Below are 261,995 nucleotides of genomic sequence, written 5' to 3' on the forward strand. Positions count from 1 at the left end.
TTGAGAAGGGTAGACATAGGAAAACCTGGCTCCCTGTAGAGGAAAGGCTGTGCAACCACTTCACAACAGCAGAACCTGAGACAGAGCTGCATTTCCTGACAAAATGTAAAAAAATATAAAACAATGAGAGACTGTCATTTCCTCAAATTTGAAACCCTTATTCAAGGTTTCAAAGACCTCTCTGATGAGAGTAGGCTACTCATCCTGTTGGGGGAGGACGCAGAGAGCTGTGGGTTGGCAGCGCACTACATTGCTGTGTCTGACAGACCAATCAACCTGCACATGTCCTCTACTGTATGCTTATTGTTATTGTTCAATATATGGTTATTTTGACCCATGGTTATTGTTGTTACTGTTGTCCAGTTGACAATTTTGATTCTTCTTATTTTCATATTGTAAATGTAAAAAAAAAGCTTCGGCAATATGTACATTGTTACGTCATGCCAATAAAGCAAATTGAATTGAATTTGAGAGAGAGAGAGAGAGGAAGTATGAGGCCATGTGCCCATCTGAGGTGGGGAGAGAGATAAGAGTGAGAGAGCGAGAGAGGAAGAGAGAATTAGAGAGGATGTATGAAGCAATGTGCACGTCTGCCGTGACTGAGAGAGAGCCTAGAGAGAGTAAGAGAGAGAGGTAGAGAGAGATGTGTGCAACAGCACGGTGACCCAGCCCCTGACAGCTCAGCCTCACCTGTCTGTGAGCCCAAACCAGCGAGATCCTGATTGTACTGGCCGGCACACACTGCCTCACACTAGTAATGCTTTAATAATGAATCATCATCCTCCATGTAGGCAAAGGGACACCGTGTGTGATAGCTTGGCTCGCTTTCGCTTTACTGCCACTGTGTAAATGTAAACTGGTAGCTACAGGGTTGTCACCAACTTCCTCATCGGATAACCACACAGAGCCATAGATATCATATGAAACATTTATCACATGGTGGGGGGGAAAGATGTCTTGATATGAAATAGACTACTGTAAAATTATTGGAACATTTAGTTTTAATTAAGAATTAGTCAAATGGAAAGCTAATAAACTAGATTAACTGACTATAGTGTTCTGATTAGTGGTAGAGGCTGTGCAATAGGTATGTGGAAGGTCAGCCAACAGGCAGTACAGTACAGTACAGTAAAGTACAGTACAGTACAGTAGCTGACTAGGCCTTGTGAAGAGGAGCCTGGCCTAACTCTGGTCACAGCAGCCAGACCATAGCCTGTGTTGGCTGGGTCACCAAGGCTCATCGATGCTCCAGTGCCTTTTAAAACAGAGGGCCCGCCTCTAATCCTGGGTGACAGTCTGTTTTTCTATTTTTCACTGTTCCAAGTGGAACTGCCGAGTGAAGTTTTTCTAATTGGACATAATGAATGCGGGAGAGGGAGGCTTGTGTCCAAATGGCTGATGTGTGTCTGAGCTTATAATGTGCTGACCTTTCTCTTTTTGGAGGACAAGGGTTTACATGTTAACCCCATCATAACACACTTACTGTGTTCATAAAGAGTTCACAATCAGTTTTTAAAACATCTAAATTCTAGGTTTCTCAGACTCCACTTCAAGTTAGGATTACAGGCATTAGTTTGAATAAGGAAAGAATGTGTCCAACCAAATCTATATAAATGAGAGTGTGGACATTTGAGTGAATGTAAAACGTGTCCCAGGAAGTTCTGACTGGCCTGGCAAGTTCAGCTCCTACGGTCTTTATTCTAAACTGTTGCCATGCATGATTGTGGGCCGGTGTGTGTAAATGTTTGCCCATTCCTCTTTATGTCTAATCAGACTCCACTTCAAGTCAGGATTACAGGCATTCGTTTGGGTAAGGAAAGAATGTGTCCAACCAAATCTATATATATGAGAGTGTGGACATTTGAGTGAATGTAAAACGTGTCCCAGGAAGTTCTGACTGGCCTGGAAAGTTCAGCTCCTATAGTCTTTATTCTAAACTGTTGCCATGCATGATTGTGGGCCAGTGTGTGTAAATGTTTGCCCATTCCTCTTCATGCCTAATCAGAAATGACATTCAATATATGTGTTAAAAGTTATTGATCATTGTAGGAATCTACTACAGATAACTGTTTGTATACTTTGTTCGGTATCTCATACTGTTCTGGCAATTCTCACATAGAATCTTTATTGGGAGGAATGACTTATGACATTCTTTTTACGTTTGTATTACAAACCCTTTTTAAGAAAATCATGATGAAAGTGGCCACTTTAGGCCCTTTTTAGACCTATACATGAATCCTGTAAGACCCTATGATCTATGAACCATACGTGATACAGACAACATCTTGGTGTCATAATACCCCGTGATATGCAACTTTTCAGGGAAGTTAGGAACAAATATACACAGGCAGTTAGGAAAGCTAAGGCTAGCTTTTTCGAACAGAAATTTGCATCCTGTAGCACAAACTCAAAAAAGTTCTGGGACACTGTAAAGTCCATGGAGAATAAGAGCACCTCCTCCCAGCTGCCCACTGCTCTGAGTCTAGGAAACACTGTTACCACTGATAAATCCACTATAATTGAGAATTTCAATAAGCATTTCTCTACGGCTGGCCATGCTTTCCACCTGGCTACCCCTACCCCGGTCAACTGCCCGGCACCCTCCACAGCAACCCGCCCAAGCCACCACCATTTCTCCTTCACCCAAATCCAGATAGCTGATATTCTGAAAGGGCTGCAAAATCTGGCCCCCTACAAATCAGCCGGGCTAGACAATCTGGACCCTCTCTTTCTAAAATTATCTGCCGAAATTGTTGCAACCCCTATTACTAGCCTGTTCAACCTCTCTTTCGTATCGTCTGAGATTCCCAAAGATTGGAAAGCTGCCGCGATCTTTCACACATTAACAAGTCCAATACAGCAAATGAAAGATAAACATCTTGTTAATCTACCCATCGTGTCCGATTTTTTAAATGTTTTACAGCGAAAACACAACATATATTTATGTTAGATCACCACCAAATCCAAAAAACAAGCAGACATTTTTCCCAGCCAAAGATAGTCACACAAAAGCAGAAATAGAGATAAAACTAATCACTAACCTTTGATAATCTTCATCAGATGACACTCATAGGACATCATGTTACACAATACATTTATGTTTTGTTCGATAATGTGCATATTTATATCCACAAATCTCGGTTTACATTGGCGCCATGTTCAGAAATGCCTCCAAAATATCCGGAGTAATTACAGAGAGACACGTCAAATAACAGAAATACTCATCATAAACTTTGATGAAAGATACATGTTTTACATATAATTAAAGATACACTGTGTAAGGCTTCGAAGAGTGATGGGTGTGAAGTCAGGCACAGAGAGCAGAGGATTCGGAAAAAACATTTATTCCGGAACAATCACAGCGAACAAAAGAAGGTAACGTCGAACACAGGCGTAAAACAACCCAAAATGTACAACACCGGTACACACGCTGTACAGCGGAAATAAACGACAGGAATATTCCTGAACCAAAAACAGCAAACAAGCCCGCACAAACACAGGTGGGCCAACTGAACTTAAATAACCCCAACCCAAAACCCCAAACAAGGAACAGGTGAAACCAATTAGACCAAACAAAACGAAAAGGGGAAAAGGGATCGGTGGCAGCTAGTAGACCGGTGACGACGACCGCCGAGCGCCACCCAAACGGGAAGGGGAGCCACCTTCGGTGATAGTCGTGACACACTGGTTCTTAATGCAACCGCTGTGTCAGATTTTTTTTAAACTTTTGTAAAAAGCACACCATGCAATAATCTGAGACGGCGCTCAGATTTAACAAAATGTCTCCGCCATGTTGGAGTCAACAGAAATAAGAAATTACATCAGAAATATTCCCTTACCTTTGATTATCTTCATCAGAATGCAATGCCAGGAATCCTATTTCCACAATAAATCATTTTTTTTGTTCGATAATGTCCATTACTTATGTCAAATTAGCAACTTTAGCAAGCATGTGTAGTACAAGTCGAATAAACTGGTCAAATGTTGTTATCATATATATCCAATAACGTTCCAACCGGAGCATTTCTTCATGTCTGTATAAGTAATGGCACACATTGCCATTCCATGACTAGCGCGCATGACCAGTGACCAGGCAATCTGCCATGACCAGGCAATCTGCCAGACCAGTGACTGAAACACCTCCCATCCGGCCCCACATCACACTACAGGCTTCATTCCACGTTCTACTGACTGTTGACATCTAGTGGAAGGCGTAGGAAGTGCAAACAGATCCATATATTACAGGGAATTGAATAGGCGATGACTTTCACATCGACCCTTCTCAAAATTCTCACTTCCTGTTTGGAAGTTTGCCTGCCATATGAGTTCTGTTATACTCACAGACATAATTCAAACAGTTTTAGAAACTTCAGAGTGTTTTCTATCCAATAGTAATAATAATATGCATATATTATCATCCGGGACAGAGTAAGAGGGAGTTCACTATGGGCACCAATTCATCCAAAAGTGAAAATGCTGCCCCCTACCCAAAGAAGTTTTAAAACTTGTTTTTCAACCACTCCACTAATTTCTTGTTAACAAACTATAGTTTTGGCAAGTCGGTTAGGACATCTACTTTGTGCATGACACAAGTCATTTTTCCAACAATTGTTTACAGACAGATTATTTCACTTATAATTCACTGTATCACAATTCCAGTGGGTCAGAAGTTTACATACACTAAGTAAACAGCTTGGAAAATTCCAGAAAATGATGTCATGGCTTTAGAAGCTTCTGATAGGCTAATTGACATCATTTGAGTCAATTGGAGCGGTACCTGTGGATGTATTTCAAGGCCTACCTTCCAACTCAGTGCCTCTTTGATTGACATCATGGGAAAATCTAAAGAAATCAGCCAAGACCTCAGAAAAAAAGTTGGAGTCCTTGGTAGCAATTTCCAAACGCCTGAAGGTACCACATTCATTTGTACAAACAATAGTACGCAAGTATAAACACCATGGGACCACGCAGCCGTCATACCGCTCAGGAAGGAGATGTGTTCTGTCTCCTAGAGATGAACGTACTTTGGCGCGAAAAGTGCAAATCAATCCCAGAACAACAGCAAAGGACCTTGTGAAGATGCTGGAGGAAACAGGTACAAAAGTATCTATATCCACAGTAAAACAAATCCTATATCGACATAACCTGAAAGGCCGCTCAGCAAGGAAGAAGCCACTGCTCCAAAACCGCCATAAAAAAGCCAGACTACGGTTTGCAACTGCACATGGGGACAAAGATCGTACTTTTAGGAGAAATGTTCTCTGGTCTGATGAAACAAAAATAACTGTTTGGCCATAATGACCATCGTTATGTTTGGAGGAAAAAGGGGGAGGCTTGCAAGCCGAAGAACACCATCCCAACCATGAAGCACGGGGGTGGCAGCATCATGTTGTGGGGATGCTTTGCTGCAGGAGGGACTGGTACACTTCACAAAATAGATGGCATCATGAGGCAGGAAAATGATGTGGATATATTGAAGCAGCATCTCAAGACATCAGTCAGGAAGTTAAAGCAATGACCCCAAGCATATTTCCAAAGTTGTGGCAAAATGGCTTAAGGACAACAAAGTCAAGGTTTTGGAGTGGCAATCACAAACTGATCTCAATCCCATAGAAAATTGGTGGGCAGAACTGAAAAAGTGTGTGCTAGCAAGGAGGCCTACAAACCTGACTCAGTTACACCAGCTCTGTCAGGAGGAATGGGCAAAAATTCAACCCAACTTATTGTGGGAAGCTTGTGGAAGGCTACCCGAAACGTTTGACCCAAGTTAAACAATTTAAAGGCAATGCTATCAAATACTAATTGAGTGTATGTAAACTTCTGACCTACTAGGAATGTGATGAAAGAAATAAAAGCTGAAATAAATAATTCTCTCTGCTATATTGTGTGTAGATGGGTGAGAAAAAAATATATTTAATTCATTTTGAATTAAGGATGTAACACAACAAAATGTGGAATACGTCAAGGGGCATGAATACTTCCTGAAGACACTGTATATGAGAATTGCCAGAACAATCTGAGAAAAGAAAAAATATTTTTGCTGCTTTCTGTAATGCGTCTGTGTGTAGCTGGTGTAGATGAGTCAGTAATGTATGCAATTTTACTCAACAATAATACAATACACGTCAAATAAATCCAAGGCCACACATAACGGACCGCAATACAAAAAACAATCACTCACAAACAAACATGGGGGAATAGAGGGTTAAATAATGAACAAGTAATTGGTGTGTAAGACAGGTGTGTAAGACAAAGACAAAACAAATGGAAAATGAAAAGTGGATCGGCGATGGCTAGAAGGCCGGTGACCTCGACCGCTGAACGCCGCCCGAACAAGGAGAGGGACCGACTTCGGCGGAAGTCTTGACACTTTCAGTATTCAGGGTATTTCTTTTTTTAAATGGGCTTGTATACAGCGAGTCCCACAAAACTCCATGGAAACCTGCATGCGTAAGTGCACACTATAGTGCTGACCCCATACATTAAACTGACACCATTCCTTTTGATATAAAAATAAATTCATTTAAAGGGGCTCCGCAATGTGCCTTTGTTTCCAGGCACTGATAAAGTATTCTATACTAACTGCACCGATACCAAGCCTAGAAACAGTGACCAACACGTACAGAATGGAGGGAAAGAATGTCATCGACCACAGACTACTATAGCAAGATAAGTAGGAGGCTATTTCTAACAATGGCAGGAGGTGGGCCTGGGAAAGTTATACTGGTGAACATTTACAATAAACCCCCATATTTTTCGACTGACCCTCCTCTGTTTCTTACTGTTTAATTACTGTGCGATTAAACACATTTAGTGCTCCCCAAATCCCTTCCCCCTCCACACGGGTCGGGCACCTTAATCCACCAGTGGTTTTAGGGGCACTGTGGCACTAGGGCACAGAGACCAGAGGCCCTGCGGAGAAAGGAAAGCAGAATGTCAGCACTTTGGGAGGGAGAGCTATGGCTCTCTCATGGCCTCCAGTCTGCCGCCCACATAAATGGTCATAGTGGCAGTGGCAGCTAAATGGGCAGAAAGGAACTGAGATAGAGATAGGGGAGGGAGAAGGGAGGGAAGGAAGATAGTGGAGTGAGAGGGTGACAGTGGGTAAGTCCTGAGGGGATTGGTCCTTATACCATGCTCACACTAGTCAGTTACTGGTCCTCTCTGGTCCGCACCAGCTCAAACTCGAAGTGCCAGGAACAAGAGTGGACCAACAAATCCTTATTCATATAACCTGACTGGCACCAAGTTTAGTAAGCCCTTAAGGTCTATAAGAGAACACAGAAAAACAATATAAGATTATGTAAAGTGAAACTGTGCACCATTCTTTATAACCTACATATCAGTCACAGGATAATAGCATTTGTCCCTCTACACATTTTTAGACAAGTCCTAAGGTTGCTAAGCTGCTTATCAAACCCTCAGAAAGAATGGCCATTTGTAAGGGTCACTGAAGGCTACAGTTGGCTGTTTCCCCTTCTATAACTGCTGTGATGGAGCTGGCTTGAGCTCAGATTACTGTAGCACAACTACATCGACCCAGACACAACTGCTTTATTCATTCACAACACACCCATGACATTAATAGACACATCTATCAGAGAGAAACCTTTATCTTACTCCATTGACTAAAATCCATTGTGTAGTTGGGTAGCATGATTCAAACCCTTGGATGCAGCCAAGACTTTGGCCTTTAAAACGAGCACAAACATGTTGCAACGGCTGTCGTCGGAAGAAGGTGAAGACCAAAACGCAGTGTGGTAAGTGTTCGTCATGTTTAATAGAAACTGAACACTAAAAAGCAAAAACAACAAAGTGACAACCGAAACAGCTCCGTCAGGTGCAACACACACTAAACAGAAATTAATCACCCACAACACAAAATGGAAAACAGGCTACCTAAGTATGGCTCCCAATCAGAGACAACGATAGACAGCTGCCTCTGATTGGGAACCACACCAGGCCAAACACATAGAAAACCAACAACATAGAAAAAAGAACATAGACTGCCCACCCTAGTCACACCCTGGCCTAACCAAAAAAGAGAATAAAAAACCTCTCTATAGCCAGGGCGTGACACATGTTCCCTAATAAATAATAATAAATAATACTATTTTTAGGTAGATCGATTTCCATTGATATTCCATTGATACTTTGACCCCCAGACCAGAGAAAAAAAACACAGTGAAGTACACAGTGTCAAACAGTTCAAATCATGTTTACTGTCAATCATCGCGCACCAGCAGAACTTTTTCAGAGTGAAGGAAAATGGCACAATTCATCGGCAGATTATCTTTATGCAATGTTCTTTTACCTGAGCCAATTACTCTGCGTTGGTTGTTAAAGGGCACATTAGATGCATCTATGGATGCAAGGACTCACTGAAAGCCCATTTGGGTGTGGGTCTGCTGTTTGTCATCTCCTAAGTGGATGTTGGTAAGAATATTAGACACACAGTTGCACAGTTGATGCATGCATATGTAAATTCTGCCACATGCTGCTGCACAGGAATACTGCCTTTAGTAATGATTATAAGGATCATAAGGTGTGAAAGGTTTTGAGTGTTAGACTAGGAGCAATTTAAAAGTGTATTGGACGAGTGAAGGGTTAGTGGAATGGTCAGTGCACTGGTGCGGGGGCTACAAAAACAAATAGGCCCCCCCACTCCCCAGATAGCATCATATGCAGTTGTATGGACATTTTTTTCTCCAAATTATGTGAAATTAGCTTCTCTCACCTCATGGCAAAATGTGTAGAATAGCAGGAAATTATCTTAAAAATGCAACATTTTCTCTCAGTCTCATGGCAAAATGTGTAGAATAGAATGAGATTAGCTATACAATTACATATTTCTCTCTACCCCATGGCAAAATGTGTAACAGCGACATTTTCTCTCCGTCTCATAGCAAAATGTGTAGAACAGCATGAGATTAGCAATAAAACGTCACATGTTTGTCTTTGGCCCATGGCAGAATGTGTAAAATTGAGCTACGCCACTGGGTTAGTGTTGTGTATAATGTTCTTACTAGCCTTCAGTATTTTAGTTAGTGTTAGTGTCCATCTTTCTTTTGTTCTGTAGTAACTGCGTCATTAGATTGGTGTGAATGGAAGGTCATCTGTATATTGTCATAGTTGAGTAAATATTTTAGCATGATAGTCCTGCATTCTTGGACCTCTTTCACTGCTTTATAAGGTAATAATATATGAATTGATGCAAACAGACATTAGCCTAGGTTGTGCCCATGGCACTGGTTATTAACTGTACAGTATTTACACAATAAGATTAACTTCCAGTGAACGCCCAGATAGGTCGTTTCTCCAAGTCTGCAACTTTTTAGAAGTGTAAATTGTTTTGTTTTTTTAAGTAACATTCTGTCATAAAGAGCACATATTAAAAAATAAGTTTTCCAATCTGAAGAGGTTAAATTAAAATGACTGTTCAGTTTTCCACCACAAAACACCAGAAAAATGCCAAAAAGAAAATGTATACTTCAAATATCAAAAGGACACAAAAGGCACTCATACATTTTTTTTATTGCAGTTGTCTGCATAATTTCCTTCATCTGTGAAAATATCACTTAACATCACGTTGTTCAGCAAACAATCAAGTGCACACCTTCGATCCTGACAGAGTACCATTAGGAAGACATGGCATTTCCCGTCTCAAATGAGAGAGTGTTGACAAGGAACAGGATCAGGTCTATTACGTCATAACCCATTGCCTTGGCACTAATGATCAAAGTGAAAAAAAATGTCATGGTGTTTTATAATGCACAAGCTTTCTCCCTGATCTCTTCTAATAGACTGCACTGCATTACTTCAATTACAAATACAGTCATACTTTTTTGTAGGTCAGATTCACTATCTTGGGAAGTTGCCAACACAGGGCTAACATAGGACTTAGATGTAAGTAGTCACGAAAACCAATTAGCCTAAACGAGTTTGCGATGTCCATTACCTACCAATGAAGAGTGGAGATTCCTTCAGTACAGTTCCCCTTAAAGCTAGCTGTGTGTTACCATCTTAACAAAGGGATGTCCTTACAGACCAGTTTCATCATACAGAGGGGGATAACAATTGAATAATTCCTCATCATTCTAAAATAACTCAAACATGCAACCATTGAGCTAATAAGCCTAGTGGTAAGAGCATTGGGCCAGTAACAGAAAGGTTGCTGGATCGAATCCCCAAGCAGACAAAGTAAAAATCTGTTGTTCTGCCCCCGAGGAAGGCAGTTAACCCACTGTTCCCGGGCGCCGAAGACGTGGATGTCGATTAAGGCAGCCCCCCGCACCTCTCTGATTCAGAGGGGCTGGGTTAAATGCGGAAGACACATTTCAGTTGAAGGCATTCAGTTGTACAACTGGCTAGGTATCCCCCTTTCCCCTAATTGGGACGTTTCAATGCGATCCAGCATTAGCTCAAGATAGCTGGGAAAGAATTATTGGAAGTGTGCCACAGTTCTAAGCATTGGAGGGCCAACAATCTCCATGGCACTAGATTAACATGCCACGGCTTTAGCCTTAATAACAGAGGTCCAATTGTATGGTGCTGCTGAGAAGACCAGGTACTTAAGGCCAGTAAAGCCATTGGAGGTGTGTTTTAAGTTATACAGTGTATGCTAAAAGCTGTGAAAACATGAAAACATTGTCAGCTGAGGCAGGGTCAAGGGGTCACTGGGCAAATGGTGAATAATTATTGATTAAATTGTTACATACTGTACTAACCTATTTGATCCATCTTAGATACTCTCTTCTAGAACAACAGGCCGTAAATTGTTTGGCCACTTCCTTGGTCAATTGAACCTTCTCTATTTTCTCTCTACATGACAAATGTTGCTATACAGATTTTGTGAACCAAACTCTCTCAGTGAAGTACAACTTCTGAGTTACGTAATCTTTCTTTATAGGACGCTTGAATATTGATGCCAGATTGTAGGATAGGTTTCTAAACAGGAGAAGGTCCTGTCTGGTTTTCAGAAACACCTTTGACACATTCCTTGCTAAGAAAGGTTAGTGGCCCAATAAAGCAGTCTGCATAATGAGATGCTCAAGCTCTTCTGTCTAGAGGACATCATCGTTATCTTTGTCACTGCTGTCGTGCATAGGAGGTTGTGAAATTTAGTAAGGATAATAGTGGGGGCCCAGATTCAGCAGACAGAATGGGAGTTATTATGAGCCTTCATCAGTTTCTTGCAAATGAGGAGTTTACAAAGAAAAAGTGAGTCAATGGAAGAGATAACCCACTGGGCAAAAACTGGTTGAATTAATGTTGTTTCCACTTCATTTCAACCAAAAGATAAAATGTAAAGACTTTGAATCAACGTGGAAAACTGATTGGATTTGAAAAAAGTCATCACTGTAAGATACATTGTTTTTTTTTTATCACCCAACTTTTAACCTAAATCCAATTATATGGTGACATGTTTTGTATATTTCACGTTGAATTCACATTCGTTGACAAATCAACCAAATGTCAATAAAAACTAGATGTTGAACTGACGTCTGTGCCCAGTGGGATGTTTCAGCGTAACATGCGGGCAATGCTTAGCAAAGGACACCAGCTGACCAGTACTGTCCCATTGACTGGGGGAAAGAAATGGTGGGGACAGGGAGCCTAAAGAGATGACAAATCAGTTCTGGGCAGTGAGGGTGGCCCACATATGATACTGGCTTGAGTGATACACGTTTCCAACAAGACTGTGACCAGACAGTAACGTGCAATGAAGTGGATGATCATTGGCGGGCTTTGGCGAGGTTGCCAGCTGGCCAAGTACCATCTAAGTGACTAAAAAGATGGATGGCAGTTCAGTGAGTGGCCTTGGCACACCAAACATTGTGTTACTGAGCCAAATGAGCCCATTCAACTACAGACCAGGTATGTTACTATCCAACTTGTGACATAAACCAAAGTCTAATAGAAGGTCAGTAATCTTCTAAAAGGGTCTGTGTCTTCTACTACAGTCTCACGCTCAAGTCTTGGGTCTCTCTTTTCTCACTCCTGCCAACCGATTTGTTAGCTTGCAGCAGACTTCCAAGCATTCTTTTACTGACTTTATTGTCCTCTTGGGGGAAATGCTTTGCAGTATCATGTACACATTTTATAATGGCGTTTAAATGAAAATATAAAAGAACGCCACGCCAAACGTTGCATACACTTCGAGAAGCCACAGAGTCGCGCCCCTTTTGAGAAAAGGACATCCGTGGTTGCATTCAGAATTTGCAGTCACACAGGAAAAATGTGTGAAGGCTCCTGGACAGAAAGAAAGAGGGCCAACGGGTGCAGATCTTGAGGGCGGCTCAGGGTCTGACAGTATGTGCAGACAGACACCCAGGCAGTGAACGGAAATGAAGGTGCCGCTGACGTAGAGCATTGTGGCTCCATAAAGAAAGAGGCCGTTTGAAGTGTTTGTGTTCCCCAGGCCCAAGCCCAAGCTCATGCATGTCTCCAGACAGCGTCTGCCTGCTCAGTTGGAGGAAAAGACCCAGCAAAGATGCAAGGTGCGCTTCTTTGTCTGTCATGGATTGAAGGTGTAAGATGCTTTCTATTGTCGTATTTCCGCTGATACAAATCCTCGAATCAAAACTAGCTCTCAGTAGCCCTCCTTCTCCCTGAGTGAATCATCTGAATGAGCTCCATTTGAATTGTAACATAAAAATATTCCATTCCAGTCAATGAATAATGGTGAGATGTTACAACAACTGTAGATGTGCCTTTTAATAGGACATGGACTAGACATTGAAAGAAAAGGCTAACAAACACTCAAAGGTTCTAGACATTGTGTAACCTTTATTTTTGACAGCCTGCTTCAGATAACTTAATTCTTATCCAGTGCTCATGTGCATGGGGATGGATGACCATGATTCACCTTCCAGGCCTTTCCTTGAATTAGGTCCAAAATGTGCTGGGAGTTTATACAAAATGTATCCACAATTCTAGGCGTCCTAGTTTTAAAAGAAAATAGTGATAGAATAGGATTGAGCTTAAGAGCATTGCGCAATGACGAGAGGGCCATTTAAAGAACACTCAATGAAATAATCTCTGATGAGAGCAACTATTGAGCAAAGCATTAGGGTTAGTGCAATCCAGGTTCTTGGGACTTTCCTACCCCAAACCCTAACCCTTACTTTTACCCTTACCATAACCTTCACCATAACCCTTACCTTACCTAACCGTAACCTTAACCCTTACCTTAACCATTTTAAATGTCAACTTCAATGGGGTGACGTCTGTGTTGGACATCCCAAGAATTCCAGATAGCAAAGACCAAAGCATTAGTGAGACAAAGAAGCTGGTGAATGAGGCTCAGGAGTACATGCATGAGCCCACAGGCCCGGCAAAGGTATTTTATGGCCTAGTAGTAAATGGAGTAATTGGATTTGGCTCATCTGTAAATTATCCCTCCAGGTTTGTGTTCTGGGGAAACGCAAAGCTATAAGCTGTGAAAACCTATGGATGAGGTAGGTGCAAGCTAAGCTATTCGTGCTGGGAATTGCCAGTGACCTCACAATATTATCATGATACTTAGGTGCCGATACGATATGCATTGCGAGTCTCACGATTCTATATGTATTGCGATTTGATGTTCCAAACATTGCTCACGTTATGTCTGCCACAGAGGGACAAGAAAGAGACATGAGAAAATTAGTTTTGATCAATCATGGATATAAAAGTGCTGAAAACAAATTGGCTCCCTATGTTAAAAAGATGGGGAACAAGCTATGAAGGAAAAATACTGTTTTGGTGCAAGTACAGCCAACTATATATTGAAATATTGTCAAAACTATACAATATGATATATCATCAAAAATAATATCCCGATATGTAACTGTATTGATTTATTTCACCCCATAAGCTATGCGTCAGGTCAGGAGTTTCACAGATTCTTACCGCAGGTACCATGTTTATTATTTAAATAGCAACAATTCAATAAAGGATACCTGGGAAAGTAATATTGGAATGTGTTAGCATACTCTTACCATGTTATTATAATGTATCCCATGCCGTAATGTTCTACTTTTGATTTAGTGCACAATACAGGCCCGCTCAGAGTATACACCCCCTCTTTGTTTGTTATTGTTTTCATTAGATTTCAAAGGAATTTCATAAAAGACAGAAAAGAACACAGTTCCTAAAATGTGTCAGTCCTTCCCAGTCTCCCTTCCTTTTCCCGTCCGCTCTATTTTATTTCTAATTGAAATGTGCCTTGACCGGAGACCTCCCCGCCATCTCTGACAAAAGATATAGGTGCATCGTGTATGTTGTAATGAAGTGACTCTACACCTTTTCTCTCCTCCCCTCATCCTGTATCTGGGTGCTGTGGACCATGAGGCTCAGAGAATAACAGAGGGAAGACACTTTGATGTCTCAATGCTTGTTTACAAGGTCAACTATAGTCTAACATGACCTGAACACTAGCATACTAAAGGCAGGACTTTTCACATCAGACATTATTGCAAGCCTCATAAATTAGACATTACATAGTCTCCTCCCACAACCGCTGTGGAGAGCCATGAATCTGGCAAGAGTAACTAGACATTGCATTGTCTGTTGGATTCAAGAATATACATTTTTCTTTAATGTATTTATTTTACATAGTAAGTTGACTGAGAACACATGGTCTGCCAGGTCAATTAACCATAGGTAAGACTATGCAAAGACATTCAACAGCAACAAGCAACAGTCAGGTGTTCTAGAACTGCATTATAACTCCTGAAAGTCTATCACACCTTTTGACAAGCTTTGATGATTTGTTCATTCATCAGTCATTCCTACAACATTCCTTGGTAACTACTGATGTTTACATCACAAAGTTTTCGTCAGCAAAGAACTAGGCAATTTTTTGTGTAACCAGTTGAACTAGTTTTGAGTGACAATTTTCAATCTTACAAATAAACCTTACATTGCCTCATGATTATTCAGACATGACAAACCCACAGACAATGTGAAATACCATGTTGGTCTTCCTCTAAGTTCCTCAGCCTGTTGCTTTAGGCCAGGTCAGTCCATATGGCACACTCACCGGCCTTTGTCTCAGTATTTGCCTGTTATTGTTTTCCCATGGTTTCAAAGGGAATAGATTATATAAAAAGGGAACAAATTTCTTCCATTTTTATATATTTTTTCTCCTGTTCCCGACTCTTTCATTTGCACTGTATAAACACACACATTTTCCTTTCTGTACTAATGATTATTTTCCTAATTTTTTGCATGCACTCTGACCGGACCCTTCCCCGCCATCTCAAACAAAAGGTATTACGCAGTTTCATTTATCCTCATGAAAATATTTGTTTTTACACACCTTTAATAACAAACATCTCCATCACAATTTATGGTTTTGAATGGAGGGTACCAATGTCACATTACCAGCTTTGGTCAAAGATCACAGATGTTGGATGTTTGAAACATTGTTTATGAAGGACTGAACACGCATGGATACAGTGAGGTGCTGAGAAACAAAGGATGACTGACTGGATTAGAGGTCGACCGATTATGATTTTTCAAAAAGCGGATACCGATTAATTGGCCGATTTTTACATATATTTGTAATAATGACAATTACAACAATACTGAATGAACAATGAACACATTTATTTTAACTTCATATAATACATAAATAAAATCGATTTAGTCTGAAATAAAAAAGGCCGATTACTGATTGTTATGAAAACTTGAAATCAGCCCTAATTAATCGTCCATGCCGATTAATCGGTCGACCTCTAGACTAGATGTTTTTTTGTGTGCCTAAAAATGAGTGTTGTCATGGATCATTCAAATGTATTACTAGGCTACTACTACCTCTTCTCTTTTAGTATTGTTGGGATAAGTACTAGGAGCAAGAAGACCTATGAAGTATAGAAATTCTACCCTTGGTAGGCAAGGTCACATTATTGCTTACTTATAGCCTACTTGGGGGTTGCAAGTGGGATGAAAAGGTGGTGCATGTCAGTTCTGTCAGTGTCATTTCCTGCCATGACCTCAAACTATCAGCAATGGTGAGTAAATGTGCGCCCCCTGCTGCAAGCGTCTGATCAGTAGGTTATATAACTATGTTATTACAATATAATACTTTGCTCACGCCTCCACCAAATTGTAATCAAAATGTATCATTTCAATTAAATACATCGAGGACGATGTGCTTCACACATAACTATCCGACCTAGTACTTCAACAAAACGAAGTGACACTTTTCAGAGTTATATGTCTTAACGTCGTCATAGGGGTGCAAGTTTAAACCAATAGAAGCTCAGGGATAGAAACGGGCCTCCTCCTTACAAATTGAGGCTGAACTAAACTCACATTGAGGCCGAACTAAACTCTTGCGTCAGCCAATCACTCTAGACGGGCTGTTGGAAATATATTCACCGGTTTATTTCCCCAAAGAGTAGACAGTCTGTACTCGAAGAACGAACTACTTCAACAACCCAAGAAAACTTTGGGGCATGATGAATCTGAAGTTTTGAGCTCATGACAGAAATTACACTAGGGGAATAAACACGATGAACTGAGGACAATTTGGAAACAAATAATTACGCTGAAAATAAAGAAGAACAAAGAAGATACTATTGTTTATGACATATTGTATCATTATCATCTTAAAAATGAGACACCTCGTCTGAGTAAAAAAAAATACCCGCGGAAGTTACCCAAACTATAGTCTTGACATTTCAAGATTGCCAGCAATAATATCGACAAGCCATACTGCGGCAATGGATTCAGGCAGCAAGGTAGGCTAATTGTATGAGTGAGGCTAACGACTAGTTGGCAGTTTTCGTAGAAACCAATATACAAAACTGTGTATGTGTCTGTGTCTCTCAGAGAGAGAGAGAGAGAGAGAGAGAGAGAGAGGGGGTAGCTAGTTAGCTTCCCAGTAATATTGAAAACTGGTTAGGTTAGCTTGAGACTCTCAAGCTGCCTAGCTGTGTTAATGTCAATGGGTTCCGAATACTAAGTATTTTTTTCAAGAAGTTACACTAGCTAGCCCATCATGTAATTGTTTTATTCAATTGAAACGTAAAACGTGTGTGCTGTGCTGCTCACCATCATCTTTGGACGCAGTCGGATATGCGGCTGCTGGGGCAATGCAGTACGCGCGATAGCATTAAATCAGGTCGTGGGGTAGGCCTACCTCGTCCATGGCCTCTAATTGGCTATTCATAATCCCCCTTCATACATTACAAACTACCTGCGTCCTGGCCAATTGTAAACCCTGTCCCCTCTGTTGGCCTCATGACTGTATCTGGTGTAGAAATCAATTTATAAAGTAGTGAATTAAAATTAGCTCAACGAAGAGCATGATGGCATTACTCACAGGAAGGCAGCACATTAAAGTCTAGATTGAGATTATCTGTTTTATCACAGCATATGAGGTCTTCACTTCATTTTTGTTCATTTTCACTTTGCATTTGATGTAACATTTGCTTATTGTTGTTTTACAATAGTAAAAGGAAGAGAGTGAGACGTGACTCATCTGGTCTCTGTTATGGCTGATTTACCACTGACTGCTGATGCTGTGTGGTTAGCTACCCCCCTGACAACTTTAAAGTCACTTCTCCCAGCCCTCGCTTAGAGTTTACTTCTGGTTGAAATGGTAAACATGTTTATTGTTATTTGTCTGTAACCCCTTTTATGGTTAGGCATAGACGTTTGAACACAATTAAAACGACCCCTTTCCAGCCATTCCCATTAGGCCAGTGTTTTGCTTTTGTCAGACAGCTTGAGCTTTGAGCGTGCGTCCAGGCTAACACCACTCTGAGCATGTCTACTGTTTTATAATCAGCATCTCGTGGTTGGGTATCGCACTCTGGCTTGTGCTTATGATCCCTGAGTGTGTGCAGCACAGCTGGACAGGGAGGGGGCAGTCAGCGTGTGGGTAGAACCAGGGGTTGCTGACACAGGGTGTGGTGGAAATCGGGCTATATGTCAAAAGCCAAAATGCCAATGAGCTGTCCCCAGCCATGGTTCAGTCCTGTGTGCATAACATTGTAATAAGCATTTGTCAATGATATTCTGGTTCATACTGTATGTCTGCAAGGTAAAGCAGGCTACGTTTTGGCTCTAGAATAAATGTCCTCATTGCCAGTCGAGAGCTTTCCAAGGAAATCATTGTATTGCATTTTACATATGGCTGTGACATTCATGGAATTTTGGATGACTGTAATTGGCCAACCAAATGACCTTGGTCTCCGTAATAACCATTCGAATAGCACATGTTCTCCTTTCCTCCACTCCTGACTGCATGTGCTGCCATAAAAAAAAATTTGAATAGAAGAACAGGCATCCTCATTCAAATCAATGATGGCATAATGAGTGGACTGGTGGCCATTGTGAGTGTAACCATGGTAGCAAAGCAGGAAGTAAAAGCAAAAAGTAAAAGCTAGGTCGAAAATATACCGGTTAAGACAATGTTGTCACAAATCTGGGACCAGCACCGTTGCTAACTAGCATAGCTGGTCCCATTGTTGCAAAGAGTTATTGGATATTAGAATCCCATTGTTTTCACCTTTGTCATCTTCAACCTAGAGCAAAAGCAGGAAGTGTACACATCAATATGTGCTGTGATTTGTTGATTCAACTCACCTGACATTACAAAAAATGCATTCCATTGCATCAGTTAACATCATTTGAATTTACATACTACATACCATGGAAATTATTGCAACACAATACCAGGCATCCATTGTGAGTGTACCAGTCAAATTGCCAGGGTAAGAGGTTCCAAGCCCATTCTTTTCACTGATTGCTACAACACCTTGCTTGTTTCAGTAAGGGGCAACAAAGTTGAATCACATCGGTAAGAGTCCATGTTATCGCAGAAACGGACTCAACCGCACGAATGCCCGGCTGTCCTGTCTTCAGTCAGTTTTTTTAAAACAGTTATTTTATTTTCATGACAGTCTTCATCCATAACCGTCAGCTACACAGTAATTATGCCAGCTCTAATTTGACTTTTTAGTCTCACCCAGAGTGACTTACAGTAGTGAGTGCGTCCATTTTCATAATGGTCCCCTGTGGGAATTGAACCCACAACACTGCCGTTGCAAGCACCATGGGCTACCAACTGAACCACACGGGACCATTGCTGAGACATTGCCCTCTTAGCCTCACTTTGATACACCTGTTCAGATAGACACCTCCCCTGCCTGACTGCTCACCCCGGGGGTGTTTAACTTCTCCCAACCTCTCTCCAAAACAAAATACTGTCTAACCTCTTTGTTCCTATTATAGACTGGATAACAAGCATTTCCCTTCGACACGAAGCCTTCCGATTTATGGGCAGTTTGGGCACAAGTTGTGAGTCCCTTTAAAGCTCTACTGAACAATATGCTTTGTTTTAGTTCAGCGGAAGCCTCTTTTTTTCTTGGGTAAGAAACAAGGTAATTGGGGCAAGCGTACAGTTGACCTGGTCTGTGGTGAGTGGAATAACTCTAAGAAGCAATTCGATTTTTAACTGAGTGAACAGTTCTGGCTTTTGATTAAACCCAAAGCCGGCATTCAGTTCCTTCCTTCTAAAGACTTAATTCCACTCAATCCACTGGCTTCCTCCACTCACTTTATTTCCCTCTGCATGACTGCCCCTTCAGTATGCCCTTTCAATATAAGTGTCAGTGTGTTCTAATGAGGCCTAAATACTTTTTTATATAAAAGATGGGATTAAGAGATCTGTGAATGCTGTAATTGAAACAGGCACAAACGTAGGGCCTAATTCATTTCCTCAAAAAAGTGGAAGGCATTGTGCACACTGTACTGACCTCTGCTAATCGCTATTCATGTGAAGGAGAGTTTGGTTAAATCTGTAAAGCTGTAGTGTACTGTACAGGCTCATTCGCTTGTTCTCCATAGAGCTATACTGTATCTGAGATTGTGTCAGGTTTGAACAAACACTTGCACCAGATATCAGTGGGAAATTAGATGGATCAGAAATACACATGTATGGAAACGTTTGTTTGTATCTGACAGTCTTTACTTTATTACGTTTCATTTTACAGGTACAGTGCATATTAATTCATCCACATTACTGTAAATGTGCCAGTTTTTGCCATCCCCCTAATTTTCAACTGCATGCCTACCACCCAGTCGATCCATTGACCTCTTTGTTTTAGACCATGTTATGGACCATAGACTTGTTCCTGTGAACTCTTCACTCAGTGAATGACTAAGGGAGGCAGTCAGGATACACAGGAGGGGCTCTGTGCTGTCCTGTGCTGTGAGTCAGGTTAGGGAGGAGGGTGAGGGAGTGATATTAGGTTCCCCTGTGAAACCCGAGGCTGTCAAGGAGGTGACGTTTGCAGGGACGTGAGGCTGGCGGCATAGCCATCACTGAGAGCCAGAGGCGAGGTTAGGATGTGGGGAAATGGAAGCTGTGGCACAGCCAGCCATGACTTCTGCTTTCTGGACAGAACTAGGCCTATTGTAAACCTCAGATGTTTAGATTAGAGAAGGCCCTTAACCTTACAGCACCTGAGGGTGATTCACATTATATCTGTATGTACTGTTGTCACTTACAGACTGTCACTGTAGCATGGCCTTGCTAATCAATATGATACAGTGTTTCCCAGCAGTAGTTTTAGCAGAGGCTGAGGTGTTTGAAGAGGGGGACCAGAGAAAGGTTATACAATACACTGGAACTGGATGACTAATGCATTATACGATAGGTGTCACTTACAGGGAAGATGTGGCTGTAAACATTTCACAGCAGGAAGTAATTATGCTTCACCAGACATCCTCCCAAAACCAGTGAGGTCAGTTTTAAGGCTTTGGACACCTGACAAAGTGCTGATAAGATGTGAAAAAGGGTTCTGTGTTACGTTGTACCTACTTGGAATTGACTCTCACAATTCCACATACCTCTGTTATACAACTCTGGCCCATCCCTGTTCACCATCGTCATTCGTCAGGGCAGTATACCATGTTTCCTTGTTGGACTGCTTATTGATCGCATAAAGTAGATTTAAATTGACCTAACGACCTCCAATATAACCCATGGACTGTGTTGAGTAAACTGTTGCTCAAGGGACAGGCCTTATGATCACTTCAGATGTTTGCTCAAGCCCAGACTATCTCATACATCAATATAAAGATATTTTACTGTTGATGCATTTAGCTAGATGAGGCAGGTCTGAAACGTAAAAATTCACTATAATCATGTATTTGGACTAGGCCTAAAGGCTAACTAGGCCTAAAGCAACCGTCACCAATACTACAGCCCACTCACTGTGACTGGGCTAAAATTCACAGACTCACTCCTGAGAAGGAGGAGATTGATTTGCATGGAAGTTTATCTTTGGGAGGAATGTAAACATTGCTGGTGGCAGCAGCTGTTTTATAACAATGGCGTTTGTTTAAAGGGCCAGTGTAGTCTTTAAGGCTGTGATAACCATCTCAGAGCTGGAGGGCGTGACTTCATCGTTTCCAAGGTGAATGATACGTGACCATCTCCTTTCAGAAAGAATACACTGGAATGTTTTCTGATAGCAAACCATACAACACAAGATCTACCCTGATGGTGTGTGTTTACATCCTGTGCTAGGGCTGGTTATAACAACCCAGCCATGGAGTTGTTGAACCCCTGCGACTCATTGCTTGTGTGGAACATTATTGGTTAAGCTGCTACTTTTTCAGACTTACACTTACCCCACCTCACTTTCAGACCTGGCCTTGTTTAGGTCTCTATTACTGAGCTATACTAAGCTTGCTGTGTAGTTAGTGTTTCCAAACACAGCCCACTTTGTAGCTCCCACCCTCTTGAAGAATCTCAGAATTAACAAAATTGGAATGCCTTCCCTTTTGTTTAGAATAGCCTTGAGCACTTGTTCTTGAGCACTGCCCTTTAAAGCAGCCTTTTTTTTTAAGAGAATCCTTAAATAAATAACATTTCCCCGTCAGATAATCCCATGTCAGATAGTCCTGTGTAACTCAGTTGCTACAGTAGAGCATGGCTCTTGCAGTGTTGTGGGTTTGATTCCCACGAGGGACCAGTATGAAAAAAGTATGAACATGTATGCTCACTATTTTATTTAACCTGGCAAGTCAGGTTTAACCTGGTGATTCTCTGATACACCTCTACGCAGACGACACCATTCTGTATACTTCTGGCCCCTCTTTGGACACTGTGTTAACTAACCTCCAGATGAGTTTCAATGCCATACAACTCTCCTTCCGTGGCCTCCAACTGCTCTTAAACGCAAGTAAAACTAAATGCATGCTATTCAACCGATCACTGCCCGCACCTGCTCGCCCGTCCAGCATCACTACTCTGGACGGCTCTGACTTAGAATACGTGGACAACATCAAATACCTAGGTGTCTGGTTAGACTGTAAACTCTCCTTCCAGACTCACATTAAGCATCTCCAATCCAAAATTAAATCTAGAATCGGCTTCCTATATCGCAACATAGCATCCTTCACTCATGCTGCCAAACATAACCTTGTAAAACTGACCATCCTACCGATCCTCGACTTCGGTGATGTCATCTATAAAATAGCCTCCAACACTCTACTCAACAAACTGGATACAGTCTATCACAGTGCCATCCGTTTTGTCACCAAAGCCCCATACACTACCCACCATTGCAACCTGTACGCTCTCGTTGGTTGGCCCTCGCTTCATATTCGTCGCCAAACCCACTGGCTCCAGGTCATCTATAAGTCTCTGCTAGGTTAAGCCCCGCCTTATCTCAGCTCACTGGTCACCATAGCAGCACCCACTCGTAGCACGTGCTCCAGCAGGTATATCTCACTGGTCACCCCCAAAGCCAATTCCTCCTTTGGTCGTCTTTCCTTCCTTCTTTCTGCTGCCAATGACTGGTACGAACTGCAAAAATCTCTGAAGCTGGAAACACTTATCTCCCTCACTAGCTTTAAGCACCAGCTGTCAGAGCAGCTCACAGATTACTGCACCTGTACATAGCCTATCTATAATTTAGCCCAAACAACTACCTCTTCCCCTACTGTATTTATTTATTTATTTAGCTCCTTTGCACCCCATTATTTATATTTCTACTTTGCACATTCTTCCACTGCAAATCTACCATTCCAGTGTTTTACTTGCTATATTGTATTTACTTCGCCACCATGGCCTTTTTTGGCCTTTACCTCCCGTATGTCACCTCATTTGCTCACATTGTATATAGACTTATTTTCTACTGTATTATTGACTGTATGTTTTGTTTATTCCATGTGTAACTCTGTGTTGTTGTATGTGTCGAATTGCTATGCTTTATCTTGGCCAGGTCTCAGTTGCAAATGAGAACTTGTTCTCAACTAGCCTACCTGGTTAAATAAAGGTGAAATAAAAATAAAATAAAACAACAGGATAGCTTAGCCTACAGATTTGTATTCATAAGACAATAAGTATATCAACTCCAAGTACCTCCAAGCTGCTCTTTTCATGCTCTGATACAGTACAGAGATTTGGAGAGAGGGGATTTTTAACAGACTTTCTCTCCTGTCTCTATGCAGCAAGTGACCTTCCAGTTGATGCTGACGGTGGGAACAGCAGTGATTGGCTCGCTGCAGTTTGGTTACAACACGGGTGTCATCAACGCCCCTCAGAAGGTGAGTCCACGGGAACGAGATTGGGTGGGGAGGTGGGGCTGATGTGTCTGATCGGAATTGGATGGGGAAGGCTTGTCTATATTTATCCAAGTGACACCGTGTTCGAATCTTACCCAACACCTTTTCCCAGACGAGACTGCCCCTGTGTCTGCCTTGGCCAGTCAAGATGTTCCCTGCAACACGTGAAAAGAAGGGGACTAATAATATCTCAAGTATCTCGTCCAAGGCACTCTCCATTAAAGGGCCTCTGTGATGTGTAAAGGACTGTTTTCATGCCCCGAAGGGGCTCAGATTGTAAGTGAGGAGACAGCCAGGAGAGTGCTACTCACTCCGCTAAAGGTAACATCATTTAGGAGCTCTCAGTGAGACGTGTCTCCAAAAATGTAATTAAGTTATTTTCCATTTACTTAAACGAAATGTGTTTATTTGACCCTACTCCTTCACATTTCTCGTGAAAATGGATCCCTTGAACAGTTTTGTACTGTAGCTGCTAAATCTACAAAATGGTTTTGTTTACTGACAGCTCACAATATCCAGTGGATATTAGGTCTTGTGGGTCATAACAATCTTTCAGTTTCAAATAAAATAAAATTTGATTAGTCACATGCGCCGAATACAACCTTACAGTGAAATGCTTACTTACGAGACCCTAACCAACAGTGCAGTTTCAAAAAATACAGATAAGAATAACAAGTAATTAAAGATCAGCAGTAAAAAATAGCAATATCTACAGGTGGGTGCCGGTACAGAGTCAATGTGCGGGGGCACCGGTTAGTTGAGGGGTAGTATGTACATGTAGGTAGAGTTAATTAAAGTGACTATGCGTAGATGACAACAGATAGTGGCAGTGGTGTGGAGAGGGGAGGGGGGAGGTCAATGCGAGTAGTCTGGGTAGCCATTTGACTAGATGTTCAGGAGTCTTACGGCTTGGGGAAGAAGCTGTTTAGAAGCCTCTTGGACCTAGACTTGGCGCTCCGGTACCGCTTGCCATGTGGTAGCAAAGAGAACAGTCTATGACTAGGGTAGCTGGAGTCTTGGCCAATTTTTAGGGCCTTCCTCTGACACCGCCTGGTATAGAGGTCCTGGATGATAGGAAGCTTGGCCTTAGTCATGTACTGGGTCGTTTTCACTACCCTCTGTAGTGCCTTGCGGTCGGAGGCCGAGCAGTTGCCATACCAGGCAGTGATGCAACCAGTCAGGATGCTCTCGATGGTGCAGCTGTAGAACCTTTTGAGGATCTGAGGACCCATGCCAAATCTTTTTAGTCTCCTGAGGGAGATTAGATTTTGTTGTGCCCGCTTCACGACTGTCATGGTGTGCTTGGACCATGTTAGTTTGTTGGTGATGTGGACACCAAGGAACTTGAAGCTCTCAACCTGCTCCACTGCAGCCCCGTCGATGAGATGGGGGCGTGCTCGGTCCTCTTTTCCCTGTAGTCCACAATCATCTCCTTTGTCTTGATCACGCTGAGGGAGAGGTTGTTGTCCTGGCACCACACGGCCAGGTCTCTGACCTCCTCCCTATAGGCTGTCTCGTTGTTGTCGGTGATCAGGCCTACCACTGTTGTGTCATCTGCAAATTAAAGATGATGTTGGAGTCGTGCTTGGCCGTGCAGTCATGAGTGAACAGGAGGTACAGGAGGGGGCTGAACCTGCACCCCTGAGGGGCCCCTGTGTTGGAAAAGGGCAGTGTGGAGTGCAGAAGAAATTCCATCATCTGTGGATCTGTATGGGCGGTATGCAAATTGGAGTGGGTCTAGGGTTTCTGGGATAATGGTGTTGATGTGAGCCATGACCAGCCTTTCAAAGCACTTCCTGGCTACAGACGTGAATGCTACGGGTCGGTAGTCCTTTAGGCAGGTTACCCTAGTGTTCTTGGGCACAGGCACTATGGTGGTCTGCTTAAAACATGTTGGTATTACAGACCCGGACAGGGAGAGGTTGAAAATGTCAGTGAAGACACTTGCTAGTTGGTCAGCGCATGCTCGCAGTACACGTCCTGGTAATCCATCTGCGGCCTTGTGAATGTTGACCTGTCTAAAGATCTTACATCGGCTGCGGAGAGCGTGATCACACAGTCTTCCGGTACAGCTGGTGCTCTCATGCATGCTTCAGTGTTATTTGTTATTTAGGTGAAAGGGCTAATCCACACAGTATTGGTCTTTGTCTGAACAAGCCTTGTGGCAGCTCGGCTCATAGTTCCAGGTGCTTTGTTGCCTGAATATATGGGATCCTGCCTTCTCCATTACTTTTGATATATGAGGGGCTCTGTGTGATCTACAGTCCCAGCTGTCTCCTGTCCTGATCTTCCTTTCTCAGGAGACTACTTATTGCTCCATCACACAATTTGTCTGTCAGTACCTACCTGTCATACCTACCAAGCGCTTCAATTGATGTTTGGGAGCCAACATCAATTGATGTTTGTGAATAGAATAGTAGGCTACAGATGTAGGATCTTCATTTGAGCCAGTTTGCTACAGCAGAAAAATAATCTTACAGTAACAGGAAATGTGAATTATTATGTGGATTATAATGGACATTTTTGTAGGAATTTATATATTTTTTGGTAGGGCAAATCAAGTCTGAAATTTCAAGGTGACAAAGACAAACTTTAGAAGCCTTTTTAAAACTCAAATACACTACAAGTGTGCAATTCCTGATGTTCAGGAAAATTCTCAGCAACAAAACAGTGATCAAATTAGGATCCTACATCTGTACACAATAGGGAAGAAAATAATACTTTGATACCTGTTTATTACAGACCGGTAGACATTCTGATTGGTTAAACCCCCCAGCGGTGAATAATTAAAATGTGATTGTAGCACCAGATGATCTAGTTCTAAGTATAAGCCTAGCTGAGGTGTAGAGGTGGGGTGCCCTCCTGTAAGAGTTGTCAAGGGGGGCAGTGGTGAGAAGGGGGTGGATATGTAGAGGTTTGCTGTCATTCAGACACTGGGCCAGTGTAAACCTGCCCTCCCTTCCCCTCCCCAGTCTCAGCTGAGGTCCCAGTTACGTATATACACACACATAAGCACACTGACACATGCTCAGTAATACCACACAATGCCACAGCTGTTTAGAAGCAACATACAGAGTGCAGGGAAGTGTTCACAGAAACGGTAGTATTGCTGAACATAGAGACACATCCAGAACATTTCACTGTACCGTTTACACCCTGTATCCTGTGCACATGACCAATAAACTTTTATTTTACTTGATATCCATGATAAATGTGATAACATCGTGATTAATTACTGAGTGTATAAAACATTAGGAACACCGTGAAATAATTACAATTTAGCATTAACACTGGAATGATAGATGTGCAGAAGATGATGTGCAAGTAGAGATACTGGGGTGCAAAGGAGCAAAAAAACAAAACAATATGGGGATGAGGTAGTTGGGTGGGCTATTTATAGATGGGCTGTGTACAGGTGCAATGATTGGTAAGCTGCTCTGACAGCTGATGTCACTATTCTACACTATTACAAAACGCGCTTCTCCGTACTTCCGCTCGGGCTGCAGCTGCAATGAATGAGTAGCCAAGTATCGATAGCCCTGCGTTTTATTATTATTAGCAGCTCGTCGTGTCGATTTTAATTTTAATAAATATTTAACTTTCTCTGGTCATAGGAACAACATGAATTTGTGCATGAGGCAGATGCGGTGCAAGTCGAGTTTCGCGATCAGATGGAAGACGGTGTCCCCTCTCTCTGGTCAGTCTCAACAGAGGAAAGGAATGAGAGAGCAGGGACCATGAGAGGCGGTTGGGAAAAATAGTTTTGAGTCGTCATCCAACTCGGAATTCCAAGTCAGTCGGAAACTCGAACATCTTTCTAGAGCTCTGACTTTTTGACCTGAAGATCCCTGACGTCGTGATTTGACCTCGTTAACCATCAGATGCAGGTACCATCAGTCCAGTAAAATATAAAAGCAAATTATTTCAATTCATGCTCCACAGTGCCTCACAAGTGCTAAACCAACTGATCTATTTTGTTATCAAAGCTCGAGTTTTGAAATATGATATGGTCTGATTAACAATATTGGCAGGACAATGATATAGCCAATATGCTGTGATAATATGTTAGGCCTACTTCCCAAACCTCATTCCTACAAAACTGTTTGTGTGGGTTAATGTAAAAAACAAAATCTGAGCGGTAGATCTCAGCTTGCTTTTTGACTGCGAAAGTGATCTTGACTCAGAAAAGGTTGTTGACCATTGATCTAGACTGACTGAATAAGGGATCATAGCTTTCACTTGGATTCACCTGTTCAGTCTATGTCATGGAAAGAGCAGGTGTTCCTAATGTTTTGTACACTCCGTGATGCAGCCCTTCCGCTCTAAAGAGTGTAGCACTGATTAGATTAGATGTCTCTCAAGTGCCCTGGTCTGCTTCTCCACCCTGCCTGCCGGCTCCAAATTGGGCCCCTTGTAGCACAGACAGACGGACCTGAATGCCTCCGCATTGCCAGGCCAGGAGTCCACAGAGACAGTAATGCTTTAATCAGTACAGCGTCACCGGTCATGAATGGACAGTTTTTTTCATTGTGGCCAGGTGCGTGCTAGGTCTTGAGTCAGACACAAGCCTATTCAGAGAAATCAAGAATATGAAATGAAAGGTAGACTTGCCATTCTCTATCTGTAAGAATGTTTATTTTATGGAACTATATTGACAGTGTTGGGCTATACCATATCTTGAACAGCATACCCAGCTTACCTCTCCTGACCTATAAAATACATTAATAGTTCTATATCAATCACTCAGCATTATATAAGTATTGGTAAAGGGTATATTGTATAATCTATCAGTAAAGCACATGACAGGAGCCAGCAGTGATATTTGGGAGAGGAGCACAGGAGGGGGCAGGGCTCAGTGCCGAGTACTAGAAGTGCTAGATAGAGGTAGAGGGAGTCCTCGACATATGACAGTTGTCAGTGTGCCACTGGCAGAGACATGGGGGGAGGGGACGTTCCTCCCAGCCTGTACCACTTAACTTCCATCACAAGCTGATCATACATATATGTATGTTTATCAACACTGAGTCACTGTGGGGGAAGGGGCTGAAACCTGAGACCTCGCTCACCCACAAACGTCCTTGTTGCTGGAAAACCTGAAATACAATCCTCTACCTCCATCTACTGGCCATACATCAAAACAGCAGCCACCTGGCCAATGGCAATGAGGACAAGGAAACACCTTTTTTTACTGTCTCTTACATTACTGTATGTCTATGGTACATTGACTGTGATTTCTGTCTATGGCAGTGTTGTGAGCTGGTGTTGTTTTCTCTCCCGCTCTGCTAGGTTATTGAGAGGTTCCTCAACGAAACATGGTTCGACCGGTACCAGGAGCCCATCACCAAGACCTCCCTCACCACCCTGTGGTCCGTCTCCGTCGCCATCTTCTCTGTCGGCGGCATCTTCGGCTCTTTCTCCGTGGGCTTGTTCGTTAACCGCTTTGGCAGGTAAATACGACACTTCACAATGTTTATTTACAACTGTGTTATGTGAGATGATATTACATGTGTGATATGTAAATGTCTGTAAGTGGACTGTAATTGACATGACTATTTCTGTGGTGTCTACAGGAGGAACTCCATGCTCATGGCCAACGTGCTGGCCTTTGTCTCCGCTGCTCTCATGGGCTTCTCTAAGATGGGTGGCTCGTGGGAGATGCTGATCATCGGGCGCTTCGTGGTGGGCCTCTACTCCGGCCTTTCCACTGGCTTTGTGCCGATGTACGTGGGTGAGGTGGCCCCCACTGCCCTCCGAGGAGCCCTGGGCACCCTCCACCAGCTAGGCATCGTCACAGGCATCCTGATGGCACAGGTCAGTTCCAATGGGCACAGGGATATCGTATGGAGAATAATGAATGATTTGTATGCTTTTCCAAAGGAATCTCTTTGAGAGCTGTGCTACATGATAATCTGATGGTGGTCTAACTATGTGTTGTGGTTCAGGTGTTTGGCATGGAGGCCTTAATGGGGAACGCATCTCTGTGGCCCTTCCTGCTGGGCTTCACTTTCATCCCAGCCCTAGTGCAGTGTGCACTGCTGCCCTTCTGCCCCGAGAGCCCCCGCTTCCTCCTCATCAACCGTAATGAGGAGAACAAGGCCAAGACTGGTGAGTTGAGTACATTTATACACAAACACACATTCATACACTTAATGTCATCAGTTCAGCCAATGTCAGTTCTGTTAGTTTGAATGAGTTGAAAATTATCTAAAATAAGGGCCATGTTTCAATAAATGTGTTTAATTTAAATTCATCCCTCGAATTGCCTGAATTGATCTGGTATGGAGTGACACAGCCCTAGCAGACTGTAATGTAACCTCCATTCTTGCTCTGTCTCTGTCAGTCCTGAAGAAGCTGCGTGGGACCACAGACGTGAGTGCAGACATGCAGGAGATGAAGGAGGAGGCCAGGCAGATGATGAGGGAGAAGAAGGTGACCATCCTTGAGCTGTTCCGTTCGCCACTCTACCGCCAGCCCATCTTCATAGCTATCATGCTTCAGCTCTCCCAGCAGCTGTCTGGCATCAACGCAGTGAGTCACCTCTCATACACACTTCTCACCCCAAACACATAAAGCAGGGTTCCCCTGATTTGGTGGTTTTATTTAGCTCCCAAGTCTTTTTATTTGTTATTGTTCAACATAGAAGACTATAATAACACCAGGAAATCAGCTCCAAGTTTGTTCCCAAGTATTCCCACGCATAATAGAGAGACACGTGATCGTATACAACTGGTTTGAAGTGATTATGTTTTTGTCAAATATTATATCGGTTTGGGCTTCTTGCAGTAAATTTGTAGTCTACAAATAATTTGTCATTTTGTTCCAGCCCACCAACCATCTGCTCAAGAAAAAATGGCCCTCGGCTGAATCTAGTTGATGATCCCTGACATACAGTATACTACTTATTTTGCAACTCTAAACTGTGCTGTTGGTGTCCTGCAGGTTTTCTACTACTCTACCCGTATCTTTGAGAAGGCCGGAGTTGCTCAGCCTGTTTATGCTACAATTGGTGCCGGTGTGGTCAACACAGCCTTCACTGTGGTGTCGGTGAGTAACTGTGGCAGATGTGCATGTGTCATTTATGGTGCGCATGATGTACCACATTAGGGGTTGGACAGTGTAACTCAACCCTCTCTCCTCTCAGTTGTTTGTGGTGGAGCGCGCCGGACGTAGATCTCTCCACTTGCTGGGGCTGATAGGAATGGCAGGCGCTGCCGTTCTGATGACCGTCGCTCTGGCTCTGCTGGTACGTAGACTAACTACAGCACACTTCACATAAGGCTAGCAGCTCTCATACGGAATGAATGAGGAAAAACACTTGGTTTATTGATACACGTCCTTGTAAATATAATATGTTGAATGAATACCAGTAGTTTAACCCCCTGCTGTCTGTTTGTCCTCCATCAGGAACAGCTGCCGTGGATGTCCTACGTGAGCATCGTGGCCATCTTTGCCTTTGTGGCATTCTTTGAGATTGGCCCGGGTCCCATCCCCTGGTTCATCGTGGCTGAGCTGTTCTCCCAAGGACCCCGGCCCTCGGCCTTTGCTGTGGCTGGCTTCTCTAACTGGACCGCCAACTTCATAGTGGGCATGGCCTTCCAGTATGTAGAGGTAAGCACTAAGCACAGCCTTGTTAGTCACTGATGCTCATCATGGTAGATGTTGTCAACATACTCATCTCAATTAGGGTTGCAAAGCTACCGGTATTTTACGAAAGTTACTGGAATCTTCATTAATATTGGTAATTAACAGAAAATGGATTGCAATCTATCGTAAATTTTGTAATTTATACTTTAATAACTTTAAAAAAAAAAATCATATATAGTATGAATTTGTTATATCTGTGTCCATATTGTCCATGAGTTTCTAGTACATAAACCATATGGTTCAAGAGAACATAACCTAATTAAGGAAAAAGCATCTAATCAACATTGCCATTATTTTCCATTAACTCTGCAACTCTTCCAAACATTGACTCTGTTCACAGCTGCCACCAGTATGATGCCAAAACACTGACAACGAATAAATGTTGACTTAGTAAAATAAATAGAAGTGAATTAATAAAGGATATTTGCTGAAACCCTCATATTAAACATCAATGGTATTCACGAAGTTGAAGATAATTTAGGATCATGTTTTACAGCTTTGTCATTCTAATGTTTATTTTAAAATCATCTTATTTAATTATTTCATATATATTTTACATATGATAAGGTCGCACCAAGGGCCAGGGATAATTACAGATACCTGTAAAAATCTAAAGTGCCCAAAAGGGCCGCTAGATGTCTTGTGATAGATTACATAAAATCCTTGCAAGATACCAACATTCTAGTAGTTTACTGGTAAACTTAGAAAGTTTCCAGTAATATCCCCACCCTTTGCAACCCTAATCTTGATATACTGTATGTGAACTGTTAGTTTGAAGACGTGTTTGTTTGGAGCCCATTGCTTAATGAACATGATCTTCAATGTTCTCTCTCCTTCTTTTCTCTGTCTCGCCCTACAGGAGTTGTGTGGCCCTTATGTCTTTGTCATCTTCACTATACTGCTGCTCAGCTTCTTCATCTTCACCTACTTCAAGGTGCCTGAGACCAAGGGCCGGACATTTGACGAGATCTCGGCCGGGTTCCGCCAGTCGGCTGGCACTGGGGGAGAGAAGCACTCGCCGGAGGAGCTCAACAGCCTGGGGGCTGACTCTCAGCTCTGAGCACCTGTCCCTCCCCTCTCCTCTCGTCCCACACACCCTGCTGAGGCCTGGCTATGAACCCTCCTTCATCACCCCAACCTGAGGGGACCAGAGTAGCCCACTCACTGACTGTTTGCAAACTGACTACTAAACTGACACACTGGCTGCCATCACATTTCAGGTATGTTCACCAAACAGAGAACAGATGGCGCTCACCTCCTGCCCGATCCTCTGTCTCAAAGTCTCAAGCGCTCCTTCTCTTCTCATCACAACAAAAACGTGGTGGGGGCAGGAACCTGGGTGTAAGGGGGTGGGTTGGCATGGTAGATAGAAGGAAAAGGTTGTATTTTCAATTAACTTCAAATTTTATATCAGAAAAAAAGTAAAATCCTGTGTTACTTTTACTTTATTTTTCTTCCTTTGTCTGTTATCTTTCTCATTTTGTCGGTTTAGATATCCATGCTTCTGCCTCTTATGCAGGTCTCAATTATTTTCATTGAAGACCCTCAAGAAATTGCATGCCATGTAAATATGTTTTTACCAACTCACTTTTAATCTCTGTCTGGATAGGGTTTTAATTATTTTTTACAAATGTATTTCTTAAGGAAAAATAAATAAAATCCTAAAGATAATTTTGTATGTTTATGTCTTAGTGAAAAGACACGGTTACAAATAAGCCAGCTGTTATAAGTTACTGTATGCATACATTTTATATTTTTAATTCCCAAGCAATACCCATGAGCATGAATTTTACACTATGAAATCATGGGACTATTTGAGACATTTCTACTCTGACACTCAGTTGAAAAGCAACATCAGCCCGTTTCACTGCAGACTAAGATAGATGTAAAATATACCCAAATTTGACTTACAACCCCCCCACCTCTAAAACGGAACTGAAGTCCCTCACAACTTTGAGTTAAAACGCCTGGTCCAAAATCATACAAGGAATACACTCCCAGTAGAGCCTTCTAGCAGTTCACAAGACTGTAAGTTGTTCTCTGATCTTGTGCCTTTGACAGAAAAGGGGGCTTCCTTTCAAACAGTAACCAAATGTAATGTGGCTTCCAGCCTTATCAAGGTCTGCTTCATCATGAAAGTGCTTTTAGACCCTTCGGGGTCAAACTCCAAACTAATGCTTCATGTTCCTTGAAAAGTGGTGATTTTCTTTTTGGGTGCTTTTCATTATTGTAACTCCACAATGCCTTTGGCATAGTTCAGCACTGTAGGGGCTGCTTCCTTGTTCAACTTAGTTTTGTGACGCATAGCTGACAATCCTGTATAGTCAGCTGATATAGCCAACAGCATCTCTTGATGTAAGCGGTTCCTGTCTTTGACTGCTGTGCCACTATAAGAAGTTTTCCATTCTCTAATTAAACGTTTTTGAGGAAAGTGTTCTTTTTAGCAGCACTTTATCATCCACAATATTGGTTGTTTTGTTACTGAAAATCTTCCGTAATAGTAGTTGGAGCTTTGCTCAAAATGTTTTACAAAATATGGAACCTTATGTTACTGATAAGAGACTGAAGAGCTACTGTTGGATTACTTGATATCATTGTTGTTGTTTAACTAGTACATCTCTACATTCACAGATCTATGTTATTTGAGGTCATAAGGTTGGCAGAATATGTTTTACAATCAAATATAAGCTAATCTGGCCAGTTCAAAGTGAATACGTTTTTAAAGTGGTCTAAATAGTTTTAGTAATGGACCTTGACCCGAACAGAACTCCACAAGCAATATCCATTGTAGTCATTCCATGCTGAGTTTGTGTGTTCAAATCCATGCAAATGTATAGTTTGTGTCTTTGAAATTATATGGGACTCTTTGTCTTCTCCACCAACAATGTGTCAGTTAGACACCGCAAACTCATTGACTGTAAGTCGCCCTAAGTCATCAAATGGCAGGATCAATGTAGGCACCAAGACTTGACTGTCCTTTAGATATGCCTGATTGAACTCCAACCTTGTGATGGAGGGCAAAAGATGCACTTACGGACTGAAATCAAATGCAGTGTACTTTGTGTGTATAGTTTGACAATTATATCTGGGCATTATATAAACACATTTATTAACACAGGATATATGCATAAAACAGTTGTAGAAATCCTTCACTGCACAGAATAATTTTCTAAAAATGCCACAATACTTATAATGTAAATACAATAAATAGTAAAGGACCCAAATGTATAAAATATGTTATGTTAGTTACTACTTATATAGGAATATGACTAGTTTCGGTAGTTATGCATCTACACATCTGCCTTTATTTTGTCTGATTTCCTGTCTGAAGAAATATTGTATGAGATAACTATTAACACAATCTTACTTCAGCTTTGTACATGGACCATTGAATGATATATACTATTTATTAGATGCCTAATTTATTAGTATTGTTTTTATCTTCTACACATTTTAGTAAACAGTATGCATTTAATTTTTGTAAAAGCGCATGTTTATATGTTGGGTGAAAATGAACCTCTAACAGAATGATCTTCTGTAAAACAGTGTGCCATGGTGTCAATGTCCTGACGGTTTTCTTTTCTTTTGTAAGATGTGTGGTTGGATGTTTGACTCAATAAAACAAGCATACAGGAAAACGTCAACTAGCTGGGTTCTTTATTTTCACAACAATTGATTTCAGATTGTAATCAATGACTGCAGATGCTCTAAACGCCTTCTACTTTTCTAATAATTTATTTGCCTGGCTGGGCTGATGAGACAGTGGATTGCGCAGTCAGATGGAACAGAGTAAATAGGCATTTCATCTAACCATCATATATTTAGCCGGTGGTAACTTGTGTAATAGACTCCGGCTGGAATGCAGTTTTAACCAATCAGAATCCAAAATTAGACCCACCCCTTGTATAATATTTTTATAAGCTTTGTAGGAGAGGATTGTGTAGTTTAGTGTGATTGTCAAGGTTACCTAGCCAGTTACCGAGGCTACCTAGCCAGCTACACTTTCAAACTAAGTCAACAACGCAGCCACTGCTAGCTAGCCTACTCCACCAGCCAGCAGCACTGTATCATTTTAGTCAATAAGATTTTTTGCAACGTAAGCTTAACTTTCTGAACATTCGAGACGTGTAGTCCACTTGTCATTCCAATCTCCTTTGCATTAGCGTAGCCTCTTCTGTAGCCTGTCAACTATGTGTCTGTCTATCCCTCTTCTCTCCTCTCTGCACAGACCATACAAACGCTTCACACCGCGTGGCCGCCGCCACTCTAACCTGGTGGTCCCAGCGCGCACGACCCACGTGGAGTTCCAGGTCTCCGGCAGCCTCTGGAACTGCCGATCTGCGGCCAACAACGCAGAGTTCATCTCAGCCTATGCTTCCCTCCAGTCCCTCGACTTCTTGGCACTGACGGAAACATGGATTACCACAGATAACACTGCTACTCCTACTGCTCTCTCCTCGTCTGCCCACGTGTTCTCGCACACCCCGAGAGGTTCTGGTCAGCGGGGTGGTGGCACTGGGATCCTCATCTCTCCCAAGTGGACATTCTCTCTTTCTCCGCTGACCCATCTGTCTATCGCCTCCTTTGAATTCCATGCTGTCACAGTTACCAGCCCTTTCAAGCTTAACATCCTTATCATTTATCGCCCCCCAGGTTCCCTTGGAGAGTTCATCAATGAGCTTGACGCCTTGATAAGTTCCTTTCCTGAGGATGGCTCACCTCTCACAGTTCTGGGTGACTTTAACCTCCCCACGTCTACCTTTGACTCATTCCTCTCTGCCTCCTTCTTTCCACTCCTCTCCTCTTTTGACCTCACCCTCTCACCTTCCCCCCCTACTCACAAGGGAGGCAATACGCTTGACCTCATCTTTACTAGATGCTGTTCTTCCACTAATCTCATTGCAACTCCCCTCCAAGTCTCCGACCACTACCTTGTATCCTTTTCCCTCTCGCTCTCATCCAACACTTCCCACACTGCCCCTACTCGGATGGTATCGCGCCGTCCCAACCTTCGCTCTCTCTCCCCCGCTACTCTCTCCTCTTCCATCCTATCATCTCTTCCCTCTGCTCAAACCTTCTCCAACCTATCTCCTGATTCTGCCTCCTCAACCCTCCTCTCCTCCCTTTCTGCATCCTTTAACTCTCTATGTCCCCTATCCTCCAGGCCGGCTCGGTCCTCCCCTCCTGCTCCGTGGCTCGACGACTCATTGCGAGCTCACAGAACAGGGCTCCGGGCAGCCGAGCGGAAATGAAGGAAAACTCGCCTCCCTGCGGACCTGGCATCCTTTCACTCCCTCCTCTCTACATTCTCCTCTTCTGTCTCTGCTGCTAAAGCCACTTTCTACCACTCTAAATTCCAGGACAATCCTGGACAACACGCTGTCGTTCTCAACTAACATCAAGGCGGTGACCCGTTCCTGTAGGTTCATGCTCTACAACATTCGCAGAGTACGACCCTGCCTCACACAGGAAGCGGCGCAGGTCCTAATCCAGGCACTTGTCATCTCCCGTCTGGACTACTGCAACTCGCTGTTGGCTGGGCTCCCTGCCTGTGCCATTAAACCCCTACAACTCATCCAGAACGCCGCAGCCCGTCTGGTGTTCAACCTTCCCAAGTTCTCTCACGTCACCCCGCTCCTCCGCTCTCTCCACTGGCTTCCAGTTGAAGCTCGCATCCGCTACAAGACCATGGTGCTTGCCTACGGAGCTGTGAGGGGAACGGCACCTCCGTACCTTCAGGCTCTGATCAGGCCCTACACCCAAACAAGGGCACTGCGTTCATCCACCTCTGGCCTGCTCGCCTCCCTACCTCTGAGGAAGTACAGCTCCCGCTCAGCCCAGTCAAAACTGTTCGCTGCTCTGGCACCCCAATGGTGGAACAAACTCCCCCACGACGCCAGGTCAGCGGAGTCAATCACCACCTTCCGGAAACACCTGAAACACCACCTCTTTAAGGAATACCTAGGATAGGATAAAGTAATCCTTCTAACCCCCCCCCCCCCCTTAAAAGAGTTAGATGCACTATTGTAAAGTGGTTGTTCCACTGGATATCATAAGGTGAATGCACCAATTTGTAAGTCGCTCTGTATAAGAGCGTCTGCTAAATGACTTAAATGTAAATGTAGGATACCTTACTGATTTATGAATGCCACCATGCTGTTGCCAGGGAAACAAAAATGTATCTTTCTATTAAATTGTAGACGTGTGTGTGTGTGTGTCTGTTTGTGTGTAGGTGTGTACTTATGTGTGTGCGTACGCATGTGTGTGTGTGAGCGTGAATGTGCATCAGTGAGTGTGTATGTGTTACGGATACAGGTATCCTGTGTGTATCCTGTGTGTGTATTTCTTTGCTCTCTTTCTCCCCTCACAGGTGACAATCATCATTCCCCAATCAGTCAATCAGAAGACACACCTCCTCCTCCTCCTCCTCCTGTTTCAATTACCCAATCACATCCCCTTTCCCTTGGTTTAAAAACCCTGTCAGTTGTTTTCCCTGTTGAAGCAGGTAGACTAGCTTAAGGGTGTTTTGAATGCTTATTATTTCTTTCCTTGGGGCCAGCGCAGCCCCTTTTCCTGCCCCCCATTACCGTGCGTTTACAAATAAACCATGAGTGTTTGACGGTAGATTTATGTTGTCTGTGGTTATTTGTTATCACTGTTACTTTTTCACTGTTATAATTTGCATGATGTCACGAATCCCGCTTCCTGAGTCTGTTTTTGCCTGTGTTCTGTCCTGGAGTGTTTTTTCCGGTGTCCTGGAACGCACCCTGTCTGGTTGCCGGGCGACGTAGCTAGTTGGAGGATCTCTGAGTACCCGCACCTGTATCCCATCAGCTATCTGCACACCTGGTCCTGATCATCACCCCTCCACTTCATAAGCGCTGACCTGACATCCATTCCCTGCCGGATCGTTAGCCATGAACAGTATGTTGTGCCAGCGTATCAGCCTCCAGTTTGATAGAGTTTGTTTTGTTGTTTTGTACGTCTTGCTTGCCTTGAACTTACCTCCGTTTTTTCTGTCTACAGTCATTCACTCGGAACACTCATCCCATCCCTACCTGGTCGTCGGTGACTTCAGTTACTTCCTTGGATCTGCTTACTCAATTCCATCAACTCACCTCCGCTGCCCGCTCCGCTACTTGGATTTTTCTATCACTACATTTAAACTTGTAAATAAATACTCACCTTCGTCTTACTCTCCTTGTCCTGGTCTGCTTCTGGGTTCTACTTTAGAGAACCGTGACACATGAGTTATGTTACGGGTCTCGTTGCCATCCCCCCCTAGACTGTAGAGCAAAAGGGATTCGTAACAGTATGTCTGGGTAAGTGGCCAGATGATGTGGTTCTCCCTGCGTCAAAGGAAATTTTGAAGATCACAAGGTCAGAGACAGATCCCGGGACAACTGAACCCAAACTATCTCCCCCCAAGACCAGCCCTCACCCCAGGCTGCTCCCCCCTTCCTCTCTCTCTCTCTCGGACCACACAAGCCAGTATACTCTGAATGACCCCTATCTAACCGATGAATACACTGACCATACGATTGGGACTTTATGGCCATGGAGTCTCATACTCTTTCATGGTTTATTCATAATGCTTGATTTGAAATGTTCAGTGCTTTGCAAAAGTATTCATCCCCCTTGGTGTTTTTCCTATTTTGTTGCATTACAACATGTTATTTAAATAGATTTTTATTTGGTATTCATGTAAAGGACATACACAAAATAGTCCATATTTGTGAAGTGAAATGAAAACAATTACTTGTTTCAAAAAAATATAAAACAGAAAAGTGATGCGTGCATATGTATTCACCCCCTTTGCTATGAAGCCCCCAAATAAGATCTGGTGCAACCAATTACCTTCAGAAGTCACATAATTAGTTAAATACAATCCACCTGTGTGCAATCTAAGTGTCACATGATCTGCCACATGATCTCAGTATATATATACAGTTGAAGTCGGAAGTTTACATACACTTAGGTTGGAGTCATTAAAACTCGTTTTTCACCCACTCTACAAATTTCTTGTTAACAAACTATAGTTTTGGCAAGTCGGTTAGGACATCTGCTGTAATGCATGGCACAAGTAATTTTTCCAACAATTGTTTATAATTCACTGTATCACAATTCCAGTGGGTCAGAAGTTTACATACACAAAGTTGACTGCCTTTAAACAGCTTGGAAAATTCCAGAAAATGATGTCATGGCTGTAGAAGCTTCATCATTTGAGTCAATTGGAGGTGTACCTGTGGATGTATTTCAAGGCCTACCTTCAAACTCAGTGCCTCTTTGCTTGACATCATGGGAAAATCAAAAGAAATCAGCCAAGACCTCAAAAAAAAATTGTAGACCTCCACAAGTCTGGTTCATCCTTGGGAGCAATTTCCAAACGCCTGAAGGTACCACGTTCATCTGTACAAACAATAGTACGCAAGAATAAACACCATGGGACCACGCAGCCGTCATACCGCTCAGGAAGGAGACGCGTTCTGTCTCCTAGAAATGAACGCACTTTGTTGCGAAAAGTGCAAATCAATCCCAGAACAACAGCAAAGGACATTGTGAAGATGCTGGAGGAAACAGGCAGAAAAGTATCTATATCCACAGTAAAACGAGTCCTATATCGACATAACCTGAAAGGCCGCTCAGCAAGGAAGAAGCCACTGCTCCAAAACCGCCATAAAAAAGCCAGACTACGGTTCGCAAACTGCACATGGGGACAAAGATCGTACTTTTTCTAGAAATGTCCTCTGGTCTGATGAAACAAAAATAGAACTGTTTGGCCATAACGACCATCGTTATATTTGGAGGAAAAAGGGGGAGGCTTGCAAGCCGAAGAACACCATCCCAGCCGTGAAGCATGGGGGTGGCAGCATCATGTTGTGGGGGTGGTTTGCTGCAGGAGGGACTGGTGCACTTCACAAAATAGATGGCGTCATGAGGCAGGAAAATTATGTGGATATATTGAAGCAACATCTCAAGACATCAGTCAGGAAGTTAAAGCTTGGTCGCAAATGGATCTTCCAAATGGACAATGACCCCAAGCATACTTCCAAAGTTGTGGCAAATGGCTTAAGGACAACAAAGTCAAGGTATTGGAGTGTCCATCACAAAGCCCTGACCTCAATCCCATAGAAAATGTGTTGGCAGAACTGAAAAAGCGTGTGCGAGCAAGGTGACAACAAATCTGAATCAGTTACACCAGCTCTGTCAGGAGGAATGGGCCAAAATTCAACCCAACATTGTGGGAAGCTTGTGGAAGGCTACCCGAAACATTTGAACCAAGTGAATCAGTTTAAAGGCAATGCTACCAAATACTAATTGAGTGTATGTAAACTTCTGACCCACTGGGAATGTGATGAAAGAAATAAAAGCTGAAATAAATCATTCCCTTTACTATTATTCTGACATTTCACATTCTTAAAATAAAGTGGTAATCCTAATTGAGCTAAAACAGGGAATTTTTACTGGGATTAAATGTCAGGAATTGTGAAAAACTGAGTTTAAATGTATTTGGCTAAGGTGTATGTAAACTTCCGACTTCAACTGTGTCACGACTTCCACCGAAGGTGGTTCCTCTCCCTGTTCGGGCGGTGCTCGGCGGTCGGTGTCGCCGGCCTACTAGCCATCACCGATCCATTTTTCCTTTTCCGTTTGTGTTGTCTTTGGTTCTTTCACACCTGGTTTCATTTGCTTTAATTTCTGTGTCTATAATTACCCCTGTTGCCTGCTTAGGTTTGTGCGGAATTATTCGTGTCATGTTGCTCGTTGAGGTTGTGCCTTAGTTATGTTCACGTATTATACCGAGTGTGTATAAGTTTAAGGAGCGTTGTTTTTCCTCCTTCCGTGAGTAACTGTGTTCTCTTTTGTCGAGGGCGTTAAGTTGGTATTGTACCTGACCTTTTTGTTGTGGACTTGCCTATTAAAAGACGCTACTTGGACATCTCTGCTCTCCTGCGCTTGACTCCTTCACCTACCTCTAAACACAATAACGTAACAAACTGTGTATATATATATATATATACACCTGTTCTGAAAGGCTCCTGAGGCTGCAACATCACTTAGCAAGGGGCACCACCAAGCAAGCGGCATACCCCATTCAAAAGCACTTAAATATTTTGTCTTGCCCATTCACCCTCTGAATGGCACATATACACAATCCATGTCTCAAATCATCTATGCTGATTGAAGTGAATTTAACAGGTGCCATCAATAAGGGATCATAGCTTTCACCTGGATTCACCCGGTCAGTCTATGTCATGGAAAGAGCAGGTGTTTGGTACACTCAGGTATATGGTCTCATCTCACACTGAGATAGACCCATCCTCCAGGGTCACCCATCTCAAACACTGAGGCTGCCCACCCCTCACTTACATAAAGCACATTAAAGGGTTTCCTAACATGTATAAGATTAACTAGCTCAAAGGCACATTTGGCGTTAAATGCAAATGGGATGCCGATATCCCTATGCTGTTATTGATTGGTGTGTGGAGAGAAGAGGGGTATACAGCTCACAGAGAGAGAGGGAAAGATCAATTGACCTCTCTTAACAGGCATGGGCTGCATCTGCCATAGATTGACTCCTTTTTCAGGCAGGCCTAATTGTTGTTGGCACGGCCTCCTCTTCTCAGTGCTCCAGCTAGGATTATTTATTCATACCTTGTACGACATGAAATTCATCCCAACCCCAATCACACATTGGGTCATTCCTATTTACTTTAAAAAAAAATGTGTGTTGTACTGTAAAGGTCCATTTATAGATACAATTAATGCATATCCCCTTTGATATTTGGGTATTCATAGGTCTCAATCATCTTTTGTCCACTACATAACTGCACGGACTACGTCAATATCATCCTCCACATAACCTCACATAGGTAATGGAGATGATGATAGATTTGTATGAGCTGGAGTTAGCTGTTAATCAATAGATGAGATCTTACTAGGTAACACAGCTGAAGGCTAAAGTAGAGGGCTCAAATTTGCTTCATAGGCCACTGAAACACCTACAGAAAGTATGATATTTCCACCTTACTGACAAATCGTAATGTCAGCCAGAGAGAGAGAGAATCTTCCTTGTATCTCCCGTCTTGAGAAATTCCACATTATTTGGGATGGTGAAAATTATCCTTGGGCTTACATTTTTCACGGGATGTTTTGATATCTGTAGCACTGCACATCATGTCCCCCAACATACTGTGTAGATTGGAGGCAGGCCTATTCCAGCTGCCATGTTTCTCTGTTGTAGCTACACACTCATGCTTTTTCCAGCATGATGTTTGAAGCTGGGACCTATTTACGTAAACACACGGCCGACCAATGATACACCTTTGTATCTGTGTAGCCTACAGTACTATGGTTGCTATAGACCACACTCTGCCCCCAGCTGTGCCCTGGACACCATTGGTGAATTGATTGCCCCGCATCTATCTTCAGAGCTTGTGCTGCTAGGTGACCTAAACTGGGACATGCTTAACTTCTCTGATACCGAATACGGGTTCACTTTCCTAAACAACCGCTGAATTGCAGGGCGCCAAATTCAAAAATATTCCTAAAAATATTTATAATCATGCAATCACAAGTGAAATATACCAAAACACAGCTTAGCTTGTTGTTAATCCACCTATGGTGTCAGATTCTGAGAATATATTTTACAGCGAAAGAAATCCAAGCTTTTGTGAGTGTAGCTTTCAATGGTACATCAGCTAGCCCCAAATTAGCATGGTCACGAAAGTGTGAAAAGCAATAAAATTAATCGCTTACCTTAGATAATCTTCGGACGTTTCCACTCACGAGACTCCCAGTTACACAACAAATTTTATTTTTGTTCGATAAATATTACTTTTATCACAAAAAAAACGCGCGTTATGATGAAAAAAGCCGTGTTCCGTTCGACAAATCCCCAAAAGTATCCGAAATGGTGGTAGAAACATTTAAAATGTTTTTATAATCAAACCTCAGGTTGTCTTTAACAAACATAATCGATAATATTTCAACCGGAGCATAACCTATTCATTAAGAGACAAAATGAAAATGGGGTGCCCCTCTCTCGCGCGCAGGAAATATTCGGAGGACACCTGACCTCTTTTGAAACATCTTGCTCATTTTTCAAAATAAAAGCCTGAAACTATGTCTATTGCCTGGTCACAGTGTCACGTTCTGACCTTAGTTGTTTTGTATTTTCTTTATTTTAGTATGGTCAGGGTGTGAGTTGGGTGGGTTATCTATGTTTTGTGTTCCTGTTGGTGTGTATTAGTGTTCACTATTTCCTGACTGTTGCGTCTTCGTCTATTTCGTCTGTTTATTGTTTTGTTCTTTATTTAAAGTATTCGAATAAATATGAATACTCACCACGTTGCGTATTGGTCCGACATTTCCTACTCCTCAGATGAGGAGGACGAAGACTATCGTTACAGAATCACCCACCACAACAGGACCAAGCAGCGTGGTAACGGGCAGCAGCAGCAGCAGCAGCGATCGCAGGACTCCTGGACCTGGGAGGAAATTCTGGACGGCAAGGGACCCTGGGCACAGGCTGGTGAATATCGCCGCCCAAAAGCTGAGCTGGAGGCAGCGAAAGAGGAGAGGCGGCGGTATGAGGAGGCTGCACGAAAGCACGGCTGGAAGCCAGAGAGGCAGCCCCAAAAGTTTCTTGGGGGGGGGGGGGGGGCACACGGGGAGTGTGGTTAAGCCAGGTAGGAGACCTGAGCCAACTCCCCGTGCTTACCGTGGAGAGCGAGCGTACGGGCAGACACCGTGTTATGCGGAAGAGCGCACGGTGTCTCCAGTACGTGTGCATAGCCTGGTGCGGTACATAGCAGCGCCTCGTATCGGCCGGGCTAGAGTGGGCATCGAGCCAGGTGCCATGAAGCAGGCTCTACGCATCTGGTCTCCAGTGCGTCTCCTCGGGCCGGGGTACATGGCACCAGCCCTACGCATGGTGTCTCCTGTACGTGTGCATAGCCCAGTGCGGCCTATTCCACCTCGCCGTACTGGCATGGCTACGGTGAGCATTCAGCCAGGTAGGGTTGGGCAGGCTCGGTGCTCGAGACCTGTAGTGCGCCTCCACGGTCCGGTCTATCCGGTGCCTTCTCCACGCACCAGCTCTCCTGTGGCAGCCCCACGCACCAGCCCTCCGGTGCCGGCACCACGTACCAGGCCTCCAGTTCCTGTTCCCCGCACTCGCCTAGAGGTGCGTGTCCCCAGCCCGGTACTACCAGTTCCGGCACCACGCACCAGGCCTACAGTGCGCCTCCAGGGTCCAGTATGCCCTGTTCCTGCTCCCCGCACTCGCCCTGAGGTTCGTGTTCCCAGCCCGGTACCACCAGTTACGGCACCATGCACCAGGCCTACTGTGCGCCTCCTGAGTCCAGTATGCCCTGTTCCTACTCCCCGCACTCGCCCTGAGGTGCGTGTTCCCAGCCCGGTACCACCAGTTCCGGCACCACGCACCAGGCCTACTGTGCGCCTCGGCAGGCCTGAGTCTCCCTCCTGTCCAGCGCCGCCTGAGCCGTCCGTCTGTCCAGCGCCGCCTGAGCCGCCCGTCTGTCCAGCGCCGTCTGAGCCGCCCGTCTGTCCAGCGCCGTCTGAGCCGCCCGTCTGTCCAGCGCCGTCTGTCCAGCGCTGTCTGATCCGCCCGTCTGTCCAGCACCGTCCACCTGTCCTGAGCTACCCCTCAGTCCTGAGCTACCCCTCAGTCCTGAGCTACACCTCAGTCCTGAGCTACCCCTCAGTCCTGAGCTGCCCCTCAGTCCGGAGCTGCCCTTCAGTCCGGAGCTGCCCTTCAGTCCGGAGCTGCACCTCAGTCCGGAGCTGCACCTCAGTCCTGAGCTGCCCCTCAGTCCCGAGCTGTCCCTCAGTCCTGAGCTGTCCCTCAGTCCTGAGCTACCTCTCAGTCTGGACCTGCCCCTCAGTCCGGAGCTGCCTTTCAGTCCGGAGCTGCCTTTCAGTCCGGAGCTGCCCCTCAGTCCGGAGCTGCCCCTCAGTCCGGAGGTGCCCCTCAGTCCGGAGGTGCCCCTCAGTCCGGAGCTGCCCCTCAGTCCGGAGCTGCCCCTCAATCCGGAGCTACCCCTCAGTCCGGAGCTGCCCCTCAGTCCAGTGGGGCCCTTTAGTAGGGTTGCCAGTCCTAGGTTGGCGGCGAGGGTTGCCGCTCAAAGGAATCTACTAAAGCGGAATAAGACTATGGTGGAGTGGGGTCCACGTCCAGCGCCAGAGCCGCCACCGCGGACAGATGCCCACCCAGACCCTCCCCTATAGGTTCAGGTTTTGCGGCCGGAGTCCCCCTTGGGGGGGGGGGGGGGGTAGTGTCACGTTCTGACCTTAGTTCTTTTGTATTTTCTTTGTTTTAGTATGGTCAGGGCGTGAGTTGGGTGGGTTATCTATGTTTTGTGTTCCTGTTGGTGTGTATTAGTGTTCACTATTTCGGGACTGCTGCGTCTTCGTCTATTTCGTCTGTTTATTGTTTTGTTCTTTATTTAAAGTATTCGAATAAATATGAATACTCACCACGCTGCGTATTGGTCCGACATTTCTTACTCCTCAGATGAGGAGGACGAAGACTATCGTTACACACAGCCTGAGGAAGCCATTGGAAAAAGAATCTGGTTGATACCCCTTTAAATGGAGGTTAGACAGGCCAGGAAACAAAGTTTAAAAAGAAAATATATCACTTCCGGGTTAGATTTTCTCAGGATTTCGCTTGCAGAATAAGATTTCTTATTCTCACAGACAATATTTTGACAGTTTGGAAACTTTGGAGTGTTTTCTATCCTAATCTGTAAATTATATGCATATTCTACGATCTGGGCCAGAGAAAATTTCCGTTGACGTTGGGTACGTTATTTGAAAGAAGAAAAAAAAATCTGACCCCTAGCGCTAAATTAACACCCCGGCCATCCTACAATCTAAGCTTGATGCCCTCAATCTCACACAAATGATCAATGAACCTACCAGGTACAACCCCAAATCCGTAAACACGGGCACCCTCATAGATATCATCCTAACCAACTTGCCCTCCAAATACACCTCTGCTGTCTTCACTGCCTCATTGCCTGCATCCGTAATGGGTCTGCGGTCAAACGACCACCCCTCATCACTGTCAAATGCCTTTCTAATCGACCTGGCTCGGGTATCCTGGAAGGATATTGACCTCATCCCGTCAGTAGAGGATGCCTGGTTATTCTTTAAAAGTGCCTTCCTCACCATCTTAAATAAGCACGCCCCATTCAAAAAATGTAGAACCAGGAACAGATATAGCCCTTGGTTCACTCCAGACCTGACTGCCCTTGACCAGCACAAAAACATCCTGTGGCGTACTGCATTAGCATCAAATAGCCCCCGTGATATGCAACTTTTCAGGGAAGTTAAGAACCAATATACACAAGCAGTTAGGAAAGCTAAGGCTAGCTTTTTCAAACAGAAATTTGCATCCTGTAGTGTTCTGGGACACTGTAAAGTCCATGGAGAATGAGAGCACCTCCCCCCAGCTGCCCACTGCACTGAGGCTAGGAAACACTGTCAAGCCTCCCCCGATACATCCACGATAATTGAAAATTTCAATAAGCATTTTTCTACTGCTGGCCATGCTTTCCCCTGGCTACCCCTACCCCGATCAACTGCCCTGCACCCCCCACAGCAACTCGCCCAAGCCTCCCCCATTTCTCCTTCACCCAAATCCAGATAGCTGATGTACCTGAAAGAGCTGCAAAATCTGGACACCTACAAATCAGCCAGGCTAGACAATCTGGACCCTCTCTTTCTAAAATTATCTGCCGAAATTGTTGCAACCCCTATTACTAGCCTGTTCAACCTCTCTTTCGTATCATCTGAGATCCCCAAAGATTGGAAAGCTGCCGTGGTCATCCCCCTCTTCAAAGGGGGTGACACTCTAGACCGAAACTGCTACAGACCTATATCTATCCTACCCTGCCTTTTTAAGGTCTTCAAAAGCCAAGTTAACAAACAGATTACCGACCATTTCGAATCCCACCGTACATTCTCCTCTATGCAATCTGGCTTCCGAGCTGGCCATGGGTGCACCTCAGCCACGCTCAAGGTCCTAAACAATATCATAACTGCCATCGATAAGACACAATAATGTGCAGCCGTATTCATCGACCTGGCCAAGGCTTTCGACTCTGTCAATCACCACATTCTTATCAGCAGACTCAAAAGCCTTGGTTTATGGCTTTATGCACGAAAGAATGAAAACGGTAGTTTGATTAATTCGTAAATTGCCACACAGTGTACATATAATTATAATAGGGAGAATAGTGTACAATAATAGGCTATATCCTCATCTATTGTCTGCACTAACCATGGAACTGTAATGACAGGGCTAAGTATTGCAGCAAGTCAGGTTCAAATTGTTACAGCTTGGTCTGCTCTCTGCTCCATAACGATTTAATTAGCGTACATATATTTTTTCATATTATCAACTGTTACTAATGATGCTCAGCAACAACCACTAATGATCCTCAGCAACAACCACTAATGATCCTCAGCAACAACCACTAATGATCCTCAGCAACAACCACTAATGATCCTCAGCAACAACCACTAATGATCCTCAGCAACAACCACTAATGATGCTCAGCAACAACCACTAATGATCCTCAGCAACAACCACTAATGATCCTCAGCAACAACCACTAATGATCCTCAGCAACAACCACTAATGATGCTCAGCAACAACCACTAATGATGCTCAGCAACAACCACACGGATGTAACGCCGTTTACAGAGGAAGCAAATGAAGGTGAACAAAACAATGAGTGATAATGTCAGCTATACCAACTGAAGGGATCTAACAGTAAATTGGCAGTTGAATATTTTTGTTTATTAGGCCTACTGCTAATATTTAATATGATACAAATAGGAAACAGAGGAACTTGGGGTAGCCTATATTGAAGACTTTTGAGAGTGCCCATCCCTGCAAGTTAAAAAGCCATACAATTTAAAATCTGCATAAAGGCACAGTATTTCATAAACTTTACTGTTGGAAAGTATATATGTTGATATGCTCCTGTTTGCTGCCATATGACTGGTTTCACATTTGTCTCCAGCGATTATAAAGTAAAATAGATCTAAAACAAGTGTCATTTATATTTACAATTCCCTTAGCCAAACAGATTACTCATTTACCTAGATCTTATCAATAGCTCTTAACAAGTTGTAAATTACATTGCATGGAAAATAGTATTATTTCTATCGGAAAAAATTAAGTAGATGCTTTTTCCACTTGGAATTGGTAGGTTCACTAGAGCTTATTCATGGTTTCCTCGTGTGTAAAGGTGGTGGAATTGTTAGGGAATTAAGTCAAGGTCAGAATACGGCCCTTGCAGTGAGGCACAAACACATACACACACGTGTGCACACAAACGTATGCACACACACACAGACACTCTCACACACGCACGTACACGCCCACACACACACACAAATATACATAATCCTATTTTCCCCTGTTTAGAGTCCTGTAGTTGTGCCCTCCCATTGTTTTTGTTATTGTTATTGCTCCTGTGGTGTGTTCATTAGCTCGTGCCCCTGGTGATCATGCCATTCCTGTGCACCCCCTGTCATGCGCTGAGAGATGCTCCCCACTGGCCTGCTGCCTACAGCCACATTAATGACTGCTGTATATTTTTTACCTGATTCATGGAAAAATGATGTACCACAATATAATGCTGAACACGGAAGTTGGATCATATTTCAATGAAACCTTCACAGATGATGCTGATGTAAATCTGTTTGAGTTGTATAGTGACCTATATTGTATGAAGGTGTGACAGCAACCAGAGAGTCATCTCAAAATAGGGTGCATTGTGTGTGTGTGTGTACCCGACATCTCGTTGCTTGTTTAGCGAGTACCACTTCCCTCTGATTCGACTCATACCTGGCTGGAACTCGGGACCTCTGCTTTGCTAAAACACATTACTGCCCTCCTTGACAACGTTCCAACGATTTGAGCCACCCAAAAAAGGTTCCATCCGCGACATTTCAAGCTAGCTGTGGAGTGAGCTTACGGTACGTTCTGAACTCTGTTACATGTGCGTGTGTGTCAGTGTGCGTATACGTGCATGCATGCTTCTCTCTGCAGTCTACAGTGTTCTATAATTTCCTTATCTGCAGAAAATGTTGACTCATATTATTGTTTCTCTGAACAAGATTGGATTTGTTCAAATACATTATACTTTCTAATGTGCACTTGAAATCACATGCAGTTACATGAGGTTGAAATTCAAATGAAACCCACAGTTTGACTCTCAGCCCAGACAGCTCTGACCAACCATGTCAGCTAAATTTGACATTCTCCTTTTGATATCCAATGATTCAGAGGAATCAGAGGAATTCATATAATTTGCCAGGAAAAAAATAAACTGTAAAGAGTCTCTTTGATAACAGACAGTACTATGCCTACCTCTCCTCTCTAAGATATATGTGTTAAATCCTTGACAGATGCTTAGGGTTTGTTATCGAAGAGAGTCAGTCACAGGAATCACAGAGGTATGACACCTGGAAGGGGAGGAGAATACCTCTAGACATCTCTAGCCTCGTTTACTGTATATCATTCACATTAAATGGGTTGCATTAATTAACAACATGTTTCCCTCCTGATAGCAATTACAGCAATGGCATGTCATCAAGGCCACCGTTATGCAAATCCTGTAATTACCAGAGGCCCGGAAGCCATCACCATGCTTGGGTGAATCTAGTAAAGAACCATCCATTCCTTGTTTTCTCTCTCTCTCTCTCTCTCTCTCTCTCTCTCTCTCTCTCTCTCTCTCTCTCTCTCTCTCTCTCTCTCTCTCTCTCTCTCTCTCTCTCTCTCTCTCTCTCTCTCTCTCTCTCTCTATCTCTCTCTCTCTCTCTCTCTCTCTCTCTCTCTCTCTCTGCCCTCCAAATGGCTTACTGATGTCAGAACACATGTTATTTGGTTTTAGAATGTAAGACAGGCAACAGTGCTTTGCAGGGAGTGCATTAAAATGAGTACTTATTCAACCAAATCCATATGCCTTTATCATTCTAACTAGCGTTTTCCTTATTTTTTATTTTTTGTTGTTTCTTCCATTGGGTCTGTAGACATCATACATCAGCTTTTACAATCTAAAGTTTGAAATTATGAAAGATGTCAGGGAGTGACAGACAGCCCCACGGAGCACAGAACAACAAGGCTACTGGAGCAGGGCAGCGGCAGCAAGCAGGACAGCGGCAGCAAGCAGGGCAGCGGCAGCAAGCAGGGCAGCGGCAGCAAGCAGGGCAGCGGCAGCAAACAGGGCAGCGGCAGCAAGCAGGGCAGCAGCAGCAAGCAGAGCAGCAGCAGCAAGCAGGACAGCAGCAGCAAGCAGGGCAGTAGCAGCAAGCAGGGCAGCAGCAGCAAGCAGGACAGCAGCAGCAAGCAGGACAGCAGCAGCAAGCAGGACAGCAGCAGCAGCAAGCAGGACAGCAGCAGCAAGCAGGGCAGTAGCAGCAAGCAGGACAGCAGTAGCAAGCAGGACAGCAGCAGCAGCAAGCAGGACAGCAGCAGCAAGCAGGGCAGTAGCAGCAAGCAGGACAGCAGCAGCAGCAAGCAGGACAGCCGCAGCAAGCAGGACAGCAGCAGTAGCAAGCAGGACAGCAGCAGCAAGCAGGACAGCAGCAGCAAGCAGGACAGCAGCAGCAAACAGGGCAGCAGCAGCAAGCAGTGCAGCAGCAGCAAACAGGACAGCAGCAGCAAACAGGACAGCAGCAGCAAACAGGGCAGTAGCAGCAAACAGGACAGCAGCAGCAAACAGGGCAGCAGCAGCAAACAGGACAGCAGCAGCAAACAGGGCAGCAGCAGCAAGCAGAACAGCAGCAGCAGCAAGCAGGACAGCAGCAGCAAGCAGGGCAGTAGCAGCAAGCAGGGCAGCAGCAGTAAACAGGACAGCAGCAGCAAACAGGGCAGCAGTAGGACAGCAGCAGCAAGCAGGGCAGCAGCAGCAAGCAGGACAGCAGCAGCAAGCAGGACAGCAGCAGCAAGCAGGGCAGTAGCAGCAAGCAGGGCAGCAGCAGTAAACAGGACAGCAGCAGCAAACAGGGCAGCAGTAGGACAGCAGCAGCAAGCAGGGCAGCAGCAGCAAGCAGGACAGCAGCAGCAAGCAGGACAGCAGCAGCAAGCAGGGCAGCAGCAGCAAGCAGGGCAGCAGTAGGACAGCAGCAGCAAGCAGGGCAGCAGTAGGACAGCAGAAGCAAGCAGGGCAGCAGCAGCAGCAAGCAGGACAGCAGCAGCAAGCAGGGCAGCAGCAGCAGCAAGCAGGACAGCAGCAGCAAGCAGGACAGCAGCAGGACATCAGTGGGTGGATGCTGAGGAGCTGAGTGAGGAGTGAGGAGGACATGGGGGAGGAGAGAGCTCTATGGGGAACATAATAGAGGACCTTATTATGTGTTGAAAGCACAGCAGGGGATATTCTCGAATCATGTCCCCAGTGCTGGGATTTGAGTACTGGGTTCGAAAGGGTAACCACAGACAAAAGGTGGGAAGGTGGCACTGAATTAATTGAAGGTGAAAACTGTCGAAAACATAGATAGATGTAAGGCCAGACACCATGGTATTAGAAACCAGGGTTAATCCCCTGAGAAAGGTGGCATTCTCTCCCAAGATTATTTCTAACCCAGATATCTCCTGTGCAGCACTGTGATGCAAGATGGGAAAAGTATCAAGTATTTTTGATAGCATGGTTGCTGAGACATAAAGAATTCCATTTGCCTGTTGTTTATGAAGCATCCATTTCCCCTTGACAGTTGTGTCTCATACAAGTCACTGAATAAAACTCTACTTGAGTTACCCTGAAGGCTGTGTGAATGTCTTAATTAGATGGCGCTCTGGCCTAGGCCCGTCATGAATGTCAATGAGCAGTATACCACATCCCCATTATCATTCCAAACATTGAGATGGTATATATGGTGGTATTGTTTTGCAGACCAGCAAGTGAGAAGCACATTTGACATTTAAGAGGAGGGTAAGAGAGAGAAAAAAGCTACACAGAGAACAAGTGGTCCCTGAAGCATATTATTTTCCCTTCAATATTTTAAGGTCAGAACAATTTAGAGCCCTCTTTTCACACGGAGGCCAGGAAAGATAGAAATGTAAGATTGGTCACTCGTGATTTATGTGTGTGTGTGTGTGTGTGTGGTTGTGTGTGTGTGTGTGTGTGCGCTACTGAATGCTTAGAGTGTACATGTGTGTATGAGTGTTTGTGGGTGCATGCATGCTTGCTAATTTTGTGTGTGCTAATTATTTCATAGTACTGTATTAGCATCATATTGTAATGAATTGTACTAATTAGCATGAGAGTGTAACCGATGTGAAATGGCTAGCTAGTTAGCGGTGGTGCGCGCTAATAGCGTTTCAATCGGTGACGTCACTCGCTTTGAGACCTTGAAGTAGTGGTTCCCCTTGCTCTGCAAGGGCCGTGGCTTTTGTGGAGCGATGGGTAACGATGCTTCGTGGGTGACTGTTGTTGATGTGTGCAGAGGGTCCCTGGTTCGCGCCCGGGTCGGTGCGAGGGGACGGACGTAAAGTTAAACTGTTACAAGAGCACAAAAGTGATCTAAACGTGCTCTAAATAGTATCTGTAATTAGGGTAATGGTACGTTAAAGTAATATCCCTATTAGGAAGGCAAATTACTAACATCTGCTGGCCCCCTTTCATGGTGCTAACAGCCTTCACTTCATTTCAATGAATGGGTCTGGATGTTTGGAGATATTATGATATCCCTATCATGTAGCAGCAGTCCATATACAAATATCTGCACAGAATACAGAAATGCTTGGCTGAAGGTTTAGTAAGGTGTTTTTTTATTTATAAATTTTTTTTGACCCCCTTTTCTCCCCAATTTTGTGGTGTCCAATTGTTAGTAATTACTATCTTGTCTCATCGCTACAACTCCCGTACGGGCTCGGGAGAGACGAAGGTCGAAAGCAATGCGTCCTCCGAAACACAACCCAACCAAGCTGCACTGCTTCTTAACACAGCGCGCCTCCAACCTGGAAGCCAGCCGCACCAATGTGTCAGAGGAAACACCGTGCACCTGGCTCCATTGGTTAGCGCGCACTGTGCCCGGCCCGCCACAGGTGCACGATGAGACAAGGATATCCCTACCGGCCAAACCCTCCCTAACCCGGACGATGCTAGGCCAATTGTGCGTCGCCCCACGGACCTCCTGGTCAGCTGCGACAGAGCCTGGGTGCGAACCCAGAGTCTCTGGTGGTGCAGCTAGCGCTGCGATGCAGTGCCCTAGACCACTGTGCCACCTGGGAGGCCTTTTTATTTATTTTTTAAACCTTTATTTAACTAGACAAGTCAGTTAATAAGAACAAATTCTTATTTACAATGACGGCCTACCCCTGCCAACGCTGGGCCAATTGGTCATCGCCCTATGGGACTCCCAATCACAGCCGGTTGTGATACAGCCTGGAATCGAACCAGGGTCTCTAGTGATGTCTTTAGCACTGAGATGCAGTCTCTTAAACAGCTGCGCCACTCAGGAGGTGGAGAGAGAGATCAAGCTGGTCACAGTCATAACACCATGCTGTGTGGGTCTGCTGCAGGGAGGAAGGCATCCATAATTCACCAGGCCTGCCACAGAGAGGAGGTTTTCTGTCCCACAGGAGCCATATTGAGCTTGTAGTACAGGACAGCTCACCCAGCTTGCATATGCATTGCTGCTCCTCTCTCTCTCTCTCTCTCTCTCTCTCTCTCTCTCTCTCTCTCTCTCTCTCTCTCTCTCTCTCTCTCTCTCTCTCTCTCTCTCTCTCTCTCTCTCTCTCTCTCGGCCTATGGCAGACCCAAGGTGAACTGTCTGGGGGATATTATCCCTGAACCCAGCACCCCACAACCACCAGGACAGGACCTAACTCAGTCACCATGACAACCACGATTCACTCTGAGCCTCAGCTCAGTCATAATGTAGAAGGACATTCAGCATAGGGCACAGCACACCTATGGGCCAGAGGTTTTCAGGATGTTGCATTGCAACGCACACAAATTAGAAAGGAAAACACACAGGGGTGGTATCAGCGACAATTTGACTCCAAAGACAATCTCATCTCTGGCGTAATTACATAGGACAAGTTTTTATGTGGAATTTTCTGATGTAGTTATACAATTATCACTGCTCACATTTTCAGAGGGCTCAACGCACACAGTGCCAACTAATCAAAATATGCCAGCTAGCTGAAGAAAAAGAGCAGAAGCCCAGCTAAATGTGTGGTGCATGGTGCATCTCACACTGGCCCATTAATAAGAAAGCTTACATAGATAAATAATCAGAGTTCTCCCAGTAATTGCCAAATTTCCTGTCAATGAGCTATGTAAACATTTGAGTGACTAACCACTGCAGATTGGTTTTGTACTTCTTTGGTTTGGAGCTCCTGCTGGGCTGCTCCCACCTGGTTGTGGATACAGGTTAGAAAGGCCTCAGGAGGTAGGAGCTGCATGGTGATGGTGAAGTGATGGTGTAGGATGCTGGAAAAGGCTGATATGACCACAGTTGGTGGGAGAGGTAGGGATGTTGCATTTCAATGAGTGCATCTATGCAGCTATGCTCTTGCTAGGTAGTTTCTCTATTGTCTGTCCTGCTGTCCAGGGGGTCAATAGAATGCCTTCTGTCATGTGATGAATGATTAGAAAGAAAATATCAGCTTTGTTTGATGAATCCTTACAGACATGTCAAATGTGTATTTCATGCAAAGTGTAGCAGTTCAAGTGCACTGATGATGAACACACCCATGTCACTACTGGCTACCAGGTCGTCCGTGCATTTTGATCTGAACCAGGATAATGTTTAATATTGTGAGATATTGGTGGCAGGTAGCCTAGCGGTTAAGAGCGTTGGGCCAGTAACGAAAGGTTGGTGGTTCAATTCCAAAAAATCTGACAATCTGCCCTTGAGCAAGGCACTTAACCCTAATTTCTCTTGTAAGTTGCACTGGATAAGAGCGTATTCTAAATTACTAAAATGTAAAATGTTGTACAGGACTAGGTAGAGGACTATGTCCACAATGAATTCTCTCCCACAAATACAAACATACTGTATATACAGCACAGCACATTCACCTACCAACCAAACCATTTACCAAATTTAACCTGTTCTTGACTGAGGTCAAATACCCCTTGTACCTCAACTCTTATAAAGTACAATTACACACCCCCACTCTCTCTTCATGGGCCTGCCTGCAGTCATGGGGTGCACCAGTCAGTGAGGCTCTTTGCCCAGGGGCGCCCACCACTAATATGCTAGCTGATTACACAAGATCCACAATTAAACTAGGAACGTATTTATCCCCCGCTCAATGGAACATGCAGCCAGCCTCTCCTCTTCCAGTTCTTTCCTGCCCAGAGGATTTGAAATGCACTCCTCCAGCCCTAGAGACGACAGAGGACATCTTAGAAAAAAACAATAATAATAACGTAATCTACAGCCATCGACAGTCACACACAGCAAACTCTCCTTGATTGCAGCACTGTAATGTGTGACTTAATCGGGGGGTGGGGGTGGGGGGTGAGGGGAGGAGAGTTGATGTAAATTATAAAGTAAATGATAAAGATTTTTGTTAGAATTAGCTCATTCCTACAGTATAAACCATCCTTCTTTCCTAAGGTCTTCCCAGGCAACAATTTTTTTTTTTGTAGACATGCTGGCTGGAGCTTTCTCACTCCTATGTGATTTCTCAGCCTGTTCATAGAAGTGAACATTGTCAATAATAACAAGAGTCTGTTGTAAACATAAATTATATTGATGTTGATGATGATTATAGAAGAATGCTTTGGCGCAGGCATCGTGCTGTTTAATATTAGTCCTTCACTGATAACATACTGCACAGTTGCATCACCACAGTTATACCTAAGGGAAAAGTAACTACAAAGAAAGCACTGTGTGTCATGCCATGATCTATTTCACCTGTCTTTGTGTTTGTCTCCACCCTTCTCCAGGTGTCGCCCATCTTCCCCATTATCCCCTGTGTATTTATACCTGTGTTCTCTGTTTGTCTGTTGCCAGTTCGTTTTGTTCGTAAAACCTACCAGTGTTTGTTTCCCTGCTCCTGCCTGTTTTCCTGCTCCTGTTTTCTAGTCCTACCTGGTTGACTGTACTGCATGCCCTGACCCTGAGACTACCTGCCGTTTTGTACCTTACCCCACCGTTCTGAATTATTGACCCCTGCCTGCCCTGACCCTGAGACTGCCTGCCGTTCTGGACCCATTACACCCTTTCTGGATTACTGACCCCTGCCTGCCTTGACCTGTCATTTGCCTGCCCTTGTGGTTGTAATATACTCTTGTTACTTCTACAGTGTCTGCATCTGGGTCTTACCTCAAATCTGATACTGTGGAAGTTATCATCATCAAGTCAGCAAACATGTTTTTCCCAGAACCTACCACAAAAGCAGGCATGATTGAACGCCTCCTCACAACCCTCTCTGATATGTAAGCACAGCCTGACTCATAGACAACATCGGTTGGAAGGGAACCTATTAATACTGTACCATGTTCCTGATGGGACATAATGTTCTGCGATAGTTCAGCGGGAGAGTACTAGCTACTGCTGTTTGGGACTTGGAAAGAGAGCGTGACTCATGCTCAGATCATTGTGTTGGAGGTAAAGGCTATTATTCCACATAATCAGATAGGTCTCATGAACATCAGAGTGGTGAATTAGGTCAGTGTGAGTGTTAACTTAATTACCCCAGTATGGAGTTGGAGGTATGGAGTGGAAAGACATTATTATTATCAGCCCCTTCGAATGTGGGGATGAAATACTGAATACTTTACATCAAGTAGCCATCCTTTGCCTTGACAGCTTTGCACACTGGCATTCTCTCAAGAGTGTGTGTAATAAAGTAGGCGAGATGCCCTCTCCTAATCAAGACTTAAATAACTTGTTTTAGAGTGTCTCACCTTACACTATATATACAAATTATTTGGACACGCTTTCAAATCAGTGTATTTGGCTATTTCAGCCACACCCATTGCTGACAGTTGTATAAAATTGAGCACACCGCCACGCAATCTCCATAGACAAACACTGTTAGTAGAATAGCCTTACTGAAGAGCTCAGTGACCTTCAATGGTGGCACCATCACAGGATGCCACCTTTCCCACAAGTGAGTTTGTCAAATTTCTGCCCTGTTAGAGCTGCCCCGGTCAACTTTAAGTGCTTTTATTGTGAAGTGGCAACGTCTAGGAGCAACAACGGCTCAGCCGCAAAGTGGTAGGCTATACAAGCTCATAGAACAGGGCCGCTGAGTACAGAAGCGCGTAGCGCCAAAAAATCGTCTGTCCTCGGTTTCAACATTCAGTACAGTTCCAAACTGCCTCCGGAAGCAACGTCAGCACAATAACTGTTCATCGGGAATTTGGGTTTGGCGGATGCGAGGAGTATGCTACTTGCCCTAATGCATAGTGCCAACTGTAAAGTTTGGTGGAGGAGGAATAATGGTCTGGGGCAGTTTTCCTGGTTCGGGCTAGACCCCTTAGTTCCAGTGAAGGGAAATCTTAATGCTACAGCATACAATGACATTCTAGATGATTCTGTTCTTCCAACTTTGTGGCAACAGTTTGGGGAAGGCCCTTTCCTGTTTCAGTATGACAATGCCCCTGTGCACAAAGCGAGGTCCATACAGAAATGGTTTGTCGAGATCGATGTGGAAGAACTTGACTGGCCTGCACAGAGCCCTGACCCCAACCCTATTGAACACCTTTGGGATGAATTGGAATGCCGACTGCAATCCAGACCTAATCGCCCAACATCAGTGCCCGACCTCACTAATGCTTATGTGGCTGAATAGAAGCAAGTCCTCGCAGCAAACATCTAGTGGAAAGCCTTCCCAGAAGAGTGGAGGATGTTATAGCAGCAAAGGGGGGACCAACTCCATATTAATGCCCATGATTTTGGAATGAGAAGTTTGACGAGCAAGTGTCCACATACTTTTAGTAATGTAGTGTACCTCCTGTTTCAGAAGCCATGGTTCTAAATGGGATGACAATGCAGCTAATTCCTTGGCAGATGATGATGACATTTCTATGCGTATTTCTCCACTGTAGCCAGGCAGGACATGAATAATGAGTCTACATCAATCAGGCAGCCTTGATCCACTTCTCCTGACAGACTGGCAGACTGTGTGTTCTGTCTTTACCCCTGAAATGCACATCAATAGCATCAATACATTGGGGTACTGTACATCACAATGCCAGTCAGACTCTCCAATAGTGGCTGAATGCAGTAGCAGAAAAAGAGTGCAGTAAATGTGTTCATTTCTACATTAAGATGTTACCAAACCATCTGAAATCCCAATCAGGCTTACAGCCACTCACATTCTTATAGTGCTTCCAGCCATATCAGATCACTATATGAGCCTTTAAAGCAACTTATGGAACACTATTGAGTGCTCTTTTTCCTTTAGAGCCTCAATAACATTGGTACCAATACTTATTGGTACCAGTATTAATAATATTTACATATCTGGCATTACTCATCTCATGTGTATATACTGTATTCTATACTATTCTACGGTATCTTAGTCACTTAATAATGTTTACATAGCTTACATTACTCATCTCATATGTATGTACTGTATTCTATACTATTCTACGGTATCTTAGTCACTTAATGTTTACATATCTGCATTATTCATCTCATATGTATATACTGTTTTCAATACTATTCTACTGTATCTTAGTCCGTTCCGCTCTGACATCGCTCGTCCATATGTATATAGTCTTAATTCATTTCTACTTGGATTTGTGTGTACTGGGTATATGTTGTGTAATTTGTTAGATATTACTTGTTAGATATTACAGCACTGTTGGAGCTAGAAGTATAAGCATTTCGCTACACCTGTAATAACATCTGCTAATCACGTGTACGGGACCAATAAAATGGGATTTGATTTGATTTGGTGGATGGAACACGCTTCCTTGGTATGAGGGAAATGTTTAGCAGCGCTGCTTCCCAAGTATGGAATGTACGCTGGGTGTGAAATGTACCTTCAGTGACACTTAAGCGTTTCAAATGTAATGACTTCTTTCATGTTGTAAGCAATCAAAGTTTATCGATAGAAACATTTTTATATGGAAATGTAATGAGTTTTCCCTTGGAAACAACTTTCAATATGACATTAATTTATAATCACCATTTGTGTTCTGAATGTCAAGCTTTGATTTCTGAAATTGAATTTCCCATGACAAAAAACAATCCAATAACAAAAAGGGCAATAACAAAGGGAATAACAATCATATGAGGAAAATGTATTTGTTTTGAACAAGAAATGGGCCTTTCCATTTAGGTTTGGAGAATAGCACTGGCTTCAGTCCTATGGGTTTCAATATCCCATCCATTAGACAGCTGTTGGGCATAATTTGGTTGAAACCCCCATATAGGAGGTTAACCCAGATATTAGTTCTACGAGATACCCTCCATCTTTACCCAGACAAAATATATAGAATTAAATGGTCTGCATGTGGATCTAAGTTGTCTTAGTGTATCTGCAGCCAGGTCTCTCAAGTGCTGATGAGCCTGACGCGGCACGTCCGCCTCCCAGACTCTCCCTGCTGATGCAGAGAGCAGTGTTGCTATTATTGCACAGCAGCCACTTATTATGGCACAGCAGTCATCACAGTCCAGTGGCCTTGTTGTGCAGCAGATGGTAGAGTTTTTTGAAGGGTCAAAGGTTATATTTGTGGGTGGAGGTAGACCTTTCTTTACCGTATTCTTTCATGCGCTTCTCAGTCTTTGGTCTGGACAGAAGACTAAATACTCTGTGGTCTCTTTAGTTATTGTGGACAAATAACATCATCCAAACAAATCAATTGTGTATTTATTTTAGAAAGCTGGATCAATTCTATTTTTTAAGTTGGTTGCCAGCTATACATGGCAAGGATTTGTTATTGTAGTTTTCAAAAGCAAAGAAAAAGGTTAGTTCCTGAGAAGAGCTGCAAATGTTTAATCTGTGTATATATTGATTTGACATGATTGTTGATGATCAGTGCCATATCTCAAGCCAAAATCCATTGCTGTGTGGGGGGACTGATTGGGCCAATAGCCTGAGTCCTAGAGGGAGAGAGAGAGAGAGCAAAAGAGAAACAAAGAGAGAGAGAGTGGGGAGGTGGGCCGGAGAAAGAAATAGAATTTGCACAGCAGGCTCTGCTCTGGATGGATTGTAAGGCCACATCTTGCCTCACCATGCTGGACCTCCATCAAATATACACTTTTACAGAGTTTTTAAAGTCAGGAGGATCAGCCGAGAGGGTAGTGCTTCACCACTTCACTTTTAGATAAAAAAGGGACCATATGTTTCTGAAGTCACACAGTTAATTCTGAACAGAGTAAGTAGCTTTGTATGGCCTTCTAGACTCAGCACCGGAATGAAAGGGCTTTCAGAAAGCCCAGTGTGTGCTTTGCAGTGGTCTAAAGTACTTAAGTAAAATATACTTTAAAGTCGTTTTTGGGCTGTCTGTACTTTACGTTACTATTTATATATATATTTTCCTATTTTTACTTTTAGTCTACTACATTCTTAAAGAAAATATGTACTTTTTACTCTCATACATTTTCCCTGACACCAAAAAGTACTAGTTACATTTCAAATGCAGGACAGAATTATGCTCAGATTCACACACATATCAACATAACATGTTGTACTCCCTACTGCCTCTGATCTGGCGGATCACTCAACATAATTACTGGGTTTGTAAATTATGAGTGTTGGAGTGTGCCCCTGTCTGTCCGTAAATAAATAAAAACAAAAAATTATGCGGTCTTGTTTGCTTAATATAAAGAATTTGATGTATAGCATTTACTTTTACTTTGTACTTTTACTCAAGTATGAAAATTGACTACTTTTTCTACCACTTTACTTAAGTACATTTAAAACCAGATGCTTTAATACTTTTTTTCCAGAAGTACTTTACTGGATGACTTTTGATTTTACTTCAGTAAAATAAGTAAGTATGACAACTGAGTACTTTTCCCACCATTGGTGTTTTGCACATTGAACTGTGCAGTCATTTCCGAGCAAGTGGTGCGGGTGTAAGCACCCTTCCAGGCCTTTTCAGTGACAAAAGAGGAACCACACAGGGCAAGCAGCTGGCTGCTCTAAATAATTTGCTTTCCATTAAGTTGCCAGTAAACCTTATACTAATTGATGCCATGGCATGAAGAAACCCACTGGGCACACACTGGTTGCATCAACGTTGTTTCCACATCATTTAATTGTAGCAACGTGGAATAGACGTTGAATTGACGTCATGTGCCCAGTGGGAAGGTTCCGTTGCTGGAGGATTTTTTGTATGCATTACAGTTGAGAAGACAGTCAACAGGGGATTTGCCTCTCTGCTTTTTAATAACCTTTAAAAATGTATGGGAGCTAATAACTTGAGTCATGGAATGGGCGGCCTTGGTCGTACCGGAGAGAGACCACAGCAAATGATTTAATGCTAGGCTCAACATTTTTCTATTTTGCCAAATCAATGTGCTTTAATGGCCTTTAACCTTGCTTATATTTTGAAAGAAAGATTACAAAGGAACTCAATGGTGAGTCACTCAAAGACCCTCATATTAGATACAGGAATCTGTTCTACTTTTAGCAGTACAGCTGTCCCAAAAGGCCTTTTCACACTGCATTGTTCTTAGCCCCAGGCTAGGCTGGCCCTGGGTGGGCTAAGGTGCAGTGTGATTACGCCTAAAGACTTCCATTCATATAATGATATAAATGTTCTTATTCAAGACACACGAAAATGAATTAAAGTTATTGAGTAATTTATAGAGCGTTAATGTGGCTGTGGATATGGGAATTTTATATCTGCTTGTTTTTTTTAATGTTCACCAGTAGCACACTACATCTCTCTATGAAAAGCAAAAATGACATATACATTTTATGAACATTTTCTAGAGCAGTTTTTTAGTGTGACTGTCATATGAAACAATTCCAAGATTCACATCAAGATTCCCGTTTCTGTAACAACTGATCAGAACCCTTTTGGTACACTTTTTTCTAAGATTTTACAGGGAGTAATATTTGGGGTGTATTTTATGGATGGATACTGTTATTCCCTTGTTGCAGGGCTTCATATACTGACATGGTCCAAGGCTAAAACAATTACCCTGCTTGGGTTAAGTCATAACACAGCCAGGGAAGTACATCAGCACTGTTCTTATCTGTGATTGACAGGGAGAGTGGGAGAGAGGAAGATGGATGAGCCTTTGAAGGAGAGGGATGTAAAAGAACAGAAATGTATAAAACCAAGCATAGGATTGGAGGAGGGAATACAAGTCTGCATCTGTAGATTACCCTGCACATGTCCTGTCCAGCAGTCTACACTAGTGGTTCTCAACTCCGGTCCTCGAGTACCCCAAAAAACACACATTTTTGCTGTAGCCCCGGATAAAAATAGCCGATTCAGCTCATTGAGGGCCTGATGATTACTTGAAGTTTAATCAGGTGTGCTTGTCCGAGGCTACAATAAAAATGTGTACTGTTGAAGGTACTCTAGGAGGGGAGTTGGGAAATACAGTTGGGAGTATACACATGATGAGACATATTCCTCACCTACTGAATAGGGAATAGAAGTCAGATCAAAACAATGCCAGTATCCCCATGGGCCAATGGGTGAGTCAGACTGCTGGCCGAGGCTGTTCAGGAAAGTATGGAAACAGTGCAGCCTTCTAAATGGAAAATAAGAATGTTATCTGTCCCTTCCTACTGCTATTCTGTCAAGGAGAATAATAACGATTATCCTGTGTCCTCATAAACATAATAACTAATAAATCTATCAACATAGATGTTTTATTTTCAAAAGTGAGAAAACATTAAAAGGCTTAAATTTACAGACACATTAAATCTTCCACAGCAGTGAATGTTGGTCAATGAGATTGGACAAAAAAAACATATTTTTTTAAATAATAGAATATGATGGTCTTCATTATTCCATTGTTGTGATGTAATTGTTTAGCTGCCTGGGGTTACTATTTGGCGTGTATCGAACACTAGGTATTGAGGGGTCTGTGGGGATTGGTCCTGTGACATTTTAGGAAAAAGAGTGCTCAGTGTAGCAGATCTGCGCTGATACGTCGAGAGCGGATTGGTCGAACATCACACTGCTCTGTTCTCAGGCTTTCTGAATGGGGAGAACGGGCACAATTAAACATTGCAAGCTACCCTACCCAAACGATTGAGACGTGAAGAAACATCGATGAACTGCTCGTATTTTAAAGGAATGCAAGCATCCTTCCTTCAACGAGTTCAAGTGTATTGTGGTTAGTCGCGCGCCAGCATCCAGGACCCGATTCAGCAATAGAGGCACGGGCTCCACTAAAAGGTAAGATACCGTAATTCTTTAGAGAAGAAGAGTCGGCACGTTGTATTTTCACCATATTATGGTTGTAGTATTTTTTCTTTCTCTGATTATCGAGTCCCGTAAAGCGCAAGGTTCGACCATCTTATTTGCCTTCTATAGTATGCTTAAATTAGGTTAGATCTGCCTAAACAACGGCAATAGTCAAGTCACTGATCATAACGTGCTCTGTTGATGTACATAGTAGCACGCTATATCTTGCTCACTTCTCGGGTTGTAGTAACTAGAGAGCAGTCCAGTCTTTTTTTATTGAGCGCCTCTTCACCTGCAACAGGAGTGGCAACTCCTTTATTTTTGATGTAGCAGTCTACACAGTTTCATACCTGGTTTCAAGTTGTATAAATTATTTCCCTCTATGAGTCCTAATGAAACTGAAAAGTTTATATATTTGTATGTAGGAATTTGGCCTCTAGTTACCTCTAGTTATATACCTATTACCTTACTATGATGACAACTACAGTAGAGAAATACATTTTATTTTATTTCCAAATATCCCTACAAGGCCCTATCCAGAACAAGGATAAAGGCTTCCTTCCCAGTTACATTCAACCCATTTCAAAACCCTTTGGGTTTAGGTCAGCGGTATCAAAGTGATTTTTTCTTGGGGTCCCTCTATGTTCATGTCAGGATGAATGCACATTGGCAAAACATGACCACAGGAAATAAAGCTTTATTCGAACATACCCATAGTAGCTCACTTGGTGGTGTAGAATCAGATTTACATTTACATTTAAGTCATTTAGCAGACGCTCTTATCCAGAGCGGCTTACAAATTGGTGCATTCACCTTATGATATCCAGTGGAGATGGTAGGCTACTGTATGCACATTAAGCCTTGGATGAGTTAAGACAATGGATTCACATAAAAGTGAACAACAACACGGGGATGCTCAGTAACAATTGAATATCACCTCATAGTTACTGTGTACATTACATGCAATCCAATGCATTTTGTCCATGGTCACTACTGGCTCATTGCCTAAACAAATAAACACTTTAACGGTAGACTTTGATTAGAGTTGATGAAAATCCTAGAGGGTTAACACTAATAAAATGAGATATGCCATGAACCAGATACATCCCACTACGTTTGTGACTACATTTCCCATTTGAGTCTTATGTACCATTTCCAAGATTGTCTTTTTGTACATTTCATAAAAGTACAGACTCAGAGCTTCAAAATGGTATATCATACACTGCAGTTGGGGGAAAACATGGGAATGTTATGCTTATTTGAAATGTGATAAACCTGTTATTCCACTTTGTAGACAAGTACCAGAAAATCCCCTTGAAAGTTTTTCACAATCGAGAGCTCTTTTTTGAGTACGCCCATTCAGCATCATTCACACCCTCTTAAGCCTTAACCCCACCCGTCTCTTTAAGTATTCACTGTGAGTGAAGGTAGTGTAGTAAACAAGCAGTGAAAGTAGTAGCCGACAATAAATAACATCTCCAGGTAAAAATACACTATCTAGTCCATGGCCTATATCCTAACATGTTGTTCTTCACATTGTCTCTGGTAAACACATTATATATAAAATCAAATCAAACTACATCCCAGACACATCTAGCTAAGCGGATGTGTCTATTGTCTAGACCTGTTCACATGTTCATAAAGCATGTGATGGCCATAATCACCCCCAGACACACCTGGCTAAATTTATGGTTCGTGGAGCCTAATCATCTGGCTAATGTAGCAAGCCAGCAACCCATACAGTTTGTCATACACTTAGCTAGCTAGGCAACATGCATGAAATGATGCATTATTAATCTGCAGGTAAAGCTAACCAACAGTAGGCTTGAACTAGCAATGCAAATGGATTTCTGACAAAATGATATACAATTTATAACGTTAGCTGGCGTTAGATACCAAGCAACTCACGCTAGCTAGCTAAGTTTCATGTTGGCTAGCTAACGTTAGCTAGCTAGCTAACAGAAGGCTTTAACTAGCAATGCAAATGACTTTATAACAACATGAGATACAAATATTATCTGTACATGAAGCTAACTTTAGACTCTTACTTGTCCAAATACATGGATGCATGCTTCACAGCAGACTGGAATTCCTTTGATTAAGTAAAAGGTCCTATGTCATTTGCGTTTCGTCTGCTCAGCTCTCTTGGGACGTTATATCATATCAATCCAGTTCACAATGACAATGTTCAATATTCCAAGAATCATACATTTTTTGTTTGTCTCCATCATGGATGTCGTGTTTGCCCTTTGCTTGTAAATGTAATCCAGTGAGAGTTGTTTTATACAAGAGCCCACTGGGCACACACTGGTTGAATCAACATTGTTTCTACATCATTTCAATAAAATGAAGTTCCCTTACGAAAAATGATTGCAGTCACAGTGCAGTATAACTGCAGAATGCAGCAAATACTGTGTCCAAAATAACAGTTTAATAAAAATGGACAACTGCAAACGTGTTGCTACAGCTATGAACAACATTGCTGCCGTAACTGCTGCTATCGAGAAAAAATAAGAACATGTGATATTGCATTGTCGTTATGGGGTATTGTGTGTAGATTAAATATAAATAATTGTATCAATTTTAGAATAAGGCTGTAACGTAACAAAATGTGAAAAAAGTCAAGGGGTCTGAATACTTTCCGAATGCACTGTATCACTTGTTGGCCTATCCCTCTGTACTGGTACATATCTACTACTCACACCACTCTACTTCTCCCTCCCCCTTGAGCCTTCTTCTACTTTCTTCACTGCCTCAGCATACTACAACTTCTGCACTACTCAAACCATGGAAACCTCAACCTGCCTCTCTCACACCAGACATTTCTGATCCCCAGACCCATGGGCACTCCTGCAATTAACACATACCACTACTTTCCTCAATGCTACACATTCCTTTGTCTCATGCCCTTCTGCACACTTCTTACACCTAGGAATCTCCCTCCTACACACTGCTGCCACATGCCCATAAGCTTGACACCTGTAACAATGTAATATATTCGGCACAAAAGCTTGCTCAACATCAAAAGCTTGCTCAACATCAAAACTCAAAAGAACAGACAACGACTCTTCTGTTTCACCACTCATGCCACCCTGTCTGCGTTGCACCAAATGACGAGCATCACAAACACTGTGAATCTTCCTCTTCAGTTGGTCAACTTTCACATTTACCACTACCCCAGTAATCACTCCTTTCAATGGCACCCTTTTCTTGAGAGCAAAACAATTCACATGTCTTGTTCCCATTTGTTTAACATGGAGCACCTGCTCCCTCTTACCAGGAGAAGCACAAACAATTATCACCAGACCACTTCTGGTTACCTTCACCGATTCCACAGCATCCAAATCAGTTTTCACCCACCCTGAAACCACAAATGGCTTTTTTCCTAAAAAGTCACTCCTACCATAAGAGACTCATCTTTATCCTGACCCTTGGTGCAAGCCTCGGACTCCGAGACCTTCACCACACCTACCCCCTCCGATACATTGCCCTCACTCACAAATGTAATGGCAAAATGTAGATTTCCCCCTAAATAGACATACCCAAAAGTAACTGCTATTCATGTGTAATTACATGATTCTGACATGCAAAAACTTGGTATATTTGGAAAGAAGACATCTGCGAGATTATGAGGAAATTATCAGAAGATAGTTATGAGTTACATAGTTCAGAATACACAAGATCAAGGACACACAAATTATAGTTTTTTTGTTTTGAATGTCATCTTTCATTGACAAGCTATAAGTGAATGATTGATGACTAGAGCTGGAAACACATCAGATGGCTTCCACAACATGTGAACAATATCAGATACAAAATGTGATTGATAGACCTAACAACTAGAAATGGGCAGATGTTTTTGTAAGTGGTGTCAGGTGTGGTCACAGGACGTTTCCAAGTGTCCCTAAGCCTCTCCAAAGTGGCATATGTCTGTAAATAAAATAATAAAACATGTGTATTAGTCACATGCGCCGAATACAACAGGTAGACCTTACAGTGAAATGCTTACTTACGAGCCCCTAACCGGCAGTGCAGTTTCAAAAAATACGGATAAGAATAAGAGATAAAAGTAACAAGTAATTAAAGAGCAGTAGTAAAAAATAACTATATATACAGGTGGGTGCCGGTACAGAGTCAATGTGCGGGGGCACCGGTTAGTTGAGGTAGTATGTACATGTAGGTAGAGTTAATTAAAGTGACTATGCATAGATGACAACAGAGAGTGGCAGTGGTGTGGAGATGGGGGGGGGCAAGGCGAATAGTCTGGGTAGCAATTTGACTAGATGTTCAGGAGTCTTATGGCTTGGGGGTAGAAGCTGTTTAGAAGCCTCTTGGACCTAGACTTGGCGCTCCGGTACCGCTTGCCGCGTGGGAGCAGGGAGAACAACCTATGACTAATGTGGCTGGAGTCTTTGACAATATTTCCTGGATGGCAGGATGTACTGGGCTTTCTCACTACCCACTGTAGTGCCTTGCGGTCGGAGGCCGAGCAGTTGCCATACCAGGCAGTGATGCAGCCAGTCAGGATGCTCTCGATGGTGCAGGTGTAGAACCTTTTGAGGATCTGAGGACCCATGCCAAATCTTTTCAGTCTTCTGAGGGGGAATAGGTTTTGTCGTGCCCGCTTCACGACTGTCATGGTGTGCTTAGACCATGTTAGTTTGTTGATGATGTGGACACCAAGGAACTTGAAGCTCTCATCCTGCTCCACTGCAGCCCTGTCGATGAGAATGGGGGCATGCCCGGTCCTCTTTTTCCTGTAGTCCACAAGCATCTCCTTTGTCTTGATCACGTTGAGGGAGAGGTTGTTGTCCTGGCACCACACGGCCAGGTCTCTGACCTCCTCCTTATAGGCTGGTTCGTTGTTGTCGGTGATCAGGCCTACCACTGTTGTGTCATCAGCAAATTTAATGATGGTGTTGGAGTCGTGCCTGGCCGTGCAGTCATGAGTGAACAGGGAGTACAGGAGGGGGCTGAGCACGCACCCCTGAGGGGCCCCTGTGTTGAGGATCAGTGTGACGGAGGTGTTGTTACCTACCCTTACCACCTGCGGGCGGCCCGTCAGGAAGTCCAGGATCCAGTTGCAGAGGGAGGTGTTTAGTCCCAGGGCCCTTAACTTATTGATGAGCTTTGAGGGCACTTTGGTGTTGAACGCTGAGCTGTAGTCAATGAATAGCATTCTCACATAGGTGTTCCTTTTGTCCAGGTGGGAAAGGGCAGTGTGCAGGGCAATAGAGATTGCATCATCTGTGGATCTGTTAGGGCGGTATGCAAATTGGAGTGAGTCTAGGGTTTCTGGGATGATGGTGTTGATGTGAGCCATGACCAGCCTTTCAAAGCACTTCATGGCTACAGACGTGAGTGCTACGGGTCGGTAGTCATTCAGGCAGGTTACCTTCGCTTTCTTGGGCACAGGCACTATGGTGGTCTGCTTGAAACATGTTGGTATTACAGACTCGGACAGGGAGAGGTTGAAAATGTCAGTGAAGACACTTGCCGTTTGGTCAGCGCATGCTCGCAGTACACGTCCTGGTAATCCGTCTGTCCCTGCGGCCGTGTGAATATTGAATGTCATATCAGCTGCAGAGAGTGTGATCACACAGTCTTCTGCTACAGCTGGTACTCTCATGCCTGTTTCAGTGTTATTTGCCTCGAAGCGAGCATAGAACTATTTTAGCTCGTCTGGTAGGCTCATATCACTGGGCAGCTCTCGGCTGTGCTTCCCTTTGTAGACTGTAATGGTTTGCAGGCCCTGCCACATCCAACGAGCGTCAGAGCCAGTGTAGTACGACTCAATCTTAGTCCTGTATTGACGCTTTGCCTGTTTGATGGTTCGTCGGAGGGCATAGCGGGATTTCTTATAAGGTTCCGGGTTAGAGTCCCGCTCCTTGAAAGCGGCAGCTTTAGCATTTAGCTCTGTGCGGATGCTGCCTGTAATCCATGGCTTCTGGTTGGGGTATGTACGTAGGGTCACTGTGGGGATGACGTCATCAATGCACTTATTGATGAAGCCAGTGACAGATGTGGTGTACTCCTCAATGCCATTGGAGGAATCCCGGAACATATTCCAGTCTGTGCTAGCAAAACAGTCCTGTAGCTTAGCATCTGCTTCATCTGACCCCTTCTTTATTGATCTAGTCACTGGTGCTTCCTGCTTTAATTTTTGCTTGTAAGCAGGAATCGGGAGGATGGAATTATGGTCAGATTTGCCAAATGGAGGGCGAGGGAGAGCTTTGTATACATCTCTGTGTGTGGAGTATAGGTGGTCCAGAGTTCTTTTCCCTCTGGTTGCACATTTAACATGCTGATAGAAATTTGGTAAAACTGATTTAAGTTTCCCTGCATTAGAACATTCCAGTGCTATTACATATTTGCAATCCCTTAATGCTATTTGTTCAGTATAAAAACACAATTTCTATCATATCAACCTCACTCAAACATTGTGGTGGTGTTATGTGGTATCCAGGGTACATTCAAGTGTCCTTTCAACCTCTCCAAAGTGTCCAAATCAAATTAAATCAAATCCAATTTTATTGGTCACATACACATATTTAGCAGATGTTATTGCGGGTGTAGCGAAATGCTTGTATTCCTAGCTCCAATAGTGCAGTAATATCTAACAATTCACAACAATGCACACAAATCTAAAAGTAAAATAATGGAATTAAGAAATATATAAATATTAGGACGAGCAATGGCGGAGTGGCATTGACTAAAATACAGTAGAATAGAATACAGTATCTATGAATGAATTAAATTTGAATGAACTTAATGAATGAATGAATTACATTTTATTTTCCTGTCAAATCGCCAATTGGCAACCCATCCCTTAAGGGATTAATTGTAACGGCTGTCGTCTTCCTCCTCCCCGGACGAGGAGAGGCGAGAAGGATCAGACCAATATGCGGAGTGATTTGCGTTCATGATGATTTATTATAACGAAACAATCCAGAACACTTACAAATACAAAAACAACAAACGTGACAAAACCGAAAACAGTCCCGTGTGGCACGAACACTAACACGAGATACAACCACCCACAAACACACACGTGAACCCCGGCTGCCTAAATATGATTCTCAATCAGGGACAACGATTTACAGCTGCCTCTGATTGAGAATCATACCCGGCCGAACACAAACAACCCGACATAGAAAAATAACACAGACAACCCACCCCAACTCACGCCCTGACCAACTAAATACATACAAGAAAAAGGAAAAACAGGTCAGGAACGTGACATTAATTTACACACAAAGAAACATTAAAATAATTCACTATGGTAATTAAATGATAATTATTCTTATATACATATGAAATGAGTAAAGCAGTATGTAAACATTATTAATGTGACTAGTGTTCCATTATTAAACTTCTTGTCAATAGGGGGGCGCTATTTTCACTTTGGAAAAAATCGTGCCCAATTTAAACGGCCTCGTACTCTATTCTAGATCATACAATATGCATATTATTATTACTATTGGATAGAAAACACTCTCAAGTTTCTATAAACTCTTTGAATTATATCTGTGAGTAAAACAGAACTCATTTGGCAGCATGATGAGTTCTGTCTTAACTTCCAGACAGGAAGTGAAAATTCTGAAAATGGGTCTCTGTTTCAGGGCCTGCCTATTCAACTGGCTTATATTTATCGATATACATGCACTTCATACACCTTCCACTAGATGTCAACAGGCAGTGGAAGGTGGAATGGGGTGTCTAGCTTGATCTGAGGTCGAACAAGAGCTTTTGGAGTGGCAGGTCAGTAATTTCCTTTCTCTACCAAGGCGCGCGAAGCACCTCGATATTGTCTTCTGATAAGCGTTTGGTTTACACGGCGAATATCTCCGGCTCTGATTTTATTTGATACATGTGATAATAACATCGTAAAGTATGTTTTTTCAACCGAGTTTTATCAGATTATTCAACGTTTATTGGGACTTTTGGAGTTTTCCGTTCTTTGCGTCGAGAGAAAATGGGAACGTCATCAACATTGGCTAGCATTGTGGCGCGAATTCGACAGAAGAAAAGGACATTCTAAAACCAAACAACGATTTATTCTGGACCAAGGACTCCTTGTACAAGATTCTGATGGAAGCTCAGCAAAAGTAAGAGCAATTTATGATGTTATTTCGTATTTCTGTGGAAAATGTTGATTCCTATTCTCTGCCGTTTTGGCGAGCGCTGTCTCGCAATAACGCAAGCTGTTTGTTATGGTAAAGTAATTTTTAAAAATCTAACATGGCGGTTGCATTAAGAACCAGTGTATCTTTCATTTGCCATACAACAAGTATTTTTATGTAAAGTTTATGATGAGTTCTTTGGTCAGATTTGGTGAGTGTCCAAAATATCTCTGGAGATTCTGGTGAACCGATGCTCCGTATTCACATAGTATAATCAGGATTTGTAGCTCTAAATATGCACATTTTCGAACAAAACATAAGTGTATTGTATAACCTGATTATATAAGACTGTCATCTGATGAATTTGTTCAAGGTTAGTGATTAATTTTATCTCTATTTTGTCGGTTTTGTGCAAGCTATTTTTGCGGGGAGTAAATTGCGTTGTGTGTTTGGCTACTGTAGTGAGCTAATAGAAATATATATTGTGTTTTCGCTGTAAAACACTTAAAAAATCGGAAATATTGGCTGGATTCACAAGATGTTTATCTTTCATTTGCTGTACACCATGTATTTTTCATAAATGTTTTATGATGAGTATTTAGGTATTTCACGTTGCTCTCTGTAATTATTCTGGCTGCTTCGGTGCTATTTGTGATGGTAGCTGCAATGTAAAACTATGATTTATACCTCAAATATGCACATTTTTCGAACAAAACATAAATGTATTGCATAACATGTTATAAGACTGTCATCTGATGAAGTTGTTTCTTGGTTAGTGACTAATTATATCTCTATTTGGTCGGTTTTGTGATAGCTACCTATGCGGTAGAAACATGGTGAAAATATGCGGTTGAGTCTTTGGCTATTGTGGTTAGCTAATAGAAATACATATTGTGTTTTCGCAGTAAAACATTTAAAAAATTGGAAATGATGGCTGGATTCAGAAGATGTTTATCTTTCATTTGCTGTATTGGACTTGTGATTTCGTGAAAATTATATTATATGATATCCCTGTCCCGTTAGGCTAGGCTATGCTAGTCAGCTTTTTTGATGAGGAGGATCCCGGATCCGGGATGGGTATTAAGTAAAGGTTAAAATGACCAATGATTCTGTCTATATATATAGGGCAGCAGCCTCTAAGGTGCAGGGTTGAGTAACCAGGTGGTAGCCGGTTAGGGATATAAAAGTCTGATGGCCTTGAGATAGAAGCTGTTGTCAGTCTCCCGGTCGCAGCTTTGATGCACCTATACTGACCTCACCTTCTGGAGGATTGCAGGGTGAACAGGCCGTGGCTTGGGTGGTTGGTGTCCTTGATGATCTTTTTGGCCTTCCTGTGACATTGGGTGCTGTAGGTGTCCTGGAGGGCAGGCAGTGTGCCCCCGGTGATGCGTTGGGCAGACCCTCTGGAGAGCCCTGTGGTTGAGGGCAGTGCAGTTGCCGTACCAATCGGTGATACAGCCCGACAGGATGCTCTCAATTGTGCATCTGTAAAAGTTTGTGAGGGTCTTAGGGGCCAAGCCAAATTTCTTCAGCCTCCTGAGGTTGAAGAGGCACTGTTGAGCCTTGTTCACCACACTGTCTGTGTGGGTGGACCATTTCAGATCTTCAGTGATGTGTACGCCGAGGAACTTGAAGCTTTCCACCTTCTCCACTGCGGTCCCATCAATGTGGATAGGGGCGTTCTCCCTCTGCTTTTTCCTGAAGTCCACGATCAGCTTCTTCATTTTGCTGACGTTGAGTTGACGTTGAGTTATTTTCCTGGCACCACTCCGCCAGGGCCCTCACCTCCTCCCTGTAGGCTGTCTCGTCATTGTTGGTAATCAGGCCTACTATGTTGTGTCATCTGCAAACTTGATGATTGAGTTGGAGGCGTGTGGGGCCGTGCAGTCATGGGTGAACAGGGAGTACAGGAGGGGGCTGAGTACGTACCCTTGTGGGGCCCCTGTGTTGAGGATCAGTGAAGTGGAGGTGTTGTTTCCTACCTTCACTACCTGGGGGCGACCCATCAGGAAGTCCAGAACCCAGTTGCAAAAGGCAGGGTTCAGACCCAGGGCCCCGAGGTTGATGAAGAGCTTGGAGGGTAATATGGTGTTGAAGGCTGAGCTGTAGTCAATGAACAGCATTCTTACATAGGTATTCCTCTTGTCCAGGTGGGATAGGGCAGTATGCAGTGCAATGGCAATTGCATCATCTGTGGATCTATTGGGGTGGTAAGCAAATTTAAGTGGGTCTAGGGTGTCAGGTAAAGTAGAGGTGGAATGGTCCTTAACTAGCCACTCAATGCACTTCATGATGACAGAATTGAGTGCTAAGGGGCAATAGTTATTTAGTTCAGTTACCTTTGCTTTCTTGGGTACAGGAACAATGGTGGACATCTTGAAGCAATAGAGAGAGATTGAATATGTCCATAAACACTCCAGCCAGCTGGTCTGCATATGCTCTGAGGACGTGGCTCGGGATGATGTCTGGGTGTCTGCGACATGGCTGTTTTTCCCTTTGTTAACCGTGATTGTCTGTAGACACTGCCACATACGTCTCATGTCTGAGCCATTGAATTGCGACTACACTTTGTCTCTGTACTGACATTTTCCATTTTTGATTGCCTTTAAGAGGGAATACAGGGAATATCTACACTGTTTGTATTCAACCATATTCCCAGTCACCTTGCCATGGTTAAATGCGGTTGTTCGCGCTTTCAGTTTAGCACGAATGTTGCCATCTATTCACAGTTTCTAGTTTGGGTAGGTTTTAATAGTCACAGTGGGAACAACATGCCCTATACACTTCCTGAAGAACTCAATGTTATTATCCAAGGCTACCCGGAACATATCCCAGTCTGTGTGATAAAAACAATCTTGAAGCATGGAATCCGATTGGTCAGACCAGCGTTGAATAGACCTTAGCACGGGTACTTCCTGTTTGAGTTTCTGCCTATAGGAAGGGAGGAGCAAAATGGAGTCGTGATCTGATTTGCCGAAAGGAGGGCGGGAGAGGCCCTTGTAGGCATCCCAGAAGAGAGAATAGCAGTGGTCAAGTGTTTTCCCAGTGTGAGTACTACAGTCAATGTGTTGGTAGAACTCCGGTAGCATTTTCCTCAAATCTGCTTTGCTAAAATCCCCAGCTACAATAAATGCGACCTCAGGATATGTGGTTTCCAGTTTGCATAAAGTACAGTGTAGTTCCTTGAGAGCCGTCGTGGTATCGGCTTGAGGGTTAATATACACGGCTGTGCCTATAACCGAAGAGAATTCTCTTGGGAGGTAATAAGGTCTGCATTTGATTGTGAGGTATTCTAGGTCAGTGAACAAAAGGACTTGAGTTTCTGTACGTTTCTGTACAATCACACCATGAGTGGTTAATCATGAAACATACACCGCCGCCCTTCTTCTTCCGGAGAGTTCTTTATTCCTGTCTGCGCGATGTACTGAGAACCCAGCTGGCTTTATGGACAGGGACAGTATATCCGGAGGAGCCATGATTCCGTGAAACAGAGTATGTTACAGTCCTTGATGTCTTTCTGGAAGGAGATCCGCGCCCTGAGCTCGTCTACTTTATTGTCCAGAGACTGAACATTAGCGAGTAATACATTTACATTTAAGTCATTTAGCAGACGCTCTTATCCAGAGCGACTTACAAATTGGTGCATTCACCTTATGATATCCAGTGGAACAACCACTTTACAATAGTGCATCTAACTCTTTTAAGGGGGGGGGTTAGAAGGATTACTTTATCCTATCCTAGGTATTCCTTAAAGAGGTGGGGTTTCAGGTGTCTCCGGAAGGTGGTGATTGACTCCGCTGACCTGGCGTCGTGAGGGAGTTTGTTCCACCATTGGGGTGCCAGAGCAGCGAACAGTTTTGACTGGGCTGAGCGGGAACTGTACTTCCTCAGAGGTAGGGAGGCGAGCAGGCCAGAGGTGGATGAACGCAGTGCCCTTGTTTGGGTGTAGGGCCTGATCAGAGCCTGAAGGTACGGAGGTGCCGTTCCCCTCACAGCTCCGTAGGCAAGCACCATGGTCTTGTAGCGGATGCGAGCTTCAACTGGAAGCCAGTGGAGAGAGCGGAGGAGCGGGGTGACGTGAGAGAACTTGGGAAGGTTGAACACCAGACGGGCTGCGGCGTTCTGGATGAGTTGTAGGGGTTTAATGGCACAGGCAGGGAGCCCAGCCAACAGCGAGTTGCAGTAATCCAGACGGGAGATGACAAGTGCCTGGATTAGGACCTGCGCCGCTTCCTGTGTAAGGCAGGGTCGTACTCTGCGAATGTTGTAGAGCATGAACCTACAGGAACGGGTCACCGCCTTGATGTTAGTTGAGAACGACAGGGTGTTGTCCAGGATCACGCCAAGGTTCTTAGCACTCTGGGAGGAGGACACAATGGAGTTGTCAACCGTGATGGCGAGATCATGGAACGGGCAGTCCTTCCCCGGGAGGAAGAGCAGCTCTGTCTTGCCGAGGTTCAGCTTGAGGTGGTGATCCGTCATCCACACTGATATGTCTGCCAGACATGCAGAGATGCGATTCGCCACCTGGTTATCAGAAGGGGGAAAGGAGAAGATTAATTGTGTGTCGTCTGCATAGCAATGATAGGAGAGACCATGTGAGGATATGACAGAGCCAAGTGACTTGGTGTATAGCGAGAATAGGAGAGGGCCTAGAACAGAGCCCTGGGGGACACCAGTGGTGAGTGCACGTGGTGCGGAGACAGATTCTCGCCACGCCACCTGGTAGGAGCGACCTGTCAGGTAGGACGCAATCCAAGCGTGGGCCGCGCCGGAGATGCCCAACTCGGAGAGGGTGGAGAGGAGGATCTGATGGTTCACAGTATCAAAGGCAGCCGATAGGTCTAGAAGGATGAGAGCAGGGGAGAGAGAGTTAGCTTTAGCAGTGCAGAGCGCCTCCGTGACACAGAGAAGAGCAGTCTCAGTTGAATGACTAGTCTTGAAACCTGACTGATTTGGATCAAGAAGGTCATTCTGAGAGAGATAGCAGGAGAGCTGGCCAAGGACGGCACGTTCAAGAGTTTTGGAGAGAAAAGAAAGAAGGGATACTGGTCTGTAGTTGTTGACATCGGAGGGATCGAGTGTAGGTTTTTTCAGAAGGGGTGCAACTCTCGCTCTCTTGAAGACGGAAGGGACGTAGCCAGCGGTCAAGGATGAGTTGATGAGCGAGGTGAGGTAAGGGAGAAGGTCTCCGGAAATGGTCTGGAGAAGAGAGGAGGGGATAGGGTCAAGCGGGCAGGTTGTTGGGCGGCCGGCCGTCACAAGACGCGAGATTTCATCTGGAGAGAGAGGGGAGAAAGAGGTCAAAGCACAGGGTAGGGCAGTGTGAGCAAAACCAGCGGTGTCGTTTGACTTAGCAAACGAGGATCGGATGTCGTCGACCTTCTTTTCAAAATGGTTGACGAAGTTATCCGCAGAGAGGGAGGAGGGGGGGGGGGAGGAGGATTCAGGAGGGAGGAGAAGGTGGCAAAGAGCTTCCTAGGGTTAGAGGCAGATGCTTGGAATTTAGAGTGGTAGAAAGTGGCTTTAGCAGCAGAGACAGAAGAGGAGAATGTAGAGAGGAGGGAGTGAAAGGATGCCAGGTCCGCAGGGAGGCGAGTTTTCCTCCTTTTCCGCTCGGCTGCCCGGAGCCCGGTTCTGTGAGCTCGCAATGAGTCGTCGAGCCACGGAGCAGGAGGGGAGGACCGAGCCGGCCTGGAGGATAGGGGACATAGAGAGTCAAAGGATGCAGAAAGGGAGGAGAGGAGGGTTGAGGAGGCAGAATCAGGAGATAGGTTGGAGAAGGTTTGAGCAGAGGGAAGAGATAATAGGATGGAAGAGGAGAGAGTAGCGGGGGAGAGAGAGCGAAGGTTGGGACGGCGCGATACCATCCGAGTGGGGGCAGTGTGGGAAGTGTTGGATGAGAGCGAGAGGGAGAAGGATACAAGGTAGTGGTCGGAGACTTGGAGGGGAGTTGCAATGAGATTAGTGGAAGAACAGCATCTAGTAAAGATGAGGTCAAGCGTATTGCCTGCCTTGTGAGTAGGGGGGAAGGTGAGAGGGTGAGGTCAAAAGAGGAGAGGAGTGGAAAGAAGGAGGCAGAGAGGAATGAGTCAAAGGTAGACGTGGGGAGGTTAAAGTCACCCAGAACTGTGAGAGGTGAGCCATCCTCAGGAAAGGAACTTATCAAGGCGTCAAGCTCATTGATGAACTCTCCAAGGGAACCTGGAGGGCGATAAATGATAAGGATGTTAAGCTTGAAAGGGCTGGTAACTGTGACAGCATGGAATTCAAAGGACGCGATAGACAGATGGGTCAGGGGAGAAAGAGAGAATGTCCACTTGGGAGAGATGAGGATCCCAGTGCCACCACCCCGCTGACCAGAAGCTCTCGGGGTGTGCGAGAACACGTGGGCAGACGAGGAGAGAGCAGTAGGAGTAGCAGTGTTATCTGTGGTAATCCATGTTTCTGTCAGTGCCAAGAAGTCGAGGGACTGGAGGGAAGCATAGGCTGAGATGAACTCTGCCTTGTTGGCCGCAGATCGGCAGTTCCAGAGGCTGCCGGAGACCTGGAACTCCACGTGGGTCGTGCGCGCTGGGACCACCAGGTTAGAGTGGCAGCGGCCACGCGGTGTGAAGCATTTGTATGGTCTGTGCAGAGAGGAGAGAAGAGGGATAGACAGACACATAGTTGACAGGCTACAGAAGAGGCTACGCTAATGCAAAGGAGATTGGAATGACAAGTGGACTACACGTCTCGAATGTTCAGAAAGTTAAGCTTACGTTGCAAAAAATCTTATTGACTAAAATGATAGTTGGCTAGCTGGCTAGCTAGCAGTGTTGCTAGCAGTGTTGACTAGGTAGGAGAACGGCGGCGCTAGCTAACGGCGGCGCTAGCTAACCTCGATAATTACTCGATAATTACTCTAAACTACACAATTATCTTAGATACAAAGACAGCAAAGACAACTATGTAGCTAGCTAACACTACACTAATCAAGTCGTTCCGTTGTAATGTAATAGTTCCTACAGTGCTGCTATTCGGTAGAAGTTAGCAAAAAATCTTATTGACTAAAATGATAGTTGGCTAGCTGGCTAGCTAGCAGTGTTGCTAGCAGTGTTGACTAGGTAGGAGAACGGCGTCGCTAGCTAACGGCGGCGCTAGCTAACCTCGATAATTACTCGATAATTACTCTAAACTACACAATTATCTTAGATACAAAGACAGCAAAGACAACTATGTAGCTAGCTAACACTACACTAATCAAGTCGTTCCGTTGTAATGTAATAGTTCCTACAGTGCTGCTATTCGGTAGAAGTTAACTAGCTGGCTAGCTAGCAGCTAGCAGTGTTGACTACGTTAGAAGGACGAAAATAGCTGGCTAGCTAACCTCGATAATTACTCTAAACTACACAATTATCTTTGATACAAAGACGGCTATGTAGCTAGCTAAGAAAAAATTGCTAAGATCAAACAAATCAAACCGTTGTACTGTAATGTACTGTACTGTAATGAAATGAAATGTAATACTACCTGTGGAGCGAAGCGAAATGCGACCACTCGCTCCAACCCGGAAGTTGGAGGGGATATACTTTGAAGCGGTGGATGGTGTTTCCGTCTCCTGAGTCGGATTAGAAGTCCATTACAAATACCTCTTCTCCACCGACGGCGTCTTGGAGCAGCCTCATTTCCCTGGGGGGTGAGAAAAAAAGATAAAATGCGGGAAAGTCATATTCCTGGTCGTAATGCTGGTTACCGCCGCTCTGACATCCAGAAGTTATTTCCGGCTGTATGTAATAACACAAAAAACATTCTGGACTAATTGTGTGATGACACACAAAAAATAAAATACTGCAAAGTTGCTTAGGAGCTAGAAGCAGAGCTGCTATGTCTGTCGGCGCCATCTTTAGAACCACTGTTTCTGCACACTGGATGTGCCTAAAAGTTATTGTTCACTATAAAACAAAATTTCTGCAACCCCAACCTCTCTCAAGCAATGTGGTGGTGTCGTGGGACATACAGGGGATACCAACCTAGGGATTAATTTGATACCCTCCATGTAGCTATAGCTCAAACACAGACCAAATCGAAGCTTACCTTGTAAGATGTTTGCTGTTTGGTGAAAACGTTGTGTAAAGTAAACATTTTGACTCTCGCGGCTGGTGATCAATAACGGTAGGTCACAGGAAGACAAATAAGATATCCTCATGATCTGTGGAGTCCCAGCTTTCGGTTTGTATCAACGCATTCCGTGTTTATTTCGTTTATGCTTCACAACGCTAACCAGAATGTAGTTAGCAGCCATCTTGAAATGAGGTCATTGGCTCGACCTACCCTTATAAATTCATATGCCCATATATGGTAGTAAGTCATACCAAAGATTTGCAGGCACCAATCAATAGCCAAGATACTCTGCTTTTGCAGATAGGTGCTACCATTCTCATACCAAACTGAACTGAATTTAAAATATATAATAGGGTCCCCAAATATGGGGACTTTACATTTGACATTTTATTATTATTATTAAGAAACCATCTCCCTTTTTCCCGCCATTTTTAACCGATTCAAGCTCACAATCTTCCTCCCTCTCTCTATTCGACCTCCTCTGCCTCTCTTTTCCCCCCCATTCCTCCTCCGTAGTATACGTCTCTTTATGATAATACTGCACTTCTGCTGACATAGACTGTATCTTGTTCTTGCCCTCTCAAGGGACTAATTTTTGTTACGGTTGTGTCACCCCCAAGGCGTCGTCCAACTCGGAACTGCGGCACCTCTTCACCCGCTTTTCAAACGTATCTCCTGTGAATTAGGAATGTCTGTCTTACGAGATCCATCACATTTGACCACTCATATAGTGCATAATGCATAATGGACAATTTTGAAAGTTAAAGACCTCCACAAGTTTGTAATATTCCCCAGAAAAGCACTAATCTGGAAGCATTTTACATTTTAATCATTTAGCAGACACTCTTATCCAGAGCGACTTACATGAGCAATTAGGGTTAAATTCCTTGCTCAAGGGCACATCGATAGATTTTTCACCTAGTCGGCTTTGGATTCGGACCAGCGACATTTCAGAAACTGGCCGAACGCTCTTAACCACTAGACTACCTGCCCCCCCTCCAAACTTAGGCGCATTAGTAATACCTGTCCTATCCAGTGGTTTTATCCACAGATTGCTTATAACCTGGTGAGCAAGACTCTGACTCTTATCTGTTTGGTATATAATTGCCAGTTGGACTCAGTGCTGCCCGCTCTGGAGGAGCCGGGGCAAGCAGGCAGACTATTTTCTGTCTCTCTCCACAGTTAGTTTGCCTTGTCAGCCTTATGTCTCAGCAGAAATCATAAACAAATGAACAGTTGATACAGTATGGGCTTGATTGCTTGTTAACTATTAACGTTTAAAAAATAATGCATTCTCTAGAAAATCATGGATTGAGATATTTTATATTGAGAGATTTTTTTTTACTATAACCCAGCCTTTACATCACCATAGCATTCCCCTGTTGCTTATGACTGAGCTTGCATTGCCCCCTCCTCTCTGTGAGGAGAAAATGACAGCTGCTTGGATGCTATGGAGTGCAGAGTCCTAAAGCTATTTTCTGATTGTTTCCTTCTAGACTGACCTTATAAATGTAATGGGTCTCTACACTTCACAGGAATAAAACAGAAAAATACTATTATTTTGAGCTGCCAGTGTGGGAATCTACTGATGAGTGAATTTTGCAGCTGGCCAATGCTTGTAGTCCACTTTTGGCCTAGTTAAGTTTTTGGTTTGTTTTTGCAAATTCCACTTGATGATGTAAGCATGAGGCCTTGCCCTGGTGTAGTTCAGGGCCAGAGACTGTTGTCATTGGTGATGATGTCATCGTTGCTCTTGTTACCATAATAAGATGTTGTCATAACGTTCTTTGGCAAACTACAACGCTCCCTCCCTCCAGCAGTTTTCTATGCAATTAAGTAAATTAAAGTCATCCAGATCTGCTGGCAAATATAAGGACACTTGGAGCCATCTGAGCATCCCTCATTAGTATCAGCCAGAACTGTTCCTGAAATAAGTCTGCCAATGAAGCAAATATATAAATTAAGATTTCATCTCCTTGAAGTATCCGGTTCATCTTTTGAAACACTCGAGCTGGCACCCATGCAGCCCTCTTTCTATATTCTGGAACATGTACTTCATCTTAGCCTGCACTCTTAAAAAAAAGGGGTTCTAACTGGAACCAAAAAGGGTTCTTCAAAGGGTTCTCCTATGGGGACAGCCGTTCTAGATAGACCCTTTTTTTCTAAGAGTGTGTGTTTATTCTTCTATGTAAAATGAAATTACAGTGAACTTATGATTAACCATAAAACATTGTGACCTACTCAACACTCTATACAGATGCAGAATCTAGGTTCCTTACTGAGGGTGCACATACAGTATATAACCACTCAAGACAAAAATACAAAACACCTCCAAGAAATACCCATAGGTAGGCTCCTGCTTAAGTGGGTCAATTAATGGAGTTTGTTTTAAATGTGCTACCTCCAGGAAAGTCTAATAGTTTGGGACAAGGACACATTTATTTGACTGGGCCTTGTGGCTATGAGGATATTTTAAGCAGAGGTGTCTGAGAACAGCGGCGTTACACAGTGCTTGCTGAAGGACCAAATTCAGTAAGCAAATGGCATCTCTCCTTGCAGGTGTCAGAGTTTTCCTCCAGCCGTGCGGCATCTGTGCCTCAGACTCAGATTCCTAACAGTCACGATATACTGATTGATAATAAAAAAAAACTGGGAAACACTCCAAGTCCCAATGTCCTTCAAAAGCTGTTTGTTTCACATTAATCTATTTTCTCAAATTTTCTGGATATGACCGAATTAGAATTTTTTCGATTTTCTTTTGTGACTCTGAAGGCAAGCCTGCAAATGTCATTACATAGTGACCTACTGTAATAGAGTTACACGAAAGTGAATGACTGGGATGTTACTAAAAGATTGTTTCTTATCCCTGGGGTGTCGATCAAATTAATGCTGTAATCAGTGAAGGACTAAAAACAATGTTTTTGAGTAAGAACGGAATGACTCATTTCTGGAGCTACAGTACCCAAAGAGCTGTCACCATAACAAAATATGTTGATTGCCTTATCTTTTGACAATTCCAAAAAGGGTTGCTTGTAAGATAGAGGGGCATAGCTATATAAAGATGTATTTGATGGATGGAGTGCCAGAAGGCACGTAGGGCTAGCATCATGAGCATCCTTTCCTCATGACGCAGTATTTGCCCCCTCGATTATGGCATGTATGCACCAATGAGTCTCTGTCTGTCTGAGTTGGTTCCTGATGGATTTTTAAATTTACATACACTGCATGCATAAGTAAGAAAAGTCCATTTGCGATTCCCTGTTAATCTGTGGATATTGTTTCTCTTAGGTTAAATAAATCATGTACGTTTTGCTTTTTGTTTTCTATGCAGACATTGAAATTGAGCATGTACTGTATGAAAGCAATCATGATACTACAAAAAAAAGTGTGATGAAAACTCAGGACCTGACTGACTGTTTAACAGTATATTAACATGAATACTTTTTTAATAATCTGTCAGTTGTTAGTAATGTTGTTGGCAGTTTAAATAGTTTTATATCCCTTCTGAATTTTACTCACTATTCACCCATTATGTTCAACACCCCAGTTGAACACTCCAACACTAATATCTCCAGTTGGTCAGTGTAGCTATATGGACTATATTTGTTCTAGATTGGGTATCCAACAGCAGCATCTAGGGTGGTAAAGGGTCGGAAACCTTCCGGGAAATTTACGGATATTTTCTGGACATTTTCCATGGGAGGTTAAGTCCTGGAATTTGGGGAATTTTGCTTAAATTCATCAAAAACGTTAGCTTATAAATGTGAACCTTTTTGTGGGATACACATAAGGCAATTTTAGGTCTTGTGGCATATTTTGGTTAAACTATCCCCAATTCAATGGAATTGCAACCCTCTGCATGCACAGTGCATTCTTCCATCACATGTACAGCTGATTCTCAAGATCTTGCACAGTAATGAGATGCTATTGAGCTCACACTACTACACTGTCTGAGCCAAGGACTACATGCTTTCTGGTAAGTTTTGATTACGATACTGGGTGGGGTGAATATATTTTATATGACATACATACTTTTTGGTTAACTAGTAAATAGTAGCCTACAGCAAAGTATGTTTAAATCATTTCTAACTTTTCTGCTAGTTAGTTTTTGCTACCATGTGGGTTTTAGCTTGCTTGAGCCTGCAAACTGAGGAGTGTAAATTCTCCTGTTCCATACATGTTATTTGAAACATTTAACTTACAAAGGAGTTGTTTAATCTAACAGCTTAACTATTTATCTGTATATGGAATTGTATTTGTTATTTTTTTAACATTTAAAAAAAAAATATTTACAGGAAAATGCCACAGGCACTATCTGATGTGTGGAGACATTTCACTGCAGCTAATGTAGAAGGAAAAGATGTGTACATTTGCAAATAATGTGCCAAATCATATGTGAAGAATGCAACAAACATGCAGAATCATCTGGCCAAGTGCATAAAGTTCTGTCAGCGCTCACAACAAGCAACCTCTGACAAAAGTCTCTCTACTCCTATTCGAGGTGAAAATGATGAATTAGACACCTTATCGATAGCAACAGCTCATGGTCCTCCTGGAATCAGACGTTTTTTGGACTCAATTGAGGAACGTAGTCAGAGAAATGCTGATGAATATCTTGTTCGAGCTGTGTATGCAACTGGTTCACCTCTGATGCTAACAGGCAACGTGTATTGGAAGAGATTTCTGAATGTTCTTCGCCCAGCATACACCCCTCCAACCAGACATGCTTTATCTACTCATTTGCTGGATGCAGAGTTCAACAGAGTTCAAGTGAAGGTCAAGCAAATCATAGAGAAAGCAGACTGTATTGCAATCACCTCTGATGGGTGGTCGAATGTTCGTGGATAAGGAATAATTAACTACATCATCTCCACCCCTCAACCAGTATTCTACAAGAGCACCGACACAAGGGACCACATTGCAGATGAACTGAAGGCAGTCATCAATGACCTTGGACCACAGAAGGTATTTGCAGTGGTGACAGACAATGCTGCGAACATAAAGGCTGCTTGGTCTTAAGTGGAGGAGTCCTACCCTCACATCACACCCATTGGCTGTGCCGTCATGCTTTGAATCTGCTCCTCAAGGACATCATGGCATTGAAAACAATGGATACACTCTACAAGAGAGCCAAGGAAATGGTTAGGCATGTGAAAGGTCATCAAGTTATAGCAGCAAACTACCTCACCAAGCAAAGTGAGAAGAATAAGAGCACCACATTGAAGCTGCCCAGCAACACCTGTTGTGGTGGTGTTGTCAGCATGTTTGACAGTCTCCTGGAGGGGACGGAGTCTCTCCAAGAAATGGCCATATCACAGTCTGCCGATATGGACAGCCCCATCAAGCGGATCCTCCTGGATGATGTATTTTGGGAGAGAGTGGTAAGCAGCCTGAAACTCCTGAAACCTATAGCAGTAGCCATTGCACGGATTGAGGGAGACAATGCCATCCTGTCTCACGTTCAGACTCTGCTTGCAGATGTAAGAGAAGAAATCTGTACTGTCCTGCCCACTTCACCGTTGCTCCAAGCAGAAGAAAACGAAACGAAAATTAACAAAAAAAGCTAAATAAAGGAAACCAGTGGCTTTTAACCAGCGGTTAATGATCTTTCTATTGATTCCTTTAGCGTGTCTCCTGCTGGTGCTGAGGGGAGATCGATGGCTTTTTTACACAGTGGGAAATCCATTGTATCCCTGCACTCCATTGAAACAGAAATGTAGCACATAGGTTTAATTCCATGGCAAATTGGCTTGTCCACCGTGATGGACTCATCCATCTGTTCTCAGCAACAGCGCTGCAGGGACCAGTGTCATTGGCCACAGGAAAATGACTGACTGCTCACACTCTTGATGGTGCCTTTTTTAAGAGGAAGGTGGCTTCATGTGTGGTGCAACTAATGCCTTTGATATATAATGGTAAGTTATAGTACTGTTTTATGTGTTTATGTATATATTTTGAATGGTTTTGGGGTTATCGTCAGATGTTAAGGTCCTGTTATGAAAATCAATAAAACAGAATTTTCTCAGCCTTGCACGGGTGCAAAGTTGACCTGAGAGAATTTGTCAGTTTGGCCCTAGATTGAAGATCTCAGCGGTTGCACTTTTGCATGCTTCAAATATAGCATTTTATTATTTTGCAGTGTATTATTACTACAGCGTTACTGCCTTCTCTGCAAAAAGGCCTACAATAACACTAGCATACAACTGATTCAGATGCTTAATGTACTCCATGTAGAAGGTAGTCCGTAATTTTAATTATGTTCTCAGTGTAACCCACACAGTGGCAGTGATATTTATTGTGATATTTAACACAGTGATATTTAAGTTGTATCTGTAATTTTTTGTTGTTGACATCAATAAAGGTCCATTAAAAATGGAGTCAATAATACAATTAAATGTTGTGCAATATGCAGATGATGCGGAAAACATTTATGAGAACATAAATATTCAACAGTAACAAGCTGATTTATTCTCATTTTGTATGTAAAATGAGTCCCTATTGTCACTGTAATGGTATTTGGAAAAGCAAGCTTAATTCATTCAAATACATCTGAGGATTCCATAATTGGTTCTCAAATTATTGTTGCTCTCTAGAGATTTCATATTCAGAGATCATATATTGTAGCAAATATGGAGACGCATTTATGAAGGCCACTGTATTTTCTTTCTTTTTTTAGAATAATGATTTGGTGCGGAAAATATGTCAAAATTAAATTAAATTGTATTTGTCACATGCTTTGTAAACAACAGGTGTAGACTAACAGTGAAATGCTTACTCACGGGCACTTCCCAACAATGCAGAGAGAAAGAAAATAGAGAAATAATAGAAAAGAAAAACACGTAATAATAAGTAATAATAAATACACAATGAGTAACGATAACTTGGCAATATACACAGGGTACCAGTACCGAGTCGATGTGCAGGTGTACGAGGTAATTGAAGTAGATATGTACATATAACTAGGAATAAATGTACACATAATAACCAGTAGCAGCAGCTTATGTGATCAGTCAAAAAAGTTAGTGCAAAAAGGGTCAATGCAGATAGTCCGGGTAGCTATTTGGTTAACTATTTAACTAACTATTTAGCAGTGTAATAGCTTGGGGTAAGAAAGGTGTTCAGGATCCTGTTGGTTCCAGACTTGGTGCATCGGTACCGCTTGCCATGCAGTAGCAGAGAGAACAGTCTATGACTTGGTTGGCTGGAGTCGTTGAACATTTTTATGGCCTTCCTCTGACATTGCCTGCTATAGAGGTCCTGGATGGCAGGGAGCTCGGTCCCAGTGATGTACTGGGCTGTACACACTACCTTCTGTAGTGCCGTGCAGTCGGATGCCAAGCAGCTGCCATACCAAGCGGTGATGCAGCCAGTCAATATGCTCTCAATGGTGCTGCTGTAGAACTTTTTCAGGATCTGAGTGCCCATGCCAAATCTTTTCAGCCTCTTGAGGGGGGGATATGTGCTGTCATGCCCTCTTCACGACTGTGTTGGTGTGAATGGACCATGATAGATCCTTAGTGATCTGGACACCGAGGAACATAAAGTTCTTGACCTGCTCCCGTACACTCCCCATTGATGTGGATGGGGGTGTGCTCGGGCCTCTTGTTTCCTGTAGTCCACGTGGCGGATGTGTTGTTGCTTACCCTCACCACCTGGGGGCATCCCATCTCAGTTGCTGAGGTAGGTGTAGGTGTAGGTGTTCAGTCCCAGGCTCCTTAGCTTAGTGATTAGCTTGAAGGGCACTATGGTGTTAAATGCTGAGCTGTAGTCAATGAACAGCATTCTCACATAAGTGTTGTGTGGGGATACCTAGTCAGTTGCATGGGTCTTTAACCCAACGCCTCTGAATCAGAGAGGTGTGGGTGGCTGCCTTAATCGACGTCCACGGGAGCAGTTGTTGTTGGGAGTTAACAGTCTTGCTCAAGTGCAGAAAGGCAGATTCTGCACTTGCTGACTCGGGGGTTCGGACCAACGACCTTTCGGTTACTGGTCCAATGCTCTTAACCGCTAGGCCTCTTGCCGAGGTGGGAAAGGGCAGTGTGGAGTGCAATAGCGATTGCGTCATCTGTGGATCTGTTGCGGTATACGAATTGGAGTGGGCCCAGGGTGTCTGGGATGGTGATGTTGGTGTGAGCCATGACCAGCCTTTCAAAGCAATTAATTGCTACATATGTGAGTACTACAGGCCGATAATCATTTAGAAATGTTACCATGGCATTCTTGGGAACGGGGCTATGGTGATCTGCTTGAAACATATAGGTATTGCAGACTGGAGAGCGTGATCACACAGTCGTTCAGAACAGCTGGTGCTCTCATGAATGGTTCAGCATTGCTTGCCTCAAAGCAGAGCATAGAAAGCATTTAGCTTGTCTGGTAGGCACATGTCACTGGGCAGCTCGCAGCCCGAGTTTCCCTTTGTAATCCGTGATAGTTTGCAAGCCCTGCCACATCCACATTGTCCATATTTTCTGTCTGTCTGTTATTGTCTAACTCTGTAGCAGCATAATTCCACGCTTACATGTCGCTTTGTAGAGCAAAACTTTTTGTTGAAGCTACTAAGCTGCGTATAATTTATGAAAATTAACAGTTAATGCCAAAATATTCAGATCTGGTAAAAGGCTGACTTTTGGTGGATTCATTTTAAGAAGACTCTTTGCCACATGACAATAGAAATGGAAACAATATGATTTTATAGACACAAAATAAGAATAGCCTCTATGATGAAAGGGATCGGAATCCATCTGTAACTGTGCTCTCACCATCATCATTATCATTATTTACATCATTCAAATTCACAGTCATTTTGTTTATAAGCCCGCTAGGCTAATCATTTGTTGTCATTAAATCTCTTGAATAATAGAAAGGAAATACCTTGGGTGTTCGCGAAATTGCCTAGGCTATCCTACGCAATAGCACACAGTAGCCTAGACTCAGTGTCCAATCCGACACACAGAAACATATAAAAACATGAACTCATTACCTTGATGCTTTATTTGTTAAATCTTCTAGACCAGGGGTGTCAAACTCAAATACCCAGTGGGCCAAAATGTAAAACCTGAACAAAGTCGCGGGCCAACATTGAACAAATTAACCTTTTAATATGGACCCAAACAAGTTTTGCTTTAACATTGAATATGGAACAAGCATCGCTTATTACCATACAATATATAATTTAATAGTGGAGACATGCAAAATCGAATTTCAAATGAAAAAACACATCAATGGCATTAATTTATTAAATAAATAAAATTTAAATAAAAATCGTATGCCTCTTTTCTATTTGCAGCCTTCTGATTTAAATACCAAAATAAACTTTTTTTTAACTTTTTCCACTGGCTAATAATTTTACAAATAAAATGATAATAAATCAATCAACCATTCAAGCCCATGCCTTGTAGCAAGAAAAAGTGCACAAAGAAAACGTTAATTATTGCACACTGATCTAATCTTTTTCACGAACTCTCCCTCATTAAAGGGCCGGGCTGATTTTGCGATCTCTGCTGCCACTATATAACTAGCCTTTACAGCAGCCTCACTTTGTGATGTGGCTTTTTTGAACATATTCTGTTGTGAAACCAAACTTCTTTTCATCTCCTCTACTTTCTGGCTCCTTTGAGTCATGTCCAGGTCCTTGTATTTGTCATGGTGTTTCGTTTCATAGTGTCGTTGTACTCCTTACTTACAGCCACGTTGACTCCACAAACAAGACAAACAGGTTTGTCTTTTACATATGTAAACAGACATTCTGCCTCCCACTTGTCCAGAAAGCTCCTGTTTTCTGCCTTTCTTTTCGCCATTTTTGGGAAGGGATAGCGCGCTGACAGTTGTAGCATCTATGTTGCTATGACTAGAGAGGGCGTTTCTGGGTCCTGTCCTGATTGGCGCGCGAAAACAACAGCAGAGCATTATGGGATTCGTAGTATTAGCGGTGAATGCGCTAGTAGTAATTTGGTATTGTCTCGCGGGCCAAATATAATTACCCCGCGGGCCAAATTTGGCCCGCGGGCCAGAGTTTGACACCCATGCTCTAAATCAACCAGTCAATAGCTAATAATCAACATAAATAAAGGGCTATTGTATTGGACCCAACGTGGATCACAACTGTCTTCACTGGCGCAACAAACAAGACATCCAAACATTCTTCTGAACACGGTTTTCCCGCACTGTCTGTATTTTAATCATGTGCTATAGGCCTATCACGGCAGCTGTTTGTCACTTGACTGTCATTCAGAAAACTATTTCCTGGATCAGCGGATGTTGTTCGACAATATCACTTGGCCTAGCTAAACAGCTGGATACCAAATGCACACCCAACAAATAGGTATATGAGCCTACACATAGCCTTTTGAAGAACCACGCAAGTTAGGTGACTTTGGTTAGGAGCATTCGATTTTGCAATCGTAATTATTGGATTTGTGTGCCCATAAAAAACTGTTCACGGCGTAATCTAAAATATTAATATGAACATTTGATAAAGCGGTGGTGCTGTTAATAGTGGACCATCTCATAGACTCATAAGGTGTTGGTTGGTTGATGGGTTAAGCTTGGGAGAAAAAAAATCACACCTAGCCTACTGGTCAATCAGCTCACAGTCATCTGGACACTTTCCTATGTGCAGTTATTTCTCCCTCTCCATTTTTTATTTTACTAGGCAAGTCAGTTAAGAACAAATTCTTATTTTCAATGACGGCCTAGGAACAGTGGGTTAACCTAGCCTTGTTCAGCCTTGTTCAGTGGTAGAACGACAGATTTGTACCTTGTCAGCTCGGGGATTCATACTTGCAACCTTTCGGTTACTAGTCCAACGCTCTAACCACTAGGCTACCCTGCCGACCCTGCCGTCCCTCATATCTGTCACGGATCCCTCCAGAACTTTCATCACGGACACCTGTCCCCTATTCCCACTGATTTGTACTTGTATAAGTGTGGCCTTTGGTTACCGTTATCTGTCGATTATTGTTACTATGTCTGTTGGTGCGTGTGAGTATCTGTGCTGTGTGTTTTGGCTTTCGTACCCTTGTGGATTGCGTAGATGATTACGGGGCTCGTCCCGTGTGTTAATCATTGTTCGCGTGTGTATTTATTCGAGGTACCCCTCGCTCTTTTGTTTGGGTTTCAACCCTGTGTTTTTGTGTACGTGTTTGTTTGGTCTTCGTCCCCATGCCTTTACACTGCACGCCGTAATTTGTGCTGAATAAATAACCCTATTACGCATTCCTGCGCCTGTCTCATGAATCTCTTCATGCCAACGTGACAATATCGAAAAAATGCAGCTGTTAGCCTATTTATACAGACTACATAGGCTATTGGTGATTCTTTATATGTACATGTTTTTTATTTATGATTTAATGTGTAGGCTTATGGATAAACATTTTCAAGTTATTCGCATAACCCTGTTTTATTTATTTTGTCTAAAAGGAAGGCAACGAATGTAGTACATTTTTATTTATTTATTTAGTACAATATTCTCCCCATATGAAAAAATGTATATACAATATTCTGCCCTTATGAACGAATTGATATACAATATTCTGCCCATATGGACGCATTGATATACAATATTCTGCTCATATGAATACATTCATATACAATGTTCAAAATTCAATATTCCAATATATACTGTATATATTTTTAACGGCATTAGTGAACCAATAGGCTATATAAGAGCCTATTGGAGTTCCCCATGGCGAGTTCCCCATGGCGCCACCACCGCAGACGCATTGTTCCCCAGCCAATGGCGAGCATGCGGGCGCGCAATGGACGAAAGAATCACTGACAAAGGAGTTCGCTTTTGCTGCAGCCTTTGCTGTAAAAAATAAACTCGTTGGGTCGGTGATTCTGATTCTGCATCTGTTATGATGGCGAGAGGAAAAGTAAGACATACTGACTGTCGCACTCTGCCTTCAAGAAGAGCGGAAACTACGCTCAGCATTCCAGGGAGCAGCTTGTTATATGCCTTATCACACAATGGCTCTGATTATTGCCAGAATGAGACAGCAGCTCCAGACCAAATTCTTCATTCCTCCTCTCTGTGTGTCTGATTTGTTTGCATGTGTACTGCATGCATGCCAGCTGTTATATAGACTCTCTGAGACAAGCCTGCTGCCACAGATTTGTTCTTTGATTGCTTTACCATTACATTGAATAGAAACATGAAATACATTGTCCTTCAGGTAACAGCACACACTGTGGCAGATACAGAGTAGGTTATCAAAATAATCCTGAAAATGTTATTACATTTCTGTTTTGTGCTCTCCACCATTATAAAACACTTTGTCAACGTGTCCCCCTGATGTTAGTGTGAGTTTAATTAATTTGCTGTGTTTACTGTTTACTGTGTGTCCAGAATATGAAATTGGCTACTGTAGATGTTGTTGGAACATAAGACCAACTTGTTTGCCAACGGACAGTAACCCCAGAACACTCTCAGTGGGGAAGGCGTTGACAAGAGGAGACTCAGCAGATATGAATTTATGAGAATAATTGTTTGGAGGAGTTGGGGGGTCAGTGAGGTCATCGGTGGAACATGGAGAGCAATGATTCATCAGTTTAATAGCTTAAGCCTCGAGCCACTGGGAAGCAAAGCTAACCTGCTGTGAGTGGATTCGACACAAGGCTCAGTCTGGACCTTGACGATGACACACCCAAGGCCACTGCTTTTTTCCTTCCCCTATCTCTCTTCGTTCTAGTTGTGTTCTATGAGGCAGTGGCATCTGAATGGAGTAATATTTCAGCCCTCTCTGCAGTAGATATTAGATAAAAATAGATATTTTCTGATCGGGTGTCCTCAAGCTTTTTTCCATTTGGTTCTGAATAGATGTACAGTATAGAATGGTTCAGACAGTAGCAACAATATAGAATTATGAGGGCCAAGGCACTCTTCATATAATTAAAATTGGCCCACCTTGTTTTTTTATGACCAATTAACACCTTTACCAAAGAGCACTTTCAATCTACAAAGATCTACTATTTTATGTCCTAGCAGGGATTCCCTTTAGTATAGTATGGTTGTGTGTGCTCAATAGATGGCAAGGACGGTGAAGACTTGACCAAAACTTTAGTATTTTAAATCACATCCAACTATCCATATTTAATGCATACTGATTGCATGCTAGGATGGGTAAGATGGGGAAGGACAGATGTGTTTGATGATAATTACCTCCCATTTATGTTCTATACAGTGTCCCTGAGTGATACATTTTTCTCTCCATTAAAATGTGCATAGAAATGGGGATAATCTGAAAGGGAGGTACAGTATGTGGTGCTGAGGGTGAATTTAAATTATAACATGACAAACAGTAGGAGCATGGTGCTTTTTGCTGGGGAGGAGGAAGCCACCACCCACAACTGTACATGGTTCAACATGTTCACTCTACAAGGTAGGGCTCAATACAGTAGTCTAGTGGTCTGTCCTGTTAGGTGTGTATGTTTGGGAGTCCTGTACTATGGCTTTGCTTCACTAATCTGAAGATGGATCAACCAACGCCATAACATTTGAGGGTGAAATTGGACCGCTTTGCTCTATTGACCCACCCCTTTTGCACAATAACTAGAACCACTCAGTGGCAGGTTGTCCTGGTGTACAGTACTTCCTTTTGATGTCATGATCTTCAACATGTACCAGTGACTAGGGTTTAACAAGTTAAGTCCTCTGTGATGGATCAGGAGATTTAGTCATCTGGATAGACTAGCCTTGTGTTTACCTCTAGGAGAAAGGGTATTGGAAGACAGACACTACCCCTGAAAGGGTATTGGAAGACAGATGGTTACTCTGAAAGGTCAGGAAGGAAGGATGAGCCCAGTATAAGAGTCATTATCTGCCCCAGGGCCCAGTGGGCATCTTGGCAGTGCCACCTCCACCATTACTCAGACAGTATACATGGGTACCTTGGCTGGCACTGCCACCTCTTTCATTATCTAGACCACAGATGGATTTATCACCAACACCCTATCACTAATCACTTAAAGGCCAGGAAGACTTAGAGAGCTAATGGTTGGTTTCTTGGGTTGCTTCCCTGCTACATGATCTTTCCCAAGTCAACATCACTGTTTTGTATAAGTGTGAGCACTTATAGCAAATTGAGGGCCCAGCAAGGCACCACTCTGTGCTTTCTGTAGTCTAATAGTCTAATGGACAGAAGAGTGATTATTGGACAGCCAAATCAGTCAATCAGAAAAGTAAGTTGAAGATCTCAGTGATGTAAATGTAATTTCCTCTAAATGTCACGGTTGTGTAACCGTGGCCTACTGGTTGGAGTGGAATAAGGAAGTGGATACTGCAGAGTGCAGCCAAGGTCAAGACCATAGACAACACATCATTGTATCTGTCCCATTATGGCGTCTGTGAGAGCACGGGCAGTGCCATTGAGGACTTCTCCATTTTGAAGTAGTATATTTAGTCTACTAATACTTCTATGAGTTGGCAAACAAACTGAAAAGGTGCATACTGCCACCTGGAGTGTGTTCTTTGAACAGGCATAGAGACAGGTTGGCAATTTACTGCCATCTGCAGTTATGGAACGTTTGTATAAGTATAATTTATTGGTTGATTCTTCCTGGTGACCTGGGTGGAATTATGTGATCCTTCCTTAACCCACAGGAAGTCCCACCCAGTTGAATATTTCAAAATGGTGAAAGTCCTAATGCTAAAACAGGCTTTTGGGAACTAGAGTTCTCTACCTATCTCTATGGTCCAGACACTCCTGTGAAGCTTGCCTTCAGCATGATGACGTCGGGAGGAAGAGGAAAGGTTAGGTGGAGCTCTCTGCAATGAGTCACTCTTGTGACGAACAGATGATGACCTGTTTGTCTGCATTCCACGCCATCAAATGTCAATCACATCTCTGCTCCCCCTGTTTCTCTTTCATACTGCTTGCTGCTGTGACATTGGTCATTACGTAACGATCTGAACACTCCGGTATTTGAAATTCACTTTTATCCTGACACACTCCCACATAGTGCAGTACACACACACACACACACACACACACACACACACACACACACACACACACACACACACACACACACACACACACACACACACACACACACACACACACACACACACACACACACACACACACACACACACACAGACACAGAGGATCCTGCTACACTGGCACATTGGGAGGCATGCACACAGCACATGAAGAGCACATGTTGAAGTGAAATGTCACGGAGATAATCTAAATTGTTTTGCAGCTCCCCAGGGAGCAAGGAGTGCGGCGATACAATTACCTTAATGATGGGCTGGTACTGTCTGCACTGCAGGCTCACTACAACACTACGCACAGAGGGCAAGCTCATTCCAACACTACTCACAGATGGCAGGCTCACTTCTCACCAATGTACTGTACGTACTTACACACAGACACACCCCTCTGTTTGACCACAGTAGTAGGCCTCTTCGTGCTCTTTACGACTAGAAAAGTTACCAAAATCTATTTTTACATGGTAAAGACTCCAGGCAGGCTACTGAGTTTCTTGTATTGATGTACTGTAGATGAATTGTTTTGACTTCAGGCCAGGCTGTAGTTTCATGTTGACCCATATGAGTTCTTGTGTTGGATTTTTTCATTAGTAATATATAGTAATTTGGAACTTCTAACATCAGGGAGAAATCGTATGGAATTACTGACTAACAACATACGTGGGCAGTCACGTCTACATGTGGGAATACAGCCGGACATGGAAGGCGAGCCTGCATACTCTCCAGGTTCAGGAGACGGCCTTACTGGCCCCCTCTCGCTGGCTTGTTACTATCGAACATCCAATCACGTTTGAACTCCTGCATTTGATCTGAACTAAGAGAAATTAAGGGGAATGCCTTACTGAGACATAAAATCCCCCTGGATTTTACCATCCACCGAGCCGACAGGTCAATCCAGTTTTCTCTAAAATCAGAAGGCGGTGGTATCTGCTTCATGATTAATCAGCGCTGGTGTACCAACTACACAAAATACTACATCAATTATGCTTCCCCGAACTATAATTTGTAGGCCATTCTATCTCCCAAGGGAATTCGCTTCAATTGTGCTAGCTGGTGTTTACATCCCACCGCAAGCTAATGCCAGCAATGTCATTGGCGAACTAGCACCTCACATTTCCACAGTGGAAAGATCTCACCCCGACCCCACAACAATCGTGCTGGGAGATTTTAACCACTCCAATTTGTCCCACGAGTTACCTAACTATGAACAACTGGTGATATGCCCCACAAGAGAAGATACAATTCTGGATAACCGCTATAGTTAAATCTCATCTGCTTACCGTGCATTCCCTACAGCTCCGCTGGGAAGATCTGACCACGCGATGCTGCTCCTCATTTCAACGTATAAACAAAAACTCAAAACTAATAAACCAAAGTTCAAAACGTTTAAAACACGAAACTCTGAAAGGCTGTTTTGAATGTATAATTTGGGATACCTTCAGAGACTTGTGTACCACGCTCGATGAGCCCACAAACAATGTGACATCATACGGCAACTGCAAGCCCTGGTTTTCAAAAGAACTAGCTTTTGAAAAATAACTCTGCCTACATCAGCGGAGATGAAGAAAAAAGAAATCAGTCAAATATGAACTGCACTCTGCAATAAGGAAGGCCAAAACAAATCACACAAAAAAACTGGAAGCGCAATTCACTGCCAAAGACTGCCAAAAAGTTTACAGGAGATGACAAACTACAAAAAAAACAACCCTCCCCCTTCAAATGAGGACCCTCACCTCCCAGACAAGCTCAGTGATTTTTATGCGCGGTTTGAAGAAACAAGCGCAGAGACACTCAACCCCCCACTTCATGTACCCCCCCCCCCCCCCCCCCCCACACCACCATTCACCATACTGGAGGATGAGGTGAGAACTATTTAAAAAAAACTAAACATAAGGAAAGCCGAAGGGCCGGATCAACTTGCCCCAACTGGCTCTAGTGTTCACTGACATTTTTAACACTTCCTTATGCCAGTGTATAGTACCACTTTGCTTTAAAGTATCCACCATCTCTGTCCCCAAATCACCCAAAACAACCTGCCTCAATGACTTCAGACCCATCGCTCTGACTTCTGTGGCCATGAAAGTGTTTGAACAATCCTGGTCCTGGCCTACTTAAAATCATGCACATCCCCTCTGATAGACCCACTCCAGTTTGCTTACTGAGCTAATAGGTCGATTGAAGATGCTGTCAACCTTGCACTCCACCACATATTGCAACACCTGGAGACACCTAACACCTACGCACGTATCTTGTTCATAGACTTTTGCTCGGCCTTCAATATCATTAATCCCCACAAACTATTCACTAAGATGCAGGACAGCTATGTGCCACTGGAAACTGGACTTCCTGAGGAAGCAAGACTGTCAAGGTAAACAATCTGACATCTTGCTCTCTGACCCTCAGTACTGGTGCACCACAGGGCTGCTTGCTGTCTCCACTGCTCTTTTCAGTGTTCACGAACTAGTTTACATCTCAGGAGACCTCAGTTAAGGTCTTTAAATATGCTGACGACACCACCATAGTCGGCCTCATCACAGACAACAATGAAACACAGTATCGCTGTGAAGTGGCTCGGACAGTGACGTGGTGTAAGGACAACGACCTCATGCTCAATGCCTCAAAAATCACAGAGATAGCAATAGACTATAGAAGACGAAAGAACCTCAAGGCCACCATCATAATCACTGACCAACCAATAACCCTGGCAGATTTGTTCAAATTCCTCAGCACTTACATCAGCGATTCACTGAAATGGGACATCAACTCCAACCACATCATCAAGAAGGCCCAGTAGAGACTGCACTTTCTAAGACAACTGAAAAGGTACAGGGTTAAACAACAGCTGCTGGTTCAGTTTTACACAGCCATCATACAGATTGTTCTCACATCATCCATTACAGTTTGGTATGGGAACACGGACAGTCACACTAAGAAAAGACTAGAGAGGGTTGTGTTGAAAGCTTTAAATATCACTGGCTAGAACCTTCCCTCTGTGAGCTCTCTATACAAGCGCACCTCCAAAAGTGCGGAGGAAATCATCAACGACCCCTCCCATCCAGCCAGCCAAGCCCTACCCTCTTGTCATTGACCACCAAAACTGAATGTTTTAAAAGCATTTTTTACCCCGCAGCAGTCCGAACATTGAACTCCCTTCGCTATCCACTCCCCCCTCCTCCCTTCCGTAGCTACTCCAGGGATCTCACACTTTATGGATTTATGGACTTTATGAATTGTGGTGATGCTATGCTAGCTGCTTTGTACTAGTTGTGAATGTAAATCCTGTATACATTAAATTAATGTGGGTGAATGTCACACCTGCTCCCGCTTCCCCTCTCTGGCGCTCGAGGGCGGCAGGCTGCCCTTTATTTCGCACACCTGTCACCATCATTACGCGCATCTGAGCTCATTGGACTCACCTGGACTCCTTCACATCGTTGATTGGCCCCTCTATATCTGTCTGTTCCTCATTTTCGTTCCTCGTGTCAGAATTATTGTCGTAATGTTGTTTTGTTCCCCTCACCCAGATGCTGTTCTTGTTTTGTTTGATGTCCATTTTTCATTAAGTGTTCACTCCCTGTACTTGCTTCTCGTCTCCACCGTCGGTCCTTACAGGTGAATGTTTGTTGTATGAGGTGAGGCTGGGGTATATATATATGTATATTTGTCACGTCAGAGCTACCATGCTGTACCGTAAACACATACCACCAATCTTGGCTGCGTGGCAAGAAAGTATATTGTATCTTGTAAAATATCATTTTTAATTATCTGTATGTTTTACACTGAAGAAAAATATTAACGCAACGTGTAAAGTGTTGGTCCTATGTTTCATGAGCTGAAATAGAAGATCTCAGAAATGTTCCATATGCACAAAAGCTCATTCCCATCAAATTTTGTGCACAAATTTGTTTACTCCCTGTCATTGAGCATTTGCCAAAATAATTTATCCACCTGACAGGTGTGGCATATCAATAAGCTGATTAAACAGTAGAATCACTACACAGGTGCACCTTGTGCTGGGGACAATAAAAGGCCACCCCACAATTTGCAGTTTTGTCACACATCACCATGCCACAGATGTCTCAAGTTTTGTGGGAGCCTGCAACTGGCATGCTGACTGCAGGAATGTCCACCAGAGCTGTTGCCAGAGAACTGAATGTTAATTTCTCTACCATAAGCTGCTTCCAATGTCTATGCGAAGGAGATGTGTGGTGCTGCATGAGGCAAATGGTGGTCACACCAGATACTGACTGGTTTTCTGATCCACACCCTTACCTTTTTTAACTATGACTAACAGATGCATATTTGGATTCCCAGTCATGTGAAATCCATAGATTAGGGCCTAATGAATTTATTTCAAGTGACTGATTTCCTAATATGAACTGTAACCCAGTAAAATCTTTGAAAATGTTGCATGTTGCGTTTATATTTTTGTTCAGTATATATTTTTGCCTGCACTATCATTATATTCATTGGCACCCTGTGGTGTTTCTTGCTGAATATTTACATTTTGTTACAGTCTTTACTAGCTACTGCAATGTACTCCCAACATATCCATGTTTGTGTCTTCCCTGGAATTTCTTGCTTTGTTTCTCCCTCTCTTTTTCCAAATGTCTCCAATGCCTGCAGCTCACAGGGGCATCTGCCCTCGCTATTCTCTATTCCATCTGTCTGCTTTTGTATTTCACTTTGTATTTGTGTCAGTCCTTGGGGAGATTCTGCCGAAGCGTATCATTAGAAATTCATTACAAAGCATTATTAGATTCATGTCTCAACTGAACAGGTTGAATTATTCAACTGTGGGAATACTCATTCATTGGAGACTGAGTACACAATTTTGTATGCTACCATTCTGAAAAATATAGATAGTTCTACCCATTAACTTTTAACAGTTTCATATTTACTAATTGAGTATAAAAATTGTTTCTGACAAGCCAAAACCAGTTTATTGGAATAATGTTTACCGCACATGTAATGTCAAGTCCTATCATGTATTTTACCACAGTTAGGATAACACTATAAAATTGCCCATGCTCTCAGCATGTATCAGTTCATCTGTTCACATCATTTCACACTCATCCCAGTCTCTGTGGAGGTTGTTGGATGTGAGATAACAGTAATGTTCTCCTCCTCTTCTCAGCTTGAAGAGGTTTCTCTGTAGCCTGCAGATGTAGGATCACAGCTCTCATCATCACATGGATGTGTGTGGGTTCTGTTGTCCAAGGAGTTTTGTGTAGGTGAGGTTTTATAATCAACATTATTTTTGTGGAATGTGTCATGGTATTATACAAAGACATCTGGTGGTGAACATGTACTCTGAGATGTGAGGCTGCCTTGAAGCTTGAGCATCTTTCCCAGCTTGTCTTTGTTCTCTGCTTTTTCTGAACTTCAGCTAGAATGAGGGTCAGTTTGCTGTGACCTTTCTGTTGGCACACAACTACAACCTCCATGCTTTTGATCGTGTGAATAATTCTGTCCGACTCTCCCAATCCCTGTTTTCTTTACCACAGTATAAGGGTATTAGTTCTTATCTTTGAAACCTTTGGCAGTGTATTATATGGGGTTGCTGATGTATAGATTTCCAAAAGGAAAAGTCATTGTCAGCCTCTGTAAACCCTGTATTTCACTGCCATTTCTCCTGTCTCTGGCTTAGAAAGAAATCCAATACTGCCATGTCATTCACCATCCAGAGGAAGTGGGCTAGTTATGTGCTGCTGAAACTGTGTGGAGAGGTGCAGATACATTGGCAGATCAATTCTTAATACGAACACGTCCTCTCAAACTACACCATGGAAAATCATGTCTGCTGCTACTATCATTTGGCTGGATGTGATTAAACATCATGATGGAAGATAAGCAGAGAAAGTTAGTCTGCTTAAACCTCTTAAATATAAAGTCCCCATATTTGGGGACCTTATTAGATTTTTTTATTTTTAAATTCAGTCTGGTATGAGAACGGTATCCCCTATCTGCTAAAGCTGGGTGTCTGTGGAAACCTGAGTATCTTGGCTATTGATTGGTGCCTGCAAATCTTTTGTGTGACTTACTACCATATATGGGCATACTAATAAATAAAGGCAGGCTGAGCCGATGACCTACATTCTGGTTAGCGTTGTGAAGCATAAACAAATTAAACACGGAATACGTTGATACACACCGAAAGCCGGAACTCCAGAGATCATGAGGATATCTTATTTGTCTGCCTGTGACCTACCGTTATTGATCAGCAGCTCCGAGAGTCAAAATGTTTATTTCACACAACATTTTCACCAAACAGCAAACATTCTTACAAAGTAAGCTTCAATTTGGTCTGTGTTTGAGATATAGCTACATGGGGGGTATCAGTCGCACCCTGATCTGTTTCACCTGTCTTTGTGATTCTCTCCACCCCCCTCCAGGTGTCACCCATCTTCCCCATTATTCCCTGTGTATTTATACCTGTGTTCTCTGTTTGTCTGTTGCCAGTTCGTCTTGTTTGTCAAGTCAACCAGTGTTTTGTCTCAGCTCCTGCTTTTCCCCAGTCTCTCTTTTTTTTAGCCCTCCTGGTTTTGACCCTTGCCTGTCCTGTCTCTGAGCCCGCCTGCCTGACCACTCTGCCGGCCCCTGACCCTGAGCTGCCTGCCGTCTTGTACCTTTTCGCCACTACTATGGATTATCGACCCCTGCCTGCCTTGACCTGTCGTTTGCACGCCCCTGTTGCTATAATAAACATTGTTACTTCGACACAGTCTGCATCTGGGTCTTACCTTCAAACCTGCATCTGGGTCTTAGCTATTATCTGGTGATGTAGCAACATCGAATGTCCACCGAGTGACTATTTCACACTCTGTAGGCATCCATTACACAGGAGATTGGCTACTATGGCACCTTGACAGTCTTGCAGCCAATTAGATAAGCTTTCCAGGGATATGCAGTTGACCTGGGTGGGACAAAGCAAGGCCTAGAACCTTTTATAATACGAACTATTGCTACATGGCTAGGAAACGTCCCGACTAGGAAACGTCCCGTGACCACACCTGACACCACTTACTAAAACATCTGCCCATTTCGAGTTATTAGGTCTATCAATACCATTTTTTTCTGATATTATTCACATGTTGTTGAAGCCATCTGATGTGTTTCCAGCTCTGGGAATCAATAATTCACTTATATCTTGTCAATGAAAGATGACTTTCAAAATAATAATTTTAAAATTGTGTGTGCTTGATCTTGTGTATTATGAACTATGTAACTCCTATCTCCTGATAATTTCCTCAAAATCTCCCAGATGTCTTCTTTCCAAATATACCAGGTTTTGGCATGTCAGAATCATGTAATTACACATGAATAGCAGTTACTTTTGGGTATGTCTATTTAGGCAGAAATCAACATTTTGCCATTACATTTAAGTATCTATGAAGCCTCTCATTGTGATCAAGGTTGCAGATATATCACTGTATCACTGTGTCAATTGTGTGTAATCGTTGTACCTTAAAAAATATGAATTTGAAAGGTCAGTGGTACTTTTTCTGTTAACACTATATAAGCAATTCTGTGTTTTTGTACTCTGTAGTTTCCCTCATAGTTATAGATTTTCTAGTTTCACCTGGAAAGCAGGATATGTTGGAGGTATTCATTTAAAAACAATAAAATAACAGTATTTGTTTGAATTATTATTAGGATCCCCATTAGCTGACGCCATAACGTCAGCTAACAATTATAATTTACATTAAGACATTACAGACAATTAAAATATGTAACAGGTAATACATTTAACATTCAGTAGATGCACTCTAGTATCTGATCAATCATATGGTCGATTGCAATAGATATTATTTTATTGTTTTCTTAAAGGTGGATTTACTTTTTGCTTGAGAAATTTGAGTTGGGAAAGAATTCCTCTCAGTGATGGCTCTGTATAAAATGTTAGATTTGAGGAGATTTATCCTTGGCCTGGAGGTTATCAGATTGCCTGACGACTCAAACTGAATTATCCCGCTGCTATATGTTTGCTACATACTTTAGTCTGAGACTGCCATTGTTGAAGTAGTTTGTGGTGACGTCAAAATGAGGGGTGTTGAACAAAGTCATCAGCGATTGGATCATCTCTAACCAATCAGAGTATCAAAGCCAATGACACATTTTCAAAACGGTGCTTTAACCACATGTGTTATGGGTCTGGACCAATCAGAACGGTTAGAATGTGCTTGCGTTCTAGAAATTGTTGGAGAGGTACTAAGATCCAAACTCATTGCGGTGAAGAAACTAAAGTCTGTGGGCATGGTGTAGCGTTTAGACGGAGCAAGGAGTTTGAGTAGCCAGGCACATTATCAGATGACCAATTATGCTATTTTGTGTGTTTTTTCACGTTATTTGTAACTTATTTTCTACATAATGTTTCTGTCACCGTCTCTTATGACCGAAAACAGCTTTTGGATATCAGAACATGAATTACTCACCTCGAACTGGACAAATATTTTTTATTTAACGAGTCGGACGCAAAGGATTTACTCCAGATACCCGGCCAGGCCCAAATCCCCGTCATTCACGTGAAGGGAAGATGAAGATACAGGGGACACAGGTCCGGGTGCCTTGTGAGAATTCGTCGATGAGTGGGTTACCTGCCTCTACCATCCGTCCTATTGGCCAATGTGCAATCATTGGAGAATAAACTGGATGAGCTCCGGTCAAGACTATTCTACCAATGGGACATTAAAACCTGTCATATCTTATGTTTCACAGAATAAAATAAAGTAAAAAATCGATGAGAATGGGGGCGTCCACAATAATCTCTTTTGTCCTGATCACGTTGAGGGAGAAGTTGTTGTCCTGGCACTACATGACCAGGTCTCTGACCTACTCCCTATAGGCTGTCTCATTGTAGTCGGTGATCAGGCCTACCACTGTTGTGTCATCGGCAAATTTGATGATGGTGTTGGAGTCGTGCCTGGCCATGCAGTCATGAGTGAACAGGGAGTACAGGAGGGGACTGAGCACGCACCCCTGAGGGGCCCCCGTGTTGAGGATCAGCGTGGCGGATGTGTTGTTCCCTACATTTACCACCTGGGGGCGGCCCGTCAGGAAGTCCAGGATCCAGTTGCAGAGGGAGGTGTTTAGTTTCAGGGTCCTTAGCTTAGTGATGAGCTTTGAGGGCACTATGGTGTTGAACGCCGAGCTGTAGTCAATGCATAGAATTCTCACATGTAGGTGTTCCTTTTGTCCAGGTGGGAAAGGGCAGTGTTGAGTGCAATAGAGATTGCATCATCTGTGGATCTGTTTGGACGGTATACAAATTGGAGTGGGTTTAGGGTTTCTGGGACGATGGTGTTGATGTGAGCCATGACCAGCCTTTCAAAGCACTTCATGGCTACAGACGTGAGTGCTATGGGTTGGTAGTCATTTAGGCAGGTTACCTTAGTGTTCTTGGGCACAGGGACTATGGTGGTCTGCTTAAAACATGTTGGTATTACAGACTCAGTCAGGGACAGGATAAAAATGTCAGTGAAGACACTTGCCAGTTGGTCAGCGCTATACATTGTAGAGTCATCAGCATAACCACTCTTTCGTTGTTCATTAGTGAGTGTAAATCATTAGTAAAGATAGATTAGAGAAGTGGGCCTAGGCAGCTGACTTGAGGAACCCCACAGTTTAGCTCTTTATTGTCCAAAAAGCTACCATTATAGAAAACATTTTACCTTCTCCTGGATAGCTGGATAAAACCATAACATTTTAGTTGAACTAAAAACAGTTCATGATCAATTACATCAAAGCAGCACTAAAGTCTAACAACACTGCACCCATTAACTTCCTGTCATCCATACTCTTTAGCTAATCATCTGTCATTTGCTCTAAGGCTTTACTCATAGAATACCCTTCTCTGTATTAATGCTGGATCATTACATTTGTAAAAATCCTGGATTTCTACAGATACATTTTTTCCCCAAGAATTTATTTAACACAGGCAGTAAGCTTATAGGATGACTATTAGAACTAGTGAAGGCAGATGTTTTTGTCCTTAATTATGTTTTGTGTGCTATTTGTTCTATACAAGACCAAGGTAATGTTGATTAGAAAGTCTTTACTTCAGCATCACTCGGTAACATGCATACAGCTCCATTCAGTGCGTAGTAAGTAATGCTTACCTTGGCTTGCTAGTACTATATAGTATCACACTCAGATACACGTAACAGCAGCAGCATCTATTGGCTTGGCGACATCTTGTATCATCTTCCTTTAAACAACATATGAAGATTACTGCTCCTTGACTCATAAAGAGGAGAACTGGGGTTAGACCCTTGCCAGTGAAAACATTACACTGTTAACAAAAAACATAACTGTGTTCTTATTCAAGTACCTTCAATAAGCATCGCCTTTAAAGTCAATAAGCAGACTACTCTCTTCCATCTTAAAAAAACATACCAACAATTTACAACCTTTAAGATTAAACATCATAGTCTCTGGAGTATCTCACGGGCAGCCTGATATTTGCCCTGGTTCTGGTGTGTCTCAGAGTTATATTTTCAGCAAGTGGTGCTGCTTCCATATCAGCAGCCTGTTTTTCACCACCTGCTTGGATGGCAGGTTCATTCCATGGTCCCCAGTCATCCTCATCCGTGTTTGTTTGTTGGTCGTTCGGGAGGATCCTGAGTTGTTCAGTCACTGCACAAATGTCTTTTCTGTTTCTGCTGTATTTTGCACCATTCGCAAGTACTTTATACGACCGGTCACTGAGTTCATAAGTGCATATGCCCAGCGTCCAATTGCTGGCTGAGTTGTTGGGGTGGAAAATAACCCTTACTGTTTGTCCTTGGATGATGTTGGGCATGTCACAGGCATGTGTGTCATAGTGGAGTTTTGCTGTCAGCCCGTTTGCTTGTTTTCTTGGAATGACATTTTGTACCACTTGGGGTTCGAGCAGTTTTTTCATGGTGTGCGTCTGGACATGATTTTCACAAATTTTCAGCGCTGATTCCGCTTTTCCATTACTTTGGCCATGATACGGTGATGACATCACATGTTTAAGGTCCCACTCATCAGCACATTTTTGAAAGTCCATTCCAGGAGGGGAGGCCATTATCAGAAACAACAGTGTGGGCAACGCTATGTCTGCTGAACTGCTTTTTGCAGCATTCAATGATGGTGTCTGATGTGGTGTCATTCAGCTAGTGAGCTTCCAGTAGTCTGAGTAATAATCGACCATGATGAGGTAGTTGCTTTTGTTGACTGTGAGTAAGTACATCCGGATCTTGGACCATGGGATGGGAGGGGAGGGATTTGGTGGGGGATGAGTGTCTGCTTTTGTTGTCTCTTCTGGATGGAGTTACAGGTGGCATATTTGCTGATGAAGCTCTTTACATCCTCTGTAATCCTTGGCCAGAAAACAGCATCACGTGCCTTTCTGAGACTGGCCTCTATGCCTGAGTGGCCAGAGTGTATTTTGTATAGAAAATCTCAGCGCGTAACTTGTCCAGGATGAAGACCCTGTAAATATCAGTTAATTTTCTGTGGTGAGCTCCTCTTTGTACGTCCATAAATCTTTCAGTGCGTGACTCACAGCCTGTTTGGTTCCAGGCCAGCCGTTGTTGATTTGTGCGTACAGAGCCTGAAACAGTGCGTCCTGGGAACATTGTGCTTTGATTGACTCCATTGTCTTAGTTGAGATGTTGACATCACTGGTGTGATCCATCTGTTCCAGGTCAGTTGTGGCTAGACACATAGCGTAGACCGTGGCGGGTGTTTGCATTTGTCTCTGCTCTGTGGTTGATTGACCTGTTCTGGACAGGAAGTCAGCTACATGTAGTTCTTTGCCTTGTTTGTATTGCACATGGAGTTGGTATCTTTGTAGCCTTATCAACATTCTCTGCAGTCGCTTGGGCGCTGTGAGTAGGGATTTCTTGAAGATCGTCTCAAGCTGTTTGTGGTAGCAGTGTATTGTGATTAACTCTCTGCCATGCAGATACTGGTCAAACTTGTCACATGCAAAATCAATGGAGAGACATTCTTTCTCAATCTGTGAATATCTTTGTTCTGTCTGAGTCAATGTTCTGGAGGCAAATGCAACAGGTTGTCCTTTCTGTAGAAGGGCTGTGCCCAAACCTGTCTCTCTGGCATCACACTGCAGTGTGACTTCATCATTCAGGTTGTAGTATTTGAGCACTAGGTGTTGTGTGACTAACTGTTTGATAGTCTCAACTGCTGCGTCATGCTGTGATAGCCATGTCCAGTCAATGTCCTTGTCAGTCAGTCTTCTGAGCGGCTCACACACATCAGATAGGCGGAGTATGAATTTTGCAAGATAGTTCACAAACCCCAACAACCGCTATAGTGACTTAACGTCAGTTGGTGTACCCATGTTCTGAATGACTGTTATTTTCTCTGGGTCAGGGCGAAGGCCCTCTGTGGTGAGAAGATGACCCATGTATGTTACACTCTGCAGCTTTAACTGGAGTTTCTTTTTGTTCAGCTTCAGGTTGACATCTCTTGCTCTCTGTAGGAGAGCTATAAGGTTTCTGTCATGATCTACCATCACCTTTTCGTGTGTGTCACCACATCCATTAAGTAGAATGTCATCCGCGATCACACTCACTCCTTTTAGTCCCTGTAGTGCTTCTCACTGTCTGCGCTGGTATACTTCAGCTGCTGGCTTGATTCCAAATGGCATTCTCGGCCATCTATATCTGCCTACAGATGTCCGGAAAGTTGTTAGATAGCTGCTCACTTCATCAAGTTTGACTTGCCAATATCCATCTTTGGCATCGAGTACTGAGAATACCTTTGCGTTGGATATCTCTGGTAGACTCACTTCTATTGTGTGCATCTGGAAGTGCGATCTCAGTAAGGCTTTGTTGAGTGCACTGGAGTCCATGCATATTCGTAGCTTATCAGGTTTTTCAATGATAACCATGTTGCTGATCCATGCTGTAGGCTCTGTGACTTTCGTGATAATGTCTGCATTGTCCATTGAATGTATGGCCTTTGTGATGCTTTCCTTCAGCGGAATAGGTATCTGTCTTGGTAGCTGCTGCACAGGCCGGGCTGCATTGTCTACTTCGAGGTGTAGCTCTCCAGGAAGGCAGCCAAGCCCATCGAACACGTCCTTGTACTTGGAGATGATCTCCTCAGTTGTCATGATGACCTCAGTGGATGTGGTGCTTGGGGTGTTGACATGATGTAACACATGGCTGTAGTTCTCATGTAGTAGGCTGAGTCTTTCACATTTGTCAGCTGACAGCAAAGGAAGCTGGGATGTCTCCATGACCTGAAATTTGATATGAAACATGTTTCCATCAGGATCTGCTTTGAGATTGCATTCTCCTGTTGGCTTTATCAGTGTGCCGTCATATAGCTTGAGTGTAGCTTTTCTGGGTAGGAGAACTGGATTGACGTCTTACATGACTTGCTGTAGGTCCCCATAGCTTATGACATTCACTGTTGATCCTGTGTCTAGTTGACATTTAATTGTATGGCTGGGGTCATATGTCAATGGCTCATCACTGAGTGGAGCTAGCTTAAGGTTAATGAACAATTTTTTTGCTTTGCTTTCCACAGAATTAACCTTTGAGATGTACCGCATTGCAGCTGTTGTTTGGTCATCTGACTCATTATCTTCTTCTACTAGATTGAGTTGAGGTTTGTGTTGTGCTTGTTTATAAACTTTGGCAAAGTGGTTTCATTTGCCACATGCTTTACAGGTGACACCGTATGCTGGGCATTTGGCTTTGGCATGTACTGAATCACAGTAATGACAGGGTACGTCGTTTAGCATTCTATGTTTGTTATTATCCCCTGTAAACGCTGTCTGTTTACGACCATATGTTTGTCGTTTTGATTCTGAACGTTGCTCACGGGAGGTATAATGTACAGTCTCTGGTTCACCTCCATCAATTTTCCTGATTTGCCTTTGTGCTTGTTCACTTGAACGACACATGTCAACAGCTTTGTTCAGTGTGAGGTTCGGTTCTCTGAGCATGCACGCTCGCGCAGCTACTGTATATCTTTAGTGCCTATGACAAGCCTGTCACGGACTAGTTCCTCTCGTAATGCGCCAAATTCACGTGTCTGCTAGCTTTCTCAGATTTGCAATGTACTGCTCTGTTGTTTCACATTGACTTTGTTGACAAGCATTAAACATATACCTCTCATAGATCACATTCCTGGAGGGCTCAAAGTGTTTCTGTAGTGCCTCTATAATTTTTACCGGGTCAGTTCTCTCTGCTTCTGGCATATTCAAATGCCGCTGTAAGAGAGGACATTCCTTTCCCATCACGGTTAGCAGAGTTTCTATGCAGACTTTTGCTTCCTTTTTGTCCAGACCGGTAGCTATCGCATAGTTTTCCCAATTGTGTTCGAAAAAATGTCCAGATGTTGTATGTATCGCCCTTCATGTCCATAGGCTCTGGTACTGGAATTACCAGGTAAGCCATTGTTGCCGTTATTATTTTTTTTGTAGCTGGTTAGAAAGTTGGCACGTCCCTTCCTACTGTGAATTTATCCGTGTGTCATTTTGATTAGTCTAGGATATACCTATTTGGTTCTGACTTCTGACACCATGTTTTGTGTGCTATTAGTTCTATACAAGACCAAGGTAATGTTGATTAGAAAGTCTTTACTTAAGCATCACTCGGTAACATGGATACAGCTCCATAGTAAGTAATGTGTAACTTGGCTCGCTGGTACTATTGTCACGGTTCTCGTCCTCTTCGTCTGAGGAGTAGCAAGGATCGGACCAATACGCAGCGTGGTAAGTGTCCATTTTAATTTATTAAAACTGAACACTGAAAAATACAAAATAACAAAGTGAATAATACCGAAAACCGAAACAGTCCTGACATGTGAAACAAACACTACAACAGGAAACAATCACCCACAAAACACAATGACAAACAGGCTACCTAAATATGGCTCCCAATCAGAGACAACGACTGACACCTGCCTCTGATTGAGAACCATACTAGGCCCAACACATAGAAATCTAACAACATTACAAAACATAGAAAAACAACATAGAATGCCCACCCCAACTCACGCCCTGACCAAACTAAAATAAAGACATAAAAAAGGAACTAAGGTCAGAACGTGACAACTATATACTATCATACTCAGATACACATAACAGCAGCGCCATCTATTGGTTTGGCGACATCGCGTAACAAATTAGTGGAATAGCCTTTAACTCGTTCCAGACTTCTGGGCACAGCCCACACATCAAGAACCTACACTGCATGGCAATAGTATGTGGACACCCCTTCAAATTAGTGGATTCGGCTATTTCAGCCACACCTGCTGCTAACAGGTGTTTAAAAATCGAGCACACAGCCATGCAATCTCCATAGACAAACATTGGCAGTAGAATGGCCCATACTGAATAAAACATATGACAAATTGGGGTGGATATGTGGTTGGCTGTAACTCTAAGCAGTTTGCCATCAAGATGATCTGTTTCTGGTGACTTATCATCAGAAAGAGACAACAGCATCCTTTCAACCTCTTCTTTTTCTACTTGTAAAAATTCTAACTTGCAATGCCTCTCATTCATGATTCAGTCTTTTATAAGTGTATATGACAGAGAGCCATCAGTTGGACTCAGTTGGACCACTTTGCACGTCAAAATATTGATTTAAGTTTCATAATAAAAATACCCTCTGATTTAACAAGAGGCATCCTTCCCATTATGACATTCAAAGTTCTCCTATAGTTTTTTTCCATCACCCTTGACTTAATCGATTTTGTGCTGACTGTCCTTGGTCTCCCCCTCCAGCTCCTCATTGCCAAGGAGTAAATGAGTGCAGCTAGCCCAGACTTCCATCCTGATAAGAGAAACTAATTACCTACATTATTTCCCACTAATTACATATAGGCTGACAGATTACAGGATAACTGATGATGGTGGTATATTCATAATAATAGTTGTCTGAGTACATTGTTTATTACTTGTTCAACACGTGACTGTCTGTTTTAAATATAGAATAATAAGATTCAATAAACTCATCTCTGCAGCAAATATACTGAGTGTACAAAACATTGGGAACACCGTCCTAATATTGAGTTGCACCCCCCTTTGCCCTCGGAACTGCCTCAATTCATCGGGGCATGGACTCCAAGGTGTCGAAAGCGTTCCACAGGGATGCTGGCCCATCTTGACTCCAATGCTTCCCACAGTTGTGTCAAGTTGGCTGAATGTCCTTTGCGTGGTGGACCATTCTTGATACACATGGGAAACTGTTGAGCGTGAAAAACCTAGCAGCATTGCAGTTCTTGACACACTCAAACCGGTGCGCCTGGCACCTGCTACCCTGTTCAAAGGCACTTAAATCTTTTGTCTTGCCCATTCACCCTCGGAAAGGCACACACACACAAAGTCCATCCATCCATGAGAAACAGATGTACTATCTCGATTAAGGAAGCTAAATCAAGCTACTTTAAGCACTATCTCTGACTGGTGATCCTTTTAAATGTTGGAAAACTGTAAATGCACTGAAGCGTAAAAGTTCCTCTTCTTCCCTGTATAAGCAAGTTCTGTCGGTCTCTGACATCATAACTGAGAAGAATGGGATAAGTGATGCTTTTAGTCATCATTTTATCTCGGCAGGCTTTTTATTCAAGTGAAACTGTGGTTTAATTGACCCTGTTCAGTCAATCGACTGCTCTTCCCTGTGACAGCCTCTAGCTGACTCAATGGTTAACCTGTCAATTTCTAGTGAATCTTTGTTTTCATTTCAACAATTGACTACATGTGATGAGCTAGATGCCATGCTTAAGATTTATGTTTTAAAAGATCACTGGGGCTGATATGCTGGATCCAGCTCTCTGCCCCCCTGATTTGCTGAATCATTAACCCATATTTTTACCTGACGATTATATTTGGTACTATCCCCAAGATTTGGAATGCGGCCCATGTACTCCTACTTCACAAAGGTGGTTACCTAAATAATTATCGCCCTATTTCTACATTTCTTGCCTAGCTAAAATATTTGAATCCTTGATTATTTCTCAGCTAAGATCTTATCTTTGAAAGGTATTCTAAATCAGTCGGGTGTTAGATCAGGTCGTAGCACTATCGCTGCTGCATCCCTATTTATAAATGATGTGGTTAACTTTATGGATAAAAGGCAACATTGTGCTGCACTCTTCATTGACCTGTCAAAGGCTTTTGATCACTCACTGCTAATTCAGAGTCTTTCCTCAATTGGCCTAGAACAGGCTGCATGTAACTGGTTTAAAAATTATTTGACAGATAGAACTCAATGTGTGCCTACTGATGGTGTTAAATTCGATTTCCTGGATGTTATGAAAGGTGTCCGGCCGGGGTCGATTCTGGGTCCTGTACTTTTTACTGTTGACATTAACAATATCGACTGTACTTACCTGCACTTGTATGCCGATGATGCTGTTGTGTATGATATTGCTCCCACAGTTGACCAGGCTCTCTGAACTACAATCTGCCTTCATTGTATTACAGAAAAACGTTGACCTGAAATGAGTATTGAATGCAGTTAAAACTATGTATATGTTGTTCTCTAGAGTGCATAAAATTAACTCTGATGATTTAAGCATATGTCATTTGGATTGTGTCCATAATGATCGTGTCCCTGCTTACAAATGTCTTGGCATCTGGATAGATGAAAAGCTGTCCTTTAAAAAGCATATTGATGAGTTAAGAAGCTGAGAAGAAAAATTGGCTTATTCTATGGAAATAAATAGGTCCTGCCTCTCGCTAAATAGTAGAAAGCAGATTATTCAGTCGACATTCCTACCGGTCCTAGACTATGGCGACATCATCTATATGATGTCGCCATAGTCTATATGATGTCTATATGATGTTTTCCGGCGCCGAAAAGAGATGGCTGCCTCGCTTCGTGTTCCTTGGAAAATATGCAGTATTTTGTTTTTTTACGTGTTATTTCTTACATCGGTACCCCGGGTAATCTTAGGTTTCATTACATACAGTCGGGAGGAACTACTGAATATACGATTAACGTCAACTCATCATCGTTCCTACCAGGAATATGACTTTCCCGAAATGGATCCAGTGTTTTGCCTTCCACACAATACAATGGATCTGATCCCAGCCGGCGACCCTGTGCGACGCCGAAAAAGGGGAAAACGTGGCGGTCTCGTGGTCAGGCTTCGGAGACGGGCACATCGCGCTCCACTCCCTAGCATACTACTCGCCAATGTCCAGTCTCTTGACAATAAGGTTGATGAAATCCGAGCACGGGTAGCATTCCAGAGAGACATCAGGGATTGCAACGTGCTCTGCTTCACGGAAACATGGCTAACTCAAGGGACGCTAACGGAGTCGGTGCAGCCAGCTGGTTTCTTCATGCATCGCGCCGACAGAAACAAACATCTTTCCGGTAAGAAGAGGGGCGGGGGGGTATGCCTTATGATTAACGAGAAGTGGTGTGATCATCATAACAACACACAAGAACTCAAGTCGTTCTGTTCACCTGATCTAGAACTCCTCACAATCAAATGTCGACCGCATTATCTACCAAGGGAATTCTCGTCAATCATAATCACAGCCGTATACATTCCCCCCCAAGCAGACACATCGATGGCCCTGAACGAACTTTATCTGACTCTTTGTAAACTGGAAACCACACACCCTGAGGCTGCATTCATCGTAGCTGGGGATTTTAACAAGGCTAATCTAAAAACAAAACTCCCTAAATTCTATCAGCATATCGATTGTGCTACCAGGGCTGGAAAAACACTAGACCATTGTTATACTAATTTCCGCGACGCTTATAAGGCCCTCCCCCGCCCCCCTTTCGGAAAAGCTGACCACGACTCCATTTTGTTGATTCCAGCCTACAAACAAAAACTCAAACAACAAGCTCCCGTGCTCAGGTCTGTTCAACGCTGGTCCGACCAATCTGAATCCACGCTTCAAGACTGCTTCGATCACGCGGATTGGAATATGTTCCGCATCGCGTCCAACAACAATATTGACGAATATGCTGATTCGGTGAGCGAGTTCATTAGGAAGTGCATTGACGATGTCGTACCCACAGCAACGATAAAAACATTCCCAAACCAGAAACCGTGGATTGACGGCAGCATTCGCGTGAAACTGAAAGCGCGAACCACTGCTTTTAACCAGGGCAAGGTGACCGGAAGCATGACCGAATACAAACAGTGTAGCTATTCTCTCCGCAAGGCAATCAAACAGGCTAAGTCTCAGTACAGAGACAAAATCGAGTCGAAATTCAACAGCTCAGACACAAGAGGTATGTGGCAGGGTCTACAGTCAATCACGGACTACAAAAAGAAAACCAGCCCCGTCGAGGACCAGGATGTCTTGCTCCCAGACAGGCTAAACAACTTTTTTGCCCGCTTTGAGGACAATACAGTGCCACTGACACGGCCCCCTACCAAAACCTGCGGGCTCTCCTTCACTGCAGCCGAGGTGAGTAAAACATTTAAACGTGTTAACCCTCGCAAGGCTGCAGGCCCAGACGGCATTCCCAGCCGCGTCCTCAGAGCATGCGCAGACCAGCTGGCTGGTGTGTTTACGGACATATTCAATCAATCCTTATCCCAGTCTGCTGTTCCCACATGCTTCAAGAGGGCCACCATTGTTCCTGTTCCCAAGAAAGCTAAGGTAACTGAGCTAAACGACTACCGCCCCGTAGCACTCACTTCCGTCATCATGAAGTGCTTTGAGAGACTAGTCAAGGACCATATCACCTCCACCCTACCGGACACCCTAGACCCACTCCAATTTGCTTACCGACCCAATAGGTCCACAGACGACGCAATCGCAACCACACTGCACACTGCCCTAACCCATCTGGACAAGAGGAATACCCATGTGAGAATGCTGTTCATCGATTACAGCTCAGCATTTAACACCATAGTACCCTCCAAACTCGTCATCAAGCTCGAGACCCTGGGTCTCGACCCCGCCCTGTGCAACTGGGTCCTGGACTTCCTGACGGGCCGCCCCCAGGTGGTGAGGGTAGGTAACAACATCTCCACCCCGCTGATCCTCAACACTGGGGCCCCACAAGGGTGCGTTCTGAGCCCTCTCCTGTACTCCCTGTTCACCCACGACTGCGTGGCCATGCACGCCTCCAACTCAATCATCAAGTTTGCGGATAACACTACAGTGGTAGGCTTGATCACCAACAACGACGAGACGGCCTACAGGGAGGAGGTGAGGGCCCTCGGAGTGTGGTGTCAGGAAAATAACCTCATACTCAACGTCAACAAAACAAAGGAGATGATTGTGGACTTCAGGAAACAGCAGAGGGAGCACCCCCCTATCCACATCGACGGGTCAGTAGTGGAGAAGGTGGAAAGTTTTAAGTTCCTCGGTGTACACATCACGGACAAACTGAACTGGTCCACCCACACAGACAGCGTTGTGAAGAAGGCGCAGCAGCGCCTCTTCAACCTCAGGAGGCTGAAGAAATTCGGCTTGTCACCAAAAGCACTCACAAACTTCTACAGATGCACAATCGAGAGCATCCTGTCGGGCTGTATCACCGCCTGGTACGGCAACTGCTCCGCCCACAACCGTAAGGCTCTCCAGAGGGTAGTGAGGTCTGCAGAACGCATCACCAGGGGCAAACTACCTGCCCTCCAGGACACCTACACCACCCGATGTCACAGGAAGGCCATAAAGATCATCAAGGACAACAACCACCCAAGCCACTGCCTGTTCACCCCGCTATCATCCAGAAGGCGAGGTCAGTACAGGTGCATCAAAGCAGGGACCGAGAGACTGAAAAACAGCTTCTATCTCAAGGCCATCAGACTGTTAAACAGCCACCACTAACATTTAGCGGCCGCTGCCAACATACTGACCCAACTCCAGCCACTTTAAAAATGGGAATTGATGGAAATTATGTAAAAATGTACCACTAGCCACTTTAAGCAATGCCACTTAATACAATGTTTACATACCCTACATTACCCATCTCATATGTATATATACTGTACTCTATATCATCTACTGCATCTTGCCATCTTTATGCAATACATGTACCACTAGCCACTTTAAACTATGCCACTTTATGTTTACATACCCTACAGTACTCATCTCATATGTATATACCGTACTCTATACCATCTACTGCATCTGCCATGCCGTTCTGTACCACCACTCATTCATATATCTTTATGTACATATTCTTTATCCCTTTACACTTGTGTGTGTGTGTAAGGTAGTAGTGTGGAATTGTTAGGTTAGATTACTGTTGGTTATTACTGCATTGTCGGAACTAGAAGCACAAGCATTTCGCTACACTCGCATTAACATCTGCTAACCATGTGTATGTGACTAATAAAATTTGATTTGATTTGATTTGATATGAATGCAGCTGCCAATTCATTTAAGCCGTTGGATGCAGTTTATCATAGCCGCGCTTTATTACAGGCGACAATTTTAGTACTCATCACTGCCTTCTCTACCAGAAAGTTGGTTGGCCCTCTTTGATGTCACGTAGGTTGATACACTGCATCCTGTAGCACTAATTCCAAAAAGTTCTGGGACACTGTAAAGTCCATGGAGAATAAGAGCGCCTCCTCCTAGCTGCCCACTGCACTGAGGCTAGGAAACACTGTCACTACCGATAAATCTACGATAATCGATCATTTCAATAAGCATTTTTCTACGGCTGACTATGCTTTCCACCTGGCTACCCCTACCCTGGCCAACAGCTCTGCACCCCCTGCAGCAAACTTGCACAAGCCCCCCCCCCCCCCCCAGCTGATGTTCTGAAAGAGCTGCAAAATCTGGATCCCTACAAATCAGCTGGGCTAGATAATCTGGACCCTCTCTTTCTAAAACTATCTGCCTAAATTGTTGTAACCCCTATTACTAGCCTGTTCAACCTCTCTTTCGTATCGTCTGAGATCCCCAAAGATTGGAAAGCTGCCGCGATCTTCCCCCTCTTCAAAGGGGGAGACACTCTAGACCCAAACTGTTATAGACCTATATCCATCCTGCCCTGCCTTTCTAAAATCTTCAAAAGCCAAGTTAACAAACAGATCACCGACCATTTCGAATCCCACCGTACCTTCTCCGCTATGCAATCTGGTTTCCGAGCTGGTCATGGGTGCGCCTCAGCCACGCTCAAGGTCCTAAACGATATCATAACCGCCATCGATAAAAGACAGTACTGTGCAGCCGTCTTCATCGACCTGGCCAAGGCGTTCGACTCTGTCAATCACCACATTCTTATCGGCAGACTCAATAGCCTTGGTTTCTCAAATGACTGCCTCGCCTGGTTCACCAACTACTTCTCAGACAGAGTTCAGTGTGTCAAATCGGAGGGCCTGTTGTCCGGACCTCTGGCAGTCTCTATGGGGGTGCCACAGGGTTCAATTCTTGGGCCGACTCTTTTCTATGTATATATCAATGATGTTTTTATTTATTTATTTATTTCACCTTTATTTAACCAGGTAGGCAAATTGAGAACACGTTCTCATTTACAATTGCGACCTGGCCAAGATAAAGCAAAGCAGTTCGACACATACAACAACACATAGTTACACATGGAGTAAAACAAACATACAGTCAATAATACAGTGAAAAATAAGTCTATATACAATGTGAGCAAGTGAGGTGAGATAAGGGAGGTGAAGGCAAACAAAATATATATATAAATAAATAAAAATATAAAAAGGCCATGGTGGCGAAGTAAATACAATATAGCAAGTATAAAAAAAAAAAACACTGGAATGGTTGGTTTGCAGTGGAAGAAAGTGTAAAGTAGAGATAGAAATAATGGGGTGCAAAGGAGCAAAATAAATAAATAAATACAGTAGGTAAAGAGGTAGTTGTTTGGGCTAAATTATGTTGCTCTTGCTGCTGGTGATTCTCTGATCCACCTCTACGCAGACGACACCATTCTGTATACATATGGCCCTTCTTTGGAAACTGTGTTAACTAACCTCCAAACAAGCTTCAATGCCATACAACACTCCTTCCGTGGCCTCCAACTGCTTTTAAATGCTAGTAAAACTAAATGCATGCTCTTCAATCGATCACTGCCCGCACCCGCCTTCCCGAATAGCATCACTACTCTGGACGGTTCTGAACATGAATATCTGGACAACTACAAATACCTAGGTGTCTGGTTAGACTGTAAACTCTCCTTCCAATCTCCAATCCAAAATTAAATCTAGAATCAGCTTCCTATTTCGCAACAAAGCCTCCTTCACTCATGCTGCCAAACATACCCTCGTAAAACGGACTATCCTACCGATTCTTGACCTCGGCGATGTCATTTAACAAATAGCCTCCAACACTCTACTCAGCAAACTGGATGTAGTCTATCACTGTGCCATCCGTTTCGTCACCAAAGCCCCATATACTCCCCACCACTGCGACCTGTATGCTCTCGTTTGCTGACCCTCGCTACATATACATACTTTTACTAAAATAAAAGAGAATGTACGCTCACCACGCTGCACTTTGGTCCACTTCTTCCGACGACAACCGTGACAGAACTACCCACCACAAGCGGACCAAGCAGCGTGGTAAGGAGAAATGGACGTGGGAGGACATTTTGAATGGGAAAGGATCCTGGACGTGGGAGGAGATCCTGGCGGGGAAGGATCGCCTGCCCTGGGAGCAGGTGGAAGCAGCGAGGAAAGCGGAGGCAGCTAGAAAAAGGGCCTAGGATTACACAGGGTCACGGCTGGCACTAAAGACCGGGAGGCGACTCCCCCCCAATTTATTTTGGGGGGGGCACACGAGGAGATTGGCTGAGTCAGGTTGGAGACCTGAGCCAACTCCTCGTGCTTACCGTACGGAGCGTGGTACTGGTCAGGCACCGTGTTATGCGGTGGAGCGCACGGTGTCTCCAGTGCGCGTTCACAGCCCGGTGCGCTACATTCCAGCTCCCCGCATCGGCCGGGCTAGAGTGGGCATCCAGCCAGGACGGATGGTGCCGGCTCAGCGCATCTGGCTGCCATTGCATCTCTACGGCCCAGGATATCCTGCGCCGGCTCTGCACGCTGTGTCTCCGGGGCGTCTGCACAGCCCAGTGCGTCCTGTGCCAGCGACCCGCCTTTGCCGGGCGAAGGTAACCATCCAGCCAGGATGGGTTGTGCAGGCTCTACGCTCGAGACCTCCAGTGCGCCTCCACGGCCCAGTGTATCCGGTGTCTACTCCCAGAACCAGGCCTCCTGTATGTCTCCCCAGCCTGGTGAGTCCTGTGCCTGCTCCCAGAACCAGGCCTGCTGTATGTCTTCCCAGCCTGGTGAATCCTGTGCCTGCTCCCAGAACCAGGCCTCCTGTATGTCTCCCCAGCCTGGTAAGCCCTGTGGCAGCTCCACGCACCAGGCTGGCTAGACGTCTCCTCACTCCAGTGATGATCCATGGCCCAAAGCCTCCAGTGATGATCCATGGCCCGAAGCCTCCAGTGATGATCCATGGCCCGAAGCCTCCAGTGATGATCCATGGCACGAAGCCTCCAGTGATGATCCATGGCACGAAGCTTCCAGTGGTGATCCATGGCATGAAGCCTCCAGTGGCGATCCATGGCACGAAGCCTCCAGTGACAATTCATGGCACGAAGCCTGCAGCGACGGTCTCCAGTCCGGAGCCTCCAGCGACGGCCTCCAGTCCGCGGCCTGCAACGAGGGTCCCCAGTCCGGGGCCTACGGAGAGGGTCCCCAGTCCGGGGCCTGCGGCGAGGGTCCCCAGTCCGGGGCCTGCAGCGAGGGTCCCCAGTCCGGGGCCTGCGGCGACGAGGGTCCCCGCACCAGAGGCGCCACCAAAGTGGGGGGAGCCAGAGGTGGAGCGGGGTCTACGTCCTGCACCGGAGCTGCCACCATGAATAGATGCGCACCCGGGCCTTCCCCTATAGAGTCAGGTTTTGCGGCCGGAGTCCGCACCTTTGGGAGGGGGTACTGTCACACCCTGGCATAGAGAGGCTTTTATTCTCTATTTTGGTTAGGCCAGGGTGTGACTAGGGTGGGCATTCTAGTTTCTTTATTTCTATGTTTTGTATTTCTATGTTTAGGCCGGGTATGGTTCTCAATCAGGGACAGCTGTCTATCGTTGTCTCTGATTGGGAATCATACTTAGGCAGCCTTTTTTCCTATGGTGTTTGTGGGAGGTTATTTTTGTTAGTGGCACTATAGCCCTGTTAAGCTTCACGGTTGTATCTTCGTTTCATGTTTTTTTGGCGACATTTACAATAATTAAAGAAAATGTACGCTCACCACGCTGCACCTTGGTCTCCTTCCAACGACGGCCGTGACAATTTTGCCTCCATGGCCTATGCCCTATTTATTGCCTAACCTCCCTAATCTTCTACATTTGCACACACTGTACATATATTTTTCTTTTGTGTTATTGACTGTACTTTTGTGTATGTGTAACTCTGTGTTGTTGTTTTTGTCGCACTGCTTTGCTTTATCTTGGTCAGGTCGCAGTTGTAAATGACAACTTGTTCTCAACTGGCCTACCTGGTTAAATAAAGGTGAAATAAAAATAAATAAACACACATCGCCTTATTTTCATTTATAAAGCCCTTGCACAAAAAGTCCCACTGTACCTAACATCTTTACTAATCCAGACATACGAGTTACCATGCCCGGTCTCAGGGATGGCTAACTCTGGAAATTCCTTTGGTTTCTGAGTTAGATAAATCAGCTTTTACTTTTCTTGCACCTTATTTGTGGAACAATCTTCAAAATTATCAAGGCTCAGGAGAAGACCGAGATGCAGACAGTTCGAAGTAACAAAAGTTTACAAAAACAGGGGGCAGGCAAACGACAGGTCAAGGGCAGGCAGAGGTCAGTAATCCATAGCAGAGTCCGAAAGGTACAGAACTGCAGGCAGGCTCAGGGCAGGCAGAATGGTCAAAATCAGGGACTAGAGGAAAAACAGGAGTACCCACTGGTAGGCTAGCAAGACAAACTGGAAACAGACAAACAGAGAAAACGTATAAATACACTGGGGATAATGGGGAAGATGGGAAACACCTGGAGGGAGGTGGAGACAAGCACAAAGACAGGTGAAACAGATCAGGGTGTGACAAAAATTTTCTTAAATTTGATGTTTTGGTGCCAATTTTTTGGCAATTCAGAAAGCTAATTGAGGACCTCATTACTGATGAACGTGTTTGTTTTTTATGACCATGTTTTTCTTTCTTGCATTTTGTATTTATATTTTGATTTGTGTATTTTCTGTAATTTCTGTAATTCAGGGCTCAACTGGTATCAGTATGACTTCCTGATAAAATAAAGGTAAAAAAAAATGCCTCAATTGTCTCAAAAATCCTTCTTTTACCTGATTTAGATTTGACTAGTCTCAACTGTGTCTGCATTATCGAAGTACAGCTCAATTTACAGACTGCATACAGTAGCTATAAGTCTTTCTCGCAGGTGTGAAACAGACCTCAGGAGCCCCCGATACTATATGGATGGGAATCCCATTTTTTAAGAATTAGAATCTTCAGAGGCTCCAGAGACTGAAAGGCATACTAGTTGTCATGGGTTGGCTTGTACATCACTCCAGAGCATATGCAGATACACACAATGTAGCCTGTATAATGTACATATCGTTTTTTTTCATGCTACAGTATATTAATTATGTGGATATTTTCATGCACAGTGTGTTTTTGACTATTTATGTTGCCTTCCATATCAGAGAATCCGGGCCCAACGTGAGAATTGTCATGGTGGCTTTGCTCTGGCATTAACCTGTGATGTTAACTGCCCATGTGCATTCCCATTAACACACACAATGAAACCACCTGCTAATTTTCCTAGCACTTTAGGAATAATTGATTTTCATGATGCAAACAGCTGAGAGTTCAATTCAGTTTACTTGTGTAGAAACATGGCATTAGAAGCACTATGCTGTTTAGTGTGTAGTCAACCAATTATTTTAGGCAAGATAAAATTATTCCAACACGGATGATGCTGATAGTGGAATACACCAAATCCTGAAATGGGCCCATCACAGTAAGGTGTTTATTAAGATGTTTATGTTTTCTTTGTGATTTAAAGGTATTTTCCACAAATCAGGAAGAGGAGAATACACAGACATAAAACAGGTAAGACAATGAACATGTTATCACACTGTTTAACTTCTGACAATATTGAGAGAGAAATTAAATCAAGTTGTTTGTTGAACCTGTGCTGTGTTTGTTTGGTGACTTGACAGACAATTTTGAGGTTGTCAGCTTTGTCTGTTGGCCAGGAACAGGCAGGCACACTTGCTGCTCTATTTCCTGCTCTTGATGTGAGCAGCGGAAGCAGCAGTGAGGATGGCTCAAGGTTATGTCCTATGGCGTTTGAAATGGGGCTGGCCAGTCTGGTGACTCCATAGGCTCTGATTATTGCCCCAGCATGGAGGCAGCAGCAGGAGGAGTATGCATGGCTTTAGTCCCTGCTGTCTGTCACGCATCTCAGTACTGAATCCATTTGGAGAGGGATGGATAGTTGTGTTTTGATGTGAGTGTTTCATCTGCCCAGAGGCAGCCGGCGCTTTGCCTGTGTGATGTTCTATAGTACTATAAGGCCTCCTGTATTTTCAACTGCAATGAGTTCACGGACCTGTGTTGGTTCTGTTTTTCTGTGCTCCGTTTTATTACTTAACAAATAAGGAACACTCAAAATGTGCACTTATAAATCATAACAATTTTAATCAAAATACAGCTGTAGACAGAAGTCAAAGATCAAACATCACACATACAACTGATGTCTCTCCTGAGTTCTGCCCCATAGGAAAAGTCCAAGTTGCTTTTATCATGCTTGTAGTCAACCCCCTGTGATGTCATTACCTGCTACTCCTCAGACCAAGCCCATGCATACACAGCTATACAAACTTGCAAGAAATACAACAGTTCCAGTGTTTTCTAAGGCCTCAGCAGTAAAATCCCACTCCCCCAAGTTGATTTATAGAAGTATGTCTGACTAGCCTCTTATCTCGTCTACTCCCCTACAGGGCTCTTTGTTTATCTTTGAAAGGCTTTCTCACATACCCCCCCCCCATTTCTTTATAAGAGGCACAGACTTAAAGACTGCGGAACAATTCTAAATCCTTACAATTAATATATATATTGTTAATCTGTAGTCTAGGACCCTATACATGTAGAGGAGGAGGGGTACCATAGCCCCTCCCCTTCTATTAATACAACATATTATAATCAATGATTATAATACATCAAACATTTGGTTTAGCCCCTATCGTGACCCCAATTTGACCCCATCACCTGCCATGCCCGTCTTCTCAGGAGTTTTAGAGAATGGGCTATACTCAGAACTCCAACCAGGCTGTATGATTGTTCTATTTATAGGAGAAATAGGTCTTCAGTTTCCCTGCCCAGCTAAAAACTCTAGGGAAGAGAGAACATTTTTATAATGTTACCTATAATGTTTGAGCGTCGAGTTTTCCATTAGTTAGGGGAACGAACATTCTATCTATGTTAGCAAAACCCTTTTTTTAAGCATATTTTGGTGTTAAAGTTAGAACATTCTCTTACGGTTGCCATGTTCTCACAATATACAATATGTTCTGGACACGTTTCATGGGACGTTGCATTACACATCACGCCTTGTTACAGTTGCCAAGCCCCTAATTGGTGAACCATTGATCCATTTACGGCTTTTTTTGTCCGTTGGCAAGGTTAGGGACACACACTGCTTTTAATTGACATATTTAACACACATTGTGCGTGTTCATTTATACAGTAAATATTATTCAGGATGTTCTCACCTGGGATGAGAACACACAACCTCTTGATTCACGGCATTCAGACTTTCCTACTACGCCAATATATCAGTTAGTTGGACTATTCTCTTATTACTGATATTATTTACTAATTTCAACAATTTAAGGGCTTTCTTTATAATTGTATGATGTTGGTGGGGCATATTAACCTGTTTTAATGATACTCCTGACTCATAATCAATAAAAAAAATTATTGAGTGTACTTTTTCTCCCCAATTGGTAGTTACAGTCTTGTCCCATTGCTGCAGCTCCCATACAGACTCAGGAGAGGCGAAGATCGAGAGCCATGCGTCCTCTGAAACTTGACCCCGCCAAGTCGCACTGCTTGTTGACACACTGCTCGCTTAACTCGAAAGCCAGCCACACACCAATGTGTCGGAGGAAACACAGTACATCTGGTGACCAAAGTCAGCGTACACGCACCCGGCCTGGCACAAGTAGTAGCTAGAGCCAGCCAAACCCTCCCCTAACCCGGACGACGCTGGGCCATTTGTGCTCCGGCCAGTCGCAGACTGCTGCGACACAGCCCAGGGTCGAACCCGGATCTGTAGTGACACCTCTAGCACTTGAATGCAGTGCCTTAGACCACTGCACCACTCGGGAGGCGAGTGTACTTTTAACAGAGCTGAGATTTACTTCAAAGTGCATTCACCCTATTGCTTATACCAAGATGTTTCAGATCTAAGTGTCTAGGGAGGAAGGGTTAGGTTTTCTTCTGGAAAGGGCCTAACTATACTGGCCTAATAAGCACATGCCCTACAGATATCCCTTATTGAGACAGTTGTTAGGACGTTCGTCATTGGTGCTTGTGGCCTGGGTTCGAGACCCACTAGGGGAGACACCCTACTTTCAAAAATACAACTTTTACATTACCCTGCAGTTTACCTATAAAATGGGCTGATGGTGAAGTAGACATACTTGGTATTCATATCACAAAATATATAACTAAGCTCACCACAATGAATTTCAATAGAAAACTTTAAAAATAGACAATATCCTGCAACCATGGAGAGGTAAATACCTGTCTATTTATGGAAAAAATTGCCCTGATTAACTCCTTAGTCATATCTCAGTTTACTCACTTACTTATGGTGTGGCCTACTCCTGATATGAGCAAAATATTTAGCTTTATCTGGGACGCTAAGCCAGACAAAATAAAACATGCCTATGTATATTATGAATCTGAATTGGGTGGGTTGAGATGATTAAATATAAAAGCACTAAACCTCTCTCTAAAATCTTCACTTATTCAAAAGTTTTATTTGAACCCTAAATGGGTCTCAAGTAGATTACTAAGAAAAGCATTGTTTAAAAATGGCCTTTTTGCCTTTGTGCAGATTGCCATGTCTCATTTTCGATTAATTGAAAATGATACTTTTTTCAAAGTATCTCTCTTTTTCAAACAAGCATTGCAGAGCTGGCTACAATTTCAATTTCATCCCCCTGAAAAGATAGAACAAATATTATGGCTGAACTCAAATGTGCTGGTTTATAAAATACCTGTATTTATGGGAAAGATGTTTGAAAAAGGTATTTTGTTCTTAAATGATATTGTAAATTGGAATGGTAGAGTTATGTCCTTCATGGAGTTATCAGAATTGTACGAGAAGGTCTGCTCATTCCAAGAGTACAACCAATTGGTTACAGCATTACCCCAAAAATGGAGGCGGCAGGTGGCAGCGGGAGGAGGTAGGAAACTGGTCTGTCTGCCCAATATAAAGGATCAAAACTGGCGGAGAAATAAAAATAGCATAAATAGGAAAGTATACCAGTTTCATTAGAGGACCAGGATGTTGACAACTGTGCCATACAGATTGCAAAATAGTTGGGAAGAGGTTTTTGAAGTACCGATTCCATGGTACAGGTGTATGAGTTGATATATAAAACAACGCAAGATTCAAGACTGCTTTTCAACTAAAATTATGATATAGAATTCTTGCCACCAACAAAATGTTGAATATTTGCGGCATAAAATCATCAAAGCTCTGCAGATTTTTTTGTGAGGATACAGAATCAATAGACCATTTATTTTGGTATTGCGCTCAGGTAGCCTGTTTCTGGTCTCAGGTTCAGGAATGACTGAAAATGCATAGCGTTGATCTAAAATTGACCCTAAAATGGACTCTAAAAGTATGATCTTTGTCCTCATGTACAGTTGCAAACCGTAGTCTGACTTTTTTATGGCGGTTTTGGAGCAGAGGCTTCTTCCTTGCTAGCGGCCATTCAGGTTATGTCGATATAGGACTCGTTTTACTGTGGATATAGATACTTTTGTACCTGTTTCCTCCAGCATCTTCACAAGGTCTTTTGCTGTTGTTCTGGGATTGATTTACACTTTTTGCATCGAAGTACGTTCATCTCTAGGAGACAGAACGTGTCTCCTTCCTGAGCGGTATGTCGGCTGCGTGGTCCCATGGTGTTTATACATGTGATGATCTAGTTTCGTTGGTGGAGTTTAAACACTTGATCGATGTATATATCATAGAAGAGTGTAATTGTTTTTAGGCCAGCTGTTTTTAGTCAAGATGTTTGTGTTTTTAATGTAATATGTAATTGTTGTACTGTATGTGTGTTTTTAGTTTTGTTTAATGTTGTGTTAGTGTATGTAAGTTGTTTTGTCTGAAACGTTGTTCCCCCTGCTGCTATTGGACCAGGTCTCTCTTGGAAAAGAGATATTATCTCAATGAGAAAAAACCTGTATAAATAAAGGTAGAATAAAAAAATAAAAATACATGCGTACTATTGTTTGTACAGATGAACGTGGTACCTTCAGGCGTTTGGAAATTGCTTCCAAAGATGAACCAGACTTGTGGAGGTCTAAAAAAAAAAAGGTTTCTTTTGATTTTCCCATGATGTCAAGCAAAGAGGCACTGAGTTTGAAGGTAGGCCTTGAAATACATCCACAGGTACACCTCCAATTGACTCAAATGATGTAAATTAGACTATCAGAAGCTTCTAAAGCCATGACACATTTTCTGGAATTTTCCAAGCTGTTTAAAGGCACAGTCAACTTAGTGTATGTAAACTTCTGACCCACTGGAATTGTGATACAGTGAGTTATAAGTGAAATAATATGTCTGTAAACAATTGTTGGAAAAATTACTTGTGTCGTGCACAAAGTAGATGTCCTAACCGACTTGCCAAAACTATAGTTTGTTAACAAGAAATTTGTGGAGTTGTTGAAAAACAAGTTTTAATGACTCCAACCTAAGTGTATGTAAACTTCCGACTTCAACTGTATAGTTGGCATTGCTGATATGATTTTAGTTGCCTTTGATGTCCTTTGTTTTAAATGTATTATTATTATTTTAGATTTTTTTTGTATTGTTGTTTTCTGTTTTCTTGTCTTTTTCATTTTTTCTCTTTAGTTCATTCTCTTGGTTGTTGGTGCATTGGGGGGGGTTCTTGGGGGTGGGGAATGGAATTAATTGTATTTTTGATTGAATTTTTTTCTTCTTGGGGGGGACTGTGGGAGGGGTCTCGAATTGTTGAGGGACAGCTATTGGGGAACTGTGGGGGGATCTTGGAGGGTTCCGGTTCACGTTTTTTGGCCTGGTGGGACATCTGTCAACATACCCTTGAGCAGGTCATTGACCCTGGATGCTTCTGTGTGTCGCTCTGAATGGGAGTCTGTTGGATGACTGGTATGGTGTAGTTGTTGAGCGGTTCCACTGCAAGTATGTTGTATGTTTCGGATATTCAATAAAAAAATTTTTTTTAAACATACAGTTCAGATAAATTATTCTAATTAATTATTTTACACTATCTTATCACAGCACTGGCAAACCATGGTTGACCAACTCCCTGACCATGTATATGGCTCTGGGTATAACCAACCTAGGACCAAGATTCCAAAGCATGGACCTAATAGCAACTAGCCGGATTTCCATCAGAAAATATCGCCACAGAATATGGTTTATTAAATCAATCATACAAGACAACACTAATAATGCAGTTTCTAAAGCAACATATTAAAATTCCATTCCAATTATTGTGTTTTTTAAGGCGTGTAAAAAGACAGTGGACTTATGAATTGATTCAATGTGATTATTCACCATTATGTAGCTCTTTTCTACCATACTAAAGGTCTAGGGAATATTATTACCAAAGCTACGGTTTAGTTTGTTGTATCCAACTGGTAGTAAAACCAGCACTGCTGTGTGATTTAAAACAACAACATTTACTACAGCTTTAATAGGTCTTAGAAAAGTGTTCAAGTCTCAAGGCACTACTTTACACTGCATTAAAACATCAAGCTCCATTCAAATAACACTTTGCTTTTTAGTTTTCATTAGACCGTGGTAGAAATACCGCTCAATTATCAAGGGGCCAAATCACTGTGTGGATGAGTTGAATTTCTACAAGCTTAGATGCCATGAAGTCAAATCCAAACTAGTATTTTACCCTCAGCATCTCCCAGCGCCTCAGGTCATCCATCATTCCCAACACACCCATGGTGATTGGGTTTGGTTTGGTGTGGACTGGGGGAGAGGCAGTTTTTCATCCCTGAGCAGAATACTATTATGATTAAATGGGATGTTACTGTTGACTCACATCTCTGTCATTCTGCTTTAGTCGCTCCCTCATTCTCCAACACTATTTATAGCTTTCACAGACACTGTCCTCCAATCCATTCCCTAATGGATTATACAGTACTACAGTGCCTTGCAAAATTATTCATCCCCCTTGGCATTTTCCTATTTTGTTGAATTACAACCTGTAATTTAAATTGATTTTTATTTGGATTTCATGTAATGGACGTACACAAAATAGTCTAAATTGGTGAAGTGAAATGAAAAAAAGTACTTATTTCAAAAAATTATAAAAAATAAAAAACAGAAAAGTGGTGCATGGATATCTATTCACCTCTTTTGCTTTGAAGCCCCTAAATAAGATCTGGTGCAATTACCTTCAGAAGTCACATAATTATTTAAATAAAGTCCACCTGTGTGCAATCTAAATGTCACATGATCTCTCACATGATCTCAGTATATATACACCTGTTCTGAAAAGCCCCAGAGTCTGCAACACCACTAAGCAAAGGGCACAACCAAGCAAGCGGCACCATGAAGACCAAGGAGCTCTCCAAACAGGCCAGGGACAAAGTTGTGGAGAAGTACAGATCAGGGTTGGGTTATAAAAAAATATCCGAAACTTTGAACATCCCACGGAGCACCATTAAATCCATTATTAAAAAATGGTAAGAATATGGCACCACAACAAACCTGCCAAGAGAGGGCCGCCCACCAAAACTCACGGACCAGGCAAGGAGAGCGTTGATCAGAGAGGCAACAAATAGACCAAAGATAACCCTGAAGGAGCTGCAAACCTCCACAGTGGAGATTGGAGTATCTGTCTATAGCACCACTTTAAGCCGTGCACTCCACAGAGCTGGGCTATACGGAAGAGTGGTCAGAAAAAAATCCATTGCTTAAAGAAAGAAAGAAATAAGCAAACACGTTTGGTGTTCGCCAAAAGACTCTCCAAACATATGGAAGAAGGTTCTCTGGTCAGATGAGACAAAAATTTTGCTTTTTGGCCATCAAGGAAAACACTATGTCTGGCTTAAACCCAACACCTCACATCACCCAGAGAACACCATCCCCACAGTGAAGCATGGTGGTGGCAGCATCATGCTGTGGGGATGTTTTTCATCGGCAAGGACTGGGAAACTGGTCAGGATTGAAGGAATGATGGATGGCGCTAAATACAGGGAAATTCTTGAGGGAAACCTGTTTCAGTCTTCCAGAGATTTGAGACTAAGACGGAGGTTCACCTTCCAGCAGGACAATGACCCAAAGCATGCTGCTAAAGCAACACTTGAGTGGTTTAAGGGGAAACATTTAAATGTCTATGAATTGCCTAGTCAAAGCACAGACCTCAATCCAATTGAGAATCTGTGGTATGGCTTAAAGATTGCTGTACACCAGTGGAACCCATCCAACTTGAAGGAGCTGGAGCAGTTTTGCCTTGAAGGATGGGCAGAAATCCAAGTGGCTAGATGTGCCAAGCTTATAGAGACATACCCCAAGAGACTTGCAGCTGTTATGCAAGCTCAAGTTTTTCATTTTTCTTTGTCTTATTTCTTGTTTGTTTCAAAATAAAACATATTTTGCATCTTCAAAGTGATAGGCATGTTGTGTAAATCAAATGATACAAACCCCCAAAATATACATTTTAAATCCAGGTTGTAAGTCAACAAAATAGGAAAAATGCCAAGGGGTGAATAGTTTTGCAAGCCACTGTATGTACCGTACCGGATAGTGAAAGGAAAACTGCTGTCAGAGTAATGGAGTGTGTGTGATGATTTTTTTTAAATAAGCACAAAGAAAAATGTTTATGAAGTCAGCTTTCTGGGCTCGAAATGGAATTGTGCTGTCTTACATTTCGTATGGATAGTGAATGTTTTTCTGACATTTTATGCCAATTCGTCTTTGCATTTTCAAATGAGTTTGATGATCTATCTCTCTCATCGCCAGGACTCACTTGTTGAATATTCAGAGAATGTGGTCTGAAACGCAGTGGTTCATGATACTGTCAGGGTTGGTTGTACATACTGTACCGTATACTGAAAAGAAGACTGCAGTCAGAGTAATGGAGGAGCGGCAGGTAGCCTAGTGGTTAGAGCGTTGGGCCAGTAACTGAAAGGTTGTTAGATTGAATCCCCGAGCTGACAAGGTAAAAATATGTTGTTCTTCCCCTGAACAAGGCAGTTAACCCACTGTTCCTAGGCTGTCCTTGTAAATAAGAATTTGTTCTTAACTGACTTGTCTAGTTAAATAAATGTTGCATGTTTTCAGATCAGGTTTAAAGCAGTCATTGCCCATGTTTTACGGGTGTGTGAAGTGTGTTAGTGGTTATCTGGCTGTGATCTCCCTCAGGGGGGATACAGGGATCACACTGCACACAGGGGCCATTCCTTTACAGTACTGTCCATACCCTCAGCAATAGAGCTGGCATTGAAAAGCATCAGGTTCATGATCTGGAAAATACTCATAGATATATCCTCCCACTAGACTAATGTGTGCTTATTTGAAATTGCTTGTGTTTGTGAATTAAAGAGTGTATGTGTACTGTATGTTTCCTTTACTCTGGCCCCTTACCAAGCTCGTGCTGCTGTCCATGGTGCTGAAACACACTCCAGCCGAAGAAACAATAGAGCCCATTGTTGAGTAAACCCCAAAGAGTGGCTTGTTGCCGGGAAACCGCACCTGGCATTCTTCCAAAAGCTCCCAGTGAGATCAGTGCTTTTGAAGCAGTAGTATTTTCAACCTCTACTTTTCCATATGGTCTGATTGCCACTATTGCTAGTATCCAGGGATTCAGTTGGGATTTTGTGGAAGTTCTGTCGTTGATTGCTTTTCATTATGATTTACAAAATGTATATGATGCTGTTACAGTAGCTATGACCAACTCAAGGTTGTAAAAATATATTTGATTTATTAATGCTGGTGAGAGCTAGTAGGCAGGCCTGTGTTATTTTAATAAAGCAGTGTGATGAGACATCCCCACTCTGACTGTCCCTCTCTGTGTCTGTCTCTCTCCTGGATAAATCAAAGTAGGTCTCAAATCTGTGTCCCTCCCAGTATGTGTCTGCAGAGTCATTAACCCATGCCTTTGGTTTGTGGGTGCTCTCTTTCTAGTTGAGCTGAAAGATAGTTCAGCTTTGGTCTATTCTATCCCTCCTTCTCCACCTCTCTTTTGTTTCTCCTAGAGGCCTCTGCCTCTCAGTATTCCCCTCTGAAAATGTGTTGCATGTGGTGTAGATGTGTTGTCCTGTAGTGTGTACTGTATGTGGGTTGGTCCAGTTGAGACACACAGGCAGGCAGGGATTTTCTCCATGTCTCTCAGCAGTGTTGCCATACTTCCACTGCTCTGCTGCCACATGCAAAGAATCCTAGCACGTCCCACAGGATTTGTGTCTTCATATATCTTCTTTATCTCCTCTCCTCTGCCTCCCTCCTCACAGTTGTAAATCTGATCATTAAAGGTGGGGAGAATAAAGGGGAATGGATCCTTATTTCCAACCACATTTTCCAGGCTTGAATTGTGCCTATGTAATAATAATTAGGTGGGCGCTTACATTTGTCCTATTTCACACATGCACAAGTGTGTGAATTGGAAATTCGTTTTTTGCATATCCCTCTCCCCCTGAAACACGCTTGGAGAGTGTGGCCACGGCTAGCCATTAACGGTGACCCTGTAGCAATTAGGGTTAAGTACCTGTAGCAATTAGGGTTAAGTACCTTGCTCAAGGGCACATTGACAGATTGTTCACCTATTCGGTTCAGGCATTCAAACTAGCGACCTTTCGGGTTACTGGCCCAACGCTCTTAACCGCTAGGCTACCTGCCGCTCATGTGATATTCAACTCACACATACACTGAGCCTGAACCCCTTCCTCATCCTTTTTTCTCCTCACACGTCAAAGTCAAGAATGTCCTTCTCTATCCAGCAGTAACCTAATTTTTAAAATCCCTCTACCATCTAAGTATATACAGTACCAACCCTTTTTTATCGCTCTCTCTCTTTTCATCTCCCCTCTCTCACTTTCTTTCACTCAATCTTTCTTTCGCTCTCTCGCTCCACCTCTCTCTCTGTTCTCATCAACCCAATGATTTATGTGGTAATATGCATACATACTTTTCTCTAGCAGTCCCAGAGAAGACATTTGTGGAATTCACGACATTCAGTGGACTAGGCGAGGCTGGACAATAATAGCCTTATTAAGAAATCGCAGTCTGTTTGATGACTGGGTTATAAAATGTCTGTATATTAATCTGTGTTTTGCAAGTTGAGGCAGGCAGAATCTCATTTGTTACATTCATTTATGGAATACTGGCTTTTTCTGCATCCTTCCATAATTATAATACTCCTCTAATGAGTGCACAGGTCCTGGCTGGAATAAAAATATATTATTTTAATATCATTTTAATCTCTGGCTTGGTCAGATAATGAATGGGAAAAGTTTTCTGGAGAGGTCTTTCCTCACCTTATTATTCTAATTCCCTTCTGTTGATATATTCTGGGTGTATAGGGGCCTCTGATACTGTAGCATCTGCAGATCCTCCTAAAGAAATTGATTGCGGTCTTGGAATTTCTCGAAAGATCCTTTTGCTCAAACAAAGAACTGTAGTTTGCAAATGACGTATCACACCATGCATGAAATTCTAACTTTTCTGCTCTAAGAGGACTGCATTAGTCCGCTACCCCTTGACTGTTATTGCTTCTTTTTTTTGTAGATAGTATTAAACTTAAAGTAAAGGACTATAATAGTACAGGTTACACATTGTATGAATTCTGATTCAGACCAATCTAACCAAATAGAAAAAAAGTGCAATACACCATACAATACACATGGTTGGTTAACATTATTTTTGACCCAACCCAAGGAAAGGTGCTCTCACACTCATGCTATCTCCCTGTCTGTGTCTCTATGTCTCTTCCTTTTCCAATTTTTCCTCATTTAATTGGTGCTGAAGGCTTCTGACTGATTCATCAGGTGGGATGGGATGGTGGGTGGCACTAGGTATACTGGGACACAAAACAACAGTGTGGAACTGTGATATGTCAATCAGTGGTGGAGAGGGTGGAGAACACAAAGTACATCAAGGTAGAGGAAGAATCTGTTGGCAGACAATTACAAGGGAGGTTGTCACTTAAATGAATTCAATGAAAAGGAAATGGCAGCACTTGTTAGTGCTGCCTGTAACTGATGCTGTTGTACATCCTTTGAGTATTTAAGAAACAGCAAACTGGCGATAACAAATAGACAATGCAAGAAAATCCAGCAAGACAGGAGTTTTCCAACCATGATGTATGGCGAATCTTGGCTACGTGATTTTTGTGTTTGATTGCACTCTGTGTCAATTATCAGTCCTTTGCAGGTTAGATGTGCAGAACTTTCAGATTTTGTCAGTGGTGTAGTTGTGTGGACAGGGAGTAAATATTTAATGTGTTTCCCAAAAAATGTCAGCATTTCCCAGTAGACAAGTTGACATGACAATCCTGTAATGGGTTGTTAGCCCTGCGGACCTCTATTAGACGAGGCATACTTTTTCATTTGAAGAAATAGTGCTGAGATAAATTATTAGTGATTGTCTTTACAGTAATCTTTCTATGTGCTGTTATGGTTCTGTAAGTAAAACAAACAAACATGAGCTGGCACACACCCAGAAAAATGATTTTGTGTGGAGGCGCTGACTAACGGCGAATAAACTATAAAAATAGAGTCGCACATAACCTTGTTCAAGTATTCATGACATCACCCTGAAGAAGGTACGGTGAAGCTGAAGTGTTGGTGATTTACCCAATAAATTACTGGGAGTTTATATGTGGAGTGTGTGACTCTCTTTATTTGTATAGTTTATGGTTCTGTAAGCCACCCCTGTCAGATGATAGAGAAACATGTTATTGTATAGGCCTACCAACCCTTACAAAAAAAACTGTGAAAAAACAGAGGCGTCTCAGGGTGTACTCAACCCCATCTCTGAGGGCAGTCGCTCATTACTGTGCTGCCCTTGTTGCCGTCTGAGACCATCTCAAAGTTGCGTCTGACCCACTAATAAGAGCACAAGCAGCACCGTGGCATTTTGAGACTGGTGGACAGACTAATTATGCTAACGTACCCTTCCCTTTTCACCTGCCCCACACACATTACTCTGGGTAATTATTATTTTTTGGGGCATTGGTCATCTCTGGAGGGGAAAAACAATAGTCAAAAGAACTCTTCAAAGTGCATTACCTTGTAACATTGACGAGGAGTTAGGAGACGGCAGTATAGATCCAGAGAATCCTGCTTTCATTCTGTTGGAGAAATTACATTTCAGTTGCTATGGCTATCACACACAGCGCCCAGACAGTTGGTTAGCTGGATCAAAGTGCAGGCTTGTCCTTAAGATTTCACCTAGTTTGACTCAGTATACAGTATCGCTCAATACATTGCTTGTTCAAGACTAGACATGAAACATTATACTCCCCCAGAGGAACATCATGGGATCTTTATCATTCATCTTGAAAATATGATCCATAAACCATTACGCTGGATAATCAGTTGCCAAATTAAAGAGGTTCTAACATGCTAACTTTAGGCTAACTTTAATCCCACACAGAGCCTGGGTTTTCTTCATTTATGACCTCAGCCCACTTTATATAGAGATTACTGAAGTATGGAAGTGGAGTCGACATCACATTCTTCTGTGGCCCAACAGAAGCGAAGGCACGTCCTACAGACATATCTGCTGTGGAGGTTGTCTGACCAATCTCCACTCAATGGCGAGAGCAAACGAGCATCAGGCAGGCGAGCGGATGGGAGTGGAGGGGAGCAGACAGGTGCGGGCAGAACAGTTCTATGCTGTGCGTGTTTGTGATTTGATTAAGAGCCAACGCCTGGCCCCCGTCCATTCTGGCCTAATTGAATAAGAGGAGGTTCAATGGGCGCCAGGGCACCCCAACACCACAGCTGATGGAAGGGGAACAGAGTAGGAGAGTTTGCTCTGTACTCCTGGAAAAGACGCTCTGACCACAGGACAGCGGGCAGGCTAGAGGGGAATCTACTTATATAGAGGGCAGAGCAGAGGAAGGGAGAGAAGGAATCTGTGGGGTGATCTATCCCTTTATCTTTGGTTGACCTTAGGACAGGCTTAGGACCCACTCTTTCTGTACAATTCACATTTCTGTATGAGATGCAATGCTATTTGTTTGGGTTTGACCTCCTTAACCGTTTAGTTTTTTGGGTTATTTTTATGTAGACTTGTCTAACTTGACTGTAGGGTAGGAAAAATTCATGGGATTCCAATTTCCAATAGGGGTGAGCTGATTACCACAAGTTCAGTGCAAGTCATTTTCTTCCACTATTCAACCTGTCAGAGCCTTGAATCTGGCTGCTGCTACTAATGAATACAAATGTTTTCCCTTGTACAATATTAACACTACTTGAGAAAAGGGCATATTCTATTGAACATATTGCATATTCTATTCTAGTGATAATACGATTGAGGTTTTAAGATGAAACAAGAAGTTACCTCTTTTTAGGATGAGGATGGGAATTGAGGACATGTGAGTTCTTTCTGAGTGCATAGAAATGAATTTAGTCTAAGTGATGGAGAGAGGGGCACCTGCTCGTTACCAGGGCAACGGAATGGTTGGACGCACCTTTCTCTTAGTCTGAGGGAGATATGACGTACTGAAGGAGTGGAGGAGAGAAGTGAGGAGGAAAGGAAGAAAGGAGAGAGGGAGGTGGAGGGCAGTGATGTTTATTGACAGAAATGTAGTATTGTAAAACACACAGCCTCTGTCAGCCTAGAGAGTTTAAAGGGTATAACAGAGAAGGAGGGAGGGAGGGAGAGCGAGGGAAGGAGGGAGGGGAGAGGTATGAGTGCTCCCATTGCTCACTTGCTGTGAACTCCACTGATGTGGACATTCTCCCCAGAAAGCATCAGCAGCCCAAGCAAGTAGGATGTCACAGAGAAAGAGGAGCTTCACTTTCGGAGCATATGGAGGGTAAGGATGAAAGCCATTCGGACAACAGATAACATTTACTTATGTGTGTCGCTCGGCAGGCTAGAAATAGCCTTGGTGGGGGATAGTAATGGGGAGGTGTTACAGATAGCAATACCTGGTATGGAATTAACTCCATCACTGAAGAATTAGGCCTGAGATCTAATGAGATCACCTGGGGTATAATGCTTTAGATATTGAGCAGACTAGCAGTTGAGAGGAAGATACCAAGGTCAGACAACAGTGTCTGCTCTGAACTACAGCTCGTTAACATCTATGATTAGCTCCGAAAGTTACTGAAGTGGTTTCATAATGAGGTCAATGAAACAGGAGTTGAGTTGGAGATAGAAATAGAGGGGCAATGATGAAATATACTCCAGCACACATTTACCACTGTGATCATTACCTCTTAAATTACTTAAATTACAATAGTAATGTGTGTTGGAGAGTAATGTGTTTCATTTATGACCAACTAGTGAGTTTTATTGTTTTTATTCTCAGCACCGCAAAGTTAGGCATAGTGGGTGTGTGTATGTTTATTTGTTTGCCTGCGAGACAGAGGTTCATCATAGGTTTTAGGTTTGATTCAGGGTACTGTTAGATGCTGCTGGGAATTTGTTGCATTGATAAGGACAAGAATTCAAGGGATGCTGTTAAACCGGTCTATATGGGGCCTCCCGAGTGGCGCTGCGGTCTAAGGCATAGCATCGCATCGCATTCAAGACAAGACTGTAACTACCAATTGGGGAGAAAAGGGGTAAAAAAGTACCCCAAAAATATATAAAAATAAATAAATAATGTTCTCTATATAGTGTACGGTCTCTGTGTAAAACACACATTGACAGATCTGTTACAATTAATTGTGTTTTTGTGGTCGGTGGATGGCATATGAAGAGTTTAGCTAGATGTGGCTCACATCAATGCATTATAATGGTATGAATGTTGGTTAGTGAGTTTTTACTGTAAATTACACACTTTAGCACAGCAATGATGTGCATTCAATGATGTATGATGTTGTGTAGACTAGCTGCATCGAAACCCCTTGGCACTGGAATACTAGCTACATCGAAACCCCTTGGCACTGGAATACTAGCTGCATCGAAACCCCTTGGCACTGGAATAACTCTAACTTCCATCATTATGTTGCCCTGGCCTTGGGCACTGACAGCTACATGCAGGAAAACGTTTCACTCATGAGACTCAGAGTACAAACTAAGCCTTTGGCTGACCCTTAGGCACTGTGTGAATAGTACAGTACAGTGTGTGTGGAGTTCCATGGACACAGTTTGATTAAAAGTTGGATCGTCAAGACTGTTTTAACACAATCGCCCACCCTCTAGCCAAGCATCAACCGATTGTTCAGGCTCTAAATGCTGTGGTTGGCACTGTAGTGAATTCCATGGACAGAGTGAGATTCTTAGATATTTTTGTGCGTCAGGTTTACACAGCTATAGAAGTGGGGGAGGAACCACCATTCACATGCATGTTTACACACACACAGAGACACGCACACACACACTCCCACCCACACACACACACACACACAGCTCTGAGTAGTGGAGCACATTAGATAGTCCCACTGACTATACTGCACCCTATAGAAGGTGTGGGCCTCAGGGAAGAATAAGGAATACTGTATAGAAGGTGTGGGCCTCAGGGAAGAATAAGAAATACTGTATAGAAGGTGTGGGCCTCAGGGAAGAATAAGGAATACTGTATAGAAGGTGTGGGCCTCAGGGAAGAATAAGGAATACTGTATAGAAGGTGTGGGCCTCAGGGAAGAACAAGGAATACTGTATAGAAGGTGTGGGCCTCAGGGAAGAATAAGGAATACTGTATAGAAGGCATGGTGAAAAGCCATGCTGATATTACTGTACAGTTCATTCGGAAGTATTCGGACCCCTTGACTTTTTCCCATAATGACAAAGCAAAACCAGGATTTTTTTTAATTCTTGCAAATTTAAAAAAAAATGTCAAACTGAAATATGACCTTTTACTCAGTACATTGTTGAGGGACCTTTGGCAGCGATTACAGCCTCAGGTCTTCTTGGGTATGACACTACAAGCTTGGCACACCTGTATTTGGGGAGTTTTGTCACATGGATGACGCTGGAGAGACGAAGCAGGTACGGGGAATAAAACATTTAATAATAACGTACATGGCACGAGACAGGAACAGCGTCAGCAAAAGTAATACTGACAAAAACAATTAATGCCGTAGCGGGGAACAGAGCTGGGGAACTGACAAATATAGGGGAGGAAATAAACAGGAGATAAGTGAGTCCAGGTGAGTCCAATAACACTGATATGTGTGACGAGGGAAGGCAGGTGTGCGTGATGGATGGCAGGAGTGCGTGATGCAGGTGTGCGTGATGGATGGCAGGAGTGCGTGATGCAGGAGTGCGTGATGCAGGAGTGCGTGATGCAGGAGTGCGTGATGCAGGAGTGCGTGATGCAGGGTAAACTGGTGCCCTCAAGCGCCAGGGGGAGGGAAGAGAGAGTCGTTGTCCTGTTGGAAGGTGAACCTTCACCCCAGTCTGAAGTCCTGAGCGCTCTGGAGCAGGTTTTCATCAAGGATCTCTCTGTACATTTCTCCACTCATCTTTCCCTCGATCTTGACTAATCTCCCAGTCCCTGCCGCTGAAAAACATCTCCATAGCATGATGCTGCCACCACCATGCTTCACCGTAGGGATGGTGCCAGGTTTCCTCCAGACATGTCGCTTGGTATTCAGGCCAAAGAGTACAATCTTGGTTTCATCAGACCAGAGAATCTTGTTTCTCATGGTCTGAGAGTCCTTTAGGTGCCTTTTGGCAAACTCCAAGCGGGCTGTCATGTGCTTTTTACTGAGGAGTTGCTTCGTCTTGCCACTCTACCATAAAGGCCTGGTTGGTGGAGTGCTGCAGAGATGGTTGTCCTTCTAGAAGGTTTTCCCATCTCCACAGAGGAACTCTGGAGCTCTGTCAAAGTAACAGTTTTTTGGTCACCTCCCTGACCAAGGCCCTTTTCCCCCGATTGCTCACTTTGTCCGGGCGGCCAGCTCTAGGAAGAGTCTTGGTGGTTCCAAACTTCTTCCATTTAAGAATGATGGAGGCCACTGTGTTCTTGGGGACCTACATATGTTGCTGCATACATTTTTTGGTAACGTTCCCCAGATCTGTGTCTCGACACAATCCTGTTTCTGAGCTTTACGGACAATTCCTTCGACTTCATGGCTTGGGTTTTACTCTGGCATGCACTGTCAACTGTGGGACATTATATTGGCAGGTGTGTGCCTTTCCAAATCATGTACAATCAATTGAATTTACCACAGGTGGACTCCAATCAAGTTGTAGAAACATCTCAAGGATGATCAATGGAAACAGGATGCACCTGAGCTCAATTTCGAGTCTCATAGCAAAGGGTCTGAATACTAATGTAATGTATGTTTGGGCACCCCTGACAATTTCCATGATTTCGATTTATAAATAATTGGGTGTTTGGATCAGCAATTTCATTTTGATCTATCAAATAACTGATGGACACAGTAATATTTCAGTAGTGAAATTAGGTTTATTGGATTAACAGAAAATGTGCAATATACATCAAACAAAATTAGACAGGTGCATAAATTTGGGCACCCCAATAGAAAAATCACATTAATATTTAGTAGGGCCTCCTTTTGCTAAAATAACATCCTCTAGACGCTTCCCATAGCCTCTAATGAGTGTCTGGATTCTGGATGAAGGTATTTTGGACCATTCCTCCTTACAAAACATCTCCGGTTCAGTTAGGTTTGATGGTTGCTGAGCATGGACAGCCCGCTTCAAATCATCCCACAGATTCTCAATGATATTCAGGTCTGGGGACTGGGATGGCCATTCCAGAACATTGTACTTGTTCCTCTGCATAAATGCCCGGGTAGATTTTGAGCAGTGTTTTGGGTCGTTGTCTTGTTGAAATATCCAGCGCCGGCGTAACTTCAACTTTGTGACTAATTCTTCAACATTATTCCCAAGAATCTGCTGATATTGAGTGGAATCCATGCGACCCTCAACTTTAACAAGATTCCCTGTACCGGCACTGGCCACACAGCCCCACAGCATGATGGAACCCCCACCAAATTTGACTGTGGGTAGCAAGTGTTTTTCTTGGAACGCTGTGTTCTTTTGCCGCCATGCATAACGTCCCTTGTTATGACCAAATAACTCAATCTTTGTTTCATCCACAGCACCTTATTCCAAAATGAAGCTGGCTTGTCCAAATGTGCGTTTGCATACCTCAAGCGACTCTGTGGTGTGTGTGCAGAAAAGGCTTCTACCGCATCACTCTCCCATACAGCTTCTCCTTGTGCAAAGTGTGCTGAATTGTTGAACGATGCACAGTGACACCATCTGCAGCAAGATGATGTTGTAGGTCTTTGGAGGTGGTCTGTGGGCTGTTTTTGACCGTTTTCACCATCCTTCGCCTTTGCCTCTCCGATATTTTCCCTGGCCTGCCACTTCTGGCCTTAACAAGAACTGTGCCTGTGGTCTTCCATTTCCTCAATATGTTCCTCACAGTGGACACTGACAGCTTAAATCTCTGCAATAGCTTTTTGTAGCCTTCCTCTAAACCATAATGTTGAACAATCTTTGTTTTCAGGTCATTTGAGAGTTGTTTTGAGGCCCCCATGTTGCCACTCTTCAGAGGAGAGTCAAAGAGAACAACAACTTGCAATTGGCCACCTTAAATACCTTTTCTCATGATTGGATGCACTTGTCTATGAAGTTCAAGGCTTAATGAGCTCACCAAACCAATTGTGTGTTCCAATTAATCAGTGCTAAGTAGTTACAGGTATTCAAATCAACAGAATGACAAGGGTGCCCACATTTACTTAATAACTTAATATTGCTACACTAAAAATCTTTGTCTGGACAATACCCCAGTACTCAGCTTTTATTAGAAAATGAATGGCATGCTACTGTGATCATTTTCTGTGACGACAGAGTAAATTATTATGCAGCCTCAGAGGGGTGCCCAAACTTTTTCATACGACTGTACTTGAGTTTTCAGGCTGGACATGGTTTTCTATTAGTTTTCTTTGACTGTATTTATTTATTTGTTCATTTTTCAAAAGGGACATTTGCTTTTAGTATCAAGAGAAATCCTTGAGAGGAGGAAGGCCCTGAAAATTCAACAAAGAACATTTCAACCTTCAGTTTAGCCATGAGCTAGAACAACCCTGGAGTAGTACAACTCTGGGAGGAAGGGAGGCAGGGAGGGAGGGAGGGAGGGAGGGAGGGAGGCTGGAATGGAGGGAGGGAGGGAGGCAGGAAGGGAGGGAGGCAGGAAGGGAGGGAGTGAGGTAGGCAGGAAGGGAGGTAGGCCGGAAGGGAGGGAGGGAGGCAGGAAAGGTAGGTAGGCAGGAAGGGAGGGTGGAGAGGGAGATGGGGTAGTACAACCCTGGGACGGAAGGGAGCTACGGAGATAGGTAGGGAGGGAGCAGTACAACCCTGGGAGGGAAGGAGTTGGGGAGGTCTCATTATGTTTAGATTTTTCTTTTCCTCTCCCTATCCCAACATAAAAAGGGTAAAGGTGACATTGTCCTTTTTGTATGCATAGCTGACTATCATATATTAAATGACAGAAATGCTCCTATCTTTGTGTTACTGTACCTAAACATTTATTTTCCTTCTACTTTTTATTTGCATATAAGCAATTTATAAATGTTGTACATTCTAAGAGGAAACCCCCCAAAAAGCTTGTGTTATTGTAACATTGTACAATATAGTATGTTGCGTTTATATTTTTGTTCAGTGTATATAGCAGTCAGACATGAGAGTGCATATTGACACACAGACACACAGACACACACACACACACACACACACACACAGAAAGATAAAGGTGTCATGCAAGACAGTATGATTCCCTTGACAAACCGCTAGGTTCAGTAGGCTTTAGATATAACTTCCTAATTATGCTATTGCCATTTATTTGATAAGATAAAAATAAATGTTTTATATTATTATGGTTGGTTTGATACCATGATATGTATTATTATGATTATTATTATTATTATTATTGTTATGGTGGCTGCCTGGTTGTGACATTGTTTTTGTGCAGGAGTGTTTTCCACTGTGTACTGTTAATACCAAAACAGAGATTTCCCCTCAGTCAGCAGAAAGAGGAGCAGAGAGCGACGCCTGAGTGATATTTGTTATTACTAACAGTCAAACACAAACAGAACGTGAATGTCTGTTTCCTGTTGTCTTACAACAGCTTTCAAGTTGTGCAGAATGTCATAATGTAACAATGAGGTGGGACTGCTTGTTTGTAAAAACACAACTATAAACACATCTTGCGAGAGAGTTTAACAGTTGGTTCTGGTTTTTGGATTGTTAAGCAAAATGTTGCATTTTTCACGTTACCTATCTTATAAAACAGGTAGTAGGTCTCTAGGTAGTTCCTCATACTGTATCTTCAGCCATGTAGAGACAAAGCTCCTGAGGGAACCTATCACTCTTCTCTACGGACAACAGGACGTCGCTGACGGGAGGACGGCTCATAATAATGTTTGGAATGGAATGGTATCAACCACATAGAAACCATGTTGTTGATGTATTTGATACCATTCAATTTATTCAGTTCCAGCCATTACAATGAGCCCATCCTCCCCAACCTGTGTTACAGACTGAACCTTCAGCTCTACTGAGCCATCCAGTGGCACAGCCATTCTACTGCAAGATGCACCCATACATCTAAAGCATGTTTCACCACTCCTCCTGCCTGTCCTGTCCTAAAACCCTTAAGAAGGCCAGAAGCCAAAATGTGTTGGTTCTACTTTTAACAATAAAGAAGCCTTTTTATTTAATTGTCCTCCAAGTCTTGATGAATATCCTGTCGACTTCAGTTTGCTCCTCAATTCATGCACCTTGGTTGGAAAGCGTAGTAACGGAAGTCATCCCTTTGCACTGTCCTGTCCTCAGGACAGGGATTCATCTAATCTCTGCTGCTAATATCCCCTAGACCTCAAACAAGGCATGAATGGATCAGTTTAAATTGTAGAAAATGCTCTCAGAATAGATTAGATAAGGGAGATAATATTAAACCATGCTGGGCTTAAAGTATGCTATTAGGATGCACGTTGTGTCACTGGCTTGGCATTGGAAAATCTGAACTGCTTCAGGGGCCGTCGCTTGTCACATTCATCAACCTGATAGGGCCTGTATGAAAAGAGAGGTAGAAAGGTAGGGTAGATGAATGTAATCCATCCAATGTCACCTAGTTAGCATTGATGAGGTCTGCAGCAGTATGCTAGTTATGCCCAGCAGATTGTATGACTTCACTACAAAAGCATATTCAATCTGCTGTGCCATTCTATATTAACCTAGAATACCTGTTGTGTTCTAGAGAGTAATCTCCTGTTGATGGGTTGTGTGAAGGGTACCTGTACCTTTTATTTAATTTCTCTCTCTCTCTCTCTGATACTTTCTGATGGATGGCTTTCGTTTGAGTTTGATTTGCTATGAATGACAGACATTTGTTTGATTGGCTTAGGATTCAGGGTGGCAGGGATAAATGGTGATTAGCAGTTGATTGATTGACCGTATTCAGGATTTATTCAGCATTTACTCCATGCGGCTCCTGTGATTGATCCAGGCAGAGCATTTGCCCGGTTTGATTTGTATGCAGCATGGTAAATGTAGTCAGAATTTTCTATCTCTCTCTGTGCAAACACCACAAACAAATCCATGGAAAATGGCCAAGAGAATAAAATGGGCTGTTGCTCTCTCTATCTCATCCATAGAGATCCTATTAAATTACTAGAGGGGCTATGTCATATACCCTCAAAGTTCCAGAATGGGTTGGTGATAGCCATTGTGGCCAGGGAGAAATCCAAACTAGTCTAATTGGAATGAATGGCCGTAGAGACAAAATCCTGATTTTACTTATGCAGGAAAATAAAAAGTATGTGATATATCAGAAATTGTGTAATATAATTATTGTCAACCTAAAATATTGTCATATCATTATAAATACATTTTATACACATTTTCTGTATGAATAGCCTCTAAAATATATGTAAACAGACCAGAAATGTAAAAAACATATATTGGAAGCTAGGCATACATGTCTCAATGTTTTCTAGTGCTATTATATAATACAATATCAGTACTAGTTGCATTTAAAACTTGTCTAAGTCCTATCATCAATTGATTTCAGCCAGTGTATGGCTGTGGATTGACTGCATTTTCTGTTGTCATATTGCCATTTAATTTGAATAATTCCTCTAAAACTTTCTGGCTAGCTAGCTAACAAACATACAGTGCAGATTAATTCTTCAAATTCATTGATTTACAGAATATCTTATCACAGCACTGGCAAACCATGGTTGATCCACCGCCTGGCCTAAATGGCTGATCTTTATCCCATCATAAGAAGGTTCATGTCCATTCTAGTATTCTAATTTCTAATTCTATGATTCTCGTCATCCTATCCGCTGTGGCTTTTCTCATATCTTGGGTGCTACAATGGGCTCTGACTGTCTGACTGGCACCTCAGCCAGACTGCCTACTCACCTAGGAGATGATGCCAGCCTCAACCTGAGAGTGTGCCCATCGGCTGGTTGTCAGGCAGAGGGAGATTAAATTATTGATCAAGTAATCTGGTGCCATGGGTTCATGGAGGTTGATGCTGTTTTAAATACAGACTACGGTTAAATTCTCTTTCTAAATTATGATTTTTACAGGCATGCGAATGTCGTAGATATTATTTTCAGCCAAATTAGTCCTCAGCCAAAATCCCTGATGCTTTCACCTTTTTAGATGAAACTCTGTTTACATTTTAGTCATTTAGCAGATGCTCTTATCCAGAGTGTAGTAGTGAGCATACATCTTCATACTGGTCCCCCATGGGAATGGAACCCACAACCCTGGCATTGCAAGCACCACGCTCTACCAACTGAGTCAGTCAGTTGGTAGTCATTTGGCTATGGCATTGTTCTAGACTCTTCTTTAGTCTGATATGACCTGACACTCAGTGGAACCCATTGATTAAACCAGACCAGTGAAGATGGTGGGAGACAAGAAGTCTGATCTGATATCTCTCTTTGTTCTTTCTCTTTCTAGTGTCGACAAGACCTTCTCCAGGACCAGAAGTCTATGGTGAGTTTACCCCCCCCCCCCCCCTCTCCTTGACATTCAGAAATTAAGTTCATGTTGTGTGGGATAACCTAATGTCATGCATAGGTGGCTCTAGATCACTCTTAAAAGTACTGCAGATTAATTTAAGAGGTTTCTAAGATAGGCCTCCTCATACAGTAGCTTTCTTTATCCAGCTAAGCTGTCCACCCCTGGTTAAGTACTGATTCCAGTCATAATAACAGGGCATGAAACATCACATGGATGTCAGCCAATGTCTTTATTTACTGTGTATGTTGTACCACATATGTCTATGCTCAATGTGCCATACTGCTGGTGTAGCCACAATTGGGTTTCCTTCAGTAAACTGCTACATCAGGCAGTAACATATATGGGCACTGAGGAAGCCTAATGTCATGGCTGTGGATCAGGCCATCTGGTAACATAATTAATATTGAGGAGGGCAATGTAATATTCCATCCTTGGCAGCGTGAGAGAAAGATGTGTTCCCTGTAAATACAGGCAAGGTAACAGATGGAGAGGGTGCTAGAGAAATGGAGCGTTTGGAAAGAAGGCCTGCACTTATCAGACATCTTTCCTTTTGCCAGGGTGGCGTAGGGCGGGCAAGGAGCTGTGTGTGTGTCTCACACATGTCCTTTTCACAGGTACAAACAGACACACTCACAACCCAGTCTGATTACAGATACATTCTTCTTTTACCACTGCCACAGGGTGAAACATGAGTGATTTAACATAGTACTAGAGCGTAGTAAGAGATTGAATCACCATTGTCTCACCGGACCCTAATGTATGTAGGCCACTCTACCACTGTCTGTACAGTTTTTGGCCAAGCAGTGTTTAAGCATGAAATAGATTACCTTTGACACAGCACATTATAATCTGAAATGTAATATATCCGTGTAAAGCAATCTTATAAGAGCTTTGGAAAGGGCTTATAATATGCTGAAACGAGAGAGGGAGAGGGGTGAAGATGGGGGGGATGTGAACAGGGCCAATAGAGGTGCAGGATGGTTCTGAAAGACCATCAGAGGGTAACGTTGGGACCGTATTGCTGCTGAATTTAATTAAGAGGGGATGTGGGGGATCATTCTGCACTGTGTTCCAAACAGGTCTGTAGCGCATGCTAATGTAGCGGGACACCAAAGGAAGGGAATGCCTTCTAGCCACTGAACAGTGCTGCTCTGAACAGTGCTGCTCTGAACAGTGCTGCTCTGAACAGTGCTGCTCTGAACAGTGCTGCTCTGAACAGTGCTGCTCTGAACAGTGCTGCTCTGAACAGTGCTCTCGCTGCACTCAGTAAGTCATTATGTTGGATTATATCGGCCTCTACCTGCAGGCAGATAAGAAACCCATAGTCATGAAAAGCCTTTTTTGGGTTTGTATGTGAGAAAGTTGTATTTTTGAGAAATAAGACAAACATTCTTCTGTATTTATTAAATGCATTCATTACTGCTATAAATCATTTAGGAAGACTGGCCATGTATGACTTACTAAGAAGTCATAGGAAGGATGTCCCAGACTGACTCCATCTCCATTATAAAGGACTGAAAGTTGTCACTGAATAAGAATAGCAGCTTGATAATCAGATTTACCAGAGCAGGTTTAAATCAGACACAATATGCTATCGCATCCCTCTTAAATCCATCAGAGCCTCAGTCATCCTTTCTCTCAGCAGCCGGCAGGTAGGTGTGTGTGTGTGTGTGTGTGTGTGTGTGTGTGTGTGTGTGTGTGTGTGTGTGTGTGTGTGTGTGTGTGTGTGTGTGTGTGTGTGTGTGTGTGTGTGTGTGTGTGTCGTTTTTCTTCTTATGGTTAGCAGTGATAATGGTAACTTGACACACACTACATAGTAAACTCCGTCCATGTAGGTTGTGTTGTTTTTTATCCCTCAGCGTATGTCTGCCAAGTGCCCTCTAGTGGTTAATGATCAATCATGACCATCTCAGAACATAATGTTCTTCAATATTCTTCAATGTTCTTCTTGCAGTGAAATAGTTGTAAACTTCATTACTCTTGATTATGGCACCGCTTACCCTCTAAATCTTCTTCACTGCCATGCTGAATATATAACCATACAGACTCTTCTGAATTACATTTTTTTGTGTTAGTCTTAACTTTGCTTTTGGAAATAACACTTCCCCAAGTACATAACTCAGCTATAAACCATGGTAAAGTACTCAGTTTGTGTGTGTATAACAGTTTGATTGTGTGAGTGTTAGAGAGTGTTCATGAGTGGTGTGGGTATGTGTGTGTGAGTATGCATGCATGCATGCGTGTGTGTGTGCGAGTCAGTGAACCTCATGGGTATCTCCTCTGACTGCTGCCGACGCCCTGTTCCCGGTCAGGCCCCAGAGCGCTGTGTCATGAAGTCATAAAGTGATGGTGAGTGATGAGGAGGGGGAGCTGAAGTAGAACCTCATTACCAGGATGTCTTACTCCTGAGCTCTGTAATGGCTGCCATCCGCCCAAATGCAAGAATGCAGGCAGCAGCAGGTATTGAGGGGAAAGCTGAACCCAGCCCCAGAAAGAACAATTGTGGATCTGGGCACCAGTGTCAGTGTGTCTTACCTGTCAAACTGGTCCCTGTAGTCCTCTTGGCATCTCTAATGACACAGAAAGAAGGTGAGGGCGGAACTCACTTATTCAATTGCTACTGGGAGTGCTTAAGATGCTGATTACTTGAGTGTTTCGGATTATACATCGGAATGGGGTCTGGTTATTTTGGGGGTACTGTAAGTCACTGAGCATGTACTCTTAGGCCTCATGAGGACAGTAGAGAAAGCTGAGTATTCACTGAGCATTCAGTTTGAGTGGTGACCCAGACAGAGTGGTGTCTAGGCTAGTTAGATAAAAACCCATTTGATTGTATGACCTCCATTACCACGAGGTGACCCTGGTGGAGGTTGTAGAAAAGACAGACCTTTGACGCAACAAGGAACAAAATTTGTTGAACAGAAGTCTTTACACTTCTTGTCTAAGCACCTGTTCTGTTTAAAGCATGCTAGACAGCAGGCAGCTGGAGGGGGAGGCACACACACACACATCCGCCCCTTTTGATAATCGCACCAATCGTGCCCTGTTCAACTGGTGTGCCAATCCCATCCCCACAATACCAGACAGCTGCAGGTTTTAAATAAAATATGACCAACTTGATATCCCCAATGGGCCCTGTTATAGTTATATAGGCTACTGTAGATACCATAGGGAGAAACTCCCCAATCACCAGCACCCACATTACTAGTCAAGGATCATTTGTCTCCACCAGACCACTTACCTTTAAATCATCATCTGCATACATCATCTTAATTTAGGAAGATTATGTGTTGAAGACTGACATAGGGAGGGAGCGGTCTAAAGCGATGTGTACTTTCCCTTCCCATTCTTTTCAATGACTCGATGCCAATTCATCACATTCCCTCTCCAGTTTCCCCTCATATCTGATGACATGATAATGCATGGGGCTGTGAATACCATCTAATCATGCAGGTTAATGCTTCTCAGTGACACCACATATCACTAACAAATGCCTCCCTTGAGCGTCTAGTTGAGTGGATTGAAGAGGAAACTCTTTCGCCCCTCAGTGTGTCCTGTCCTCTTCACCCCATCCCTCCCTCACTCCCTTCCATCCACCCCCTCTTCCATCCCTCCCTCACTCCCTTCCATCCACCCCCTCTCCCATCCCTCCCTCACTCCCTTCCATCCACCCCCTCTCCCATCTTTCCCTCACTCCCTTCCATCCACCCCCTCTCCCACACTCCCTTCCATCCACCCCCTCTCCCATCCCTCCCTCACTCCCTTCCATCCACCCCCTCTCCCATCCCTCCCTCACTCCCTTCCATCCCCCCCCTCTCCCATCCCTCCCTCACTCCCTTCCATCCACCCCTCTCCCATCCATCCCTCCCTCACTCCCTTCCATCCACCCCCTCTCCCATCCCTCCCTCACTCCCTTCCATCCACCCCCTCTCCCATCCCTCCCTCCCTCACTCCCTTCCATCCACCCCCTCTCCCATCCCTCCCTCACTCCCTTCCATCCACCCCCTCTCCCATCCCTCCCTCACTCCCTTCCATCCCCCCCCTCTCCCATCCCTCCCTCACTCCCTTCCATCCACCCCTCTCCCATCCATCCCTCCCTCACTCCCTTCCATCCACCCCCTCTCCCATCCCTCCCTCACTCCCTCCCTTCCATCCACCCCCTCTCCCATCCCTCCCTCACTCCCTTCCATCCACCCCCTCTCCCATCCCTCCCTCACTCCCTTCCATCCACCCCCTCTCCCATCCCTCCCTCACTCCCTCCCTTCCATCCACCCCCTCTCCCATCCCTCCCTCACTCCCTTCCATCCACCCCCTCTCCCATCCCTCCCTCACTCCCTTCCATCCACCCCCTCTCCCATCCCTCCCTCACTCCCTTCCATCCACCCCCTCTCCCATCCCTCCCTCCCTCACTCCCTTCCATCCACCCCCTCTCCCATCCCTCCCTCACTCCCTTCCATCCACCCCCTCTCCCATCCCTCCCTCACTCCCTTCCATCCACCCCCTCTCCCATCCCTCCCTCACTCCCTTCCATCCACCCCCTCTCCCATCCCTCCCTCACTCCCTTCCATCCACCCCCTCTCCCATCCCTCCCTCCCTCCCTTCCATCCACCCCCTCTACCATCCTCCCTCACTCCCTTCCATCCACCCCCTCTCCCATCCCTCCCTCACTCCCTTCCATCCACCCCCTCTCCCATCCCTCCCTCACTCCCTTCCATCCACCCCCTGTCCCATCCCTCCCTCACTCCCTTCCATCCACCCCCTCTCCCATCCCTCCCTCACTCCCTTCCATCCACCCCCTCTCCCATCACTCCCGCCGTAGAGGCTTGCTGATTTGCGGCATCTAGCTTTCTGCATTTGCATTTGGGAGTGCATTCACTAATCTGTGATCTAGTTAATCTGTCAAGAGGGCCTCCACTCAGGGTCCATATATTCATGCTATTAATCAATAAGATGAAACTCATTGAGGGAGTAATGTCCCTTGCAGTTGTGAGCCTTCCCTATAGTCTGGGGGTAATTCTCATCTAATCAAGGGTCGTTAGAATTGGTTTAGTATGAGCACAGAGGATTGGCCAGAGTAGCAGCTGCCAGGTGAATTCAAGTGTGTAGGCTACCTCAGTGACGATACAAGGAGAATGTCAAGGATCTGGTCTGGTTTGTCAAGAATCTGGCGTCGATAGAGAGGGCAGCCGAGCTTCTAGCCCCTAAGCAACTTTGCAGTATTTTGTTTTTTTATGTATTATTTCTTACATTATTAGGCCAGAAATGTTTTTGTGTTATTACATTCAGCCGGGAAGAACTTTGGATATCAGAGGGGCGGTAACTCATCAGCATTACCAGCATTACGACCAGGAATACGACTTTCCTGAATCGGATCCTTTGTTCCTACCCCCCAGGGCAATTGAACTGATTCCAGAGGCTGACCCAAAACATCGCCGGCGGAGAAGAGGTGCTCAGAGTGGACTTCTAGTCCGACTCGGGAGGCGCGCACACCACCCACCACTTCTGAGTATATTACTCGCTAATGTTCAGTCTCTGGATAATAAAGTTGAAGAGCTGAGGGTGAGAATTTCCTTCCAGAGAGACATCAGGGATTGTAACATACTCTGTTTCACGGAAACATGGCTCTCTTGGGATATACTGTCTGAGTCCATACAGCCAGTTGGGTTCTCAGTTCATCACGCAGACAGGAATAAATATCTCTCTGGGAAGAAGAAGGCCGGGGGTGTATGTTTCATGATTAACTACTCATAGTGTTATTGTGATAATATACAGGAACTCAAGTCAATTTCTGTTCACCCGACCTAGAATACCTCACAATCAAATGCCGACCGTATTATCTCCCAAGAGAATTATCTTCGGTTATAGTCACAGCCTTGTATATTCCCCCTCAAGCCAATACCACGATGGCCCTCAATGAACTTCACTGGACTTTATGCAAACTGGAAACCACATATCCTGAGGCCGCATTTATTGTAGCTGGGGATTTTAAGAAAGCAAATTTTAGGAAAATGCTACCAAAGTCCTATCAACATATTGCCTGCAGTACTCGCGCTGCTACAGTAAAACACTCGACCACTGCGACTCCAACTTGTGGGATGCCTACAAGGCCCTCCCCCGCCCTCCCTTCGGCAAATCTGATCACGACTCCATTTTGCTCCTCCCTTCCTATTGGCAGAAACTCAAACAGTAAGTACCTGTGCTAAGGACTATTCAACGCTGGTCTGACCAATCGGAATCCACACTTCAATATTGCTTTGATCACTCGGACTGGGATAGACTTCGAGAATAACATTGACGAATATACTGATACGGTGACTGAGTTTATCAGGAAGTGTATAGTAGATGTTGTACCCACTGTGACTATTAAAACCTACCCTAACCAGAAACCGTGGATATTTGACAGTGTTCACGCAAAACTGAAAGTGCAAACCACCGCATTTAACCATGGCAAGGTGACTGGCCTGCTTCCAAGGACTATGGACTCTCTTTCTCCATAGCCGACGTGAGTAAGACATTTAAGCGTGTTAACCCTAGCAAGGGTGCCGGCCCAGACGGCATCCCTATCCGCGTCCTCAGAGCAGCTGGCTGGTATGTTTACGGACATTTTCAATCTCTCCCTATCCCACACACTTCAAGATGGCCACAATTGTTCCTGTACACAAGAAAGCAAAGGTAACTGAGCTAAATGACTATCGCCCCGTAGCACTCACCTCTGTCATCATGAAGTGATTTGAGAGACTAGTCAAGGATCATATCACCTGTACCTTACCTAACAACCAGACCCACTTCAATTTGCTTACCGCCCAATAGATCCATAGACGATGCAATCGCCATCTCACTGCACACTGCCCTATCCCATCTGGACAAGAGGAATATACCTATGTAAGAATGCTGTTCATTGACTATAGCTCAGCATTCAATACCATAGTACCCTCCAAGCACATCATTAAGCTTGAGTCCCTGGGTCTGAACCCCGCCCTGTGCAACTGGGTCCTGGACTTCCTGACCGGCCGCCTCCAGGTGGTGAAGGTAGGAAACAACACCTCCACTTCATTAATCCTTAACACTAGGGCCCCACAAGGGTGCATGCTCAGCCCCCTCCTGTACTCGCTGTTCACCCATGACTGCGTGGCCACACACGCCTCCAACTCCATCAAGTTTGCAGACGACACAACAGTAGTAGGCTTGATTACCAACAATGACGAGACAGCCTACAAGGAGGAGGCTTTGGGAGTGTTGTGCCAAGAAAATAACATCTCACTCAGCATCAACAAAAAGGAGATGATCGTGGACTTCAGGAAACAGCAGAGGGAGCACCCCCCTATCCACATTGACGGAACCGCAGTCGAGAAGGTGGAATGCTTCAAGTTCCTCGGCGTACACATCACTGACAAGCTGAAATGGTCCACCCTCAGGAGGCTAAAGAAATTTGGCTTGGCACCTAAAACCCTCACAAACTTTTACAGATGCACAATTGAGAGCATCCTGTCGGGCTGTATGACCGCCTGGTATGGCAACTCCACCGCCCGCAAACGCAGGGCTCTTCAGAGGGTGGTGCGGTCTGCCCAACACATCACCTGAGACAAACTATCTGGCCTCCAGGACACCTACAGCACCCAATGTCACAGGAAGGCCAAAAAGATCATCAAGGACAATGCTGCATCAAATGTACATGATCTTAGGGGCATTGGCAAACACAATGTAATTCATTTAATTTATGTACCCCTAATTGCACCGAATACATCTGTATATCCTACAGCTATTGTAAGCAGTAATCATGAGCCTTTAAACCAGAGTTACACTGTTAGCACTGAGGCGGTGTGCAATAGTAGGAAGACCACATTATGCAGCTCACCCTGCCCTATCAGCTCCAATGTAATTAACATGAGTAAGTCTACCTCTGATAAGCTTCCCAGTGAAGCATTAAAAACAATCAAGCAACCCAGACAAGTGCAAAGAAATTGCCCATATTAATATATGTAGCCTAAGAAACAAGGTCCATGAAGTCAATAACTTGCTTGTAACAGATGACATTCATATTCTGACTATCTCTGAAACTCACTTAGATAATACAGTGGTAGCAATACATGGTTATAACATCTATCGAAAAGACAGAAATGCCAATGGAGGCGGTGTTGCGATCTTTATTCAGAACCACATTCCTGTAAAGCTTTGAGACGATCTAATGTTAAATAATGTTGAAGTATTATGGCTACAGGTTCATCTGTCTCACCTAAAGCCCATTCTTGTGGGAAGCTGCTATAGACCACCAAGTCAGTATCTGGATAATATGTGTGAAATGCTTGCTATGTCACGTTCGTCGTATACATAATGAGCGGACCAAGGCGCAGTGTGAGTAGAGTTCCACATATTTATTAAAGTGAACCTTCAAAAAAACAACAAAGAATAAACGAACGTGCAGTTCGTAGCGCACATAGCACTAAACCAAAACAAAACAATATCCCACCACGCAGGTGGGAAAGGGCCACACTAAGAACCCCAAGGGCTCTCTATGGTCAGGGCGTGACATGCTAATTTATGTGATATTAACAGAGAAGTATATTTTCTGTGTGATTTAAATATTGACTGGCTATCATCAAGCTGCCCACTCAGGAAAAAATTTTTAAAATGTTTTACAGGGAAGACAAAATATGTAAATCTATTAGCTAACCACGTCAGCAAAAGAGAGCACTTTTCTAACTCCATCAGTTTTTTACTCCGTCACTAGCTATCACTAATTCGACCAAATAAAGATATATATAGCCACTAACCAAGAAACAACTTCATAAGATGACAGTCTGATAACATATTTATTGTATAGCATATGTTTTTTTTGAAAAATGTGCATATTTATGGTATAAATCATAAATTACATTTCAGCTACAATCAGAAATTGCACCGAAAGCAGCCATAACATTTACAGACACCAACGTCAAATAACTAATTACTCATCATAAAACATATCTGAGAAATACATACATTGCAGCAATTGAAAGACAGGATTCTTGTGATTCCAGACAATATTTCCGATTTATTAAATGTTTTACAGCGAAAACAAAATGTAGCGCTATGTTAGCATAGCCACAATAGCCAGACACACTTGGGCGCGCACGACCAGTTGACATGCACGACAGATATATGAAATAACATTATAAATTGGGTCTTACTTTGGCTGATCTTTCATCAGAATGTTGATCAGGGTGTCCTTTGTCCAGATGAGTCGTTGTTTTGAGTCAGGATGGCAACTTTCCCTTCTCACTTAGCATTGGCACTGGTCGACTGGCACGGATTTGTCCAACGTTAAAAAAATCAGAGACCGAAACACGGCAAAACTCCCGAAAAAAATTCAAATAATCTGATTAAACTATATTGAAAAAACATACATTACGATGATATGGTCTCATTTATCAAATAAAAACCCAGCCGGAGATTGTTCCCGTCCAAAACAGCAGCAAAACAGAACACGATATCACTCCCAAGACGCGCGCTTCAGACTTCCGGAAGTGGTCGGTCACGTCAAAGAAATAGCTCTTATTCAACCTCTGAACAAGATATTCACTAAATTTCTTCTCTCATACCCTCTTGACACCCAGAGCAAGGCGTACGGAGTATACGTAGGGTCTTACGTATAATGACCATGTATAGGCATAACGTTGAAGCGAGCATAGATTTCTGACATTCTACTTCTTGGTCAGGGAAAGTGCTGCCAAATGACTTCTGTACCACTCAGAGAAAAAATTAGAACGGTTTTAGAAACTAGAGATTGTTTTCTATCCAATATTAATATTAATATGCATATTGTAAGAGCAAAAATTGATTAAGAGGCCGTTTGAAAATTGGCACATATTTTCCAGTTTTTCCAATACGCCCTCTGCAGCCATAACAGGTTTAAACCATCAACATGTATTGATCACATTTTTACTCTATTTTACTCTTACTATATTTGCTTTAAAGCAGTATCCAAATCAATAGGATGTAGTGATCACAATATAATAGCAATATCTAGGAAAACCAAAGTACCAAAGGCTGGGCCTAATATAGTGTATAAGAGGTCAAACAATAAGTTTTGTAGTGATTCATATGTTGATGATGTAAAGAATATTTTCTGGTCTGTGGTGTGTAATGCAGAGCAACCAGACGCTGCACTTGACGCATTTATGAAACTACTTATTCCAGTTACTAATAAGCACGCAGCCATTAAGAAAATTACTGTAAAAACTGTTAACCTCACTAGGGTATGTGGGACGCTACCTCGTCAACAGCCAGTGAAACTGCAGGGCGCCAAATTCAAAACAACAGAAATCCCATAATTAAAATTCCTCAAACATACAAGTATTTTACACCATTTTAAAGATACACTTGTTGTAAATCCAGCCACAGTGTCCGATTTCAGATAGGCTTTACGACGAAAGCACACCAAGCGATTATGTTAGGTCAGAGCCAAGTCACAGAAAAACACAGCCATTTTTCCAGCCAAAGAGAGGAGTCACAAAAAGAAGAAATAGAGATAAAATGAATCACTAACCTTTGATGATCTTCATCAGATGACACTCATAGGACTTCATGTTACTAAATACATGTATGTTTTGTTCGGTAAAGTTCATATTTATATCCAAAAATCAGAGTTTACATTGGCGCGTTATGTTCAGTAGTTCCAAAACATCCGGTGATATTGCAGAGAGCCACATCAATTTACAGAAATACTCATAATAAACATTGCTAAAAGATACAACTGTTATGCATGGAATTTTAGATCCACTTCTCCTTATCTCCTTAATGCAACCGCTGTGTCAAAAAAACTTTACGGAAAAAGCACACCATGCTATAATCTGAGTACAGCGCTCAGAGACCAACACAACCCAAACATATATCCGCCATGTTGTGTAGTCAACAGAAGTCAGAAATAGCATTATAAATATTCACTTACCTTTGATGATCTTCATCAGAATGCACTCCCCAGGAATCCCAGTTCCAAAATAAATGGTTGTTTTGTTCGATAATGTCCATCATTTATTTTCAAATACCTCCTTTTTGTTCGCGCGTTTAGCCCAGTAATCAAAATTCATGAGGCGCGATCACTAGGTGCAGACGAAAAGTCAAAAAGTTCCATTACAGTCCGTAGAAACATGTCAAACGATGTATAGAATCAATCTTTAGGATGTTTTTAACATAAATCTTCAATAATGTTCCAACCGGAGAATTCATTTGTCTGTAGAATTGCAACGTGAACGCACATGGCCAGCTCGTGGCTCTCTGGCAGACCTCTGACTCAATCCCCTCTCAATCCCCTCTCATTCACCCCCACTTCACAGTAGAAGCCTCAAACAAGGTTCTAAAGACTGTTGACATCTAGTGGAAGCCGTAGGAAGTGCAATATGACCCCATAGACACTGTGTATTCGATAGGCAAAGAGTTGAAAAACTACAAAACTCAGATTTCCCACTTCCTGGTTGGATTTCTTCTCAGGTTTTTGCCTGCCATATGAGTTATGTTATACTCACAGACATCATTCAAACAGTTTTAGAAACTTCAGAGTGTTTTCTATCCAAATCTAGTAATTATATGCATATTCTAGCTTTTATGGCTGAGTAGCAGGCAGTTTAATTTGGGCACGCTTTTCATCCAAAATTCCCAATGCTGCCCCCTACCCTAGTGAAGTTAAATCCCCTTGGATTGATGAGGAATAAAAAATTGTATGGTTGAGAGGGATGAGGCAAAAGGTATGGCAATTAAGTCTGGCAGCCCAACTGATTGGCAAACCTACTGCAATTTAAGAAGACGAATTGATCAGATATGAAAATATCTGAAAGGTTATATTAGGAAATTATAACTTTGTAATCTGAATATTTTCCTTGGTGCCCCGACTTCCTAGTTAATTACAGTTACATGATTATTCAGTTTAATCGCGTAATACTAATTACAGGAATCTTTGATAAAAACTAAGTCTTCCATTTAATGATAGTAAAGACACGACACTACACTCTGAGGGCCCTCACCTCCTCCCTGTAGGCCGTCTCGTCGTTGTTGGTAATCAGGCCTACCACTGTAGTGTCGTCTGCAAACATGATGATTGAGTTGGAGGCGTGCATGGCCACGCAGTCATGGGTGAACTGCGACTATAGGAGAGGGCTGAGAATGCACCCTTGTGGGGCCCCAGTGTTGAGGATCAGGGGGGTGGAGATGTTGTTTCCTTCCCTCACCACCTGGAATCGGCCCGTCAGAAAGTCCAGGACCCAGTTGCACAGGACGGGGTTCAGACCCAGGGTCTCGAGCTTAATGACGAGTTTGGAGGATACTAATGGTGTTAAATGCTGAGCTGTAATCGCTGAACAGCATTCTTACATAGGTATTCCTCTTGTCCAGATGGGTTATGGCCGTGTGCAATGTGATTGCGATTGCGTCGTCTGTGGACCTATTGGGGCGGTAAGCAAATTGGAGTGGGTCTAGGGTGTGAGGTAGGGTGGAGGTGATATGATCCTTGACTAGTCTCTCAAAGCACTTCGTGATGATTTAAGTGAGTGCTACAGGGCGATAGTCGTTTAGCTCAGTTACCTTAGCTTTCTTGGGAACAGGAACAATGGTGGCCCTCTTTAAGCATGTGGGAACAGCAGACTGGGATAGGGATTGATTGAATATGTCTGTAAACACACCAGCCAGCTGGTCTGCGCATGCTCTGAGGGCGCGGCTAGGGATGCCGTCTGGGCCGGCAGCCTTGCGGGGGTTAACACGTTTAAATGTTTTACTCACGTTGGCTGCGGTGAAGGAGAGCCCGCAGGTTCAGGTAGCGGGCCGTGTCAGTGGAAATGTCTTGTCCTCAAAGCGAGCAAAGAAGTTGTTAGTTTGTCTGGGAGCAAGACGTCGGTGTCCGCAATGGGGCTGGTTTTCTTTTTGTAATCTGTGATTGACTGTAGACCCTGCCACATACGCCTCGTGTCTGAAACGTTGAATTGCGACTCTAATTTGTCTCAATGCTGACACTTAGCTTGTTTGATTGCCTTGCGGAGGAAATAGCTACACTGATTGTATTCGGTCATGTTTCCGGTCGCCTTGCCATGATTAAAAGCAGTGGTTCGCACTTTCAGTTTTGCGCGAATGCTGCCATCAATCCATGGTTTCTGGTTGGGGAAGGTTTTAATAGTTTCCAGTTTACAAAGAGTCCAATGAAGTTCTTTCAGGGCCGTCGAGGTGTCTGCTTGGGGGGGAAATACACGGCTGTGATTATAATCAAAGAGAATTCTCTTTGTAGATAATGCGGTTGGCATTTGATTGTAAGGAATTCTAGGTCAGGTGAACAAAATGACTTGAGTTCCTGTATGTTGTTATGATCACACCACGAATCGTTAATCATAAGGCATCTCTTACCAGAGAGATGTTTGTTTCTGTCGGCGCGATGCGTGAAGAAACCGGGTGGCTGTACCGACTCTGATAACGTATCCCGAGTGAGCCATGTTTCCGTGAAACAGAGAATGTTACAATCTCTGATGTATCTCTGGAAGGCAACCCTTGCTCGAATTTCGTCTACCTTATTGTCAAGAGACTGGACATTGGCGAGTAGTATACTTGGGAGCGGTAAGCGATGACCCGAATACCGCTCCGTCTGCCCCTTCTGTGGCGCCGTTGTTTTGGGTCGCCTACTGGGATCCTATCCATTGTCCTGGGTGGTGGTATAAACAGAGGATCCGCTTCGGGAAAGTTGTATTCCTAGTCGTAATGTTGGTAAGTTGACATTGCTATTATATCCAATTGTTCTTCTCGGCTGTATGTAATAAGACTTAATATTTCCTGGGGTAACAGTGTATGAAATAATACATTAAAAAACTAAATACTGCATAGTTTCCTAAGAACGCGAAGCGAGGCGACCATCTCTGTTGGCACCATGTTGTTGCAAAACATATTGATGCAGTAGTAGCTAATGTCGTGTCTTTGCTATCGTTAAATTGAAGACTTATAGTTTTTATCATAGATTCCTATAATTAGGGATTACGCGATCACTTTAGTAATAACGTAACTAATTAACTATGAATTCGAGGGCACCAGGGAAAGTTATTAGATTACAAAGTTATAATTTCCCAATATAACCTTTCAGATATTTTCATATCTGATAAATGGTCTTCTAATTAATGATTTATTTACTCTACCTTATGTCAGTCTCATTCCAAACGTCGTAAATCGCTGATCTGCACGAACCCAGTCTTCACTATGAGTCATCCATACATCAATTGTCTTAAATCATTTATTTATTACTAACTAATTAATTCACAGAAATGCATAAACAAACAAACAAACTTAAAATAGTTCCATGAAATGATGGGAGCAATATGCCCTAGTGGGCTGAACCGGCATGGCGGCTGTTAGACAAAGGGAAAGTTGCGTTCGACTAAGAATTCACTACAGAGTCCATAATTATAACAATTGACATGCTAATCCTTACACATGAACGCTCACTCATTCGGGAACAATTGCAATCAATATATATATAGTTACGTTCAGTGTGTGTGTCGCCTTGGTCGTTGGAGAGAAGTTCGTTTTGGTTGTGGATTGTTCAGAGTGTCATTCGTTATAGAATGGATGTTTCGGCGGTTGTCTTTCTTCGCGTTCAATGATACCGAATTCCTAGCTGCAGACTAGAAGTCAATATCAAAGACTTGTTATGATTCGTATAAGAGTTTTAACCACGTGGGATGGTTAAAAGATTCAGCAGTCTGGTCTCAAACCTTGGCCCTCTCGTTATCGAGGTAAGCTGGTCTGCAACCTTTGTCCTCTCGTGATTGAGAGAAACATGGTCTGGGGTAATTTCTTAAGAGTTGGCTTTTATTCAGATAGCAGAGAGGGGTGGTCCCATGGTCTCTGACCCAACTGGCTCAGGGGCGGTCCTTGGATTTAGTTCAAATCAAAAAGGTATTTGTATTTTTCTTAATTAAACAGTCCAAAATCATATTACACAATTATACAAACAGTATCATACTCACTCATTCATTTTATACAACAAACAGATGTAAACCTCATATCTGAGGTTATTATATAAACGGCGGTATGGTAATGTGGTCCCACAGTCTCACGTGAGTTTCTCACATGGGGACAAATGGACATGTTAATAGCTGGACTCCCCACCGGCCTTTAATACTTTTTCCGGAACATGAAATCTGTTCGTACCTCAAGTTCTGTGAGGTGGAAGAGAATTCCTTTGTCCTGAAAGTTTACCCTCTGTCTTAATACTGTTTGTGGTGGGGAGATTCTCAGGAATTTACGACATCTCTCTGTGATCACAGCATGGGTTGAAGGAGGAAAGGGGGAGGCAGGGAGAGGGGGATGGGGTTTGCAGTACCCAAGCAGGCAACATCATGACACTAAGATGGGGAGAAGTCTGTCTATAATAAAGCGATGCACTGCCTTCTTAACACACTATCAACAAGGCAGGTCCTACAGGTCCTAGTTTTGTCGCACCTTGACTACTGTTCAGTCATGTGGTCAGGTGCCACAAAAAAGGACTTAGGAAAATTGCAGTTGGCTCAGAACAGGGCAGCACGGCTGGCCCTTGGATGTACACAGAGAGCTAATATTAATAATATGCATGTCAATCTCTCCTGGCTGAAAGTGGAGGAAAGATTGACTTCATCACTACTTTTATTTATGAGAGGTATTGACATGTTGAATGTACCGAGCTGTCTGTCTAAACTACTGGCACACAGCTCAGACACCCATGCATACCCCACAAGACATGCCACAAGAGGTCTCTTCACAGTCCCCTAGTCCAGAACAAACTATGGGAGGCACACAGTACTACATAGAGCCATGACTACATGGAACTTTATTCCACATCAAGTAACTGACTCAAGCAGTAAAATTAGATTTTAAAAAACAGATTAAAAAAACTTATGGAACAGCGGGGACTGTGAAGCAACACAAACATTGGCACAGACACATGCATTCACACACACACACACACACACACACACACACACACACACACACACACACACACACACACACACACACACACACACACACACACACACACACACACACACACACACACACACACACACACACACACGATAACATACGCACTATATATACACATGGATTTAGTACTGTAGATATGTGGTAGTGGTGGAGTAGGGGCCTGAGGGCACACAGTGTGTTGTGAAATCTGTGAATGTATTGTAATGTTTCTAAATTTGTATAAACTGCCTTAATATTGCTGGACCCCACGAAGAGTAGCTGTTGCTTTGGCAGCAGCTAATGGGGATCCATAATAAATACAAATACAAACCACCCGAGCCACTGCCTGTTCACCCTGCTATCATCCAGAAGGCGAGGTCAGTACAGATGCATCAAAGCTGGGACCGAGAGACTGAAAAACAGTTTCTATCTCAAGGCCATCAGACTGTTGAATAGCCATCACTAGCACATTAGAGGCTGCTGCCTATATACAGTACATAGACTTGAAATCACTGGCCACATTAATAAATGAAGCACTAGTCACTTTAATAATGTGTAGATATTTTGCATTACTCATTTCATATGTATATACTGTATTCTATTCTACTGTATCTGAGTCTATGCCGCTCTGACATTGCTCGTCCATATATTTGTATAGTCTTAATTCCATTCCTTTACTTAGATCTGTGTGTATTGTTGTGAAATTGTTAGATATTACTGCACTAGAAACACAAGCATTTCGCTACACCCACAATAACATCTGCTAAACGTGTATGTGACCAAAAAAAATTGATTTGATTGATTTGTTCGAAGCAGTTTGAAGAAAAAAATCTGTGCTTTGGGGATTGTGTGGCTAGATGCATCAGCATAACAATACCTGGGTGGTTCAGATACATCTCTAACATTTGTTTTGAACACAATTTCTATATTTAACTCTGCTGCTTTCAACTGGTGGTATAGTCATGGCTAGCCTTGAATATGGCTAGCTTTGCTTTTTGCTGCTTTTGGAGTTGAATGCACTTCAGTCAGCCACTGATGTCCACCTGGAGCACCTGCTGAGATCACTGGCCATCCTCTTAATGACTGTAATCACCTAATTAGTCACCTTGTCAGCAGAGCAAAAGCCATAGCTGAGCTGGGCTCCCATCGGACCATGACCAGAGCAGAGCAGTACAGTACACTGAAGACAGGGACAAAGGATGACCTGGGTCGGGCCGGAGCTCATTACGGAGCAGAGGAGCTTACCTCCATCCCCAGTGGTCAGGGTGACTGGCGCTGACACTGGGAATGAACTACGAGGCTGCTGCCTGCCTGTATTCCATCATCACGTTGGGCTTCAGGGGACTGGGGACAGGGGCCATGGCCTTGCCTGTCTGTCTGCCGGGCTGTCGTGTTGTCTCACACCACACTGTTTCCAGCACAGGGCTAACAAAATCAATGGAGTTAGAGTTCCAAACACAATTGAATTATGAGAAGCAGCGGTGGGAAGCAGGGTTGACAGGGTTCTCATTTGCTGTGCGTCCAGCCATGTGTAGTCCTCCTAGTCCCAGCAGACTCAGAGGGAACGATGAATCCCACAGCCCCAGGACAGACCAGACAGGGGTTACTTACTGATAAAAAAAGTGATAAAGCTACTCCTTCAGTCACACTCAGTGAGGAGGCCATTGCCCCTCTCCTTACCTCTCTCTGTCACACACACTCAATATAGTATCTGTGCCTCCTCCCACATAGGGATTGTTAGTCTCTCAGCATGGAGTGAAGTATCTGCAGTATGACAGTGTGTAAATGTGAAATTTAGCCTAGCTGGCTCCACAGATGACTGCAGGGGCTGAAAAGACAGTGGGAGAGGGAGTGAATGGGGAGGGAGTGAGAGAGAGAGAGAGAGAGAGAGAGAGAGAGAGAGAGAGAGAGAGAGAGGGAGAGAGAGAGAGGGGGTGAGTGAGTGAGTGAGTGAGTGAGTGAGTGAGTGAGTGAGTGAGTGAGTGAGTGAGTGAGTGAGTGAGTGAGTGAGTGAGTGAGTGAGTGAGTGAGTGAGTGAGTGAGTGAGTGAATGGGGAGGAAGTGAATGGGGGGAGAGAGAGTGAGAGAGATTAAACTCCAGGCAAACGGGGTATTATACATCCCTTTAATTAGTATTAGCACAGGCCAAAGAGCATTATTTTTCTAAATATTACTCAAATACATTGATCTTTGTCTGGGCTGACAATGAGAGTGATTTAGGATATTGACTCCCCATGACCTGGTTTGACTCCCTCATTCTCACTCTGTTTGGGAACAAAGATACCCTGTTCATCCTATTGTCAGCTTTGCCAATTGAAGAGGCCCAGATTGAGATATATGTCTAGCCTCACATGCCACGCACCTCATCAGACCCTTCCAGGCTGCCTGGGTCTCGGTCTGGTTGTCGTCTCCTGAGGGGAAAGTTTATCGGAGGTAAAATTATCTTCCCTGTGTGAGTTCCAAAGTAGTTCACCTGGGAGATAGACAGGGGGATACTACTGGCTGTGAAAAACTAAGCCAAAATGGTTTTGTGTGTCTATTGAGACTGGTGTGGAACCACACCCAAACAATGGGCTTTAGGGAGCTCTGGGCAGGCCTGTAAGACTAAACTCTGAGCTGGGTGTGGACCACAGGACTAAGTCTTCCTCCCGTCAATGGCCTTTGGTTTCCTCACCAATGGGAATCCACCCTGGTCCTTTGTCTAGCTGAGTCTGGGCGGTCCAGGTAGGTCCAGGTGGAACCCTCTTCCAGTGTAGAGCTGCAGCAGGCAGCAGCCAGAGAACATGCCTCAGAGCAGGAGGACAGGAGCAGGTAGCATGGGCCTTGGAACCAGGAGAGGGAGCTTCTCTGACACAATCCTCCATAAGGTGCAGCATATCTGGTAAGTACTCATAGGGGAGGTGGAAAGAGACTGAAGTCTGGCTCAGTGGGGAATGAGATAGACTTCTGGTCCTGGTAGACATCATTTGAAGATTATGTTATTTACAGATGCATTTGACTGTGTTTTATTTGAATTGTCCTCTATGAAAGACAGAATCTCAGCAGAATCATTGGTTAATAGCTGACTTTGTCTTCTTGCCTCTTATGCTATTTTAATCTCCATATGTGAATCCACCATTTATGTTTGAGATTAGATATTTTTTTGTGCTTTTCAGCTGTCCGCTACAGAGTCAAATGGAGCATGTGCTGGATGGGATAATTATTGTCAGAGGGATGAGGTAGATAATGGGGACTGAGTGATTTGATATCTTGTATGGTAGATAATGTCCTTCTTAGCACTTCGCATCATGAATCTCACTAATGTCCATACACCCACTGCACTCTGCTCACTCATGTCCATGTGGTGTGTGTGTGTGTACATGTGAGAGAAGGAGAGAGAGGGGGAGGGAGGGGGAGAGAGAGTAATGAGGAAGGGAGGGGGAGAGAGGGGAGCTTTCCACAGCATCATCTGACAGGAGAGGCTGAGATCTAACAGTAGGTGTTAGAGCGCTAACACTGAATCAGACAGAGAAGTAGAGGGAGAGAAGGAAAGAGAGAAAGAGGGGAAGACATTTGGAGGTGAGCGATAGCAAAAGACCACTCTGAAGCAATTAAGTAAAATGAGAGGAGAGGCAGAAACTAAGAGCCTGTGAGAGACGGAGACAGCGAGAGGGAGAGAACATAGTTGTATCCAATACTTTCCGGGCTAGGTTCTGCTGCATAGAGCAGTGCTGATCGTCCACTGATCTCTTCATCTCATGCTGGACCTGCCTCTGCACTCCATTTGCTCTGCTCACACTGGTGCCTAGAGTAAGTAACCCTGCTTTCATTGTGCATTAGCTGCTGCGGTTGATTAGATAGCCTGCTGTCTGTCTGTGTTCTGTCTGGCTGGACTGGCCGGTTAAGCTCCGGTAACTATCAGTGTGTGTGGGTAGAGGACAGGTGGGTTTGGGCAGTGGAAGAGAAAGACGGGACCATTATGCTAGATGTTAGCTATAAGAAGACAGGTGATTGCGGAGTATGTTGGTGTAGTAGAGGGGTGTTTGTATACTTGATGTTGATCCAGGAATCTGATAGTGCTTGGATTCATGGTTTTATGTCTCCTGGCTATGTTTGCAATCCCAGGCCAAACTCTGGTGGATTATGACGTATTTAGGCATATTGAAATTATGGCATGGGGTGTCATTTTATTTCCATTGCAATTTCCTACCATCATTACAGGCAACGCGAGAGCCTATGACCATCCAGTAGGTTCACGACGAGCTAGGGTGTTCTGGGTGGGGTTGAGGACGGGCTCAAACCGTGAGCTACAGCTCAGAGGATCGCAAATTCAATCCCAGTACTAGGTACGTGTTTTGTCATCTTTTGTTTTTCTGTTTTAGCCCTATCCCAAACCTTAACCCTTACCTTAACCACTCGGAATGAATACCTTAACTTAATCGTCAAGGTTAACCCTATCCCAAACATTAAGCTTAACCACTCAGAATTTATACCTAAACTTAACTGTCAAGGTTAGTTTTGGTTTCACTGACAGCTGACATATGACAGTTACCATACTGCAAAATATGCCATAATTAAAATGCCAACACACTCCATAATCTGCAGACTGCACCACAGACAGCCCCACAAGCCATAATTAACGGCCCCACTTGCCCTAATTAAAAGGGCCAGCCATGCCATATCTCTGTTGCTTTAGTTATGGCCAGATATGGTGTTTTCTTTGGAGATTTTGTTGTGCAGTCCTGATGAGATAACAGTCAGTGACGCATTAAATACTCAATGTCTTCATAAAGCTTTATTAGGGACTAGTCCCAGACCCCTACATTGATACTATACCTCATTAAGTACATGTTGATATGATACTGTATAATATAAGCCCTCCTCAACAGACTTGGTTTGCTGCTGAAGTTAAACACTAGATCAAATTGGATTTTTACTGCATCTTGAACCATAGTATCGATCTGTTGATTGCACCAATAATTAGTGAATGTTTGCCCTCAACATTGCTACCTTTTCAATGTTCTGCAGGAGATGTGTTTATACATTTTGACTGGTATGGATTATACCAAACAGGGAGCACCTTACTGAGGATATTGAGCTATTGTCTTGGTGCAACCATGCTCTCTCACTCTCTCTCTTTCTTTGGCGCTCAGGGACTAGAGAAATGCATTTGTCATTCCATTGTGTTGCAATATATGCAAACCAGTCCTGCTCATTTGTATTTCCAGGTATACTCCACACCCACCAGAGGAGTAGAGAGAGCTAATTTGCATCATCTTATCAGAGCCCATGACCCAGCAGTACTGTGTGGAGGAAGGCTTTTCAGGTTTAAAATGTTCTCCTTGACAGGAAGTGTCCACGGTCAGTGTGGGACACCCAAACGCACACGCACACACACACACACACACACACACACACACACACACACACACACACACACACACACACACACACACACACACACACACACACACACACACACACACACACACACACACACACACACACACACACACACACACAGCATTCATGGTAGTGGCATCTTAATCAGATTTGTGGTTGAAGGTTGGTGACCTCTTCACCGGGGGCTATTTTTGGACAGCTGTATTATGTAATGGCTGCATGACTCTCATTCTCTGATTCAGTTCTCCAGATTATACCTGGACCAGGACATGCTCTCTCTCTGCCAATCACTCCTCCACTGCAGTCTGTTAACTGAGCCACTTATGGATGACTAGCTGCACCAATCACTTGTTTCACACAACGTTCTGTCATTTAGGCCAGTGTCACTATTAAATAAAAATAGTTCAATAAAATATGTATAAGATTACTGTACGTAGTACTAACTCGAGGTGCGCAAAACCATTGCTCTGGACCATTGCTCTGTATTTTTTAAACATTCATAGTGTGGCAGGTGTCCCTGTAATTGGTATTGGGATGTGACACACTTGGGATAGTATTGCTACTGTCACCAGTCACACTGAGACCATCATCTCTTCTCTCTGTAAAGCTCACCCTTAGTGTTGAGATTATGACACACTCACTGGATGTGTGCTTTGTTTGGTGGCTTTTAAACTACCATTGATGGGCACACACACACACACACACACACACACACACACACACACACACACACACACACACACACACACACACACACACACACACACACACACACACACACACACACACACCTCCCGTAATCCGATCCATTAAGCAGGCTGTGTGTGTATTCCTGGGGTGAGGTGACCAGTTGTCAGGCTGAACCCTCTGACCCCTCCCTGTGTATTAGTGCCTGCTTTACCCAGCCGCCATCGAAACCAGCCTAATACCAGATGCCAACGTGTCGTACTGTTGTAGGATGGAATAAGCACTGCAAGGCCCTGCTTTGTAGTGGGGCAATATTACGATGTGCCATGCTTTGGTTAAGAAAAGCATTTGAAATGAGCTCTCCGACATGATTCTGAAATGTTTTCATATAGAAGATATGAAATAATGCTGTTAAAGGAGTGTCTGCTCCAGGTCAACAGTGTGTTGTCAGTGATGTTCAGTGGTGTGCACTGGCGGTTTCTGCAGGGTTAATGGGCAGGGAACCCGTCAGCTGAGTAGAGCTGCAATTTAAGGATAACAACACCACTTGGTAAATAGGCTTATTGAACCTCCAAACCACCCCCTGTGCCATGTGATTGAAAAGTGTGCATGCATGTGTATGTGTGTGTGTGTGCGTGCCTGTGTGTGCGTATGTGAGAGAGAGAGATTTACATATTCTCAGCAGCTCACCTTCCCTGCCAGCCAGGTTGTTGTGCCAAGCCTTACTCCTTCATAGAATGCCTCCTGCTTCAAGCCTCAGCGTGGTGCCCTCTGTTCAAGGTTCTGCGTGTAGAAGGCTCTTCCATTTATTTAATATGGGCCGTTAAAAGCCTGACTGCCAGTCGATCCAGCAGTTGACTGCTTTGTGAGACGTTGTGTGAAGTAACATGTTTTGACTCAATCATACAGCTCTGGCCAGGCTGCTAATAAGATCTTGTCACCAGAGCAAACATGATCAGACAGAGGGAGGGATGGAAGAGGAGATCTTAACCTCCCTTTTCACTCCGTGTTGTTCAAACCAAAGAACAACCCAGTAATTTCAAATTCTATTTCAATGGTTCAGACATTCCAGTTGCCTGACAGCCCTAGTTATAGCCTGTCTTCACCACTTCACATGCTCAGGAGACAACACTGTAGGCCAGTCGAGCAAGACAGAAAGACAATTATGGGTTAATCCCAAGTATTTACTGGGGAGAGACTGGAAAGACAGTCAGCTCAGTCACATCATCTACAGTGTGCACCTTTCTTTAATGTGAGGTCCAATCTCGCACCTCCCTGATTGCCAGAATTTATGCTACAGTTTCTCTGATCTCTACCGAAGATGTTGAACTCAAAACCAACCAAACATGATTTTTCCAATGTAATCGACCCTACCCCTAACAGTAACCCATAATGTCATAATATATCCATGTCAATAACTCAAACTTTTCCTTTGTGATTCACAGCAAACAGGATGGAAGGATTCCTCGTATCTCTGACACACTAGAGCCCTTGCTGTCACACTCTCATCCTTCGTATCGCGCTCGCTCGTTATCAAAGGTAGGAGTGGAGTCCAAGCCCCAACTGCACCCTGTCAGCTCTAGTATTGAACCTTGACCTCTCGCCTATTTTCACAAGTCTCTCTCTTGCCTGTCTTTTTCTTTCCTCTTTTCTATTCATCCCCACTCCTCCCTGTGTTGTTCTATTGCCCTACTCTGTGTGCAGGTGAAAGGTGTCACCAATCAGACAGGGGTGGCAGGTAGCCTAGCGGTTAGAGTGTTTGTTACTGGAGGTTGCTAGTTCGAATCCCCCATCCAACAAGGTGAAAAGAAAATCTGTCGATGTACCCTTGAGCAAGGCACCTAACCCATTATAGGCACCTAACCCATTACCGTTGATAATGGCAGACCCTAGCTGTGACACAACTCTCCGAGGGTTTCTCAGGGAGAGTTGAGATATGCAACACAAAATTTTCTTTACAAATAGGACAAATTTAAGCATCCACAAAATGAATATTATTATTATTATTATTTTTATTATCTAGCTGTAATCTAGTCGATAGTCTGCTCTGATACTTAACTCACACGGAAGTGATGGCCTATATGCCACAAGTTGCTGGGGTTAGGTTGGCTATTTATTAAAATCAAAGTCATTATCAAGGGCCTATGATCTACTACTTTTAGATAAATAATATATAGGTTGTTCCAACAGCCAAGGACAAAGCTTTTGTTTTATAGTCCGGAAGATGCTAGTAGGTGCACTTACAAAACACCTTGAATAATTATATGATACTGGGGGCTGAGGAATATAGAGAATGCTCTCAAATTTACACATATACATAAATATTTTAGCAAATTGTTTTCATTCTTGGGTCCCAGCTCATCACAGGTACATAGGGTCACCTAAAGAATATCTGTGTCTCAAAACCCACATCTACCCCTTACATTATGGAACTCGGGGGAATCGGAGTGTTAGAGTGAGGTAAAGAGAGATTCAGTGGTCTAGACTCTGGTGGTCCGTCCTCAACCTCTGTAAACCTGCTGTCACTCACTCAGATGACTGAATCACTCTCTGTGGTTTTGGCTCATGGGAATTCATTTATGCTGATCTACGAACCCAGGTGATGTGATTAGTTTGGACATGAGGAATATTCAATGATTAAATCTGCAGTAATGCACACATTTATAGGTGAATGTCCTTGTCAAGAAGCTGTCAATGATAGTTATGCATAATGCATTATCTTGTAATATATGAACAAATTCAGCAGACTATAAATCACAGAGTTCTTCATCAATGTAGCTGTATCAGGTAAATGCCTTTGGTCCAGACTGTATTGCTGTAGTATCTAGGCATATTTTCACTGCTGTGTGCTGTGGCTCAGTGCCTTAGTACCTCCGCCTGCAGATGTCTCTCTGGTGGTGGTGGTGGTCCTGGAGACACTGCTGCCCACTGCATCAGTCAATCCCTCTGATGGAAGGATGTGTGGAGAGCAGAACAGACCAGACCAGAGCAGCTGCTGTAGTGTAAACGGTGTGCTCTACCGCTGCTGGCCAGAGGAAGGTCATGCAGGAGCCTGCCACTGACGGCCACGATGAATGATGGATTTTCTCAGAGGACATTATTGGAGAGGAGTGGACGGTAGGTTGGCGTGGCCAAAACATTGGTAGGTCTCACCACAGGTAGAGGATGGGAAATTCAGGTATCTGGTATTGGAGTGGTGGGGCGAGATGAAAACTGTGATGGGGCTATGGGTTATAGTGGTGATGGAATAGACCAGGGAATCAGGTCCATCTTCCTCAGCCCAGTTTGTCAGGTCCCTTCCATTATACTATGGGTTTGAAATAGTCTGAAATAGTCTGGAATAGCTGAAAGTGTCAAGTCCTTTTATGCAACAGCCTTATAGTGATCATAGTCATTGTTTTGTGGTCAATAGGGTCAGTGTGAGAGCTGTCATAACGTTGCCCTGTTGGGTGAGGTTTATGACCCCCCCCCCATAAATACCTTTCCCCCTTTTCTCTCCACTCTACAGAATGGACTCTTGGAAAGCCCTGTGTTACCACAGAGAAAGTATGGTACCATCAGAAGGTTGGGGAATGAACAATATTTCCCTTTCTCAACCAGTTGAAAGTGTCCATTGGCACTTAAAGAATATGATGCCAGATCAGTTGTTGTCTGGGACATTATATCTGATGACAGGACGACATAAATTGTATCTTGGAAAGTCTACTGTCCCGTTCGTCATAAGGAGTAGACCAAAATGCAGCGTGGTATGTTTCCATCCTTTATTTTGGAATAAAAAACTTTAAAGAACAAAAACAACAAAACGAACAAACAAAACGTGAAACTATAAATATGCTCACAGGCAACTATACATAGACAAGATCCCACAAAGCACAAAGGGGAAATGGCTGCCTAAATATGATCCCCAATCAGAGACAACGATAAACAGCTGCCTCTGATTGGGAACCATAACAGGCCAACATCGACATATAAACGCCTAGATGACCCACCCTAAATCACACCCCGACCTAACCAACATAGAGAATAAAAGCTCTCTATGGTCAGGGCGCGACATCTACACATTCTAGTTATCGGATTCACATGGAATTGTTGTGCAATTTAAATGTTTAAATGTGAAACTATTTGTGAGAAGATTAAATGTAATTTTAGCCTCCTAAATAAGATAATTGTTTCATAGTAAAATGTAGGCCCACTCAATGGCCATGCCCAAGTGAACAGAAATTGGTTGAGAACTATGAAACATGCCCTTCTCCCCCCAGTACAAAAGCCCGTTGACGGAAGTCAAACTTTGTTACCGATGACGTGAGGACTGGTGTCCATACGTTTAAAAGGGCTAATTTCAACTACAACCGAACAAAATTAACATTTAGTTCCAGAAATGTTAAGACTGCTGTCCTAAAGTTTAAAAGGGTGAATTTCAACATGGAGGTGACGATCACCACGCTGGAATGGTGAATTTCGACTAGACCAGCCAGAATACAGCGTGAGCTGATTATGGCAACTTGGTATGAACTTTGAACGTTTATTCACTAAAGAAGAAGTGATACCTTCTAGACGTCGAGTTATCAGCTGCAGCTGTAAACATACGTGGCCTAGGAAAGGACAGACAATCTCAGAAGAACGACAGGGTATTTTAACTTATCCGCTCAACACAACGACAAGAAAGATTCTTCAAAGGACAATGGCGATCTCTGCTGGGTAAACCAGTCATCCATCTTTGACCCATCTATCGAAGCGCAGCCGGAAGCGCAGCTTCCGGCGCCGAACAGGATGGCTGCCTCGCTTCGCGTTCCTTGGAAAATATGCAGTATTTTGTTTTTCTATGTGTTATTTCTTACATTGGTACCCCGGGTGATCTTAAGTTTCATTACATACAGCCGGGAGGAACTACTGAATATACGATTAACGTCAACTAACCACCCTTCCTACCAGGAATATGACTTTCCCGAAACGGATCCAGTGTCTTGCCTTCCACCCAATACAATGGACCTGATCCCAGCCGGCGAAGCTACACGACGCCGAAAAAGGGGCAAACGTAGCGGTCTCCTGGTCAGGCTTCGGAGACGAGCACATCGCGCTCCACTCCCTAGCATACTACTCGCCAATGTCCAGTCTCTTGAGAATAAGGTCGATGAAATCCGAGCACGGGTAACATTCGAGAGAGACATCAGGGATTGCAACGTGCTCTGCTTCACGGAAACATGGCTAACTGAAAAGACGCTAACGGAGTCGGTGCAGCCAGCTGGTTTCTTCACGCATCGCGCAGACAGAAACATACATCTTTCTGGTAAGAAGAGGGGCGGGGGGGTATGCCTCATGATTAACGAGACGTGGTGTGACCATCATAACAACACTCATGAACTAAAGTCATTCTGTTCACCTGATCTAGAACTCCTCACAATCAAATGTAGACCGCATTATCTACCAAGGGAATTCACTTCGGTCATAATCACAGCCGTATATATTCCCCCCCAAGCAGACACATCGATGGCCCTGAACGAACTCTATCTGACTCTCTGTAAACTGGAAACCACACACCCTGAGGCTGCATTCATCGTAGCTGGGGATTTTAACAAGGCTAATCTAAAAACAAAACTCCCTAAATTCTATCAGCACATCGATTGTCCGACCAGGGCTGGCAGAACTCTGGACCATTGTTATACTAACTTCCGCGACGCATATAAGGCCCTCCCCCGCCCTCCTGTCGGAAAAGCTGACCACGACTCCATTTTGTTGATTCCAGCCTACAAACAGAAATTAAAACTACAAGCTCCCGCGCTCAGGTCTGTTCAACGCTGGTCCGACCAATCTGAATCCACGCTTCAAGACTGCTTTGATCACGCGGATTGGAATATGTTCCGCACGGCGTCCAACAACAACAATGATGAATATGCAGATTCGGTGAGCGAGTTCATTAGGAAGTGCATTGACGATGTCGTACCCAGAGCAACGATTAAAACATTCCCAAACCAGAAACCGTGGATTAACGGCAGCATTCGCGTGAAACTGAAAGCGCGAACCACTGCTTTTAACCAGGGCAAGGTGACCGGAAACATGACCGAATACACACAGTGTAGCTATTCTCTCCGCAAGGCTATCAAACAGGCTAAGTCCCAGTACAGAGACAAAATTGAATCGCAATTCAACAGCTCAGACACAAGGGGTATGTGGCAGGGTCTACAGTCTATCACGGATTACAAAAAGAAAAGCAGCCCCGTCGCGGATCAGGATGTCTTGCTCCCAGACAGGCTAAATACCTTTTTTGCCCGCTTTGAGGATAATACAGTGCCACTGACACGGCCCACTACCAAAACCTGCGGGCTCTCCTTCACTGCAGCCGAGGTGAGTAAAACATTTAAACGTGTTAACCCTCGCAAGGCTGCAGGCCCAGACGGCATTCCCAGCCGCGTCCTCAGAGCATGCGCAGACCAGCTGGCTGGTGTGTTTACGGACATATTCAATCAATCCTTAGCCCAGTCTGCTGTTCCCACATGCTTCAAGAGGGCCACCATTGTTCCTGTTCCCAAGAAAGCTAAGGTAACTGAGCTAAACGACTACCGCCCCGTAGCACTCACTTCCGTCATCATGAAGTGCTTTGAGAGACTAGTCAAGGACCATATCACCTCCACCCTACCGGACACCCTAGACCCACTCCAATTTGCTTACCGACCCAATAGGTCCACAGACGACGCAATCGCAACCACACTGCACACTGCCCTAACCCATCTGGACAAGAGGAATACCTATGTGAGAATGCTGTTCATCGACTACAGCTCAGCATTTAACACCATAGTACCCTCCAAACTCGTCATCAAGCTCGAGACCCTGGGCCTCGACCCCGCCCTGTGCAACTGGGTCCTGGACTTCCTGACGGGCCGCCCCCAGGTGGTGAGGGTAGGTAACAACATCTCCACCCCGCTGATCCTCAACACTGGGGCCCCACAAGGGTGCGTTCTGAGCCCTCTCCTGTACTCCCTGTTCACCCACGACTGCGTGGCCATGCACGCCTCCAACTCAATCATCAAGTTTGCGGACGACACTACAGTGGTAGGCTTGATTACCAACAACGACGAGATGGCCTACAGGGAGGAGGTGAGGGCCCTCGGAGTGTGGTGTCAGGAAAATAACCTCACACTCAACGTCAACAAAACAAAGGAGATGATTGTGGACTTCAGGAAACAGCAGAGGGAGCTCCCCCCTATCCACATCGACGGGTCAGTAGTGGAGAAGGTGGAAAGTTTTAAGTTCCTCGGTGTACACATCACGGACAAACTGAATTGGTCCACCCACACAGACAGCGTTGTGAAGAAGGCGCAGCAGCGCCTCTTCAACCTCAGGAGGCTGAAGAAATTCGGCTTGTCACCAAAAGCACTCACAAACTTCTACAGATGCACAATCGAGAGCATCCTGTCGGGCTGTATCACCGCCTGGTACGGCAACTGCTCCGCACACAACCGTAAGGCTCTCCAGAGGGTAGTGAGGTCGGCAGAACGCATCACCCGGGGCAAACTACCTGCCCTCCAGGACACCTACACCACCCGATGTCACAGGAAGGCCATAAAGATCATCAAGGACAACAACCACCCAAGCCACTACCTGTTCACCCCGCTATCATCCAGAAGGCGAGGTCAGTACAGGTGCATCCAAGCAGGGACCGAGAGACTGAAAAACAGCTTCTATCTCAAGGCCATCAGACTGTTAAACAGCCACCACTAACATTTAGCGGCCGCTGCCAACAAACTGACTCAGCTCCAGCCACCTTAAAAATGGGAATTGATGGAAATTATGTAAAAATGTACCACCAGCCACTTTAAACAATGCCACCTAATATAATGTTTACATACCCTACATTACACATCTCTTATGTATATGTATATACTGTACTCTATATCATCTACTGCATCTTGCCATCTTATGTAATACATGGACCACTAGCCACTTTAAACTATGCCACTTTATGTTTACATACCCTACAGTACTCATCTCATAGGTATATACCGTACTCTATACCATCTACTGCACCTTGCCTATGCCGTCTGTACCATCACTCATTCATATATCTTTATGTACATATTCTTTATCCCTTTACACTTGCGTGTATAAGGTAGTAGTTGCGGAATTGTTAGGTTAGATTACTTGTTGTTATTACTGCATTGTCGGAACTAGAAGCACAAGCATTTCGCTACACTCGCATTAACATCTGCTAACCATGTGTATGTGACTAATAAATTTGATTTGATTTGATTTGAGTAAATATATATATCTTGCATTTTCCTCTTCCGAATGGGCGGTTATTAGAATGCGTAAGATTCTGTATTTACTGTAGCATAGCTTCTCAAGGTCCGATAGAGATTCAATCCCTTTGTCCCGCAGTCTTCCCGCTCTTTCATTCAAACCCAACCCCCTTCCTTTGTGTAACCAGCCGTCATATCGGGTTAGCCCACTAGGGGCTTTTCATGACATGATTAGTAATCGATGGGTGATCTATCCTGTGTATATGTATATATATACAGTGGGGAGAACAAGTATTTGATACACTGCCGATTTTGCAGGTTTTCCTACCTACAAAGCATGTAGAGGTCTGTAATTTTTATCATAGGTACATTTCAACTGTGAGAGACGGAATCTAAAACAAAAATCCAGAAAATCACATTGTATGATTTTTAAGTAATTAATTTGCATTTTATTGCATGACATAAGTATTTGATACATCAGAAAAGCAGAACTTAATATTTGGTACAGAAACCTTTGTTTGCAATTACAGAGATCATACGTTTCCTGTAGTTCTTGACCAGGTTTGCACACACTGCAGCAGGGATTTTGGCCCACTCCTCCATACAGACCTTCTCCAGATCCTTCAGGTTTCGGGGCTGTCGCTGGGCAATACGGACTTTCAGCTCCCTCCAAAGATTTTCTATTGGGTTCAGGTCTGGAGACTGGCTAGGCCACTCCAGGACCTTGAGATGCTTCTTACGGAGCCACTCCTTAGTTGCCCTGGCTGTGTGTTTTGGGTCGTTGTCATGCTGGAAGACCCAGCCACGACCCATCTTCAATGCTCTTACTGAGGGAAGGAGGCTGTTGGCCAAGATCTTGCGATACATGGCCCCATCCATCCTCCCCTCAATACGGTGTAGTCGTCCTGTCCCCTTTGCAGAAAAGCATCCCCAAAGAATGATGTTTCCACCTCCATGCTTCACGGTTGGGATGGTGTTCTTGGGGTTGTACTCATCCTTCTTCTTCCTCCAAACACCACGAGTGGAGTTTAGACCAAAAAGCTCTATTTTTGTCTCATCAGACCACATGACCTTCTCCCATTCCTCCTCTGGATCATCCAGATGGTCATTGGCAAACTTCAGACGGGCCTGGACATGCGCTGGCTTGAGCAGGGGGACCTTGCGTGCGCTGCAGGATTTTAATCCATGACGGCGTAGTGTGTTACTAATGGTTTTCTTTGAGACTGTGGTCCCAGCTCTCTTCAGGTCATTGACCAGGTCCTGCCGTGTAGTTCTGGGCTGATCCCTCACCTTCCTCATGATCATTGATGCCCCATGAGGTGAGATCTTGCATGGAGCCCCAGACCGAGGTTGATTGACCGTCATCTTGAACTTCTTCCATTTTCTAATAATTGCGCCAACAGTTGTTGCCTTCTCACCAAGCTGCTTGCCTATTGTCTTGTAGCCCATCCCAGCCTTGTGCAGGTCTACAATTTATCCCTGATGTCCTTACACAGCTTTCTGGTCTTGGCCATTGTGGAGAGGTTGGAGTCTGTTTGATTGAGTGTGTGGACAGGTGTCTTTTATACAGGTAACGAGTTCAAACAGGTGCAGTTAATACAGGTAATGAGTGGAGAACAGGAGGGCTTGTTAAAGAAAAACTAACAGGTCTGTGAGAGCCGGAATTCTTACTGGTTGGTAGGTGATCAAATACTTATGTCATGCAATAAAATGCAAATTATTTACTTAAAAATCATACAATGTGATTTTCTGGATTTTTGTTTTAGATTCCGTTTCTCAAAGTTGAAGTGTACCTATGATAAAAATTACAGACCTCTACATGCTTTGTAAGTAGGAAAACCTGCAAAATCGGCAGTGTATCAAATACTTGTTCTCCCCACTGTATATGTAATTCTGTGTGATTATTTAGGTATTTGTAAATAAATAACACAATTTGTGTATTGCTGATTCAACCTATTAGCTAGGGTTCGTGCAGATAACCAAGTACTTACGACAATCAGAATGAGACCGATCGAGGTGACGATTAATAATTGACTGCTTTTGATATAAAAGATCTTCAGATAACCGCTCTATATAAATTAATGCTTCCGTGGTGCCCCAGGTTATTAATGGTATAATTGTTGCATGGTTTCGTTCAATCACGTAATCAATTAATCGATTTCATAAAATAGCATGTCATATAATTTAATCATAGTCAGACACGACAGTGCTCTATAATTCATTGATATCAGATAAGTCTCAGCGACTGTCTCTCCCTCCAGCCTGGTACTATACATATTTCTAAGCACCTCCAAGACATATGATACCTACTAATATTCCAGTTACTTTAGACAGAAACAAAAGTAGTAAGGTTGGTCGCGGAGGATGTTTAGGCGTATACTGCGACTGTCTAGCAATCCAAAGGTTGTGTGTTTGAGTCACGTCGGGGACAACTGTAGAATTTTGATTTAACCCTTCCCATAACCCTTATTCTAACCTTAACCCAATTAATCTAGGCCCTGGGCCGTGAGGCGCCTTGTCACTGAGCTCCACCAAGCTGTTTTATTTAGGGTCTGGGGAGCGTCATGGCACTCACACAGACCAGATCTGGTAATTAAGTCCGAAAAAATACATGTAAAAAATGCATAGCGTTTAGGCCCCCAGGCCAGGGAGGCAGCAAAAGTGATTCAGTGGGAGAGAGGCTCATTATTGCATCTATTATAGAGCACTAACCTGAAGTGTTTAAATTAAAGGACTCGTAAAAATAAATTAAGGTAACGTGTACTTGGAGTCTCAATATGATGGTGGGGCTTGAGAAAGAGAGCTGTGATCTGTTCACTATGCTGTCTGGTTATTACTTCTCTCTTATCATTTTGCCCAAATCCCTTCTCTCTGTGAATACATGGTTTCCATTTTAAGCTACACTGTGCAGTAGACAGACAGCGAGCTGAGATTTGAGAAGTTTTTACTTCATTTTAACATTAGCTATGCAGGGTATTTCACTTCCCAACACATCCAGTGGAGAATCGTAACTTCAGCATAAGTCCAATTTTCACGTTGTGCATGGATGTCAATGGGAAGCATGGCATTGACCACATAGCTAGCATGACTCAGTCTACCCATATCATTGATTTTGTGTGTAGGCTACTTTAAATGGTAATACAGATTTGTTGTCTCTCAGTGTGTTTCAATATCAAATGTTTGCTGTATGTCACCCTGTAGCCTTTGTTGTTTCACAACACCTCAAACGTTTGTACACATCTTTGCAATATCAACAGGATTGACCTTCTTTAGGATATTGATGCTGAACGAAGGTTTGGTTATGTGTGTTCTCCTAAAAAATCCAACTTAGTCTGCTGCCATTTTTGTAAATGTACACTTCACTCAAAGCTCTTCACACAACAGAAGGTCCTTTACAGTAAAGCCTCCATTTTATTTAACAAAACAATTTCGCATAAATACAGTGCCGTAAAGTATTCAGACCTCATTTGGCAGCGATTACAGCATCGAGTCTTCTTGGGTATGACGCTACAAGATTGGCACACCTGTATTTGGGGAGTTTCTCCCATTCTTCTCTGCAGATCCTCTCAAGCTGTCAGGCTGGATGGGAAGCTTTGTTGCACAGCTATTTTCATGTCTCTCCAGAGATGTTCGATCGGGTTCAAATCCGGAATCTGGCTGGGCCACTCAAGGACATTCAGAGACTTGTCCCAAAGCCACTCCTGCGTTGTCTTGGCTGTGTGTTTAGGGTCATTGTCCTGTTGGAAGGTAAACTTTTGCCCCAGTCTGAGGACCTGAGAGGTCTGGAGCAGGTTTTCATCAAGGATATCTCTGTACTTTTCTCCGTTCATCTTTGCCTCAATCCTGACTAATCTCCCCACAGCATGATGCTGCCACCATCATGCTTCACCGTAGGTATGGTGCCAGGTTTCCTCCAGACGTAATGCTTGGCATTCAGGCCAAAGCGTTCAATCTTGTCATCATCAGACCAGAGAATCTTGTTTCAATCTTGAATCTTGTTTCAATCTTGTTTCCCACTCCAAGTGGGCTATCATGTGCCTTTTACTGAGGAGTCGCTTCCGTCTAGCCACTCTACCATGAAGGTCTGATTGGTGGAGTGCTGCAGAGATGGTTGTCCTTTTGGAACGCTCGCCCATCTCCACAGAGGAACTCTAGAACTCTGTCGGAGTGACCATTGAGTTTTTGCTGTGTTTGGCTGGGCGGCCAGCTCTAGGAAGAGCCTTGGTGGTTCCAAACATCTTCCATTTAAGAATGACGGAGGCCACTGTGTTCTTGGGGATCTTCAATGCTGCAGAAATGTTGGGGTACCCTTCCCCAGATCTGTGCCTCGACACAATCCTGTCGCGGAGGTCTACGGACAATTCCTTCAAATTCATGGCTTGGTTTTTGTTCTGACATTTTTTTAAATTTTTATTTCATCTTTATTTAACCAGGTAGGCTAGTTGAAAACAAGTTCTCATTTACAACTGCGACCTGGCCAAGATAAAGCAAAGCAGTTCGACACGTACGACAACACTGAGTTACACATGGAATAAACAAACATACAGTCAATAATATAGTAGAAAAAAGTCTATATACATTGTGTGCAAATGAGGTAAGATAAGGTAGGTAAGGCAGTAAATAGGCCATGGTGGCAAATTAATTACAATATAGCAATTAAACACTGGAGTGATAGACGTGCAGAATATGAATGTGCAAGTAGAGATACTGGGGTGCAAAAGGAGCAAGATAAATAAATAAATACAGTATGGGGATGAGGTAGTTGGATGGACTATTTACAGATGGGCTATTGTTAGGAATTTTGTTAATAAATAGTTAAAACAAATTCTAGCTTTAGATAAAACTATAACAAATTGAACTCTGCATGCCTGGTGAAAAGAGATTTGTGTTGTGGGTTATAAAGTAAGCAGAAAGGGTCGTTAAACTATGGTTGAACTGACCAACTTAGCCCTGAGATGTTTAGATAAGGCTGTGGGTCACTTTTTAGGTCTTTCATTATCTTGAGTTGTCTGCTAAAGTGGTAATCAATTATAGTGAGCCTTCAGGATAAATGATTATATGGTGTTTCATGTGAGTGTCCTGTGAGGTTAGAATGAACTTTTGAACCTGTTTTCTATTTGTCAGGACAATGAGACTCATTCTGTAATCTATGACGTCATATATTGTATATAAACCTGTGTTTATGATCAAATGGGAGCGTGCTCCGAGAATAAACACTATTATCTAATTTTAATATGACTGTATCCTGTCTATTTTATGTTAATAAGTATCTTACAAATTCTTATAAATAGACAGATTGAATTTAATTAATGAGTATATTGTAGGAATTATTTAATTCCACTAACAGCTATGTACAGGTGCAATGATCTGTGAGCTGCTCTGACAGCTGGTGCTTAAAGTTAGTGAGGGAGATAAGAGTCTCCAGCTTCATTGATTTTTGCAGTTCGTTCCAGTCATTGGCAGCAGACAACTGGAAGGAAAGGCGGCCAAAGGAGGAATTGGCTTTGGGGGTGACCAGTGAAATATACCTTCTGGAGCGCATGCTACGGGTGAGTGCTGTTATGGTGACCAGTGAGCTGAGATAAGGCGGGGCTTTACCTAGCAGAGACTTGTAGATGACCTGGAGCCAGTGGGTTTGGCGACGAGTATGAAGCAAGGGCCAGCCAACGAGAGCATACAGGTCGCAGTGGTGGGTAGTATATGGGGCTTTGGTGACAAAACGGATGGCACTGTGATAGACTGCATCCAATTTGTTGAGTAGAGTGTTGGAGGCTATTTTGTAAATTACATCGCCGAAGTCGAGGATCGGTAGGATGGTCAGTTTTACGAAGGTATGTTTGGCAGCATGAGTGAAGGATGCTTTGTTGCGTATAGGAAGCCTATTCTAGATTTAATGCTTAATGCGAGTCTGGAAGGAGAGTTTACAGTCTAACCAAACACCTAGGTATTTGTAGTTGTCCACATATTTGTCCACATATTCTAAGTCAGAACCATCCAGAGTAGTGATGCTGGACAGGCAGGTGTGGGCAGCGATCGGTTGAAGAGCATGTATTTAGTTTTACTTGCATTTAAGAGCAGTTGGAGGCCATGGAATGAGAGTTGTATGGCATTGAAGCTTGTCTGGAGGTTAGTTGACACAGTGTCCAAAGAAGGGCCAGAAGTATACAGAATGGTGTCGTCTGCGTAGAGGTGGATCAGAGAATCACCAGCAGCAAGAGCGACACCATTGATGTATACAGAGAAGAGAGTCGGCCCGAGAATTGAACCCTTTGGCACCCCCATAGAGACTGCCAGAGGTCCGGACAACAGGCCCTCCGATTTGACACACTGAACTCTATCAGAGAAGTAGTTGGTGAACCAGGCGAGGCAGTCATTTGAGAAACCAAGGCTATTGAGTCTGCCGATAAGAATGTGGTGATTGACAGCGTCGAAAGCCTTGGCCAGTTCGATGAATACGGCTGCACATTATTGTCTCTTATCGATGGCGGTTATGATATCGTTTAAGACCTTGAGCGTGGCTGAGGTGCACCCATGACCAGCTCTGAAACCAGATTGCATAGCGGAGAAGGTACGGTGGGATTCAAAATGGTTGGTAATCTGTTTGTTAACTTGACTCGAAGACCTTAGAAAGGCAGGATAGAATAGATATAGGTCTGTAACAGTTTGGGTCTAGAGTGTCTCCCCCTTTGAAGAGGGGGATGACCGCGGCTGCTTTCCAATCTTTGGGAATCTCAGATGATACGAAAGAGAGGTTGAACAGGCTAGTAATAGGGGTTGCAACAATTTCGGCAGATCATTTTAGAAAGAGAGGGTCCAGATTGTCTAGCCCGGCTGATTTGTAGGGGTCTAGATTTTGCATCTCTTTCAGAACATCAGCTATCTGGATTTGGGTGAAGGAGAAATGGGGGAGGCTTGGGCGAGTTGCTGTGGGGGGTGCAGGACTGTTGACCGGGGTAGGGGTAGCCAGGTGGAAAGCATGGCCAGCCGTGCCAGGTCGATTAGAAAGGCCTGCTCGCTGAAGTGTTTTAGGGAGCATTTGACAGTGATGAGGGGTGGTGGTTTGACTGCATTACGGACGAAGGCAATGAGGCAGTGATCGCTGAGATCTTGGTTGAAGACAGCAGAGGTGTATTTGGAGGGCAAGTTGGTTAGGATGATTTCTATGAGGGTGCCCGTGTTTACGGATTTGGGGTTTTACCTGGTAGGTTCATTGATAATTTGTGTGAGATTGAGGGCATCAAGCTTAGATTGTAGGATGGCCGATGTGATAAGCATGTCCCAGTTTAGGTCACCTAGCAGCACGAGCTCTGAAGATAGATGGGGGGCAATCAATTCATATATGGTCTCCAGGGCACAGCTGGGGGCAGAAGGTGGTCTATAGCAAGCGGCAACAGTGAGAGACTCGTTTCTGGAAAGGTGGATTTTTAAAAGTAGACGCTCAAATTGTTTTGGTACAGACCTGGATAGTAAGACAGAACTCTGCAGGCTATCTCTGCAGTAGATTTCAACTCCGCCACCTTTGGCAGTTCTATCTTGTCGGAAAATTTTATAGTTAGGGATGGAAATTTCAGGGTTTTTGGTGTTCTTCCTAAGCCAGGATTCAGACACGGCTAGGACATCCTGGTTGGCAGAGTGTGCTAAAGCAGTGACTAAAACAAACTTAGGGAGGAGGCTTCTAATATTAACATGCATGAAACCAAGGCTTTTATGGTTACAGAAGTCAACAAATGAGAGCACCTGGGGAATGGGAGTGGAGCTAGGCACTGCAGGGCTTGGATTAACCTCTACATCACCAGAGGAACAGAGGAGGAGTAGGATAAGGGTATGGTTAAAGGCTATAAGAACTGGTCGTCTAGTACGTTCGGAACAGGGAGTAAAAGGAGCAGGTTTCTGGGCGCGATAGAATAGATTCAAGGCATAATGTACAGACAAAGATATGGTAGGATGTGAGTACAGTAGAGGTAAACCTAGGCATTGAGTGATGATGAAAGAGATATTGTCTCTAGAAACATCCTTTAAACCACGTGATGTCACCGCATGTGTGGAGGTGGAACTAAAGGGCTAGAATATGCTAAGGCATATTGAGCAGGGCTAGAGGCTCTACAGTGAAATAATACAATAATCACTAACCAGAACAGCAATGGACAAGGCATATTGACATTAGTGAGAGGCATACGTAGCCGAGTGATCATAGGAGTCCAGTGAGTAGTTAGGCTGGCTGGAGACACGGCGATTCAGACAGCTAGCGGGCCGGGGCTAGAAAGCTAGCAGAAGGGCCTTAGAGGGATGTCGTGACGGATGAAGTCTGTTATAGCCTCGGAACCTCCTCGTGCTGTTACGTCGGTAGTCCAGTCGTGATGGATTAACAGGGTTCCGTGTAGTAAAGGTGTCCAGTCTAATTGGCAAAATAGGTATAGTGGCCCAAGAAATTGGCCGATGGATCTTTTCAGCTAACAGTCCAATATGCTATAGACAGCTAGCGGGCCGCGGCTAGCAGATGGGTATTCAGGGGACATCGCGACAGAGGGGCCTGTTGAAAAAAAAAGGAACCCTCGGGCAGATTACGTCGGTAGTCCAGTTGTGATGAATAAGCAGGGCTCTGTGTAGTAAAAGGGGTCCAGGCCAATTGGCAAAATAGGTATGGTGGGCCAAGAAATTGGCCGATGGACCTATTCAGCTAACAGTCCGATATGCTCTAGACAGCTAGCAGGCTGCGCCAAGCAGGCTAGCAGATGGACATTCAGGGGACGTCGCGACGTAGTAGCCAGTTGAAGAACCTCCTCGGGTGTATTACGTCGGTAGTCCAGTCGTGAAGGATCGGCGGGTCTCCGGAACGGCAGGAAAAGGGGTCCAGGCCAATTGGCTAAATATGTATTGTAGCCCAGGAGTGGCTGATGGACCTCTTCAGCTAGCTGGGAGATGGCCCTAGCATGGGCTAGCTCCATTTCACATCCGTTACACTCACCCCCCTTTCAACCTCCTCCTTTTCCGCAGCAACCAGTGATACGGGTCAACAGCATCAATGTAACAGTATAACTTTAGACCGTCCCCTCGCCCCGACACGGGCGCGAACCAGGGACCTTCTGCACACATCAACAACTGACACCCACGAAGCGTCGTTACCCATCGCTCCACAAAAGCCGCGGCCCTTGCAGAGCAAGGGGCAACACTACTTCTAGGTTTCAGAGCAAGTGACGTAACTGGTTGAAACGCTATTAGCGTGTACCCGCTAACTAGCTAGCCATTTCACATCCGTTACACTCACCCCCCTTTCAACCTCCTCCTTTTCCGCAGCAACCAGTGATCCGGGTCAACAGCATCAATGTAACAGTATAGCTTTATGGAGTCCCCTTACCCCGACCCGGGCGCGAACCAGGGACCTTCTGCACACATCAACAACTGATACCCACGAAGCGTCGTTACCCATCGCTCCACAAAAGCCACGGCCCTTGCAGAGCAAGGGGCAACACTACTTCTAGGTTTCAGAGCAAGTGACGTAACTGATTGAAACGGTATTAGCGTGTACCCGCTAACTAGCTAGCCATTTCACATCCGTTACACTCAACCCCCTTTCAACCTTCTCCTTTTCCGCAGCAACCAGTGATCCGGGTCAACAGCATCAATGTAACAGTATAACTTTAGACCGTCCCCTCGCCACGGGCGCGAACCAGGGACCTTCTGCACACATCAACAACTGACACCCACGAAGCGTCGTTACCCATCGCTCCACAATAGCCACGGCCCTTGCAGAGCAAGGGGCAACACTACTTCTAGGTTTCAGAGCAAGTGACGTAACTGATTGAAACGCTATTAGCGCGTACCCGCTAACTAGCTAGCCATTTCACATCCGTTACATATGCTCAGGTTTGAATTGTGTTGTGCAAACTGGCGAGAGTTTTCCTAGCTAAAGGTTAGCTGATGACCGCTAGCAGTGGTTAGCTGACTACTAGCTAGTAGCTAGTTAGCTGGCTAGCTTCTGTTGAAGTTCCGGTTCAGAAGTAAAGAAAAATACTTCAGAAAAAGCAGATCCACACCACATTGGGTGAGGCGGGTTGCAGGAGAGTATTTGGAAGTTGAGGTTTAGAAAAATATAAAAAGATATGCGAAGAAAAAATATATAAAAATATATATAGATGGGACACAACAAGATGAGGACAAAGACGTGTGACTGCTACGCCATCTTGGGTATACATGCACTGTCAACTGTGGGAACTTTATATAGACAGGTGTATGCCTTTCCAAATCATGTCCAATCAATTGAATTTACCACAGGTGGACTCCAATCAAGTTGTAGACACATCTCAAGGATGATCAATGGAAACAGGACAAACCTGAGCTCAATTTTGAGTCTCACTGCAATGGTCTGAATACTTCTGTACATTTCTAAAAAACTGTTTTTGCTTTGTCATTATGGGGTATTGTGTGTAGATTGCTGAGGATTTTATTTGATCCATTTTAGAATACGGCTGTAACTGTGGAAAAAGTAAATGGGTCTGAATAATTTCCGAAGGCACTGTGTAGCCTCTTCATCATAGAACCTCAGATCTCTCCCTGCTCGAGTGTTTTGCCCATTGATTTCTCTCTGCTGAAACCAATTTTGGTGGAAGAACTGATAGTGTTTCTCATTGTATAAATGCAGACCATTATAAAATGAGTCCAATCTGTTTTCATTGAGAGGTTCCTGAAACGTGTTTCCCTGTGGTATGAAGTAGGGCAGTATTGGTTGGACATGTGATAGTGGGAGAGTACCTCCGAGAGGGGGAGTTCCACAGTGTACACTTTACATAATAATACAACTACTCTTCCCCTTTCCTCCCTCTTTCGCTCTTTCTCTTCTTCTTATTCAAACATGTAATCCAACATACTACAGAATGACTACCCTTCTTTCTGTTCTGAAAGTTGAAAAAATGATGTGACCCTGATCTCAGACCCTGGACCTGGCTGTGTCAGCAGACCCTCGCTGGGCTCCTGCAGCCTGCTGACTCCTCTCAGACCCGGCCCATGAAAACTTTCACAGGGTCAATAAAGGCCCCTGAAGAAATGTGCTGTGTCAATAAAGGAACAAAGGGGGTCTTACTGTAACATCAAGGTCTTTACAGAGCAGTTTATACATGTTATTCAGACTAAAAGGTGGACTTACTTTACTTCTGCAGTGTAAAAGCTTTGAGCACAGACCATTCTGAGAGAGAGAGAGAGAGAGAGAGAGAGAGAGAGAGAGAGAGAGAGAGAGAGAGAGAGAGAGAGAGAGAGAGAGAGAGAACAATATGCTTACCATATGAAAGGGTAAAAAAGAGAAGTCCACAAAGCGAGAGAGGAGGTGGAGAAACGCTCTTCCTTGAAAACAGACAGAGTGTGTGAGAAGAGGAAGGGAGGGAAGAGGATCTTTACAGTCAGGCACATGCTCACACAGATATTGTACATACAGACCTATACAAACCCATGCATGCTAATGGGTATGCAGACCTGTTAAGAGACCTGAGACACAGCAGTTCCTGTCTTGTTTTTAGGGGCAGTAGAATTCAGTGTAATGTGACAGTAGTAGTTAAACCTCTGACACTCGTCTGGTCAATATACACACAGAAACAAATATACCCATACTCTGTTTTTGGAGTTGGAGTTTTGGAGTTATGAGTGACTTCAGGATGACTAAGAGTGGCCATGTGTTCCTCAGTCCTTCGGTTATTACATGGGGCCAGAGGAGACGACAAAGTGATGTAAGTATTCATTCTTGCTGTTGCATATGAGTAAGAGATAATGTAGTGCAGATAACTGTGATCTTAGGTATCTTACAGTGTAGTGTTGTAAATCCACATCTGTTCACCATTACTCTGTTGCAGTCAGTACAGCTGTCCGTTACTTGAAGGCACAGCTGTGTCTCTTACTGTTAGTCTTATTACCTATATTAATGTATAATTTCTTATGTGGACAGAGATTGGTTTTGGTAGGACTCTGGTTCCAGTAGCTACAGAGACAGTGGAGAGGCTAGGAAAGGAGATCATTAGATCAGGGTCGGTCTTTACTGCTGTTTCCAGTCCCATCACTTTTACTCGTTACCATGGCAGTACCTCTCAATGGTCTGTTTGTCTCTGGCAGAGAGTTCAGTCACCCCACATGTGTAGGTTACTACTGCACTCACATTTTTGGTAAAGGGGTTGGTGAGGTGAATATTTGTGTATGGAAAACAGTAATATTTCTGTTTTTGGTTCTGATCCTCACTGACCGTGTTAGTTTGCACTCGTTTGCTTTCAAGGCAGCAGCAGGATCGGCCAGCGTATCATATGACACTGTTTGTTCACACGGTGAACCATGGGTTATTAAAACAAGCCAGTGTTGGTCAATATGTGTGAATGTGCCCAAACAGTACATTTTAGTGTACCCATAGTAAATTCATGTTGTCATGTGGAAACATTAGCTTGACACCCCAGTCCACTTGTGTTACATGGTACAGAGAGTGCCTCACTGGGCTGTCATTGGCTATCTCACCCAATAGCACAGAGTCTTTCATTGGTAACTTCCCTATTCCATGCGTTGTGGTCAGGATGGAACTGCCCAGCATCAGGATAGCGGGCTTTGTGGAGAACAGCTGCCTGGCTGTGGGTATTCCTTCTCTTACTTTATACGAGTGTCCCTTATCTTGAATAGAGTAGATCCTCAGGCCTCAGTAGAGTTCAACTGCTTGACAGTGGGTATCCCTTCTCTTCATGAGTTCTCATATTTTTACATTTGAGTCATTTAGCAGATGCTCTTATCCAGAGATATTAGTAGGGTTAAGTGCCTTGCTCAACGGCACAATGACACATTTTTCACCTAGTCAGCTCAGGGATTTGAACCAGCGACCTTTCAGTTACTGGCCCCATAATCTTAACCGCTAGGCTACCTGCCACTACCTTATCTGGGATAAAATGGATTATGCAGTTAATGGGAGCTGATAGTGAATGGAGTTTGTAATGAGGCTACAGCACTTGTGTTGATTTTTGGTTAAAGGAGTCTGGAAGTTATGTATCTTTGGCTTACTTCCTGCAGGACTGTAGACGACTATTGATTCGAAATGAACAGAGCTGACAGATGGAGGGTACTATTAGAACCAGTTTGTAAACCCATGCATCTAATTTGTTTTCATTTTCTGACTAATATCTCCTCTCCCCATTCCGTGTTGATCTAATGGGCTAAGTGTGTTACAGTCACGCATCAATACATCCTGAGTGTACAGAGTTAGCTGCCTGCCTGAGACTGTGTGTTAAGGTGGTTAGTGGCTGTTTGCAACGTTAATATTCCCTCCCCACCTTTAGAGGCACTGGGCTTCACCCTGCCGACTCCTTCAGAGGAGAATATCATTGTTTCCAGGCGATTGTTTTCGTTAGGAGCGATTCAGTGAGTAGTAAATGGAGCCTCAGTGAGGGTGATGGTGTGCTCGGGGGGTGTGACTGGCCTGGGAAAGAAGCACAACACATTGATGCCAAGGAGCATGCAGTCAGAGGCTGGTTGGAATGTAAAGAGGGCTTGGATCAACTACACTCCCAGCTCCACATCCACAAATGTGTTGGGATGAACACAATAAAAATCTCATGTGAAGAAGACTGTAGAGCCAGCATTTCACCAACCAGTAAACCGCTCTCCTTCTTCGATTTGTCTGTCTCTCTCCCTCAGACATCAGACCTATTTGTAATGATCGAGAGGATGCAGGTACTGTAAATTGTCTGAGATCTCTGCTGTATACTATACTCACTGCTTTGTCTTCTTTGTAGTTTCAATTTGTTTTCTGTTTACTATTCTTGTGGGTACTTCTGGTTAAACATGTCCACACACGCACGCACGCACGCACGCACGCACGCACGCACGCACGCACGCACGCACGCACGCACGCACGCACACACACACACACACACACACACACACACACACACACACACACACACACACACACACACACACACACACAAACCTTGTAGGGACACAAAATTCAGTCCCATTCAAAATCCTATTTTCCCTAAACCCTAACCCTAACCCATACCTTCACCCTAACCCAAAAACCTAACCTTAACCCTAAACCTAACCCTAGCTCCTAACAATAAAACTAACCCTAGCTCCTAACCCTAAATCTAATTCTAACCATAAACCCCCTAGAAATAGCATTTGACCTTGTGGGGACTAACAAAATGTCCCCCAGTTGGTCAAATGTTTAAACACACACACACTGTTTAGTAATTAGAATCCATAGAGCAGCTTTAAGTGATACAGTCTACTGTGTGCTCACCCCTCCTCTCCATAGCCTTTCCTGTGTCGTCTGTTGCTGTCTCTCTTGTTGCCCTCTTATGTTGCTGTCTCTTGTCTACCCTCCTCTCTCGTCCTGTCCCAGTTGTAAAAAGTGTGAAAGTAAATAATTGTTTTAATAGTAATTTCACAGGTTTTTTCACCTCACCTGCAAATTCTTTGTAAACCATGCTTTACTTTTCACTGTCTGTATTTCACCTGTTATTATTCCTGTAAATAAATCAAACTAAATAAAATCTATAGAGCAACTTCAAATGATACATTCTAATGTGTGCTCAACCCACCACTGTTCTCTCTCCATCTGCCCTCTTCTGTCACCTTCTCTGCTTTTTGTCTGTTGGTGTCTGTGTCTTATCTGTTGCTGTCTCAGGTTCTTGTTTGTTACTGTCTCCTTTGTCTATCCTCTTCTGTTATGGCCTGTTCTGTTCTTCCGGTGTCTCTCTCCAACACCTATTCTTCTGTTGTTGTCTCTGTGTCTTGTCTGGTATGTCTCTCTCCATCATATCCTACACTTCTGTTGCTGTCTTTGTGTCTTGTCTGGTATGTCTCTCTCCATCATATCCTACACTTCTGTTGCTGTCTCTATGTCTTGTCTGGTGTGTCTCCTTAGTTTTGCAATTCAAAACAGTCAAGGGGATACTGGGGTAGCTTAACTTGTTTTGGGCCTGTGTCTGGGTCACTTAAATTATCCTCTTTCCTACCATTTGCCCCTGGCTGCTACTGTTCTAAGTGCTCCACTGGCCTGTGGTTCTTATCTGTCCTCCTCCATGGCTCATCTGAAAGGTAGCAAGGTAAAGGTGCAACATGTCTTTAGTTAGTTTTAAAGGGTGACTACACTTCCTGATTTGGCCTTTTTTAGATTTGGTTAATTAAGAAATGCTAGCGGCCATGACTGAATTCAAATGTGAGTTTGTTTCGTGGTGTGGTTTGATGTGTGTGTTCGCAGTTGGGAAGAGTTAGCCAAATCATTTAGCCAATTAGCTTGAGCCAGCTGATGTGCAACCTGAATTTGACTCAGGCTTAGGATAGCCTATATCCGGGGCTAGATAGACACCGTCAATACATTTACACAATGGAAATTATACCATTTTCATGTTGCACACCTTTTAGCTTTCTCATTAATTGTTTCAATATTTGTATATGCATTTCAACAATTTATAGTTGGTTTGAGGGTTTAAGTCATAAAGATTTGGAGCTATTGGAATTGTAACATAATGTCCCATGTACATTTCATAATTTGCCAATGGTCCCTAACTAGCTCATAGGGATATCCGAAGTCAACTCAAATTTACCACAGGCATTACGACCACAGGCAATTACGATTGAAACAAACCCAACCTTTATTTATGTTGGGATGCAATCACGACCACAAGTCTCACAAAACTCAGTTTTGGATGGGATTGACTTTTTGTAGTAAATATTGACAGTAGAATGAATGTTTCTGACTCATATCGGTGCCACATTGGCTGTTTTCTAAATGACAAGTTGGTTTTTAGGGTCAGCCGCTTTTTGAAAGTTACTGTATACTGACACGACCAGGGTAACTAAACTGTAAAGAAAAATGTGTCCACAAACATATAAGAAGCTACATAGCCCCTAGGCATTATGAATATTAAGAGACATGAGCCCGAACAATTGTCCTGTAGACCTTTGTTAGTTCTACCAGCTAATGTGAGATATTTAGATGACATAACATTTGTGGACACATAACTTAAGGGCCGATGTAGTTTCAATGTTTTGCTTACCTACAATCACAAATAATCACAAAGCTGGCCATCTTTTCCCCTCTCTTTCTGGCTGCCCTCCCCCTTCCCTTCTAAGTCCCAGTTTGTTTATTTGTCATATACACATGATATACAGTTGAAGTCAGAAGTTTACATACACTTAGGTTGGAGTCATTAAAACTAGTTTTTCAACCACTCCACAAATTTCCCGTTAACAAACTACAACTACAAGTAATTTTTCCAACAATTGTTTACAGACAGATCATTGCACTTATAATTCACTGTATCACAATTCCAGTGGGTCAGAAGTTTACATACACTAAGTTGACTGTGCCTTTAAACAGCTTGGAAAATTCCAGAAAATGATGTCATGGCTTTAGAAGCTTCTGAAAGGCTAATTGACATAATTTGAGTCAATTGGAGGTGTACCTGTGTATCTATTTCAAGGCCTACCTTCAAACTCAGTGCCTCTTTGCTTGACATCAGGGGAAAATCAAAATAAATCAGCCAAGACCTCAGAAAAAAAATTGTAGACCTCCACAAGTCTGGTTCATCCTTTCCAAATGTCTGAAGGTACCACGTTCATCTGTACAAACAATAGTACGCAAGTATAAACACCATGGGATCACGCATCCGTCATACCGCTCAGGAAGGAGATGCGTTCTGTCTCCTACAGATGAACGCACTTTGGTGCGAAAGTGCAAATCAATTTCAGAACAACAGCAAAAGACCTTGTGAAGATGCTGGAGGAAACAGGTACAAATGTATCTATATCCACAGTAAAAACGAGTCCTATATCGACATAACCTGAAAGACTGCTCAGCAAGGAAGACCGCCATAAAAAAAGCCAGACTACGGTTTGCAACTGCACATGGGGACAAAGATCGTACTTTTTGGAGAAATGTCCTCTAGTCTAATGAAACAAAAATAGAACTGTTTGGCCAGAATGACCATCGTTATGTTTGGAGGAAAAAGGGGGACGCTTGCAAGCTGAAGAACACCATCCCAAAAGTGAATCACGGGGGTGGCAGCATCATGTTGTGTGGGTGCTTTGCTGCAGGAGGGACTGGTGCACTTCACTAAATAGATGGCATCATGAGGAGGAAAATTATCTGTCAGCACTCGTTTTGTATAGCTTCACGTGTCGTTTTGTTATTTTGGTTAGTTTGTTCAGTGTTCATTCTTATTATAATAAAGAATGTACGCATACCACGCTGGACCTTTGTCCGATTCATACGACAAACGTGACAGTGTGTAAACTTCTGACCCACTGGGAATGTGATGAAAGAAATAAAAGCTGAAATAAATCATTCTCTCTACTATTATTATGACATTTCACATTCTTAAAATAAAGTGGTGATCCTAACTGAACTAAGTCAGGGAATTTTTACTATGATCAAATGTCAGGAATTGTGAAAAACTGAGTTTAAATGTATTTGGCTAAGGTGTATGTAAACTTCCAACTTCAACTGTACATGGAGTACACAGTGCAATGAAATGCTGACCTGCAAGTTAACCTCTCGACAATGCAACAACATTAGAAAAAGTAAGTAGGTCAGTGAATAGAAATAGTAATAAAAATAAAAGCTCAATAAAATAATTTCAACTATTGGGCCGTTTTTTTTAACAAATAGTTACATAACCTACAATTATGTTGAAAATAACAGACATGAGCCAAGCATGTTGAATGGAATAGATCATTAGACCTCTATAATTCAATTCATTTGGTCGATTCTACTACCTCAACGTTGATATTTTTAAACTGGGTTAAATATAATGTTTTAGTAAAGTTGTGAAATCTCTACCAATAACAGCAGTCACTGCGTCACTCCAGGGACTTCTTGCAGTGCCTGCTACTGCCTAACGCATCTATATTGCATTGTTGATTTTTGTCATATAAATGTCTGTATTTATTTATTTTTTAATACCGCATAGTGCAAGTGATATGTGGTTATGGAAACTCATATAAGACTGAAATGTAAAATAAAGGTTTCAGGCTGGACCAAAAACATCCAGGGATGAAGCCTCGGACGCCTCATGACGATGGTGTTAACTGTTCTGTTTCAGTAGGTTTACTCCCTCTGATTGACTCAATGATGTGTGTGGTCTGGGCCTGGCTGTTGGTGACGCCTTCTCTGCTGTCCTCTGTCTCTCACACACTCACTCCTCTGCTTCAGTTACTACCCTATCTTTTTTCTTCCACTGACATTTGAATTCTCTCTCCCTTTGCTATATCTTCATGCTATGTTTAGTTGATATGTTGAAGCAATGTATTGTCCTTAATCTGAAATCTTCCTATGTCTCTCTTTTCCTATGTACCTGTAATGCCAAGATTGGTTTAGAGAAACATTTAAAACATTATGCGCTTGAATATTATTATTGTTTTGAAGTTAACTTGGAGTGAGAAGTCTATGTTATTTCTGTGCAGCTGTGTGAGTGTGTGTGTGTGTGCTGTGTATATCACCTGGCGCCTGGCATGCCTCTATTTCCCTCCACAGGGCAGCAGAATGGACGAGCAGAGATGCACCTTCCCTCCACCTCTCAAAGTGAGTCTAGTCCATCCTCACATTTCCCCACAGACTCCCTGTGGACAAAGGCTCCATTATGGTAGAGCCTTGAACCTCTCCTTGTCTCCCGTCAGACAGGCTTTACAGACACACACCGCTCAAATTAGAACCCCAACCTCATCACTCTTATCACACAGCCAGACTACTGCAGTGTTGGAACGCTGGATTGTGTAGCATATCCTCGGCGGGTCGGCAGTCTGTGTCCGATTAAAGGGATGCTCGCCAAGGCTCTGAGAGTCACAATTAGTGGACAATAAGGATGTGAATACATTGTTGTGTTTATTGTGGTGGTCACTCCAAAAATTGGGTGGCATTAGTTGGGTTAGCCCACCCAATATCGTCAATGTGGTTTCAATCTATGATTTAATGTGGGTTCCTTTCATTCTAGTTATGTGCTTTGTAGATTGAGCATTTACATATTGGTTGATTGTGCTGTCAACATAAAAGTCTCATGCTGCATTAATGAGGGGACTATGATGGTAAATGGAAAAATGTTGTGTATTATTATGACATGTGGTTTTCTTGCAGACAGAGGAGGACTATATCCCTTACCCCAGCGTTCACGAGGTACAAACAATCTAAAACTGACTCACATACAGAGCTGTGTATGATAAAAACCATTGGAAACTGAAATCTGTATCACATATAGAGCTCTTTGATACATCATAAACAGTCTGAATGAATGAGTCTGTGGTTGCCCTTTATCTGCTATTGAATTGAATCCCATGTATTGTGCTTATTTTCATTTAACTTTATTAACTTCATCATCTTGGTTGGAATCAGGTCCTGGGTCGTAGGAGCCCCTTCCCCCTAATCCTGCTGCCTCAGTTCGGAGGCTACTGGATCGAGGGGACCAATCACAAATCCAGTGCCACACCTGAGCCTGAGCAGAAGCCATGTGCTGCCTCCCACATCAAGCTGGAGACCAACAGCACGGCCAAGATCTACAGGAAACAGTTCATGGGCAAGGTGAGCATCATCTGATAAGCACCATTCTGCTCCCTACTTTTCTTCTGGAGATTTCATTCCAGCTGAAATTTAAGTAGATTGAAATAAAAATAGAATAGAAGGAAGTAGCATATTTCTTTGCTAGCTGAGAGTCCCTCAAAATGCTTACATCACAGGCTGAGGCTCAGACCATTCATTCTCCTGGCAGGGGACTGTGTTTATAACAAATGAAAGTATTATCTGTATGTACCACTGTTGAGTTAGCTGGAGGAGCTTCTCTGTTTGAGCAGTCAAACTGAGGGGGACTAGGCTGAGGGGGACTGGGCCAGTAAGAGGAATAATGAACATTGCCTGAAGTGTGGATTATTTGTTATCTGAGTGTACCTTCTGGTGATGTCTCTATAGGAACACTTTAATTACTACTCCGTGGACATCGGCCTGGGCCACCTGGTCTTCTCCATGAAGTATGATGTCATCGGGGACCAGGAGCATCTCTGCTTGCTGCTAAGGTACCATTCATATTATCTTTATCTCTCCCCTGCCTCCTCTTTCTCTCTACACACCACAGGCGGCTGGTGGCACCTTAATTGGGGGAGAACGGGCTCATAGTAATGCATGGAAAATAATAAATGGACTGGTTAAAAAAACAAAAACATTTTGATACATTCCATGCACACTCTATTCCAGGGATTATTATGAGAAGTCCTCCATCACCAGCCTCCTGTGCTACACACTATTTGTCTCTTATTTCATTTCTCTATTTCCCACTGCCCTTCTCCCCCATTCTCTTCTATTTTCACCTCTCTCTCTCTCTCTCTCTCTCTCTCTCTCTCTCTCTCTCTCTCTCTCTCTCTCTCTCTCTCTCTCTCTCTCTCTCTCTCTCTCTCTCTCTCTCTCTCTCTCTCTCTCTCTCTCTCTCTCTCTCTCTCTCTCTCTCTCTCTCTCTCTCTCATTATACTCTCTCTTTCTCTTTATTCTCTCTCTCTTTCCCTCTCTCTCTTCTTTCATTGTGGCCTCCTCTCAGGCTCTCTTCAAACTGTTCCAGGACAATACAGCCATTAAAGGTCTGTAGGCGCTTTTCAATAACACCTGACCCAGAGCAGAGGACATATGTCTGCTTCAGCCTCTAATAGTGTTTGTTAAGCAGTCCTGTCCACATTTCCATCCCTTACTATGTGTTCAGGGAGAGGTTCATTTAGCTCAGCATGGCAGCACTCTAGCCTTAAACACTGGCCAGGCCAGCCTGTACACTGTGCTAACACAAACACACCCACCTCTCCCCAACATGCTCACTCACTGTGAAATTATCAATTCCACCACGTTATAACACTAATGATAGAGTAGTAACATTCCATAAAAGCTGTGAATTAATTTTACAACCCTAGAGAGTGCACTCCAGCTGTAATGGTTGTTTTGTTAGTTAGTGTACTCAGTTTGCAGGGGGTGTATGCCAGAGAGTACCTAGGTATGTCGGTTCATGTGCCTGCTGTGCTGTCACTGAAAAGACAGCAGGTGTGAACAGGTTGTGTTGCTCATAGTTGACTGTGGCAAGGTTGGCTATGCAAATCACTATTGTGTCTCCACAGCATCCTTAGAAAGATTATCCACATTGGTTTTGCGTCACATTTGCATCAACAGGGATGTCAACAAAATGGGAAGGATTAAAAAAAAAAATGGAACCAATGTGTTGACATGAGAATCCTATCTCTAAAGACAGAATGGTGAATATCTATGTGACTGTTCCATCAATTTGTCTTTTAGGACCAAATTAAAAACCCACCATGATGTGATTCCTATCTCCTGCCTGACTGAGTTCCCCAACGTGGTCCAGATGGCCAAGGTAGGATGACAAACAGTCCAGAAGGAGATGTGAATGCTCCAGCCCGGTGGAGAATGGTTGGAAAGGGATTTACTGGATGTGAAGTTGAAATAAAGTTATTGTATAAAGTTGCAATGGCAGGAGGAAAAGTTTAAAGTACTTTTTTATTTTGCAGCTGGTGTTTGAAGAGGTAAATGTGGACAGATTTTACCCAGTCCTCTACCCAAAGGTAGGCTCTGTATTAATCTTGAAATTATTCAGTTACCTGGTCAGCTCTGTACATTTACAATGGAGTAGCTAACTATAACTAGTTTACGATACAATAATAGTATGGTCCAACAAGGAGCATTTATTGCTGTTTTAATGTTTTATTTCTCAACTACAGTGTATTTATGTTCCCCCCTCACCGTTTTACATTGCAAGTCCCCTTCACCTTGACTCTGCTGAATGTACTATTCAAATTTTTTCCAGGCTTCAAGGCTCATTGTCACCTTTGATGAGCATGTCATCAGCAACAATTTCAAGTTTGGAGTCATTTATCAGAAGTTTGGCCAGGTGAGTGTTTATATAGCCTGTGGTTGTAAAATCATATAAAGTAATATACATTTATAACAGTTGGTCCTGTCCTGTATTTGGAGTATTATTATGACTGTGCTACTTCCTGGTCATCATAGGACGCCAGCTTAGCCATTCTCAGGAGAGTTTAGGTGTGTGAGCTTCTCCCTCCTTCCCAAACTAAGAGGATTTGCTGTCCTTCCTCCAGAGGAGGCCTGATTGATTTCCTGTTGAGATCAGATGTAATACTTCCTCTTTACAGCCTTGTGTTTCTCCCTGCAGACCACCGAGGAGGAGCTATTTGGGAACAGCGACGAGAGTCCTGCTTTTGTAGAGTTCTTGGAGTTTCTGGGGGACAAGATTGAGCTCCATGACTTTAAAGGGTAAGCGTGGCCTTAGAATGGTATTGACATGGCAGATGAAAGACTGATCATGTCTCTCGATTACAATTGACTTTGACATGACTCCCTGAATGATGACACTTCAGACGTTTAAAGCCTCGTTTATTATGGTAGATCTGCTCTGATTCTCTCGATTTAGAGCAATATAATATTCTGAGTGATACGGACATCATGATTGAGTGGAAGGGGATAACTGCCCTTGGCATTCACTCTATGATGGATGAGACAGAGTGGTGTGGATGCGCTGGCTGGTTGCACTGAGTCTGAGACGACCTGTGCTACTGCTGTTGGTGATGTAACGGTCTGGTTCACACTCTGGTTCTGCAGGTTCAGAGGAGGACTGGACGTCACCCACGGCCAGACAGGAACAGAGTCTGTCTACACTAACTTTCACAACAAGGAAATCATGTTCCACGTGTCCACCAAGCTGCCATACACAGAGGGAGACTCTCAGCAGGTAACTAGCTCTCAGGCCCTGTCCTGTCTGTCATTATGTCTGTCAGTAGCTAGATTGGATGTATAGTATATCTACTTCATTTCAATCAAGAAACATCACTGGGGAACGGGGGGCACTAGTGAGAACCACATGGAGTAGACGCTTCTCTGATTACCTCTTCCTCACCCTTGCTTAAATTTAATTTATACACAATGCTATTACTTTTGCCCGACCAAACTGCTACAATGAGCAACTCCATGAGAAACACGGCCAAGGGGAAACTAATTAATCCAAATACAACCAGAAAGAAAGACGGCAAAGTTCCCACCACAGCACAAGATGAGGATGGCGATGCTTGCGTTAGCCTGGCCATAATGCCTGTCCCGCCATTTTCCATGGTGTTCTTCAGCTTGCATGGCTAACCCTGACTCAGAGCCCTCACCGACTATTATATTAGCAGCTATCAAAAAAATGGAAGAGGACATGAACACTCAATTTAATCATCTCAACTCATCCTTACAATCGGTGCAAGCCTCCCTGGCTGAACATACAACCCGCATTATTGATCTGGAAGGAAACGCAGGTGACCACAAGAAACGCATCGCCACCCTCGAGGGACAGTAAGAAGAGCTACTAACAGCAAACAAAACTATGAAACTCAAGCTAATTGACCTTGAGGGACGTTCAAGGCGTTTGAATATCAAAATCACAGGCTTGGAAGAAAAAATTAAGAGGCAGACCAACACAGTTTGTGGCAGAATTTATACCAAAACTGTTAGGGATTGACAATTTCCCCCAAGGCCTAAAAGTGGACTGAGCGCACCGCATCGGTTTGCTCTCCGCTACGCATCCCCGCGTCATGATTGCCAAAATACACCTTGACCCCGAGAAGGAAAATATTCTGTGCCTGTCCCGCCAGCAATTCCCCTGTCCTTCAACGGAGCTCGGGTTAACATGTACCCAGACAACACAGCTGAGGTAACCAGCGCCAGGCCTTTCATGGAGCTAGAAAGAAACTCAGAGATGCGGGAATCTGACACGGCCACCTCTTTCCTGCTCGGCTGATTCTTACCGATGGTAAGGTAAAGAAGGTGTTCGGAAAACCACAGGATGCCGAGTCTTTCGTTGACAGGATTACTACTATAGCCACTAACGTCTAGGACCCGATAGGGACGTCCCGAGTAGCTGTTCACCGTGATCGGTAGGGCGGATTACCCCACTGTTTTCAGATATGACAGCGATGTGATTGTCCTATACAGGCGGGTAAAACTGCACCTGACCGATTTCCCTGTTCCAGTGGGGACATATTGACGATATTGTTTTGCTCAATTCAGTTATTTTATTAGAGCAATTGTTATAGACATCAGGGTAAGGGGGCCCAGTCGGACCACCTGAAGGAACGCTAATTTAATTTAATTATAAATTGGTTAGCAAGCCTACAGTTGAAGTCGGAAGTTTACATACACCTTAGCCAAATACATTTAAACTCAGTTTTTCACAATTCCTGACATTTAATCCTAGTAAAAATCCCTGTCTTAGGTCAGTTAGGATCACCACTTTATTTTAAGAATGTGAAATGTCAGAATAATAGTAGAGAGAATGATTTATTTCAGCTTGTATTTCTTTCATCACATTCCCAGTGGGTCAGAAGTTTACATACACTCAATTATTATTTGGTAGCATTGCCTTTAAATTGTTTAACTTGGGTCAAACGTTTCTGGTAGCCTTCCACAAGCTTCCCACAATAAGTTCCTCCTGACAGCTGGTGTAACTAAGTCAGGGTTTCTTGCTCGCACACACTTTTTCAGTTCTGCCCACAAATTTTCTATGGGATTGAGGTCAGGGCTTTGTGATTGCCACTTCAATACCTTGACTTTGTTGTCCTTAAGCTGTTTTGCCACAACTTTGGAAGCATGCTTGTGGTCATTGTCCATTTGGAAGACCCATTTGCGACCAAGCTTTAACTTCCTGACTGATGTCTTGAGATGTTGCTTCAATATATCCACGTAGTTTTCCTGCCTCATGATGCCATCTATTTTGTGAAGTATACCAGTCCCTCCTGCAGCAAAGCACCCCCACAACATGCCACCCCTGTGCTTCACTTGTGGGATGCTGTTCTTCAGCTTGCAAGCCTCCCCCTTTTTCCTCCAAACATAATGATGGTCATTATGGCCAAACAGTTCTATTTTTGTTTCATCAGACTAGAGGACATTTTCCAAAAAGTACGATCTTTGTCCCCATGTGCAGTTGTGAACCGTAGTCTGGCTTTTTTTATGGTGGTTTTGGAGCAGTGGCTTCTTCCTTGCTGAGCAGCCTTTCAGGTTATGTCGATATAAGACTAGTTTTACTGTGGATATAGATACTTTTGTAACCATTTCCTCCAGCATCTTCACAAGGTCCTTTGCTGTTGTTCTGGGATTGATTTGCACTTTTCACACCAAAGTACGTTCATCTCTAGGAGACAGAATGCGTCTCCTTCCTGAGCGGTATGTCGGCTGCGTGGTCCCATGGTGTTTATACTTGCGTACTATTGTTTGTACAGATGAATGTGGTACCTTCAGGCGTTTGGAAAGGATGAACCAGACTTGTGGAGGTCTAAAAAAAAAATCCTGAGGTCTTGCCTGATTTCTTTTGATTTTCCCATGAAGTCAAGCAAAGAGGCACTGAGTTTGGAGGTAGGCCTTGAAATAGATCCACAGGTACACCTCCAATTGACTCAAATTATGTCAATTAGTCTCTCAGAAGCTTCTAAAGCCATGACATAATTTTCTGGAATTTTCCAAGCTGTTTAAAGGCACAGTCAACTTAGTGTATGTAAACGTCTGACCCACTGGAATTGTGATACAGTGAATTATAAGTGCAATTATCTGTCTGTAAAAATTTGTTGGAAAAATGACTTGTGTCATGAACAAAGTAGATGTCCTAACCGACTTGCCAAAACTATAGTTTGTTAACAAGAAATTTGTGGAGTGGTTGAAAAACTAGTTTTAATGACACCAACCTAAGTGTATGTAAACTTCCGACTTCAATTGTATGTCTCCCTGTAGTGTCCAGCAGTTTCACAGTGTTTATGGGGGAATTTATATTCCACTTCGTTTGGGTAAGTGGATGGGGGAGGGAGATGGAGAATGTTTTTTTGTGTTTTTCATTTGTCCTTTGCTCTTTACGTGTTGCGCCAACCCTACTGCTACAATTCTAATGTATTTGAGGACCAAATAAATATTTCTTATGGCTACTGATAACTCTACTACTTCGCCACGGTCTGGCGACATTACCCTTCTTTCCAGGAATGTACGAGGTTTGAGAACGAATTTGAAAAGAGGAGAAAAGTCTTTTCCCATTTGAAGTCTTTATCTGGAGATATTATGTTTTTACAAGAAACTCACATAAAACATACAGAGCAATGGAGATTTAAATGTAGTTGGGTATTTATCAATCAACTGTTTCATCCAAGGCTAGAGGTGTAGCCATATTATTTCGAAAAACTGTCCCATTCAAACACATTTCAACTATAAGCGACCCCTAGTATTATAGTACTAGGCCACATTCTATCACAACATGTAACATTTTTAAATCTTTATGCACCGAACCCAGGGTTCTTTCAGAATGTCTTCAATCTCTTACCAGATTTATCAACCACACATTTAATTGTAGGCGGAGATTTTAACTGCATTTTGGACCATTATATGGATAGGTTTCCTGCTCGCCCTACCTCTTCACTGAATTCCACTACTGTCTTGAATAATTTAATTGGAACAATGAACCTTGTCGATATTTGGAAATTACAACACCCTACGGATAAGGATTATTCTTTCTTCTCACATGTGCATAAATCATACACAATAATTGACTAATTTTTAACAGACTCTAAATTGACATCTAACGTCACCTCTACCAAGTAGCATAATATAATAATTTCCGATCACAGTCTCGTTTTATTACAAATGGATTTCGGCAGAACAAAGCCTCAATTCAGTTGGAGCTTTAATCCAACATTACTCAATGATGAACAATTTCACCAACAAACAGCCAATTTAATTACGGACTATATGTCCCAGAATGATAGCTGATGTATCCGACTCCACTTTGTGGGAGGCATTTAAAGCTGTTATGTTATTAGAAATCGAGGACCAGCTCCTGGTGCTTGAGAGAGACTATATGGAAGCGCCCTTATCATTCAAGTTGAATGACATAATAAAACTAAAATATGAATACAATACTATTCTCTCTAACCAAGTATACACAATGCTATTAAAGATTAAACAAAAACACTTCGAGTTGGGTGACAAACCGGATAAACTACTGGCGTGCAGCTGAGAGGTATACAGGCCAATAGAACTATTCATTGAATTAAATCTAGTACATGAGCTGTTACTACGGACCCAAAAGAAATGAATGCATGTTTCACAAAGTTTTATCAAGACCTCTACCCCTCAAAGACCACTGCAGATACCGCAAACATTTCTGATTTCCTCCATGCCCTTTCCCTACCTAAATTATGCGGCGCTGCTCAAATGGAGCTAAATGCAGAGATAACTTTATGAGGTTGTCTCTGCAGTACGTTCCTTCCCTAATGGAAAAGTGGCTGGCCCTGACGGCTTTGGGATCGAGGTTTATGAAAGCTTAGGTTACTCCTCTTATGTTGAGGATGTTTAAACACTCCATTGAAACTCGCAAATTCGCAAACTCCCGACACCAACTTATTCAATACAAAGTGAGTCACAGACTACACTATTCCAGTACCAAATTACACTCATTCTACCCCTCGGCCTCTCCGATATGCCCTAAGTGCAAATCTGCAGAGGGTACCCTGGGTCACCTCTTCTGGTCATGCACCAAACTGCACGCATTCTGGCAGGATATTTTGAAGTGTTTCTCAGAAGTATACAGCTGCAACCTCATACCAGTCCCTGATACTGCTGTTTTAGGCAGGTCACAGCACCTTACGACTTTAACCCACTGGGAACAAAAAAACTTTACAATATGGCATGGTTATTGTAAAAATAAACATTTTAAGCCTTTGGAATAAGGAGACTGTACCTGTTTTTAAAACCTGGTTAGCTGAAGTCACCAGCTTGCTACATATAGAAAGGATTTGACATGATGTCTCTGGCAGATCTAATACATTTGTTAAGATATGCAGCCCTTTATCGCGTATCTTTCACGTGATGATGGGAAACACAACATACAACCTGCAACCAACCCTGATCCACTAATGCCGAGCATAGTCCTTATACTGTACAAATATCAATGAAGCAGAGTGCCAATTTCTTAAGAGCAATGTTGTGTTCTGTAGTTTTATTATTTTTATTTTTTTGTCTCCAGTTGAGGGGTGGGGGGTATTCTCAATGTATTGTTTGCTGTCATTATCTGTGTAACGATTCTCGTTGGTGGAAGGAGAGGAGGACCAAGGTGCAGCGTGGTAAGTGGTCATATTTTTTTAATAAAAAACGAAAACACTTGAAAAAAATAAAAAAAAACAGTCCTGAAAGGTGAAACAAAACACTAAACAGGAAACAACCACCCACAAACAAAAGTGGGAAAACAGGCTACCTAAATATGGCTCCCAATCAGAGACAACGATAGACAGCTGCCTCTGATTGGGAACCACACCAGGCCAAACACAAAAAAACAGAAAACCTAGACTTACAACATAGAATACCCAGACATAGAATACCCACCCACATCACACCCTGACCAAACTAAAAATAGAAACATACAAAGCAATCTACGGTCAGGGTGTGACAATCTGTCTGTTTGTAAAACTGAAAATTCATAAATAAAATATATATATATATTTTTTTAACATCACTGGGTAATCAGTACCGGTTTGTAAAAAATCCACAAGTGCTAGCCACCATGAACAGAACTGTTATTCTTTTCTCCTGTTGGTGTGCTCAGTGAACCTGTCTGCTTTGACCCGAAGGGGATATTTCTCATGACAAGTTGTCACTTCCATGAAGATAAACGTGGGGCAACATGTAGTTTCTCATTTGAGGACACAGTTTGGTGGCTTGATGCTTTCTCCTGCTGCTTTGAATGACCTCAGCTACCTCACCTGCCTCCCTGGGAGAACCATCCCAATGAGACTCTTATTCTCAAGAGATGAATGAGCAGCAGGGCTGAGCTATGTGGACAGACAGACACACGTAAAGCCACAGGAGATACCCTTGTAGGCTAAGACGATCAGAGATTCACTGTGACACCAACGACATAAAGGCAAAGATGAACAGACACAATGTGTTGAGAGGAAGAGGAAGGAAAACAACTAGCAGTCTAAAGCTGAGGCTGACCTGGCGTTGAGCCTGTGTTGAGTTCATTATAGAATGTCTGTGTTTCACCATGGTTATACATGGCAGCTTTCACTCCCTCGCTGTCCATCTGCTCTCATGCATAGTGGATGTTCTGGTACCATCTGGCCCCTACTAGCGTGCGTGCGTGCGTGCATGTGTGCGTGTTTGTGTGTGTGTGTGTGTGTGTGTGTGTGTGTGTGTGTGTGTGTGTGTGTGTGTGTGTGTGTGTGTGTGTGTGTGTGTGTGTGTGTGTGTGTGTGTGTGTGTGTGTGTGTGTGTGTGTGTGTGTGTGCAAACATCAACAACAGGTCTCAGACTGCCCACTGACCAACCATGCAACACAAGAACCCTGCTCAACATAATGATATTACTGTATAAAATGGCTCGTTTGAGCCTTACATCTGCCTTTGACCTTGTCATGTGATCGGTCCTGAGTTTCTCACTTTAGTTTTTTAATGAGATTATTAAATAGATAAAGCCTCTATGACAATAACAACTCTTCCTTATTTCTTCAGAGCTTGAAACAAATGGTTGATTGTTTTCATGTGTAAAACACAGTGGCAAAATACACAACTATATAGCAATTCAGCAGCTAACAAGAGAGGAAATATCCATAAAGCCCTGAAAATAAATGTTTGCCTTAATGTTTTATTCATACAATCGATATGCTCTGTGTTATTTTTTTTGACAGTAGTTTGCCCTGTAGTACATGTCATTCATCAACAGGTGTCATGTGGCCCTGCTGTGTAGAATAATTCCCCCATGTTCACAATGGTGTGCAGAATAACATGGAAACTGGTGACTGATCAGTGAGTCAACACATGTTAGGGAGCAGGAAGCTAAGCTGCAGAGGCCTATAATCACAGTACAGGGAAATAGGTCCTGTCCTTTTCAGTCTCCAATCACTGAATGGGTTATAGGCCTTTCAATATGCATCACATGACCTCCACTGTTTTATGAAAAGTGCTTGTAGAGAGATGTTTCATACATACAATTAGTAATCACAAATTGTTTCTGTAGTAGACTATGCATTTAGTGGAGTATTTACCTATTTAATTAATCTACATAGGTGTTCTTGGCTGACCTAAATGTAGTGGTTAAGTTTATATCCATAATGGTGACAATGTTGTGTTTGCAGTTGCAGAGGAAGAGGCACATAGGCAACGACATCGTGGCCATCTTGTTTCAGGAGGAAAACACACCCTTTGTGCCAGACATGATAGCCTCCAACTTCTTGCATGCCTACGTGGTGGTGCAGGTGGAGAATGCCTGCTCAGACAATGTCACGTACAAGGTACTGTTAGCCGAGGGATAGTTGGACTCCTCACAGTCTATAAACCTGTTCAAGCCTCCTATTTCAATACATAGAGGCTTGGCACAAAGCAACCTGCATATTCCTTATTAGAGATCAATCAGTAACTGACTGGCAACTAACTGTCCTGCTTGTTCCTGCCTATTACCTGCCTCTTAAATGTTTATATAGGCTAGTCAGTGTTATGTCATTTAGTGGTGTCATATGGACTGTTGTCATTTGGGTACATTCTACCTCTCTTCTACCCCTCCAGGTGTCTGTGACAGCGAGAGATGATGTGCCTTTCTTTGGACCCGCTCTACCGGACCCAGCCATCTTTAAAAAGGTGAGAAGTCATGAATCTAAATAATGGATAAACTAGGTGAGCCCATGAGAGGGACAACATATATTAATTCAGACTTTCCTCCTCCCTCCCTTTCTTCTCTAGGGTTATGAGTTCCATGAGTTCCTGTTCACTAAGCTGATCAATGCGGAGTATGCCTGTTACAAGGCTGAGAAGTTTGCAAAACTGGAGGTGAGAGCAGGAGCGTGCCACGGCATGCTATGCAGTGTGGGGGCGGAGTCACGCTGCTCTCGCTGCACCATTTACCGTACCGTCTGTCTGTGTTAGTGTGGATGCTGTATGTGAGGGTGAATGACTGGATCATGGCCGTTTGCAGACTATCAGCTCCTGTTCCTTTGTTTGTATCTCTGTAAAGGCACATGTTTGTGTCTCTGTGTGTGCGTTCATGTGTTGAACTGTATTGTACACTGAATGCCTGCAGAATTGTCTGCACAAGTGTTTACATGTCATTGATTTTTATTGAGGACACTATCCTCTGACTGATGAGTGTGTGTTGTTGTCAGGAGCGCACGCGGTCGGCCCTGTTGGAGACCCTGTATGAGGAGCTACACATCAACAGCCAGTCCATGATGGGCCTGGGAGGGGACGAGGACAAACTGGAGAATGGGGCTGGGGGGGGAGGGGGCTTCTTTGAGTCCTTTAAGGTAACCCCCTACTATGCGAGGTGCAAGCTTAATTGGGCACTTGACCTGCATGAAAGAGGTTGAATATTGAAAAATAAATGCTTTCTTTATTTCCTGGAAGGGATTCTGGGTATTCATGCATGAAAAATAAGGCACAGAAAAGGAAGTGTTTTTGCTCTCTGGAAGTGCGCTGATGCTGTTGAAGATTGGCTGTTACCATATCATATCCCACTGTGTCATGTGACCAGAGGAGGATCAGAGAGTTGGGAGCGTCCCTGTCAATGTGCATCCAGCACTCTGACTCTAAGTCCTCCATCAATGACCATTAGGGTGGTGGAGTTTGGGCAGGGCAGTGAGCCATGGCAGTGGAGGAGCTGTGATTGTGTGTCTCTGACGAACACTGTAATGGCCTCTCATTAGGGAACGGATGAGCCTGCCCGCATGGCTCCCCATTTGCCACTCTGCTCTCTTCCTCTCTGGCTCTGTCTTGTCTCTCTCTCTCTCTCTCTCTCTCTCTCTCTCTCTCTCTCTCTCTCTCTCTCTCTCTCTCTCTCTCTCTCTCTCTCTCTCTCTCTCTCTCTCTCTCTCTCTCTCTCTCTCTCTCTCTCTCTCTCTCTCTCTCTCTCTCTCTCTCTCTCTTTCTCTCGCTCTCTGTCTCTCTCTGTTCCTCCCACTTTCTTCCTGTCTGTGCCTCTCTCTTATTCTCTGTCTCACTCTCTCTCTCCCTCTGTCTTTTCCACATCATTCATGGATGAGTCTACTGAACACTTGAAAGACATTGAAGGATTATTATGCACTCTCCTCTGAATACCCACCCTCAGACTTCATTCAAACCTACCTGTCAGTGTGAATCACTGGAACTGTCTCCTCTCTTCCACTAAAAGACATGTTCTCTCTTTTAGACTCTTTAACTCTCACTGATCTACACTGCTCTCAAGTGTTCACATACGGTCCTGCACAATCTCAATCACAGGTTATCATTAGAATTCAGGGTTAGTGTGGTTGAGGCGAAGTTTAGGGTCCATACACACTCACCGATCGTGTCTCCTCATCTCTCTCTGTACTCTGTAGCGGGTGATCCGCAGCAGAAGCCAGTCTATGGATGCCATGGGCCTCAGTAACAAGAAGCCACACACTGTCTCCACTAGTCTCAGTAGCAGCTTTACCGAGACCCCCAAAACCCCAGGGATAGTAAGTAACCCTTTTGGTATTACCAGAGGCCCACGTGGGCCTGTCTACTGACTCCCCTGTAGTAGACACAGACCCTCCTCTAACAACACCCAATACCAACTACTGCATACACTATCCTCTCTCCACTGTGGGATAGTCATTGACCGCCTGTACCTACCTGTGCTCAAATCCCTTGATTAAACACAATGTTTCATATATGGTACCCTCATATCAGTCACCTCCATAGTTTGCCATTTTCCATAACTTTTTCCATGGCATTTTCATATGAACCACTGTTTATTTTACAGTAGTGTTTATTTCCATGTCATGAGAATGGGAAAGGGGATACAGAGTCAGTTGTACAACTGAATACATTCATCTGAAATGTGTCTTCCATGTCATTCAAAGTCATGCTCAACCCTAAATCATATTCATTTCATATAGTTAAATCCAGTTATCAGAGATGTTAGATGTAGCTGGACTTGGTATGATGGTATAATCTGCTCACAGACCTGTTGAGGCTATAAGTAGGTGGTGGTGTGCTTTTTGGAAAGTTGATTTTATGTGAATGATCTCGAAGAACCTTTAACCCTTTGTGCCACTTCATAGACTTTGTGGGCTTTTGAGTCTTCTAAGATTGTGAAGCTTGAATTGCTTTCTCTGGCAACCTGAGAGCCATTTGAGAAGAGATGAGTTTAGCTGTCAGACTACCCAGAGTCCCTCCCTTGTTATCTTGCTGTCATGAGTGTTACCTTGCCCTCCCTTGTTACCTTGCTGTCATGAGTGTTACATGGGCGCTGCAGGAAGCTAGTCTGGCATGGAGCTGTGCATGGAAGGCAGTTGTGGAGATAAGAAGTGTATGCATGCATCTTTTTCCACTTTGTGTCACTTTACAGGTTGCAAGTACTCTGGCATGCAATCCAAAGAAACAGCTGCTGGTTTACTATTGGTTTACTAATTACTTTTTCCTGCTACATTCCAAAAAGTAAATCTGCCCTTTGGATTGTGCCAGTCCCTCCTTTCCATCTCTCTACCTCTCATCTACCTATTTAAACAGGTTCACTCTGTGATTTGACAAACTCCTCTTTGTGTTTGTTCATTGTCAGGACAAGGAAAGAAGAGTGAGACCAAGCTACACGGGCTATTCTGCCCATATGCTGTATCTTATTCAATTTCCTTCCGCACTCTGTGGTCTCTAACTTTAGTCCAGCTTTCAATGTGAATGGCTTTTCAATGGGAATGGCCTTTCAATATGAATGGTCTTTCAATGTGAATGGCCTTTAAATATGTGCTCATATGTCTCCTGTCTTCTGTATCGTATGGTGTACTGTGAGCTCACATTCTAATTTGTACCATGCTGTTCAAATGGTGTATTATTGTATCTTCTACTCTCATCCTCTTTCTCTTTATCCCTTTCTCTTTCTCTGCTTCCTCCTCCCCTGTGTGGTTCAGTCATTACTTGTCCCAGGGAAAAGTCCCAGTAGGTATCATGGACGTCGCGGCAGTGCCATAGGGATAGGAACAATAGAAGAGGTTCATGTATAAATCTCCCTTCTAATGTGCTATTTCTCTGCTCTTTTCTTCGCTTACTTGTGTGGTTCTATGTCTCTTTGCATGACTCAATTACTGTTGCTTTCTGCTGAAACTAATATTTTTTTAGAGCCATTTATAAAGCAATCATTTTCTACATCTCAAGTGTGGGGTAAAACCACTAGGTTGTAAGAAACCTATAATTTAGGTAATAAGATTTTCCGTCACAAAAGTGGAAAGGTCTGTGAAAATAATTACTGGTTTATTACCTTTGTGTATCAATTCCTCTCTTTCACTCATACAACATGATGGAGTAGCTCAAATAGTATTTCACCAACAAGCCACTGTCACTTCATTTTAGTCCCCCCATAACGTTTCTCATGTGTTGTAGATAGCAAGTATCAAATACGGAAGGCATTTGAGTCATTGTGCTGCAGAATCTCAATGACATTCAACAAATGCCAATCAACAAATGCCTATTTGAATGGAGTTCATGTTTTCACTGAATGTAAAACAGACCAAGTTGTGTATTATAGCCCTACAGTAGCCTCTGTCTTTTACTTTATAAGTCATGCTAGAGGAATATAGTATTGTGGCTGACTAACCTAGCCACTCCTCCCCAGTCTCTGATCATTCCTGGGAAGAGCCCCACCAGGAAGAAGTCTGGGCCCTTCAGTGCAAGACGGAGCAGCGCCATCGGGATCGAGAACATCCAGGAGGTGCAGGAGAGGAGGTGAGAGGAGGGCTTCTTGGGATACCTAGAGAAGAAAGAGGAAAATGGGGTGTCAGAGAGAAAGCATAGAAGATGAGAAATGAAAGGTACCAGAAGTATGGTCCAATACCAAGTCATTCTGAATGGCGGTCAACTGTGTCGCCGTTGCGTTAACATTAGTGGCTAATGTTAGCTAGCAGGTTAATGGTAGGTTAAGGTTAGGGATAGGTTAAGGGTTAGGGATATGTTAAAGTATGGCTAGCTAACATGCTAAAGTACTTGCAAAACGCATTGTTGTGTTTAGCTAAAGTTGGTTATTAGCTAAGACGCTAAAGTTGTCACCGACGCAATTCGAACACACAACCTTTGGGGTAAAGAGATGAGGCATTCAAAGATATGCCAGGTGACTGGAGAGACGTGTTGGTGTTTGACTCTTCCAATCGATAAACTGATATGCATTATAGCAGCAGTGGCGGTCAGTGTCGTTTATGATGAGGGACGATTTTTTTTCCTCATGAGCACGGCCTTATTTCTATTACAGCATGTTGGGTGACTGTCATTCATATTCCATTCACCCAGTTCAATGTAACATCGATAGGTTTAGGCTACTACATGATACTCTAATTTTCCCGATATCAATCATGAGGTTGCTACAACCTAGCCTATGAATGAAAGTTTAAAACACAGGTCGAAAAAAAAAGTGAGATGACAGACAGTGACACATGGACAGACAGTGACACATTCAATACCGCCTTGTACACTCTTGTCTGCATCTAGCTTATCTAGGGTGTAATCATTAGTCCAACAGTTGCAAACAAGAGTTTCTATTAGACAAATTCAGGTATGTTTATCCCATTTAAGTAAAGTTGTTCTCCCATTTAAGTAAAGTTGTTCGACAGAATGAATACACCCCTGATCACACACAAACAGTTCACTTTCCTAGCAGCCACATAGAAACAGCATGATCCTTTTGATCAATGTATAATTACTTCCCGCAGCTATGCACTTTCCTCATCTCACATTTTCCCTTCGCTTGTGGACTTCAGTGCACAACACATCAGCTGTCTGTGACCGGGCAAAAAAAACTTTCCAAGCCAAACCTTGATATCATAACCGAGTCAACTACTCACCACATTTTTTGCCCTGCTCTGCTAGCTAGCTGAAGCTTATGCTTTCAGTACTAGACTGATTCTCTGATCCTTTGATTGGTTAGACAACATAAATAGTTCATGTCAGTCCCGTTTAAAAGAAACGTTTTTCAACAGAATCGGCGGAATGAATACACCTCTGATCACGCATAAACACAGTTCACTTTCATAGCAGCTTTGTTGTATTCCTTCTTGCCTCTATGCACTCTCCTCGTCTCACCTTTCCCTTCGTGTGTGGACTTCAATGAACAACACATCAGCTGTATGTGACCAGGCGGATAAACCTTTCCAAGCCAAACCATGTCATAACCACTACACACATCCTACATCGTTGTCCCCATATTAGCTAAAGTAAAGTCCTAGTCAACATAGCTAATATAACTAATGCATTAGTAAACCTGCTACAATCATGCAGTAACGTTAGTGTATAGTCAGTAAGCAGTTACACCGGCGGGCCCCGGTGGCAATAAATTAATAAAACCAAAAGCTTACCTTGACTTGGAAGAGTTCAAGTGTTGTGTTGGTCATAGCCAGCTAGCTAGCATAGCATCCCTTTGTTTGAGCCGGGTGTTTGAGTAACTAAACTGGCCACCTGCATTTGCTAGCTAAGTAAGTGAAAGTGAAAAAAAGTCTCTCTCTCTCTTGCTTCTCCTTCATTTTTGAAGAAGTTAATTTGTTCAAAACTGTTCAACTAACTGTTCTTTCTCTCTCTTTGAGTCAACTCTATGTAAACTGGAAACCACATATCCTGAGGCTGCATTCATTGTAGCTGGGGATTTTAACAAGGCTAATCTGAAAACAATACTCCCTAAATTCTATCAGCATATCGATTGTGCTACCAGGGCTGGTAAAACCCTGGATCATTGTTATTCTAACTTCCGCGACGCATATAAGGCCCTCCCCCGCCCTCCTTTCGGAAAAGCTGACCACGACTCCATTTTGTTGCTCCCTGCCTATAGACAGAGACTAAAACAGGAAGCTCCCGCGCTCAGGTCTGTTCAACGCTGGTCCGACCAATCTGATTCCACGCTTCAAGATTGCTTCGATCACGTGGACTGGGATATGTTCCGCATTGTGTCAAAAAACAACATTGACGAATACGCTGAATCGGTGAGCGAGTTTATTAGCAAGTTTATTAACATCGGCGATGTCCTACCCACAGCAACTATTAAAACATTCCCAAACCAGAAACCGTGGATTGATGGCAGCATTCGCGCGAAACTGAAAGTGCGAGTAGGCTTGATTACCAACAACAACGAGACGGCCTACAGGGAGGAGGTGAGGGCCCTCGGAGTGTGGTATCAGGAAAATAACCTCACACTCAACGTCAACAAAACAAAGGAGATGACCGTGGACTTCAGGAAACAGCAGAGGGAGCACCCCCCTATCCACATCGATGGGACAGTAGTGGAGAGGGTTGTAAGTTTTAAGTTCCTCGGCGTACACATCACGGACTAACTGAATTGGTCCACCCACACAGACAGCGTGGTGAAGAAGGCGCCTCTTCAACCTCAGAAGGCTGAAGAAATTCGGCTTGTCACCAAAGGCACTCACAAACCTTTACAGATGCACAATCGAAAGCATCCTGTCGGGCTGTATCACCGCCTGGTATGGCAACTGCTCCGCCCACAACCATAAGGCTCTCCAGAGGGTAGTGAGGTCTGCACAACGCATCACCGGGGGCAAACTACCTGCCCTCCAGGACACCTACACCACCCGATGTCACAGGAAGGCCATAAAGATCATCAAGGACAACAACCACCCGAGCCACTGCCTGTTCACCCCGCTATCATCCAGAAGGCGAGGTCAGTACAGGTGCATCAAAGCAGGGACCGAGAGACTGAAAAACCGCTTCTATCTCAAGGCCATCAGACTGTTAAACAGCCACCACTAACATTGAGTGGCTGCTGCCAACATACTGACTCAACTCCAGCCACTTTAACAATGGAAAAATGTATGGAAAAATGTATCACTAGCCACTTTAAACAATGCCACTTCATATAATGTTTACATACCCTACATTACTCATCTCATATGTACATACTGTACTCTATACCATCTACTGCATCTTGCCATCTTTATGTAATACATGTATCACTAGCCACTTTAAACAATGCCACTTTTATATGTTTACATACCCTACATTACTCATCTCATATGTATATACTGTACTCGATACCATCTACTGCATCTTGCCTATGCCATTCTGTACCATCACTCATTCATATAATTTTATGTACATATTCTTCATTCCTTTACACTTGTGTGTATAAGGTAGTTGTTGTGAAATTGATAGGTTAGATTACTCGTTGGTTATTACTGCATTGTCGGAACTAGAAGCACAAGCATTTCGCTACACTCACATTAACATCTGCTAACCATGTGTATGTGACAAATCAAATTTGATTTGATTTGATTTGAACTACTCACCACATTTTATGTAATGCAGTGCTAGCTAGCTGTAGCTTATGCTTTCAGTACTAGATTCATTGTCTGATTCTTTGATTGGGTGGACAACATGTCAGTTCATGCTGCAAGAGCTCTGATAGGTTGGAGGATGTCCTAATTACTGTGTAAGTCTATGGAAGGGGCCTCCTTCCTAGGTGTTCTATTGAAGTCAGTGTACCAAGAGGACGACGGAAGCTAGCTGTCGTATGGCCACACCATAGTGCTACCTTACGGAGTACTGTAAACGTTCATTGCAAAACAGTGTGTTTTAATCAATTATTTGGTGATGTGAATATATTTAGTATAGTTTAATCTAAAAAGCATAACTTTTCAGTGTTTTACAATTTTAATTTTTATGAAATTCACGGAAGAGGATGGTCCTCCACTTCCTCCTCTGAGGAGCCTCCACTGATTAGCAGTAATGTCTATGAGCCCATCCTGATGCCTCTCTATCCCCTCCTACCTCAGTCGGGAAGTGTCCCCCAGCACACAGAGGACTCCAGACAGTGGACACATCTCCCAGGACCCCAAATCAGAAAACTCATCTAATCAGAGCTCACCAGAGATGCCCACAACAAAGAACAGGTGAATAGACAGTATTTAATAGTGCTGTCAAGCCCATGCTGAAGAACATGTGTATAGTGTGTGTGTGTGTGTGTGTGTGTGTGTGTGTGTGTGTGTGTGTGTGTGTGTGTGTGTGTGTGTGTGTGTGTGTGTGTGTGTGTGTGTGTGTGTGTGTGTGTGTGTGTGTGTGTGTGTGTGTGTGTGTGTGTGTGTGTGTGTGCGTGCATGTTAGAGTCGTCAGAGTAACCCAGGTGTGTAGTTTGGCCATGTGTTGCAGGGCCCCGTCTATCCCTGAGGCCCAGGACATGTCCCGCTCCTCGTCCAACGCCAGCAGTTTCGCCAATGTGGTGGAGGAACACGATAACGAGGGCATCGAAGAGTACGACACAGGACTGGTAGGTGCCCCTCTTTTTCGATCGTCAATCACTAGCATACAGCACACCATCACATAGAGGTCATGTCAATATAATAATGACACACTCAAAATGAACAAAAAGCTAAAGATCCTGACAATTTCTGTTGTGTTTTTGTTTGTTGCAGGAGAGCCTGTCCTTTTCTGGAACACCACACAAGAGGGACTCATTTGCGTACCTCTCCTGGGTAGAGGATAGTGTGAGCAGTACTAGTGCCACCAGCCAGGGCAGCTCTCCAGGTGAGTTGTTTCATTAATGTTTTCAATACTGCCATAAGGTACAAAAAGTTGAGTTTGTTTGTCATGATGGCTCATTGTCTACCCCTTCCTGACAGCACCTGCACGGTCCCAGCAGCCTGAGGGGGGCAAAGGCGAAGAGCTCAAAAAGGCGGAGAGCCGAGACAAGACAGAGCGGTCATCATCGGTGAGATCGGTTTTACTAATTTAATAATCAGATCCTCTGTAACATCTCTGCTCGTTCACTGTACTAGCTGTGTACATTGGAAGACAGATTTCATTCCGCTTACATACAGGTATATATAACCATTTATAAAACTGCTTATAAATGTACAAATGCCCTAAACTTTTCCTCTTCATTGTTGTTCAGTAATTGTGGTCTTTGTTAACCTTGTCATTTTCTTTCTGTGTCTGCGTCCAGAACTGTTAGCCTCTCCCCATTGATCACTACATGGATGTCCATTAGCAGGTACCTGTAGTTGTTCAACTCAGTAGATGTAGCTTACTGACCACGTGTTACCCATGTCTGTATTTGGATGTTTGTGTGCGACCTGTAGTAGTAAAGATAGTGTCTGACCCCAGTCCCGCCTCCAACAGCATTCCCATAAGATGCACCCCCTGCAGGAGATGAAGCAAGCGCACGTGTGTTCCACCACAGATGCAGAGGAGGACCAGAGCTAGTCGCTGGGACAGACAGACAGACCTGGTGTAGGCTAGTCCAGTCTGAACAGCCAGGTCCATGGACATGCACTTACAGCCATCCCTCATCCCAACTCTATGTGGCTGACTCCTAGCATGCCAAGAGAGGTGAAGGAGAGGAGTGGACAGCACCCATTCCCAAAAGGAGTGCCACTCACACAGTATCGCTTCTGGCTATTGTCTGTTGGCTGGCTTAGCCTGCATAAATTTCTGCTCCATGAGCTCTGTGAAATCTGAATCTGTTCATGTGGTAACTCATAGTATACTCTCCCTTGTCCTCTCTATGGCATTGTTTTTGTTTTGTTTCGAAGGTGGAGGGAGGGGAGGATCTTAAGCATTAGACAGATTGGTGTTGCAGGAGACCCGTTGATCATGCATTAGGGGAAGTTTTCTGTTAGGCTAAAGAGGAATGAATGAGGAGGATAAGATGATGTTGTCCTGTTGTCATTGTTGGAAGAACTGTCATTATTGCTTCGATCAACCTCACATCCCACCATGATACTGTACATTTGTTACTCTTGGTGTCCCGGATCCTTTGATGTCACACTAAGCCTTGTGTTTTATTAATGGTCAATTAAGAGTGTAATGGTGGATGTTGACAAGAAACTTTTAGTAAATGTTACATGTTTTTGATAGAAGGTACTTTTATCATCATGCTGCTGCTAGTTTTGATTCCATTATTAATTTCCCCTGACAAACTGTACAATTGCAGTTCACAGGTTATGTTGATGAATGGACAATATTTTACTGACTCCATAATTATAGTCAAAGTATTTCAGGCCATTTAAAGGGGTAATCTGCAGTTCAAACAATAACAAAGTCTTTACCCCGCCACTGTATCGATAACCAGCTGAGTGATGGGGCTGGATAAAAGTAACCACTCTCAAATTCCTAGACACAGCTATGGATGCAAGGACTGACCATCCATGATAGCAAAATTATAGTTTTAACCATGGTGAGGCTATATAGTGTTTGTTTACAGTTACCTTGTTAACTAACAAATGAGTAAAAACGCTTATGTTTTGGGTTTTGATGGGATACGACAGTTGAACTAACGACATGAAGCATTTATAAGTAATATTCTTCAAGAATAAATGGGTATATATAATTAATTTAAAAAATCTATGTAGCAATCGCAGATTGCCCCTATAAACTGAGGAAAAAAACATGAAGTATTGAATTACTGATAAGGTCTGGTGTCCAAACTAAATTACTCATCAGTCTTCATCACTGTCCCATACTGTAGATAGTACCACACAGTCAGACATTCCTCTAAGGTGACCTAACCAAAGCACACAGCCTCCAAAGCCAAGCTACTGTCCAGTGACTACTGTCTTCAGTTTATTTTTTAAAACCTCTAGTTTGATTTAGAGTATGTGTTTGGATGTGTATACATGGTGCATGGTGTAAATCTGCTTGCAAACCCATGTCAACTGTACAGTACCATGCTGGAAATAGATTGTTTCTTCAAACCAGTCAAACTTCTCTAGAAAAGCAGACAGATAAAGAGTTATTATTTCTTTACATCAGTTTCGATAGAGAAATATGGGGATACATACGTGTAGATGTGTAAACCGGCACTACATTTTCAAGTAATTGCTGATCTTTTGAAAATCTGACTTGGTTTTTAAAAAGAATTACACTGTGACAAGTCTTGAAGTTGCCTTTTTAATGATTGTGTTAAGTAAGCTGCTTTGTAGGAGGGTATCCCCTTTCATATAAGGAATCTATCCCATGGGGGATATCGCCAAATGGAATCTATCACCAACTGGTTTGAATATAAAACTAAACAGATATATGTATTCATTTGTAGACATCTGCTCTCAATGAATGGAACCTGGGTATCTTGTGTAATGTTTTACATTTCCTGATTAGTGACATTTTCCCTCATCTCAGATTTATATAATGAAAAGACCTGATATGAAGGCATGGTTTCCATTACTTTTTATTTCAATGAAATGAACAAAAGCTAATATGGAATTTAGTTGTGCTTTATTGTCAGTTGTGGCATTAATGCATAAACCTTTTACACTCCTTTGGAAATATTTCAGTTGAATCTAAAGGATCTCTGCATAAGTAAGTAACACTACATCAAAATACAGTTAGTTTGACATATATTTATTATTAAACACCATTCTGAAGATTATGATTCAACAAAATACTATTAATTGAAATGTGATTGGAAAGATGAGAAAGTAACCTTTCATCAGCTTAAGAGAGCCTTTGGAGTCAGTGTGTATTCCAGGCACTGAAACTCAAAATATATCAAACACTATGTTCATCTCAAAGCTTAAAATAAATGTATTATTACTCTCACTAGTCTTCAGAAATGCTTGAATAGTTGGATCACACCCTCTGGTGGCTCCAGATTATACTTGCACATTTCTCTGTGGTCCTGTTCATCTGTACCTGTGTTTGTACATGTAAATGCAAGACACTTGGATTGAGCACCTAGCCAATCCAAACAACAGATCCAACCTGCAATGTGCTTAATTCAGATGATTGTATTTCTGTTCTCGTTGATAATCTGCTTAAGCCCTTGTTAAAATTCGAAAGTCTTGTTTGTAAATATAGCTTTTCATCCTTTTGTAAAAAGAAAAGGCAAATACATGTTTAATAAAGACAAAGGGGTAATACAGTACAAGGACTACTGTTGTTGTTTGAAGATGACTGCTGCTGGCGATTGTTGCTGCTGTTAACATCAAGCCTTATTCCCTCTTTCTAACTACAACCATTCCTTGCCCCAAATCCCTCACATCTCCAGGTTCCACCACTTGAAGGAGAAGGGTTCCCTGCGGACGTTGGAGCCACAGTGAACCTCTCCCAGCAGTTTGTGGTAGGAGGCAAAGTCCTCAATGTATGTGCAGCTGAGTCCCAGGCCCTCCATGAGGGAGGTCATCTCTGCCTCCAGGGCACAGAAGCCATTCACCTTGGGCCCAAACGGTTTAGGGATGCCCAGGTTCTTCCCCAACACAATCATGTTCACCTGGAGGTAGAGACATATGCCTCAATTAGGATTTGTTTCTTGCGCTACTTGGGTAGTAGATGATTTGAGCATACTTCCTAATCACATGTAGAAAATCATCACAAAATGTCTAAAATGATTTGGCAGCATTTTTGAGGTTTGCCATTATGTAATGTAAAATGTATAACAAATAAAATAAGAAGTACTTTTGGTTTGGAGGTGTTCTAGTGTAGAACTTGCGTATGCTCACCATGTCTGGGTAATAGGCCACTGCCCTGTTCTCCTCCATCACATGGAAAAGGATGGGCAGATCAATGATATCATCGTCATCTAAACCCAGCTCCCTCTTAAGGACATCCCTGTTCCAGTCTATACAGCTCTGTGGGACGGCAGCAGTCACAACATCTACATGGTTATTTCACCAAGCACTGCAATGCTCTGTTAGCCTCTCTGAGTAACTAGTTCATCTGGCGTTTAGTTTCCCTCACCTGGACATAGTCGTTTTCTGCTCTGAGTTTGTCATCACTCAAAATCTCATCTACCGTAATCTCTTCTTCTGCTCCAAGACCTGTTAGGATCGAGAAGGAAGTGAGTGTTAATTAGTAACACATACAGTATTATGCATTCCATTCACCCAGCTCAATGTAACATTGATAGGTTAAGGCTACTTGATACTCAAACGTTCCCTATACCCAACGAGGTTGTTACAACTTTGCCTATGAACGTAGGTGCACAGGTAAAGAGAATTTTGTGAGTAATCAAGGTGACAGAGATTGGCACATTCAATACTGCCTGTATCTAGCTGATCTAGGGTGTAATCATTAGTCCACCAGTTGCAAAGTTTCCAGTCCACCAGTTGCAGAGTTTCTATTAGACAAATTCACGTATGTTTATCCCCGTTTCATTCCGTTTCAGTAAAGCTTTTCAACAGAATGAATACACCCCTGATCACATACAAATCAAATCAAATGATGGGTTCCTGAGTGGCGCTGCGGTCTAAGGCACTGCAGCTCAGCGCAAGAGGTATCACTGCAGTCCCTGGTTCAAGTCCAGGCTGCATCACATCTGACTGTGATTGGGAGTCCCATAGGGTGGTGCACAATTGGCCCAGCATTGCCTGGGTTTGGCTGGGGTAGGCTGTCATTGTAAGTAAGAATTTGTTTTTAACTGACTTGCCTAGTAAAATAAAAATCGTATTGGTCACATACACGTGTTTAGCAGATGTTATTGCGGGTGCAGTGAAATGTTTGTGCTTCTAGCTCTGATAGTGCAGTAATATCTAACAGTTTCATGACATATACCCAAAATACAGATAAATCTAAGTAAAGAATGGATTAAGACAATATATACACCTCTGTTAGAAAGTGTGGGGTCACTTAGAAATGTCCTTGTTTTTGAAAGAAAAGCAATTATGTTTTGCAATTAATTTTGCAATTATGTTAGCACAGCTGAAAACTGTTGTTCTGTTTGAAGAAGCAATACAACTGGCCTTCTTTAGACTAGTAGAGTATCTGGAGCCTGTAATCGAACCCACAAATGCTGATGCTCCAGATACTCAATTAGTCTAAAGAAGGCCAGTTTTATTGTTTAATTGCAAAATGGTTTTTTAATGAACAATTAGCCTTTTAAAATGATAAACTTGGATTAGCTAACACACCGTGCCATTGGAGTGATGGTTGCTGATAATATGCCTCTGTACGCCTATGTAGATATTCCATAAAAAATCTGCCGTTTCCAGCTACAACATGAACAATGTCTACACTGTATTTCTGATCAATTTGATGTTATTTTAATGGACAAAAAAATGTGCTTTTCTTTCAAAAACAAGGACATTTCTAAGTGACCCCAAACTTTTGAACGGTAGTGTATGTCAGAGCGGCAATGGACTAAGATTTTTTATTTCTTTATTTTACCTTTATTTAACTAGGCAAGTCAGTTAAGAACAAATTCTTATTTTCAATGATGACCTAGGAACAGTGGGTTAACTGCCTTGTTCAGGGGCAGAACGACATATTTTTACCTTATCAGCTCGGGGATTCAATCTTGCAACCTTTCGGTTACTAGTCCAACGCTCTAACCACTAGGCTACCTGCCGCCCCTACAGTGGCATAGTATAGAGTACAGTATATTCATATGAGATGGGTGATGCAATGTTTACAAACAACTAAAGTGACTAAGATACCGTAGAATAGTATAGAGTACAGTTTACACATATGAGATGAGTAATGCAAGATAAGAAGACATTATTAAAGTGGCTAGTGTTTAATTTCCTTAAAGTGGCCAGTGATTCCTAATCTATGTCTATAAGCATAGTTCACTTTCTATAGGCACAGTTCACTTTCCAGAGCAGCCACATACAAACAGCATGATCCCTTTAATTACTATAGTTACTTCTCGCTCTCCTCCTCTCACATTTTCCCTTTACCTGTGGACTTCCGTGCACAAGACATCAGCTGTCTGTGACCAGGCAAAAAAAAACTTTCCAAGCCAAACCTTCATATCATAACCGAGTCAACTACTCACCACATTTTATCTTCTTTCAGCTAGGGGGCAGAATTGTATTTTTTATTTTTAATAACGTTCCCAAGGTAAACGGACTATTTCTCAGGCCCAGATCGTAGAATATGCATATAATTTACAGATTAGGATAGAAAACACTCCATAGTTTCCAAAACTGTCAAAATATTGTCTGTGAGTATAACAGAACTGATTTTGCAGGCGAAAACCTGAGGAAATCCAACCCGGAAGTGCATTTTTTTTAAATCCCTGTTCCGTTGCCTGCCTCTCTTCCATTTAAAGGGGTATCAACCAGATTCCTTTTCCAATGGCTTCCTCAGGCTGTGACCAGGCTTTAGACATAGTTTCAGGCTTTTATTTTGAAAACTGAGCGAGATTTTTCAAAACGAGTCAGGTGTCCTTTGATTAGTTCCTGCGCGCGAGAGGGGTAGCTCGACATTTTCTTTCCCTCTTTTATTGAATAGGTTACCGTCCGGTTTAAATATTATCGATTATGTATGTTAAAAACAACCTGAGGATTGATTATAAAAAACGTTTGACATGTTTCTACATTTTACATTTACATTTAAGTCATTTAGCAGACGCAGGTTGTTGGGCGGCCGGCCGTCACAAGACGCGTGATTTCATCTGGAGAGAGAGGGGAGAAAGAGGTCAAAGCACAGGGTAGGGCAGTGTGAGCAGAACCAGCGGTGTTGTTTGACTTAGCAAACGAGGATCAGATGTCGTCGACCTTCTTTTCAAAATGGTTGACGAAGTCATCCGCAGAGAGGGAGGAGGAGGGGGGAGGGGGAGGAGGATTCAGGAGGGAGGAGAAGGTGGCAAAGAGCTTCCTAGGGTTAGAGGCAGATGCTTGGAATTTAGAGTGGTAGAAAGTGGCTTTAGCAGCAGAGACAGAAGAGGAGAATGTAGAGAGGAGGGAGTGAAAGGATGCCAGGTCCGCAGGGAGGCGAGTTTTCCTCCATTTCCGCTCGGCTGCCCGGAGCCCTGTTCTGTGAGCTCGCAATGAGTCGTCGAGCCACGGAGCAGGAGGGGAGGACCGAGCCGGCCTGGAGGATAGGGGACATAGAGAGTTAAAGGATGCAGAAAGGGAGGAGAGGAGGGTTGAGGAGGCAGAATCAGGAGATAGGTTGGAGAAGGTTTGAGCAGAGGGAAGAGATGATAGGATGGAAGAGGAGAGAGTAGCGGGGGAGAGAGAGCGAAGGTTGGGACGGCGCGATACCATCCGAGTAGGGGCAGTGTGGGAAGCGTTGGATGAGAGCGAGAGGGAAAAGGATACAAGGTAGTGGTCGGAGACTTGGAGGGGAGTTGCAATGAGATTAGTGGAAGAACAGCATCTAGTAAAGATGAGGTCAAGCGTATTGCCTGCCTTGTGAGTAGGGGGGGAAGGTGAGAGGGTGAGGTCAAAAGAGGAGAGGAGTGGAAAGAAGGAGGCAGAGAGGAATGAGTCAAAGGTAGACGTGGGGATGTTTTATGATGAGTAAATTGGTCATACACGTTGCTCTATCTAGTAATTCTAGTCGATTTGTGATGGTCGGTGCAATTGTAAACTGTGATTTCTACCTGAAATATGCACTTTTTTCTAACAACACCTATCCAATACCATAAATATGTTATCAGACTGTCATCTGAAGAGGTTTTTTATAGGTTATTGGCTATCAATATCTTAGTTTAGCCGAATTGGTGATAGCACCTGAAGGAGTAAGAAACTGATGGAGTTAGAAAAGTGGTGTATTTTGCTAACGTGTTTAGCTAATAGATTTACATATTTTGTCTTCCCTGTAAAACATTTTAAAAATCTGAAATGGTGGCTTTATTCACAAGATCTGTATCTTTCATCTGGTGTCTTGGACTTGTGATTTAATGATATTTAGATGCTACTATCTACTTGTGAAGCTATGCTAGCTATGCTAATCAGTGTGTGGGGGGGGTGGGGGGTGATCCCGGACCCGGGGTAGAGGCTCGTGAAAGGTTAAAGTCACCAAGAACTGTGAGAGGTGAGCCATCCTCAGGAAAGGAACTTATCAGGGCGTCAAGCTCATTGATGAACTCTCCAAGGGAACCTGGAGGGCGATAAATGATAAGGATGTTAAGCTTGAAAGGGCTGGTAACTGTGACAGCATGGAATTCAAAGGAGGCGATAGACAGATGGGTCAGGGGAGAAAGAGAGAATGTCCACTTGGGAGAGATGAGGATCCCAGTGCCACCACCCCGCTGACCAGAAGCTCTCGGGGTGTGCGAGAACACGTGGGCAGACGAGGAGAGAGCAGTAGGAGTAGCAGTGTTATCTGTGGTAATCCATGTTTCCGTCAGTGCCAAGAAGTCGAGGGACTGGAGGGAAGCATAGGCTGAGATGAACTCTGCCTTGTTGGCCGCAGATCGGCAAAACATTACGGATACTTTTTTGGAATTTTCGTCTGCCTTTCAGGAACGGAACGAGGCTGTGGTTTTCTGAACATAACATGCAAACCAAATGCCGGTTTTTGGTTATAAAACGAATATTTATCGAACAAAAATAACATTTATTGTGTAACTCGTGAGTGCAAACATCCGAAGATTATCAAAGGTAAGCAATTAACTTTATTGCTTTTCTGACTTTCGTGACCATGCTAATTTGGGGCTAGCTGTTCTTACTGTTTTGTCTAGTGATTGATAAACTCACAAACGCTTGGAAGCATATTTTCTAAATCTGACACGATAGGTGGATTAACAACAAGCTAAGCTGTGTTTTGGTATATTTCACTTGTGATTTCATGATTACAAATATTTTTAGTATTATTTTTGAATTTGGCGCTCTGCAGTTTAGTGGTTGTTGTTGATAAATGATCCCGGTACCGGGATCCGTGCCTCAAGAAGATTTATGTACTGCAGTGCTAGCTAGCTGTAGCTTATGCTTTCAGTACTAGACTGATTCTCTGATCCTTTGATTGGGTGGACAACATGTCAATTCATGCTGCAAGAGCCCTGATAGGTTGGAGTAAGTTGTCATAATTACTGTGTAAGTCAATGGAAGGGGGTGAGAACAATGAATCTCCTGGGTTTTGTATTGATGTCAATGTACCCAGAGGAGGACGGAAACCAGCTGTCCACCGGCTAAACCATGGTGCTACCCTACAGAATGCTGTTGAGGCTACTGTAGACCTTCATTGCAAAACAGTGTTTTAATCAATTATTTGGTGATGTAAATATATATTGTATAGTTTTATCTAACAAGGATAACTTTAATGTTTCATTATTTTTATTTTTATGAAAATCACTGAGGATGGTCCTCCCCTTCCTCTTCTGAGGAGCCTCCGCTGATACAGTTGTAACTAAGGTGATACACACTGAGACTGAAAGCCTACCGTCAAACATTTTGGCTTGTCCATGCCTGTCATTCTGTAAGCCCCTGAATAGTTTGTAGCCTGCGTCGGGGCTGGCGAGCAGCAGTCGGAATCCCTACACAGAAACGGAGGACAAAGACAACATTGTCTGTATGCTTCAATTGACTTCCTGACAGTTTTACATTATCACATAAACCACATGGCAGCCACAGCCTGCGTCATGTCTAAATACTTTATTTGCAAATGGACATCATTAACAATTCTTTGCTCTTCGTCATTTCTACTCTATATTAAAGAGCATAGTGTTTTTACTCACATGTTCTAATAGAGGGGGCAACTATACTTTCCTTTTGTTTTACCTTTTTGTCAGGAGCTGGGACAAAAGTCATGAATTCATCCACATGCCCAACATGCAGCCAATCAGAGAACAGTGCAATGGGCTCCTGGACTTTCTGTGCCCAAAGGAAGTCTTGCACTACTTTGGTCGTGTTGCGGCCCTTGGTTGCCCTGAAAAGTTAAACAGCCTTATCACCACTGCTCACAGCCATCTCTTTGTTCCAAATATTCATGAATCATTAGCAAGAGATTTATAGAAGGAAGAAGCATCAATTTTATTTAATAAATCAATACACTTTGGAATAAAGGCAAATATTGGTATCTAAAAACCAGACTCTCTTCCGTTGAAGCAAGTCACACTCACGTGGGGAAAGCCACTCCAATTATGATCCTGCCCAGAGGGTAGATTTTTCCATTTACAATAACTGGAGGGCTAACTTCCAGGTTACCAAACGAGTCCAAGCTGCTCACTTCCTCATTATATGCTGTCCTCGTCACATAGCCAAAGTCTGGGCCCTGAGGGCACCAGGCAGAGAACGGTTCAGAAAGAGTTCCACCACATCCCTCACAGTATGGAAATAAGTACATTTTAACTGCAGGTGTTGTGAATGCCTTTTCTTACCAGTAGCACATCATAAGGGAAATCCTGTAGTTCTCCATCTCGGGGGGAGTCCAGCACAACAGGGAAACGTTGGTGAGGAGAGTCAATGTAGCCAAACTCTATCTCATCCTGAGAGAGAAACCTTCTTTACATGTCTATTATATTTCTATATTTTTCATGCAGTTACAAAAAAAGACACCGGTCTATGTTCTGATTTCTTTTATTTAAAACCGAGAGACAAGACTGACAATGATTTACATTGATGTAAAAGGATGTGAAATAAATTGTGTTTAAAAAAAGGTTGGAATTGAAAAAAAAATCTGCATGATGGGCTAGGAGCTGAATCCCACTGCTTACCTGCATCCAGCGGTCTCCTCTGTTCATGTACTCATGGCAAACCTTCAGCTTGTACCCATTGTTTTCCACCAGCCTCCTCATTCCCTTTAGGAACTGGTAGTTATCAGATGTGCTGGGTAACCAAATGCACAGAAACACTTGTCTAAGTACGTTTACAGCTAGCACCATCATTATTTCCATCAAAATCAATGCCGTCATCATCATCATCATCTCTCACCTGCAGACGAAGACCTCCACAGGGTTGAGTGTGTTGGGTGTCATGATCCAGGGAGCCACACGGAACACCACCCTGTCTGTAAAGATGGGCGTCTCAGGGAAGCCCTGGCAAAATAACAGAACAAAAACATGAACGATAGATTCCACGACAGAGGTACAGTATACCCTTCGAAGTTTTAAACTACGAACAATGAAATAGTTGCAATGTACCTGAGAGCTGGGCTCCAGCAGGCTGAGGCTGATGCTGATGAGGCCCTCAAAGTCTTTGTCAGGGAATCTCAGGCCCTCAACGTAGAAATTAATCTCAGCGTTTCCCCCGCGGTATTGGACCTCCTTGGACAAATCCTCACTGCCCAGCACCAGCGGGTAGTCCTTCACAAAGCTCTTGTAGAACGGGTTTTCTGCAGCAGTAAATCATTTTAATAATGATGATCAAATGTATCTCCATTTATATGCATATGCAGCATTAAAATCTTATTGTATACACATTATACATGCATGGACAGCCACAAGAACACATAAAAGATCTGACTGGACAAAATGTCCTTGACTCACTCAGTGTTTGGTGCATGCCTGCTGTGGACCTGGTCCTGAAGACCCTGACACTCTCTGCATCCCCCTGGGAGATGTGCATGGTCAGCTTGTAGCCCTCTGGGAGCTTGGCAGGGCCACTGGTCCGCAGCACCATTGGTGACATGTCTTTCAGATCTGACATTTCACAAATACTGACATTATTGTACATCAAGTGTCAACCCATCAATGTCATAATCAATGTGACCTCATCTCAATGACAACATAGGTAGGACAGTGTGTAATACAACTATTTATCCTAGGAGGATGGTGGTCGTGAAGGAACAATCAAACCACACCAGACACACCCCTAGCTCAGGCATTTTGTGTTTATCTAACACAAAAACACACATCCCTACTGCTCCTCTCTGCTGACTACACACAAAAGACAGACCTGCAGCCTTTAAATGTTGATTTATTGCGATGTCTGCAGCACTGTCAGCCTGTCAGCTCAGTGGGCCAGGATGACTTGGCTGTTGCTATTTACCTGAGACTCTCGTGACCTCAGCATACTCACTGTCCCGCCTCTTCCCATAGGTGCGTTCTGAGTCACAGTTGACCAGTAGGATGGCACCATGGCCATTAGGCCCCCACATCCAGGATCCCTGTAGAGAGATGGACACTCGTTATTCAGAGACAAGAACTAACACTGCCCTGCCAATTTAGCTTTTACCAATGTGTTTGCATGAAGTAAGATTAGACTTACAGCTGAGTGGAAAAGCACAACGTTCAAAAGAATTTCCCACTTCCAGGAATATAGTATGAACAGTATTTTGATATACCTATTAATATCAGTGGAAGGCTGTGCCCTGTGTTAGTTGACAGATAATTTCCTAGAAGTGCCTTGGCAATCTTCCTTTGTGTTTTGGAATACAGCATGAACACTAGTCTTCTGACATGCCTATTCATGTTAGAACATCTCCTTATGTACCCTGCTGTGTTAGGAAACAAAGATAGTGACCTCTGAGCTGAAAGAGACCTGCCTGGACGGACCCAGCAGACATAACCCACCTTGTTGGGGTTGTTCCTCTCCACCTGGCCATCTCGATCAGCATCTACGTCCAGAGAAATCTCTACAAGACAGAGAGGCCCTGGGTGTCACTGAAGCTCATGAGCTGCTTTGGGGTCTCAAGTGAAATATAAAAATGTACAAATGACATTCACAAAGGTATGCTTTGAAGGTGGGGGCGGGTGGTAGTTTATATGGGTGTGCTCTCCTGTCCTAAGCATAACACAACATACCAACAGCGGTGAGGTGAACGACAGCTTTCCCTAACACCTCCGTCTTCTCTCCATAATACATGACCGATAGCTGCACAACAAAGGACAAGATTTACAAAGTTAAACATCTAGAACACTGGTGACTAAGCAGTGGTTGTGTTTTGATGGGGTCTTCTATGATATATTCATGTCCAGATATGTACAGTACATTATTTCAGAGGAGAATCTAAACAACTGGCCCATTCTGGAACTGACAAAAAGTCTCCTTCAATTCCTTATCAATAGAACTGGCACTGTGATTAACCACATCTCTCTGGTATCAGGTTGAGAGTGCCACATTTGCATTATTTCAGTGTTGTTTGCACACCACTCTTAAGACGTGTAGGAGCAGCAAATACTTGATCTGTGTTTCTTATTAACATAATTCACTGTAGCGTGTTCAGTCCCAAGTGGAAATATTCAACTCAGGATTCCATGAATAAGATGCAACATACTGAATCTCAGTGTACACTCTTAGAAAAAAGGGTTCCAGGGTCCCCTTAGGAGAACCCTTTTTGATTCAAGGTAGAACTATTTTGGGTTCCATGTAGAACTCTCTGGGGAAAGGGTTCTATACCCAATAAGGTTCTACATGGAACCAAAAATGGTTATTCAAAGGGTTCCCCTTTGGGGACAGCCAAATAACCCTTTTAGGTTCTAGATAGCACCTTTTTTCTAAGAGTGTAGCTATCATGGCTGTGGGAGTGGCCTACTTTATTTACCTTGCTATCATTTCCCACTTCGCTGGCAGTGTCCATGGTGATAAGAAGCACTGTATTACCATTGAGACTGGTGGGGAGGGTCCCACTCTTCGGTGGGGGTGGGGTAATCCTGTACTGCACTCTGGGACTGCATTGCACAGAGAAGTACTTGGAAGTAGGAGGGGCATTCCTTGGCGAACAATAAATACATGTGACAGTTACACATCACATCCTGATACTTTTCTTATACAAATCTATAGATTTACACAGAAAACACAAAGAGGACATATCTATAGTGCAGCAGTGAGTGCAGTTCATAATCTCCTATTTCCAGAAGCAACAGGTGGCAGTGCTAGTTCTAACGTTACATTTCTACAGTAATCGTAGAGGTATGATGTCTTCTACATGCCTCTACAATGAGTAACGTACCAAAGAGGGAGAAATACTGGACTATCAACCTACACAAGAATACTGGCAAAAAGGATTGTACTTATATGTCAAAGTATCAACCAACATCCCAAGTTGTTATACTCAGTATTATGACACTTGTTTATAAACATTAGGCTTAGCTGTAAAACCTAACACCTGGAGTCCAGGCTGAGCCTGTCACGCTGTATAATGATAGGAGACAGGCGCAGGAATACGTAATAGGGGATTTTATTTCTCCACCCAAAATAAAGTACGTCATGAAAACGACGGGGACGAAGCCCAAAACAAACACGTGTATATAACGCAGGGATGTAACCCAAACAAAACCTCTAAATAATACACGGGACGAGACCCGTAATAACAGCTGCACAAAAACACGTAGCATGAAAGCCGATACAGCAGAGCACAAGATGAACGGACATGGGACAATAATCAACCAGGACAATGGGGAACAGAGGGCACATATATATACATACTAATCAGTGGAAATGGGAACCAGGTGTGCGTAATGAGACAAGACAGTCTGGGGTTGGTGGTTATGAATCCAATTCAGTGATGCCTAGAAAGCCGGTGACGTAGACTTCCGAAGCTGGTGAACGGAATGAGCAGCAGTACCAGGGGATCCGTGACAGAGCCCAGGAGGTGGTCTACACCAAAGGAACATTAGGTTTTTGGAGGAGGGATAGTATTCGCCCGAACAACAGAGCCTAGGCTACTCTAAACAATAGCAGAAAGAGAAGTTCTTAACAAGAATTATTGAAGTTGTTACACACCGATGTTGTGTAACCATCTGTATCTGCTGTGCAATCATACCATGTGGAGAGTCTGATAAACTAACTGCAGCCGTAGTCAAGATATTACCACAATATGTTTAATTCTTCAGGTTGGGGATTTGTGTTGGGTTTACCACTTTTTTGTATCATGTTAACTTGGAAATCATAGGCCATAATAACTGCTTATAACCCATTGAATTCAGTTGCAATGGAATCATATGAATTGATAGAAAAGGAGAGTCTGTTGAGAACATGAGGTTTGACTCCTCCTCTGAATACAAATGCCATCCACAAACAGTTATTTCAGCCCAATTTTGGGGCATGATCATCCAAATCCTTCTGCAGTTGGAATATCCAAGAAGTAAAATGACAACAAAATAGTCAGTGGATGTAATCAGTCATTTAAAAATATATTATCACTGCAGGAACTACAAGTGGAATAAGATTATAAAGCTATTAAACTATTAGAATCAATTCACTTAAAGAAATAAAGCAATTCAGTACTGTGAGCCTCCAAACGGACAAACTATCCAGCTAGTGCTTAACATTCTGAGAACCATATGTTCAAATTAAAATAAAATAAAATAAAATGTTATTGGTCACATGCACATGGTTAGCAGATGTTATCGCGAGTGTAGCGAAATGCTTGTGCTTCTAGTTCCGACAGTGCAGTAATATCTAACAAGTAATCTAACAATCAGCGAAGTGGAGATGTTGTTTCCTACCTTCAAGACCTGGGGGCTGCCCGTCAGGAAGTCCAGGACCCAATTGCACAGGGCGGCGTTGAGACCCAGGGCCTCAAGTTTAATAATGAGCTTGGAGGGTACTATGGTGTTGAATGCTGAGCTGTAGTCAATAAACAGCATTCTTACATAGGTATTCCTCTTGTCCAGATGGGATAGGGCAGTGTGCAGTGTGATGGAGATTGCATTGTCTGTGGACCTATTGGGGCGGTATGCAAATTGAAGTTGGTCTAGGGTGGCAGGTAAGGTGGAGGTGATATGATCCTTGACTAGTCTCTCAAAGCGATAGTCATTTAGTTCAGTTACCTTTACCTTCTTGGGTACAGGAACAATGGTGGCCATCTTGAAGCATGTGGGGACAGCAGACTGAGATAGGGAGAGATTGAATATGTCCGTAAACATACCAGCCAGCTGGTCTGCGCATGCTCTGAGTACGCGGCTAGGGATGTCATCTGGGCCGGCAGTCTTGTGAGGGTGAACACTTTTAAACGTCTTACTCACGTCGGCCATGGAGAAGAATTGTTCTCATCACGGGTACATCCTGTTTGAGTTTCTGCCTATAGGACGGGAGGAGCTAAATGGAGTCGTGGTCAGATTTGCCAAAGGGAGGGCGGGGGAGGGCCTTGTATGCATTGCGGAAGTTAGAGTAGCCGTGATCCAGTGTATTGCCCGCACGAGTACAACAATCAATATGCTGATGGAGGTTAGGTAGCTGTCACGCCCTGACCTTAGTTATCTTTGTTTTCTTTATTATTTGGTTCGGTCAGGGTGTGACAAGGGTGGTTTGTTTAGTTTTCGTATTGTCTATGGGTTTTTGTATGTCTAGGGGTTTTCTAGTCTAGGTGTTTATATGTCTATGGTTGCCTAGATTGGTTCTCAGAGGCAGCTGTTTATCGTTGTCTCTGATTGGGGACCATATTTAGGTAGCCATATTCCTTGGGTATTTTGTGGGTTGTTATTCTATGTTTAGTTGCCTGTTCTGCACTAGCCATATTGCTTCACGGTTCGTTTTGTTGTTTTTGTTTAGTTCTGTTCAGTGTTCTCTCTTTTATTAAAGAGTTATGTTCGCTTACCACGCTGCGCCTTGGTCTCCTCATTATGACGACCGTGACAGAACAACCCACCAAAAAAGGACCAAGCAGCGTGCTAAAGAGGAGTGGACATCTTGGACCCGGGAGAAAGAGGAGTGGAGGACATCCTGGACCTGGGAGGAGGTAATGGAAGCAGGTGGAGATAGCACAGGAGGAACGGCGACGATATGAGGGTACACGGCTGGCACGAAAGCCCGAGAGGCAGCCCCAATATTTTTTTTTGGGGGGGGGGGGGGACACAAGGAGATTGCATGAGTCAGGTCGGTACCACCAGTTCCGGCACCACGCACCAGGCTTCCAGTGTGCCTCCAGGGTCCAGTACGCCCTGTTCCTGCTCCTCGCACTCGCCCTGAGGTGCGTGTCCCCAGCCCGGTACCACCAGTTCCGGCACCATGCACCAGGCCTCCAGTGCGCCTCCAGGGTCCAGTTCGCCCTGTTCCTGCTCCTCGCACTCGCCCTGAGGTGTGTGCCCTCAGCCCGGTACCACCAGTTCCGGCACCACGCACCAGGCCTACAGTGCGCCTCGGCAGTCCAGAGCATCCGGCGATAGTACCCAGTCCAGAGCGTCCGGTGACAGTACCCAGTCCAGAGCGTCCGGTGACAGTACCCAGTCCAGAGCGTCCGGCGACAGTACCCAGTCCAGAGCGTCCGGCGACAGTACCCAGTCCAGAGCTTCCGGCGACAGTACCCAGTCCAGAGCTTCCGGCGACAGTTCACAGACCGGAACCTCCAACGACGGGCCACAGTCCGGAACCTCCAACGACGGGCCACATTCCGGAACCTCCAACGACGGGCCACATTCCGGAACCTCCAACGACGGGCCACAGTCCGGAACCTCCAACGACGGGCCACAGTCCGGAACCTCCAGCGACGGGCCACAGTCCGGGGTCTCCAGCGACGATCCCCAGCCCGGGGTCTCCAGCGATGGTTCCCAGCCCGGGGTTTCCAGCGACGGTCCCCAGCCTGGGGTCTCCAGCGACGGTCCCCAGTCCAGAACCTTCGGCGATGATTCACGCGGCGAGGATCCGCAGTCCAGAGCCTCCGGCGATGATCCACGGGTCAGTGCTACAAGGGCGGAGGGATAAGTGTAAAGAAGGGGGGCGGCGTCCAGAACCAGAGCCGCCACCAAAGTTAGATGCCCACCCAGACCCTCCCATATTGGTTTAGGTTTGCGGCCGGGAGTCCGCACCTTTGGGGGGGGGGGGGGGTACTGCCACGCCCTGACCTTAGTTATCTTTGTTTTCTTTATTATTTGGTTAGGTCAGGGTGTGACAAGGGTGGTTTGTTTAGTTTTTGTATTGTCTAGGGGTTTTGGTATGTGTAGGGGTTTTATAGTCTAGGTGTTTATATGTCTATGGTTGCCTAGATTGGTTCTCAATCAGAGGCAGCTGTTTATCGTTGTCTCTGATTGGGGACCATATTTAGGTAGCCATATTCCTTGGGTATTTTGTGGGTTGTTATTCTATGTTTAGTTGCCTGTTCTTCACTAGCCATATTGCTTCACGGTTCGTTTTGTTGTTTTGTTTAGTTCTGCTCAGTGTTCTCTCTTTTATTAAAGAGTTATGTTCGCTTACCACGCTGCGCCTTGGTCTCCTCATTATGACGACCGTGACAGTAGCCTTGTTCTCAAATTTGCTTTGTTATAATCCCCAGCTAGAATAAATGCAGCTCAGGATATATGGTTTCCAGTTTGCATAGAGTCCAGTGAAGTTCCTTGAGGGCCGTCCTGGTATCGGCTTGAGGGGAGAATTCTCTTGGGAGATAATATGGTCGGCATTTGTTTGTGAGGAATTCTAGGTCAGGTGAACAAAAGGACTTGAGTTCCTGTATGTTATTATGATTACACCATGAGTCATTAATCATGAAAACTACACCCTCGCCATTCTTCTTCCCAGAGAGATGTTTATTTCTGTCGGCGCTATGCATAAAGAATCCTGATGGCTGTACCGACTCCGACAACATATCCTGAGAGAGGCATGTTTCCGTGAAACAGAGTATGTTACAATCCCTGATGTCTCTCTGGAAAGCAACCCTTGCCCTAATTTCGTCTACCTTGTTATCTAGACACTGGACATTGGCGAGTAATATACTCGGAAGTGGTGGGTGGTGTGCACAACTCCGAAGTCTGACCATGAGGCTGCTCCGTCCACCTCTTCTGGAGGCGACATTGTTTTGGGTCGGCATCTGGGATCAGATCATATGCCCTGGGTGGTGATGCGAACAAAGGATCCGCATCGAGAAAGTCGTATTCCTGGTCGTAAGGTTGGTAAGTTGACGTCACTCTGATATCCAAAAGTTCTTCCCGGCTGTATGTAATAACACTTAAAATTTTCTGTAAGAAATAATACAGAAATAAACAAAATACTGCATAGTTTCCTAAGGACTAGAAGCGAGGCGACCCTCTCTGTCGGCTCCATCTTGCCATCTTGCTGCACGTTTCTTAGAGCTTGGTCAGAGCGTGGTTGTCTTATGGTTATTTTGGATACAACCTTCCCATAACATTTCCAACAGCTTTCCTCATGGTTCTATTTAAAGTAGTTTTCTCAAATTGTTCAGAGAACATCAAGAAATAACATTTTTCTGTGGGACTTCCAGTACTTCAGCATAGTGTTTTCTGCATGTTTCCTCATTGTTCTATTTAAAGTCATTTTCTCAGAACATTAAGACAACTTTCCATAAAAAACACCAGATAAAACATTAGTAACGTATAAAGAATGTTGTAAGAATGTTATTTAAAACATATACACCCCGTTCTCAGCATCAACAAAACTATATCTATCCTCTATATTGTTAAGTGTGTTCAGGTGTGTTGGCCACGCCCACTAATTGGCCACACCTGATCTTAATGAGTGCTTGTTTTCTTTGAAATTAGGGTCTGTTTGAATAGACTAAAATGAACAGCTTTGCAGCTATCTGTGTTCGTAGTTCAAAACAGTTAACCCAAATTAAGATAGCAGTCTTATTGAAACATGTTATCATAATTTTATTTAATTACCTTCAAATAACCCAGAATTTCTGTTCTCTGAATGTTAATAAAACCTCACAGGAAAACATTTAGGAAACCATAGAAAAACGTTCTCAGAATCTCCCTACAACCTAAAAATGTATGTTCCCGAACAGGCTAAATTTGGGTAGGCTACTGAGTGATAATCCCAAAATAGTTTATATAGCAGTATATAACTGGTGAAACAATACATTGCCATACACTCTACCGTGTTATAGGCTACAATGTAGCCAACAACAGTTTACTACCACCTGAAGACATCTATTGGTGCAGTAGCCTAGCATAGATACACACACTCACCTGTTTAGGTTCGCTTTCAACACCGTGCCAACAACATAAAGAGCCCTCGAAGTTGTCTCAATGTCGAGACGAAATGTCTGTTGATACGGTACTGGCATGTCGGTTGCTTTTCTCTTTTTTTATTTTTTTATTTTTTATTTCACCTTTATTTAACCAGGTAGGCTAGTTGAGAACAAGTTCTCATTTGCAACTGCGACCTGGCCAAGATAAAGCATAGCAGTGTGAACAGACAACAACACAGAGTTACACATGGAGTAAACAATAAACAAGTCAATAACATAGTAGGGGGAAAAAAAAAAGAGAATCTATATACAATGTGTGCAAAAGGCATGAGGAGGTAGGCAATAAATAGGCCATAGGAGCGAATAATTACAATTTAGCAGATTAACACTGGGGTGATAAATCATCAGATGATCATGTGCAAATAGAGATACTGGTGTGCAAAAGAGCAGAAAAGTAAATAAATAAAAACAGTATGGGGATGAGGTAGGTAAATTGGGTGGGCTATATACCGATGGACTATGTACAGCTGCAGCGATCGGTTAGCTGCTCAGATAGCAGATGTTTAAAGGTGTTGAGGGAGATAAAAGTCTCTATTAAGGTGCTGAAGGAGATTAGGGTGTCTGGTCATAGAAACCTGTTCCTGTGAAACATCCATGGTGATACAGTACATTGCAGAGGAGCAGAATGATGAAATAAGAAATGGCAGTGGAGGGTAGGCTTGGCCCTATTGTTAAGGGGGTATTTTCCTGCCAGTAATTTGAGGCAGAGGAGGCTGCAATTACCCAGAAAACCAAACATGTGTCAACTTGCATTGTAGTCAGCACTTGAATAGCAACAGGATAATGTAGGCATAGGCCTAAACTAGGCCTGCAGTATACATTTTGTTGTCACACTGATTGTCATGTTGAAGGCCATATTTGAATCACATAAAAACAGTTGAAGTCGAAAGTTTACATACACCATAATTAAATACATTTAAACTCAGTTTTTCACAATTCCTGACATTTAATCCTAGTAAACATTCCCTGTCTTAGCTGAGTTAGGATCTCCACTTTATTTTAATAATGTGAAATGTCAGAATAATAGTAGAGAATTATTTATTTCAGCTTTTATTTCTTTCATCACATTCCCAGTGGGTCAGAACTTTACATACACTCAGTAGCTTTCCACAAGCTTCCCACAATAAGTTGGGTGAATTTTGGCCCATTCCTCCTGGCAGAGCTGGTGTAACTGAGTCAGGTTTGTAGGCCTCCTTGCTCGCACACGCTTTTTCAGTTCTGCCCACAAATTTTCAATGGGATTGAGGTCAGGGCTTTGTGATGGCCACTCCAATACCTTGACTTTGTTGTCCTTAAGCCATTTTGCCACAACTTTGGAAGTATGCTTGGAGTCATTGTCCATTTGGAAGACCCATCTGCGACCAAGCTTTAACTTCCTGACTGATGTCTTGAGATGTTGCTTCAATATATCCACATAATTTTCCTGCCTCATGATGCCATCTATTTTGTGAAGTGCAACATGATGCTGCCACTCCCGTGCTTCATGGTTGGGATGGTGCCCTTCAGCTTGCAAGCCTCCCCCTTTTTCCTCCAAACATAACGATGGTAATTATGGCCAAACAGTTCCATTTTTGTTTCATCAGACCAGAGGACATTTCTCCAAAAAGTATGATCTTTGTCCCCATGTGCAGTTGCAAACCATAGTTTTTTGTACCTGTTTCCTCCAGCATCTTCACAAGGTCCTTTGCTGTTGTTCTGGGATTGATTTGCACTTTCGCACCAAAGTATGTTCATCTATAGAAGACAGAACACGTCTCCTTCCTAAGCGGTATGACGGCTGCGTGGTCCCATGGTGTTTATACTTGCGTACTATTGTTTGTACAGATGAACGTGGTACCTTATGGCATTTGGAAATTGCTCACAAGGATGAACCAGACTTGTGGAGGTCTACAATTTTCTTTCTGAGGTCTTGGCTGAGTTATTTTGATTTTCCCATGATGTCAAGCAAGGAGGCACAGAGTTTGAAGGTAGGCCTTGAAATACATTCACAGGTACACCTCCAATTGACTCAAATTATGTCAAATAGCCTTTCAGAAGCTTCTAAATCCAAGACCTCATTTTCTGGAATATTCCAAGCTGTATAAAGGTACAGTCAACTTAGTGTATGTAAACTTCTGACCCACTGGAATTGTGATACAGTGAATTATGAGTGAAATAATCTGTCTGTAAACAATTGTTGGAAAAATTACTTGTGTCATGCACAAAGTAGATGTCCTAACTGACTTGCCAAAACTATAGTTTGTTAACAAGAAATTTGTGTAGTGGTTGAAAACAAGTTTTAATGACTCCTACCTAAGTGTATGTAAAGTTCTGACTTCAACTGTATGTCCTACAAATCAATCTCTGTCCTAAAAGCTATGCGGTCGCTAGACATCATGTACAGGCCTCTGTATAGAGCCTAGGATTCTGGACCTTCATGGCACCATTAATTGTTCCTTCACTTGGACCGTACGTACATATTCTAACCAGAAACCATGGATTACAGGCAACATCCGCACTGAGTTAAGGATAGAGCTGATTATTATTAATCACACAAGGTATGACCGCAAACACCCTGAAAATCCTTGACGCTACTCTTCTTGACTCTCCTTAATCCTGATAGATATCAGTCTGGTGTTTTCTGTAATGACCTTAGTGATCACTGTTTTACAGCCTGTGTTCGTAATGGCTGCTCAGTGAAATGACATGTCCTGATTTGTCATAGACGCTTGCAAACATTTATGAGCAAGCCTTCCTTTATAACCTGGTCTCTGTAAATTGGTATAGAATCAGCTTGATCCCCACTGTCGAAGACACTTGGGCCTTCTTTTTTGATAATTTAAGTGGTATTGTTAACAAACATGCCCCCATAAAGAAAATTAGAAGTAAAAACAGGTTCAGCCCCTTGTTCGACCGTGATCTGGCAGAGTTACTCCACCTCAAGAATTCCATTTGGCGAAAGGGTCGGCACATGCATACTCAGGCTGACTGGCTCTCGTTCAGGCAAATGAGAAATAAGTGCACTCAGTCTATCCAGAAGGCCAAAGTTAGTTACTTTAAGGAGCAGTTCTCTCTCTGTGGGTCTAACCCCAAGATGTTCTGGAAAATGGTTTAAGACCTGGAGAATAATACCTCCTCCTCACAGCTGCTCATGTCCGTTCATGTAGATGATGTGGTTGTTACTGACAAAGAGCACATGGCAGAGCTCTTTAATCACCACTTCATTAAGTCAGCCATGCCTCATTGCCCGTCCAACATTTCCTCATCTCCCACCCCTTCTAATGCGACTAGCCCCGATGCTCCAGCCTCTTTCCCCCCTGCCCGCTACAAAGTTTCTCCCTGCAGGCAGTCACTGAGTCTGAGGTGCTAAAGGAGCTCCTTAAATTGACCCCAAAAACCCATCTGGGTCAGATGGTTTAGATCCTTTCTTCTTTAAGGTTACAGCCTCTATCATTGCCAAGCCTATCTCTGACCCTTTCAACCTGTTTCTCCTCTCTGGGGAGGTTCCCATTGCTTGGAAGGCAGCCATGGTGCATCCTTTATTTAAAGGATCAAGCTGATCTTAACTGTTATTGGCCAATTTCTATTTTGCCCTGTTTATCAAAAGTGTTGTCAATAATCAGCTTTCTTGATGTCTATAATATTCTCTCTTGTATGCAATCTGGTTTCAGCTCAGGTTATCGATGTGTCACTGCAACCTTAATAAAGGTCCTAAATGATGTCACCATTGCCCTTGATTCTAAGCAATGTTGTGCTGCTATTTTCACTGACTAGGCCAAAGTCTTTGATAAGGTAGACCATTCCATTCTTGTGGGCCAGCTAAGGAGTATTGGTGTCTCTGAGGGGTCTTTGACCTGGTTTGCTAACTACCTCTCTCAAGAGTGCAGTGCATAAAGTCAGAACATCTGCTGTCTCAGCCACTGCCTGTCACCAAGGGAGTACCCCAAGGCTCGATCCTAGGCACCAAGCTCTTCTCCATTTACATCAACAACATAGATCAGGCAATAGGAAGCACTCTCATCCATTTATATGCTGATGATACAGTCTTATACTCAGCTGGCTCCTCCCGGGATTTTGTGCTAAACGCTCTACAACAAAGCTTTCTTAGTGTCCAACAAGATTTCTCTGCCCTTATAACCTTGTTCTGAACACCTCCAAATAAATAGCATGTGGTTTGGTAAGAAGAATGCCCCTCTCGCCACCAGTGTGATTACTACCTCTGAGGGTTTATAGTTTGAGGTAGTGACCTCATACAAGTACTTGGGAGTAAGGCTAAATGGTACACTGTCCTTCTCTCAGCACATATTAAAGCTGCGGGCTAAGGTTAAATCTAGAATTGGTTTCCTCTATCGTAATCGTTCCTATTTCACCCCAGCTGCCAAACTCTGATTCAGATGACCAGCCAACCCATGCTAGATTACGGAGACGTAATTTATAGATCGATAGGTAAGGGTGCTCTTGAGTGGTTAGATGTTCTTTACCATTCGGCCATCAGATTTGCCACCAATGCTCCTCGTAGGACACATCACTGCATTCTATACTCCTCTGTAAACTGGTCATCTCTGTATACCCGTCTCAAGACCCACTGGTTGATGCTTATTTATAAAACCCTCTTAGGCCTCACTCCCCCCTACCTGAGATACCTACTGCAGCCCTCATCCTCCACATACAACGTTCGTACTGCCAGTCACATTCAGTTCAAGGTCCCCAAAGCACACACATCCCTGGCTCGCTCCTCTTTTCAGTTCACTGCAGCTAGCAACTGCAACAAGCTGCAAAAAACACTCAAACTGGACAGTTTATCTCCATCTCTTCATTCAAAGACTCAATCATGGACACTCTGACTGACAGTTGTGGCTGCTTCGCGTGATGTATTGTTGTCTCTTCTTAAGGATCGGTGTCACGCTAGTGGGACAACTTCCGGTGAAACTGGAGGGCGCGCAATTCAAATAAATAATCATGAAAATTATGGATTTTAAACATTTAGGTACATATAAGTGTCTTATATCGGCTGAAAGCTTCAATTCTTTTTAATCTAACTGCACTGTCCGATTTACAGTAGCTATTACAGCAAATCAGATGCAATGCGATTGTTTGAGGGCGGTGCCCCACATCAAAACATTTTTCCATCTGCACATGTTTCATACATTCACATATAACGATTAAATATTCACTTATTTTTTGAAAATCTTCCTCTGATTTGTCATCCAAAGGGTCCCAGCTATAACATTTAGCGTCGTTTTGTTAGATAAAATCCTTCTTTATATCCCAAAAAGTCAGTTTAGTTGGCGCCATCAATTTGAGTAATCCACTCGTTCAACTTGCAGAGACAGGAATCCGAAAATCTACCCATAGACTTTGTTTCAACAAGTCAAAATACGTTCCCATTTACTCCTCAGATACCCTAAAATGTAATAGAACTTTAATATTTATTTCGTAAAGGAGTATGTTCAATAGGAAACCGATTTTAGCAGGTGCGTAATGTCTTCATGGCACGCGCAAACACACATTTACAAGGCTGTGTCCCTCTACTAAAACGTTTTTGAAGTTACAAGCCTGAAACCTTGAACATATACTGCTGACACCCTGTGGAAGCCATAGGAATTGCGTCCAATTTTCAATGTGACCTTTCTCTTGCATTCCTAAGAGGATTTTCTCACAAAAAAAAAAACATTTCCGAGGAGCACGTGATGCTGCGGAGCTGAGCAGACGTTGACGAACCGAGCTCTTCAAAGTTATTCTATTATTACCTAAATAACAAAGTTCAAACAATATTCTAACATCGGCTGATAAATTGTCAAGTACTTACCTTCCCAAAGAGCCATGGACCTCCGACCGAGAGGCAAGAAGGACGACCAAAACGTTGTTGATTCCCAAGATAACGATAACGCTACAGCTAGCAAGATTAGCATTAGCCCTCGTAACTCAGATGACAGTTCCAGACTGTGGCTCTCGGCAGCCTCGCAAATTAGCCCTCATAACTCAGATGATAGTTCCAGACTGTCTCTTGCGAGCCTACCGACATGTTGGCTACTCTCCTCCGGGAAATTCAGGATGGTAACAAAGGTCTTTCTATGAAAATTGATAAGAAATCAGCTGAACTCCATTCTTCCAGTAATGACCTGAAATCCTCCATGAATGATCTCCTTTTGAGAACGACTGAGGCAGAGTTGCGCATTAGCACAGTTGAAGATACCATCGCTCGACATGACCAGGTCTTGATACAACTGCAAAAGGACAATGCCTACCTCAAAAACAAGGTAGATCAGATGGAGAACCAGAGTAGACGTAGTAATATCCGTGTGGTGGGATTGAAAGAGGACAGCGAGAGCCGTGACCCGGTCCGTTTCTTCACTCAATGGATCCCGGATGTCCTAGGCATAATCAACTTAACCAAGCCACTGGAAATCGAACGCGCCCACAGAACATCAGCGCCGAAACCCCGGCCAGATGAGCCCCCACGGGCCGTCCTGATCAGGTTCCTCCGCTTCCAAGACAGAGAGAAGATCCTGCAACTTGCAAGAGCCAAAGGGGGCATCACCATTGATGACAAGAGGGTCAGCCTTTTCCCGGATATGAGCGCGGATCTCGCCAGATGTCGCAAGCAGTTCAGACCTGTCGCCAAAGCACTGAAGGAGAAGAACATCACCGGCTACCTCATCCACCCTGCGCGGATGAAAGTTCAATACAAAGGCTGAAGCCATCTCTTCAACACACCGGGAGAAGTGTACACTTTTCTCAAAGAACTGAACAACGTCTGAGCTAGGACGGTCTCTCTGGGGGATAAGATGCAGTTTGTTTGTTTTCTCTTATCCGGACTGAACTGCTGATATCTTCCGGTCGCTATAATTGATTTGTACATTTTCAACTAACCGTATCTTTCCGGGGTGAGTTCTATTACATTTACAGGAGAGTATATTTTGGTTTAGTCCATATCCACTGGGCGAAGCAAATAAGTGGGCTTAGGCCCACTGCTTTCCCCCTAATTTATGTTAATCTTTCGAAAAGAGACTCAAGCAGCCCTTACCGTGGGCAGTAAATATTCAGCCATAAATGTCTATTCACAACGTTTGTTTTCAACTTAGAGAGCTCGCAGGTTTTAGTTTACGCCAAGGTTTAGCTAGTAAGAGCAAGATGGAAAGCGAGCAGCAACGTATCTCTACAAGTGTATTCATGTTTGATTGTTGGGATTGTTGTTTTAGTCTGACAATCGGGGTGGGCGGGATTTTTTTTTTTTTTTAATTCATTTTTTCTATGTTTTTTGTTTTTCCTTCCTAAAGAGACACATAGGTCACTTCTGTGTTCAAACCAAAGTTGAAACATTTCCTAACTATCTACATATGATAGATTTCCATTCAGTTACATATTTGAAACCCAACCTATGCTTAATCCACTAAAATATGTCACATTCAACGTAAAAGGTCTTAACTGCCCGATTAAAAGGAAAAGAGTCTATACATACCATAAGAAATTGAAGAGGGAATGGGTAGGACAAGTTTTTGCGTCCTCGTTTAACTCCAAAGCAAGAGGAACTGCAATTTTGATAAGTAGACACATCCCATTCTGCGTCAACAACACCATCTCTGATCCCTCTGGCAGGTTTGTTTTGGTGCAGGGGCATATGTTTTCAGAGTCTTGGACCCTATTGAATATTTATGCTCCTAACTTCGATGACCATATGTTTATTCAGAACGTCTTCCTTCAGGTCGCTCAAGCACCACCAGGATGGCTACTGGTTGGAGGAGATTTACATTTTTGTTTAGATACAGTTCTTGATAGGTCCTCTGATAAACCCTCACTTCTTACCAAAGCCGGCAAGCTCACCATGTCATTCATGAAAGATCTCAATTTACTAGACATCTGGAGACAGTTGCACCCACAGGATAGGGACTACTCTTTTTATTCAAACCCACACAAGACACACACACGCATAGATAACTTTTTACTATCGACACAACTGTTTCATAGAGTGTTAGATGTCGAGTATCTCCCCAGATTGCTTAGTGACCATTCTCCTCTGGTATTATCAATCTCCATTCCTACCAAGGTAAATGGAGCATATAGATGGAGACTAAATTCTACACTCCTGAAGCAACCTGAATTTTGTGCATTCATCAAAGAGCAGATCAATATTTTTACTTTGACAAACAAACCATCCGCTCCTGACAGTTTCATTCTTTGGGACACATTGAAGGCCTATCTGAGGGGACAGATCATTTCCTATACTAAAGGGCTGAAGAGAAAACACGGTGCGGAACTGAGTGCCCTTGAATCTGAAATCTCTGAGCTAGAGAAAACCTACCAGAGAGGCCTGACTAAAGATCTATACAGGCTTTTGGTAAATAAAAAACTGAAATATAATATTCTGAACACATATCAAGCTGAGAGGGCCATCACTAAATCAAAACAGCGTTATTACGAGCTTGGAGAGAAAGCTCACAAAGTATTGGCATGGCAACTGAAAGCAGAGGAAAGTAAGAGGACAATTAATGCTATAGAAACTCTTACTAATGAGATATCTTTCGACCCTACTGAAATGAATAATACTTTTAAGAAATACTATGAAGACCTCTACACTTCCCAATCAAGCAATGATCTATCAGAGATCGACTCCTTTCTCTCCTCTCTCAACCTCCCATGCCTGTCAGGGGAAGACAGCGAGCGCCTGAGTGACCACTTCTCAGTTCCTGAATTGTTGGAGGCCATTAAATCCTTACCTTCTAATAAATCTCCTGGGGAGGATGGCTTCCCTCCAGAGTTCTATAAAGAATTTAGGGAGCTGTTGGTCCCCTACCTTATGGAGGTAATTAAAAAAGCCAGGGAAGACAACTGCTTTCCAGAGTCTTTCTCTCAAGCAGTGATTACTGTAATCCACAAGAAAGGGAAACACCCGCTAAAGTGCGCCTCCTATAGACCAATCTCTCTCCTTAACACAGATTGTAAACTGGTCACCAAGATGCTATCTAAGAGACTGGAGTCATGTCTTCCCCTGTTGGTCAACCCAGATCAGACTGGCTTCATAATTAATAGATTGTCCTCCAATAATCTCAGAAGGTTCTTTGATATAATTCACCTTGCTAACAAAAACAAAAATACCTAGTGTCGCAGTCTCCCTCGACGCTGAAAAGGCCTTTGATAGGGTTGAATGGCCATACCTCTTTCGCGTCTTGGAAAAGTTTTGTTTAGGTACCGTGTTTGTAAATTTGATAAAATCACTCTACAAATCTCCTAAAGCTAGGATTGCTACCAATGGGATTACTTCCTCCTCTTTCCCTCTCTATAGGGGGAACAGACAAGGTTGCCCAATTAGACCCCACCTCTTTGCCCTCGCCATCGAACCGTTGGCTGAGGCTATTAGAACGTGCCCTGACATACATGGCTTTGAGGTGGGCCCCCATACCCATAAATTATCACTCTTTGCGGACGACCTTATCTTATTTCTAACAAACCCAGAACACTCCCTCTCTCACTTGCAGATCCTACTACAGTGTTATAGTTCTTTCTCTGGATATAAGGTCAATTTTGATAAAAGCGAAATCTTACCGTTGTCTGTCTTTGACCATCATACCATCAAGCACAAGTTTCCTTTTAGATGGTCGCCTATGGGCTTCACATATTTGGGCATAATGGTGGATGGTAATCTGAACAACCTCTATAAACTCAATCTGGCCAGTTTGTTGCAAAAGGTGGAGGGTGACCTTTGTAAATGGATGGACTTACCTCTCACCCTACTGGGTAGAATCAATGTAATTAAAATGAATGTCCTGCCCAGATTTCTATATCTGTTTCAATCTCTCCCTATCCCTGTTCCCGCAGCATTCTTTTCCTCTCTCGACAAGCTGACCAGACGGTTTATCTGGCACGGCAAAACCCCTAGGGTTGGCCTGGATAAACTGACCCTTGATTACAGTCAAGGGGGCTTAAACCGCCCCAATTTTAGAATGTACTACTGGGCTGCACAGTCTAGGTTTCTGGCTCAGAGGTTTGACAATGGTCCCTGTCCCTCATGGTTGAACATTGAAAAGCCCGAGGTAAATGATGACACTGGGGCAGAATTGTTTTACAAATGGGACAGAAAATCTATAAAAACCATCACAGACAACCCTTTAATCATACATTCTGTCCTGGCATGGTGCAAACTGCATGAGCTGTTCGGACGAGGGGGATTCCTTTCCCTAAAACCCCTTTATGGAGCAATAGATTGATTCCTATGTTTTTCCAGAATAGTAACTTTAGACCATGGTCTGATAAGGGGATCACTCTTCTGGAACATTGTTTACGAGGAGGGAGTTCTTATGTCTTTTGATCAGCTGAAACAGAAATACCACTTGCGTAACAGGGACTTCTTTAGCTACCTACAACTACGAAACTTTATTAGAGTGACTCTCAAAGGACAATGGAACCTACCTAAGATGTCATCTATTGAACAACTCTGCCACGCAGACCAACCACTGTTCAAGACCATTTCCCGTGTTTACGATGCTCTTATGTCAGGACTAACAGTGCCTGAGCTAGATAAACCCCGACTTAGATGGGGAAAAGATCTGGGTATTGATCTTGATGAGGGTCTATGAAGTCACCTGTGCAGGGATGGTGTTACATCCACATTGAACTCCAGATACAGACTGATCTAGTTTAATTTCCTCCATCAGCTCTATATCACCCCATCTAGACTGCACAAGTTCAAACCTGATATCTCCTCCCTATGTTTAGATGTGGCTCAGATGAAGGAACATTCCTCCATTCCACTTGGCAGTGTTCAAAACTACACGGTTTCTGGCAGGGGGTATGCGATACCATATCCTCAATTCACAGGGTTGCATTCCCTTTAGACCCGGAGGTCTGTCTACTGGGCAACTTTACTAACACCAATCTTAGGCAAAGCCATACTATAAAGCTAACAGAAATATTGCTAGTGATTGCCAAGAAATGTATTGCCTTGAAATGGAAATTGGATTCCTCCCTGCCAGTTGCAATGTGGCTATCGGAAGTTAATAGTTGTATCCCACTGGAGAAAATCACTTACTGCTTGAGGAAAGACATTTTACAGAATTTGGCAACCTTTTATTGACTATATGGAGAATCTCCCCCCACATCACATTGATTGAATCTCTATATAATCCTTATATAATGTTTCACACGTAATGTATAATATGTAGCCTATGATCCAATGTCTCATTATATATTTTTTTATTGTATGTTTGTATATATAATTATAATTATTTTTTTGTTACGCTCGTCTGTTACTGTCACTTTGTCCTATTGTTGTCTAATATCTTTTCACTTTTGTTTTGAATGTTCTTAATTGGAAAATGCAAAAATAAAATATTCAAAAAAATAAAATAAAATAAAAACATTTCCGGTTGTTTTTTCTTTGGATTTTCTCCTACCATATCTATTGTTTTATATTCTCCTACATTATTTTAACATTTGGCTTCAGGGCCTGAGCTACAGGCAGTTTACTTTGGGTACGTCATTCAGGAAGGAAGTGGAGAAAAAAGGGGCCTAGCCCTAAGAAGGTCTTTGTGCTGTTGTCAGTGCCCAATAATGTTTGTACCATGTTGTGTGCTGCTGCCATGTTGTGTTGCTACCATGTTGTTGTCATGTGGTATTGCTACCATGCTGTGCTGTCATGTATTGCTGCCATGCTATGTTGTTGTCTTAGGTCTCTCTTTATGTATTGTTGTGGTGTCCCTCTTGTCGTGATGTGTGTTTTGTCCTATATTTGGTAAAGGCCTCGAGGCTCATTGTTACCGTTGATGAGCATGTCATCAGCAGCAATTTCAAGTTTGGAGTCATTTATCAGAAGTTTGGCCAGGTGAGTGTTTATATAGCCTGTGGTGGTAAAATCATATAAAGTCATATACAGTGGGGAGAACAAGTATTTGATACACTGACAATTTTGCAGGTTTTCCTACTTACAAAGCATGTAGAGGTCTGTAATTTTTATCATAGGTACACTTCAACTGTGAGAGAAGGAATCTAAAACAAAAATCCAGAAAATCACATTGTATGATTTTTAAGTAATTAATTTGCATTTTATTGCATGACATAAGTATTTGATACATCAGAAAAGCAGAACTGAATATTTGGTACAGAAACCTTAGTTTGCAATTACAGAGATCATACGTTTCCTGTAGTTCTTGACCAGGTTTGCACACACTGCAGCAGGGATTTTGGCCCACTCCTCCATACAGACCTTCTCCAGATCCTTCAGGTTTCGGGGCTGTCGCTGGGCAATACGGACTTTCGGCTCCCTCCAAAGATTTTCTATTGGGTTCAGGTCTGGAGACTGGCTAGGCCACTCCAGGACCTTGAGATGCTTCTTACGGAGCTTTACTCCTTAGTTGCCCTGGCTGTGTGTTTCGGGTCGTTGTCATGCTGGAAGACCCAGCCACGACCCATCTTCAATGCTCTTACTGAGGGAAGGAGGTTGTTGGTCAAGATCTCGCGATACATGGCCCCATCCATCCTCCCCTCAATACGGTGCAGTCGTCCTGTCCCCTTTGCAGAAAAGCATCCCCAAAGAATGATGTTTCCACCTCCATGCTTCACGGTTGGGATGGTGTTCTTGGGGTTGTACTCATCCTTCTATTCCTCCAAACACGGCGAGTGGAGTTTAGAGCAAAAAGCTCTATTTTTGTCTCATCAGACCACATGACCTTCTCCCATTCCTCCTCTGGATCATCCAGATGGTCATTGGCAAACTTCAGACGGGCCTGGACATGCGCTGGCTTGAGCAGGGGGACCTTGCGTGCGCTGCAGGTTTTTAATCCATGACGGCGTAGTGTGTTACTAATGGTTTTCTTTGAGACTGTGGTCCCAGCTCTCTTCAGGTCATTGACCAGGTCCTGCCGTGTAGTTCTGGGCTGATCCCTCACATTCCTCATGATCATTGATGCCCCACGAGGTGAGATCTTGCATGGAGCCCCAGACCGAGGGTGATTGACCGTCATCTTGAACTTCTTCCATTTTCTAATAATTGTGCCAACAGTTGTTGCCTTCTCACCAAGCTGCTTGGCTATTGTCCTGTAGCCCATCCCAGCCTTGTACAGGTCTACAATTTATCCCTGATGTCCTTACACAGCTCTCTGGTCTTGGCCATTGTGGAGAGGTTGGAGTCTGTTTGATTGAGTGTGTGGACAGGTGTCTTTTATACAGGTAACGAGTTCAAACAGGTGCAGTTAATACAGGTAATTAGTGGAGAACAGGAGGGCTTCTTAAAGAAAAACTAACAGGTCTGTGAGAGCCGGAATTCTTACTGGTTGGTAGGTGATCAAATACTTATGTCATGCAATAAAATGCAAATTAATTACTTAAAAATCATACAATGTGATTTTCTGGATTTTTGTTTTAGATTCCGTCTCTCACAGTTGAAGTGTACCTATGATAAAAATGACAGACCTCTACATGCTTTGTAAGTAGGAAAACCTGCAAAATTGTCAGTGTATCAAATACTTGTTCTCCCCACTGTACATTTATAACAGTTGGTCCTGTCCTGTATTTGGAGTATTATTATGACTGTGCTACTTCCTGGTCATCATAGGACGCCAGCTTAGCCATTCTCAGGAGAGTTTAGGTGTGTGAGCTTCTCCCTTCTTCCCAAACTAAAAGGATTTGCTGTCCTTCAATCAGGAGGTCTGATTGATTTCCTGTTGAGCTCAGATGTAATACTTCCTCTTCACAGCCTTGTGTTTCTCCCTGCAGACCACCAAGGAGGAGCTATTTGAGAACAACGAAAGTCCTGCTTTTATGGAGTTCTTGAAGTTTCTGGGGGACAAGATTGAGCTCCATGACTTTAAAGGGTAAGCGTGGCCTTAAAATGGTATTGACATGGCAGATGAAAGACTGGTCATGTCTCTCGATTACAATTGACTTTGACATGACTCCCTGAATGATGACCCTTCAGACGTCTAAAGCCTTGTTTATTATGGTAGATCTGCTCTGATTCTCTCGATTTAGAGCAATATAATATACTGAGTGATACGGACATCATGATTGAGTGGAAGGGGATAACTGCCCTTGGCATTCACTCTATGATGGATGAGACAGAGTGGTGTGGATGCGCTGGCTGGTTGCACTGAGTCTGAGACGACCTGTGCTACTGCTGTTGGTGATGTAACGGTCTGGTTCACACTCTGGTTCTGCAGGTTCAGAGGAGGACTGGACGTCACCCACGGCCAGACAGGAACAGAGTCTGTCTACACTAACTTTTACAACAAGGAGATCATGTTCTATATGTCCACCAAGCTGCCATACACAGAGGGAGACTCCCAGCAGGTGACTAGCTCAGTCAGGCTCTGTCCTGTCTGTCATTATGTCTGTCAGTAGCTAGATTGGATGTATAGTATATCTACTTCATTTCAATCAAGAAACATCACTGGGTAATCAGTACCGGTTTGTAAAATCTGAGGGGGAAAAATCCCCAGGGGCTAGCCACCATGAACAAAACTGTTATTATTTTCTCCTGTTGGTGTGCTCAGTGAATCTGTCTGCTTTGACCTGAAGGGGCTATTTCTCATGACAAGTTGTCACTTCCATGAAGATAAACGTGGGGCAACATGTAGTTTCTCATTTGAGGACACAGTTTGGTGGCTTGATGCTTTCTCCTGCTGCTTTGAATGACCTCAGCTACCTCACCTGCCCCCCTGGGAGAACCATTCCAATGTGACTCTTATTCTCAAGAGATGAATGAGCAGCAGGGCTGAGCTATGTGGACAGACAGACACATGTAAAGCCACAGGAGATACCCTTGTAGGCTAAGACGATCAGAGATTCACTGTGACACCAACGACATAAAGGAAAAGATGAACAGACACAATGTGTTGAGAGGAAGAGGAAGGAAAACAACTAGCAGTCTAAAGCTGAGGCTGACCTGGCGTTGAGCCTGTGTTGAGTTCATTATAGAATGTCAATAACAAGCTTCAGAGTGCCTACTGCCCAAGAGCCAGACCAACCATGCAACACAATAACCCTGCTCAGCATAATTCTACCACTGTATAAAAGGGATTGTTTGAGCATTACATATGCCTTGTCAGGTGATCAGTCCTGAGTCTCTCACTTAATTTTTTATGAGATTATTGAATAGATAAAGCCTCTATGACAATAACAACTATTCCTTATTTCTTCAGAGCTTGAAACAAATGGTTGATTGTTATCATGTGTAAAACTCCAAAATACACGACTATATCAGGATAAGGTAAGACCCAGATGCAGACCGTGTCGAAGTCACAATGTTTATTACAACAACAGAGGCAAAGGTAGAGGACGGCAGGCAGGTTTGGGGTCAGGTCAGGCAGAGGTCAGAAATCCAGATAGGGGCAAAGGTACAGGACGGCAGGCAGGCTCAGCATCAGGAGCAGGCGGAGTGGTCAGGCAGACGGGTTCAGGACAGGCAAGGGTCAAAAACAGGAAGGCGAGAAAAAGATAGGCTGGGAAAAGACAGGAGCTGACAGGACAAACGCTGGTAAGCTTGACAAACAAAACGAACTGGCAACAGACAAACAGAGAACACAGGTATAAATAGACAGGGGATAATGGGGAAGATGGGCGACACCTGGAGGTGCGTGGAGACAAACACAAAGCCAGGTGAAACAGATCAGGGAGCGACAGACTATAAAGCAATTCAGCATCTAATAAGAGAGGAAATATCCATAAAGCCCTGAAAATAAATATTTGCCTTAATGTTTTATTCATACAATCAATATGATCTGTGCTATTTTTTGACAGTACTTTGCTCTGCAGTAAATGTCATTCATCAACAGGTGTCATGTGGTCCTGCTGTGTAGAATAATTCACCCATGTTCACAATGGTGTGCAGAATAACATGGAAACTGGTGACTGATCAGTGAGTCAACACATGTTAGGGAGCAGGAAGCTAAGCTGCAGAGGCCTATAATCACAGTACAGGGAAATAGGTCCTGTCTTTCAGTCTCCAATCACTGAATGGGTTATAGGCCTTTCAATATGCATCACATGACCTCCACTGTTTTATGAAAAGTGCCTGTAGAGAGATGTTTCATATTTACAATTAGTAAATATCACAAATTGTTTCTGTAGTAGACTATATAAATGCAACATGCTACAATTTCAAAGACTTTACTGAGTTACAGTTCATAAGAAAATCAGTACATTTAATAAATAAATTCATTAGACCCTAATCTATCGATTTCGCATGACTGGGAATACAGATACGCATCTGTTGGTAGATACAAAAACAAACATGTAGGGGCGTTGATCAGAAAATCAGTCAGTATCTGGTGTGATCACCATTTGCATCATGCAGCGTAACACATTTCCTTCACATACAAGTTGACCAGGCTGTTGATTGTGGCCTGTGGAATTTTGTCCCACTCCTCTGCATTGGCTGTGCGACGTTCCTGGATATTGGAGGGAACTGGAACACGCTGTCGTACACGTCGATCCAGAACATCCCAAACATGCTCAATAGGTGACATGTCTGGTGAGTATGCAGGCCATGGAAGAACTGGGACATTTTCAGCTTCCTCGAATTGTGTACAGATCCTTGCGACATGGGGACCTGCATTATCATGCTGAAACATGAGTAGCACAATAATGGGCCTCAGGATCTTGTCACAGTATCTGTGCATTAACATTCCCATCGATAAAACGCAATTGTGTTCATTGTCCGTAGCTTATGCCTGCCCGTACAATAACCCCACCGCCACTATGGGGCACTCTGTTCACAACATTGACATCAGCAAACCGCTCACCCACACAACGCCATACACGTGGTCTGTGGTTGTGAGGCCGTTTGGACGTACTGACGGATTCTCTAAAACAATGTTGGAGGCAACTTATGGTAGAGAAACAAACATTCAATTCTCTGGAGGACATTCCTGCAGTCAGCAAGCCAATTGCACGCTCCCTCAAAACTTGAGACATCTGAGGCATTCTGTTATGTGACAAAACTGCACATTTTAGAGTGGCCTTTTATTGTCCACAGCACAAGATGCACCTGTGTAATGATCATGCTGTTTAATTAGCTTCTTGATATCCCACACCTGTCAGGTGGATGGATTATCTTGATATAGGCCGAAAAATAAATGTATGCTCAAATTTAGAGAGAAATAAGCTTTTTGTGCATACGGAACATTTCTGAGATCTATTATTTCAGCTCATGAAACATGGGACCAACACTTTACATGTTGCGTTCATATTTTTGTTCAATGTATATAGGTATTCTTGGCTGACCTAAATGTAGTGTTAAAGTTTATGTCCGTAATGGTGACAATGTTGTTTGTGCTTTTGTGTTTGCAGTTGCAGCTTTCAATGTGAATGGCCTTTCAATATGTGCTCATATGTCTCCTGTCTTCTGTATCGTATGGTGTACTGTGAGCTCACATTCTAATTTGTACCATGCTGTTCAAATGGTGTATTATTGTATCTTCTACTCTCATCCTCTTTCTCTTTATCCCTTTCTCTTTCTCTGCTTCCTCCTCCCCTGTGTGGTTCAGTCATTACTTGTCCCAGGGAAAAGTCCCAGTAGGTATCATGGACGTCGCGGCAGTGCCATAGGGATAGGAACAATAGAAGAGGTTCATGTATCAAATCTCCCTTCTAATGTGTTAATTCTTCAGCTATTTAATTTGCTTACTTTTGTGGTTCTATGTTTCTTTGCAAGATTCAATTACCGTTGCTTTCTGCTGAAACCAATATTTTTTATAGCCATTTAAAAAGCAATCATTTTCTACTACTCAAGTGCGGTGTAAAACCACTGGGTTGTAAGAAAGCTATAATTTATGTAAAAAGATTTTATGAAGAGTATTCGTCACAAAAATAGAAACGTCTGTAAGAATAATTACTGGTTTATTACCTTCCTTTGTGTCTCAATTCCTCTCTTTCACTCATACAACATACTCAAATAGTCTTTCACCAACAAGCCACTGTCACTTCATTTTAGTTCCCCCATAACGTGTCGTAGATAGGAAGTATCAAATACGGAAGGTATTTGAGTCATTGTGCTGCAGAATCTCAATGACATTCAACAAATGCCAATCAACAAATGCCTATTTGAATGGAGTTCATGTTTTCACTGAATGTAAAACAGACCAAGTTGTGTATTATAGCCCTACAGTAGCCTCTGTCTTTTACTTTATAAGTCATGCTAGAGGAATATAGTATTGTGGCTGACTAACCTAGCCACTCCTCCCCAGTCTCTGATCATTCCTGGGAAGAGCCCCACCAGGAAGAAGTCTGGGCCCTTCAGTGCAAGACGGAGCAGCGACATCGGGATCGAGAACATCCAGGAGGTGCAGGAGAGGAGGTGAGAGGAGGGATACCTGGAGAAGTAAGAGGAAAATGGGGAGTGTCAGAGAGAAAGCATAGAAAGAGATGGAGAAATGAAACATACCAGAAGTATGGTCCAATACCACAAGTCATTCTGAATGGCGTTCAGCTGTCACTTCATTGCGTTTTACAGAAGTGTCGCTGTTGCATTAACATTAGTGGTTAATGTTAGCTAGTAGGATAAGGTTATGGTTAGGGGTAGTTTAAGGTTATGGATAGGTTAAGGGTTAGGGATAGGTTAAGGTTAGGGTTAGAGTATGGCTAGCTAACATGATAAAGTAATTGCAAAACGCATTGTTGTGTTTAGCTAAAGTTGGTAATTAGCTAAGACGCTAAAGTTGTCACCGACGCAATTCGAACACACAACCTTTGGGGTAAGAGAGAGGTGAGGCATTCAAAGACATGTCAGGTCACTAGAGAGACGTGTTGGTGTTTGACTCTTCCAATCGATAAACTGATATGCATTAGTGGCAGTGGCGGTCAGTGTCGTTTATGATGAGGGAGGCCGATTTTTTTTTTCATGAGCATGGCCTTATTTCTATTACAGTATATTGGATGACTGTCATTCATATTCCATTCACCCAATTCAATGTAACATCAATAGGTTTAGGCTACTACATGATACTCTAATTTTCCCTATATCCATCATGAGGTTGCTACAACCTAGCTTATGAATGAAAGTTTACAACATAGGTGCACACAGGTTGAGAAAAAAATGTGAGATGACAGACAGTGACACAAGGACAGACAGTGACACATTCAATACCGCCTTGCACGCACTTGCCTGCATCTAGCTTATCTAGGGTGTAATCATTAGTCCAACAGTTGCAAACAAGAGTTCATATTGGTCAAATTCAGGTATTTGTATCCCTGATCACACATAAAAAATATCACTTTCATAGCAGCCACGTTGTATTCCTTCTCGGCTCTATGCACTCTCCTCGTCTCACTTTTTCCCTTTGTTTGTGGACTTCAATGAACAACACATCAGCTGTATGTGACCATGCGAAAAAAAACTTTCCAAGCCAAACAATGTCATTACCGCTACACACAGTCTACATCGTTGTCCCCATATTAGCCAAAGTAACGTCATAGTCAACATAGCAAATAGAACTAATGCGTTTAGTAAACCTGCTACAATCATGCAGTAACGTTACAGTGTGTAGTCATTAAGCAGTTACACCGGTGGCAATAAATTAATAAAACCAAAAGCTTACCTTGACTTGGAAGAGTTCCAGTGTTGTGTTGGATAGTCATAGCCAGCTAGCTAACAGAGCATCCCTTTGTTTGAGCCTGTTGTTTGAGTAACTAAACTAGCCAGCGGGAGAGAGCTTCAGGTTTCATTTTTTTTTACCCTGGGCGGTAGGAAATGGTGAAGTTGAATCTGGTAAACAAGAGGGCCCACCGGGCCTGCCTGGAGTTGAGGCGCTTGGCTGTACAGTATTTCAAGTTTTATGGTCGGTCCAGACCAAGAATGTCTGTTCTGCTTCTTCCAGCCAGTGCCTCCACTCTTCCAACGCCATCTTAACTGCCAGGAGTTCTCGATTGCCTACATCGTAATTCCTCTCTGCAGGATTGAGATGATGGGACAGGAAGGCACAGGGATGAAGCTTTTGGTCCTGGGCAGATTGCTGTGACAGGATGGCCCCCACTCCAACATCCGAAGCATCAACTTCCACCACAAATTGGCGCGAGGGAGGCCTCCTGGGTGGCACAGTGGTCTAAGGCACTGCATCGCAGTGCTAGCTGTGCCACCAGAGACTCTGGGTTCGAGCCCAGGCTTTGTTGCAGCCGGCCGCGACCGGGAGGTCCATGGGGCGACGCAATTGGCCTAGCGCAGTGCACGCTGACCAGGTCGCTAGGTGTACGGTGTTTCCTCCGACACATTGGTGCGGCTAGCTTCCGGCTTGGATGCGCACTGTGTTAAGATGCAGTGCGGCTTGGTTGCGGTGTGTTTCGGAGAACGCATGGCTCTCAACCTTTGTCTCTCCCGAGCCCGTACGGGAGTTGTAGCGATGAGACAAGACAGTAACTACTAACAATTGGATACCACGAAATTGGGGAGAAAAAGGGGGTAAAAATAATTGGTGCGAGCGGTCCGGATAGATGAGAATGGGAGCTGTTGTGAACCGATGCTTCAGGTCCACAAAGGCTTTGTCGACAGCTGGGAACCATTTAAACGGTACCTTGGGCAAGGTGAGTGCCGAGAAGGGGGATGCCAGGGTGTTGTAGTCCCGAATGAAAAGGCGGTATAAGTTTGCAAAACCAAGAAACCGTTACAACTGTACCCTGGACGTTGGTTGAGGCCAATCCACCACTGTTTCACCTTTCCAGGATCCATCTGAACATTGCCTTCAGCAATGACATATCACATGAAAGGTGATTGTGGAATGGTGGAACTCACACTTCTCGGCTTTCACGAAAAGTTTGTTCTCCAGGAGGCCCTGAAGGACCTGTCTGACATGAAGAACATGTTCTTGTACAGTTCGGGAAAAGAACAGGATGTTGTCAAGCTACACGAACACTAACCGGTTTAACATGTCCCAGAGAATCATTGACCAAAGCCTGGAAAACAGCGGGGGCGTTGGTGAGTCCAAATGGCATGACCTGGTACTCATAATGTCCACTGGCTGTGTTGAAGGCTGTCTTCCACTCATCCCCCTCGCGTATCCGAACCAGGTGGTAGGCATTCCGAAGGTCCAACTTGGAAAACATGGTGGCTCCCTGGAGAGGTAGGGGATAACAATTTTTTAACGTAATGTCGTCATGTCCCCTGTAGTCAATGCACGGACGCAGGGTATTGTCCTTCTTTTCCACAAAGAAAAACCCTGCGCCGGCAGGAGATGCAGACGGACGGACGGCCCCAGTGGCCAGAGACTCCTCTATGTAGTCCTCCATAGCTTTGGTCTCTGGTCCAGACAGAGAATACAACCGACCCCGGGGTGGTGTAGTGCCTGGGAGAAGATCAATGACACAGTCATAAGGACGGTGCGGGGGAAGGGAAGTAGCGTGTGCCTTACTGAACACTTCCAGGAGATCATGGTATTCAGTGGGAATAGCTGAGACATCCACAGTCTTGCTAACATCCTGAGGAAGACGACTTGGGGAAGGCTGTGCTGCTTGAAGGCAGTGGGAATGACAAAATGGGCTCCAACCCAGGATGGAGCTTGTGGTCCAGTCAATCACCGGATTGTGCTTTTGTAGCCAGGAAAATCCCAAAACGACTGGAACATGGGGAGATGCATTGAGGAGGAACTGTATAGTCTCACTGTGGTTACCAGAAACCCGTAATTGAACGGGCACAGTACTATGGGTGACTTCCCCTATAGAGCGGCCATCCAGTGCCCTAGCATCCATGGGAAGAGAGAGAGGTTGAGTGGGAATACCAAGCTCCGAAGCAATAGTGGCATCCATAAGACATACATCAGCCCCAGAGTCAATGAGCACTCGGAGAGACTTAGATTGGTCTCCCCACAGCACAAGCACAAAAAAGGGTGTGCGGGTGATGGGAATTAGGGAACTCCCAGTCTGACACCATAGTGCTGGTACCCACTAGAGACAGGGTTTCCTAATAGGGCAGGTAGCTATAAAATGCCCTGCCCCTCCACAGTACAAACAACAGTTACTGTTCATCCTCCGTGAGCATTCCCCAACTGATAACCTCTTCCCAACTGCATATGCTCAGGAGTATCCAACTCACCCATCGTAGATTCACGCGATTCACGAGGGCTCGGGCTTCAAATCCTCTCGGAAAAGCTGCCTTCGGAAACTTCCGGATTCCCTCGAAAGTGAACGAGCCATAGCGGGTGCACGAGTGTGTACGAGACCAGACCTCTTCTCACTCCTACGTTCCCTTAGGCGTCCATTGATTTTGATGGTTAGGGCGATAAGGGAGTCGCGGTCCACCAGCAATTCCCGAGCAGCTAGCTCATCCTTTACATCCTCAGATAATCCGTGCAGAAAAGTATCGAAAAGAGACTCCGGAATCCAGGCACTCTCGGCGACCAACGTGCGAAAATCAACCGCGTAGTCTGCCACACTGCGGGAGTTCTGACGTAGGTCAAGCAGTTTGATGGCCGCCTTTCTCTCTAGATACCGGAGACTCAAATGCCTTTCTCACCTCTTCCATAAATTCCTCCAGATGACCACAAATGGCAGATTGTTGCTCCCAAACTGCCGTAGCCCAGGAGAGCGCCCTTCCTGACATAAGCGTAATGATATACGCTATCTTCGATCGGTCTGAAGGAAACAAAGATGGCTGTAGCTCAAAAATAAGCGAGCAATGAGAAAGAAAACCCCGGCAGGCACCAGGATTCCCCGATTATTGCGATGGAGGAGGTAAGCGGGGTTCTCGGGGAGCCAGAATAAGCTGTACAATCTCATTATAGAGAGGGAAAAGATTACTGGGTGATTGGGGGTTTTCAGAGGTGGCAGGCAGCCTCTAAGCTAACTCCCTGATTTTCTCCATAATAGCCTTTAAACTCTTTGGGGTAGGTGGGACGCTAACATCCGGTGAAATTGCAAAGCAAGAAATTCAAAATACAAAATTCGTAATATTAAACATTCATGAAAATAGTGTTATGCATCAGTTAACTTTTACTTGGTACTCATCCCGGATCCGGGAGCACCCCCATCAGTAAAAAAGCTGACTAGCATAGCCTAGCATAGCGCCACAAGTAAATACTAGCATCTAAATATCATGAAATCACAAGTCCAAGACACCAGATGAAAGATACACATCTTGTGAATCCAGCCATCATTTCTGATTTTTAAAATGTTTTACAGGGAAGACACAATATGTATTTCTATTAGCTAACCACGATAGCAAAATACTTTTTTTTCTCTTCACCATTTTCTTACTGCATTGGTAGCGTTCACAAATTCGACCAAATAAAGATATAAATAGTCACTAACCAAGAAAAAACTTCATCAGATGACAGTCTGATAACATATTTATTGTATAGCATATGTTTTGTTCGAAAAATGTGCATATTTCAGGTATAAATCACAGTTCTACATTGCAGCTGCAATCTGAAATAGCGTCGATGCAGCCAGAATAATTACAGAGACCAACTTCAAATACCTAAATACGCATCATAAAACATTTCTGAAAAATACACAGCATACAGCAAATGAAAGACCAACATCTTGTGAATCCAGCCAATATTTCAGATTTTTTAAGTGTTTTACAGCGAAAACACAATATAGCATTATATTAGCTTACCACAATAGCCAGAAACACAAGCAATTTACCAGCAGCAAAGGTTAGCGATCGTAACAATCCAGCAAAAGATATATAATTTTTGACTAACCTTGATAAACTTCATCAGATGACAGTCCTGTAACATCATATTACACAATGCATATAGGTTTTGTTCGAAAATGTGCATATTTAGCAGCACAAATCGTGGTTATACAATGTGATCAGTAGCAACATTTCAGACATTCTGGCCGGCGCCATCTTGGAGAGGCACCTAATCTAATCGATAACTAATCGTAAACTTGACTAAAAAATACAGGTTGGACAGCAAATGACAGATGCATTAGTTATTAATGCAACCGCTGTGTTAGATTTTTAAAATTAACGTTACTAGACATACAGTGTGCGTTACAGCCAGACCAGTGCCGAAATTAATGGCGGACAAATCATTTTACATTTTTCCACAGAAATACGAATTAACATCATAAATAGCTCTTACTTTTGGACGAGCTTCCATCAGAATCTTGGGCAAGTTGTCCTTTGTCCAAAATAATCGTTGCTCGGTTGTAGAACGTCCTCTTCAACTTTGGAAATAGCAGCAAACATTAGCTATGTGGCGCAGACATGCCCAAATCTTCAAAACGCAATACTAAGGAAATTCCCGAAAATCGCAATATACATAACTATATATATATAACTCGGTTTAAAATAACTTTGTTATGATGTTTCTAACACCTATATCGAATTAAATCAGAGCAGGATATATCTAAGGCCGATAACTTGAGCTTTTCAGAACGCCATGCTGAGGTCCTACTTTGCGCCATGACGAACAATGAAAAGAGTGCACCCCCCATGCCATGGGCTTTTATATGGTCTCAGATCTGCCTAGAAACTCCATTCCAATTCTCATTGGTTACTGACATCCAGGGGAAGGCGCGTGCAGTTCATGTCGACCCATAGGATACATACAGAGTTTTAAACTGATCCTAGAACAGAGTCAACATTTTCAGATTTTGCAGTACCTGTCAGGAATTTCGCTGCCAAACGAGTTCTGTTTCACTCAGAGAAATAATTCAAACAGTTTTAGAAACTAGAGAGTGTTTTCTATCCAATAGTAATAATAATATGCATATTGTACGAGCAAGAATTGAGTACGAGGCAGTTTAATTTGGGAACGATAAATGACAAAGTTGAAACAGCACCCCCTAGATTGAGAAAAAGTTGTCAGATTTCAAAAAGGCTTTACGGCGAAAGCATACCATGCGATTATCTGAGGACAGCGCCCCGCATACAAAAGCATTACAAACATTTTCCAAGCAAGCAGAGGCGTCACGAAAGTCAGAAATAGCGATAAAATAAATCACTTACCTTTGAAGATCTTCCTCTGTTTTAAATCCAAAGGGTCCCAGCTACATCACCAATGGTCGTTTTGTTCGATAAAGTCCTTCTTTATATCCCAAAAAAGTAAGTTTAGTTGGCGCACTTGTTTCAGTAATCCACCGGTTTCCCTCGTTCAAAGCACATACAAATGAATCCCAAAGGTTACCAATAAACTTCATCCAAACAAGTCAAACAGCGTTTCTAATCAATCCTCAGGTACCCTAATATGTAAATAAATGATACAATTTAAGACGGAGAATATTATGTTCATTACCGGAGATAAATAACGAAGTGCGCGCCCTCATCCACGTGCGCAACAACACTACAGCCAAAATGGGAGCCACTTAGAAAAACTACAAATTCTAGCTAATTTTTCAAAAGGCAAGCCTGAAACTCTTTCTAAAGACTGTTGACATCCACTGGAAGCCCTAGGAACTGCAATCTGGGAGGTATTCCATTGATTTCCCCATAGACAGGCATTTTAAATGGTGTCATCTCCAAAAATAAAAATTCTGGATGGATTCTCCTCTGGTTTTCGCCTGCTATATCAGTTCTGTTATACTCACAGACATTATTTTAACAGTTTTGGAAACTTTAGAGTGTTTTCTATCCAATGTCCTAGCTTCTGGGCCTGAGTAACAGGCAGTTTACTTTGGGCACCTCATTCATCCAAACTTCCGAATACTGCCCCCTAGCCCGAAGAAGTTAACCCATGGTCGTGGCGTTCCATCAAGGAACTGAGCCCTTCCAAAAGGCCCTGTAACAACTCCCCATGTCTCCCAATGGTGGCTCCCTGCAGGGAGACAGCGTGGCGGAGCTGGTCCAAGTCTACTGGGTCTGTCATGGCCAGTTCGTACTATCATGACACAAGGGGAGACCCAGATGCAGACACAGGAGGCAGATGGTTGGAGTCTTACAAGGTTTATTCATCCAAAAGGAGTAGGCAAGAGAATGGTCGTGGACAGCAAAAGGTCAAAACCAGATCAGAGTCCAGGAGGTACAGAGTGGCAGACAGGCTCGTGGTCAAGGCAGGCAGAATGGTCAGGCAGTCCAGAAACAGGCAAGGGTCAAAACTGGGAGGACTAGAAAAAGGAGAATAGCAAAAAGCAGGAGAACAGGAAAAAGGCTGGTTGACTTGGAAAATACATACAAGGCGAACTGGCATAGAGAGACAGGAAACACACACTGGGGGAAATCAGCGACACCTGGAGGGGGTGGAGACAATCACAGGAACAGGAACAGGTGAAACAGATCAGGGCGTGACACAATAGTGTTTTCAATACTGTCTTAAGGTACCAAAAGTTGAGTTTGTTTGTTACGATGGCCCATTGTCTACCCCTCCTTGACAGCACCTGCACGGCCCCAGGAGCCTGAGGGGTGCAAAGGGCTAGAGCTCAAAAAGGAGGAGAGCCGAGACAAGACAGAGTGGTCACAGGATAAGTCATCATCGGTGAGATCGGTTTTACTAGTTTAATAATCAGATCCTCTGTAACATCTCTGCTCGTTCACTGTACTAGCTGTGTACATTGGAAGACATATTTCATTCCGCTTACATATAGGCAGTGGCGATTTTAGCATGTAAATCTTGGAGGGGCAAAAAAAATTTAAAGTGGGATGCATGCCAGCTTAGCCACTACACAACACAATACTAAACAATACATGAATTGCACTATCACGGTGACAATCGGTGGCCACAAACTGTTCGGGCCAACACAAAGCTGTCCCAACAGCAGAGTCCCAACAGCAGTCCCAACATCAGCGGAGCCTTGTCTGGTAGCGAAACAGTTCCTTCAGCCTCATTTACTGTCTTTTAAAAAACATAGCTGATATGGCTGACTTGCTTAAACAAATGTGGTTTCTACTGACAGTTGAGATGCACAAACTATGGCATAAGGGGACGACAAGCGTATAAGGGGCAATCCGTCATTTTGATTAAGACATTAACTTCTACTTCATCACCATCCCGGATCCGGGAGCATCCTCATCAGTAAAAAGCTGACTAGCATAGCCTAGCATAGCGCCACAAGTAAATACTAGCATATAAATATCATGAAATCACAAGTCCAATACAGCAAATGAAAGATACACATCTTGTGAATCCAGCCATAATTTCCGATTTTTTAAATGTTTTACAGCGAAAACACAATATGTATTTCTATTAGCTAACCACAATAGCAAAAGACTCAACCGCATATTTTCACAATTTTTTTACCGCATAGGTAGCTATCACAAAACCGACCAAATAGAGATATAATTAGTCACTAACCAAGAAACAACTTCATCAGATGACAGTCTTATAACATGTTATACAATAAA

The 261,995-nt window shown here is 43.4% G+C and overlaps 3 protein-coding genes across 17 annotated transcripts; 2 read left to right on the forward strand and 1 right to left on the reverse strand.

Moving 5' to 3' along the window:
- The first annotated feature begins 16,386 nt into the window (after positions 1-16,386).
- On the forward strand, positions 16,387-34,862 carry LOC139557878 (solute carrier family 2, facilitated glucose transporter member 1-like). The gene is made up of 10 exons (XM_071373167.1): positions 16,387-16,727; positions 23,461-23,556; positions 28,861-29,021; positions 29,145-29,385; positions 29,517-29,679; positions 29,915-30,102; positions 30,514-30,618; positions 30,716-30,817; positions 30,979-31,182; positions 32,078-34,862. The coding sequence occupies exons 1-10, from the start codon at positions 16,710-16,712 to the stop codon at positions 32,276-32,278; spliced, it is 1,479 nt and encodes a 492-aa protein (XP_071229268.1). The 5' UTR covers positions 16,387-16,709; the 3' UTR covers positions 32,279-34,862.
- Positions 34,863-49,220: 14,358 nt separating this feature from the next.
- On the forward strand, positions 49,221-218,207 carry LOC139557889 (rap1 GTPase-activating protein 1-like). 15 transcript variants are annotated; one of them, XM_071373268.1, is made up of 25 exons: positions 63,281-63,548; positions 121,731-121,777; positions 145,047-145,082; positions 145,667-145,723; positions 168,566-168,659; positions 193,848-193,895; positions 194,445-194,483; positions 194,700-194,885; positions 195,270-195,373; positions 196,626-196,704; positions 196,859-196,912; positions 197,155-197,238; positions 197,521-197,621; positions 197,967-198,096; positions 205,507-205,662; positions 205,934-206,005; positions 206,108-206,194; positions 206,527-206,667; positions 207,718-207,837; positions 209,970-210,079; positions 214,123-214,239; positions 214,478-214,613; positions 214,759-214,870; positions 214,966-215,054; positions 215,465-218,207. In XM_071373268.1, the coding sequence occupies exons 6-25, from the start codon at positions 193,857-193,859 to the stop codon at positions 215,546-215,548; spliced, it is 2,040 nt and encodes a 679-aa protein (XP_071229369.1). In that variant the 5' UTR covers positions 63,281-63,548; positions 121,731-121,777; positions 145,047-145,082; positions 145,667-145,723; positions 168,566-168,659; positions 193,848-193,856; the 3' UTR covers positions 215,549-218,207. The 15 variants fall into 15 exon arrangements, with proteins under 15 accessions (XP_071229401.1, XP_071229337.1, XP_071229328.1 ...); XM_071373253.1 differs by lacking the exon at positions 145,667-145,723; XM_071373260.1 differs by lacking the exon at positions 121,731-121,777.
- LOC139540687 (protein-arginine deiminase type-2-like) lies at positions 217,542-240,615 on the reverse strand. Its single transcript, XM_071344552.1, has 18 exons — positions 240,600-240,615; positions 232,308-232,510; positions 231,479-231,558; positions 228,431-228,599; positions 227,691-227,760; positions 227,460-227,521; positions 226,936-227,053; positions 226,434-226,586; positions 226,089-226,279; positions 225,880-225,983; positions 225,663-225,774; positions 225,327-225,434; positions 225,069-225,220; positions 224,728-224,875; positions 224,390-224,483; positions 219,020-219,099; positions 218,782-218,910; positions 217,542-218,552 (listed from the first exon to the last, which is right to left on the reverse strand). The coding sequence occupies exons 1-18, from the start codon at positions 240,613-240,615 to the stop codon at positions 218,319-218,321; spliced, it is 2,223 nt and encodes a 740-aa protein (XP_071200653.1). The 3' UTR covers positions 217,542-218,318.
- Between the last annotated feature and the right edge of the window lie 21,380 nt (positions 240,616-261,995).

The sequence above is a fragment of the Salvelinus alpinus genome, chromosome 2, assembly GCF_045679555.1.
Source record: "Salvelinus alpinus chromosome 2, SLU_Salpinus.1, whole genome shotgun sequence".
In the NCBI taxonomy this organism is placed as follows: Eukaryota; Metazoa; Chordata; class Actinopteri; order Salmoniformes; family Salmonidae; genus Salvelinus; species Salvelinus alpinus.

Excerpts from the sequence above, each read along its gene's own strand:
- LOC139557889 (XM_071373180.1), top strand. The coding sequence starts at position 135,914 with ATGTCACAGAGAAAGAGGAGCTTCACTTTCGGAGCATATGGAGG. Across the intron at positions 198,097-205,506 it reads CAGAGGGAGACTCTCAGCAG|TTGCAGAGGAAGAGGCACAT; the intron begins GTAACTAGCTCT and ends TTGTGTTTGCAG. Across the intron at positions 214,614-214,758 it reads AAGAGTACGACACAGGACTG|GAGAGCCTGTCCTTTTCTGG; the intron begins GTAGGTGCCCCT and ends TGTTTGTTGCAG.
- LOC139540687 (XM_071344552.1), bottom strand. Across the intron at positions 224,484-224,727 it reads TCCCAGCTCCTGACAAAAAG|GGATTCCGACTGCTGCTCGC; the intron begins GTAAAACAAAAG and ends GTTTCTGTGTAG. Across the intron at positions 218,553-218,781 it reads TGGCCTATTACCCAGACATG|GTGAACATGATTGTGTTGGG; the intron begins GTGAGCATACGC and ends CTCTACCTCCAG.
- LOC139557878 (XM_071373167.1), top strand. Across the intron at positions 30,103-30,513 it reads AGCTGTCTGGCATCAACGCA|GTTTTCTACTACTCTACCCG; the intron begins GTGAGTCACCTC and ends GGTGTCCTGCAG. Across the intron at positions 30,619-30,715 it reads CAGCCTTCACTGTGGTGTCG|TTGTTTGTGGTGGAGCGCGC; the intron begins GTGAGTAACTGT and ends CTCTCCTCTCAG.